Here is a 288358-nt window from a genome sequence, read left to right as displayed (position 1 = left end):
CATCCTGCTTGCTGGCACCCCCTGACCAGTCCCGTGTACTTGGAGAGCTTCCTCTCAAAAGCCTCTTCCAGGCGGTCTTCCCACGGGACGGTCAACTCCAGCATTATCACTTGCTTGGTGGCCTCTGATACAAGGACAATGTCAGGACGGAGGGTGGTGGTTGCAATATGGCTAGGGAACTTAAGCTGTTTTCCAAGGTCCACTATCAGCTGCCAGTCTCTTGCAGATGTCAGGATGCCTGCTGGTGTTCTTTTCGCTGTGGCCGCCTGCTCCCCAGCCCTGGCAAAGCCAATGGAGTTCTTGGCAGGGCGGAACTGCTTTGCCCAAACCAACCCTGTGCTGAGTGCCTCAGCGATGGTCTTCAGGACTTGGTCATGCCTCCATCGGTAACACCCTTCTCCTAATGCTGTGGTGTAGCAGCTTAGGACGTGTTCTAAGGTGCCTCTCTTAGAACACAATGGGCAGGCTGGCGACTCCGCTAAGCCCCAAGTATGCAGGTTTGATGGACCGGGCAGCACATCATAAACTGCCTGGACAAGAAATTTGATGCAATGGGGCTCAGCTTTCCAGATCTCCGTCCAGGTAACTTTCCTCTCAAGCGCATTTTCCCATCTTGTCCAGGCTCCCTGCTGTCTCATGCCCACCGCCTTGCAAGATCTTGATTCCTCCACAGCTGCTCTCCCCTCCTCTTGGACCAGGCGCCTCCTCTCCTTCCCCCTGGTGTTCATTTGGGGGGTTGGGAAGGAACCTAGGCCAGCTCGGCCCCGTGTGACGACTCCCACCAGAGTCCTATGGCGCACCCTAGCTTCAGCTGTTTGTACAGCCTCTTCTGCCTTCCACTTCCTGCCTGTCCTTACCTGGATTCCAGCATTAGCCACCTTCGGATCGCTGGAATTCCTGTACAGCACCACCTCTCTGGCTCTGGCTACCTTGAACTCCTCCTCCAAGGACTTGAAGGGCAGCTGCAGTTTGTTGTTGCACCCATAGAGAGCAATGCTGCTCAGTCTCTTTGGTAACCCCAGCCATCTCCGGAGGTGGCTCCTGACTTTCCTCTCCAGGGTTTCTACTGTGGAGAGTGGGACGGCATAGATGAGGAGTGGCCACAGGATCCTGGGGAGGATGCCGTGCTTCTAGACCCAAGCCTTGAATTTTCCAGGTAGACCGGACTTGTCCACAGACTTCAACCAGACATCCAACTCAACGCAAGCTGTCTTTATGGATGCTGCATCTTTGAGAGAGTTGTCAAACATCTTGCCCAGACTCTTGACTGGCCTCTCTGAGATTGTAGGGATAGCTGCACCTTTAATGTTGAAGCGGAACTTGTCTTCTACCTTCCCTTTCCTGAGCACCGTCGACCTAGATTTGGCAGGTTTGAAGCTCACACCATCATCTTCTCCAGCCCCTTCAGAATCCACCGACATCCCGGAACTGATTCTGTGGTAACTGTTAGGTCATCCATAAATGCCCTAATGGGTGGCTGTCGTTGTCCAGAGCTCATCAGGGGCCCTCTGCACTCTGGCTCAGCAGACTTGGTGAGCATATTCATGGCCATGAGAATAGCGTCACAGAGATTGTACACCCTGTGATGATGCCAATCTCCACCTTGTGCCAGCTGGATGAAATTGCTCCTGAAGAAACCCTCATGCTGAAGTTGTTGTAGTAGTCAGCGATGAGGTCACTACATCTGCTCGGCACATGATGTTTTGCCAGAGTGAGCTGGACTAACTTATGGGGTATGGAGCCGAATGCATTGGCCAGGTCGAGCCATAACACTGACAGATTGCCCCTCAGCTCTCTAGCCTCCCCGATTAGCTGTGTCACCACCCCTGTATGCTCCACACAGCCTGGCATTCCTGACACGCCACCTTTCTGAACTGATGTGTCGATGTAGCTGTTTCTAGCCAGGTATGAGCCCAGTCTCTTGGCGATAGTGCTGAAGAAGATATTTGATTCCACGCATAGGAGGGAGATGATGCGGAACTGATCAAGCCGGGTGGAGCCTTCTTCCTTCAGAATCCATACTCCTTCGGCCCATTGCCATTGCTCTGGTATCTTCCCCTTTCTCCAGAAGACTCTCAGAATTTTCCACAGACACATAAGCAGTTTGGGACAGTTTTTGCACACTTTGTATGAAGTGCCGCTTGGTCCTGGAGCAGAGCATGCTCTGGCTTTATGGACAACCTCCTTGATTTCCATTAGCCTCAGCTCCGACATGTCAAACTGCACCTCTGGTTCAGGGGAATCAATGAGGATGTCGCAGTCTCCCGGCTCCATTTCTCTTCTGGGGTCGCCGAACATCTGTTAGAGGTCTCGATCGATGTCTTCCCTTGAAGAGGTAAGTTTGCCACTGCGTTTCTGGTCTAGTAGGTCTTTTATGAACTTGAAGGGATTCTCGATAAAGGCCATTCGTTTACGAGCCCTCTCACGTCGCCGCCTCCGATGCCACTCTGATCGGCGTAGGACCCTTATCCTCTTCCGGTGGATGGCCATCAATTGGGTTGGGCCCGATCGCTCCTCCTCTCCTGCCTCCTTATACTGGCGCTTCAGCGCTCTCATCTCCCTTCTGCGTAGGTTCCTTGCGTAGGATGCTCCCAAGCTTTTCTTCTGCTCTTCGCCGAACCGTTCCACCGCAATGCCGACAATGATTGCTGTCATGGCATGCAGCTTCCACTCTCCCTCTCCTTTTGACACCGTCTCCAGGATTTGGTCCACGTCATCGTCGAACTGCTTCCACAGTGAAGTCATGGTAGCTGCTGGCCACTTTATCCGCCTCCGCTCTGAATCGATGCTCGAGGAGCGCAAGGGCAACGCTTGGAGGTTCCGCGCACTGTGGGGTGACTCCGGGCAAGGCCCCTTCTGCGTCTCACCAGGTGGAACACCTGTGCGTTGCGTTGCTCCTGCTCCCCCCAAGCACTTCTTCTTTGCTTGGTTGATCTTCAAGCCGTGAATGTTTTTACAAACCTTTCCACAAATACACTGTGAGCTCGTAGTCGTTTGTCCATTGCCTTGGTCTGTTACCAATGAATCCGTCCTGTTGGGGTGCTCATCCTCCCCCCCTCTCTGGCACCCCTGGGGGTATTTTTCCATTGAATTCGTCCTAGCTTGATTGGGTGTCCTCCTCACGGTGGACACAGATTGGGTTGCCAGCCCGCTCTGCCCTGGTCGCCGTCTCTCCGAGCTGTCACTGTCTCTCCAGTAGTCACCATTCTATTCATGGTTGTCATCCAGTCTTTCCTGGCCGTCACTGATGCCTCTGAGTACTCACTGTGTAAATACATCTACTAATGCAACTGGACACATCCTCAGTGATGTTCCTGGGATCATTGGGTGTTTCGGGTCTTTCAACATCATACACCCTCATCCATAAATCTTCTCTTTTGGTCTTCCTCTTGAACTCCTGTCTGGGAGTTCAAATTCCAGCATCCATCTAACAATATATATTGTATATCCCTACCCTATCCCTACTCTGTACATGACCAAACCGTCTCAGTAAGGCCTCTCAGACCATCTCCCAAAAACATCTAACATGTGCTGTTCCTCCAATAGACTCATTCTTGATCCTATCCATTCTGGTCACTCCCAAAGAGAGCCTTAGCATCTTCATCCCTCCGACCTCTAGCTCTGCCTCCTGTCTTTTTGTCATGATAACTGTTTCTAGACCATACAGCATCACTGGTCTCACCACTGTCTTGTACACCTTTCCTTTCATTCTGGCTGATAGTTTTCCATCGCACAGTGCCCCTGACACTTTTCTCAACACACACCAACTTGCTTGAACCCATCTCTTCACCTCTTTTCCACTGCTCCGCTGCTCTTGACTGTTGACCCTAAGTACCTGAAATCCTCCATCTTCTTGATCTCCTCTCCCTGTAGCCTCACCGTTCCACCCGAGTTCCTCTCATTCACACATATATATTCTGTCTTGCTGTGACTAACCTTCATTCCTCCCCTTTCAAGCACATACTTCCACCTCTCTAGAATTTCCTCAGCCTGTAACAGCAGTATCTGTGCTTTCGCTACGTCATCCGCAAACATCATGGTCCGAGGAGATACCTGTCTAACCTCATCTGTCAACCTGTCTATCACCGCTGCAAACAAGAAGGGGCTCAGAGCTGATCCCTGATGGAGTCCCACCTCCACCTTGAACTTCTCTGTTACGTCTACAACACACTGCACCACTGTGTCACAGCTAGCATACATGTCCTGCACTAGTCTGACATACTTCTCTGCCACTCCAGACTTCCTCATATAATACAAGGATTCCTATCTCAGCAAACTGTCGTATGCTTTTCTAGGTCTACAAAAACACAATGCAGCTCCCTCTGGCCTTCCTGTACCTCTCTATTAGCATTCTTAAAGCAAATACTGCATCTGTAGTACTCTTTCTAGGCATTAAGCCATACTTTTCACAAATGCTGACTTCTGCTCTCAGTCCAGTTTCCACTACTCTTTCCAATAACTTCATTGTATGGCTCTTTATGCCTTTATAGTTGCCACAATTCTACACAACCCCCTTATTCTTAAAAATGGTCAGCATCACACTTCATCTCCATTCTTCAGCCTTTGTCTCATTCTCTAAGATCCTGTTAAATACTCCAGTCAGAAACTCTACCGCTGCCTCTCAGATACTTCCACACCTCCACAGGTACATCAGGACCAACTACCTTTCCAGTCTTCATCCTCTTTAATGCCTTCCTCACTTCACTTTCACTAATCTCTGCTACTGTGTGGTCTAAACTAGTCACATCTTACCATTCATTTTCCTCATTCATCAGCTCTTCAAAGTTCTTTCCATCACTCTTTTAGTATCTTTCAATACTCTCTCTATCCTTAATCATCCAGACCTGCTGCACATCCTTTCCATCTCTATCTCTCTGTATCGCCGACCTGTATAGATCATTCTCTCCCTCCTTACTGTCTTACTGATTATATAGTCTATACAAGATGTAATCTACCTGCATGCTCCTACTTCTGCCCTTATAAGTTACCATACGTTCCTGGCTTTTCTGGATAAAAGTAGTCCCTTCATCCATTCTCGTCCTTTTTGTGAGGTCTACCACACCTGTGTTTCTATCCAGGATAGCAAACCTGCCAATCACTTGAGATAAGATAACCTTTATTGATCCCCGTAGGGGAAATCCCTTTGTCACAGCAGTGTAACAATTATAATGTCAAAAATAAATATGAATGTAAATAAAATATAAATAGAGAGACAGTTAGAAGACAGAAGATAGCCAGACATCCCCGAATAAAAGGACAGCAGGGAGAACAACAACAGCAACAACATTGGAGATGAGAATGGACAACATAATGGAACAGTAAGAGTGGAAAAATGGACAGCCAGAGCTAAAAAAAAATATAAAGAGAGTGACCAATGACAAGAATAAAATAAATAAACAAAAATAGGCAGGATGCATGCGGGCTGGGACCAACAAGGATAGGACAGACAGAGGAGTTAGGACATGACATGTGAATGGGTGAGCTTGTGCATGTGGTGAGGTAGTGAGGTTGTTGTAGCAGCAGAGATTCACCAAAGGCTGATCAGAGTTGTAATGCTATCCAGACTGCTGTTATACCGTCTGATGGCTATGGGCAAAAAGGACCATCTGAAGTATTCAGCTCTGCACTGGGGTTGGATGAACCGTTGGCTGAAAGAGCTGCCCATCAGCCACAGCTTGTCCTGCAAGGGGTGAGAAGGATTGTCCAGGATAGCTCCCAGTTTATCCTTCACCCTCCCCACTACCACCAATTGAAAATGGCACAGATTCAGTCCCACCACCAAGCGCACTTCCCTCACTATCTTGTTGAGCCTGACGATCTCAACAGTCCTGGCACCACCCCACCAGAACACTATACTGAAGAAGAGTGTGCTAGCTACTATAGACTGGTAAAAGGTCTTGAGGATCCCGTAGATGCCAGACATTATTGCAGATTGCAAACGACCTCAGTCTCCTCAGGAAGAACATCGTGCTCTGACCTTTTCTGTAGAGTGTATCAGTGTTGTGCGACCAGTCCAATCTCTTGTTCATGTGGACCCCAAGGTATTTGTAGGAGTCCACTATCTCCACCTCTTCACCCTGGATGGTGATTGGTACCTGTCTCATCCGATTCTTCTGGAAGTCCACAACCACCTCCTTGGTCTTGGAGATGTTGAGTAGGTGGAGAAACCAGAGGTGGTTCTGGTTGCTCCATTCTACAAAATATGTGATCAGACCTCTGTCCGCTATTGTTGATGCATACAACGATGGAAGAGTCATCTGTACCGGAAGTCGAAGGTGAAGAGGGTGAAAAGGAATGGTGATGGGACAGTACCTTGGGGCACTCCTGTGCTGCACACTACAGCCTCAGAAATATGGCCATCCACCCTGACACACTGTGGCCATCCAGTGAGGTAGTCCAGGATCCAGGCAGTGATGTCAGGGTGAAGTTGCGCACTCAGCAGCTTGTCCTTGAGGCAGGTGCGTTGGACGCTGTTGAAGGCACTGGAGAAGTCAAAGAGGGTGACATTCACAGTACTTCCTGTACCTTCTATGATTGAGGAAGATGATGCCATCCTCCACAACCAAGTGATGCCTTTACGCAAATTGCAGAGGGTCCAGGGAAGCAGATAGCTGGTCTTGAAGGTGTTGGACTACAAGCCTCTTGAACGACTTCATGACATGTGACGTTAGTGCCACCAGCCTGTAGTTGTTGAGAGCACATTGACGTGCCTTCTTCGGTACTGGGAAAATGCAGGAGGTTTTCCAGAGGTCAGGCACCTTCAGCAACCTCAAAGAGAGGTTGAAGAGGTGCTGGAAGACCCAAGCAAGCTGCACAGCACACACCTGAGGATCCTGGGGCTGATGCTGTCCAACCAACTGGCTTTGCTATGTCTCAACCTGCAAAATCCCCTCTGCATCTGGCTGGAGGTTCAGATGAGGCTGTAGTCTGGGAGAGGGTGGGGGGGGAGTGTCTGTGTCAGTATTTGGGGGGGTGGGAGGGTGATGTGGGGGGATTCTATCCAAGAGAACTGCGGATGGGCGTTGCAGAGGGAGGTGGGAGTTTTGTGTTTGTTAATGTTCCCATGGATGTAGTTGGGGGGCTGGGGTGGCTGTCCGTGGAAGCTTCTGGTGGGCAGGGGGAGGGGGGACAGGTGGTGTTTGCGTCCGGGTTTGAGGAGATGGGGAGGCCGGATGAGGGGGGGCTGTCCTTAGAAGCTGATGCTGGTCGGCAGGAGGAGAAGGGTAGGGGGGGCTTGTGTGGAAATTCTGGTAGTGACCATGTCTGTGTGTGAATGGGAAGGTGTGATGGGAGGGGGGGTGTCCATGGCAGCTGCAGATGAGCTGGGGAAGGGGGGTTAGTGGTTGCATCTGGGTTTGAGGAGATGGTGAGGCGGGGTAAGAGGGGATGTTGTCCTTCTTCATCACCTCTCTTGCCTGCACCAACATGTCCATTGAAGTATGTACCAATTACCATTTTCTCAACTCTGGTTATATTCTGCATCACTTCATCTAACTCACTCCAGAAATTCTCCTTCTCTTCTAACTCACATCACAGCTGCGTCTATCTGACACTCATTTTACCTCCAGAACATTCCTCATAGACTCTTCATTCAGGATAATTCCAACTCCATTTCTCTTTATATTAATACCATGATAGTGTCAGGGTTCACAGCTGATCCCCGTCGTAATCTGCGCCAGCTGCAGCAGATGCCGCTAATCGAGATCCCTATAAAGGGCAGCGGCACTCTCTGCCTGGCGCCGGGGGATTGTGGTCTTCATGGATTACTGTGGGACCCTGCCACGACCCGGACCTCACCCCTGCCAACCCGGACCTCACCCCTGCTATGACCGGACCCCAGGTAGGACCTCCTTTCCCTTCCCGAGTCACGGCCGGGCCCAGACGGCCGGCGTGTCCTCTGTCCCCTTCCCGAGTCACGGCCGGGCCCAGACGGCCGGCGTGTCCTCTGTCCCCTTCCCGAGTCACGGCCGGGCCCAGACGGCCGGCGTGTCCTCTGTCCCCTTCCCGAGTCACGGCCGGGCCCAGACGGCCGGCGTGTCCTCTGTCCCCTTCCCGAGTCACGGCCGGGCCCAGACGGCCGGCGTGTCCTCTGTCCCCTTCCCGAGTCACGGCCGGGCCCAGACGGCCGGCGTGACCTCTGTTCCCTTCCCGAGTCACGGCCGGGCCCAGACGGCCGGCGTGACCTCTGTTCCCTTCCCGAGTCACGGCCGGGCCCAGACGGCCGGCGTGACCTCTGTTCCCTTCCCGAGTCACGGCCGGGCCCAGACGGCCGGCGTGACCTCTGTTCCCTTCCCGAGTCACGGCCGGGCCCAGACGGCCGGCGTGACCTCTGTTCCCTTCCGCAACCCGTACTGTTGAGGCCCAGCCTCTGCCGTTCTGTCTGCAACTCGTCCTGTCTGCATCCCGTACTGTTGAGGCCCAGCCTCTGCCGTTCTGTCTGCAACTCGTCCTGTCTGCATCCCGTACTGTTCAGTCTGCCACCCTGCCTGGGGCCCGCCCCGTCTGCAACTCGTCCTGTCTGCATCCCGTACTGTTCAGTCTGCCACCCTGCCTGGGGCCCGCCCCGTCTGCAACTCGTCCTGTCTGCATCCCGTACTGTTCAGTCTGCCACCCTGCCTGGGGCCCGCCCCGTCTGCAACCCGTCCCGTCCAGTCTGCAACCCGTCCCGTCCAGTCTGCAACCCGTCCCGTCCAGTCTGCAACCCGTCCAGTCTGCATCCCGTCCAGTCAAGGCCCAGCTTCTGCCGTTCTGTCTGCATCTCGGCCAGTCTGCAACCCGTCCAGTCCAGTCTGCAACTTCAACCGAATAAAAGCGCTTTCCACCCATCTCTGTCCCGAAGTGTGGTTCCCTGCTCGAGTCCGCCCCAGCACATCGTGACAGATAGTACAATTTAGTACAAAACTTTTTTTTTTACCCCAGATGTCATTTCTGACCCAAACTTCTGCATTTATTCAAGCTTGGGACTGGCTCAGGAAGACACTGGCTTGTCATACCTTGGAACCTACTGTCACAAAAAGCTGTAAATAAGAGTGCAATAACTATGCTAAACCTGTGTTGTTAACAAGCTGTTTCTATAGGCAGCATTTCTAAAAACTTGAAGAGAAGTGGAGTTTTCACCTAGGTAACTGGCCAGCTTGGTCCTGCACTCATTTTGATCAAGCATGGTGCCATTATGATAGTAATTGCAACCAAGAAATGAAGTTGTCTCCTAGCCCAAAAGCTGTGAGGGCCGAGAACAAATACGAGTGATCCATCCAATCAAAGGCTTCATCTTGGTCTTGGGCAATTTCACCTGTTTTCCCATTGTAACTGACACATACATCAAAAATCATCCCTATGAGAAATATGTTGTCAATATCATTGATCCAACTGTATGAGAGGGCAAGACAGGACCAATGGAGAACTACTGAACGAATCATGACATTCTCTGGAACATCAGTCTGCCAGTCTCACCCACCATGTCAGCTTATTCAACTCCCCTGGACACACAGCTCCTACACATCAGTGGCAATCAACTCTCCTTAGTAACTATCAACTCCACACTCACTTTTTTGCCAGATTGCTCTTTGCCATGCAAGATATTTCAGTGTTCTGCTTGTCTGTCGCCCGTCTGCCAGCTCCTGTTTCATTTCACTCTCATTCCACAGTCGATCATGCACCCCAGTTCCTGTCCAGACTTGAGTTGCTGTTGAGTACCATGATTTCTGGTAGGTGTTTAAGGCTAAGGCATCTTCTTTACCTTCTCATCAACCACGATTGTTCCATTGACTTGAGGCCAAGGGGGAAGTCTATACTCTGTCTTCCCCAGAATAAGAGGTCATGGACTTGTACATTAACTCTGTGGCTGCCAGGACTATCTGTAATTCATCCCCAACTGGAGAAGGATTTTTTTTTTTTTCATAGAAAAGGACAAGAACCTGTTACCCTGTATCAACTACCATGGACTTAATGACATTACTATCAAGAATTGGTAACCCTCTGTCCCTCCTCTCCTCAGCTTCTGAGTCTCTCTAGTGATCAATAGTCTTCACAAAACTCCATCTCTGCAATGCTTACTACCTTGTCCTCCTCTTAGAGGGTAAAAAATGGTTGAACAAGTTTAACACAACTACATTTAATACACCCCCACAGTTTTGCAGGCATTGGTCAGTACCATTCTCAAGGACCTGATCAATACGTTTTTCCTTATTTGGATGACATCCTTCTCTTCACGATCCCTCAAGGAACCCATCCACCATGTCCAGACAGTCCCTAATGCCTGCTGGAGAACTCCCTCCTGGTCACAGCAGAGAAGTGTGAGTTCTACACATACCCCATGTCCTTTCTGGGATATATGATTGCTCAGTGCTGCCTCAAAGTGGTTCCTGCTAAGGTGGACGCAGTAGGATCCTTGACTGTTCCTGAAACCGCAAGCAGCAGCAGAATTTTCTGGGCTGTGCCAACTTTTACAGATGTTTCACCTGCAGCTATAGCTCCATCTCTACCACCCTCAAAGCCCTAACTTCTTTTATGACTCCCTGCCTCTCGTCCCAGTCTACAGATACTGCCTTTCAGACTTTGAAGGACCGTGTCCGCTTGGCACCAATCCTCCAGGTTCCTGGCGCAGAGTGAGAATTCACAGGGGAGGCTGACGCATCATATGTTGGTGTGGATGCTGTAATGTCCCAGGACTCATTCAATGACCAGAAGCTCCATCCATGCGCCTTTTCCTCCTGGCATCTCTCTTCAGCTGAGAGGAACTATGACAGTGGTAACTGAGATTGTTTTGTGTTAAATGATAGTGTACACTTTGAACCAGAAATTCACAAAGTAACAATTTCATTATATAATCAACTTCTAGGTTTACAAAAATTGTACCCCCACCCAAAAAAAAAAAAAAAAAAAATGTAAAAAGAACTCTTGAGAAAGATTCTCTGAAATCAGATCAAGATGCTCCAGCTCTATCATTCACATTCACTTGTACCAAAGTCTCAGAGGTAAAAGTCTCTTTCTACAAATTGTTTTGTTTCAGCTACTCTGCAAGTTGAAGGCTGCACAGTCTTACTTTAGTTACTGGCTGGACTAATTAGATCATTCATCATGACTCCTACTGTATATGGTCCCAATTCCATTCAAACACTTGGTGAAAATACTCCAACAGGCCCAACAGAACACCCAGGTGAGTACTTGGAAGAGGCTAATACCACATGCGGAACAAAATGTTTTTTTATTAGACAATAGACACCAAGTAGTCCCACAGGAATTTTTATGAGGATTCACAATAGCTTAGGGCTGATTCTGAGACAGTATTGTAAATGCCAGACGATTCACCATCATTTTAGAGGGTGAGCAAAGCAACTGAAAAACTGATGAGTTTAATTCCACTTTCAAGACCATGGGGATCAATGAGGCAGCAATTGTGTTAGTAGCACCACTCACAATGAATTCAAAAACATTCTTTCATTGCAATGATAGAATAATGGTGATTTAAGTGTAATGTTGCAGAGAGCAACCACATGTGAAATATAATTTACCATTTAGGAGCTGACTGATATGACTGGGTCCATAGTAAAAGCCAGTTCTGAAACAAAAGAAGAAAAAATGTGGTTGAAGATCTTACATATTTCTAGAGGTAGAGAGGAGAGACTCCTTCTTGATCCTATCCATTTTTAACACTACTAACGGATCCTCAATTTAATCTTTAATTGTTAATCTCTGCTTCATCCAGCTGTTTGCATCGATGGAGTTGCATGAATGCCACCATCAATTTTTATTTTATCTGTTAATTGCTGTATTTAAGAGAATTTCCTCTTCTACTGCCATCTTCTACTGCTTTCAAGAATATACTTCAGGTCTAGCAGCTCTAAATAACTCAAGACATTTCATCCACCCAGTACTCAGTGCTTCTATTGTATACTTGTGTTTCTATTCCTCATTCTATGCAGTCCCATTGTTTCATGTTCTGTCTTTCACATACATTATACTCTGCTTATCAGAGGAACATTCCTTACAGTTTCTATTTCAGTGCAATTATCAGAAGGATCTCTCTGTTCATTTCTTGAAATGAACAACATAAAACCAAATTTTAACCTGCCTGTATACTTGTTTTTGTCTTTTGTATTTTCCATCTGCTTCTCAAAAATACCATATTCTTTAGACTTCTGTTCATTGTGTCGGCCCCAAATGATGTAGTTTATGTACACTATGGTCTTGGCCTTCCCTTGACAATCCTATGTTAATTTTAACTGCATCCTTTTGACTTGATTTTTCAGTTTGTCTGCTCTGTCACTAACAGCATGGAAGAAAGTGCCAGGCGCAATCTGTAGTTATTTCTTTGGCTGATCTTCTCTTGAGTTTGTAAGCTATACACTGTAGAATACATATATATGTGCTGCTTGGAACTTCCTGTTACAATGCATGCTTAAAGAAATTCATCACATTATATGGCATACAAATCCACTTAAACATACACACACATATTAGAATACCTTTTTGTTTTTGCTATTTGTTGGTGTAGAACAACACACAACTCCTGTGGCCACTGTTTGATTATCCTTTGACCGATTGTGCGACAAAGATAGCGTTTGTGTATCAACCATTAAATTATGTTCTACCTATAGGTTTATGTGACCAAAAATGTTCCCAGTGCATGTTGTGTTCTGCTGATGAGGTGAAATGAGTTTCTTATTCAGATGCTGTATGTTGCTATATAAGAATAAGAATAAGAACAACTTTATTAATCCCAAAGGAAATTGCTGTGCCAGAGTTACAGAAAATATAACAGTAATAAATAATAAAAGAAAGGCAGAATTAGAAATAAAAATAAACTATAAACTATGAAGTGTCTCAGTGAAACTATAAAGTGTCTTAGTAAGCAGTGATAAAACTACAAGCGTCTTAGTAACAAGTGAGGTAAGGAGTGCACAATAGTATGATAGAAGGGAACATTGTCGTGTAGCTGTTATGAGATGAGATGAAATATTGCACAGTGTAGCTGTTATGAGATGAAATATTGCAAAGTTCTGAATATTGCACAGAAATGAGATATTGCACACTTTTGTTTGTTTTTAGGTTAAAGATAGGTTTTTATGGTTGCCGGCGGCTGAATGGAGAGGAATTAAAAAGTCTGATCGCCTCAGGGAGGAAAGACCTCCTGTGGCGTTCAGTGGAGCTCCTCGGTGGTGTCAGTCTACGGCTGAAAGAGCTCTGACAGGACGTCAGTGTGGCATGCAGGGGGTGATGGATGTTGTCCATGATGCTGAGGAGCTTCTTCAGCATCCTCCTCTCTGACACCTGCACCACAGACTCCAGCTCCACGCCCAGGACAGATCCAGCTCTCCTGATGAGCTTGTTGAGTCTGTTAGCGTCAGCTGTCTTGAGCCTGCTGCCCCAGCACACAACAGCGTAGAAGATGACGCTGGACACCACCGAGTGGTAGAACGTCTGCAGCATGGTCCTGCAGACATTGAAAGATCTGAGCCTCCTGAGGAAGAACAGGCGGCTCTGACCCTTCTTGAAGATGGCGTTGGTGTTAATAGTCCAGTCCAGTTTATTGCCCAAGTGGACACCCAGGTACTTATAACTGTCCACAATGTCCACCTCTGTACCCCTGATGGTGACTGGGGTTGGATGGGTCCTCTGTTTCTTGAAATCCACCACCAGCTCCTTTGTCTTTGTGACATTGAGCTGGAGGTGGTTCAGTCCACACCACTCCGCAAACCTGTCCACCACGCTCCTGTACTCCTCCTCCTGGCCTCTGTTGATGCAGCCCACGATGGCAGAGTCATCTGAGAATTTCTGCAGGTGGCAGGACTGCGAGGAGACCTGAAGTCTGAGGTGTAGAGTGTGAACAGGAAGGGAGACAGGACCGTCCCCTGTGGAGCCCCCGTGCTGCTCACAATGGTGTCCGATGCGATGTTCCCCAGCCTCACGTACTGCGGCCGGCCTGTGAGGTAGTTGTTGATCCAGGCCGCGAGTGGAGCATCTACCTGCATGTCCAGAAGCTTCCTGTTCAGCAGGGCAGGTCGAATGACTTCTCCAGTGCTTTTAACACCAAAGAACATGACTCTCGCAGTGCTTCCTGCCTCCTCCAGGTGTGTGTAGATTCTGTGCAGCAGGAAGATGATGGCGTCTTCCACTCCTATCCGTGGCTGGTATGCGAACTGCAGGGGGTCCAGCGAAGGTCCAACGACTGTGCCAAGGTGCCTCAGGATGAGCCTCTCCAGCGACTTCATGACGTGTGATGTCAGGGCCACTGGTCTGTAGTCGCTGTGTGTGCTGGGATGCTTCACCTTGGGCACTGGAACCAGGCATGAGGTTTTCCACCGGTCGGGGACAACCATCTGGGTCAGGCTCAGGTTGAAGAGATGTGAGAAGATCCCACACAGCTGAGAGGCACATCCTTTCAGCACTCTGGGGCTAAGGTCGTCAGGGCTGGCGGCTTTCCTGGGACGGAGGCGGCTGAACTCTCTTCTCACCTCCTCAGCGGTGAAGGCGACAGGAGGGGGTGGAGAGAGTCCTATTGGGGGGCAGGAGGGCTGAGGTGTTAACGAGACGTCGTACAGGGGAGCAGAAGAGGTGCGTGGGGGAGGGGGAAAGCTCCTTGAGGTGAGGGGTGAGGCCGCAGGGGAAGGAAAGTCCTGAGAGGAGCTGGGGGGAGGGTGGGCGGAGGCACCTTCATCAAATCTGTTAAAAAACAGGTTTAGTTTGTTTGCCTCCTGCAGGTCTCCTTCCATCATCTGGCTTGCTTGTTTTCCATGGCCAGTGATGGTTTTCAACCCACTCCACACCTCCCTCATGTTGTTCTGCTGGAGTTTGCTCTCCAGCTTCCTCCTGTAACTGTCCTTTCCCTCTGCGATCTTCTCCCTCAGCTCAGTCTGCACCTTCTTCAGTTCCTCTTTGTCTCCACTCCTGAATGCCGCCTTCTTCCTGTTCAGCGTGTCCTTAATGTCCCAGGGTTTGTTGTTTGAGAAACAACGCACAGTCTTGGTGGGGATGATGTTGTCCGTGCAGAAGTTGACATAGTCAGTTATATAGTCGGAGAGTTTTCTGATGTCGTCTCCCTGGTCTTCGCAGAGCACATCCCAGTCCGTCGTCTCGTAGCATCCCTGAAGAGTCAGTTCTGCCTCCTGTGACCACCTTCGTACAGTTCTGGTGATCACAGGTTGCCGCTGGACTTCAGGAACATAGCGAGGCTTCAAGTGGACCAGGTTGTGGTCTGCCACATATCTTATGTGATGAGAGATGACAATGTGGTCACTCCTTTGATTCACTCTAGCTGACAGTGGTTTTGCTCTGCTCCCCTTGAGATATGCAAATTTGTCAGTAACTCCATGTTTCAAGTACGGGCTGCTTAAAAAAGTTTGTTTCTCTTGAATTTGGGAGTGATTCTTGCATTCCTACAGTGCTACCTACAGTAATATGTTTTGGATTTATTTATTTTTTTTGATTTCATCTGATTTTATTGAAGTGTTTTTTTTTTTTTGTGTGTGAAACAAGCCCTATAGCTTAAGTTTGAAAAGATAACACTAATTTGTTTAAAATGTCTCCAAAAGATTGACGCTGGGGTTCTACTAAACAGGCCTGCCACCCATGGGAGTGTATGAAGTTGTGGGTTTCAGAATATGGCCCAAGGAGTTCTTTTCTTCTCTTGATGAGAAGAGCAAATAGTGTCTGTATCAGTGATTCTATGTCTATGGTCAAAGATTCTTGCTTGCCAGGTGAGGAATATGAGTCACATCAGTACCCTATGACAAGACAAAACATCTCTAATCCAGATCAAATATTTTATTCATTACCTGTCCTTTTTCAATTGTGGTCACTATGCACCTTAACATGAATACATCCTGGAGTTGTATTTAAGATAATTCCAATGGTGGAACAGGTAGCTGCAGCTCAAGTGTACAATTGGGTGTTTGACGTCTGGTCAGCTTTTTTTTTTTTTTTTTTTCCCCCCTAGCTTCACAAGGTCTTTTCTAGCTGTAATCATTTGTGATTAGCTGTCACTGGATACATACATACATACCACACATCTTAACAAATGGAAGGATGATATGGAAGACACGCCTGCATTATGGGAGCTCTATTGCCCTATATCACATATAGGAATATACTACACATTTGTTTTAACTTTTTAATTGGCATATGGCACCAGTTATCAGAAGCATTTTCTCTCTCAGTGAAGAGTTGCTGAGACAAGATGGGAGGGATATGAAGGTTCAGATGGCTTATGCAATTTATAATTACCATTATTGTTTTTTGCTCTAGCAATTATTGCAATGAAGCGTCAGGGCGGCACTGGCCCGTGTCTCTCCAAGCCTGCCTGGGGGGGGCACGGAGCAGTGTCTCTCTGTGCCGGTCCCAAGCCCGGATAAAGGCAGAGGGTTGCGTCAGGAAGGGCATCTGGCATAAAACTTTTGCCAAAACCAAACATGCGAGTCAACCATAACTATATCATACTGGATCGGTCGTGAACCGGATTAACAACGACTGCCATTGGTACTGATGACCTACAGGGTTCTAATGGAAATTGGGCTACTGTGGGTCGAAGAACAAGAAGAAGAAGAGGAGTGTGTGCTCGGACGCAGAGAGAGAGGAGGAAAGGAAAGCGCCTGGGACTGAGAGTAGGGACTCTGAATATCGGGACTATGACAGGAAAAGGTAGAGTTGGTCGACATGATGCAGAGAAGGAAGGTGGCTATACTGTGTGTCCAGGAGACCAAGTGGAAAGGCAGTAAGGCTAGAAGCTTAGGAGCAGGCTTTAAGTTGTACTATTATGGTACTGACAGGAAGGGAAATGGAGTAGGAGTTATCTTGAAGGAGGAGTTTGTTGGGAACGTCCTAGAGGTTAAAAGAATGTCAGATAGACATATGAGTCTGAAATTGGAAATTGAGGGTGTGATGCTCAATGTTATTAGTGGCTATGCCCCGCAGGTGGGATGTGAATCTGAAGAGAAGGAGAAGTTCTGAGATGAGTTAGATGAAGTGATGCAGAATATTCCCAGAAATGAGAGTGGTAATTGGTGCAGACTTCAATGGACATGTTGGTGAAGGCAATAAAGGCGATGAAGAAGTGATGGGCAGATTTGGTATACAGCGTAGGAATGCAGAGGGACAGATGGTGGTAGATTTTGCACAAAAGGATGGAAATGGCTGTAGTGAATACCTTTTTCACGAAAAAACAGGAACATAAGGTAGCTTATGAGAGTGGAGGTAGGAGCACGCAGGTAGACTACATCTTGTATAGATGAGGTAACCTGAAAGAGATCGGTGACTGCAAAGTAGTTGTAGGTGAGAGTGTAGCCAGACAGCATAGGATGGTGGTTTGTAGGATGACTCTGGTGACAAGGAAGATAAAGAGGACAAAGGCAGAGCAGAGGACAAAGTGGTGGAAGCTGAAAAGGGAGGAGTGTTGTATGGTTTCAGGGAGGAGTTGAGAAAGGGTCTGGGTGGTCAGGGTGAGCTTCGAGATGATTGGACAACTACAGCTAGTGTTATCAGGGAGACAGGTAGGAGAGTACTTGGTGTGTCATCTAGAAGGAAAGTAGATAAGGTGACTTGGTGGTGGAATGAGGAAGTGCAGGTGTATATACAGCGAAAGTGGTTAGGAAAGAAGAAGTGGTAGACTGAGAGGACTGAAGAGAACAGACATGAGTTCAGGGAGATGCAGCGAAAGGTAAAGATCGAGGTAGCAAAGGCAAAACAAAGGGCGTACGATGACTTGTATGCTCCGTTGGATAGTAAGGAGGGTGAGGATTATCTATACAGGTTGGCAAAAGAGAGAGATAAAGATGGAAAGGATGTACAACAGGTCCGGGTGATTAAGGATAGAGAGGGAAATGTATTGACAGATGCTAGAAGAGTGATGGGAAGATGGAAAGAGTACTTTGAAGAGCTGATGAATGTGGAAAATGAAAGAGAGGCAAGAGTAGAAGAGGTGACTATTGTAAACCACAAAGTGGAAGAGATTAGTAAAAGTGAAGTGAGGAAGGCATTGAAGAGGATGAAGAGTGGAAAAGCAGTTGGTCCTGATATACCTGTGGAGGTGTGGAAGTGTCTAGGAGAGGCAGCGGTAGATTTTCTGACTAGATTATTCAACAGGATCTTAGAGGGTGAGACGATGCCTGAAGAATGGAGACAAAGTGTGATGGTGCCTATTTTTAAGAATAAAGGGGATGTGCAGAATTGTGGCAACTATAGAGGGATAAAGTTGATGAGCCATACAATGAAGTTATGGGAAAGAGTAGTGGAAACTAGACTGAGAGCAGAAGTCAGCATTTGTGAACAGCAGTATGGCTTCATGCCTAAGAAGAGTACTACAGATGCAGTATTTGCGTTGAGAACGCTAATAGAAAAGTACAGAGAAGGCCAGAGGGAGCTGCATTGTGTTTTTGTAGACCTAGAAAAAGCATATGACAGGGTGCCAAGAGAGGAGCTCTGGTATTGTATGAGGAAGTCTGGAGTGGCAGAGAAGTATGTTAGACTGGTGCAGGACATGTATGCTAGCTGTGAGACACTGGTTTGGTGTGGTGTTGGGGTAACAGGGAAGTTCAAGGTGGAAGTGGGACTCCATCAGGGATCAGCTCTGAGCCCCTTCTTGTTCGCAATGGTGATGGATAGGCTGACAGATGAGGTTAGACAGGAATCCCCATGGACCATGATGTTTGTGGATGACATTGTGATTTGTAGTAAGAGCAGACAACAGGTAGAGGAAAATCTAGAGAGGTGGAGGTATGCTCTGGAAAGGAGAGGAATGAAAGTTAATCGCAGCAAGATAGAGTATATCAATGTGTGTGAATGGGAGGAACTCGGGTGGAACGGTGAGGCTACAGGGAGTGGAGATCAAGAAATTGGAGGATTTCAGGTACTTAGGGTCAACAGTCCAGAGCAGCGGAGAGTGTGGAAAAGAGGTGAAGAGATGGATCCAAGCAGGTTGGAATGGGTGGAGAAAAGTGTCAGGGGTACTATGTGATAGAAGACTATCAGCCAGAATGAAAGGAAAGGTGTACAAGACAGTGGTGAGACCAGCGATGATGTATGGACTAGAAACTGTTACAATGACCAAAAGACAGCAGGCAGAACTCGAAGTCGCAGAGATGAAGATGTTGAAGTTCTCTTTGGGAGTGACCAGGATGGATAGGATGAGGAATGAGTCTATCAGCACATGTTAGATGTTTTGGAGAAGGTCAGAGAAGCCAGACCGAGATGGTTCGGTCATGTATTGAGGAGGGATAGAGAATATATTGGTAGACGGATGCTGGCATTGGAGCTGCCAGTCAAGAGGTCTCGAGGAAGACCAAAGAGAATCTTTATGGATGTAGTTGTCAGGGTTCACACCTGATCCCCATTGTAATCGGCGCCAGCTGCAGCAGATGCCGCTAATCAAGATCCCTATAAAGGGCAGCGGCGCGCTCTGCCTGGCGCCGGGGGATTGTGGCTCTCAGTTCACTGCAGAGCCCTGCCACGACCGGACCCCATTCCTGCCACTGTGGTCCTCACAAACCACTGTGAAGCCCTGCCATGACCGGACCCCATTCCTGCCATTGTGGCTCTCAGTTCACTGCAGAGCCCTGCCACGACCGGACCCCATTCCTGCCACTGTGGTCCTCACAAACCACTGTGAAGCCCTGCCACGACCGGACCCCATTCCTGCCATTGTGGTCTTCACAAACCACTGTGAAGCCCTGCCATGACCGGACCCCATTCCTTGCCAGGACCCTTCCGCAACCTGTCCAGTCTGCCACCAGCCCCGTCTGCAACCCGTCCCGTCCCGGTGAGACCCAGCCTCTGCAGTCCCGCCTGCAACCCGCCCTGCCATGTCAACCCAATAAAAGTGCTTTAAACCACCCATCTCTGCTCTGAAGCCTGGTTCCCTGCTCGAGTCCGCCCCAGCGGTTTGTGACAGTAGAAGGTAGTTGGTGTGAGAGAGGAGGATATGGAGAATAAGGTTAGATGGAGAAAGTTGACTCGCTGTGGCGACCCCTGACGGGAAAAGCCGAAAGAAGAGGAAGACAAAGAAGCTCTAGCAATTATTGCACAGCCAACTCTAGTATTTAAATTAAATCAGCAAAGCATTGCACTAGGGATCTTATCTTCCCTAATGGGAAAATTATTTGAAAAATTATTTATCATACTATTATGAAAGGTAACTTTCATAATCATGATTAAAATCTCATCAATTATCTTAGTGAAGCTGTAGAATTGCAGAAAAATCTACTACCAATAGAATAAGGAAATTAGAACAATTCTTAAAAAGCACATGTATGCTGGCAATGTGGAAAGGAATTAATACAAGTTTGTTTTAATGTTTCAAATTATCTGATTTTCACCATGTTCTGCATTCTGATGAGAAACTTGTATCGCCAACAGAGCCCAGACTTCCTTAAGAAGACATGTCTATAATCTTATGAACTACTTTATTTTCTGACGGCTCCCTTCAGGGGTTGCCATAGGGAATCAGCTTCCTCCATTTAACCCCATTCTCTGTGTCCTCTTCTCTCACACCAACCAACTCCTTGTCTTCTCTCACTTCTCCTTTTGGCTTTTCCCTTCAGGGTTCACCACAGCGACTCAATTTTCCTCTCACGCCAACTACCTTCATATTCTCACTAGATCCATACATCTTCTCTTCAGTCTTTCTCAAGGTTTTCTGTCTGGTAGTCTCAATCTCAGCATCCTTCTACTGATATATTTACTATCTCTCCTCTTTACATGATCAAACCATCTCAGTTTGGCCTCTGAGCTTATCTCAACAACATCTGAGATTTGCTGTTTCTCTGAGACTCATTCCTGATCTATCCATCCTCATCACATCCAGAGATTTATTTATCTAGACTTTTATTGTGCTCTGGCTTTAATTTGGCCTGTCTTATTTGTTGCATGTCCTGCAGATGATGGAGACAGCCTTGAACAAGCCGCTGTCAAGGCTGTCTCAACAAGTTCAATCCCTTAATGCATCATTGTAATGGGTTATATTTAATATCCTTGGTGGCAGGCTCCTGTTTAAACATTGTGATGTACGTTTAATTTATCATAGCCTGTTATATTAATGTTTGTTTGGTGTTTGATTGTTATGTGTTCCCCCTTTCATGTGGTAATGGTACTGGCAGGCTTCTACGAGTATGTCCGTCTAGTCGTATGTCGGAAAGGATGTTTTTATTCATTTTTTTTGTCAAGTACATGTCCTTGCTGCCACTTATTCTCTGTTATCCACCAGGTTCTTGGGACAAGAACATAGATTTGATCACATTGGATTTGTCAGTTTTCTATTTTCTTTTTTTCCCTTACAATACAGTTTTCCGTTCTTCTCCCTCTTATTGAAACCACAACTTTAGTTAATTATTACGGTCTGTCCTTGTGTTTATTTATAGGCTTTATAATAAGGCATACTCTTTTTGATGCAGAGTTATCATATGTTTTAAAGCGGTCTCCAGTATTTTCTACTCTAGACAATCTTGCACATTTTATATTATGAACAGCCACATATTTTAAACAGATTAATCTTAATTTTTGCAATTACAGTAATTCAATTCCAGTTTTATCATTTGAATATTCTTGTCTCTAGGTTATGAGTTTGTATGTCAAACCTTCAGCTCAGGTTGCACAGTTTACATTGCTGAGGGTCATTCAGGTTAAATTATCTCATTTTTGTGTATATCGCTGTGGTTTTCAGAATCCATGCCTTTATATTAAAAAAGTTAAAATGACTGAATGTGTGTGTGAGTGTTGAATCAATAACAGAGGGAGAAATCTGGTAAATAAGTATGAGGGAAAAAAACAACACGAGTTGAAATGAATCAAACATGAGTACAGGAAAGCTGTAACAACATCCCATTCAGAGGGCAGACTGTTTAAATAGAAATCCTGGTGCCACCATCATCCAGCAAGACTGCACTTTCCTGTGCATTGTGTATTTGCAAGTGTATTTGCAGTCCCTATGTCCTGTATTGTAAGTCGCTCTGGATAAAAGCGTCTGCCAAATGCAATGTAATGTAATGTAATGTAAAAGGCTTTGACACCGTGACCAGAGGATGGGGCTATAGCTCATGAAACACCAAAACATATACTATCTGTTTAACCCCTACACAACACCCACACAGAGGCAGGGGGGGGGGGGTAGATGGGTATTAAGTCATGTGTTTTCAGATTAACTCAAAGCTAGCTTTGGACCTATCAATTGTAAGTGTTTGGGCTCTAATTATACAAGTTTCAGGACAGCTAGAGCATGAGTAGAGCATCTTAATACATTAATAAATAAATTAATCAAGAAAGAATTACCTTTACCTGATTACAGCAGCTTTACATCATTGTCGCACAACCCCCTCATTACCTTTGACTCCTGCCCCTGTCTGCTGTGTATTCAAGAAGCAACAGCTTGCCATAATTCAAAGTAATCGGATAACTCTCTCTTGTAATCCGAAGCACACAGGCTGCGATGAGATAACCCCCTTGAGATGGGACCAATGCTCAGAGAAACATGAGACTCTTGTGGTAGCTAATTTTTGAAATCGCACTGTATTTCTCTGTGATAACCTTCAAGATCCCGCAGGTTTACAGAAAATGGCATGTGTCAACCAAAAGGAATGTACATACAGTTTGTCAAATATTGTAGGACATCAATGTGAATAAATCTATATATAAATACATACAGTTTGTCAAATATTGTAGGACATCAATGTGAATAAATCTATATATAAATAAATCAATGTCTGATGACCAAGAAGAAGTAATACACGCTGAAGAGAAATATTTTGACTTGTGTAGAAGCGATGCAAGTCGTATTCCGTTCATTGATGCACTGCACAATGTGTTTCAGCACCTCTGACAGCGAACATTTTTTCCCGACCAGGAAAAAAGCTGCTATTCAGATTACTGTCATCTGATACCGCCGTACAGACAATGAGTTTTCACAATATGCCAGCAAGAGTAGTGCGACCGATTTAAGCAACAATAAACGCATTTTCCTGGCTAAATTGGGGTATTGCTCGGATAAGATTAGAGACGAGCCCTGGAATGTTGAAAGTCAGCACCGAGCACCACTGGCGTTCGTTGAGAATATTGTGAGACTGGAATATGAAGGAATACATAAGACACACTCAAGTAAGATGTTGCATTACTCACCGTGTTCTCCTCGTTGAAGCTACATTTACTTTCCCTTACGCTGTTGCCGTCTGTGGGCCGCGGGAAGACACAGCCCGGGGAGGAAAAACAGGAACTAACATCAACACAACTCATCCGCCTTATAGCACTTCAGGGTCTGCTGTCTGTGTCTTGGACAACAACGAGTATCGAGGGGAAACGAGTTGTTTCTTTAGGGATTCAAGTCACCACCAAAATGAAAAATGAAAGGGGAGGGCGGCATGAACGCTCTCCTCCCGGCTCCTCTTGATGTCTCCAGAGCGGGACTTACATGGCAGCCAAACGACCAACGAGCTCCAGCATAGAGTAACAATATACCTTTTATAGGAAGAGCAAGAGCGAGGAAGCGAGAGAGTCAGACAGAATGCCCTTGTTCTGAGGAACTCGCCGCCGCAGGAGCAGCCAGTAACAACAGAAACGGTACACCACATTAATCCAATTATGTCCACGGCAAAAAGCTTAGGGATTACCGGCTGGCTGTTTTGCTCAGATACGCCTTGTTCTGGTCATCACGCCCATCACGAGAGAGAGGGGCAGGGACACTCTCGGGCTTTCCGATCCAAATTTAACTCGTCGATATCCACTTAGCCTCATGGCAGTATAATTTAGGTTGTTCAAATTCATCACACCTCCCTATGAATTACTCAATGTACGTGTAGGTGCCTCTAAAAAACCTTTTGGATAGATTAGATGTTAGATGAATAGGACGTCGTGGTAATTTGACATATGTAGGATGAAGCCGGATTTTAATTAATTGGCTGTTTATTGGTGAAGGACAAGGTATAATTTACTGTGAAGGACAAAGGTAAGCAGAGAAACTGTAAAGCAGCCCAAGTGGAAAAAAAGTGGGTTCCTTCACGCTCACACATTTTCAAAATGTATTTACTCTACATATGCTGAGTGAGGAAATTTATGCAATGTTTACATATACATACAGTATATATATACAAACAAACACACACTCATAGTACCTGAATTGTGTGACAATCTGCAAATACTGTAAATCAACTGTTCAATATAAGATGAGAGAAAAGACAGCCTTCAACATTACAATCATTCTTACTGGTCAATAACAGACTGTGGTTGACAAGAAAACCAACCTTCCTTTGAAATAAGTGGAATAATGCCATACATTGTATATTCATCTATTAAAATACAAAAAAAAAAAAAATAAATTTTGAAAAAATATATGTCATATGTCTTAAAACCTGCAAAAAATATCAATAGCCCCATAATGAGTCTCACTTCTTGTTGATATGGTAGTTCAGGCTGCCAGTCTTGAGATTCTTTTTTTTTTTTATTTCCTTTTCATGTTTTCATCTTTGAAGACAAACTATATAGCCCTTCAGTCCTATAGTCCTGCATTATCAACTTTCTCCATCCAACCCCAATGTAAGAGTGGACAACTATGTTGGACTAATTATTCTAAATACCTTCTAAATCTTACTCATATTTCTAAACTTCAAGCAATTGTCGATTTTTTTTTTTTTTTTTAATAAAAACAGAAGCATTCAGTCTGGCAACTCTTGAGAGGAAGCAAACACTTCCCTTAAAACTCATTACAGCAAGTGGCTTTCCAAAAATTATTTTGAATGCATGAATTGAGAAGGACAATACATTATTTCAGATATATTGATGTATCCTTTACATTTCTGCAGAAATCAGTGGTTTAATTACATACTTGCAATTCAGTCTTTCAACCTTCCACTCGTCATCTTTTTACATGATAAATAAATTATTCTCTATATTGTTCTTTTGCAACTCAACTACTGTGTTGAGAACCTTCCAAACGTTTGGATATAAACTGGTAATATAACAATCAGTTCCTACCAACAGTTATATGTTCAATAAAAAGAGCACAAGTGAGAGTAAATTAGCTTGGTAGCTAACTTAGTATGATTAATGTTGATGCTGTTTAAATTAGTTTGCCCTTCAGAGATGAGACAGATTACAAATTATTAATGTGCATACCAATTGTGAAAGTATGGTTTATGTATGATTTTCTTTGGCTCTTTAGTTGGTGAAAAGCATGTATTAGTCCTTTGAAACTGGTTTTTGGGGGAAAATTCTGAAATTTCAATGTGTAGCGTGAACTGGAGGTAGGCAAGAGAAGAATGAAAAAAGGCATGTAGGACAGCCACACAATGTCTATTGTGTATTATTTATCCTCAGCAAACATTTTTTTGCATAGAAACAAATCTCTTAATGGAGCAGTGGTTGCTTCTCTGCACTTTGGACATGCATATGTTTTCAGCTTCATTTTGAAAAGGCATATTTATTATGCAGGTTTGAGGCTTAATATGCTACAGTAGTAGTGAGTGTGTTTAAAGCAAATCCAGTCTCCAAATATGTAATCTATTACAAGCACAAAATGTATGTTATGGAGGCCTGCTACACAATGCTGCAGTTTCTAGGTCTTAACTAAAATACACAAATCTTTGTCTTAAATAACGGCAGTCAAATTACTTTCCTAGAACCTAAAGTCAAAAAATGTTGTCTTATTCTTGTTTTTGTAAACTGCTTTGCTCACTAAAAATCTTATATTAAAAGTTTTGCTTTAGGACAGAATTTGTTGCAAAATAAACAATCAGAACTCACCATGGAAACATTTGGTCCAAATGTGACCATTGTCTGAAGGTAATGTATTTCAATGTACAGTTAATCACAAATCTAAGATCAAAACAAGCATGACAATTTTTTAGTAATTTTAAATTTTGATTACATTGCCAAGGGTTTATAATTTCTATAAATGGGGTTTGTGGGTGGAGGGCCAGGCCAATTATAACCCCTCTACCCCTATCTTACCTGTGTCCATCTGCTATGCTCTGCTGTATGGGATTATAGCAAATCCTCTTGCACTCTGTGAATGGCAACAGAGATCAGTGTCCCTGACCTAATCATAGCAAACCAGTGAGATTTGTTTTTTCCAACAAAGCTCAAGATAGATAAAAGGGAATTATCATGATTTGGTGTAATTAGTTCATGCCATTTATTTAGTTTTTTCATAATAATATTGGGGAGTAAGAAGTTCAGTGTGAGGAAAAATGCTGCAGAGTACAGGTGTTTCTATCATGCAAGTAATCCACAATGTTGGAAATTCATTTATTTTGTATCACAGTAAATTCTATTGTACCGCTATGCAATACCTGTCACTTGAGACTGGTGTTAATCTTTGCCGTATTTATCAGATTGAAAAGAAAAAAATCTCTCACAATAGGGAAAAAGTCACCATAGATAGAGATACATAACCCACAAATCGACAGACCTGACTCTAATATGAATGGGACATAGACGCAGAATAACAGGGAAATTGCTGCAAAGCCACACAAAACTCAACTTCCAAATGTACTCCCAAAGCATATATACACTACACTGAAATGGGGAGCGGCTGGAAACAATCAAGAGGGAACAGAGGAGGGGGAAACATATGCAGGGAATTGACATAGCAAACATCCTAGGCAGGGACAGCTCCAGGGATTTCTCAATCAAAAGCAATGGAACACTGGAATCCCCCCCCCCCCCCCCCCATGTCAGGTGCAAGCATTTCCCTCATTGCCTGGTTGGGAGGAGGGGGCCTAGAGGTGGGCGATTTCAGTGACCAGTGTTTTGTGAAGCTAAATATGCTCTTGCTTTCCCATGTTTTTTTTTTTTTTTTGTTATATATTGTAGAGAAGTGGCCATAGCCTCGTGGAATGTAACCAAGAATTATTGTTTACTTTGTACTCATAGCACCATATATTGTTCGCATAGCTACAGTCAAACATAAAGTTTGTTACATTTTTTAAAGTGTGAGTAAGGTTTGTAACTTCATACAACACCTTCTAATTTTTTGTTGAGATGAAGCCCTGCAATTGACTGGCTACCTCTTACCCAATGACAGCTGGGATAGGTGCAATCATCCCCCACAACCCTGAGTGCAGGTTAAGTGACAGACCAGGGTGGATGGATGGATGTTGAGGTGAATAAGACGTATGACGTCTTCTCAATAGTTCTTCTCAACAGGTATGATGTGGGTCATCATACCTGTTAGGAAATATCTGCGTCAAGGGTTCATGAAATTACTTGTTCATTTCATTAGGTATGTTTCATTTCACACCGGAAAAAGGTAGAGATGAGGTCTTACCTCAAGTGCTACCTCTTCTATCTCGGAGCCTTGTTCAAGAAGACAGAATTGAGCAGGAAAGATGGATCAGTGCTGTGTCAGCAGTAATGCAGACTCTGCATCGTTCCTTAGATGTGAAAAAGGAACTGACCCAAAAGGTGAAACTCTCAATATACCAGTTGTTCATACCCTCACTGATGGTCAAAACTTGTGGATAGTGACCAAAAGAACCAGATCACCAATCCAAGTGGCCAAAATGAGTTTTATCCATAGGGTGTTCATACTCTCCCTTCAAGATAGGGTGAGGCCATCGGAAAGGGGCTCAGAGAAGGGTTGTTGCTCCTCCACTTCAAGAGGAGCCAGATGAGGAGGCTTTGGCATTTGGTCAGGATGCCTCCTGGACATAGTCTTCATGAGGTGATCTTGGCATATCCAACTGGGAAGAGGCCTTCAGGAAGACCCAAGATATGCTGGAGGTACTATGTCTCTCGGGTGGCTAGGAAAGACCCCAGGATTCCCCTGAAAGAGCTGGACAAAGTGGCCATGGAAAAGGAAGTGTGGGTGTCTCTGCTTGGGTTACTGCTCCTGTGACCCGATCCTTGATAAGCCAAAAACAAGATTAGATAAGCCAGAGAGCAAGTGGATGGACAACAGTATGGTTTAATAGATGCAGCAGTTCCTGTCTGTCATATGAATACTCCAATTAAGCAACAATAAGACCAACAATCATATTCTATCAGGATTTCTTTTACAGAAACAACCTGATCACATTCACGGTGACATATTCAAAATTGAAAGATGATCCAATATGGGGCTAATTAGTAGTTTCATTGGAGCTTTAAAAAAAAGGATGTAATCTGTCTGATAATGAAATCAGTGGGGAACTAATTTATCAATGTAATCAAACACAAATGTCAGGTGACTGACAAGACTAGGAGACATGATTTTATAGACAGATGGTGGGTCACAAACGAAAGACAATTTAGAGAGAAATTTAAAAAATGTAGTGTGAAGAAAGGACTGCATCTCTTCCTAGAGTTGGACTCTGTTGGTGGAGCAGATTTTGACAGCTTGACAAGAAAAGTTCAGAGACAAGTTCCTCATCTGTGAGGTCTATGCAGTGCCTCAGCAGTCCCTGAGACTCAACGCCTCCTTTCTGTCTCGTGCCATGCAGCCACAATAACACACTATAGTGCTGAGACAGAGGATGCTTTCAATTGTTGATCTGTAGAAGTTACTGAGCAGGAAAGAGGAGAGCCCAGCCAGTGTTAAGGATGAGGTTATTGTTAGAGCACCACTGAGTTATCTGCTGTTTGCCATCTGCAAACTTGATGATGGTGTTGTTTATAGGGTGAATGGGACGATAGTTGCATGTGAAGAGGGTTAAGAGGACCAGGGAGCAGTTTGAAAAAATCTTGAGAGATAGAAAAATGCTTTGTAAATAAGAGACTTAAAGGTTAACCACAGCAAGACAGATTTACATGTGTGAGAATATGAGGGGCCTATGTGAGGCAATGAAGATACAAGGCATAGAGATAAAGAAGGTGGACGATTAGGTGAAGTACTGTAGGTAAACAGTCCACAGCAATGGAGGGTGTGCAGGAGAGGTGAAGAGACATATTCAAGCAAGTTGGTATGGGTAGGGAAAAGATCAGAAGTAAAGAAAATTACAAATCCTGATAAAAAGTGACAAGAGTCTCAGCTAGGATGAAAGGAAAGGTGTACAACATGGCAGTGACACCAGTGATGCTGCATAGTTAAAGTCCCCACAGGTCATCAATTAGAACTAAAGAAGTCTCTAGGATGAGGGGTGAAGTGTCTTCAAATGACGGAATTTACGTTTAGTTGCCACAACAAGAAGACTTCGACAAGAATTCACCATGACCTGGATGGCTGAGAACCTCCACAAACATCTCAGGAGTGATAGCAGTTTCCTGCAGCACTGGGCTAACAAAACAAATATAAAATATCTTTTTTTTGAAATTTCACAAAGATGCAATCAATAGGGTCATTCAGCTACACTGAAAATTGAAATATATAATTGAAAATTAATACAGTGACTAGTCATTTTGACAAACATGAAAGAATGTTGAAAAAAAAAAAATTGGGTTGTGAACTTCAAAAGAATCCCACTGAAATTAGGTTTCAGTTGCTCCATTGTTTATAATTAAAGTTAGGAACCAAATTAAGTTCTATATTTTATAAACAGAGAAACAACTAATGAAAAAAAAAACTTTTAATTCTCAGTAGTGAAAGTATTTCCTCAAGCAGTTAGATAAAAAATTTGAGACATTTGTTCAGGTGACAGAACTGAAAGCTTTGTTTCCAAGTATAGCTTCGTTCACACATGAGCATGTAGTTTGGCAGTAAAAAGTACAAAAATGACTTCCTTCACTTGCCTTAAGTATTCAAGATTGCAGGGAGGGAAAATCCAAACAAACAAAATAACATTTTCTTGAATGCATTATCATAATGCAAATTATTGTGCCACAAGTGCATACTTAAACAGGAACATATTTCTGTTAACGCAACCTATTATGTGGACCAAAAGGGGTTGAATCCTTTGTTCCAAGGATCGACCCCCATGCGTCAATAATTCTCATCTTCCTGGTACAGCCTCTGGTACACACTCCAGAGGCGAGGGATGAGAGGGGAGGCCAACCACTACCGGGGGGCCCGTCTCGGTGCCCTCACCCATTGGACCACAACAAGGCATATGCTGTGATGTCATAAAGTCTTTGTAATCGTGCATTTCAAACTGAAAAACAGCTCCAACAGCTATGTTCTAACACAGGGGTGGGCAAACTATGGCCCGCAGGCCACATCCAGCCTGTTGGTCTTGTTAAGAGTTTTTCTCGCTGTTATTTCGACTACTCACATGAAGACAGCCAGACATGTGAGCACAAATGGCCCCCATGATGGTATATTCAAATAAGCATAAAGGTGTCGCAGCTCAGTGGTAGAGCGTATGCATGAGGTCCTGGGTTCAATCCCCGGCACCTCCACTGTAAGTCGCTTTGGATGATAGCATCTGCCGAATGACTGCGAAGTAAATGGGAACCTACCCCCTGATAAGGAACCTACCCCCCTGAATGTAAACAGGAATTACCCTCTCCCTGTATATGATCTTGTCAACAACACCAATACACTTTCACACAATAAAAGGCCGAGCAAGGAGGAACTCGGGGGATTCTCCGGATCTTGCCTCCAAAGAGTCTCCCCCTCTGCAGAGCTCAAAAGAATAGTCACTTGTCTGTGTTATTTCTTGTGATAACCTCGGTCTCCTCTTTACAGGCTTCAATTTAGACCAGCATGAATTAGGATTACTCTCTAACAGGTCTTTTTAATCTGGCCCGCCAAAGATTGTTACAGAATTCATACTTGATGTGAATGATTACATGATTGGATCATTGAAATGTGGTACCTCAAACAGGAGATTATTTCATTTTTGGAGAGACTTGAGAACACTTGAGAATATTCCTGGGCTGAATGACACAGATTGGCTTTGTGATTTAGCCTTTGCTGTGGACATACTGACACACATGAATGAGCTGGATATGATGGTCTAAGGGAAAAACGGTCAGAGCCTTCAAAACAAGCTGGTTTTATTTTCAAAGCAAATGTCAGACGACGTTCAGACAAATATCAGACAAGTCTGATATGTACTGTTAACAAATGCATTTTTTATATGTATCGTATCTTATGCTGACCCGGCACGCCTGTCAAATTTTAAAAGTCAATGCAGTCCCAGAGCCAAAAAGTTTGCCCATCCCTGGTCTAACAGCTGCTCTCGAGTGCACAAGAGGTGGCTGTATATAGACACGATCCGGGTCCACAGTCCGTTAATCCGGACTTTGGTCCCAAGCTCGACGTCCTGACCAGACTGCCAGACCTGCAGGCTGCCTTCGAAGATCTCCAAGAACAAAACGTGTCTCCAGATTGCCAGCCGTGTCTTGTCCCCCGGTGGTGTGCCCAGAGGACACCTCACTCCTGTCGATGACCACAAATCCACTGCGGGTCTGACACGATCATCATCGGAACCGGCCCTTCCATCCCAGAACGTCACATCCTTGATCAGCTCATTACATGAGGGAAATTTGGCATCTGCGCAAGCATGAGTTATTGATCAGTTTTTTGGTAGGGTTGTAACTGCTGTTTTCCTGCCGTGCCATGGGTAATAACTGTATTCCCTTGCCATTGCTATTTTTAACATGTTAACTTGCTGCTCATCTAATTCTCGACTTTTCTGTCTTAGCAAAAACACACCTCCACGTAATTTATATACAGGACATTATCTATTGACATTTCATCCATTCCTTTGGTAGGTGAGAGTGTTGTCAGAAGGAAGGTCACAAAGGACAAAGGCAGAGCAGAGGACAAAGTGGTGGAAGCAGATAAGGGAGGAGTGTTGTATGGTTTTCAGGGAGGAGTTGAGAAAGGCTCAGGGTGGTCAGGGAGAGCTTCCACATGATAAGACAACAACAGCTAGTGTTATCAGGGACACAGGTAGAAGAATACTCGGTGTGTCATCTGGAAGAAAAGTAGATAAGGAGACTTGGTGGTGGAATGAGGAAGTGCAGGAGTATATACAGAGAAAGTGGTTACCAAAGAAGAAGTGGGACACTGTGAGGACTACAACAAAGGGCGTACGATGACTTGTATACTCGGTTGGATAGTAAGGAGGGTGAGGATGATCTATACAGGTTGGCGAAACAGAGAGATAAAGATGGAAAGGATGTACAACAGGTCCGGGTGATTAAGGATAGAGAGGGAAATGTATTGACAGATGCTAGAAGAGTGATGGGAAGACGGAGAGAGTACTTTGAAGAGCTGATGAATGAGGAAAATGAAAGAGAGGCAAGGGTAGAAGACTATTGTCGACCACAAAGTAGTATAGATTAGTAAAAGTGAAGTGAGGAAGGCATTGAAGAGTGAAAAGGCAGTTGGTCCTGATGATATACCTGTGGAGGTGTGGAAGTGTCTAGGAGAGGCAGCGGTAGATTTTCTGACATGATTATTCCACGGGATCTAAGAGAGTGAGACGATGCCTGAAGAATGGAGACAAAGTGTGATGGTGCCCATTTTTAAGAATAAGGAGGATGTGCAGAATTGAGGGATAAATAGAAGGATAAATTTGATACAATGAAAGTAATGAAACTAAACTGAGAGCAGAAGTTAGCATTTGTGCACAGCAGTATGGCTTCATGCCTAGAAAGAGTACTACAGATGCAGTATTTCAATAGAGAAGTACAGAAAAGGCCAGAAGGAGCTGCATTGTGTTTTTGTAGACCTAGAAAAAGCATATGAAAGGGTGCCAAGAGAGGAACTCTGGTATAGTATGAGGGAATCTGGAGTGGCAGAGAAGTATGTTAGACTGGTGCAGGGCATGTATGCTCGCTGTTAGACAGTGGTGCAGTGTGCTGTAGGGGTAACAGAGAAGTTCAAGGTGGATGTCTCCACCTTGGACTCCAACAGTGATAAGGTCTGAGCCTCTTCTTGTTCGTAATGGTGATGGATAGGCTGAAAGATGAGGTTAGACGGGAATCTCCATGGACCATGATGTTTGCAGATGACATTGTGATCTGTAGAGAGAGCAGAGAACAGGTTGAGGAAAATCTAGAGGGGGAGGTTTGCGCTGGAAAGGAGAGGAATGAAAGTTAATCACAGCAAGACAGAGTATATATGTGTGAATGAGAGGAACTCAGGTGGAACAGTGAGGCTACGGGGAGTGGAGATTAGGAAGTTCAAGAAGTTGTAGTTTCAGGCACTTGGGGTCAAAAGTTAAGAGCAACGGAGTGTGGAAAAGAAGTGAAGAGACTGGTTCAAGCAGGTTGGAATGGGTGGAGAAAAGTGTCAGGGGTACTTTGCGATAGAAAACTATCAGCTAGGATGAAAGGAAATACGTACGAGGCAGTGGTGGGAGAAATGCTGTATGACCTAGAAACAGTTACAATGACCAAAAGACAGGAGGTGGAGCGAGAGGTTGCAGAGATGAAGATGTTAAGGTTGTCTTTGGGAGTGACCAGGATGGATGGAATCAGGAGTGAGTCTATCAGAGGAACAGCACATGTTAGATGTTTTGGAGAGAAGGTCAGAGAAGCCAGACTGAGATGATTCGGTCATGTACAGAGAAGGGATAGTGAATATATTTGTAGACAGATGCTAGAATTGGAGCTGCCAGGCAGGAGGTCTTGAGGAAGACCAAAAAGAAGATTTTTGGATGTAATGAGAGAGGATATGAAGGTAGTTGGTGTGAGAGAAGAATGAAACAGAGAATAGGGTTGGATGGAGAAGGTTGATTCGCTGTGGCCATCCCTGAAGGGAATGCTGTGTTCCACTTATTAGTTATTATTTTCAAACTTTGCAGGTGATATCAGGGGTATGTAACCTATAAATTTTTGCTGTGTTTGATAGTTTGCGATGTCTAAGTGTCTGCCTGCTGTGGGATAGGGGGGGCATTCGCACACTGTAGAAAGTATCCCCTAGTATGTACGGTTGCAGGGTGATAAAAGCTGAGGAGAAGTCGGTAGAAGCAAGCCTGGCTGTGTTGTGGGGGTTTCCAGATGTGTATACAAAGTCTTATTTACTTCTACATTATGTTCCAAAATATAGGTCAATCACATATACAATAGATGTCCTTGAAATATATGATTATTATTTAATTATTTAATGTTGATTAGTACTAGGTGATATATAATTTGACTTTATACCGATGAAATTAGTTTAACATATTAATACGCACAAACATTTGCATAGTAAGTATTTTTGAGACTTTAGTTGGGACTTTTTTTATTGTTCAAGAAAACTTTTGTCCCCACCTCTAAATATAAATTTATACTGCACAGGATCTTGGTGTTTGATAGCAGAAGCAAAATTACATGAAGAATTAATGATAAAAAGTGGAAAGTAGATTCACACTTTAAGGGCTGTCTTTAATCATGAAATGTGATGCTGTAGTAACAGGTTATAGGTTCATGTTTTAGTAAGAATATTTAATAAATAAATCTGGTATAAAAGGAATTATGACTGTCTTGTCATAATCTGAATTTAATCCAGGCAAATCCCCAATATTTAGATTTATTGAAGTAACTTCGAAAAAAGGATTTGATCAAATTCTGAATGGCATAGGCAGTGAGGGTGCAACGGAATACCTAAAAGGACAGATCAAATGCAATGCAATCTATTTGAAGGTGGATATGTTAAGAGTTATGTGGCAAAGATTTTAGATGAAAATGTATGCGAAGATATTAAAGAAATATTCAAAGCAACCCCCCTTTTCACCACCTGAAACCACTTGAAAATATGCATTAAGATCGATTGACTTAGTAAATAAATGTCAGGCCATTAAAAAGGTAATGAGAGGTATTTATCTTCACAGCCTGTCAGAGAAACACTTCGCATCAGCACATCACATGCACACAAATACACATGCATGTACACAAGCTCACATTATTTAGGGGGGGAAAGAAAGAAAGAAAGAAAGAAAGAAAGAAAGAAAGAAAGAAAGAAAGAAAGAAAGAAAGAAAGAAAGAAAGAAAGAAAGAAAGAAAGAAAGAAAGAAAGAAAGAAAGAAAGAATAGATATGGTAATAATTTTCTACAGTCAGTAAAACAGAAGACACTTATATTTTATCCTGCTAAGACCCATGTGACCTCCACTACTCTGTGTCACTTCTCATGCCATTTCTGTGGCTGTTGTCTACGTCAGTTGATGAGCTATACAATGAAGTTATGGGAAAGAGTAGTGGAAACTAGACTCTGAGCAGAAGTCAGCATTTGTGGACAGCAGTATGGCTTCATGCCTAGAAAGAGTACTACAGATGCAGTATTTGCTCTGAGAAGCTAATAGAGAAGTACTAAGAGGGCCGGAAGGTGCTGCATTGTGTTTTTGTACACCCTAGAACAGGCCTGGCCAACCTGTGGCTCCCAAGCCACATGCGGCTCTTACGTTCATGTCGATTCTTGTATTTGTGTGGGGTTTTTTTGCTGTACGCTGAGAACACTGGAGCGGCACATGATTGCACAAGTAAAAAACACACAAACACAAAAGTCGACATGAACGTAAGAGCCCCATGCGGCTCAGGAGCCACAGGCTGGCCAGGCCTGACCTAGAAAAAGCATATGACAGGGTGCCAAGAGAGGGACTCTGGTATTGTATGAGGAAATCTGGAGTGGCAGAGAAGTATGTTTGACTGGTGAAGGACATGTATGCCGTGAGACAGTGGTGCAGTGTGCTGTAGGGGTAACAGAGAAGTGCAAGGAAGAGGTGGGGCTTCATCAGTGATCAGCTTTGAGCTACTTGTTGTTTGCAGTGGTGATGTACAGGCTGACAGATGAGGTACGACAGGAATCTTCATGGACCATGATGTTTGCAGATGACATTGTAATCTGTAGTGAGAGCAGAAAACAGGTTGAGGAAAATCTAGAGAGATGAAGGTATGCGCTGGAAAGGAGAGGAATGAAAGTTAATCAGAGTTAGACAGACTATATCTATGTGAATGAGAGGAACTTGGGTGGAATGGTGGGCTACAGGGAGTGAAGATCAAGAAGTTGGAGGATTTCGGGTACCTGGTTGATAGGTAGAATGAAAGAATGAAATAAAGGTGTACAAGACAGTGGTGAGACCAGTGAGGCGGTATGGCCTAGAAACAGTTACAATGACCAAAAGACAGGAGGCAGAGGCTGCAGAGATGAAGATGTTAAGGTTTTCTTTGGGAGTGATCAGGATGGATGGGATCAGGAATGAGTCTATCAGAGGAACACCACATGTTAGATGTTTTGGAGAGAAGGTCATACAAGCCAGACTGAGATGGTTCGGGCATGTACAGAGGAGGGATTGAGAATATACTGGTAGACGGATGCTGGAATTGGAGCTGCCAGGCAGAGGGTCTTGAAGAAGACCAAAGAGAAGATTCATGGATGTTGTGAGAGAAGATATGAAGGTAGTTAATGTGAGAGAGGAGGATACAGAGAAGCTGACTTGATATTTTTTCTCATCACACAATGATTTACTGAAGATAACCACCGAATCAGGGTAGTTTCTGTATTGATGCCCTCCACTGCCACAGCTAATACCACATTTTCAATCAACTGAGAAAGCATCTGAAGCCAATAGCAGACTAATGCCAACACGTGAGACCATGTGAGTCTTGAATCCCATGAATATATGAACAAGCAGACACAAAAAGACAAGTCAGAGGTTCAGAGGATTCAAAAGGAAATCTGGGATGGTGGTCAATTTCAATCAATATTAGTGTTTGAAAATACTTATCAGGTCATACTAAAATCATCAAGAGATCAAATGAAATATTCGATATGAGGATTTTTTGTTATTATCCATCCAGGTTGATCCCAAAGATTTTGATTTCTTAAGAGACTTGCGAATTATATGATTTGATAAAATGCTGAATTACTTAAACACAGAGGGGGAGAAGGAAAGCAAGCATGGCATTCACATTAAAATATTGTATTTCAAAATGCATGAACTAACTTTAATCTGCAATAGAAGCAGCTATATGTTTGTGAGTATGTGTGTGTTTGTGTTTATGAATGTGTTGTTTCTGGTCCTGGGTTCAATGCTCAGCATCTCCACTGTGAGTCACTTTGGTTAAAAGCGTCTGCCAAATGACTGTAATGTAATGTAATGTTTCATAAGGGAGCAAAAAGTATGCATTTTCATAATGTATATGAAACTGACCTTACGGCTGGTTAAATTGAGAGCAGATAAGAATTTAGTTCATGCTGTATAGTGAAAGGGATTTGCCGGAAATTCATAAACCCACATATGTGTATGTACCTTGTCCTGTGATCTGCATTTTTTGTGAAGATAAGACTGAGTAATGTCTATCTGTGAGGAGCCAGCAAAGGACCAATTAAAGACTTTAATTGTCTGTCATATAACAGGCAATAAAGGGAAGCAATTACTCTGCACCTGTGTTGTGCAGTTAAGCTGCAAGCCTAAGAATGAGCACATATGTATACAGAGGTTTAAAAAAACAATGGACCAATGTGTGTGTCAATTCAAAACATATTTTGTATTAGTAGTTACATATGACTTATTATTTGATTTTTTTTCTGTATTATGTTTACTCTTGTATTTCAAGAATCTTGTCTCAATAACACACAAAAATTGGATCACAAATGGCTGACTATTTTTTTCTCAAAAGCATTTTTCATCTCTTGCCCTTCCATTGTCCGTACATCAATTTTATAGAAATGTATTCTACAGTTTATTCTAGAACTGTTAATACAAAGACTGAATTGGTATATTACACAGCAGAATCATTTTGTATTTGACACTGTGGTCATCTGCTGCAAAAATCCAGCAAGAATAATGAAGAGAGATTAGCATAAATTAATATGTGAAGGTATTTAGATTGATAAACCCATGAAAAACAAGATTAATATTGTCTGTTATTTTTTAAGTCTCACTTGTTTTTTGAAAACTGGAGATTTTTTGAAACTGGAGATTGAAGGTGTGATGCTCACTGTTGTAGAAGCTTTGCTCAAAGGCCAGATGTGACTTTGAGGAGAAGGGAAAATTACTGGAGTCAGTTAAATGAGGTGACGGAGATGAGAGAGTGGCAATTGGTACAGACTTCGATGAGAATGTCGGTGCAAGCAAGGGGAGGGATGAAGAAGTGATGGACAGATTTGGTATACAAGATAGGAACAGAGGGACAGATGGTGGTAGACTTTGCAAAAAGGATGGAAATTACTGTAGTGAACACTTCTTTCCAGAAAAGACAGGAACATATGGAACTTGTTGTTGAGTGTTGTATGGTTTTCAGAGAGTAGTTGAGAAGGCTCTGGGTGGTCAGGGTGAGCTTCCAAATGATTGGACAACTACAGCTAATGTTGGCAGGGAGACAGGTAGGAGAATACACGGTGTATCATCTGGAAGGAAAGTAGATAAGGAGACTTGGTGGCGGAATGAGGACGTGCAGGAGTATATACAGAGAAAACGGTTAGCAAAGAAGAAGTGGTACACTGAGGGAACTGAAGAGAACAGACAGGAGTTCAGGGAGATGCGGCGAAAGGTAAAGATAGAGGTACCGAGGCAAAACAAAGGGCGTACAATGAATTGTATGCTCAGTTGGACAATAAGGAGAGAGAGAATGATCTATACAGGTTGGCGAAACAGAGAGATAGAAATGGAAAGGATGTACAGCAGGTCCGGGTGATTAAGGATAGAGAGGGAAATGTATTGACAGATGCAAGAAGAGTGAAGGTAAGATAGAAAGAGTACTTTGAAGAGCTGATAAATGGGGAAAATGAAAGAGGGGCGATGGCAGAAGAGGTGACTATTGTAGACTACAAAGTAGCGAAATTAGTAAAAGTGAAGTCAGGGAAGGCAGTTGGTCCTGATGATATACCTGTGGAGGCGTGGAACTGTCTATGAGAGGCAGCGGTAGAGTTTCTAATTCGATTATTCAACAGGATCTTTGAGAGTGAGAAGATGTCTGAGGAATGGAAAAGATGTTTGATGGTGCCCATTTTGAAGATTAAGGGGGAGGGATGTGTAGAATTGTGGCAATTATAGAGGGTTAAAGTTGATGAGCCATACAGTCAAGTTATGCAAAAGAATAGTGGAAAGTAGACTGAGAGCAGAAGTCAGCATTTGTGAACAGCATTATGGCTGCATGCCTACTGAAGTAATCGATATACTGGCTCTGCTCATGAAATAGTCATTACATTTGCTTTGCTCAACATATAATCTCATCAGAGATTAGCCCAGACAAACAGTGCTAGAGGTCAGCACCAACGGGGAGCGAGCAAGACATAGTGTGACATTAACAGCTCGCGATTGTAAGGGCAGATGGCCCTCTTCTCTTGGGTCATTGTTGGCAGGGGAGGGCAGGTTGTCTTCTTATAGATATCAGTGTGGGGCGGCACGTGCTGACCCACAGATAGTGGAGAAAGACCTGGGGGAAAAGTGGAGAGAAGACATACCAGTGGGAGACATCGCACATGTGGAAGACCCAGTCACGCCTCCTATGAATATTCATGTAACAGCTGTACATAATAGCCAGGCAGGGAAAAAAGGGTGCTTTTCGCTGGGTGTTCAAAGCATAAGACCCGTTTACTTTAAAAAACACGTGTATATGAATTGAACCATCTAGTCGCGAATCGTCTTACTCCAGTCCGGATTTCCACGACTTCAGTTTTGGCGCCCAATGTGGATCTGGAGGGGCATACATAGGACGAAGACAACTACTGGAAAAAAGACTAAGAAAACCAGGAGGCTTTGAAGGAACCAGGACCTGCACGAGAGGAGAATTGTGCCCTTCGGTGTCTGTAGCCGCACGGCTGAAAGGTGAGGAGAAAACCTGTTGTCCATCTAGAACCAAATTTCTCCACATTAGGTATATCAAGGAGGAAGATACAGAGGATAGGGTTAGATGGAGAAAGTTGACTCGCTGTGGCGACCCCTGACGGGAAAAGCCGAAAGAAGAAGAAGACGGTATATCAAATTGAGACACAGAATCCTACTATTCCCTGACCGTGTAAAATTTCAACGGATGGAGCACTACATTGTGAGGTTTCCGTAGAGCTTGGCCAGATAGGGTTCCCCCTAAAATGGAAAATAAATAAAAGGGTTAGAGTCCCACAATAAATAAACAGGTTAGCGTCTGGGAAGGATCTAATTATTTGCAAACGTAAAAAAAAAAAAAAAAGGAATAAAAATACTATAAAATAATATTAAAAAATTAGATTAAAAAAATATATAATATATAAATGTATAAAACACTGATGGAGGGCAAATTTGAAAGGGAGTTTGAGGAATACGATGGTTGTGTTGGTTTAACATTAAAAAAGATGTACGAGACAATGGAAGAACAGAAATTGTCCTCTGTCCCTCCGCCACGGGACTGGACTGTTGTTCTGGTGTGTTCGGATGTGGTCTGGGAGGGACATCAGGGCTGTAGGGAGCTGATTGAGCGGTGGGTATTTTGTTGGAGGTTGGTAAATGTGGCCAGATAGCCGGGCTGGATATCGCCCCGAGGGGGGGGTCGTATGCCCTCCCTAGACATCCGCTGTGACATGTCCCGTTGGATGTGCAGATGAGGAAGATTCAGCCCCGCTCTGAGGGACAATGCCCGATTTGTGCCACTATCTCGATGGTCAAGGTTACTTCCCAGTAAGGTGTTGTATTTCACACTCTTTGGAAGTGGGCAGCCAGGTGTCCCAGGCTGCGTTTTGGACTGGGCGATATGTAATCAATAGTGCGCAGGGGGTGTTACTGGAAAAATACAGAGATGGATGTACTTTTGTTTTCACGTGATGAGTTCCCGCACATTCAAATTTCAACAGTTTTTGCAAGCACACTTGGTAACACAGGAATGCCGAATAAAAGTAGGGAATTTTATTCCCTCTCTTGACGTGAGAATCCTCCGTCACGCAAAAATAATATAAAACTTGAGTGGAGCAAAAAACCTGCTGGCCTTGTTACATATTTGTGTTTGATCAATGGTGTAGGGAAATTCTCCACTAGGCTCCCTGGCCTGGGCAGCCATTACATGAGATGAAACATATGCAATGAGAAAAGCATAATGGCTTGGCTTGGGATTTTAACACGTCAGTAGAACAGAAGAGGCAACAAAGGGTAAAAGAAAAGTTGCAGAAGGACAAGAGCACTGAAAGAACTGAATGTGGAAAGAAAGAGAGGGTGGATGTCGACATGCCTTGCAGAGGCAAGGCATTGAGGGAGATATACAGAAACATATGCGGGAGCTTAAAAAAAGGTGAGAGAAGGGGGGGTTGGAAAGTAAGAAAAGAAAGAGGATGTATCAGACTGAGGAACATTATCAACAAATTATACACATGATGTGTCTGGCCACAGCAGTCCTGTGTTCAGTGCGAGAGCGGGTGCTGTTGACACAGGATGGGGAAGAAAATGTGACAGTAACACAAATGTGACACAAATGTGACACCCTGCCCTCACAAAGGGGGGAAAGAGGACTACCTCCTCACCCTCCTTTCCGCCTCCCCCTGGGAGGAGGGAAGAGGGAGTGTAGCGCATGGTCCCAGTACTGCAAGTGGAAGTCGAACTAGCCATGGATGTTGAAGACCTTGAAGGACAAATGGAAGAAAACAACTGAGAATGATAAGAGCAGTCCTCCAAGGAGGAAACAAGGAACACCGTGATGGGGGAAATATCACCCGAGTAAGCAGCCACCGGCATGAATACTTCAACCACTAGAGCGGGGCATAAGGACATTGGAAACCCAAAGGGGGCAGTGGCGAGCATTTGAGAACGGCTGGAACAAATAGCGGGAGAACTGGAGAGATTGAGCGCAGGCAATGGAATTTGTGAAGCAACTGGTTGAATGAGAGGAGGAGAACAAGGAACCGGTGAGGGGAGTGCGCCAATTGGAAATGGAGAAAGAAGAGGAGAAAATGCGTCGGGAGGAGAGACAACAAAGGAAATCTGAGATACCAGCACCAAAGAGAACACACCAGCACAGCTCCAGAAAGCGAAGAGGAAGGTGACAGCGACGGTGAAACTGGAACACCGGTCACATCCGCTGCACAAAACACCCAAGTGATACATTGCAACCTCAGAGGTAGAAATCAGCCAAAACAAGAGGTGTCCGCCAGGAGGCAGTGGTAACCAGAAGTAAGGCAGCCTCTGTTGGAGGGCAGTACCCCTTGCGGGAAACCCTTGCTGGACAGCTGGCAGGATATCACCGCCTACCGGTGAGGGACCTGGAACTGATAACTGACAAGCTACCCCCTCTATCAGGGTGTGGTAGAGTGTGGTTGTGTAGATATAAAGCTCCAATGTCTGGACAAAACTTGTCCCTAGGAGATTTGCGTCAGACCCTCGGGCAGTGCTGCTCTGCAGGAGAAGCACAAACCATAAAGTTGGCAGTGGGGACAAGTAGGCTCCCGTCCCGCACACCTCTGGGACAGGTGTGCCAGCAGTTATTCAGAGCCATAAGGGACACCTTCTGGCACACCGGCGTTCAACCCATGACGGAGTCGATCTTGGCAAATTCATCTCGACCTGTGAGCAGACCTGGATGGACAAAACCAGTCAACACCATGCGAGAGACGAAGGATCGGAGATGCTGTTCAAAACCACAGTAGTAACAGCACTCCCCAAAGACGTACAGGAGGCCCTGGCCAATGACCCTGACCTGTATACGGGAATGGGGGAGAGCTTCAAAAGACACGTAATGCATCACCTCAAGCAACACATATTTAAGTAAAACAAAGAACAAGGAAATACCAAATAGTTGTCACTTCACATCCTTAAACTGCAGGTAGCTGAGGCCAAAGCCCAAAAAAAATCAGGATAAACAAGAAAAGAGGAACAAAGGAGAAGAGTGTATAATCTGGCAGGGACCGGTTTATCAAGGAGGCCACGGAATGGGAGGCAGACGGAGAGTGTACCGCAGTTATCCTGGACCCCTGGCAAGAGGAGGATTCAGTGTTCCACGAGGAAGGGATCGTGGAAGAGCATGGTCGCCAGGAGCTTGCTTCTTATGTGGATATCTGACACACTGGTCAAGAGAGTGTCCACTTAATCCGATGGGACACGCCCAGCATCAAGGACCACTTTAAACCCCAAGGAACACTTCACCGGGCACGTGCAAGAAATGGAGGGAAAACCTCACCCCCATGGCAGTCCCATCCCCAAGATCTATACTAGCAAGACGACTGGGAGGAACAGGAATAGAGGTCCTTTAGGAGTACGGGAAGCAGTGGACGAGCAAATCCAATGCTCCCATTGATTGTGAACGGACTTGACATCTGTGGGCTGGTAAACACTGGAGCCACATACTCCACATTGAAGATTCCGTTGACAAAAAGCACCCTTTCCAGTCGCACAATCTCATTGGTTGGCTTCTCGGGGACACCACAACATCTGTGACAAACTAAACCACTGGATATTGACCTGGCAGTCGATCAAGTGGCAGCAGGCTTACAATCAATATTCCTCTGGGTAACGCAGAATAAAAACGTAGATCGTATTATTTATGTACATTACAACATACAGAAATTGGGCAACTATACCAAGGCTGGATTTGCGGCCACACATGAGCAACTCAAGGCCACATGCCTAATGGCTTTCCAGAATCGTATTGCTTTAGACATGTTATTAGCAGAGAAGTCAGGAGTATGTGGTATATTTAAGATAAGATAAGAACAACTTTATGAATCCCGAAGGAAATTGTTGTGCCAGACTTACAGAAAATATAACAGTAATAAATAATAAAAAGAAAAAGGCAGAATTAGAAATAAAAATAAACTATAAACTATAAAGTGTCTCAGTGAAACTATAAAGTGTCTTAGTAAACAAGTGATAAAACTATAAGTGTCTTAATAACAAGTGAGGTAAGGAGTGCACAATAGTATGATAAAAGGAAAATTTGTAGTGTAGCTGTTATGAAATGAAATATTGCAAAGTTCTGAATATTGCAGAGTGAAATGAAATATTGCACAGTTTTTGTTTTGTTTTTTTTTAGGTTAAAGATAGGTTTTTATGGTTGCCGGCGGCTGAATGGAGAGGAATTAAAAAGTCTGATCGCCTCAGGGAGGAAAGACCTCCTGTGGCGTTCAGTGGAGCTCCTCGGTGGTATCAGTCTATGGCTGAAAGAGCTCTGACAGGACGTCAGTGTGGCATGCAGGGGGTGATGGACATTGTCCATGATGCTGAGGAGCTTCCTCAGCATCCTCCTCTCTGACACCTGCACAACAGACTCCAGCTCTACTCCCAGGACAGACCCAGCTCTCCTGATGAGCTTGTTGAGTCTGTTAGCGTCAGCTGTCTTGAGCCTGCTGCCCCAGCACACAACAGCGTAGAAGATGACACTGGACACCATAGAGTGGTAGAACATTTGCAGCATGGTCCTGCAGACGTTGCAAGATCTGAGCCTCCCGAGGAAGAACAGGCGGCTCTGACCCTTCTTGAAGATGGCGTTGGTGTTAACAGTCCAGTCCAGTTTACTGTCCAAGTGGACGCCCAGGTACTTATAACTGTCCACAATGTCCACCTCTGTACCCCTGATGGTGACTGGGGTCGGATGGGTCCTCTGTTTCCTGAAATCCAGCACCAGCTCCTTTGTCTTTGTGACATTGAGCTGGAGGTGGTTCAGTCCACACCACTCCACAAACCTGTCCACCACGCTCCTGTACTCCTACTCCTGGCCTCTGAGGACTCTGCCATCGTGGGCTGCATCAACAGAGAATTTCTGCAGGTGGCAGGACTGCGAGGAGAACCTGAAGTCTGAGGTGTAGAGCGTGAACAGGAAGGGAGACAGGACCGTCCCCTTTGGCGCCCCCGTGCTGCTCACAATGGTGTCCGATGCGATGTTTCCCAGCCTCACGTACTGCGGCCGGCCTGTGAGGTAGTTATTGATCCAGGCCGCGAGTGGAGCATCTACCTGCATGTCCAGAAGCTTCCTGTTCAGCAGGGCAGGTCGAATGGTGTTAAAAGCACTGGAGAAGTCAAAGAACATGACTCTCACAGTGCTTCCTGCCTCCTCCAGGTGTGTGTAGATTCTGTGCAGCAGGAAGATGATAGTCTTCCACTCCTACCTGGGGCTGGTATGCAAACTGCAGGGGGTCCAGCGAAGGTCCGACGACTGTGCGAAGGTGCCTCAGGACGAGCCTCTCCAGCGACTTCATGACGTGTGATGTCAGGGCCACTGGTCTGTAGTCGCTGTGTGTGCTGGGATGCTTCACCTTGGGCACTGGAAGGCATGAGGTTTTCCACCGGTCGGGGACAACCATCTGGGTCAGGCTCAGGTTGAAGAGATGTGAGAAGATCCCACACAGCTGAGAGGCACATCCTTTCAGCACTCCAGGGCTAAGGCCGTCAGGGCCAGCAGCTTTCCTGGGACGAAGGCGGCTGAACTCTCTTTTCACCTCCTCAGCAGTGAAGGCGACAGGAGGGGGTGGAGAGAGTCCCAGAGGGGGGCAGGAGGGCTGAGGTGTCGACGAGACGTCGTACAGGGGAGCAGAAGAGGTGCGTGGGGGAGGAGGAAAGCTCCTTGAAGTGAGGGGTGAGGGCACAGGGGAAGGAAAGTCCTGAGAGGAGCTGGGGGGAGGGTGGGCAGAGGCACCTTCATCAAATCTGTGAAAAAACAGGTTTAGTTTGTTTGCCTCCTGCAGGTCTCCTTCCATCATCTGGCTTGCTTGTTTACCATGACCAGTGATGGTTCTCAACCCACTCCACACATCCCTCATGTTGTTCTGCTGGAGTTAGCTCTCCAGCTTCCTCCTGTAACTGTCCTTTCCCTCTGCGATCTTCTCCCTCAGCTCAGTCTGCACCTTCTTCAGCTCCTCTTTGTCTCCACTCCTGAATGCCGCCTTCTTCCTGTTAAGCGTGTTCTTAGTCACCCAGGGTTTGTTGTTTGAGAAACAACGCACAGTCTTGGTGGGGATGATGCTGTCTGTACAGAAGTTGACATAATCAGTTATGCAGTCGGAGAGTTTTCCAATGTCGTCATCCTGGTCTTCGCAGAGCACATCCCAGTCCGTCGTCTCGAAGCATCCCTGAAGAGTCAGTTCCGCCTCCTGTGACCACCTCCGGACAGTTCTGGTGATCACAGGTTGCCACTGGACTTCAGGAACATAGCAAGGCTTCAAGCGGACCAGATTGTGGTCTGATCTGCCCAGAGCAGGGAGAGCTGTGCAGCTGTATGCGTCCTTGGCATTGGCATACAGCAGGTCCAGAGTTTTATTGTCTCTAGTCATGCAATCCACAAACTGTTTGAAAGTGGGCAGAGATGATGACAGGGTGGCGTGGTTGAAATCCCCAGAGATGGCTATGAAGGCACTGGGGTGCCGGGTCTGGAGTCTCGCGACCGCAGAGCTGATGACGTCATTTGCCCACGGTGCATCGGCAGACGGTGGGATGTAAACAGTGATGATGATGGCGTGGGAAAACTCTCTGGGCAGATAGTACAGCTGGAGACTCACCGCCAACAGTTCGATGTCCGGGCAGCAAACACGCTCCTTCACCGTAACGTGTCCGGAGTTGCACCACTTGTTGTTTACAAACACAGCGACACCTCCTCCTTTCTTCTTGCCGCTGCCGGCACAACTATGGTCCCCTCGCACCAACCGAAAGCCGGGGTAAACTCACCACAGAGTCCGGTATGTTGTTGTTTAGCCACGTTTCTGTGAAGCACAACACCGAGGCCTCACGAAACACACCGTCGCTCCGCGTGAGTGCTGTTAGTTCCTCCACAAGTTAGTGCATTCACAATACGGTACCCTACAGACCGGTGGCTCTTACCGGTGTTTGCACCGCCTTTGTTGAAAACAATGTTATTCCGACTCTATTTGTCACAGTTCAAAGCGTTTCATAAAACGAAAACACCAAGAAGGACTGCCTCTAAATTCATTAATGTTCATGTCGCTAGCTAGCACTGTTGCCTTCATTCGAATAGTGACTGTGGTGACACTTGTACTCTGTCCAACAACCCTCTGTTCAAGTTTGTCCTCTAACTGTAGCCAACTCACTTTGTTTCCTCGGAAACTCTTGGCGCAGGTCATCTTGTTGCTTCCTCGACTTCCGCACCATTGATTTATTGATGTTGGATTCTGTTGCCGCTGCTCTATTCCCGTGTAGCCTTGAATTTAAACTCCGCGTTACAAGCATGTCTCTTGAAAGGAGGCGTTTTGGGGTCTCTCTCTCTCTCTCTCTCTCTCTTTCGCACTCTTTTTCTCTCTCTCTTTCTCACTCACACACACAAACTCACACAAATGGAAATGAAAATGAAAATGCATGCTTCACGTAGTCATATATCCCAGCATGCACCGCGCGCTACTTCTTCTACGGAAGAAAATTAAGGCTGCTTCCCTTAGCTGCGAGGCCTATTGCGGCTCATTAGTGATCCATATACAATTATAAGGCACAACGGATTATAAGGCGGTTTTTGAGAAAATTAAAGGTTTGTAGGTGCGCCTAAACCATACAACAGCACTGATCTCACAGCCGTTTTACACACCTTTCCTTTTATCCTGGCTAATACTCTTTCATCACACAATGCAGCCTCAGGGCGGCAGTGGCCTGTGTCTCTCCAAGCCTGCCACGGAGCAGTGTCTCCCTGTGCCGGTCCCAAGCCCGGATAAATGCAGAGGGTTGCGTCAGGAAGGGCATCTGGCGTAAAACTTTTGCCAAATCCAAATATGCGAGTCAACCAAAACTATACCATACCGGATCGGTCGCGGACCGGGTTAACAACGACCGCCATTGGTACTGATGACCTACAGGGTACTAATGGAAATTGGGCTACTGTGGGTCGAAGAACAAGAACAAGAAGAAGAGGAGGAGTGCGTGTTCGGAAGCAGAGAGAGAGGAGGAAAGGAAAGAGTCTGGGACTGAGAGAAGGGACTTTGAATATCGGGACTATGACAGGAAAAGGTAGAGAGTTGGTCGACATGATGCAGAGAAGGAAGGTGGCCATACTGTGTGTCCAGGAGACCAAGTGGAAGGGCAGTAAGGCTAGAAGCTTAGGAGCAGGCTTTAAGTTGTACTATTATGGTACTGACAAGAAGAGAAATGGAGTAGGAGTTATCTTGAAGGAGGAGTTTGTAAGGAACGTCCTAGAGGTGAAAAGATAGACTTATGAGTCTGAAACTGGAAATTGAAGGTGTGATGCTCAATGTTGTTAGCGGCTATGCCCCGCAGGTGGGATGTGAATCTGAAGAGAAGGAGAAGTTCTGGAATGAGTTGGATGAAGTGATGCAGAATATTCCCAGAAATGAGAGAGTGGTCATTGGTGCAGACTTCAATGGACATGTTGGTGAAGGCAATAGAGGGGATGAAGAAGTGATGGGCAGATTTGGTATCCAGGATAGGAATACAGAGGGACAGATGGTGGTAGATTTTGCACAAAAGGATGGAAATGGCTGTAGTGAACACCTTTTTCCCGAAAAAAACAGGAACATAGGGTAACTTATAAGAGCGGAGGTAGGAGCACACATGTAGACTACATCTTGTATAGACGAGGTAACCTGAAAGAGATCAGTGACTGCAAAGTAGTTGTCGGTGAGAGTGTAGCCAGACAGCATAGGATGGTGGTTTGTAGGATGACTCTGGTGACAAGGAAGATGAAGAGGACAAAGGCAGAGCAGAGGACAAAATGGTGGAAGCTGAAAAGGGAGGAGTGTTGCATGGTATTCAGGGAGTTGAGAAAGGGTCTGGGTGGTCAGGGAGAGCTTCCAGATGATTGGACAACTACAGCTAGTGTTATCAGGGAGACAGGTAGAAGAGTACTTGGTGTGTCATCTGGAAGGAAAGTAGATAAGGAGACTTGGTGGTGGGATGAGGAAGTGCAGGAGTGTATACAGAGAAAGCGGTTAGCGAAGAAGTGGGATACTGAGAGGACTGAAGAGAACAGACAGGAGTTCAGGGAGATGCGGCGAAAGGTAAAGATAGAGGTAGCAAAGGCAAAACAAAGGGCTTATGATGACTTGTATGCTCGGTTGGATAGTAAAGAGGGTGAGAATGATCTATACAGGTTGGCGAAACAGAGAGATAAAGATGGAAAGGATGTACAACAGGTCCAGGTGATTATGGACAGAGAGGGAAATGTATTGACAGATACTAGAAGAGTGATGGGAAGATGGAAAGAGTACTTTGAGGAGCTGATGAATGTGGAAAATGAAAGAGAGGCAAGGGTAGAAGAGGTGATTATTGTAGACCACAAAGTAGCAAAAATTAGTAAAAGTGAAGTGAGGAAGGCATTGAAGAGGATGAAGAGTAGAAAAGCAGTTGGTCCTGACGATATACTTGTGGAGGTGTGGAAGTGCCTAGGAGAGGCAGCGGTAGATTTCCTGACAGTCTCCATTCTTCAGGCATCTTCTCACTCTCTAAGATCCTGTTGAATAATCTAAAGTGTGATGGTGCCTATTTTTAAGAATAAAGGGGATGTGCAGAATTGTGGCAATTATAGAAGGATTAAGTTGATGAGCCATACAATGAAGTTATGGGAAAGAGTAGTGGAAACTAGACTGAGAGCAGAAGTCAGCATTTGTGAACAGCAGTATGGCTTCATGCCTAGGAAGAGTACTACAGATACAGTATTTGCGCTGAGAATGCTAAAAGAAAAGTACAGAGAAGGCCAGAGGGAGTTGCATTGCGTTTTTGTAGACCTAGAAAAAGCATATGACAGGGTGCCAAGAGAGGAGCTCTGGTATTGTATGAGGAAGTCTGGAGTGGCAGAGAAGTATGTTAGACTGGTGCAGGACATGTATGCTAGCTGTGAGACACTGGTACGGTGTGTTGTAGGGGTAACCGAGAAGTTCAAGGTGGAGGTGGCACTCCATCAGGGATCAGCTCTGAGCCCCTTCTTGATCGCAATGGTGATGGATAGGCTGACAGATGAGGTTAGACAGGAATCCCCATGGACCATGATGTTTGTGGATGACATTGTGTTCTGTAGTGAGAGCAGAAAACAGGTAGAGGAAAATCTAGAGAGGTGGAGGTATGCTCTGGAAAGGAGAGGAATGAAAGTTAGTCACAGCAAGACAGAATATATGTGTGTGAATGAGAGGAACTCGGGTGGAGCGGTGAGGCTACAGGGAGTGGAGATCAAGAAGCTGGAGGATTTCAGGTACTTAGGGTCAACAGTCCAGAGCAATGGAGAGTGCGGAAAAGAGGTGAAGAGACAGGTCCAAGCAGGTTGGAATGGGTGGAGAAAAGTGTCAGGGGTACTATGTGATAGAAGACTTTCAGCCAGAATAAAAGGAAAGGTGTACAAGACAGTGGTGAGACCAGCGATGACGTATGGACTAGAAACTGTTACAATGACCAAAAGACAGCAGGCAGAACTAGAGGTTGCAGAGATGAAGATGTTGAGGTTCTCTTTGGGAGTGACCAGGATGGATAGGATCATTCACACATATATTCACAGTTGTCCTCCCAGTGATTAACCCTCATTCATCAACTTTCCAAAACATACCTCCATCACCTAATTTTTCTTAACATGTTCCTTGCTGCATCTACAGATCACAATGACATCAGCAAACATCATAGTTCATAGAGACTCCTGTCTAACCTTATCTGTCAGCCTGTCCATGATCACTATAAACCAGAGCTGATCTTTATGTATTCCAACATCCACCATGAACTTCCCTGTCACACTTGCAGCACACCTTACCAATGTATCAGCTCATATACATGTCCTGCAGCAGTCTTACATACTTTTCTATCTCTCCAAACTTCCTCTTACAGTACCATATTTCTTGGCATCCCATTATATACTTTTTCCAGGTCTACAGAGTCACACTATAATTCCACCTGACCTTCTCTGTAATTCTCTACCAACATTCTTAAGGCAAATACTGTATCTGTAGTACTCATTCCAGGAATAAAACCGTAGTGTTGCTCACAAATGCTGACTTCTGCTCTCAGTCTAGTTTCCACCACTCCTCCCCATAACTTCATTGTATGACCCATCAAAACCAGACACTTTACTGCTGCTTCGCCTCCACCCTTCAGTGCTGTACATCCAGGTCATCAGGACCAACTGCCTTTCTACTCTTTATTCTTTTCTCTTCAATGCCTTCCTCACTTAACCTTTACTAATCTCTGCTACTCCGTGGTCTTCAATAGTCACTCCTTCCACCCATTGCTCTCTTTCATTTTCCTCAATCATCAACTCCTCAAAGTACTCCTTCCATCTTACCATCACTCTTCCAGCATCTGTTAATACATACAAAGTTAAAGTAAATACTGACTCTGTTGAAGTGTATCTGGGCATTAAACCATACTGCTGCTGACAAATGCTGACCTCTAGTTTTCAACTACACCCTTTTCCGCTACTTTTTATTCCTCTGTTCTTGCAGTAAATCTGCATATCTCCTGTATACTTAAAAATGTGCACCAGCGCAGGCCTCTTACATTCCTCAGGCACCCTCTCGCTCTCACTACTCTTTCCATATTCCCTTCACTCTTCAGGCACCTGTCCATATATTTCCCTCCTTAATCACCTGAACCTCCTTCCCATCTCTATCTCTCTGTTTGGCCAACCTGTGTAAATCATTCTCTCCCTCCTTACTTTCCAACCTAGCATACAAGTCACCATAGGCCCTTAGTTTGGGATTTGCCCCCTCTCCCTTAACTCCTATTTGCTCTCTTCACTCCCCTCAGTGTTCCATTTTTTCTTTGCTAGCCGCTGAATATATGTTACTTTTTCCCCCAGGAGGATAGACACAGGTACGTAGAATTGCAGGTTAGTTCATTCAAGTGTTTTCGAACAATCAGTGAAACGTTGGGTCGGCCTTAAATACTCAGGCTGATTAGTTGATTCCCCTCTGGTGCGGCGTGACCTCCAGGTGCGGAGGATAACCGCAGTGATCACTGTGCCGCTGGTCCGGGGACCCGACGAATCGTGACAATATACTTCTGCTCTTTCTCACTCCACCACCAACTCTATTTACTTTCCTTCCAGACAAGATATTTCTCTGAATATCTTGGTTTGAATAGAATTGTAAAAGAACTTTTAACATGTAGGTGGCCATTGTTATTTACATCGCAATGCTGTTTGGATGGTGACATCACAGGATTGACCTTGCCTCTGTCCCATTCATTTTTCTGTACACTGCAAAACCTTTTCTTCTGTGTAACCCTTCCCTTGTGAACCCCAGAGAGAGGTGAGCGGGATAGATAATGCTTGAGATAGAAGTCAAAATGGACCTCAAACTGAAGACAAACAAAGACGCGCTAGTGCTAACAGAGAGATTTAGCTGATTATTAGATTGGGAGTTACACAGACTTTAGACAGACAGCATCCAGATAGTAAATAGAGAAAAATGCAAGTTGTAATGTAGATGTAAATTATGTATTTACAATAGTGAACAGCAAAAGTTATATGGCATTGCTACCATCCATCAGCATCAGGGAAACAGTGTCTTGCTCAACAGCACTTGGACAAGCCAAGAGTCAAACCAAGAATGTTTGGTTCCAAAGAGAATTGCTCTACCTCTTGCACAACATTTGTATGGTTTATTGTTAAAAACATACAGCCAGCATACATCGGATTTAAGTGGGAGAATTCTACCGATTTGGAGGGATTGGTGTAGACACGCCATTCAGACGGCGGAGGCGTTTACGGTTATTGTTGCGTTCGGATACGTTCAGAGCAACCTTGCACCGTGTCAGTATGAGATCTTTGGAACCGTGACATAGAAAACTTCTTCTGTCCTTCAGCTTCAGAGCAAGCAAAGCTTTTAATATAGGGAGGTATCTTTTATCCATTGTGACACTTTTTTTAAGTCACTTTTTTTTTTATATTGATAAACTACAGGCCAATGGTGAGGGAGTATCCCGCTTCTCAGTCAGGAATGTTCTGAGCATCCGGGCCTCAAGTCCACGATTAAATATGAATATGCATCTTTTGTCGCATCATTATAACTGTAGAAAATATTTTCTTCATCCAGGGAATAGTTGTTGCAGTGTGAGTGTGTAGCACCATGAATGTGTTGCTCAGTGGTAGAGCGCATGCCATGTATGAGGTCCTAGGTTCAATACCTGGCGCCTCCACTGTAATTTGCTTTGGATAAAAGCGTCTGCCAAAAGATTGTATTCTGAAATTCTTATCTCCAATTTAGCCCATGGGGATTTTGAAAAGGACAATATAATTGGTGTTTAAACTAATTTCTATTACGCATCCCCTGATAAATTAAGTTTTGAAGTAGAAAGATTACTAATAATTTTCAATTATGTATGTACATTGTAAATGCCCTCATTGATTCAATGTGATTGGAGCTGGTATCCATGCAGTAATTGACAACTTAAAGATGTGAAAAATATTTTCATCCGTCAAAGTGTCTGAGATTCCTTCGATAGATTTAATGTCACGATGTGCTGGGGCGGACTCGAGCAGGGAACCACACTTCAGGACAGAGATGGGTGGAAAGCGCTTTTATTCGGTTGAAGTTGCAGACTGGACTGGACGGGTTGCAGACTGGCCGAGAAGACTTGCGGACTGAACGAGATGCAGACAGAACGGCAGAAGCTGGGCCTTAACAGTTCGGATTGCAGACGGGACGAGCTGCAGACGGGACGAGCTGCAGACGGGACGAGCTGCAGACGGGACGGGAACAGAGGTCACGCCGGCCGTCTGGGCCCGGCCGTGACTCGGGAAGGGAACAGAGGTCACGCCGGCCGTGACTCGGGAAGGGAACAGAGGTCACGCCGGCCGTGACTCGGGAAGGGAACAGAGGTCACGCCGGCCGTGACTCGGGAAGGGAACAGAGGTCACGCCGGCCGTGACTCGGGAAGGGAACAGAGGTCACGCCGGCCGTCTGGGCCCGGCCGTGACTCGGGAAGGGAACAGAGGTCACGCCGGCCGTCTGGGCCCGGCCGTGACTCGGGAAGGGAACAGAGGTCACGCCGGCCGTCTGGGCCCGGCCGTGACTCGGGAAGGGAACAGAGGTCACGCCGGCCGTCTGGGCCCGGCCGTGACTCGGGAAGGGAACAGAGGTCACGCCGGCCGTCTGGGCCCGGCCGTGACTCGGGAAGGGAACAGAGGTCACGCCGGCCGTCTGGGCCCGGCCGTGACTCGGGAAGGGAAAGGAGGTCACACCTGGGGTCCGGTCATAGCAGGGGTGAGGTCCGGGTTGGCAGGGGTGAGGTCCGGGTCGTGGCAGGGTCCCACAGTGATCCATGAAGACCACAATCCCCCGGCGCCAGGCAGAGAGTGCCGCTGCCCTTTATAGGGATCTCGATTAGCGGCATCTACTGCAGCTGGCGCAGATTACAACGGGGATCAGCTGTGAACCCTGACATTTAATCTTCATGTTTCTAGCAAATCAACATACACAAGCCGATAGGCAGAGTAAGACTAGATGATCCGATCGGGTAGTCTGTAAAGAATACGTTCCATATTTTGGAGTAAGTGTTTTACAAAGCATGATTTGCCGCTCCCGCTCGTTCCTATTAGGAGTGTTGTGAACGGGAGTTGGAATCAAGGGTCAAAATACACATCAACAATTTCCGTATTTGACTTTTCCGTAAACTGAGGGGTTAGATAACCCCTAAAGCTAATTTTATTTGCGTAGATCACAATCTGAAAAGGATGACCCTGCTCCGATTAATACCCTCATGTTAATGTGTTAATTAATGTTGTCTTCCCATCTGCAAAGAAACTCCTCTTATCAAAGACCACCGCAAAGTCGATCACGTGCTCTTTGTTTGTGAGCTTGAAGCTTTTCACATTACATGCAATTTTATTGTATCGGGTGGGGATTTCTCGATGGGTGTGAGAGTCTTTGAGATACCCCTCTACCAGGTCTGAAAGTCTCAAAGATGACGTTTTTGTAATTTCCATAGTTTTGAGTAATCCCTTTAGCACGGAAAGTCACCTTCCTGCGTTCTGTATGATTTCGGCCCGTGGCTGACCAGTAACAAATGCAATCACCAGGGTCTAATTCCAATGAGAAATCTCCCAGAAAAGGTTCGAGAGTGCTCATCAGACTTGTTGAGAGCTAGTTCAAACTCTGTGCCAGCTTTCCTCAAAAAGAATTTAACAGAAGTTTGGCAATTTGCCTCTTTGCTGGTGTGTATGCAGTTTTCTGAGGATCGACCTCAATACCCTGCTTCTCTTTTTAAAATAATTGATGCTGACCCAGAAGGTCTTCAACGCTGTGAGGATAGGCTTAGGCCTCTTGCCTCTGTTTGAGGAAGGTGTAAATGTATTTTTTGTGCATTGCTCTCCTGTAGCCTCATATGGGACATCATTTGTGGCACAGTGAGTAGAGCTAGAATTAGTTATTAATAATAACTAACAATTATCAGTGATGATAAGTAGTTAGCAATCCAAAGTTTTTGGAATATCATTAACTAAATGATAACAACCTTTGATCGGGGCATCAGCAAAGCTGGAAAATAATAACTAATGAGTGGAACACAGTCTCAAGTGTTAAAAGACCTAAGTCTCAAATAGGTATTTATCTGAAATGTCAACAAGTTTGTGTTTAACAATAATGATATTTTAGATGAAAAAGGCGTAAGTCAGAGCACTCACCCTGTCACAGCTTGTCACAACATTCTGACACAAAATACAAAGACACTCCCCTTTTGAGATATAATGAAGTTTATTTGTCAATCCAAGATGCCAGTGTGTGTGTGTGTGTGTGTGTGTGTGTGTGTGTGTGTGTGTGTGTGTGTGTGTGTGTGTGTGTGTGTGTGTGTTGAAGGAATACAAAAATGGCGGCAGAAAACTACCAAAATGGTGGTCTGAATGCAGGACTACCAAATTTGCAGTGGTAGCCCATCTTGCCCAGATGCTAATACTAGCCTCTTGTAATATCTTGTAATAAGCTGAACAGGGATGTGATGTTCTGGGACGAAAGGAATGCGATCGTCATCGCATCGGATCCGCAGTGGATATGTGGTCGTCGACAGGAGAGAGGTGTCCTCTGGTTGTGCCACCGGGGACGAGCAACGGCGATCTGGAGACGCGGTTGGCTCTCAGAGATCTTCAGATGCAATCTGCAGATCTGGTAGTTGGGTCGGGGCGTCAAGTTTGGGACCACGGTCTGGATCAGCGGGAAAAACCTGTTTGCGTATATAAACATATATATATATATATATATATATATATATAAATCAGTGACGTGCAGTCAGTAGAGGCAGGTGAGGCCGGGCCTCACCTGGCATCATGGAAAGAAAAAAATTGCAAAATGAAAAAATAAATTGAATAAATTGATATTTTAAACAAAACATGTCAACTGCTGCCAATAAAATGGTGAATAAGCTACTCCGTAGGGTTCATATGTTTGTAAATCTGACTGATGACATCAGTGTCTTCCCAGCCATGAACCTCACCACACGTCACTGATATATTTTATATATATATATATATATATATATATTGCGTCTTTAGATCCCCCTCTTGTGCACTCAAGAGTGGCCGTTAGAGCATAGTGGTTAAAGTGGCGTTTCAGTTCGAAACGCGCAATTAAACCCAGTTTATGGCGTCACCGCGTATGCCTTATTGTGGTCCAAGACGAGCCCCCTGGTCGTAGGCAGCCTCCCCTCCCATCCCTCGCCTCCAGAGTGTGTACAAGAGTTAACGGGAAGGTGAGAATAACTACTGACACATGGGGTTGTTGCGTTTAGGTTTGCAGCTTCTTCATTTCCCATGTTTCGGAAGGAATACACAAGTTTGCCTTGTTTGAATCGTCATCTATTTTCATCCACATAGCTCCGGAAATCAACATCGGTTAGCCATGGAAAATTCCCACCAGCACTGCCATACAAAAAAGGCTGACATAAAAACTAACGTCAAGTTAGCTTAACAGTCTCAAAAAAACTAAAACACGTTCCAAACCATGTTATAAAGCTTCATACATTTCTTGAGAGTAAATTCAAATACAACATGTCTTCATATGTAAACTAAAATGTAACCTCAAATAAAAATAATGAGATCACCCATCTCAACACCCCCTCTTGATCTCAACATCCAAAAATTTGGACATTTTAATTTCCAAAGAACCACTTCTCAAATTTTGCTACCTTAAACTTTTTCATGAGTTTTGTTAAGATGTCTGCAAACATGTCCTCTGATGGGCAATAGACAAGATTTACTTTACCCTCACTGAGTGGCTTCACAAATTAAATTATATTTTACATCAATGTGTTTTGACCTTTGTATGTACACAGGATTCTTACTTAGTATAATGGCCCCCTGATTGTCTCCATAGATTGTTGTGCAATTGTACATTTTGTTGTCCATACTGTTTAACAGTTGTGACATGTACATGTTTTCTTGTGCAGTGGTGGCTAGGCCAATGTATTCAGCTTCACGTTTTGACAGGGCCACTGTTGGCTGTTTCTTTTGACTGCCATGCAATGGCTGGGCCTTGTTTTGATAAACTGTAACCTGTTAAACTTTTGTTAAACAGTAACCTACAGGTATAGTGCTACATCTGTCTTCTACAGACGATGCCCAGTCTGAATCACTGAAAGCTATGAGGTTCAAATCCTCCTCATTTTTTTTTTTTTTTTTTTTGAAACTCAGCCCATAATCATCCCACCACCCCCCCAGTACCTCAGAGCATGTTTTGCAGCTACTAGGTTTTCTACTTTTGGCATTACCAGAGTCTGTGATAGTTTGCTTACCATCCAACTGTATCAGGTCAAGTGCAAGTCATGGTATAAATCAGGCTGCCTACAATCTCACAATATTCTTTGGGGTTGCTCATTTCCATCAGTGACAGGGATACCCTCCAATTTTTGCTCACTTGGAGTAAATCTTGCTTTAAATTTACATGGGATGTACTTTGTCTGGTTCATTTTGATTTCATCCCCCTCTTTTTCAAATTGTATGCCCAAAAAATATAATATTTTCCCCAGATCTTTCATGTTGAACCTTGATTTCATGTTCTCTTTACATGTACCTAGCACATCATTGCTGCTTGCTGTAATGAAAAAAGATTACAATGATTGTGTCACCATTTTCCATCTGTCTTCTGTACACACAGTGGTCAGAGAGATTTCTCTCAAAGTTGTCCTGCTTTAAATGGTCATTTAGAAGTTTATACCAGTTTCTTCCTGATTGTTTCAGGCCATAAAGAGATTTCTTTAATCTATACACCAGTTTCTCTCCTGTCTCTGACATCTTTTCAAACCCTTCTGGTTGTTCCAAAAGAATATCCTCATGTATTGGAGCATGTAAATCATGCAGCCTCAGTCTCTCCAAGCCTGCCTTGGGAGGGCACGGAGCAGTGTCTCCCTGTGCCAGTCCCAAGCCCGGAAAAATGCAGAGGGTTGTGTCAGGAAGGGCATCCGGCATAAAACTTTTGCCAAAACCAAATATGCGAGTCAACCAAAACTGTACCACACCAGATTGGTCGCGGACCGGGTTAACAACGACCGCCATTGGTACTGATGACCTACAGGGTTCTAATGGAAATTGGGCTACTGTGGGTCGAAGAACAAGAACAAGAAGAAGAGGAGGAGTGCGTGTTTGGAAGCAGAGAGAGAGGAGGAAAGGAAAGAGTCTGGGACTGAGAGAAGGGACTCTGAATATCGGGACTATGACAGGAAAAGGTAGAGAGTTGGTCGACATGATGCAGAGAAGGAAGGTGGCTATACTGTGTGTCCAGGAGACCAAGTGGAAGGGCAGTAAGGCTAGAAGCTTAGGAGCAGGCTTTAAGTTGTACTATTATGGTACTGACAGGAAGAGAAATGGAGTAGGAGTTATCTTGAAGGAGGAGTTTGTTAGGAACGTCCTAGAGGTTAAAAGAATGTCAGATAGACATATGAGTCTGAAATTGGAAATTGAGGGTGTGATGCTCAATGTTATTAGTGGCTATGCCCCGCAGGTGGGATGTGAATCTGAAGAGAAGGAGAAGTTCTGGGATGGTGTTGGATGGTGAGGAAGGCATTGAAGAGGATGAAGAGTGGAAAAGCAGTTGGTCCAGATGATATACCTGTGGAGGTGTGGAAGTGTCTAGGAGAGGCAGCGGTAGATTTCCTGACTAGATTATTCAGGATCTGAGAGAGTGAGAAGATGCCTGAAGAATGGAGACAAAGTGTGATGGTGCCTATTTTTAAGAATAAAGGGGATGTGCAGAATTGTGGCAACTATAGAGGGATTAAGTTGATGAGCCAAACAATGAAGTTATGGGAAAGAGTAGTGGAAACTAGACTGAGAGCAGAAGTCAGCATTTGTGAACAGCAGTATGGCTTCATGCCTAGGAAGAGTACTACAGATGCAGTATTTGCGTTGAGAATGCTAATAGAAAAGTACAGAGAAGGCCAGAGGGAGTTGCATTGCGTTTTTGTAGACCTAGAAAAAGCATATGACAGGGTGCCAAGAGAGGAGCTCTGGTATTGTATGAGGAAGTCTGGAGTGGCAGAGAAGTATGTTAGACTGGTGCAGGACATGTATGCTAGCTGTGAGACACTGGTACGGTGTGCTGTAGGAGTAACCGAGAAGTTTAAGGTGAAGGTGGGACTCCATCAGGGATCAGCTCTGAGCCCCTTCTTGATCGCAATGGTGATGGATAGGCTGACAGATGAGGTTAGACAGGAATCCCCATGGACCATGATGTTTGCGGATGACATTGTGATCCGTAGTGAGAGCAGAAAACAGGTAGAGGAAAATCTAGAGAGGTGGAGGTATGCTCTGGAAAGGAGAGGAATGAAAGTTAGTCGCAGCAAGACAGAATATATGTGTGTGAATGAGAGGAACTCGGGTGGAGCGGTGAGGCTACATGGAGTGGAGATCAAGAAGCTGGAGGATTTCAGGTACTTAGGGTCAACAGTCCAGAGCAACGGAGAGTGCGGAAAAGAGGTGAAGAGACGGGTCCAAGCAGGTTGGAATGGGTGGAGAAAAGTGTCAGGGGTACTATATGATAGAAGACTTTCAGCCAGAATAAAAGGGAAGGTGTACAAGACAGTGGTGAGACCAGCGATGATGTATGGACTAGAAACTGGAAATAGGATCAGGAATGAGTCTATCAGAGGGACGGCACATGTTCGATGTTTTGGTGAGAAGGTCAGCGAAGCCAGACTGAGATGGTTCGGTCATGTACAGAGAAGAGATAGTGAATATATTGGTAGACGGATGCTGGAATTGGAGCTACCAGGCAAGAGGTCTTGAGGAAGACCAAAGAGAAGATTTATGGATGTAGTGAGAGAGGATATGAAGGTAGTTGGTGTGAGAGAGGAAGATACAGAGAATAGGGTTAGATGGAGAAAGTTGACTCACTGTGGCGACCCCTGACGGGAAAAGCCGAAAGAAGAAGAAGAAGATTGGAGCATGTAAATATGCTGTCTTAACATCCATCTGATGGACAATGAGGTTATTTTGTACGGCTATCTGCATTAATGCCTGCACCGTTGTAATGATAGCTGTTTGTGCAAAAGTTTCATGATAGTCTATGCCTTCTGTTTGATTGTAACTCTTAGCTACATATCTTGCCTTAAATATTTTTCCTCCTTCAGCATTTTCTTTAAGCGCAAGTACCCATTTTCCTCCAACTACTTTTCTCCCTTCAGGTTAAGTTGTCAGTTCAAATGTGTCATTCTGTTTAAGTGAGTCAATCTCTTCCCTCATGGCACATTTCCATTAGGGTGCCAGCAGTGACTTCAGTGCATCACTGTAAGTCTTTGGGACTCCACACACAGTCCTGTAACAATAATCAACAGTTGCATGATTTTTATCGTTGCCAATATATTCTGCCTGATAGTCCTCTAAATACTTTGGAGCAATCTTTTCTCATCTAGGATAGCAACTGCTTTTACTATATCTGGGTTTTACGTCTGACCTCGTCTCTTTTTCATTTTGGACAGTTTCAGATGGTTCGTCGTCATGTGGCATATCTGAGTTAGCACTCTCGTCCTCATTTTGTATCTGGTTGTCTGTTTTATTTTCACTTTGTGACACATCAATACTGGTTTCATCTGTAGCTTCTGTGTCTTCATATCCCTGAATTTCTGTCTCATAATCATCAGTTTGTGTCTGCTGTTCAATTTAGCCCTTTCTGATAAATTTCACCAGTCTCTGTTTTGACACTTTTTCTGTAAGTGGATTATACACCAGGTATGTAGGGCTGTTCTTACTGTATCTCACTTATATTCCTCTCTCACATCTGGGATATAATTTCTCAGTGTCATGTTTGCATGCATAACCCTCAGTCCCAAAAATCCACATTTTTAAGAAATCTGGCTTTCTCCCTGTTAACATGAATTATGGAGTATTTTTGAGTCTGTCACTGTAACATATATTTCCATTATGGGCAGGGGTATGGACAGCAAAACCTTTGGTAAACCTTTTTCTATTAGCAGACACCTTCCCATTTCAAAAAGGGTCCTCCATTGTCTTTCTGCTGTTCCATTTTGATGGGGTGTATGGGGATGATGTTTCATGTCTTATGCCCTTTTTCCGTAAAAGAGATTGAAAAGCATTTCCTGTGTATTCAGTCCCATTGTCTGACCTGATACATTTTAAACTACCAGACACTGCGCTGTCAGCAAGGAACTTCTCTGTTGCTAATGTAGCTTCACTCCTGTATTTGAAAAATATACAAACAATGCCCCTGAATAATCGTCTGTGAAAGAAATTACATACTTTTGCCCGTCTTGACCAGCTGGTTCAATTGGGCCTGATAAGTCTGTGTGTACCATTTTTAGGGGTGCATGAGCTTTTGCATCAGCTTGTCTGTTTCTGCTATTTGTGAATTTTCCCTGTGTGCATATGTTACAGTCTATCTTGGTCTGACCTGTGATCTTCATACCCTCTACTAAGTTTGGCAATTTTAATATATCTTTTACATTGCAGTGTCCCATAATCTCATGCCATGTTTTGACATCACAAGCTAAGCTTACTTTATCCCTGGACATCATGTCATTTACTGTATCATCATACAGTTTTGGATAATATACCATTCTTATGTAGTAGAGTCTGTCACGTTCCTCAATGCTGAAAACAGTCCCTTCTTTGGCTATGAGTCTGTTCTCTCCTTCTTTGAATATAATGCTGGCTCCATCAAATGTGGCTGCATTCACTGATATGAAGTCCTGAGGATACGATGGGATTAATAAGGCTCCCCTTAAGGTTACCAGGACAGGCTTTCCTTCAATGTCCTGGAGTAACACTTCTGCATCACCTCTTTTTACCGCCACGTTGTTCCTTTTGGTCCCGTCTGCTAGCTCCATGTAATGTTTGTTTGGGTTGAAGAGCTATTCAAATCTTGTGAATTTGTCTTTTGTGTTATGATGTGTGATGTGGCACCACAGTCTACCATCAGTCCATTTTCTCTGATGTTTTCCGGAGGTACTTTTTGACTGACCTTGAATACAAAAGTGTGCTCATCTTCCTCATCTTTGTCTTGGATGTCTGTGTTTTGGTTGACTAAGTCTTCTTTGGGCTTGGATTTTCTTCTGTAAGTCTCATCAGTGTGGGTTTTGCTTCTGTGATAGCTGCACCATTTTGGAATGGATTTTTGGTGACAAGCTTTTGCCGCATGGCCACAGTTTCCACATCTATAGCAGATCACTCTATTGTAAGTCGCTTTGGATAAAAGCGTCTGCCAAATGCAATGTAATGTAATGTAATGTAATCACCGTTGATATGCCCACTTTCATTACATTGTCTGATTTGGGTTTGCTGTCAAACTTTTCAGTCTCTTCATAACTTCTTAGTTTACTTTTGAACTGAATAAACGACATTTCTTCACTGCTCTCATCCCTTATCACCTTATCACCTGTATTTTTGTTAACTCGGCTTCAAGGAATGATTGTATTAATGCAGACCTGAAGTCTACAAACAGAATCCTTGCATCTGAGCCTGGGTGTTCATTGTGTGTCAAATCTTAGTGAAGTGCCTCCCTCAGCCTTGTTAATGGAATCCTCTGTTGACCTGTTGACACTATGTCCAAATTGATCTTGATCAAGGGAGGCGGGGAGTGCTGCTTTAACATGGGCTGGCGCCAGCCTCTGACTGGAGGACTCTTCTGAGATCCTTGACATTCACAGAAAATACCGGTTTGTCATTGGTAGGTGGTCATACAGGTGCAAGGTCAGCTACCTCAAGGCAGGCAAAACATGGTTGAGCTCCATAGTCAGTGAGTGGCTGCTGCTGTTGCTGTTGCTTCTGATGCTGGGGGCCGGATCATGATAGCTCTTTTAGTTAGTAAGGTGTGGTATGCTTTGCCAGATGTGCCGGCGTCTCTTTCATTGAAGTCCAGGTTACTTCCCCACCAGGTAGAGTGAATGGTTGCCTGTATGTTGATGTGGCCCAGCAATTGACTAGCAACCAGTCCAGGGTGTACCCCGGCTCTCCCCCGATGGCAGCTGGGTATAGTCTCCACCATCCCCCACAACCCTAATTAGGATAAGTGGGAGACAATGGATGGATAAAATTTGTGATTTCAGAGTTTAATCAACCATCATCAATTGAAATCACCATTTGTGATGTCAAAGAAGTCATGACTACTATATCCAGATCTTGAAAATATCATAGATTTACTTGGCGTGCAATTATTATAAGCTTCATATTGGGTACAGCAACGGCTGAACACGCTCTCACTATTTCAACAGATATGTATTGATCTTCCTATATGTTTGTGTGTCTTACTGTCACGATTCCACGGGTCCCTGAACCAGCGGCACAGTGATCACTGCGGTGATCCTCCGCACCTGGAGGCCACGCCACACCTGAGGGGAATTAGCTTATCAGCCTGAGAGTATTTAAGGCCGACCCTTGGTTTCAGTCGGTGCCCGGTCTTGTTTTGAATGCTTGAACAAACAAACAAACAAACAAACAAACAAACAAACAAACAAACAAACAAACAAACAAACAAACAAACCTGCTAGTCAATGTACCCGTACCCCTGGGAGCCAAGCGTGACACTTACCTTCACGTTTTGGCTATTTTTCCCCTAGTCATACAGGTAAGCTACCTCTAAAGCAGGGGTGTCAAACTTGAGGGCCGAGGGCCAGATCAGGGCAACGAACAAGTTTAATTGGGGCTTGTAATGCTAAAATCTATGAAGTTTCAGGGGTGAATTGAACAATAGGTGTATTAACAAAGGTTAATATGTCATGATTTAATATGTCACCTGTGCTCTAAAGTATTGGAAAGTTTGAGAAGGAATTTCAAGGGGATAATTTGATGGGACTTCTTTACTATAATGACCTTCTCTCATTGTGCTGTAGAGTGCTGATAATAAACCCCTTGGGAACTGTACACCTATAACATGGTTGACAACACGTATATCTTCCATGCAGAGATTCAGAGGTAACTGTCACACATTTATTGACTGAATATCCTTATAGGGCTTTTCCTGGAAAAAAAAGCAAAGAAAAAATTACAAATTGGTGGTTGGAAGAAGGGCAGTGCAAAGTTTTGGTTATTTTTTTGCTGTTTTGTTTCCAAAGAAAAATGGTCATCTTGAAGAAAAGAATACATATGATTGTTATCTGTACTTCTCCTTAATCAAGTTAACAGATTTTTTTATTTAACATACATGTTAAATATAATTAAATTCTCAATCACGGTTTGACCTGCTAAATTAAGCACATCTAATCAGTAACATTAATTATTAAATTTTTAAATGTGTAATAAGTACATGATTTCTGCATTGGTTCACCTGCTCCTAACTGACTCTTCACTGCAGAATGTCCTTTGATGTAACTACTATATTTTAGCATCTGCAAATTCAGAAATCACTGATGAGATTGGCTACCATTATCATCAAACATTGGGATGTGCTTGGATGAGCCAGAGAAATCAGGATTCACTTGTGTGAGCTGCTGTGAATCTGGACACAGCTGGTGTAATTCAGTGCTGCTTAGAAATGGGAGGAGCTTCATTCTTCATAAAGCACGTGTAACTGTATGACAGAAAGGAAGGGGTCTCAATATACTACTTTTAGCATGATGTTATTGTTGACTGGACATTCTTTCATAAAAACTGTTATGCATACTCAGTGACTACTGAGAACAGAGCAGTTGGCCTCCAGGAAAGACTGGAGGACAGCCAGGAAAGTCTGTATGGCAGCAGGGAAAGACTGCACCGAGAGTGGGGGACTAGTTACCCAATCAGCTAGTATATCGGGAGAGGGACACCCAAAGCAGCTACGGACAATACAAAGAGAACACGACCCGGAGGCCTTCTGAGAGGCGAGATGAAAGATAGGCCTAACAGGACAGACTACATGGTAACAACAGCAATGGAAATGGATAACAAGAACATCAGACCCTCTGAAAGTGTGCATGCGGATAGGAAAACGTGACCAGGGGTTGCGTATTCACCAGGGGGAAAGCAAGGTGTGGTCATGAAAGCCGCCAGACCTCACATCACGCCAGCAGGTAATACAAGAGGTACCAAAAGCCGGATTGAAAACCACAGAGCCGATGGACCCAACGTTGCTGAAAGCACAAGGGGCACACAGGAAGAAGGCCCCCTGATGAGCAGGGCCCTCGTGTGGGCACCAAGTTCGAGTCTCCACCACCTCACACAGAACAGAGCAATGAGCAGAGACCAAGGAGCCAGCCAGCAAGAAAGAATCAGATCAAATGGCCAAAATTTAGCAATGCAGAGGCATGGCGCACATTGGATGCTGACCTGACTGAGACTATGGAGGAAGCATTGTTGACTGGAGGTGTTGAGGCAAAGCTTAACCTGTTTGGGGACATAATATACCAGACCTGGAAGGAGAGGTATCCTCAAGCAGGGGACTGCCCCAAGAGAAAAGGAAAGGCAGGAGAAGGAGATCTTTTCAGCTTGTGCAAAGACACCAACAACTCTGCGAGAAGTGGAGAAAGGCGACACAGAGCAAGAAGGCCTGAAAGTCCTGTGGGAAGAGGTCAGACAAAGGCTAGGCAGGTTTTTGCAGAGCTGAACACATCCGCAAGTGCAGCAAAATGAACAAACCAACTTCTTCAAAGACCCTTTTTTCCTCCAGGCAGCTACTGGAGGAAAAGGAAGAGCGGGAAGCTGGAAACCACATGGGAACAAATGGTACAGCATGCTGAAAGGCAGTACAGTGATTCATCAAGGGACATCACTTCAGGAAAACAAGGGAATATGCCTCAGCCCATGCCACTAGCAGCTGAATTCAATGCTTTCCAAGCTCAGGCAAATTCTTAAGAAAGCAAGGTCTGCTTCCGCCCCTGGCAAAAGCAGACCTCTGGCGGACTACCAATGGAGTCCCCTGTAAGCTCTACAAGAACTGTCCCAAGATGCTAGCGCTGCATTTACCTGATGAGAACTGTCAATAGGAAACAACTTATCCTATCAGAATGGCAATAGCAATCTTCATTCCCAAGAAAGCAAACTCTAAGGACATTGCTCTGCAGCCACATGCCAGCTTTTTTTCGATTAGAGAGGACTCATACACTCCAAGGACAACTTTTTCTACAGTGAAAAGACAACATTTAAAGGTTTCATACCACTGGAGCTACAGTACATCGCACCCCACCCCCACTATGGACAGTCAGTTTACGTCTCTTTCTGTGCATGGGGTACAGGAACAGACAAACTTCATAACCATAGAAATCAAACTCTGGACCCTGGATTTAGAGGGCATCTTGCAGAACTATTTTGCTACAAGCAATTAGGATGTGTCTCGCACCACAGCCACTCACAAGAACTCTTCTGGCAGTGTACAGGAGCCCGCTCTCATGCATTTAGGTTCGGCAATGGGATGGAGTACAAATCTGCTAAGTGTGGACTGAAGAGGGCCAAGAGGCAGTACAGCTGACCCTGGGCAGATGTGGCAAGGCCTGCAGCACATCACAGACTACAATGGGTCTGCCCGGATGCGATCTGGTTCCACAATGATCCTGGGCCCAGATCCAGAAGGCCAAGCGAGCGAAGAAGTACCTCCATGTCATCTCATTGGATCTTGCCAATGCTTATGGATCAGTCCCACACCAGCTGATCAGCTACGCCATGGAGTTCTTCCGCATGCCCCCCTGCATAAAGAACCTAGTTACGGCTTATTTCAGCGACTTACTGATGTACTTGGCCCTCCAAAACTTCCCCACAGGGTGGCAGTAGCTTCAGGTAAGTATTCTGACAGAATGCGCCCTCTCCTTAGTCTAATGCGTGGCAGCCTTTGAAGTAATCCTCATTGGAGCATGACAAATGGTTGTGGGGATCAAGCTACCATTGGCTCCGAGGCTTGCCCCTTGAGGAGCTACATGGAAGATGTCAGAAGCCTCCTCTGGACAGCACCATGTACAGCTCGACTGCTGAAAAGGATGGATGAATTGGTGACTTAGGGAAGAACGAAGATCAAGCCCGCCAAGTCACAGAGCCTGTCATTCAGTAGAGGGCTCAGAAATAACTCCACCTCCTGTTTTGTCAGAGAGAGAATCCCCCTCCTGGCAAAGCAACCCATCAAAAGCCTGGGTGGCAGTATACCGCCAAGCTGTCCAACAAACGGACGAGGAAAACTGTCCTGAAGCAGCTAAAAGGCGGCCTGTCAAGGATTGAAAGTACAAGATCTGGTGCTACCAGTTCACCTTCAACAAGTAAAGTGGCCGCTGAAGATGAGTCAGATTGCCTCATCCACTACAAGAACGATGGACGGAAAAGCCAAGGCATTCATCCGAAAATGGTTGGGGCTGCCACGGTGCCTCTCCAAAAAAAGGATCTCTTTGGGAAGAACACACTCCACCTGCCACTGCAATCCAGCAGCAAGGGATGTATGCAAGAGAAGATCAGGTCCTCAAGCTAAGGGAGTCCACTGATCAGGCAGTAAGGAGTGCAAACACCAGGATTCCTATGGGCAAAAATTGGAATGCCCAAACAGAAGTCGAAGGTAGGCAGAGCAGGAATAGGATGGGGGGGGCTCGCGTTTGATCCAGAGCCAACCATTAAGAGAGAAATGGTAGCGTGGATGGAGGAAGAGCGCGTCAAGATCAAGCCTGTGTTGTAGGGCCGGTAGAGAAGCTGGACAACTTTGGAAGGAGCTGCCGCTCAGAACATCAGTTGATCAGACTTGTGGAAGATGCCACAGGCAAGAATTGGCTTTCTCATTCGTGCAACATATGACATACTTTCCTGCCCCCATTACCTCCATTAGTGTGGCATTCTTCCCTCCACCAGTTTGGGAGTGAGGAATGCTAGTACCTCTGCAATGCTTACAACGCAAGCCTCCAGCACATCCTGTCAGGTTGTCTGGTTGTTCTTCAGGGTCATAACACCTGGTGTGTGTATATAGCTCTATGATGTCCTCATCTGTCATGAGCTCATGTGAGATAGCCTCCATGTTTGAAGATCTCTGCAGAGATGTTCAGGGCCAGGAGCTTTGTTGTTCTTCAGCGATCTTACTGCACATCTCACTTCTTCAAAGGTTGGTGGGAGATCGAGGTCTTTCATAGTGTGGTGGTCAGGTAACTCATCCAACACTGAGGGGTCTGTTGGGGTGGGCTGGTTCAGGGGAGCTTTAAAGTGTTCCACCCATCTGTTGATGATGAGCTTCTGATCTTTGATAAGGGTTGAACCATCAGAAGCCTTCAAAGGAGAGACTGAGCAGTTTCTTAGGCCACATATGTTTTTCACAGCATCATAAAAGTTATGCATATTGTTGTTATTGGCATATGATTGTATATCATTAGCCTTTGATGTCTACCACTCATTCTGCAAGGATGCAGTCTTGACAGCAACTCTCTACATGTCAGCCACTTCAGTCGGACTGCAGCTGATGTGGGGTTATTGAGTATGGCACTGTGTGCTACATACTTGTGCTCAAGCACAGTGGTGATTGTGCCTGTATTATCGTGAACCAGTCCTGTGTTTTCAACTCTGGTGGTCGATGGAAGCTGACAGAAGACCATTAAGCATCAATGGAGACATCCGTACGCAGCAAAGACTCAGGTCAGCCAGGGAATAGCAACTATTTTCCCAATCTATGGGGTTTTCAAGCCAGGCACTGTCAAGCCTCATCTTTCCTGACTCTGGGGACGGATAGCGGGCTGTATTTTCACATGGAGCTTGGTTTTAATTAGCTGATGTCCAGCAGTCTGCGCCTCCCATTGCACAAGTAAGCAAGACGTCTTTTATATCAGAACGTCTCACACTGATGTAGTCCAAAAAGTGCAAATGTTTGGAGCGTGGGTACATCCAGGATGTTTTGTATTTATTTTTGAGCTGGATACCCTATCCCATCTCACACTGACTTTATGACCTTGTTGGCTCTGGCCAAACTTGTATGGTGTTGTAAACTCTAGCTAGGTGTCGAGGTGACCTTCTGAATTCCTTTTGTCAGAAGTGAAATGTTTTCAAGAGAAGAAATCAAGTCCATTTGCCAAATTAAGATTTGACGGGGGTCATCTGCTATTCATTTGGCAGATGATGTTATCAACTTCACTGCAAACAAGTATTGCGATAAAGGGTAATGTGGAAGATGGACGGTTCAAGATGCTGTAATGAGACTCTGTTAATTTCAATCCTGGTTCAGATAGCACAATCAGATTACAATAGAAGTTTTTGCTCCCTCAGAGGAAGATGTAAATCTTAGGTTCTTCTGCAACTGTTGTTGTTTCAAGAATGCACAAGACAATCTACATTAATGGGAGTGTTACAATAATAATTGTCAATAAAATGACAACCTTTTTGCAACTTTTTGTGTTGTTGTTCTTTATGGGGGGGAAGTTGTGGTTATACATACATACATATATAGATAGATAGATTTTGTCAAAGTGTGCAATATTAATACAAAAATACAGGGTGGAATTGGAATGTTTTTTTTTTTCGCCTTTCACTGACATAGGGGAAGAAACTTTTTTTGTACCTTGAATTCTTGGGATACAGTGCTCTTTAGCATCTTCCAGAGGGAATCAAACAGTTTGTGACCGATTGGTACACTGAGATGGTGCCTGCCCATTTCCTGACAGTGGACTGATAAAGATCGAAAATTGAAGACAAGTCGACCATGCTGATTCTTAATGCTGACTGTCTGAATCCTGTCCTGAATCTAGACTGATGGCTGTGCACAGGATAGACTGACTGATTAGAGCAGGGGTCCCCAAACTTTTTCCTGTGAGGGCCAAATAACTTTTCCCTTCTCTGACGGGGGTCCAGGCCAGTTTGTAACAAAAAGTGTGACGATCCCAGAACTGTCTAAACGTAAACATTTATTGTTTTCCAGACAGTCACACATAACCAAATATTAACCCTTTCTGGGATCTTGACAGGAAAAAAATAAAAATAAATAACATTATTAATTAAATGAATAAAACTATTTATGAAATAAATAACCAAATAAACCTTTTCAGAGAAAAAAAGGCCATGAACATTAACTTTCTTGTAGACACAACTGTTTGCAGTTCTCTCATATAAAATTCACTGTGAAAACCAGAAAGCAAGCAGGCTATGAAGCCAAACTGATACCTTGCCTACTAACACAACACATTTCACTACCAGTATGGTTGTAAAACGGATTTTATCCCAGTAGATTTAATTTTGATTATATTTGTTTGTACTCCGAACGGCTCGTTCAAGTCAGAAAAGTAAGCTTACCAATATATGTTCATCCCGATTAGACCGGCCCGATTCAAACCGATTAGACCGCAAGACACGCCCACCATACCAGGAGCTCCGTCAGTCATGACACTAACAAGATTTGACCAGTCCTGGTTCAACTCTTCCATGGTTTGGCATACTTCGCCAAAAATATTCTCCCTTGTCATAGTCCCTTTGAGGGGACTACTTTGCAGAGGGTTGCGTCAGGAAGGGCATCCGGCGTAAAACTTGCCAAAACCAAACATGCGAGTCAACCAAAACTATACCACACCGGATCGGTCGAGGACCGGGTTAGCAACGACCGCCATTGGTACTGATGACCTACAGGGTATTAATGAAAATTGGGCTACTGTGGGTCGAAGAACAAGAAGAATAGGAGGATTGTGTGTTCGGAAGCAGAGAGAGAGGAGGAAAGGAAAGAGCCTGGGACTGAGAGTAGGGACTTTGAATATTGGGACTATGACAGGAAAAGGTAGAGAGTTGGTCGACATGATGCAGAGAAGGAAGGTGGATATACTGTGTGTCCAGGAGACCAAGTGGAAAGGTAGTAAGGCTAGAAGCTTAGGAGCAGGCTTTAAGTTGTACTATTATGGTACTGACAGGAAGAGAAATGGAGTAGGAGTTATCTTGAAGGAGGAGTTTGTTAGGAACGTCCTAGAGGTGAAAAGAATGTCAGATAGACTGATGAGTCTGAAATTGGAAATCGAAGGTGTGATGCTCAATGTTGAACATCCCCCGCAGGTGGGATGTGAATCTGAAGAGAAGGAGAAGTTCTGGAGTGAGTTAGATGAAGTGATGCAGAATATTCCCAGAAATGAGAGAGTGGTAATTGGTGCAGACTTCAATGGACATGTTGGTGAAGGCAATAGAGGGGATGAAGAAGTGATGGGCAGATTTGGTATCCAGGATAGGAATGCAGAGGGACAGATGGTGGTAGATTTTGCAAAAAGGATGGAAATGGCTGTAGTGAATACCTTTTTCCAGAAAAAACAGGAACATAGGGTAACTTATAAGAGCGGAGGTAGGAGCACGCAGGTAGACTACATCTTGTATAGACTGGGTAACCTGAAAGAGATCAGTGACTGCAAAGTAGTTGTAGGTGAGAGTGTAGCCAGACAGCATAGGATGGTGGTTTGTAGGATAACTCTGGTGACAAGGAAGATGAAGATGACAAAGGCAGAGCAAAGGAAAAAGTGGTGGAAGCTGAAAAGGGAGGAGTGTTGCATGGTATTCAGGGAGGAGTTGAGAAAGCGCCTGGATGGTCAGGGAGAGCTTCCAGATGATTGGACAACTACAGCTAGTGTTATCAGGGAGACAGGTAGAAGAGTACTTGGTGTGTCATCTGGAGGGAAAGTAGATAAGGAAACTTGGTGGTGGGATGAGGAAGTGCAGGAGTGTATACAGAGAAAGAGGTTAGCAAAGAAGAAGTGGGATACTGAGAGGACTGAAGAGAATAGACAGGAGTTCAGGGAGATGCGGCGAAAGGTAAAGATAGAGGTAGCACAGGCAAAACAAAGGGCGTACAATGACTTGTATGCTCGGTTGGATAGTAAGGAGGGTGAGAATGATCTATACAGGTTGGCGAAACAGAGAGATAAAGATGGAAAGGATTTACAACAGGTCCAGGTGATGAAGGACAGAGAGGGAAATGTATTGACAGATGCTAGAAGAGTGATGGGAAGATAGAAAGAGTACTTTGAAGAGCTGATGAATGTGGAAAATGAAAGAGAGGCAAGGGTAGAAGAGGTGATTATTGTAGACCACAAAGTAGCAAAAATTAGTAAAAGTGAAGTGAGGAAGGCATTGAAGAGGATGAAGAGTGGAAAAGCAGTTGGCCCTGATGGTATACCTGTGGAGGTGTGGAAGTGTCTAGGAGAGGCAGCGGTAGATTTCCTGACTAGATTATTCAACAGGATCTTAGAGAATGAGAAGATGCCTGAAGAATGGAGACAAAGTGTGATGGTGCCCATTTTTAAGTATGAGGGGGATGTGAAGAATTGCAGCAACTATAGAGGGATTAAGTTGATGAGCCATACAATGAAGTTATGGGAAAGAGTAGTGGAAACTAGACTGAGAGCAGAAGTCAGCATTTGTGAACAGCAGTATGTCTTCATGTCTAGGAAGAGTACTACAGATGCAGTATTTGCATTGAGAATGCTAATAGAAAAGTACAGAGAAGATCAGAGGGAGTTGCATTGCGTTTTTGTAGACCTAGAAAAAGCATATGGCAGGGTGCCAAGAGAGGAGCTCTGGGATTGTATGAGGAAGTCTGGAGTGGCAGAGAAGTATGTTTGACTGGTGCAGGACATGTATGCTAGCTGTGAGACACTGGTACGGTGTGCTGTAGGGGTAACAGAGAAGTTCAAGGTGGAGGTGGGACTCCATCAGGGAATTAGCTCTGAGCCCCTTCTTGTTCGCAATGGTGATGGATAGGCTGACAGATGAGGTTCGACAAGAATCCCCATGGACCATGATGTTTGCGGCTGACATTGTGATCTGTAGTGAGAGCAGACAACAGGTAGAGGAAAATCTAGAGAGGTGGAGGTGTGCTCTGGAAAGGAGAGGAATGAAAGTTAGTCGCAGCAAAACAGAATATATGTGTGTGAATGAGAGAACTCGGTTGGAACGGTGAGGCTACAGGGAGTGGAGATCAAGAAGCTGGAGGGTTTCAGGTACTTAGGGTCAACAGTCCAGAGCAACGGAGAGTGTGGAAAAGAGGTGAAGAGACGGGTCCAAGCAGGTTGGAATGGATGGAGAAAAGTGTCAGGGGTACTATATGATAGAAGACTTTCAGCCAGAATAAAAGGAAAGGTGTACAAGACAGTGGTGAGACCAGCGATGATGTATGGACTAGAAACTGTTACAATGACCAAAAGACAGCAGGCAGAACTAGAGGTTGCAGAGATGAAGATGTTGAGGTTGTCTTTGGGAGTGACCAGGATGGATAGGATCAGGAATGAGTCTATCAGAGGAACAGCACATGTTAGTCTGGCTTCTCTGACCTTCTCTCCAAAACATCTGAGATGGTTTGGTCATGTACAGAGGAGGGATAGAGAATATATTGGTAGACGGATGCTAGAATTGGAGCTGCCAGGCAAGAGGTCTTGAGGAAGACCAAAGAGAAGATTTATGGACGTAGTGAGAGAGGATATGAAGGTAATTGGTGTGAGAGAGGAGGATACAGACAATAGGGTTAGATGGAGAAAGTCTACTCGCTGTGGCGACACCTGACGGGAAAAGCCGAAAGAAGAAGAAGTCGTACTCCCTTTGAGACTTTGGAGGGCTGCCAGATCCTCGCACATTTCAAAGTTTGCGCTAACTCCACAAATAAAAATTAGCAACTGTGCTGTGTCCTGCACATCCATGGTCTCATCCAGTGCTCGGGAAAAAAAATCAAATCTTTCGTCTTCTGCTGCAGCTGGGCATATATATTACCCCAAATTTCTTCAATGCGTCTTGAGATTGTAGTCGCCCACAGACTCACAACATTAAAAAGATATCTTTCTTCTCAGGACATATCTCCTCCGCTACAGCATTCAACCATTTCTTGACAAATTCTCAATCAGTGAAAGGTTTATTGCTGCTTGCTATCAGTTGAGCAAGCCGAAAGCTCGATCAAACAGAGGACTTGTTCAGCTGAGCTTGGCATACAAATGTATTCTGCTGAGCTAACGGTCCACTTTTTAGCTTTGAGAGGTTGTCTGTGTCACAGTCTGCTCTCCCTCTCCCCTGCTCTGTTGCTCAGCCACACCCCTCATCAGCTTCACTGCTTTCACCTGCTGTTGTCACCTGCTCACCATCTCCAATCAAGCCAGCTTATATGCAGCCTCACTCCACTCACTCTTTGCCAGATTGTCTTAGCTCTCATGCCTGACTCTTCAGTGTCTATTTCCAGATTGCTTCCCTGGTATCGACTCGCCTCATCCCCGACCTACTGCGTCAGCTTCACCCTGTCAGCTCCTCACCGCTGGTACCATCAGCCAACCGATCCAACTGCAGTCTTGTGGTACCGTTCCTGCCTGCCACATGGGAGACCTGGGTTCAATTCCAGCCATACCCACTGACGCATCTGTGTGCCTGCTGAAATAAAACTGCTTCACTGCAGACCTGATTCATTTGTGCTGCAATTGGGCTCATCCTACACCCGTTACAGTACAATCTGGCCAGCTATGGACCCAGCACACCACTTAGTCGCCTCGAGACTATTGAGGGCGTCCTGCAGCAACATGAAGCCACGTTGACTGCTACTGCTGCTGAGGCCAGGCAGGTTGCTGAGGCGCAGGGACAGGCGCTAGCAGCTCAACTTTCCCAGCTCTCCTTTTCCACTGGATCTGCCTCCTCCTCTGAAGCATCAGCTCCTGTACCAGCCTCTTCTCCGCCCAGAGACGCTCCTGAGCCCCGGGTGGGTACCCCGGAGAGTTACAACGGTGATCGAGAGACTTGTGGGTCCTTCATCACCAACTGTTCTCTTCTGTTCCCCCTGCAACCCCGCACCTTTGCCCCTGAACCAGCGAAGGTTGCTTTTGTCATCAACCACCTGACGGGCAAAGCTTGGCTATGGGGAACAGGAGTGGGAGAGGCAGTCTCCAGCCTGTGCTTCCTTCAACTTGTTTGCTGCTGAGCTTTGCAAGGTTTTCGGCTTTGAGAAGTGTGGTTCTGATTCTGCAAGGGGATTGATGGGACTGAGACAAGGGGAAAGAACAGTAGCAGATTACTCCATTGAGTTCCGCACGAGGGCCAGCCATAGCAGTTGGAGCAGCTCAGCCCTCTGTGATGCCTTCCTCCATGGCTTGGCTGACTACATTAAAGATGAAATGGTTTCGCATGACACTCCCATCACCTTGGACGGGGTGATTGATTTAGCCATATTATATTTGTCTTTGTGACAGGATTCATAGTGTCGGCACAGATTGTATTCTTTGAATACAGCCATCATCTCTTGACATATGCGACAAACAGCCTTTTCTGGAATTGAACAAAAAAAAATAATCGTTTGTCCACTGTTGGTTAAATACCCTGCAGACTAAACACCGTTGCCTCTAAGCTGCATGTCCAGCGTTCTCAAATCACGATTACGTGGCCAGAATGAAAAAAAAAAATCATAATGCATCCGATATTCTTCAAGGGCCGGGAAAAATGTGGAGATGGGCCGTATCCGGTCCCTGGGCTACAGTTTGGGGACCACTGGGTTAGAGTATATAAGAAGGTTAAACTTCCTGAGCTCTAACAGAAAGTGCAACCTTTGCTGGGCCTTTTTCTGGACAGTGTCTGCGGGAGGTCCCCTTCAGGTTCCAGATGTGTCTGTCAAGATGGTGTGCTGTCTGTTGCTCACTGGTGAGCTGTACCAGGCCATCAGTGAGCAACAGATAGCACATCCAGATGGATTCATTATTCCTGCTAGAGATTTTAATCATGCTGACCTCAGGGCTTTCCTCCCAAAACTTCACCAGCATGTTGATACCCCATCACCTTGGACTAGTAAGGTCCAAGGTCTACACCAACCACAAGAGAGCATACAAGCCATCACCCTCAACTTGACCTGATCGACACTTCTCCAAATCAAAAGGAGACGATGTCCTCCACAATTTCCCCCTTTCGGCTCAGGTACCTCAGGCCACACCACCCTTCCTCTTCCACTTCGTTGGGACCACAATGATAAATGTCAGTAGGGTAAGCACACAAAGAGTGCCCTATCCCGCACGTTACTGGGAGGCAGAACAGGTGCCATGGTCTCACTTTGTCCATCCTGGTCCTGGGTCTCCCAGATCTTCCTCCTGGTTCTCCTTCGTGGCTCCGCTGGGGGCACATTGGGAGTGATGATTTTCTTTGTAGCCACTGAGAGGGAACTCCTCTCAGTTGCTCTCCTCTTAGGAGCTCCTGTCAACCCAGGCTTCTTCCACTTTCGCTTGATGACTTTCACTCCACCATGGGTCCAGGGGGGCTGTCTGCACTGTTTTCGAGAGTCAGAGACCGCGCTTCTTCAGAAAAACTTGAGACCAGTCGTTAATTGTTCATAATATGGTTTACACGTCAAATACCACATAGTCCTCTCATTATCATCTGAAATTCCTGCTCCTGGTCCGGGGAACTTAAGTCCCATAACTAACTTGAATTTCAGTAATAGCCTGTTCTACTGTGTGTAGGGTCTTGTTTTTAATATAGGACTCATTGCCCAATCTAATTTTCCTCAGGAATCTGAGTCGGTATATAATGGTTTATAAGGAACTTCACTACAGAGTATATCCATATTCCATCAATATTTTTTGCTCCCATGTTCTTGAAAATGCTCTGCCCTTGTGAAGAAGCCTTTCCTGTTCTTCCCTGATCAACTCCTTATCGCGTCCTTACTAGGCAATGTATCCTTAACCGTTCCTTCATATTGTAACACAACATATTGGCTAACATATCCCACCACCTGTTTGGCCACCTAATCGGCCGCTTGATTACCTTCTGCGACTCTTGTCCTGTCCTATCATGTCATTTTGCACTTATGCACTGCCGCTGCCTTCGGTCTCATCAGCGCTTCCACTCGCTGTTTTATATCATTCTCATGTTTAATGGGTTCTCCTGCTGCTGTCCGAAATCCTGCTCTCAATCACTGACTTAACTCTACGTGCACCATCCCGTATACATAGGCTGAATCGTTCGCATTCCTTATGCGTGCTCTAGAGCTGCTATCACTGCTTGTGGTTCAGATAGCTGTGCTGATTCCTTCCCTTCTTCATTACCAGTTTTCACTTCCTCGTACCCTTCTTTCTTTTGTCTAACAACTGCTTATCCTGTCTGCAGTCTGTCTGTGGGATGACTGAAGCAGGACACCTGACTCAGAAGATTTCCAAGGATTATAAACGAGTGACCTGCCCTTCTCACAGGCGGGATCTGGGTGCAGACTTCCTAAAAGAACTCTGTATTATGGTTTTCCCCTCTTGCATGCAAGATAAAAGCAATGTTGAGCTATTTCTTTGGTGTCCTGACTCTTCTGTTTAAAAAAGAATCTCTCGGCCTGGAAAAATTTCCACAACAGTCATCAAGACCACTACTCCATTACCATGTGTGCAGTTTTCTGGATCGCTTGACCCACCAGACAGTTAGATTTGATGTGCCACTCCCTCCAAATTGCCAAGAAAAGCATCATGATAATTCATTTTTGATTGGGATCATAATAGAGAATGACATGGAAAGGGTCAGTGGGTGGGACATATGGATGCGACAGTTTGAGGGCTCCCAGTTCTTGTTCAGCGCCACAACTCTGCCACTGAGCCGACTGTGGCTCGATTAGTCCCGAATATACACCCATGGCTGTGGAGCTGCCGGACGTGTGTCTTCTGCCATCATCATCTGCTTGCCTAACCCATAACCCATTTTTTTTTTTTTTTGGCAAGATGGCGGGCGGGAGGATGCTGGCGCATTTGGCTGCCGCTTCCCGCTCTCCTACCAATCAACCAAACCAAAGACAAAGGCTCACCTGGACAACCTCCAGCAAGCTACCAAACTAGCTTGCCGACCTGAGCAGGCTGGTTCGCTAGCTAGCCTCTCAAAACTCCAGATCCCGACGGTGACCTGAGCAGGCTGGCTGGCTGGCTAGCTAGCCGGCTAGCCTTTTGAAACTCTGGATCTCGACGGTGGCCTGAGCAGGCTGGTTTGTTAGCTAGCCTCTCGAAACTCCGGATCCCGATGGCGCCTTGCAAGACGGCATTTCCATCGGCCGAAATCTTCTTGCTCCTCCTGCTCCACCATCTCTCCCTCCACCAAAAATCCATCTCCGACATCCAGCTCCAACACTTGCCTCCTCACAGCAGCACGACACTCAGCTGCACACCGGCGAAGCCCCTCCAGCTTGTCCCTGGACTGGCGCTCATCGCCACACTCTCCAATTTGGACTTCTTCCCAATAATTCTGTGTATGTTCTGTTCCCTCTGTTTTTTTTTTTTTTTTACTTGTGAAGCGTCTTTGAGTGTCATGAAAAGCGCTATAAAAATCCCATGTATTATTATTATTATTATAACCGCAGTCATAGAACAGTTCAGCTGTGTCCCTGTTGGGATGTTGGGCTAGGGATCTATGTGCTTAACCTCTGTTCTTCACCGAAGAGCCTGATTTGGATGTCGTCAAGGGGCAGTATACACCTGCGGAGGATAATAGGAGCCTGCTTATTGTTGGTTGTTCCTCGCAAGTTCCAAGTTCCTGAGACTCAATGCCAATCTATGCAAGTTCTGAGTTCCTAAGACCCGACACCACTACTCACTAGTATCTAGCTCCTTAGACCCGATGACACAAACCAGCACAGCCGAACCAGGACAGCCCTCCATTCATCTCCCTTGTCAAATAATCCCCCTAAGACACCTTACCTCCTGTGTATCCTTGCATTTGGGTCAGGCTCACCCTACAAAATTATGACCAAACAATCTAGCCATTCTGACCCAGCAGATCCTCTCAGAGCCCTATTTGTACAGAGTTCACTTGTACACTCTCATGATGCTGTTTTTAGGTCTCTCCGTCAAAGACAAGATAGTACTAACCAGCACTTGGATCAGCTCACTCAGCAGCTTCTGAGTCTTCAGTCTACAGGTAATCATTCTCCTACAGTGGTCCTCTGAGCTCTGCAAGTCTCCCAGGCCCTTGTCACCTCCCTAGATGTTAGCTCTCCCATTCCAGAGAAAATCTCAGTAGAGGTATGCCATTGTGGTTGTTTTCTCTGTTAGTGCACCCTGGCCTTCAATCGCTCACCATATTGCTTCGACCATGATGATGCCAAGATTTTGTTCGTCCTGTGACTTCTTTCCAGCAAAACCCTCAGATGGCCGAGACCCGATTTGAGGATCCTTCCAGCTTTGGTTGTACCTTTAGGGCAGGCCTGGCCAACTTGTGGCTCCCGAGCCACATGCGGCCCTTAAGTTCATGTTGAATTTTGTGTTTGTGTGTTTTTACTTGTGCAATTTACATGCCGTTCAAGCTTTCTCCACGCACAGCAAAAAAACAAAACAAAACACACAAACACAAAAATCGACCTGAACATAACAGCCGCATGTGACTTGGGAGCCGCAGGTTGGCCAGGCCTGCTTTAGGGAGTTTACTCAAGAATACAAGCAAACCTTCAGCGAGGATTCTGACCACACCACCCAGTCCAGAAATCTTGATGGTGAACCTTGAATCTTTGGTTCGCTACATAAAGAAGGAGGAAGATAACATAAGGCCAACAGCAGCAATAAGTTTTAACAAGGATGCACAAGGGTTGTGACTGTCCGCAACAAGACCATTGTAAGGATGGAGTCTGCTTTAGCTTTGTGGATTAATAGCTGCAGGAAAAAGAAACTTATGCTGGATACCAACATTATCCGCTCAAAAGCTAAAAATTTTTATGAAACCTTTGCTGACAGCTATGACATTCATGACAGCGTAGAGGAGGAGGATCTCGGGGCCATCGAGGAGTGCTGTTCACGCAGTATCACGCCCATTTACTGCGAGCAAGGGTTGACCACTAAAGCTGACTACTTCACGGATTTCGCCTATTGTGGGTTATTTTTAGAACGTAACCCCTGCAATAAACAACGGTTTACTGTATACCTAATAGTATACTGCTGTCTATTTATTTGTGGATATCTTGATCTCTTCTGTCTTTCTATTAATATTCATATTTCTTTTCTTTTTTTTGACATGACGGTTATGCTGCTATGACAAAGGAATTTCCCCGATGGGGATCAATAAAGCTTGTCTTATCTTACATACACATACACGCATGGACAAACACACACACACACATAAAACACCACAGTGACACATAACTAAATACATATGTGAAATAAAGAAAAAAATGCATTTAAAAAGTACTAGTGATATCATTTGAGGAGGTCCTTTTTGTTCCAGACCTAAAATACACCTGGTGGTGCAATCTGGACACATCATCAGTTACTCTCCTGAGATCACTGGGTGTTTCAGGTCTTCGTCATACACTTGGGCGACCCAGTCAGGGTTGATCAGTCCCCCGACTTGTGTCCAGATAGTGCACTACGACACATCTCCCCCCTTTTCAACCAGAGCCACCGTGAAGCCGTCTCAGCTGCTTCAAGGATGTTCTTGGTGGCTTTACGCCTCTGCAGTCCAAAAATTCCAAGGAGTCCAAGGGCAAGATGTGGGGATCGACCTGCGAAGCTCCTGCAGCCCACCTCAATAGGCTTGCAGCGGGCATTCCAACCCTTCTACCGGCACTCAGCTACAAGCTCTGCATATTTTGCTCTTTTCCTCTCCTGGGCTTCCCCCATTCTGTCCTCCCAGGGAACTGTTAACTCGAGGAGCGCCATATGCCTGCTGGAAGTTGACATCAACACTATGTCTGGACGGAGTGTGGTGGCTGCGATGTAAATAGTCACATCAATCCCAGATGGTGAAAGCACATTGTGTAACAAAGAATGTCTTACTGTTCCGAACAAGTAAGCTGAAAAGCTGAACCCTTACATATTTTTACCCTTGAGACAAATAGGTAGACTCAATTATTCAACAAGATCTTAAAGAGTGAGAAGATGCTTGAAGAATGGAGAGAAAGTGTGATGAAGTGTGATTTTTAAGAATAAGAGAAATGTGCGGAATTGCAGCAACTATAGAGGGATAAAGTTGATGAGCCGTGCAATGAAGTTATGAGAAAGAGTAGTGGAAACTAGACTCTGAGCAGAAGTCTGGATATGTGAACAGCAGTATGGGTTCATGCCTGGAGAGAATACTTCAGATGCAGTATTCCCTTGGAGAACCACCGGACCCTGACCCTGTCCGAGATCAAGCCTTGACCCTGTCCCGAGATCCAGCCTTGACCCAGCCCCGCCACCCTGCCTGGGGCCCGTCCTAGTGAAACCCAGCCTTAATAATAATAGTAATAATACATGGGATTTTTATAGCGCTTTTCATGACACTCAAAGACGCTTCACAAGTAAAAAAAAACAGAGGGAAAAGAACATACACAGAATTATTGGGAAGAAGTCCAAATTGGAGAGTGTGGCGATGAGCGCCAGTCCAGGGACAAGCTGGAGGGGCTTCGCCGGTGTGCAGCTGAGTGTCGTGCTGCTGTGAGGAGGCAAGTGTTGGAGCTGGATGTCGGAGATGGATTTTTGGTGGAGGGAGAGATGGTGGAGCAGGAGGAGCAAGAAGATTTCGGCCGATGGAAATGCCGTCTTGCTAGGCGCCATCGGGATCCGGAGTTTCAAAAGGCTAGCCGGCTAGCTAGCCAGACAGCCAGCCTGCTCAGGTCACCGACGGGATCTGGAGTTTTGAGAGGTTAGCTAGCGAACCAGCCTGCTCAGGTCGGCAAGCTAGTTTGGTAGCTTGCTGGAGATTGTCCAGGTGAGCCTTTGTCTTTGGTTTGGTTGATTGGAAGGAGAAGGAGGAGAAGGAGGAGAGCCTTGTGCGACTCGGGGCCAGGGAATTGCCAGCGACACCCTTCCTGCCTATTTACCTAAATAAAGCACTTCAACCCCGATTTCAGCCTTGATGGTGTGGTTCCCTGCCTGAGTCCGCCCCTCTGAACCATGACAGCTTTGAGAATGGTAGTAGAGAAGACCAGAGGGAGCTGCATTGTTTTTTTGTACACATGGAAAAAGCATATGACAGGGTGCAAAGAGAGGAGCTCTGGTATTGTATGAGGACGTCTGGAGTGGCAGAGAGATATGTTAGACTGGTGCAGGACATGTATGGTAGCTGTGAGACAGTGGTGCAGCGTGTTGTGGGGGTAACAAAGAGGTTCAAGGTGGAGGTGGGACTTCATTGGTGATCAGCTCTGAGCCCCTTCTTGTTTGCACTGGTGATGTACAGGCTGACTGAGTTTATACAGGAATTTCCATGGACCATGATGTTTGCAGATATCATTGTGATCTGTAGTGAGAGCAGAAAACAGGTGGAAGAAAATCTAGAGGAGGTGGAGGTATCCTCTGGAAAGGAGAGTAATGCAAGTTCATCGTAGCAGGACAGAATGTATGTGTGTGAATGAGAGGAACCCGGGTAAAATGTTGAGGCTACAGGGAGTGGAGATCAAGAAGCTGGAGGATTTCAGGTACTTGGGGTCAACAGTCCAGAGCAACGTAGAGTGTGGAAAAGAGAAGAGAAAGGTTCAAGCAGTTTGGAAAGGGTGGAGAAAAGTGTCAGGGGTACCATGTGATAGAAGAGTATCGGCCAGAATGAAAGGAAAGGTGTACAAGACAGTGGTGAGATCAGCCATGCTGTATGGGGTAGAAACAGTTAAAATGATGAAAAAATAGGAGGCAGAACTAGAGGTTGCAGAGATGAAGATGTTGAAGTTCTCCTTGGGAGTGACCAGGATGGATAGGATCAGGAATGAGTCTATCAGAGGAACAGCTAATGTTAGATGTTTTGGAGAGAGGGTCAGAGAAGGCGGACTGAGATGGTTCGGTCATGTACAAAGGGGGGAGAGTGAATACATTGGTGGAACGGATGCCGGAATTGGAGCTGCCAGGCAAGAGGTCTCAAGGAAGACCAAACGGAAGATTTATGGACATAGTGAGAGAGAAAATGAAGTTTGTTGGTGTGAGAGAGGAGGATACAGAGAATAGGGTTTAATGGAGTGAGTTGATTCGCCTGAAGGGAAAAGCCGAAAGAAGACGAAGAGGAAGAAGAGGACAATGAAATGAACGTGGGAGAAGAGCTACTTGACCTTCAGAGCTTTAACGACCAAATGAGAAGAATAGATGTGTTTGCTTCTGTTTGTTCCATCGTAGATGACATAAAACTACAATGGAATAAAATCACTGGGATTATCACGGACGGTGCACCTGCCATGGTTGGTGAGAAAAGTGGGCTATCATCACTAGTCTGTAAAAAAGTCAGCAATGAAGGAGCAAAGCTATAAAACTCCACCGTATTATTCAACAAAAGGTTCTATGTGCCAAACATCTGAGATATGATCACGTTATGAAACCGGAGATAAAGGCTATTAATTATATTCGCCCCATTTGTATTTAATTTATTATTATTTTAACCTTTAACTATCCTGGTAATGCAATTGACAGCAGATTCACATATGCAATGTGGACCTGGCTGTAGACAGTTAAGTGATATAGTTACATATTTACATGTGAATTTACAACGCTAATGGTTTGAGGAATGTGACACTAAATGGTTAGCCCCCCTATGTTTTCACCTGACAAAATCTGTCCCTCTGCAAAAAGTTTGGACATCCCTGCCTTAGGGTATTTACACCAAAGAGAAGCCTAAAGTAATCTATATCACTAACTTTGTTTCAATTTAAATGTTAGATCATTTTCTGTAACCATTTTATTTCAATGTTCTTGTCCACTTCTCTCACATGAGACACACTCCCATTGATGTTCTGAAGGTCCTGCAACTGCCTTGAAGATTGTTGTTGTTTCATATTCCATTTTTAGGTTCAACCACCTGTTCTGAGTGCAACATTGTACTTCTCAATGCCTGTATTGTTTAAACCTTTGTATAAAGGGGACTCACTATAACCAATAAATTGGAGTAATGCTGGAAGACAAGCAGACACAGCCTTTCTCTGTTTCTCTTTGCTACCCACATATATATAGATATTATGGCGGACACGAAGGGGCGTGGTCTCTCACCCCACGGGACTAACAGTTGAGGCGCGTAGTTATGCTGAGTATATATAGATGATCCCATATGTCCAAGTTCTAGTTGTATTTTGTTGGTGTTTCAAATTAAAGGATCGAACTCCTCTACTCCTCTGCAATTATTTGAGCGTTGAAACACTACAATAAATATATAAATGTGTATATATATATATATATATATATATACAATGAAGTTATGGGAATGAGTAGTGGAAACTAGACTGAGAGCAGAAGTCAGCATTTGTGAACAGCAGTATGGCTTCATGCCTAGGAAGAGTACTACAGATACAGTATTTGCGTTGAGAATGCCAATAGAAAAGTACAGAGAAGGCCAGAGGGAGCTGCATTGTGTTTTTGTAGACCTAGAAAAAGCATATGACAGGGTGCCAAGAGAGGAGCTCTGGTATTGTATGAGGACATCTGGAGTGGCAGAGAAATATGTTAGACTGGTCCAGGACATATATGCTAGCTTTGAGACACTGGTACGGTGTGCTGTAGGGGTAACAGAGAAGTTCAAGGTGGAGGTGGGACTTCATCGGTGATCAGCTCTGAGCCCCTTCTTGTTCACAATGGTGATGGACAGGCTGACAGATGAGGTTAGACAGGAATCCCCATGGACCATGATGTTTGCGGATGACATTGTGATCTGTAGCGAGAGCAGAAAACAGGTAGAGGAAAATCTAGAGAGGTGGAGGTATGCTCTGGAAAGGAGAGGAATGAAAGTTAGTCGCAACAAGACAAAATATATGTGTGTGAATGAGAGAACTCGGGTGGAACGGTGAGGCAACAGGGAGTGGAGATCAAGAAGCTGGAGGATTTCAGGTACTTAGGGTCAACGGTCCAGAGCAACAGAGAGTGTGGAAGAGAGTTGAAGAGACGGTTCCAAGCAGGTTGGAATGGGTGGAGAAAGGTGTCAGGGGTACTATGTGATAGAAGACTATCAGCCAGAATAAAAGGAATGGTGTACAAGACAGTGGTGAGACCAGCGATGATGTATGGACTAGAAACTGTTACAATGACCAAAAGACAGGAGGCAGAACTAGAAGTCGCAGAGATGAGGATAATGAGGTTCTCTTTGGGAGTGAGCAGGATGGATAGGATCAGGAATGAGTCTCTCAGAGGAACAGCACATGTTAAATGTTTTGGAGAGAAGGTCAGAGAAGCCAGACTGAGATGGTTCGGTCATGTACAGAGGAGGGATAGAGAATATATTGGTAGACGAATGCTGGAATTGGAGCTGCCAGGCAAGCGGTCTCGAGGAAGACCAAAGAGAAGATTTATGAACGTATTGAGGGAGGATATGAAGGGAAGTTGGTGTGAGAGAGGAGGATACAGAGAATAGGGTTAGATGGGGAAAGTTGACTCGCTGTGGCGACCCCTGAAGGGAAAAGACGAAAGAAGAAGAAGATATATATATATCTATATATATATATATGACCTAGCCTCCAATACAATAGGCCTCATCCACCATGTCCAGGAGATCCCTGGCCTTGGACAGAGAGGATGAGGAGGGCCCGCTGCTGTGGTTCCCAGAGGTCGCCACTTCATTGCCACCTCGCCTCAAGATCGTCCTCTACACAAAGAATACACTTTATTATTTGTGTTTTAGAGTAAAGTTCTGACCTGCAATGTTTAATGGTTAAGAGACAGTGACCTGGAGGAAATAGTTACATGCACATGATAACACTCTACCAGTCCAGTTACAACACACAGTAAGAAAACTTGCAGTATGTTCATTGGGGCCCAGATGTGTTACTGAGATAGAAGATATTTGCTTACCTCAAGATGTGGCCATGTGAGCGTCAAGCGACCCGTCCAAAGTCTTCTTCTTCTTCTTCTTTCGGCTTTTCCCGTCAGGGGTCGCCACAGCGAGTCAACCTTCTCCATCTAACCCTATTCTCTGTATCTTCCTCTCTCACACCAGCTACCTTCATATCCTCTCTCACGACGTCCATAAATCTTCTCTTTGGTCTTCCTCGAGACCGCTTGCCTGGCAGCTCCAATTCCAGCATTCGTCTACCAATATATTCAGTATCTCTTCTCTGTACATGACCGAACCATCTCAGTCTGGCTTCTCTGACCTTCTCTCCAAAACATCGAACATGTGCCGTCCCTCTGATAGACTCATTCCTGATCCTATCCATCCTGGTCACTCCCAAAGAGAACCTCAACATCTTCATCTCTTCAACCTCTAGTTCTGTCTGCTGTCTTTTGGTCATTGTAACAGTTTCTAGTCCATACATCATCGCTGGTCTCACCACTGTCTTGTACACCTTTCCTTTTATTCTGGCCGATAGTCTTCTATCACATAGTACCCCTGACACTTTTCTCCACCCATTCCAACCTGCTTGGACCCGTCTCTTCACCTCTTTTCCGCACTCTCCGTTGCTCTGGACTGTTGACCCTAAGTACCTGAAATCCTCCAGCTTCTTGATCTCCATTCCCTGTAGCCTCACCGCTCCACCCGAGTTCCTCTCGTTCACGCACATATATTCTGTCTTGCTGCGACTAACTTTCATTCCTCTCCTTTCCAGAGCATACCTCCACCTCTCTAGATTTTCCTCTACCTGTTGTCTGCTCTCACTACAGATCACAATGTCATCCGCAAACATCATGGTCCATGGGGATTCCTGTCTAACCTCATCTGTCAGCCTATCCATCACCATTGCGAACAAGAAGGGGCTCAGAGCTGATCACTGCTGTTCACCCGTCCAAAGTGAACAGCACAAAAGCCGTATAGATAATTGATGAATACGTGTATAAACATACACACACACACACACGCGCGCGCGCGCGCGCACAGCAATTATACGTTTCAGCGCTATGAGCTACCATCGTTAGACTGTAGTACTGTAGATTAAAGACACAGCTCACTCGACAAATGTTTTGAAAGGCACAAATAGCCTTGTCTATTAACGATCTCTCCATAATTTGGCAACTCACATCGCACGATCCAATCTAATTGGTGAAACGGCGCTGCATAAAAAAGTATACGACGAACCATGACCCTCACTTCATTGCTTATCTTCTTTAAGTCAATTCCTTCCAGTTAAATCTTTCCCCCTTGTGATCGGGGATGAACAAAAAGACTTGAACGCACCACGGTGAATCGCATTTCTAGCCAATCAGGCTTGAGGAGACATCGAGCTGTTAGCAGCAGTTTGCTCAAAATGCTTCGCGTCCGTCTGGAAGTACATCGTGTCTCTCTAATTTCTTGTGGATGAATGTTGGAATCCGACCTGTTGTTTCAAAGACAAGAAACAAGACTTACTTTCATATTACTTGCCCACTACTGCTGAAGTCTTGTAAAGACCGTTTTGGCATTTACCCTGGTCGTGCTCAGGTCATTGTTAGCATTGTGGCGAACTTCTCAAAACTCCTTCCTATAATTTCAATTTAGTCACGTTCTAACCTCGGTATCGCAGCCAGCACAACTTACCAGCGGATGTTGTCCATCGCAAACATTAACAGACCCCAAGGTACGTGACGTTTTTGATTATTTTGATTACTATTTGCAAGAACGGTCTGCTTCTATAAATTAGAAAAATCTGTAAACAATAAAAGACCCTGTTGTCAACTGAAATTCTTTGGGTGTTTGGTTAATGCTGCTATATGATAGATTTCAGTGTATATATTAACTGTAATTAGATCACTCATTCGTTGTCTCAAGATTGTAATCGCCTGCTCAGTGAGCTGTTCTGCGTTATTCGACGTTGCTTCCGTTCTTGTCAGCTTTGCTCTACATGGCACCGAATCATCCTACATAACAAGTCATTCCCCATTGAACTAATAATGTCATGGACTTTTTTGGACGATATAGACGATACCATACAAAGACAACTGTTCTACAGGTTGCTTTATCTAATACAGTTTGTTTCAGTACGTCCAGAACAAATACTGTTATCCTTGTCCCTAAGTATCACGTTGGATATAGAAATTTGCTTAAGAGAGACCACAAACATTCAAGATCGACCTTCTTTTAAAACTGACAAGCATGCTGTGACAGCTGTGAAAATAAACTGAAACTGCCGAAAAAAATGTCTAAAATAGCACCATGTTGTAATCATTTCGGGGCTGGCTGCTAGTCCTTCATTATTTCCATCTCTGCTGGAGTGCACGGATGATGTGGAAACTTTCGACTTTGGCCTGACCAGATTGAAATCAGTCATATGTTTATAAGCGTAGAACAACAATTGCTGTGCAAATAAGCAGTGTTGCTGCATGTTCAAACATGGCTGATGCTAGTTTGAGTTCCACAATTTAAATGTTTTGTTGTGAGTTGTTTCTAGTTTCTACTCAATGAGGATTGATTTTAGTCTCTTCTCAGGCCATTTACTCTTAGCCCTTTAAAACTGAATTTATGGAGACTGGTTGAAGAAGCCTTTATAACATTCACACAATTGTCTTCAGCACAGGTGGCCCCCAAGTGCTCTATGCTCTTGAGGTTATTGAATTGAGTCTACTAAATTACTATTGCAACTTTGGTCTTGTATAAAGTTAATCCTCATTGTACTTCAAGGAAAACTGTCACTTTCATTCACAGTCTTTCAGTTACTGGCACACAAGTATTATTTTATTGCCAAAGGCGATGACGATGCACCATATGTTCAAACTTGGATCTTGGAGACTCCAGAGAAATTGACCACTATAAGAACAAAGTTCTGGTACACTTGCAAATCCATTGATCCTTTAAGTTAGTAACATTTTTATGGCGCTTAAGGTGCCCTGCCAGGAGGCCAGAAACATTGTATATGTTCCACTTTAAAAAATCATAGTGCCCGGTAGCATGAGAAGCTTCAATCGTTTTTCCTTTGCTTTCACCATTGAAGTAAAGAATACATATTCATTGCAATGTAGTACCCAAGTAAATATCATAGTTTTTACTGCTCGTTTTTTGTTGCCTTTTTTGAAGGGGGCAGTTTATTGTCTCTTGACAGAATCTAGTAAGGAATGATATCTGTTAAATTATATGATTATATTATTATGAAAGAATCCTGTAATATCGATGTCAATCTCAAACATTAGGTTGAAAACACTTATGTTTCAATCAAGGTTGACTCTTTCTTTGCTGGTCAAGGCTTTAGTAAAAGAAATACACTTGTTCTCCTTTCGGCTTTTCCCTTCAGGGGTCGCCACAGCGAATCAACTTTATCCATCTAATCCTCTCTCACACTAACTACCTTCATATATTCTCTCACTACATCCATAAATCTTCTCTTTGGTCTTCCTCGAGACCTCCTGCCTGGCAGCTGAAATTCCAGCATCCTATATTCACTATCCGTCCTCTGTACATGACCGAACCATCTCAGTCTTGCGTCTCTGACTTTCTTTCCAAAACGTCTAAGATTAGCTGTTCCTCTGATAGACTCATTCCTGATCCTATCCATCCTGGTCACTCCCAAAGAGAACCTCAACATCTTCATGTCTGCAACCTCTAGCTCTGCCTCCTGTCTTTTTGTCATTGTAACTGTTTCTAGTCCATACAGCATGGCTGATCTCACCACTGCCGTGTACACCTTTCATTCTTGTCGATGCTTTTCTGTCACATAGTACCCCTCACACTTTTCTCCACCCATTCCAACCTGCTTGAACCCGTCCCTTCACCTCTTTTCCACACTCTCCATTGCTTTGGATTGTTGATCCCAAGTACCTGAAATCCTCCAACTTTTTGATCTCCATTCCCTGGAGCCTCACCGTTCCACCTGAGTTCCTCTCATTCACACATATAAACACTGTCTTGCTGCTCCTAACTTTCATTCCTCTCCTCTCCAGCGCATACCTCCACCTCTAGATTTTCCTCTACCTGTTTTCTGCTCTCACTACAGATCACAATGTCATCTGCAAACATCATGGTCCATGGAGATCCTTTCTAACCTCATCTGGCACCCTGTTCATCACCACTGCAAACAAGACAGGGTTCAGAGCTGATCCCTGATGGAGGGGTTTTGCCTTTGCTACTTCTAACTGTACCTTATGTTGTATCTCCCTGCACTCCTGTCTGGTCTCTTCAGTCCTCTCAGTGTCCCACTTCTTCTTTACTAACCACTTTCTCTGTATTTACTCTTGCACTTTGTCATTACACCACCAAGTCTCCTTATCTACTTTCCTTCCAGATGACCCACCAAGTACTCTCCTACCTGTCTCCCTGATAACCCTAGCTGTTGTCTTCCAATCATCTGGAAGCTCTCCCTGACCAACCAGAGCCATTCTCAACTCCTCCCTGAAAACCATACAGCACTCCTCCCTTTTCAGCTTCCACCACTTTGTCCTCTACTCTCCCCTTGCCCTCTTGATCTTCCTTGTCACCAGAGTCATCCTATAGACCAGCATCCTATGCTGTCTGGCTACACTCTCACCTACAACTACTTTGCAGTCACTGATCTTTTTCAGGTTACCTTGTCTATACAGATGTAGTGTACCTGGGCGCTCCCACCTCCGCTCTTATAAGTTACCCTATGTACCAGTTTTTTCTGGAAAAAAAGTCTTCACTACAGCCATTATCCATCCTTTTTACATTTTTTTAAATCTACCACCATCTTTCCCTCAGCATTCCTATCCTGTATAGCAAACTTCACTTCTTCATCCCCTCTATTGCCTACACCAACATGTCCATTGAAGTCTGCACCAGTTACTACTCTCTCATCTCTGGGGATATTCTGCATCACTTCATCTAACTCATTCCAGAACCTCTGCTTCTCCTCAAATTCACATCCCACCTGTTGGGCATAGCCACTAACAGCATTGAGCATCACACCTTCACTTTCCAGTTTCAGACTCATTAGTCTATCTCACATTCTTTTCACCTTCACGTTCCTTACAAACTCCTCCTTCAAGATAACTCCTATTCCATTTCTCTTCCTGTCAGTACCATAATAGTACTACTTAAAGCCCGCTCCTAAGCCTCTAGCCTTATTACCTTTCCAACTGTCTCCTATAAAATTGCCTGAATACCTACTTTGTTAGGCCAAAGTTTTGTTCTGTATACTTAATATGTGGTAAAAATGTTGCTATCTTTTGGGTATTATTTATTTATTTATTGATTTATTTATTTATTTAATCCTTGATAATCCCTTAAAAATGTTCTATGCATTTAACTCATCATGTCTGAACCATTAGCAGTGAGCAGCCACTCAACATCCTCCAGGGAGCAGTTAGGGGTTCAGTGTCGTGGTCAACTATACTCATATAATTATAAGGTGGACTCACAGTCTTTTGTTGTCAATAAATGGATGACAATCGGGTCAGGACAGGGATCCATAGCCTGATCACAAAGGCAACACATTGGTGGATGTGTATCCTGACCCAAACAAAGAAGGAGTAATAATTTATCCTGTATTAATCCCCATGGGGAAATTCGTTCTCTGCACTTAACCCATCATGGACGAACCATGAGCATGCCGTCCATCAGCGCCAGGGGAGCAGTAAGGAGTTCAGTGTCTTGCTCAAAAAACTTTGACACACTAGGAGGAGCCAGGAATCAAACAAGGAAGGTTTGGTTCCAAAGATGATTGCTCTACCTCCTGTGCCACGCTGCCCCCTCTGACTACCTCTCACCTCAGAAAAAGAGTTATAAATGTATGAAACTGGAAAGGGTTGCGAGACCATGTTTAAAGCGTTTGGACTCCTTTAGTCCACAAAGAGAAATATTGTGTTTAAATGGAGGAAACTGAAGACCACTATAACCCTTCTCAGAAGTCGACCAACAAAGATAAATCCAGGAACCTCATCCTATTTGTGAAACATGGTGGTGGTCATGTTCTGGTTTTCGCCTGTTTTTACTGTCTGGGTCTTGGAGACTCAGTATAATTTTTGGAACAATCAATTTTGAACTTGATCAAAGAATTCTTAAGAAATGCAGCCTTGGGAGGGCATAGGCCAGTGTCTTCCTGAGCCAGTCCCAAACCCAATTATGCGAGCCGACCCTCTGCTCACAGCTCTCAGTTCAGTTTGCTGGCTAAGGCCAAGATGTTCTTTTTAAAATATATTCATATAAAGAAGAAGGAATATGACAATGTTAGAACTAGAAAAGCCACTGTTGAAGCTGGCTAAGGGCTACACTCTGTTTAATCTACTCCAAGACTTATTTATAAACAGCAGTTCGAGGAGACTGTTTCCCAATTTCCACTAAGACCGAACTATATTTGGTCAGTAAGATTCAGTGAAATCCCACTTCAACAACCAATCCTACAACCAATTTTATATTGTAATGGCACATAATTACATTGTTATACTTCAGACTTTCATGTGATTTGCACTCAAATGTCGGTTTCAGTGTACAAGGTCAGCTCAAGACATCCTCCAAATTAGATTGTTCTTTTTTCCATTTTATTTTTGTTTGGTTCCAGAGCAGAATTTCATTTAACACCAGCTTCAACTGATATTACGTGTGTGAAACATTATAATGTTTTCTTTTAAAACAAATTACTTCATGTTTTTTTTGACATGTTCCTCAAGTCCATTTCAATCAAAGGTGTAGCCATGAAACAATCATATTTAAAAAAAAAAGAAGAAAAAAAAAATATTGGACAATACTAAGGAACTACTTATTCACAATTTCTCAATTTTAGGCTTATTTAATGAATAATAAAGAAGAGTTTTGGCCCACTGCTTCTGACTGCAGTGCCCTCTGATTTCAGTATTTTTCCTGAGATGTCTGGCTGTTAATACCTCCTTCTCTGATAGGGGGCAAAATTAGAGACCCCTGAGCCCCACCCAGCGCATTGCATTTCAGTTAGCTAGATGGTATCTGCTCTGCAAAGTAGATGAGGGAACTGGATTCTTAGGAAGAGGTATTTGACTCCACTGACTCAACCCAGCCACCATGCAAGTTGCATGCTGTTTGGCATGGAAAAGTACAACTGCAGCAACTATATAATGTTGCAAAATTGCTGGTTTAATGATGAGTTGGAACAGTAAGATTAGTAAGTGTAAGAAAAATAAATAAAATTGATAAAAAAAATAAGTAGCAAAGGTCTGAAGATACTGCATTTGCAACAACTTTTTCATCAGTTGGTTGATGGACTAGCTAAATGTTGAAAAATGTAAACATTTAAAACAAGACCTACAACTCTTTTTTTTTTTTTTTTTTAATCCCTTTCTTCATATTACCCTTTTATAAAATGAAAGGCCCCACCTAAAAATTATGCCATGGGTTTTAAGGCCCACACTTTCTTGCTGTATACAATTCTGGCAAATTGGAGTGACTTGAAATTTTTGGGATAAAGCCCAGTGCCACAAGGCAATGCATTTTCTTGTAGCAAAGTTTGTGGCCTGCATAAGCATAAAACTGCGTGTGTGTTAATGTAATTCACTACCTCGACAAAGGCCTGTAAACACTCCATTTTCCACTCTGTATTTCAGCTTCTTTAATTGCAGCCTTATTTGCTTTTATTTGATTTTATTTTTACAATTATTGTATGTCATCATGCATGTGTCTGCAATCGTGTTTATGCTAGTTTGCTTTGTCATACGTCACATATCATGGCTCCTTTGAATCAGCAAACAGAAGGCCCAGCGGCATAAAAAGAGACCTCACCTGTACAAAAAACAAAAAAAGAAGGAAAACAAGGGGGGATATTAAACACTCCTGTATAAAATGTCATTAGTCATTGAGTTGCACTCAAATATGCTGCTCTCCTTTATGATACAGGTGGTCATCACTTCACAACGGGGTTATGTTCTAAAAGGGTCTGTGGTTAAGAGATTTCATCGTTGAGTGAAACACCGTGTCTACCATTCTCCTATACCGTATTTGCATACATATTTATATTCCGTTTATATTCCGCTATTTTACCTTTTATTTTCCTTTTCATGTTTGTATATGCATGAATATAGGCCATTTCTAACTATCTACAATACTTACTCACTTACAACTACGCTGCCAGCGCATTCCGCACGTATTTTATGATCCCAAAGCCCGTCTTACTCAGAGTTGTTGTTAATGGAGTACGTTGTTAAGTGAGGACCACCTGTAATTATTTCATAGAGAGGATGTGTTGCCGTTGACAAGGCTTGCCTTAGTTTAATTATACGAGTACAGTTTTTAGTGTCAATTACTATGGCAGAGTGTAGTGCAGGCTTGAGTACCCAAGCCGGCTAACTGGTTTCAGTTTGCAGGAATGCAGGTAAGAGAGATTTGTGAAACTGTGAGAGAGATTTGTCTTGAGCCTTGTTTGTGCCCCATCCCCCACCTTTACAGCAGCAGATCTTGTCTTCCCCCTGCCACTGTAACACCAGAAAGGGCCCCCTTGGCACCCTGGAGGTACATGCCCCACAAAAATACATCACTGCACAGTCCACAAAAGCCCTTTCTTTCCCCGCTTGTCTATTTCCTCCTTCTGCTGCTCTGACCTCAATTTCTTTCTTCGCTTTCTTATTGTACTTAAGCCTCTTATAAATGGGCAGTGCTTTTTTTCTGTCTTTAATGTTTCCCTTTTTGTATCGTCCACCGTACATGCTTATTCCTATGTCCATCTCTTTTCCATCCTTTGTCAATGCAACCTAATTTCCCCTTTTACTTCCTTTCCTCAAACTTATCGCAAGGCAAGATTTTAGCTTGCCATGCTTAATAAAATTACCCAACTATCATACCTTTAAAATTTCTCTTTTAGTGTAGGCTTCTTTCCACGGAATCAGAATAGCCTTTATTGTCACTGCAGGACACAGTGAGATTGGAATGCTACTCTTTTTGGTGTAGAAATACAAAGCCAAGGAAAAACCCAATGATGTGCAATGCAACATAATAAATAATGATTGAGAAGACATGAGATAAAGTTAAATGTGCTTTGTAGACAAAAATCAAAATGCTCTTTTAGGCAAGCTGGGGGAAATAGATTGCACTTGGAGTACGTAGATAATAAAAATAAATAATACACTGAGTTATTGCACTTGTGTAATGGTGGGAAAAGGATTTCAGAGGTGTGGGGCGTGGTGAGTTATGGAGGCATTTGTTTGTTGTGGTTGTGAGCGGTGTTTGCTTTGGGAAAGAAGCTGTCTCTGACTGTTTTTGCAGCTCCTGTGTTTAATGTTGTGCCGGCCGGAGGGCAGTAGTTCAAAGGAAGTTGCCAAGGTGGGAATTATCCTTAATGAGGTTTGCTGCTCTGCTGAGGTAGTAAGAGCCAGCATTGTCTTCTAGACTTGGTAGAGAGCAGCCCAAGATCTTTTCGGCTGTGTCAATCAGTCTGCAGTGCTCTCCCGTCAGACGCAATGCATCGAGCATACCATGCTGTTAGGCAGTATGTCAGGACGCTCTTGATAGTTGCTCAACAGAAGGTCAGAAGCAGCTTCTCCATGTTGGTTTTCCTGAGCACCCTCAGGAAGTGGAATTGCTGCTGGGCCCTCTTACAACCGATGCTTTGGCGGCAGACCAAGAGAGGTTGTTGAAGATATGCACCCCAGGATATCTGAAAGAACAAATTCTTTCCACACTTTCCCTGTTTATGGAGAGGGGGACTGGCTCTGTGGCCCTCCCCTGAAGTCCAGAATGATTTATTTTGTTTTTGTGGTGTTGAGCAGGAGGTTGTTTGCTGTGCACCACTTTGTCAGTTTCCACACCTCATCTCTGTTATTTGACTATTCTCCATTAAAGATGAGTCCGGTCATGGTTGTGCCATCTGCAAATTTAATGAAGGTGTTTGCGAGGTGGTCGGTGGAGCAGTCGTGTGTGGATACTGTGTTGAGGAGGGGGCTCAGTACACAAGCTTGGGGGGAGCCTGTACTGAGTGTTATGGTGGGGGAGAGGTGGGGGTTGAATCCGACCAGTTGTGGGTGGTTTGTTAGGAAGTCCTTGATCCAGCAGTTGAGATGACTAAATGAGACAATTTCTCAACTAGGATCTTGGAAAAAATTGTGTTAAAGGTGGCGCTAAAGTCTATGAATGCATTGGATTCCCAGGATCCCCTGGCATAATTCCTCGGGTGCTCTAAGTGACTGAGTGTGGGTTGGAGCGTGATGTTGATGCTGTCCTCTGTGGAATGGTTTGATGATGAGATGTACTTTAATTATCCCATGCTAGGGAAATTGTTTAAAATTGTTTGCTGTTTAAGCAACAAGGGTGTTTGGCCGCAGCATTGATATTCAATTTTAATTTTGCTCGGCGTTATAGGAGACTTAAACTTGTTGCAGGATACTTAAACCTTTGTAATTGCTGAGAAATTGTTTTATAATCAGAAACATGCTGGTCTCTCACAGTATGTGGTTGATTGTTGTATTAGGTTGGCTTTAGGCTTTACACACAGCCTTGGCCCAACCCCCTCACCAGCTGTTTTCTGATGCATTTCATTGGTTGAAATTGATTGGCTAGTGACTAGTGCTTAAAGTGTATTAAATTCAAAACGAAGTTATCAATTAGCGTTACGCAGTTAAGCCCATCTGCTTTCATTTTCTGGTCGCAAGACCCATACGCTGTAAACTGTATATATAGAGCTTCTATATACAGTATCTATCATAAGTATTCACCCCCTGGAAGTTTTACCCTTTTAGTGCTTTCATAAATCAATCATGGTCAATAAAATTCGGCTTTTTTTAACACAAAAATTTATTGTCAAAGTGAAATTAATGTCAAAGTGAAAACAGATTTCTACAAAGTAATGTCAATTAAATAAAAATATATAAAGAAATATAATTATAATCCAAAGAGAAGATTTATGGATGTCGTGAGAGAGGATATGAAGGTAGTTGGTGTGAGAGAGGAAGATACAGAGAATAGGGTTAGATGGAGAAAGTTGACTCGCTGTGGCGACCCCTAACGGGAAAAGCTGAAAGAAGAAGAAGAAGAAGATATAAAGAAATATAATTGTTTGCATAATTAATCACCCCTTCCAGTCAGTATTTTGTTGATGCACCTTTGGATGCAATCAAAGCAGTGAGTCTGTGTGGATAAGTCTTGATAAGTCTTGTACATGTGCCCACAGCAATTTTGCTCCATTCTTCCTTGCAAAACTGCTCAAGCTCTGTCAGGTTGCGTGGGTATTGGGCATGGACAGCCCTTTTTAAGTCCCGACACAAATTCTCTATAGGATTGAGGTCAGTCTGGGCTTTGACTCGGCCACTCCAGAACATTTACCTGCTTCTTTTTTAAACATTCCTGTGTAGCTTTTGCAGTATGCTTCGGATCATTGTCTTGCTGGAAAAAAAATCTCACGAGCCGTAGTTCTCTTGAAGACTTAGTAAGATTGTCCCCCAGGATTTCAGTGTATTTTGTAGTATTCATTCTGCCCTCTACCTTTACAAGCCTTCCAGGTAAGGCCGCTGAGAAACAGCCCCACAGCATGCTTAACAGTGGGGATGGTGTGTTTTTGGTGATGTGCAGTGTTTGGTTTCCGCCAAACATGACGTCTTGTCTGATGGCCAAAAAGCTCAATTTTGGTCTCATCAGACTAAAGAATCTTCTTCCTCTTGCTTCCACGTGCTTTTTGGCAAACTCTTGTTGAGATCTAAATGACTTTTCTTCAACAGTGGCTTTCTCATTGCCACTCTCCCATAAAGCTTTGACCGGTGAAGAACCCGGGCAGCAGTTGCTATGTGCACAGTCTCTCCCATCTCAGCAGCTGAAGCTTGCAACTCCTTCAGAGTAGTCGTAGGGGTCTTGGTGCTTCTCTCACTAGTCTCCTACTTGCAGGGTCACGAGGGCGGCCTGATCTAAGCAGATTCACACAAGTGCCATATTCCTTCCATTTCTTGATAATGGATTTCATTGAACTCCAGGGGATGTTCAATGCCTTGGAAATGTTTTTGTATCCATCCCCTGAATTGTACATCTCAATCACCCTTTCCCTGAGTTACTTGGAGTGTTCTTCTGTCTTCATATATTAACTTAAAAAGGGGGTGATTAATTATGCAAACAATTATATTTCTTTATATATTTTTATTTCATTGACATTACTTTGACATTACATTCGTTATAGGAAGAATGTATGTCAGGATTTGGTTTAATCTTTTTATTGTCTCTCCACTTTTTTGTACACTTAGTGAAAAGTGTTTTGTTTTTTTTGTTTTTGTTTTTGTTTTTTTAGTCTGTATGAACTTCATGTGTATTTCTGGAGTTATGCAGTCACAGAATGTGGACATAATGGGACCTCCTACTTTCAATATGTTGTTCTTTAGTCAGCTGTCGATGCTAACTTGGAACAGTCTCAGTTATTAATCTATAAACATTTGAGTGGATTTCATCTTTAGGTTAAAGCACAAGTTGAAAGCTGATCCAGGGAGTAGCTGAAATAAGTGACATTGTGTAAATACAATATACCTGGTCTTTTTAACAACTAAGGGCAAGTCACATGTATAAACTTTACAACTTTCCTGTTTTATGAGTTTAGACTATAGGATTAAAACAGCTGATAGCCAAGGGAAAACTTGAGGCAAACACTATGCTTGGGGTTTTGGTTACAGAGAGTGAGATGCTTACAGACATGATCTGATCACAACATAAACGCTATTATGTGTGGCAGAATCTTGACATAACTGGAAAGCAGATTTTTTTTTATACCCATTGGATCCCAATATCTAGTATGAAAAGAGTTGGTTATTTAGTTATTTAGATTTATTTTGAACAGTTATTTAGAGCCTATGAAACTGTATGACACGGGTCGTTTATGATGGTATACATGTGTAGAGTAAGGGATTGCCTTTTTTAGAATTACAGGTGTCATCTTGAAAATGATTCATATCAAACTAGTCATGCCTTTCAAGAACTCAGTGTAAAGGAAAAGAGGGGAAAACTACCTGCAAAAAATCAGGTGGGTGTGTTGTTTGTTGGAAGTGCTTGGATTAAAGTAAGGCTCAATTCTACACTATATTTTTATATGCTTACACTTCCACAGTGTGCTGCTGCTGCTTAGAATAAATAATTAAATAAGACATTATGTGTTGCATTAGTTTTTGGGAAAAAAAAAAATGTCTTCAGAAGAACAAATGGACAACTCTAGGTTTGTCTTGTTTGACATTTTTTTATTTAGACTCAAGACAAGTTGTTACATGAACTGTACTTTGTGATTTTCAAATTATGCATTTAACTTGTGAATCTGTCTTTGTTTGAAGACTTTAAATGCTGCCCAAAATGTAGGCATGCACATTTGATATCTATACGTTTGACATAAATACAACCCCCCCTTTTGTTCCTCTTTATTTTTTGACTGTAAAGATTTTTCTCACCATGGAAATCCCATGTTTTTTTTTTTAATCTGAGGTTGGGTGTGGCCTGCATTCCTGCTTTGTCCTCCTGTGTAGACATGTGGATTGAGGGGGAAAGAAATATGCGGAACTGCTACAAGTCAGCCTTGCCTTGCTGAGAAAGCTTTTCTTCTCAAGTTATGTGTAGGCTCTTTATGAAATATTGACATTTATCATATTCTACCACTATGTGTACATTTGTGCCCCAAAGGTAGTTTTCAAAGCTGTTACCAGAGTTTGGTTTTACTAGCCATCCTTTAAGATTGAAGGACATGGCTTGGGGTTAGGCTTTGCCACATGTCATAACATTTCACATAGATTTATGGTTTCAGTCATCAATCTGACAATTTCAGCATGTAGGCCTAATATGAGTGACTCAACATCTGCCTATGTGTTATACTGATGGTATGAAATACCTTTTATTCATAGGCCTAAAACAAGTGTTATTTAATCTAAAAGTAACAGTTGATAATATTTGTACGTTTCTGATTCTTGACAAAATCTTGACTTGAAATGGCAATCTTACAATTTACAAGATGTTAGAATACGATGTTGAGTAAGATGTTGAAACATGCTTTTAAACTGCATAAGCCAAAAAATGTCTCAGTGCATTTTATCCTTTCTTAAAAAAAACAAATTCTAGGCGTTTGCCAAGCTTCTGGGTACTACTTGTGGAACAAGCTTTTTGAAGGTGGATAAACAGGATGATTAGGTAGTGACATATGCAGCTTTGGTTGAAACTGAACTTCCTCTCAAAGCTTTTATCATCCAAATGGCGATAGGGGTCCACAGCTAGAATTGTTTAAGTTTGTATGCATGGTTTAGAAGAGCAGAAATAATATAGTCTCTTGCAGTGGAAGGTAACGCCAGGAGATTGCAATTTGGTGTTGTGTTAAGAGTACAGAATTTAATGTTCCTTTAATCTCATTATATTTTGATGGAAATGGAATCATAACTGGGAGAGGAAGAGCAAAAAAAAAGAAAAATCACATCAAGGTGTTATGTTGTGATTTGAAATTATAGATGTATCTTTCACACTTTCCCATCTCACTTGTTTATGTCCGACTGATGCAAATGAAAGCACCTATTTTCACCTGTTTTGAAATCAAATGTGTCATTGTGTACTGGATGAGTACTTTCACTCTGTCAATGTTTTGATTCTTTTATTTTTCTTTTCTTTCTTTTCTTTCTTTTCTTGATTCTTTTATTTTTTTTTTAATGTGGTTTTTTATGTGTTTTTTATGTATTAAATATTTCTGGGCCCAGAAATATTTGGACAGTGACACAATCTTCATGATTTGAGCTCTGTATGCACCCACATTGGTTTTGAAATGAAACAACCACAACAGAATTGAAGTGTAGATTTTAAGGTTTAATGCAAGGGGTTGAATAATAACAAAACGTGTTCAAATATTTATGGGCCTAACTGTATATGCATTTATATGGACATAAATACAAGGACACCGAAGTTTGTTTTGTCAGTTCAAAACCTCTAACAAACCAATTAATCTTTATTCATCTTGGATGAGTTCACATTTGAGGGCAGCACAGTGGTTAGCACTTTGGTCTCAGCATGAAGGGCCCTGATTCGAGACTGTATGAAGTTTCTCCTAGTGTCTGTGTGGGTTTCCTCCAGGTTCTCCGGTTTCTGCCCATGGTCTGAAAACATGCAGCAGGTTAATTGGGGAAAAAAAATTGGGAAAATTGCCCCGAATGAGTTGGTTAATGGCTGTCTGTGTATTTGCCTCTCGATTGACTGGTGACCAGTCCGGGGTGTACCCTGCCTCTTGTCTGATGTCAGCTGGGGTAGGCTCTAGCGACCCTGAGTGCAGGATAAGTGGCAGACAATGGATGGATGGATGGATGGATGGAGTTCACATTTGATGGGTAGGATTTTTAAATGTTTTTATTTTTATTTATTTTTTTATCTTGAATGTGTGACCCAACATTAGAATAACAGCAGCTGCTTCCAAACAGGGCAGTTTCAGTGTTCTGGTTCTCAACAGACAAGCTGTTGGGTTTAGAAGTCCTTTTATAGGTAGGGACCAAGGTAAATTATGACTCATGTAAGCTTGTGTACACTCATGAAATTAACATCCAACTTCTCAAGGCTTTTGCCTTCTTAAGGCAGGTCACTGGGATTGGAATTACATGTTAAGGTCCTCTGTTTTGTTTTCTAAGTCAGGAGGTACTGCAAGTTATTGCTGCCATCATCTGCCACTTGAATTTTTTTATTAGACTGTTAGTGTTTCTAACCAAGGAATTTGATAGTCCACTCAACATTACATTTTGAAATTCTGATTAGGATAACTAGTAAAAATAAAAATGGAGGGCTGATGACACATGACAAGCACTCTAAAAAGTTGTTAAACTCTATAAATTATACAGACTAAATGAAACATTATTTTTTAATTTATTTTTCTTCTAAATTGAATTAACACAATACAAAAACAACATATTTGCTCACAAACTGATTCATGTTTTTCTTGTGTGAATATACTCTTATAATTTCTACATCATGTGCAGAAAATGAATGTTTATTTTCATAAAATGCAAGGACTTCATTTTTAAGATGTCAAAGTCCTATTAATATAAATAGCCAAAACCGATTGTTGTGGGTTGTTTTAAGCCCTTTGATGCAATCAGTTCTGACATAAAAATCACCAGAGTAAGCTCAGTTTATGACCAGGTCCACCTTTCTTTTCCCTCTTGCAGTAGCACATTTTTCATGTTGCTTCTCTGTTCTTTGCTATGTCATTACTAACATTGTCCAGACACAGAACTCCCCCTCTGCCCCCCCCCCCTCCCCATTTATAATTTTCCTATTCTCATAGGTCATAAATGTGAGCTCATGTGCTAACTTAAATAATCTCTTCAATAGAGATTCAACAAGGCTACAGTATGCCCCTCAACCTCAAAAAAAAAAATTAATTAAATTTTCTAATCTCCTTAGCTTTCTTCAAAAAGTCCCAAAGGGTGATAAACATGCTTATGCAATGAGAAATGTCTCTGTAAAAAAAATAAGATAAATAAAAACTTTCATGTGGTATGGAACAAAAAAACACAGCACAGCACACTTCACTTGCCTATGTGATTTCTGCTATGTAAAGATTTCATTGAATAAAATGAACTCAACACAGCCTTTCACAACTGTGTCCTTTAAAGTAAACCCAATTTGAAAGTTGAAAGCCATTAGATATTGTGCTTATTCTGTGTTTGGTGTCAGAAAGAGGGGATCAGTGTTTTGTTTTCACTGCCTCAGAAAGCTGAAGTCTATACTGCATTTGGTTTGGTGATGATGTCTTCAACAACCAGAGTAATTGACATTTAAAAAAATGAACAAAAATGAGTCCAAAGATGTTTCTACTATCTAGTTTGATATATGGTCAATGAATAGATAAAAAAGTGAACAGAAAATGTCCCCTGGGAGTGTATGACGGTTAAGCAAAATATTGTCAAGTACTGAGATTGAAATGATCTGAAATTAAATTGTCACATCACACAACACCCTGTTAAACAACTAACTTTTTTTTTTTCCTTAGATTAAAAGGGAAATTTGCAGTGAAAATCCTGACCTTCGATTAAAGGGGTTGGAATCCTTCTGCGGTGCCAGAAAGACTTTGGTTATGGGAGTTTCAGCACTGATATTGACTTAGCGAGCAGGCTTAAGTTACTCACAGGGGGCTGTTAGATGGCGCAGGTCTTAGCTTGGATCTGTTAGGAACGTCATGTCACATTCCGTTTGACACCATGTTCAGTCCTTTGTATTCTTCCACAAAGCAGTGATAAAGTGTTAATGTATTCTTGTCTTGTTTGCAGTATCATGCTGATTTTGATGGACTGAATCACTACCGAAGAGGAAGAGAGATCTACAAAATCAACTACTACCATATCTGGGTTAAGAAACAGCATTGAACTTCAGAATGGATGGAATTGACACATTATCGGGCTCTGTACCAGAGACAAAAGCGGAGCGAATTGCTCGCTATAAAGCCGAAAGGAGAAGAGAACTGGCTGAGCGGTATGGCAATTCTGAAGAACTCACCTCCAAATATGTCCGTAGGGATAGGAAAGTTGTAGACTCCTCTGACGTTTTTTCATCAGCCAAGAAGGCAGAAAAATATGATGATAATCTGTCAGAGCAAACTTATGCTAGACGAGGCCTCAGGAATAAAGTAGCAGAATCTGTGGAGCTGACAGACAATGAATCCACCCATGAAAAAGAGACAATTTTTTTTGAAACCGAAACCTCTTTGTCCTCCAAATCTGAATGTATGCCCTTTGAGGAGACATCATCTTATTTCAGGTGAGTCTATGCAGCTTTTAGCAAGTTTTAATTCAGGGCACAATTTATTCCAAACATCACTGAAAATTCTATCAACAAAACTGGTTTACAGCGCTGTCATAAGGCTGGGACTTAGATGCCATGATATATTACCTTACAATGGAGACTGCAGAACTGCAACACCAAAGTGGAAAATGAAAAAACAGTTATAATCAACAATTAAAAATAAATAAATAAACAATAATAATAAACAACTTAATATGCAAATATCACTACATTGCATGTAAAAGTGTTGTAGTTAGTGATGTATCCATAGTGCACTGCTAACATCCATCCATCTTCTGCCACTTATCCGGGGTTGGGTTTTGGGAAAGCAACCAAAGCAAAGACCAAGACGTCCCTCTACCCTTGCCACTTGTTCAGGTCTGCTCGGGGAATCACAACGCCTTCCCAGACTAGCCAAGAAACATCGTCCCTCAAGCATTTCCAGGGTCTTCCACAGGGCCTTGCCTCGGTGGGATGTGCCCAGAACACCTCACCAGGGAGATGTCCTTGTGGCATCCTGATCTGAGTCCCTGATTTTCTTACTTGTCACTACCAACAGCTCGCCCATTTGAATGTATATCACCCGGTAAATCACAAGCTTTGTTGTTTGCAATGTTCTGTCTTTGTGAAGGAGCTGAGCCAGAGTCCACATTGCTACTTACGCTGCACCAATCCACCTGTCAATCTCCCGTCCCATTTTTCCTTTACTTATGAGCAAGACCTCAAGATACTTCTAACTCTTCTTCTTGTGATAGGATCTTATCCGCAACATGGAGAGAGCACTTCACTTTCTTCAAGCTGAGGACCATGGCCATGCATTTGGAGGTGTTGATTTTCATCCCAGTTGCTTCACATCCAAATGTGAGCAAAAACTGGATATCACAGTTGGATGAAGCCAACAGGTCCATATCAGAGACCCAATCACACCTTTCATGGGAGGCTGATGAATGCAATTCCCCTGTTGTTGGGAGACACACTCTTTTTTTCCCCCTTTTCAAAGAGGAGGATCATCTTGTGAAATGAGATTAAAGTACATCTCATCTAATCATCACCCCCTCAGTTTGCCAATCCTGAAGCACTGTCCCTGATGTCTACGGGATGTTGCCAAGGCTCCAGATGGTGGACCAAAATATCTGTGAAGCCATTTGGAAGTCATTCTCCATGCCATAGCCAGACTCCTCCCATGCCTAAGTTTTTGCCTCTGTGACTGACAAAGTTCTATTCCTCTTGGCCTGCAGATTCTATAGCTCACAGTGCAAAAGCTCAGTGAGAATTCTTATTCGCCTGAACAGCATCTTTCACCAACAGTTTCAGGGCGGATTCCCCCCACAGGCACAAACCGCAACAGCTCTGGTCTGCAGCCTCACATGCAATGGTAACAATGGTAGCATGTCACGTCTCAGTGTCCCCCGGGACAAGGTCAAAGTTCTGCCGGAGGTGGCAATCGAAGCTCTTTCGGACAGGGGGCTTTGCCAGGGGGCTCTTCCAGACGTTCCAAACAGACCAATATGTTTTGGCCAGCCAGGCCCCACTGGCATCCTCTCCATCATCGAAGTCAACTCACCACCAGGTGGTTATGAGTTGACAGCTTTGCCGCTCTCCGTATCAGAGTGCCCATGTGGGGGGGAGGGGTATCCCCACCCCTGCACCTACAACTAAGTCCACGTGGTGGTTAGCACTTTTGCTTCACAGCTTGATGTTCTGATTCTAACTGGGGCCTTTCTGTGTGGAATTTCCAGGTACCTGTATTGCACTTTCTTTCTTTCATACACAGACTTACCTTACATAAATGTTTGTATTTAATACTTTTAGTTTTGATGATAGAGTACTGTTTATTGGCAGACTAATGTATCTTAATGTCTTTGCTTAATCTGATGTTCAATAGATTGTCGTCATATTAGATCAAATCAGTTGCTTTATACTCTTGTGAAATTGACTTTTTTATTCTGTATTGATTCTCTGTTGACTCTATTGATTCAAATGAGAACAATGGTATGATCTTGATAAATAGGAGGCAGAAATTCTGCAGCTTTGGTTTGTCATTGCTATCTTGGGCATGAAGTAAGATAAACTTTATTGATCCCCATAGGGTAAGTTCTTTTGTCAAAGCAGCCTAACAGTTATAACGTTGAAAAAAAAAAAAAAAGAAAGAAATATTAATAGAAAGACAGAAGATTGCAAGACATCATGAATCAATAGACAGCAGACAACAATAGCAACAACATCAGGGATAACAGTGGGCGACATCAAGGAACAGTAAGGGTGAAAAATACACAACAGGAACTAAACAATATAAATAGAGTTACAGAAATAAATAGCAATTAATAAAATGAATAGACAAAAATAGGCAGGTTATGTGGGAGCTGGGACAAGCATGGATACAACAGTTAGTGCATAACATGTGAATGGAGTAGTGAGATTGTGGAATTGTGGAAGCAACACAGGTGCACTCAGGCCGGTCAGAATTGTTCTGCCGTCCGGATTGCTGTACAGTCTGATTGCTGTGGGCACAAAGTAATGTCTGAAGCGTTCGGTTCGGCTGAAGGAGCTGCACATCAGCCACAGCTCATCGTGTAGGAGATGGGAAGGATTGTCCAGGATAGCTCCCAGTTTGTCCTTTACCCTCCCCATTGCCACAGATTGAAGATGGTCCAGATTCAGTCCCACCACCGAGCGGGCTTAGTCACGATGTTATTGAGCCTATGGACCTCACCTGTCCTGGCACTACCCCACCAGCACACTATACAGAATAACACTGTGTTGGCTACCATAGACTGGCAGAAGGTCTTGAGGAGCCCACTACAGAAGCCAAACAACCGCAGTCTCCTCAGCAAGAACAACCTGCTCTAACCCTTCCTGTGGAGTGTATCTGTGTGTGTGACCAGTCCAGTTTGTTGTTGATGTGGACCCCAAGGTACTTGTAGGAGTCCACGATCTCCACCTCTTCACCCTGGATGGGGATTGATACCTGTCTCCTCCGATTGTTACAGAAGTCCACAACCACCTCATTGGTCTTGGAGATGTTGAGTAGAAGGTGGTTGTGGTTGCTCCACTCAGCAAGACTCGGGATCAGACCTCTGTACTCGTTCTCGTTTTCATCATTGATGCATCCAACGATGGAAGGGTTTGTTGAGAATTTCTGGAGGTGGCAGGAACTGGAGATATACCAGAAGTCAGAGGTGGAGAAGGTGAAGAGGAATGGAGATAGGACACAGGGGCACTCCTGTGCTAAAAGCCATCCATCTTAACATACTGCATCTGTCCTGTGAGGTAGTCCAGGATCCAGGCAGTGATGTCAGGGTGAAGTTGCGTACTCAGCAGCTTGTCCTTGAGGACGGTGGGTATGATGCTGTTGAAGGTACTGTAGAAGTCAAAGGTGACTCAGTGCTTCCTGCACCCTCAAGGTGGGATAGGGCCTTATGAGTGAGGAAGATGATTGCATCTTCCACACCCATGTGCTGCCTGTACGCAAACTGCAGAGGGTCCAGGGAAGCAGATAGCCGGTCTTTCAGGTGCTGGAGTACAAGCCTCTCGAATCACTTCATGACATGTGACGTTAGTGCCACCGGCCTGTAGTCACTAAGAGTAATTGGATGTCCCTCCTTGGGTACTTGGGCAATGCAGGAGGTCTTCCAGAGGTCAGCCACCTTTGGCAACCTCAGAGGGGTTGAACAGGTGCTGGGAAGCTGCCCAGCACACACTTTGAGGACTGTGGGGCTGATGTTGTCCGGCCTGGACTTTTTTTTTAATTGAATTGATTATTCTCCACATAGAGATACAGTTATGTGATGGGTTTTACCACATCATTGCTGTGCAATGTATATTTTGAAGTAGGCCCACAAGGGGTTGATCAAGTCTGGGTGTGTATCAAACATTTAGCTATTATCAGCTGCCCAGGTGGTGTCATTCCTCTTCTGCCACAGCCAGTGACCAGTCCTCTCAGCAGTGTTGGCCAGTACTATGTCCCTTTGTCTGCTGCTAAGTTGGCATACCCCAGCTTCTTGTATTTATAGGCTTCCTCGATAGTGTTCTCACACGGCACGAGCTATGATCCAGGGTTTCGGGACTAATCCGCTGCTTGTTCCCCTCCCAGCCAAATTCTTGTCTCCTCTAGCACACATCCTGGTTTTTAAGTGGTTGGATGTCGATTGATACCCTTTTGATCTGCAGTTCTTCTGTTGCGCCAGAGCACTTGGTTGTGTCGCCATGCACACCTACCTTGAATGAGGCTACCGAGACTTTACACAGGGGGCAAAATGGGTCTTTTCTAAGCCACAGCTGCAGATTCGTGGGAGAGGGCAGCAAATCATATGTGGCTCAGGTGATGTTAACATGTTGGTTTCCATGCTCTAGAGTTCGCCCCATGGGAGTTTCCTCTTTTCAACACCCTTCCACTTCACCCAGTGTCCCTGTTTGACCTGCACAATGGGCATGGAATGTCTAGCTGCTTCCTCCTGTCAACACACCTCCGCCACCACCATAGTTCGACATTCGATTGTAGATTTCTGTTGCCAGAGCAGTGTTACTGGCCAAAGCCACCTCTGCCTTGTTCAATGTGTCCCACTATATCCCAATGGAGGAATGAGATTTCGCCTATGTCACAGCTGTGGCTGGGGACCGCTTCCTTCCTGTTACTATTGTAGGAGAGACGCCTCTCACTACAAGATCCCAGGAGTCTGTGAGTGACAGAAATGCCCTGTGTCGAGAATGGTCATACTAATACCAGGAGCCAAGTAGGGGATATGGGTAGTCAAAAGGAAATGAGTAAGGTGTCCTGGAAATGTACGAATATGATATCAATATTGCACGCATAATAGTGGGTAAGTAGAAGGGGAGATCTCCCTTCTTTCAGCAAGGATGCAGTCTTTGGCTGAAGGAGCTGCTTAGAGTCCCCTCAGTGAAAAGCGATGGGTGGGAGGCGTAGTCCTTATGGATGCTTGCTTAGCTAACATATTCATCTTAGTCATCACTGTCATGACCAAGCCTGCCCACCTGACCAGCTTATTAAGTCTTTTCCTGTCCGTCTCAGAGCTTCCACAGCCCCAGCAGACCACTGCATAGAGCAGTGCTGATGCCACCACAGTGTTATAGAAAGTCCTTAACAATGTCTTTCACACACCAAAAGACCTCAAGTCTCCTCATAAGGTGGAGACCACTTTGGCCTTTCTTTTACAGAACATCTATATTGTGGGACCAGTGCAGCTTGCTGCTTACCAGAGGCCTGAGATAGCTGAGGTTCATCCTCCTCATGGCTTTAATCAGGCCAAAGGCGCAGGCCTGTACCTTTGGGCTCCCGGGGGAGCCTCTGCAGAGCTGATCTGTACAGTCTCTTAGCAGTTAAGAGCGGATGCCATCAGGGCCTGTAACCTTCCTTGCTTTGATATTACTCAGCTGCTTCCTCACCTGGTCAATTGTTATGTAGTGGCTATGGATAGGGCTGTATAGTTGAAGAGCAATCCAGGCAAAGGTTGGGTGTGAGGATGTGTATGTGCGTGTGTGGCACTATTGAAACCTATTGAAAGAATCAAAAACCCTCTTCTTCCTATTCAGCAGGGTTTTTGGTTCTTGGGTCACCCAGTTGTTTCGGAAACACAGCACCCTCATAGTAGACATGGTGTTGTTGCCACAAAAGTTAATATGGAGGCAGTGATGTATGTGGTCAGACTGTTTAGGTCCTGCCCATGCGTTCTGCACAACACCTCCCAGTTCTTGTTGCCTTGCTGTCAAAACAGTCCCTTAGTGCCACACTATAGCCAGAGCACAGAGGAAGTCTGGAATTGCCATGACTTGTGCTACACGTGTGTGTGTGTGTGTGTGTGTGTGTGTGTGTGTGTGTGTGTGTGTGTGTGTGTGTGTGTGTGTGTGTGTGTGTGTGTGTGTGTGTGTGTGTGTGTGTGTGTGTGTGTGTGTGTGTGTGTGCTCTGCTGTTATAGCATCAACAATGCAGATAAGCTGGGTTTGAATATGTAGTTCATTTCAGAAGGATGTTCATCATCACATCTAATATGTTTCTGCAGTCAGTTTCTGAATAGGTTTGTAATACATCAGCTATTTTTGTGACTTAGCTGTTCAGTTCTATGTATTGTAACTGTTCCCTTTCATCTGTCATAATTTAACTACATTAGTGACTGCTTGTCTCTCTTTTCTCTAGACTGCGAGCAACTGATGGCGTAGATGGGCCAACGGGTAAGACAAAGAAATTAAAAGATCAGACAAATTTTCAATATTCTCAGAAATAGATATTACTTAGTAATTTTGTGTTGAAACACAGGACATCACAAAATACTCTTGGTTTGTTGATGTGGGAACAGTGAAAGAAACAATTTTACTACCATTTTGTTAGCTTTGATTTTAACTGTGTAAAAGAAAGGTTCTGTTTATTTGATGATATCAAACTATATTAAAACTATGACAGGGTGGCCAGAGGCATTTGCATGTCTACCTGTGAAAGTGTTTTATCACAGAAGTTGAATTAGAATGTTATTTTAGGCCAACAGCTATTATAACTTAGTTTGAAGTATCTTACAACAAAGACAAAACCAAGGGGAAATTAGACAATTGTTGGCTGTTATGTCATATGTCATATGGGTATAACAGCAAATTTCTTTGAAAGGAGTATCTTTGGGTGCTTGTTGGGTTAGTAATATGGGTCCTTCTCAAAAAAATTGCATATTGTGATAAAGTTTATTGTTTTTCATAATGTAATGATAAAATTAAACTTTCATATATTATAGATTCATTACACGCAACTGAAGTAGTTCAAGCCTTTTATTGTTTTAATATTGATGATCCCTGTCTCAAAAATTAGCATATGTCACCCAACCTATAAAAAAAGTGTTTTGATACAAAAAAAGCCAACCTTCAAATAATTATGTTTTGTTATTCACTCAATACTTGGTCAGGAATCCTTTTGCAGAAATGACTGCTCCAATGCGGCGTGGCGTGGAGGCAATCAGTCGATGGCACTGCTGAGGTATTATGGAGGCCCAGGATGCTTCGATAATGGCCTTAAGCTCGTCCACAGTGTTGGGTCTGGTGTCTCTCAACTTCCTCTTTACAATATCCCAAAGATTCTCGATGGGGTTCAGGTCAGGAGAGTTGGCAGGCCAGTTGAGCACAGTAATACCATGGTCAGCAAACCATTTACCAGTGGTTCTGGCACTGTGAGCAGGTGCCAGGTCGTGCTGAAAAATGAAATCTTCATCTCCATTAAGCTTTTCAGCAGATGGAAGCATGAAGTGCTTCAAAATCTCCTGATAACTAGTTGCATTGACCCTGCCCTTGATAAAACACAGTGGACCAATACTAGCAGCTGACATGGCACCCCAGAGCATCACTGACTGTGGGTACTTGACACTGGACTTCAGGCATTTTGGCATTTCCTTCTCACCAGTCCTCCTCCAGACTCTGGCACCTTGATTTCTGAATGACAAGCAAAATTTGCTGACATCCAAAAAAAGTACTTAAAACCACTGAGCAAGTCCAGTGCTGCTTCTCTCTAGCCCAGGTCAGGCGCTTCTGCCGCTGTTTCTGGTTCAAAAGTGGCTTGACTTGGGGAATGAGGCACCTGTAGCCCATTTCCTCCGCACGCCTGTGCATGGTGGCTCTGGATGTTTCTACTCCAGAGTCAGCCCGCTGCTTCCACAGCTCCCTCAAGGTCTGGATGCAGCGTTTTCTGCCACACTTTTTCCTTTCCACAGTCGACCCACTGAGGTGTCTTGATACAGCACTCTGGGAACCACCTACTCGATCAGAGATATCTTTCTGTGTCTTACCCTCTTGCTTGAGGGTGTCAATGATGTCCATCTGGACAGCAGTCAGGTCGGCAGTCTTACCCATGATTGCAGTTTTGAGTAATGAACCAGGCTGGGAGTTTTTAAAAGTCTCAGCAATCTTTTGCACTTGTTTAGAGTTAATTCGTTGATTCAGATGATTAGGTTAATAGCTCGTTAGAGTACTTTTTAATGATATGCTAATTTTTTGAGATAGGAATTTGGGGTTTTCATGAGCTGTATGCCAAAATCCAAAGTATGCCAAAGTATTAAACAATAAAAGACCTGAAATATTTCATTTGCTGTGCAATGAATCTAAAATATATGAAAGTTTAATTTTTATCATTACATTATGGAAAATAATGAACTTTATCTCAATATGCAATTTTTTTGAGAAGGACCTTTTTTTGAAATGCATGTATGTCAATGTGGGTAGGCATGTATGTGTAGGAATACTTGAAAATGATTGATTGAGATGATGAAATGTTCTTCACAATTCCTGTATTTGACATGTTGAATGTTATATATACATATATACATACATCACTACTACCTCCAGCTATGTTTCCTGTTTCCTCCTTAGTGTCACTGTCCTTAAACCATATAGTACTGCTGGTCTCACAGCTGTCTTGTACCTATTTGGCTAGTATTCTTTTCTCACTGCTTTTCTCCATCTGTTCCAACCTGCTTGAACTGGGTGTTTCACCTCTTTTCTACACTCTCCATTGCTCTGGACCATTGACCCTAAGTTCTTAAAATCCCCACCTCCTTTATTTCCACTCCCTGTAGCCTCACTTGGGTCCCTCCAATTCACACATATATATTCTGTCTGACTGCAACCAGGATCATACCTCCACCACTCTAGATTTTCCTCCACTTGTTCCCTGCTGTCATTAAAGATTGCAATGTCATCTGCAAAACATCATGGTCATTGGAGATTCCTGTCTAACCTCATCTTTCAGATCTGACATTAGAATGCATCACCATATTATTTCATAGATCATATGTATTAGGTGTATATTTCCAAGGATCATACAGTTTAAGTCCATAACTACAACATTTTCAATGTTTTGGATCACTGTGTTTGATACGATTATGGATTCCTGTGAAAACTAATGAATGCCTCTTAGCTGACTAATATTCAGCAACTCATCGACTCTTCTTACAACAATATCTGAGCAGCTTTGTGTTTTTGCTCATAATCCTTGAGTGAAGTTTTGATGTGTTAAAACTAAGTGAAGCTCTTGCTAAAACCAGATTTTCTCTTGATAATTCTTGTCCCTGTCAGTGTGCTTCATGAGATGAATGATTATAGACAAAAAACCTTGTGTATTCATGATCACATGTTACTAACTCTGACAAAGTCATTCGCTGCACTCTTTGAGCAAATGACCCTACAATGTTCTTGCGTTGTATTTCTTTCAGTTGACAAGAAGTCTTTGGAAGACAAACGTATGAATTCTGTGATGCCTACTTTTAAGGTAGTTATTTAAATTTGAAATTTCTCTTTGGTATAAAGGTTTTCTGTCTGTCTGCCTTATCTGTCTGTTATTTCACTGTCAAGGATGGAATGAAATTAAGTTATCATGATACTTTACAGTCTCAAGAAATATCATGTTTTCACATGATCACTTTTAATTTTATCAATTATTAGCCTGATTGTCATTGGTCATTTACAGAGGAGGGATAGTGAAATATATTGGTATACTGATGCTGGAATTAGAGCTGCCAGGGAGGAGGTTGAGAGGAAGACCAAGGAAAAGATTTATGGATGTAGTGAGAGAGGATATGAAGGTAGTTGATGTGAGAGAGGAGGATACAGAGAATAGGGTTAGATGTAGACAGTTGACTCGCTGTGGTGACCGCTGAAGGAAAAAGCCAAGAAAGAAACACAACCTGTGTTACTCTACCTGTTATCTGCTCTCGCTGCAGATCACAATGTCATCTGCAAACATCATGGTCCATGGAGATTCCTGTCTTACCTCATCTGTCAGCCTTTCCATCAACACTGCAAACAAGAGGGGCTCAGAGCTGATCCCTGGTGGAGTCCCACCTCCACTTTGAACTTCTCTGTTACCCATAAAGCACACAGCACCACTGTCTCACAGCTAGCATACAAGTCCTGCACCAGTCTAACATATTTACTGGCCATCTCAGATTTCCTCATACAATACCAGAGTTCTTATCTTGGCACCCTGTCACGCTTTTTCAAGGTCTACAAAAACACAATGCAACTCCCTCTGGCCCTCTCTGTACTTCTCTATTAGCATTCTCAAAGCAAATACTGCATCTGTAGTACTCTTTCAAGGTATGAAGTCACACTTCTGTTCACAGATGCTGACTTCTACTCTCAGCCTAGTTTGCATTATTCTTTCGCATAACTTTACTGTATGGCTCATCAACTTTATCCCTCTGTAGTTGCTGCAATTCATCACATCCCCCTCATACTTAAAAATGGGCACCATCACACTTCGTCTCCATTCTTCAGGCATCTTCTCACTCTATAAGATCCTGTTGAATAATCTAATCAGAAACTGCCACTGCTTCTAGACACTTCCACACCTCCACAGGTATATCATCAGGACCCACTGCCTTTCCACTCCTCATCCTCTTCCCTTTTTTCCTCACCTCACTTTTCCTAATCTCTGCTACTTCGTGGTCTCGACATTCATGAGTTCTTCGAAGTACTCTTTTCATCGTCCCATCACTGTTCTAGCATCTGTCAATACATTTCCCTCTCTATCCTTAATCACCCGGTCCTGTTCTACATCCTTTCCATCTTTATCTCTGTTTCACCAACCTATATAAACCTTTCTCTCCCTCCTTTCTGTCCAACTGAGCATACAGGTGCCCTATGTATGCCCTATGTTTTGCCTTTGCTACCTCTATCTTTACCTTACGTTGTATCTTCCTGTACTCCTGTCTGTTCTCTTCAGTCCTTTCAGTATCCCACTTCTTCTTTGCTAGCTCTTTTAATATACTCCTGCACTTCCTCATTCCATCACCAAGGAAACTACTTTCCTATCAGATGACACACCAAGTACTCTCCTACCTGTCTCCCTGATAACACTAGCTGTAGTTGTCCATCATCATCTGGAAGCTCACCCTGACCACCCAGGCCCTTTCTCACTTTGTCCTCTGCTCTGCCTTTGTCCTCTTTATCTTCCTTGTCACCAGAGTCATCCTACAAACGAGCATCCTATTCTGTCTGGCTACACTCTCACCTACAGCTACTTTGCAGTCACTGATCTCTTTCAGGTTACCTCGTTTATACAGATGTAGTGTACCTGGGTGCTCCTACCTACGCTCTTATAAGTTACCCAATGTTCATGTCTTTTTTGGCAAATAGGGTTCACTCCAGCCATTTGCATCCTTCTTGCAAAATCTTCCACCATCTCTCCCTCTGCGTTCCTATGCTGTATACCAAATCTGCCCATCACTTCTTCATCCCCTCTATTGCCTGCACCAACATGCCCATTGAAGTCTGAACCAATTACCATTCTCTCATCTCTGGGGATATTCTGAATCACTTTATCCAGCTCATTCCAGAACTTCTCCCTCTCCTCAAACTCACACCACACCTGCGGGGCATAGCCACTAATAAGATTTAGCATCACACCTTCAATTTCCAGTTTCAGACCTTTAAGTCTGTCTGTTAGGAATGTTCTGGAGGTGAAAAGAATGTCAAACACCTCCTTCAAGATAAGTCCTTCTCCATTTCTCTTATTCTCGGCTCCATGATAGTACAGCTTAAAGCCTGCTTTTAAGCTTCTTGCCTTAATACCTTTCCACCTTGTCATCTGGACACACAGTATATCCTCTTTCTTTCGCTGTGTCATGTCGACCAACAACACTATCTTTTCCAGTCATCGCCTCAATATTCAAAGTCCCTACCCTCAGTCCAAGACTCTTGCCTTTCCTCTTTTCTCTCTGCTTCCGAACATGCCTTCTTCCTCTCTTTTGACCTACAATAGCCCAGTTTCCATTGGTTCCCTGTAGGTCATCGGTACCAATGGTGGTCGTTGTTAGCCTGGGCCTTGACCGGTTTGATCTGGTTATTCGGTTGATTCGCATTTTTGGTTTTGGCAAAAGTTTTACGCCGGATGCCCTTCCTGAAGCAACCCTCTGCATTATTATGGGCTTGGGACCGGCTCAGGGAGACACTGGCCCGTGCTGCATTGAGGCTGCATTATGTGAACCCTGGTTCCAGTGAATTATCAAAGGAAGTAATTATCAGTGTTTTTCTTCTCTTCTTACCTTTTTTGTTTTACTTAGTATTAACTTGTTCAACAACTGCGAGGTTAACCGATATCTAAGTCTAAATTTCTAGCACTTCCCTGCAGCAGTAAATTTTATGCACCTGGATGTACAGTGGGGTCCCTTTCATGTCTTTGCAATACAGTCAATGGAGGTCTTAAGACAATATTGGATTGAAAAATAAAAGGGATCAGCGTGCTTGGAGAAGCATGGAAGACCAAACTTTGAAAATGTATCAGTTTTTTTTTAAGATAAAAATCCGTGCTTTTAAAAGTGTTTTGATTATTGTGTTTTCCCAGGCTACATATGTTTCAAAAGTGTTTATTAACAATCCATCCATCCAACCATCTTCTGCCACTTATCCAAAGTCGAGTCGCGGGGGCAACAGCTGGAGCAAAGGCCCAGATTTCCCCCTCCCCAGCCCCAGCTTTTCTGGGGGATCCCAAGGCATTCCCATGCAAGCCTAGAGACATAGTCTCTCCAACGTGTTCTGGGTCTTCCTTGTAGCCTCCTCCCAGATGGACTTGCCTAGAATACCTCCCCCAGGAGGCATCCTTGCCAGATGTCAAAGCTACCTCATCTAACTGCTCTCTATGCGGAGGAGTAGCGACTCTGGCTGAACTTTTCACTCTTTCTCTAAGGGAGAGTTTGGCCACCCTGCGGAGAAAACTCATTTTGGCTGCTGCATCCACTATCTCATTCTTTCAGTCACTATCCACAGCTTGTGACCATAGGTGAGGGTAGGAACATAGACTGACCAGTAAATTGAGAGCTTTGTACTGGTCTGTCGTGGTGAAGAAGGAGCTGAACCAGAAGGCAGAGTGCGCATCATTGTTGACGATGCACTGATCTGCCTGCCGGTCTCCGGCTTCATCCTACCCTCTCTTGTGAACAAGACCCTGAGATACTTGAACTTCTCCACTTGGGGCAGGACCTCTTCTCTATCCTGTAGTGGGTACTACACCAGTTTCCGGTTGAGCACTATGGTCTCGGCTTTGGAGGCACTGATCCTCATCCTCATCACATTCTGCTGCAAACCGCTCTAGTGAGAGCTGGAGATCATGACGCCAACAGAACAACATCATCTGCAAAATGCTTCGACACCGGTCATACAGGGACCGAACAGCCCGTATAGCAGGGTTCAGTAACAAGTATCACTGTGGTTTCTACGTGAGTGTTGAAGTCTCCCAGTAAAACAAGGGAGTCCCCAGTAGGAGCACTTTCTAGCACCCCCCTCTGGGGACCTCAATGCAGTTTTCACAATTCTTATATCATTCTCCTATACAACCCCTTCTAAAGGCCATCGAGTAACTGTCTACAAAAGGAACGGACAGTAAAATGAGTGCCCAATAGCATATTTACTTTCTAAAGTGGATGTCTGCGATGTATGTAGAAATTTCTCAAGATAAACTCAGCTTGTTCGTGTTTTAAAAATCCCAACTGAGCTGACAAAAATTTTGTGTAAGTCTAAAAATCTTTTTCTTTTGGCTGCTCCACTCAACGGTCGCCACAGCAAATCAACTTCCCCCATCCAATCCTATTCTCTACATCATCTTCTGATACCAACTAGCTTCCTGTCCTTGAATGGCATATTCTTTGTTTTGCATATTTAGTTTTGGCACAAGTTTTATGCTGGGTGCTCCCCCCGCCACATCCCTCTGCATTTATCTGCATTTACCTGGGATTGGGACCAGCTCAAAAGAAAATGGCTGGTGTCCCCCTGAGGCTGCATTTGTGCCCCACCCAGGCTACATTTGTGTCTCCCTCAGGCTGCATTTTCTGTAGGTCTGAAAATCTGTCGTGTTAGCAGTTGTGTCAGTCAGGCTAAGATAGTTTTGTTTTTAAGAACCCTCCAATTTACAATTTGATTTGTATGTAAATGGAAGAATAAGCGTTACACATAATTTCTTCTAATAACAGCTGCAGTCAGTTCTGGGCCCAGTTAACTACAGTCATGCTGTATGCACATCTTATTGAGGAAAAGCTATTTACTTTTCTCACTTAAATTCTCATTAGTGACCTAAGACTTATGTACTTCATTTTTTTAACATTCCATGAAAAATGAGAAAACTATTCATCTTCACTCAGGGTGATACTTGCTCACTGACTGCACCTACTTTCACTCTGCTATTCGACCCATATTTAAAAGGGTTAATGACCTTGCCCAAGTGATGGGTTGGGCTTTATGCCATAACGATTTTCTTTAGTGGATTGGTGATAGGTAGGACAGTAATTTTATTATACATGTTAAGGAGCCATCTTCAGCCTGTTTTTCTGCTTGTAGCATTTGGACGTTGCTGACTCTGGAAGTTATGGTCCTTGTGTGAGACACAATAGCAGTGATGAGAATGAAGCTGAAGCCAAGTTTGCGAGGTAGATGTCCTATTTTTCCTAGCATATCTATCACTTCTATGTAACTAACTGTAAATATATATGTATATATATATATGTGTATATATATATATATATATATATATATATATATATATATATAGTAACAGTTTTAAGGAAAGTGAAAACAATTGCTAGACCTGGCAATGATTTGAACATTTAAACATATAATGGTTATTTGATGTAATGCTCAGTTCTGCCAAGTTTCCTATACACCATGCAAATCTGAAGACTACTTTGTTTATAGTCCTGCAAAGGGATATTGAAAAGAACTCCACATTAAACGAAACCTAAAGGTAACCAGATAAAGTTATAGGGCTTAATAAATTACTACATACCCCTTCTCGTATAATTACATACTAACACTCCTGGCTATTGGCGTGCAAAAACAGGCAGCAGACAATACATGTAGCAGGTGAAGCCTGACTGTATTCGGACCTTTAACCACTGCACTGTGTGATAAGAAGACATAGGAATATCACAACCTGGATGATGGGCAGTTTTCTTTCACTTGAACAGGGATACAATATAATAACAGTAATGCACATTATCACAATTCAAAACAAAATTCAACAAAGCATCTCTTGTGATGCCTCACGGACAGAAGTACAGCCTCAACTTGTTCTAAATGCTGCTAGTCTTGGTTGTTGCCTCTGCAAATCCTTTTATACTGACAGCAGTTCTTCATTCATGGATAATAGCTATTGACACATGAGACTGGCAGCAGTAGAGTAGTTTTGTTGTTGTATTCTTGGGCATAGTTTATAATCTGAAGACTTAACTGTGCTCAAGTTCAACAAACATTATAAGAAGATAACAAGATAACATATGGAAGACTTGTTCCATGATATGCATTGCACTATCGTTCTGCATTCTTGTGTCTTAAAATTTTTTTTTTATTCTTCATCTTCTCTATTGCAATTTTTCAGCTCTCCTCATGATCGCAATGAAGTAGAAGAAAAAGAGACTGCAGATGAATCTTTGTGGAAGGAGCAACATGAATATGATGGAATGGAAGAAAACAAGGTTTTTTATTCATGTCATCTTAATTTCAGGCTATACAAGTGATTCTTATTTCGTTAATGTCTTCTCGTTTGCATTCGTAATACAGTAAAACTGATAAAGGAAACTTTGTCCTCATTAAATTCAGTCCATCTATGGTATTGATAACTGTTGCATAACACAATCATAAGAAATAAATGAACAAGTCCCAAACCGAAATTGGCAACCCCTCCCGCACCTTGGAGCCAACAGATGCCTGCTGTGCTCCAGCTGCTTTAGTAGTGCCGAAGGCTAGCTAAACACACACAGTAGTAATGTTATTTTTTTTTCTTTTTTTAATAATTTCTTTTGTGTTTTTCAAACTCATTTCTTACTGTCTGTAAACAAATTTGGTTTGCTAAAAGTATGTAAAATGCTGGATTATCTCTATTCAGTTTTTCTTCTAGCAATGATTATGACGTTGACTGTATTATAGTGGCAACACTTCTATATCCAGCATATGTATTGAGTTAGTGTCTTCATGTTTTATTTCTAGCATGAAACTTAACAAAATTGTAATCCCAAACTGGAAAATAATCCATCCCAATTCTTTGAAACTGGTGAACTTTTTCACATATCTTTCACATTTTACTGTCTCATCTATGAGCGGCCACACCCCAGAGTCATCTTCATGTCCAGATTGCAGAAGAACTGAGAGTAAAAAGTTCGACAAGACTTACAAAGTGCTTTAATCATCCATAGTCTATTACTCTTGTGTGTGTTGAATTTCTGTCTCATTACTTCTATTAATTTTTACTCTTCACCCCGTTAGCCTGCTTCACTGCAACGCCGAGACTGTGGGCCACGGAACATCAAGGGAATTTTAAAGAAAAAATGTTCGACTAGTGTAGAGTGTGACCAAAATGAAGGCTCAAAACCTGAGTGTACACTAGTCAGACAAAGCAGCATCACCCTCAGCCGCCCTGAGAATGAGGAGGAAGAGGAGGGGGGAGAGTTAAAGGGGGATTTCAATCGAGGACATGAAGATGAGTCATTACTTTACGATATAGATGATATCGTAAGGGGAACCCTCAGCATTGACAGAGAGCGGAAAGAGAGCAGCTGCAGCAGTATTTGTGGGAATTTTGAGGGAATGCTGACGCCATCGCCTGATGACAGCAAAGAGAAGACCTCTGCAGTGTCGGAGGATGTTGTAGAGCTGGAGAATAGCCTGGATGGAAGATTGGGATCTGCTCTCAAACAAAGGTCTTTGGTTTAAATGTGGAAAGTGTAATGATGCCATCTACATTCGTCTTGATCAGATTACTTCATCTTTTAAGTATAGCTACAATATTCAGTCTTGATACCTAAGAATCTTCACGTAATTCCTAGTGTTGATAAGTCTCTCGATAATAATGATCAGTTTTGAAATGCGAATTGTTAAAAGTTCCAGTTTAAAGATGTTGGGGTAAAGTTTCATAAACCTCAAATAGATACAGAAGCAACAAACTTAGGTTCTGCATTGCATACGGTAACACAAACATGTTTGAAAGAAAATAAAGATGAAACTTTGTAATCTGTGTGAAGAAATGAGAGACAATATCTTGGTGTTTGTGTCCCTTTCCAGACTGGCAGAGCTGAATAGTGGTTACAGTGAGACAAGAGATTGGATAAAGAAGCAAAAATCATCAGAGAACATTCAGAAATCATTGGCCGATCGCTTCAGTCAGCTCCAAGATGCTGAAAATGCCTGGAGGAAAAAGGTGGGTGGGCAACAAGACGCAATGAAAGGAATGCCATTTTTGGCATGTGTTTTGTACCATCAGTATTATCGGGAGGCTCACCGAAAGAGAGTCTTGGCTGTGGGCCACATCTATTCCTTAGGGATGCAGAATAAAGTTTTTCCTCTATTCATAGAGCCAACCCTAAAATAGCTGGACCACATTGTTTAATAGATTTTATTTTAATTACTCAAGACTGGTATAATTTCTTATTTCCTTCTGTTCTTGCAGTAAATTCAGCAGCAAACCCAGAAAACGTTATTTTACTTCCATTTGTGTGACAGTAATGTTATCTTCAGCGAACAGGGGAAAAACTTGCCTCTTGGTCCCCAAACATTATGCAAATTTAATCAAATAATTGAACCAGAGGTGATGGTTTGTAAATCTGTCTGTAGCTTCTGTGGCACAGCGAAACTAACCTCATGGGTTAGCTCAATTTGTAAAATCCATGGCAAGTTAGTTAAAGCCTATCACTGAATTTGGTGACTGTTATTGGCATAGATGGTTGGACTGCATCGCTTGAAATGCAACCACTGGTTTACCCTCTGGCACTGTTGTTAAATCTCTAACATTGCAAAACTGGAACATGTTCTTTTTCCTCAATGGTTGTGGGAGAATGGAAAATGTAACATGCATGATATGCTATCATGGTCATTAACAGCACCAGCTGTTTCCTGTTTCCAAATTGTGTACACTACTGTAGTATTGTAAAATCAGGTTGTAATGGTTAATTTAGAGAAAAAAAATCCATGTAAGAGTTTGAATCATATAGTTCTTTAAATGTCAGCCCTTAATTATGAACATCTAAGGAAAAAGGAGTTTCAGTTTGACTTTGATGAGGGAATAAAACATTGTACTATGGGTTCAAGCAGGTTGGAATGGGTGGAGAAAAGTGTCAGGGGTACTATGTGACTGAGGACTATCAGCCAGAATGAAAGGACAGGTGTACATGACCATTTAGGAAGGTTTAGGTGAGTTTTAATCAGTGCTTTTAAGACACTCACTGAACTCTCATTCCCTTTATCATGGGCCTTCTTTTTCCAGTTCAATCAAATGGCAAAGTCTTGGCAGAGTCTGACAAAATGTTCAGCAGAGGTCCCCTTGCTCGCTTTTCTAGTGGTGGCTTGTACAGGGCTCTCCAGCTCCTCTTCACAGAGGCGTCAGGTCCACAGATAATGTCTGTAGTCTGTAACACTTTCAAGCCTGGGGTTCCAAAGGTCAGCAGCATGTGGTCTCCCCCCCACACTCCCCGACCCGTAGCAGGATGGTCAGTGAGGGGAACCTGCAGTTGATGTTTTTATTCCATCACTCCTGGCAAGAACAATCGGACACAAAGCACTTAAGGTAGGGAAGGAGAGTGTCCCTGATTTCCTCAATAACCCTGATGATCAGCCTAACAAGCAGTGCATCCAGCATCCAAAAGTCAAGAGTTGCAGAGTTAGCTGCATAAGGTGACCCAGCTTTGTAAGACCTATCCTGACCCAGGCCTCTAGGACACAACGAGAGGGAGCTCAGGAAACGGTTGAAGAGCAGAGGCTCCTCCATCAGCCAACAGCCCGGGCATTCATCCACCACCCTCCACAGGAATGGGGGAAGAGAGACACCAGTGTGAGATGTTGGACATGATACAGATCTGTTATGTAGGACTAGGTGTTGACATCCCTTGATAAAAGCATACCTAAGGCACTGATGAGACTCTGTGGGGTTCAAGTGAGCGATGGCTTCCTTCGGGTTATCAAGTGAGCGCCCTCATAAATGTTTCGCTGATTGGCCCACGACATCTCCAAAGGGTTCAGCAGTCAATCCCAGTGTCCCAGGTTCCCTCCCTAGATGCCATCAGCTCACTTGAAGGCCCAAGTTGGATCTTCTCTTCAACCACAGCCACTGGCTCCTCAGCAGGCCTGGAGAGGTCCTTGACTGCCTGTCTGCGGACGTGTCCTTGTACTCCCATCTCTCTGAGTAGCCTAGATGTTGAGGTGGCTATGAAACCTCTGCAGCCTACTTTCACTGGACAAACCTTTGCTTTCCAGCCTTGTTGCTGAGCATCTACAAAGAGTTCAGCATATCTCAGCTTCTTCCGTTCATAGGCCTCCTCCACTGCACCCTCCCAGGACACCGTGAGCTCTACGATGTAGACGAGCCTGAGTGACGATGACCACAGAATGAGGTCTGGTCCCAGGTTTGTGGATGCGATCTCAGCTGGGAAGCAAAGTTTCTTGTCCAGGTCCGCCAGCAGCTTCCAGTCCCGTGCACTGTCGAGTTGCCCAAGGTCAGTTCTCATGGGGGCAAGGCTGGCTTGCCCCTCCCGCACGAATGGAGTTGCGTGCCAACAGGATGACGGGGGAGGAAGGGAGTTCATGCTCGTCCGGCGAGTTTCCAGCACCGTTGCAAGACATTTTAGTACCTGGTTGTGCCGCCAGGTATAATGGCCTTGAGGCTGGTCTTGCATCCCACTAAGATGTGCTTCAGTGTTGCTGGACTTGAGCATAGAGGGCATATAGGGTCTTCGCCATACCACTGGTTCAAATTTGCAGGAGAAAGGAGGACATCATAGACCACCCCGATGGTAAAGCTTGCCCTGAAGGCCTCCATCGCCCACAGATATTTTCCAGGAGGTCTTCCGCTTCTTAACTCCCTCCCATGTCATCCCCTGCCCTTGCTTCGCCTGTGACACAGCTTGTGCGTGCCTGCTTCCTCTTCCCGGCAAACTTCCTGGACCACCAGCTTGCGTCTCTGGGCTGGATTGGCTTTGCTCCAGGCTGATGTGCTGTTTCCCGAGCCCAAGTTCACTCCTCCCCTCCTGAACTCGGCCCATGATGTCTGAGGGCTGCTTTTGCCTGTTCAGTTGCAGCCAGCGGGGTCCACTTCCTCCCAGTTGCAAGGATGGGGGGGTGCTTGGGCTACCAATGGGTCGCTCGAATCCAAAGCATCATCTCCAATCTGACTTAGGCGCACCTGTACTCCTTTGCCAGACTGGAAATAGGGAGGTGTAGCATCCCTTTGCTATAGAGCCCAATGCTGCTGAAGCACCTGGGAAGGGCAAGCCACTTCCTTGCATGCTAGTTGACCAGTCTCTCCAGCTTTTCTACCCTTTAGAGCGGAACTTCATATGGGTTAGTTGCCACAGGAGGCGTGGGAGTAGTACGTATTGCATGCACCAGAGCTTTTGCTTTCCCGAAGGCAGGGTTCTGTCAATGTTCTCCAGGCTGCTGGCAACTTCCTTCCTGAGCTGCTCTATTTGCTCTTTATCCTTGAGGGAGGCATCATACCTACGACCTAGGCTCTTCACAGGGTTCTTAGAGACCATTGGGATGGGTTCCTTGCCAATGTAGAAGCGGTGGTCTAACAGTTTCCCCTTCACAATGGAAATGCTTCTGGACTTGCTTGGCTTGATCGTCATGCGAGCCGGCTCGATGTTATCTTGGAGCTTGCCTAGTAGCTGTACTGTACAAGCCTTGGTTGTGGTTAGTGTTGTAAGGTCATCCATTTAGGCTCTGACTGGTGGAAGCCTCAGTCCAGGTCTTATTCGTTGTCCGCCAACCACCCACCGCAAAGCCCGTATGATGACCTCCATGGCCAAGGTGAAGGCCAGGGGGGAGATGGTGCAGCTGGCCATGATTCGCACCTCTAGCTGTTGCCATGCTGTGGTGTACTCTACTGTTGTCACACAGAGCTGAATGTCCTTGAAGTAGGCCTTTACAAGGGTTGTGAGAGCTGGTGGGATGCTAAAGTAGTTGAAGGCTGTCCACTGGAGGTTGTGAGGGACTGAGCCAAAGGCGTTCGCAAGATCCAGCAACACCACATGAAGATCTTTTCCCTCTTTCTTGGCAACCTGGATCTGCCAGATGCCAGATGACACTAGCATGCTCCACACACCCGGAGAAGCCTAAGATGCCTGCATTCTGGATTGGGGTGTCGATCGGGTTGTTTTCTTTCAGGAATCCTGCCAGTCTATGAGCGACCACGCTGAAGAAGATTTTTCCTTCAACATTTAGAAAGCTGATCTGGCGAAACTGGCAGATTTCTGATGAATTCTTTTCCTTAGGAATAAGGATCCCTCCAGCTCTCCGCCAGGACGTTGGTATCTCCTTCTTTTGCCACACGACTCTCATTAGCCTCCAGAGAAACGCAGGACATCTGGTGCGTTTTTATAGAGCCTGCATGGTATTCCGTTGGGATCCAGAGCCGACGCGGCTCTTGGTCTATGCACAATTTTGTCCACTTCGCTCCATCTGGGTGGGCTAATGTCTAGCTCGTGCTGTGGTGAGTTGACTGATGGCATGTCAGTTGGGAGTGGAACCTCTTCATGGTGACAGTCATCTGTGCAGGTCTTTTCCAGATGTTTTTCCAGGTCAGCCTCTGACACTGAGACTTCCACTCTTTTCCTTTGTGAAGAGAGTCACCAAAAAGTGGAAGGGGTCTTTGTAGAAGCGTGGTCTTGTTTGCTCCTTCCTTCTGCACTTCTTGTGGAGGTTTTCAGCTCTCCTCAGTGTTGTAAGCCTACTCTGAATTTCTTCCTGCTGCAGGTTTATTCCCTCCTCCTCCTCCTCTGTGGCCTTCTGCCATTGTTTCTTCAGCTGCGCCCTCTCCTTGACTAGGCGGTCTATTTCTGCCTGCCATCTGGACTTGGTAGGAACTGTTCTATTTGATTGTTTGCTTTCGACCACAACCAAACCGTTCCGCTCCATTGGCATAGATCAGCCTGTCCATTCTCTCCAAATTCTTCATGGTGGAACTTTTGATCCCCTCTAGAATGTTGCAGAGATCAGTGTTGATCTCCTTCCTCGGTGACTTGTCGCAGGTCTTTGGCTACTTGCATAATGGCCTTCGCCCCGGGAGCTTCTTCTCTGCTGCTGGACGTGCTGTGTTGGATTCAGGTTCCTCTCTTGTGCTTAGCTCTTCCTCCTCTGAGACAGGGGCATTGATGTCCTGCAGACGGTGGTGTGTGTCCTGCTGCTGGACTTCAGTCGACTGACTTGGCCTGCTTCTCATAAAGTAGCTGTCGATGCGACATCCCTGTTGACCCTTCTTTAGGCACCCTTTCTTTCCCTGGTTCATCTACAGGCCAAGGGTGGAAGTAACCTTTGTTAACTCAGTTCTGGAGCCTGTGTCCTGCTGTAGCTGATGGAGCCCTAGGTATCCTGATCGTCAACCTCGTAGTCTGTTCCGTTCCTGTGTTCGCTACCATGTTGTCTGTCAATGAGCCATCTTCAGAACAGTAAGATAGAAAAAGCAAGTGATACATGGTTTTTTACTTCCTTTTCCGTGCAGATCTACCATTCATCTCTCTCAGAAGTGTGACCTGTTTCTGCAGGCGGTACAGTTTCCTGTCATCAAAGGGGTGCAGATCTTGCAGTTTGTTCATGGCACTGACTGACTTGATAAAATTATCAGTGTCACTAAAATAGTATGAGACATCAACTTTCTTATAGAAATTATCATCTAAGAAAACATTTATGTCCTCGAATGAGTAAAGATCAGTCCTTACCTTATCACTGTGCTAACTGAAACAGGGTCTGACTCTGAACTACATTCCATGCCTTCACCCTCACCTAACTGGCTTCCCGTCCCAGTTGCAGTAGTTTCATCATGTATGTCACCCATAAAGCTTGGGAGCTCACATATGCCAGCTGTTGCCATTGATCAAGCAGCCTTGTTTCTAGCTGCGACCCGCTCCGCAGTGAGAACGGGGTTTCCGGCATGTGCCCTGTCTGACTGGGTCCTCATTGATTCAAAGGGGTCGGGTTCATAAGACTCATTCCGCCATCATTAACTGAACCTTTCCAAACCTTTTTAGTTCACTTTCCAATAGACAGTTTGGAATGAACAGCAGCACATCAGAGACGGTGATCCATGTTGAGGATGCGGACGGGGGGCAGGGGGCACCTGCACAGAGATATCATCGATGTCCAGGCCGCTAGCAATCAGCTGGTGGATGAGCGCTTCCAACTTCAGGAAGGCAACCAGAGCTCAGTTCATTCTGGACGCGCACGTCAGAAAAATGCAAATGGAAAAGTGGGCCAAATGGCCCAAAAAGACGGTTTCAATATCTGCTTCCCTCTCACACTTCTACAGCGAGAAGGAGAGTTGAGTTTAAAAATTCCCTTTATTAAAACGCTGGGATATAACAGGTATACATTCAACAAGAACAATGAAAGATACTCAGTATAGCTCAGTGGCAGGGGATCAAATCAGAACAAGAACATCAACTCGCCATGGTTTTTTTATAGAACTCAAAACTTCTCCTATTGCCAAAGTGGAAATAAAGTCCCCAAGTTGCTGATTTGAAAGAATACAAATCAGAATCCAATTCTTAAGAAGCAAGTCTTAATCAGATTTTTTTTTTTCAGTAATTCATTGGACTCACGTTCCCTTGATCGCGGGCCTTCTTTTTCCAAATAAGCCAAATGGCTAATTTGGCAGAGCCCGATAAAACGTTTAGCATAACTGACACCCTCTTGGAGGGTGTCTTCATTTCTCCTGGGTTGGTAGGCAATCTCCTATAGGTAGCCTCAAGCGGAGCATTAGTTTTCGCTGCGCAGTAGATCTTTACAGGTTGAAAAAGAATGAGCTTGGGGCACCCAAATCCTTAAGGTGGAGGAACTGGGACATGATCAGAGCTCCCTACATCCTTTCCTGGACGAGTGAGCTGAGTTTGAGCCTCCTTCCCTGCAGCAAGGCCTCAGCAGAAGTGCCTCTGCCTCCATATTGCGAATTTACTGCTGCTGCTCCTCTCAGACACCTCCACACCTCCACAGGTATATCATCAGGATCCTCTGCCTTTCCACTCTTCATCCTCTTCAATGCCTTCCTCACTTCACTTTTACTAATCTGCACTACTTGATAGTCTACAATAGTCACCTCATCTACCCTTGCCTCTCTTTCATTTTCCACATTCATGAGCTCCTCAAAGTACTCTTTCCATCGTCCCATCACTCTGCTTGCATCAGTCGATACATTACCCTCTCTATCATAATCACCTGGACCCATTCCATCGTTCTCTGTTTCGCCAACCTATATAGATCATTCTCTCCCTCCTTACTGTCAGACGGAGCATACAGGTCCTTGTAGGCCAGCGGCGTCCAAAGTTTTTTTGGTGAGGGCCAAATACAGAAAAATAAGCAAAGGCTCGGACCACACACTAGAGGTGACATTGACACATGATTACTGTGTGTATTTCTAATTCACCTATAATGTGAACAACATTGCTCTCAGTGGGAGCAGTAATGCTGTCCTTTGGATTGAAGAATGGCTGGAGTGTCAGGAGAAAAATCTTGAAAACGCTGGTTGAATTCTATCAGAGAGATGTAATTACAGATACATATTTCTCCTTTTTAGCAGAAAGGTCTGCCTTTGGAAAAGCAGACTTGATTTCAGACAGCGTAGGGAAGTGTGCAGCATTAAAGCTTCGTAGTTGTGTCTCAAACAGGCGGAGCTTTACACAGAAGGCTTTCATGTGCGCATACAGGTGTGACACCAGGTGTTCTTTGCCTTGTAGGTTCTTGTTTAGTGTACTCAGATGATGAGTGAGATCAACTAAAAATGTCAGGTCTGCCAGCCACAGAGGGTCACTCAGTTCGTGAGGTCGGCCCTTCTCTTTCAAAAACTTGTTGATTTCTGATCTCAGCGAATAAAACCGCTGCAGCACAGAGCTGTGGCTGAGCTAGCGAGCTAGCTTGAAATTCCCTGTGGTACAGTCCTCTGTTGTAAAAACTGTCAACATAATTCGAACTAGTGTTCATCACATCACCTCCGCTCTCTTTTATCTTGACGCACACCATGGATGCCATTCCTTTGCGCTCACCCGTCATGGCCGGAGCTCCATCTGTTGTTACTCCACAGAGCTTGTCCCATTTAAGCCCCATCTTTTCAACTGCCTCTGACACAGCTTCAAAAATATTTTCCCCCTCATTGTGCCTTTTAGGCTCATCATATCAAGCAGCTCCTCCGTACAGCAAAAATGATCAACTCCCCGCAAAAAAATTAACAGCTCTGCAGTGTCTGTGGCGTTTGTGCTCTCATCGCATCCTATCGAGTAAAAATCAAAAGCACAAGCTTTGTCTCCCAGCTGAAGATTCAGGTTAGCTGACAAGTCCTCGATTCTCCGCACCACTGTATTTCTGGATAAGCTCACGTTGTTGAAATCCTGCACTTTTTCTGGGCACATTACTTCTGTGACTTTGATGAGGCACTGCTTTATGAAATCACCGTCTGAGAACGGTTTGCCATGCTGGGCAATAAGTTTAGCGACTTCATAGCTTGCTGCTGTGGGATTTTCCTGTATTTTGTTAGCATGACAAAAAAAAACTGTTGTTGAGCTTGCAAGCTAGCTGCCATTTGCTCGAAAATCTGTGCTCGTTCAGCACCTGTGTACAATGCGTAGCTCTGATGCTTGGTCTCATAGTGCCGACGGACATTATTCTCCATCCAGCGACATCTTCATTGCAAATCAAACAGACACACTTTCCGTTGATTTCTTTGAAGAAATATTCATTTTCCCACCATGTTTGAAATCTTCTGCACTCACATGCTATCTTTCGTTTCTTCGGTGCTGCCATTTCTGATGACTCGTAAATTTTTTTCTTGGAGAAGCACCTTTTCCGTTACTGGCACCATCTAGTGTTGAAACTGAGTAGTGCAACAGAGTTGAGCTCAAGTACCATCTAGGGGCCATATTCAACTATATTTTCAGAATTTGCTGCAGGTCATTAAAAACTGCGGCCCGCAGGCCATAGTTTGGACACCCCTGTTGTAGGCCCTTTGTTTTGCCTTTGCTACCTCTATTTTTACCTTACTTTGTATCTCCCTGTACTCCTGTCTGTTCCCTTCAGTCCTTTCAGTATCCCACTTCTTCTTTGCTAGCCACTTTCTTTCACGGGACGGACGACTCGGGCAGGGAACCACACCTTCAAGGCTGAAATCAGGGTTTGAGCTCTTTTATTTAGGTAGGCGGGGTGTCTCAGGCAGGCAGGCAGGCAGGCAGGCAGGTAGGGTGTCGCTGGCAATTCCCTGGCCCCGTGACAGTCGCACAAGGCTGGGTCTCACCAGGCTGGGTCCCAGACGGAGTTGCAGGCAGGGCCCCGGGCAGGGTGTCTCGGGATGGCAGAGTTGCAGGCAGAGTTGCAGGAAGGGTTGTAGGAAGGGTTGCAGGAAGGCCCCCAGGCAGGGTTGCAGGAAGGGTCAAGGCAGGATCTCAAGCAGGGTCTCCGGAAGGATCTCAGGCAGGGTTCCAGGACGGGCCCTAGGCAGGGTTGCAGGACGGGCCCCAGGCAGGGTGGCAGGACGGGCCCCAGGCAGGGTGGCAGGACGGGCCCCAGGCAGGGTGGCAGGATGGGCCCCAGGCAGGGTGGCAGGAAGGGCCCCAGGCAGGGTGGCAGGACGGGCCCCAGGCAGGGTGGCAGGACAGGCCCCAGGCAGGGTGGCAGGAAGGGCCCCAGGCAGGGTTACAAGAAGGGCCCCAGGCAGGGTTACAAGAAGGGCCCCACAATCCTTCAGCCCTAGGACCTCCAGTCGATCCTTCCTTCGAGCCTTCTTGATCCCTTGTGAATTCCCCGGCCACCATGGACTCGGGGAACCACACCCACCCAGGCTGGCTCCGTGGGGCGCCAGGAGGCGCCCATTGAGTGGGGGGGGTACTATCAGGGTCTGACACGGCTGGATCAAATTGGCAATCTGCGCCAGCTGCCGCTAATTACCCGGCCCCATAAAGACCAGCAGCACGCTCTGCTCGGGGCCGGGGAATTCACAAGGGATCAAGAAGGCTCGAAGGAAGGATCGACTGGGTCCCAGGGCTGAAGGATTGTGGGGCCCTTCTTGTAACCCTGCCTGGGGCCCTTCTTGTAACCCTGCCTGGGGCCCTTCCTGTAACCCTGCCTGGGGCCCCTCCTGTAATTCTGCCTGGGACCCTGCCTGAGATCCTTCCGGAGACCCTGCCTGAGATCCTGCCTTGACCCTCCCTGCAACCCTGCCTGGGGCCCGTCCTGCAACCCTGCCTGGGGCCCGTCCTGCAACCAGTCCTGCAACCCTGCCTGCAACTCTGCCTTCCCGAGACAACCTGCCTGCAACTCCGCCTGGGACCCAGCCTGGCGAGACCCAGCCTTGTGCGACTCTGTCTTGGGGCCAGGGGATTGCCAGCGACACCCTGCCTGCCTGCCTCAGACACCCTGCCTACCTAAATAAAAGAGCTCAAACCCTGATTTCAGCCTGGGTGGTGTGGTGCCCTGCCCGAGTCCGCCCTCCGGCCCGTGACACTTTCTCTGTATATACTCCTGCACTTCCTCATTCCACCACCAAGGAAACTATCTACTTTCCTTTCAGATGATACACCAAATACTTTCCTACTTGTCTCCCTGATAACACTAGCTGTTTTTGTCCAATCATCTGGAATCTCTCCCTGACCACCCATAGCCGTTCTGAACTCCTCCCTGAAAACCATACAATACTCCTCCAGCTTTCAGCTTCCACCACTTTGTTCTCTGCTCTGCTTTTGTCCTCTTGATCTTCCTTGTCCCCGGTCATCCTACAAACAAGCATCCTATGCTGTCTGGCTACACTCTCACCTACAACTACTTTGCAGTCACTGATCTCTCTCCTGATCTCCCTCCTTTCACTGATCTCTACCTTGTCTATACAAGATGTAGTCTACTTGGGGGCTCCTACATCCGCTCCTATAAGTTACCCTATGTTCCTGTCTTCTCTGGAAAAAAGTGTTCACTACAGCCATTTCCATCCTTTTTGCAAAATCTACCACCACATGTCCTTCTGCGTTCCTATCCTGTATACCAAATCTACCCATCACTTCATCCCCTCTATTGCCTCCACCAACATGCCCATTGAAGTCTGCACAAATTACCATTCTCTCATCTCTGGGGATTTTCTGTATCACTTCATCTAGCTCATTCCAGAACTTCTCCTCAAACTCACATGCCACCTACGGGGCTGGTGGATCGTTGCCACTAATAAACTTCTCCTTCAAGATAATTCCTACTCCATTTCTCTTCTTGTCAATACTATGATTGTACAACTTAAAGCCTGCTCTTAAGCTTCTAGCCTTACTCCCTTTACCCGTGGTCTCCTGGACACACTGTATATCCACTTTTCTTCTCTGCTTCATGTCCACCAACTATACCTTTTTCTGTCATAGTCCCAATATTAAAATTCCCTACTGTCAGTGCGGAACTCAAGTCTTTCTCTTCTGCTTCTGAACATGCCCTCCTCCTCTCCCTCTTTGACCTACAGTAGCCCAGTTTCCATTGGTTCCCTGTAGGTCATCTGTACCAATGGTGGACGTTACCATGCCGGGCCCTGACCGATCCGGTTTGATCTGGTTTTTATGATTGATTCGTATGTTGGTTTTGAAAAAAAATTTATGCCTGATGCCTTCCCTGATGCAACCCTCTCCATTTATCTGGGCTTGGGACCGGCTTCAGGGAGACACTGGTCTGTGCCCGTGCATATGCATGTATGTATATGTATCCATACATATATCCAAACATGTATATATGTATATATACACACATACACACTCATATATGTGTATATAACACACACATATATATATATGTGTGTGTATATGAATTATATTTTAAACTACTAAAATAATACTTTTTGTTTATATTCATCCCTGAGTATGATTTTATTCAGTGTCTTCCGTAGTGCAATGGTGTAGCTGGCCAAAGACTGGTCTTCAGTCTGGTCTTCTTCTTTGTGAGAAGAAATCAGGTCAAAGCCATGGAAAGGAAATCACCATTATATTGAATTGGTCCTTGATAGTAAAGTAGAGGTGTAAGCCAGTAAGAATTTGGTTCGGGTAATCAAATGCTTCCTATGTTTTTGAAGGTAATTAATCAGTATTACATGGATCCTTGGGCTTAGAAGCAGCAGTGGAAGTTGTCAATGTTTTCTCCAACATTAACAACTGCCAATGCTGTGTGACCACATTCAGATTCTGGGAAAGAATTCCTTTGGTATGTCATGTTATGTGATGACTGTTGCTTAGATGTCAGTGAATAATTTTTCACAAACTGAATAACAGATCCAAATTGCTGCCTTGAGTCTCATAATAATACAAGTTATTAGTCTGATCATAAGATAATTAAAAAAACAATTTCTCAACAGATGTCTGCTGTAGAGGTACAGCCTAAGATGTCACTTGCAGAGCGGATGAAAATCCTTAAGGACAAGGAGGAACAGTGGAAACACAAAGGCAAAGGGGCAGCAAATGACTCAGTTCAGTTCACTGTTGCAGGACGTATGGCTAAGAGAGGTAATCTGCAACATATTGTTAAGGAAAGCCTATTTTGTGAGTAATAAGTTGGTTTCCATGCAACTGTATAATGTTTGCCTTTCATGACTATCTGTATGAAGGTTTATCAGAAGAAGCAGCACTTTGGATTTTAATGTGGAGAAGTATAATTACATTTTTTTCTTGTTTGCCTTCATATCATTTTCATCACTTTCACCAGGTCTTGTGTCAGATACAGGGAAAGAAGAGTCCCATCTTGTCTCACTCAAAAAGGCTAGTGCCATGTTGTTGAAGCCACTTGAGGGTAAATGATCAACTGAGTCTTTCACTTTAAGATTAAACCGCATATTTTGTAACTATCAGTTTTCAAATGGTTGATGTAAGTATCTATCCATAAGTCACAATAAGTGTAATTAAAGTGACACAGATGTATTTAAAAAAATCTAACCTTCTTTATTCCGAAATGAATATTAGATGTTATTATGTATATTTCCTTGCCTTTGTCTTCTTGGGACAGAAATCTCCAGTAGAACTGACATTAAGGTGGAAGGAGATAAACAACTTGACAAGCTTGAGTCTTTCCTGGACATGCTTCACAATAAAGGTAAACTATCACACTACTTGTTATTTTCTATTTTCGACTCTATGTATCTACTGTTTTGCCTATGTCTATCTCTAATTTCAATTTCAATTCTATTTTACCGACTCCTAGCCTTTGTTAATTAAATGAACAACTTGCTACCAAATGATGTCAGCATTTCTAAAGATCTAACATTTTGCACACTGCAATGAAAGAAAGAGAGTCAATGATAAACGTGCGTGTGTGTGCGTGTGCATGTGTGTTTGTGTGATAAACCTCTCCTCTCCCACCATGGTGATGTCTCAGGGGTTTGCAAAGGCAAGACATCAACCATTGAAGTGACAGCAGAAACCGAGAAAGAAGTCATGACCTTAGATGACGAAGTGACATTCAGGAGCTTCTACAAATATTTACCATCAACGCTCAAGGACCCCAGTATGATTTTGACAGAGGAAGATCTAAGCCAGATTAAGGCTAATACGCCAAAGTTAGTACCTTGTCATCATTAAGTAATCAATTATATTTCATACATAATTAATGAAGTAATGCCATGATACTAAAAATAAAAGGCATAATGCCATTTAACATAAATATCATATATTTCCAGGCTATCTTCTGCTGTAGCAAATCACAAACGTGCAGTACGGCCAGTCAGGAGGAATCAGGGCTCCAAGAACCCTATGCGGGCTTTGGCTGCCCGTAATGACATCCGCCACGTTTACATAGAACAAAGGCTTAATATAGCTACAGTGGAGACCAAGAGGATTCAAGTGGAAAAGAGTAAGATTCTGCAAGTTTATTTCTTAATTATTTATTCATTTATAGAGTCTCTAAGATAAAACTCAATAAATATAGCATCTTTCCAATACATTGAATTAAAAAATGAACGTTTTTTGTAAGAAATGTATTTGAAATTTTAATCTAATTTGCCCAAGCAGTTTGCTAAGAATTAAGTGGTGAAGATAACAAAGCCGCGCAACATTTATGTACATTTGTGCAAAACTACTGTGTTGCTATTTCAGTTCGAATTCCAATCCTAAATACAGGCCGTCCATTGTTTCTCATGTCAATCTATTATCAAAAGATCTAAAGCCTCTGTTTTTGCTTGCTTGTGTTTGTTGATGGCAAATCAGATAGCATTTAACAAGGTGTTCAACTGCTTCCCTTATTGGCTTCTGTCTGATCCAGTGGCAAAACACTCCAATCTGGCCGATGTGGCCTTGGCAGGCCTTGCCAGCAGGGAAAACTTCCGGAAGGTCAATCTGCGCAATGTGAAGTCAACTGATGTTCTAACCAACAACAGTGCACTACCTTTCAGCAAGCTCATGCTTATTCGTATCAAAGGTCAGAAATATAGAATATACTGCATGTTTGTTTTACTATAATATTAGAGTACTACAGATGTGGTGTGTGACTATCCATCAACTTGAGAACTATGTATTGTTGACCAAAAATTTTAGTGACTAATCATCAGGAGAGACCCCAAATCTAACAAATACATAAAACCATTTACAAATAGAAGTTTGTGGTTTTCTGGACTATTTCCTTATACACCGATATAACAGATGTAACTTATACTTTTGGTTTCTGTAGGCCGGAGACATGTTCAGGTGCGCTTGGTGGAGCCTGTGGCCAAATCATTAAACAGTGGGGACTGTTTCCTTCTCATAACACCAAAACAATGCTCTATGTGGAGTGGGGAATTTGCCAACGTTATTGAGAAAGCTAAGGTATCACCCAAATATACACAAACACAAAGTGAAAGGCCTGAACTTGTAAAGAATAGCTTTTTGATCATGTATGGCTTACTTATAAGAACAGATAGGGCAGATGCTTATTCTTTATACATTTTGTTGTCTTGTTTGGTCATGACATACTTCTTTGCTTAACCAGGCTTCAGAAATGGCATCATTCATTCAGGCTAAAAGGGACCTTGGTTGTAAGGCTGATCAAGTGACACTTCTGGAGGAGGGTATCAACACTGAGAGCCGATGGGCCAAAGAGTTCTGGAGTCTGCTTGGTGGAAAGACCCAATATCAAGGTTTATACATAAAACTGTTGTGTCTGTAAATGGTTCCTATTTCTGAAGTATAACATTCTACCTTTGTGATTGTTATCTGAGAGGCTTGAAGCCAGGGTTACCAATAGAAAGCCCATCTTATTAACATCCAGCCCCCAACCACACTGCATTTATTATTCCTACTTTCCTGCTTGTGTGTTATAGGGGCAGGGGAGCCAGAGGAGGATGAGCTCTATGAAACTGGGATTGTGGACTCTAATGGAGTGTATAGACTGCAGGGAGACAAACTGGTGCCTCATGAAGATGCGTGGGCTTCCATCCCAAGTGTCTCTTTACTAAACTCTAATGAGGTAATAGAATCATTGGACTAATAAACTTAATTGCATAGCTATAAAATCTTGAAAATCATGGAAAGTAAATGTGGGACCTCTCAGGTTATTAATTGAAATCAAATAGGGCATATAATATTTTACGTGGGTCCTTTGGTTATGAATTGTGATTAAAAAAACATCTTCTTACCTTCTACCTATTGCAGGTTTTAGTGTTTGACTTTGGCAGTGAAGTTTATGTATGGCATGGGAAAGATGTACCCTTGGGCGACAGAAAAGTGGCAGTCAAACTGGGCAAACAGCTATATAGTGGAAGCTATGACTACAGCAACTGCAGGGTCAACCCTTTAGATGCCTCTTGCACAAATAATGATGTGCCCCAGTGAGTATAATGTCACATTCACCTTTTCGGTTAACAAATATTTTGAAAGGGTTGTTTTTTTTTTCATTTTAAATCTATCGAAATCGCTCAGTTCTTTTACCTGGATCGTACTTATAAATTCAGGTTTATATAATAAGGGCATCAAATAAAAGCATATTATATAGTTTCACATAGCAGTTCATGATGTTTGAAATAAAAAAGAAAAATGAAGAAAAATACAGATGGAACAACACAAACACAATTCCACAAAATGACTTTTTTACTGTCACATTTACCTTTAGTGGATCTACAGTACCAACAGTACCAAAAAAAAACAAAACACAAAAGGTTATCTTCCATCCATCCATCTTCTCCCGCTTATCCAGTATCAAGTTGCGGGGACAGCAGCCGAAGCAGAAATGCCCAGACTTTCCTCTCCCTGGCCACTTAGTCAAGGTCTTCCAGGGAGGATCCCAAGGTATTCCAAGGCCTGCCTAGAGGCATAAAGTGGGGCAAAAAAAGTATTTAGTCAGCCACCAATTGTGCAAGTTCTTCCACTTAAAAAAATGACAGAGGTCTGTAATTTTCATCATAGGTACACTTGAACTATGAGAGACAGAATGTGAACAAAAAAAGTCCAGAAAATCACATCTGATTTTTAAGGAATTTGATTACAAATTATGGGGGAAAATAAGTATTTGGTCACCTACAAACAAGCAAGATTTCTGGCTCTCACAGACCTGTAACTTCTTTTGGAAGAGGCGCCTTCGTCCTCTTTACGTTACCTGCATTAATGGCACCTGTTTGAACTGGTTATCAAAATAAAAGGCACCCTAACCCACAACCTAGAACAGTCACACAGAAAATCCACTATGACCAAGACCAAACAGCTGTCAACGGACATCAGAAACAAAATTGAAGACCTGCAACTTGTAGGTAGCAACTTGTAGAAATCTGCTTTGGGAGCAATTATTAGAAAATGGAGGACATACAATACCATTAATAATCTCCGTTGATCTGGGGCTTCATGCAAGGTTCGTGTGAAGTTTGCTGGAGAGCATTTGGATGATACAGAAAAAAATTGGGAGAATGTCCCATGGTCAGATGAAACCAAAATAGAACTTTTTGGTAAAAAGAATGCTGAGTTGCATCAAAATAACACCATACCTACTATGAAGCATGGGGGTGGAAACATCATGCTTTGGGGCTGTTTTTCTGCAATGGGATCAGGACAATTTGAAGGCCAATCTGGGTAAAGGAAAGAACTGAAGAACTGAAGGTACTGAAGATGAAACGGATGTGGCTGGCTCTTTCAGAATGACAATGATCCCAAACACACCACCCAAGCAACGGATTGGCTTATTTAGAAGTATTTCAAGGTCCTGAAGTGACCTAGCCAGTCTCCAGATCTTAACCCCTTAGAAAATCTTTGGAGGGAGTTGAAAATCCATGTTGGCAAGTGACAGCCCCAAATCATCAATGCTCTAGAGAAGAACTGCATGGAGGAATGGGCCAAAATACCAGCAACAGTGTGTGAAAACCTTATGAAGACTTAAAAGAAAACGTTTGACCTCTGTCACTGCCAACAAAGGGTATATAACAAAGTATTGAGATTAACTTTTGTTCTTGACCAAATACTCATTTTCCACCATAATTTGCAAATACATTCTTTAAAAATCAGACAATGTGATTTTCTGAATTTTTTTTTTCTCATTCTGTCTCATAGTTGATGTGTACCAATTATGAATACTACAGGCCTCGCTCATCTTTTTTAGTGGGAGAATTTGCACAACTGGTGGCTGACTAAATACTTTTTTACCCTACTGTAGTCCATCCAGCATGTCCTGGGTCTGGAGCCTCCTCACGGTTGGACATGCCTGGAACACCTCACTGGGAGGCATCCAAACCAGATGCTCAAGGCCAGCTCATTTAACTCCGCTCCACATAGAAGAGCTGCAATTCTACTCTGAGCCCCTACTGGATGGTCTCACTCCTCTCCTCATTCGTGACCTTGGTCTTTGGTCACAACCCACAGGTCTTGAGCATTGGTAGGGGGAACGTAGGATAGGAACGTAGATCAACCGGTAATTAAAACTTTACCTTTTGGCTCATTTCCTCTTTCACCAAGACCGACCAGCGCAGAGTCTGCATCACTGCCAACGTCTCACCGATCCGTCTGTCAACATCCTCCTTCCATTCTCCAACTAAGTTCTCTCCTACCAGTCCCCCTGATCACATTACCTGTAGTTGCCCATCATCTGGAAGCTCTCTGACTACCCAGTCTTTCTCAACTCCTACCTGAAAACCTGAAAACTGTCCTCTTTCTTTCTTGTCACCATTTTTCATCCTACAAACTTCCATCCTATGCTGCCTGGCTACACTCTGGGCTACACTCTCACCTATCACTACTTTGCAGTCATGGATTTCCATCACATTACATCGTCTATACAAGATTTAGTGTCCCTCCACACCACTAACTATACCTGCTCTCAATCCCAGACTTTTGCCTTTCTTCTTCTCTCACTGCTCATGAACACACATTCCTTCGACCCACAATTGCCCAGTTTCCTCTGGCACCCTATAGGTTATCGGCACCAATGGCAGTCATTGTTCACCCTGACCTCAGCTGATCTGATATGAGATTCGTAGATTCAATTCTCTTTTTTTTTTTTTTTTTTTGCAACAGTTTTACACCACATGCACTTCCTGACACATCAACTTCGGACTGGTTAAGAGAGCTGCTTGCTTGTGCCTCCCTAGAGCTGCATTATATACACTTATTAAGGAATGCTTTTTTTTTTTCATATTTTATATATGCACCCATCCATCTTTTCATGGGACATCACAGGGACAGCAGTCTGAGCAGAGTCCCAGATTCCCCTCTTGCTAGCCACTTTGTCTAGCCAAGATGTTCCCAGTCAAACATGCCCAGAACACCTCAACTCTGAGGCATTCCAGGAGGGATCCTGACCAGATGCCAGAGCCACCACATCTGGCTCCTCTCGATGTGGAGAAGTTGAGGCAGTTCTCCGAGCCCCTCCCAATGTGCCAAACTTCTCCCTCTTTCTAAGGGAGGCCCACTCAACCTGCATAAAAACTCGTTTAGGTTGATTTTACTGATGATCTTGTTTCAGACACTCAGCACAACTTGTTACCGTAAGTGAGATTTTGCCCATCATGAACGATAAAATATGGTAAATAGGCTTAAAATTCTCAATGCTATTTAATGTACAAAGTTTGTCTTCAAAGCCATGCAGCACCAAAACAAATGAAGAAGAAAGCTTAATTACCTTTATTGATGCAGCCCTTGTGAACTTAATGTGCTGCTATGAATCACATTTGTAATTGAAAAGAAAGTGTGTTTTTAGGAAAGGTGAAGGTCGTCCAAGCTGGGCTTTATTTGGCCGGCTATCGGAGCACAATGAAACGGCTTTGTTCAAAGAGAAGTTCCTTGACTGGGCTGAGAGGAAAAGGGAAGATGTTGCAGTTGAGGAAATCAAGGTAAATACTGCTTAATTAAAACAATTAAATAATTTAAACATGTATGTGCCAATTATATGTATGGCCCATATCAACTAATGACAATCAAAAGTTTAATTCCTCAAATTTAAAAAAAAATATATTTATTGAGTGATATCTCAGAGACTCTGAAAAACAACATTATAAACAGTATCTTGAGGAAATCGAGTGATTATTCAGCAAAATTAGATTTTAGTCTTGTGGTAAGCCTTGCAACTCCCAACCTCTAGTAGAATAGAGAAGTTTTTCATTTGGTTTTCAAATCTGCATAACTTAAACTGTGTATAGGTGTAAATCAAACTTTTGAAAAGTTGGTCATGGCTTTTCCCTTTTTAAAAGAGAACATGCTTCTTTTGTTTGTTTCCTCAGAATCCAGTCCAGTCCAATGTTCTAGAAATAGATCTGCATCCTTGCAATGCCAAAGACCTGTTTGACAATGAGCCAGTGGTGGTCAAGACTGTTCTGGAAGGTGTAAACGTCCAGCGGGGCCATGGTGTGGTCAGAACTGAGGACGGAAGGCGGGCAGAGTTGGCCACAGTTGCTGTAGATGCTTGGCACATCAATGAGCACAATGAAGAAGAGTTGCCCAAAGAAAGCCTTGGACAGCTTCATGAAGGCGATACCTATATTGTCCGTTGGAAGTACACCGTAACTACACTGGGTGAGTAGCCTAGAGTTAGGGTAGCCAAATACCAGGAACTTATACCAGGAACATAGATTTTAAGCTGGCTGCATCAGTGTGAGGTATCATTAGAACTTCTCATACATCAGCTTGGATGGACAAAAAATCCAGTAAAAATATTTTCTACACCTGATTGGAAAGCAGAGGAAAGCTCTGGTTGTAGAAAATTTGAAAACAAATGGCAGTTAAAATTGTGTGAATAATGTGTCTCATTAGTTGGCAAATGTCAGAAACCCGGGGAGCTGAGTGCAAGTGTTTCTGGGAGGGAGAGGACTGCTTACTTTTTCTGGCAGGGCCATCAATCGAGCATCAGTGAAAAAGGAACATCAGCTCTAATGACGGTGGAGCTAGGCAGCTTCAGTGGCTCACAGGTGAGAATCAGTTTATCATAACACATTACAATCAAGCCTTTTGCTTAATTGCAGCTTAAGTCCTGGATGGATTGTGTTTTACCAAGGACAGGTCCATCTTCAGTCCATTTATTCACATGAAAAGGATCTTAATGTGATCTTCTATATGACTGTGTCACCTTTTCCCTTGGTTGGTCCCTTCGTAGGTCAAGCACAGCAAGTCACCTGTCTCCATCTAATCCTGTACTCTGCATCCTCTTACACCATCTAACTTCATGCCGTTTATCACAATATCCATAAAGCTTCATTTCGATCATTTTTTTGCCTCCTGCCTTGAAGTTCAAACCTCAGCATCCTTCTACCAATACGGAAGTATTTACTTTCCCTCCTCTATACATATCCAAACCATCACTCTCTGACCTTATCTCCAAACCTTTTATTATGTACAGTCTCTCTGTCGGACTTAATTCCTGAACCTATCTATCCTAGTTACTCCCAAAGAAAACATCATCTCTGTTACCTGCAGCTCTGCTTCCTGTCTTTTCATCAATATTGCTGTCTCTAAACCATACAGAGACACTGGTCTCCCCACCGTCTTGTACACCTTTCCTTTCATTCTGGCTGATCACACATTACCCCTGACACTTTTCTGCACCCATTGCAACCTGATTGTTTTTTTTCACCTCCTTTCCACACTCCCCTTTGCTCTGTTGACCCAAAGTACTTAATTCACCCACCCTCTTTTGCCTTTAGCCTCACCCCTCCATATCACTTTGCCGCAACTAACCTTAATTCCTCCTCTTCTTTCCCTGGTATGCCTCCATTTCCCTAGTTTCCTCTATCTGCTTCCTGCCTTCACTACAGATCACAATGTTAGCTGCTCCGTAGTCCACGAAGATTCCTGTCTAACCTCAAATGTTAGCCTGTCTATCACCATACCAAGCAAGAATGGTCTCAAAGTTGACCTCTAATACAGTCCCACCTCCACCTTGTACTCCTCTGTCTTACAGCTCTCATACATGCCCAGGACCACTCGAGCATACTATACATACTACATACTTCCACTCAGTACTTCCTCACAATGTGCCACAGATGCCTTATCTACATCTACATAGGCACAATGTAGCTCCCTCTGACCTCCTCTGTACTAATCTATCAACATTATCAAAGCAAATATTGCATGTGTTGTTATTATCAGGACCAAAGGACTTTCCACTCTACATCCTCTTCAGTGCCCTCATCACTTGGCTTTTGCTAATATCTACTACTTCATGATCCACAATGGTTACCTCTTCCATCCTTAGTTCTCTCTTATTTTCCTCATTCATCAGCTTTTCCAAGTGTTCTTTCCATCTTCCCATTACTGATCCGGCACCTGTCGGTATATTTCCCTCAATCTTTAATCACCTGCACCTGCAGCATGTCATTCACATCTCTATTTGTCTTACCAATCTGTAGAAACCATTATCTCCTCCTATACTGTCCAACCTCTTATACAAGTCATCATACACCCTTTGCTTGGCCACCTCTACCTTTACTTTGCACTGCAATTCCCCGTACTCCTGTCTATTCTCTTCATTCCCCTAGGTGCCCCTCTTCTTCTTTGTTTACCTCATTTTTTGGTATACACTCCTACACTTCCTCATTTGATCCCCAAGTCTTTATCTTTTTTCTTTGCATATGACACGTCGGCTGCTCTCCTACCTGTCTCCCTGATCACATTAGCTACAGTCGTCAAGTCATCTGAAAGCTCTCCCTGACTACACAGAGCCTATCTCAACTCCTCCATGAAAACATACTTCTTCCTTTTTTCAGCTTCCACCAGTTTGTCCTCTCTTCTATCTTTGCGCTTTTCATCTTTCCTGCCACCAGTCCTCTTACACACCACCATTATATGCTGTCTGGTTTTACTCTCACCTTTGACTGCTTCGCAGTCACCGATCTCCCTCAGATTACGGAGATGCAGTACACCTGCCCATCTATTGAGGTCTGCACCAATTGCCATTCTGTCACCTCTCAGGATATTCCGCATAATTTCATCGAACTCACTCCAGGTTGTTTTCCTACTCTTCGAACGCATATCCCAGCTGGGGGGGACATAGCCACTAACAGCATTGAGCATTGCACCTTCAATTTCTAGCTTCAGACTCATCACTAATTGACTGTCTTTCAAACTCCAAACATTTCAAATAAATTTCTCCTTCAAGCTAACTCCTATTCAATTCCTCTTTTTTTTATCAATACCATGATAAAACATGATAGAACACATTAAATCCTGCTTCTCTGCTTCTCCTGGACACCGTATATCCTGGACACAGTATATCCATCTTCCCCCTCTGCATCATGTCAACCAACTCTCTAGCTTTTCCTGTCATGGTCCCAACATTCAAAGTACATACTCTGTCCCAGCCACTTAACTTTCCTCCTTTCTCTCTGATTGAAAATGCCTTCTTCCTTTTGTTTGTTGACCTGCTGTAGCCCATTTCAACCATTGCCTGTAGGTTATCAGCACCACTGACAGTCTCTACGAGGCCCACTACCAATTGGATGTGGAAGTCAGAGGTTTCATTTACATATTTAGTTGGGCTCAGGCTTTACATTGAATGTCCTTCGTCTCCTTGATACAACTCTTTACATTTATCCTGGCTTGGGGATGATTATGGATAACAGTAGCTTGTGCCTTCTTGGGTCTTCATGTTTGTGTGTCCTGCTATACCTGTTTGTATTTGATTTGTGTTTGTCTAGGTGTTGGTAAGTCAGGGGAAAGAGCCTCCCTGTTTCCTTCAGCTTTTTCAGGGAGGTTTGATCATCCACAAAGGCAACAGGGACAGCGGATTAAAAAATACAGGTAAACAATTGTAATGTTTTCCATTGTTCAAAGTGGAACTACCGATAAATTTCAACTGTACATCTATCAACAGTTTCACTTTGTCTGTGGTGCCCATTACGTACATAATCTGGGTTGATTGCAAAAAAAAACAGAGGATGCATAATGGGCTGTCATCCATTTGCACTATGGTGTTGTAACTTGTTTGACAAAACTGGCATCTAATCTTTTTTGATACACAAGTCACCCCACCATGCATGTTCATTCACTTGCAACCTACACTCAGCTACGCACCAAATAGCAAGCTATCAAGTCACTTAGTTAGCCTTCAATTTATTTATACCAATCTTAAGAATGGGTACACAAATGAGTGGGGTAGCTGGACCGAGTAAGAAGATGCAAACGTACCACTTTCATAAGGGATAGGGAGGAGAACTTTTTTTTATTTCTCTCACTACCATTGTTATTCAAAAAAAAACTTGGAACAGCTTTTTCAGACATAACTTGTTGAAGATATATAAAGTCAGTCTCCTATTGTTTTTATTGTCAGACAAAAATATCATAGGTTTAGTATATTTTATCTATCTGATCTTTTCAACATTTTTCAGCTGTTGTAAGTTTGCGGCATCTGCAACTTACAGTGTCAGTGCCCTCAAATTGTAGTCGCTTTCTTTCTGAACCTGCTGCAAAGAAAGAAACAATAAAGAATAAGTACAAAAAAGAATACTCAGTATATTTATAAATGAATATGTTTTGCATTTTTATAGTAGATAATTTTTGACTTGGTAATGTATAAGAAGCACATACACTGAAAAGTGTGAGCACCCTTGATGTAACAATTTTGATCTTAGATGATTTTAAAATGGATTTGCCAATCATTTAGACACAATTACATGATTTCTATATACTACCTTATTTGTTTTAGTGTAAAATACACATATTTAATTATTAAACACTTATCTCCTCTTCTCTTCTCTGCTCTAGCTGGCTGGAAGTTGTACTGTGTCCGTGGTGAAACAGAGATGGAAACTTTCCTGCTGGAGGTCATTTGCCAATGTAACAGCCTGCGTTCTCGCGCCATTTTGGTTCTTCTTAATGCTCAAGAAGGCCTACTCTACCAGTGGAATGGCTGTAAAGCACATGCCAGGAATAAGCAGGTTGCAAAAAGAGCTGTGGACACACTAATCCAAAGGTAAGACTTGTGCTGATGGTATGATAGACAGCAAACTTGTTCAGCTCGGAGTCAAAAAATTTTCCACTTGGTCAAGGTGTCCACCAGAGTTGGGGCTTAGCAGCACCAGCAGACTGAAATGTGAGGAGATCAATGAAGGAACTGAACCTTCAGTGTTCCTAAGGGCCCTGGGGATGAAAGACATTCAGGACAGAAAACCCTATGATTGTATGCTGCAAGGTTTGTCGGATATTTTACATTTCTATTCCTGTCTTTAAAAGTAGCAATGAATAAATAGTAATGTTCAGAGAAGAAGCTTATAGACCTGTCCAGACCTGTGCATTGTCTTCAGATCCAGGCAAATACAATTTCACTCCCCGGTTGTTTCGACTGGGTGCCAGATCAGGCTTGTTCGAAGGGGAAGAGCATCTTTATCCTGCCAGAATTCCAGAAGGAGTCATGGCAATGCCCTTCCTCCAAGAGAACCTGTACTTGGCACAACAGCCAGGTAAAGTAAACCATGCAAATTCAAACTAGTAAGATTAATTCTTAGACAGTTTTTTTTACAAAAATAAATTTTACAGACTAAATTAAAGACTTATTTGCAGTAATACAGTAATACCTTGACTTACGAGTTTAACCCATTCTCAGCTTGTAACTCAGTTTGCTCATATATCAAATTCAGTTTCACCATTGAAATGAATTAAAATGCTAATAATCCATCCCAGTCAAATAAGAATGTTCAAGTCAGAGTCGACCTTATTGTCAATACTGCCAAATGTTCACACATACAAGGCACTGAAATAGCATTACTCTGAGACCGACGGTGCAAAAGTACAAAAAAAACTATAATTTGTCACAGAAAATTATGATGAGTTATGCTGAGGTAGTTATGGTTATGGTGCAATTTATTTATATTTGTTTTTAAAGTGACAGTAGTACTAAGGTGCAGTTGCAAAGAAAAAAAAGTGATAGGAGGATCAAAGTGCAGTTGCATCAAAAGTTTTTTGACTGTGCATTTTTTGCATTAAAGTGAATGTGTAAGTGTGTTTGTTTGAAAGTTCTTACCGTCGGTCCTTTATGACAGTCCGATGTGTGAGTATGGGTGAGTGGGGTTGGAGGGGGAATAGCGAGGTGTGTGTGTGTGTGTGTGTGTGTGTGTGTGTGCGTGTGTGTGTGCGCGTGGGCGTGTGTGTGTGTTGAGGGGGTGACTCTGTCTCCATAGTGTATGCATGGGAGAGGGGCTCCGAATTGATACTGAAGGGGTAAACAAGGAAGAGCAGGGAGGGAATTGAGCTGTGGCAGCAGACTGAAGAAGCTGTGAAATGAGTACGAGGGATCACCTGCTGTAGATGTCGGGGAGGAACGGCATTCTTCTCAGCTGCTCTTAATATGCACTGGAGGCTCTTGCGGCAGGATGCAGTTCAGGCCCCGTACCATAATGTGATGCTGCTGGTCAGGATGCTCTCAATGTTGCCCCTGTAGAAGTTTTTCATGTAGGGGGTGGGGTTCTGGCTCTCCTCAGCTTGCAGAGGTATCAGAGATGCTCATGTGCTTTCTTGGCCAGCAACACAGTCGTCGCGGTCCAAAATGCAAACCCAGGAACTTGGTGCTGCTCACCCTCTCCACCTGGGCACCGATCATGTTCAGAGGTGTGTGCTGGAGACGTTCTCTCCTGAAGTCCACAACATTCAATAAAAATGAAATTATGATTAATCTTATATATATATATATATATATATATATATATATATATATATATATATATATATATATATATATTACATTACATTGCATTTGGCAGACGCTTTTATCCAAAGCAACTTACAATAGAGGACATAGGGACTGCAGATACACTTGCAAATACACGATGCACAGGAAATATACAGAACAGTATATTCACACACACACTGCATAGCCTAACTTGGTGCTTAACCTGATCTGGGGCATCAGCGCAGTTAAAAGTCCTGAAAGAGAAAAGTTTTTACCTGTTTCTTGAAGGTTGAGAAAGATGATGCCAGTCTTGTTGCTTCCGGAAGTTTGTTCCACCACTGAGGTAGTAGAAGTGAGAACAGTTTTGCCTGAGATCGCTTAGATCGAGCAAAAGGTACTGCTAGTAGGTTTGTATTAGAGGAACGCAGCTCTCTGCTGGGAGCATAAGGTCTTATTTCGTTCGGATATGCTGGACCTGTTCCTGAGGTGGTTTTGAATGCCAGGGTCAGGGCCTTGTGCTTGATCCTGGCAGCTACTGGTAGCCAGTGCAACTGGATGAACAGAGGTGTAACATGAGCCCTTTTGGGTTGAGTGAATACCAACCGTGCTGCAGCATTCTGAACCATCTGCAATGGTTTTATTGCACAAGCAGGTAGTCCAGCTAGGAGGGAATTGCAGTAGTCTAGGCGGGAGATGACCATGGCCTGAACCAATAGCTGTGCTGACTGCTGGGTCAGGTAGGGTCTGATTTTCTGAATGTTGTACAGCACAAATCTGCAGGTCCGGGCAATTGAAGTAATACGGTTTGAGAATGACAGCTGATCGTCGATCATGACGCAGAGGTTTTTTGCAACTTTGTTAGGGGCCACTGTGGTAGAGTCCAACTTGAGGCTGATGTTGTGATGAATTGTCTCTTTAGCTGGGATCACTAGAACTTCAGTCTTGGACAAGTTCAACTGTAGGTGGTGTTCTTTCATCCATGATGACAGTTCGGAGAGGCAGGCTGTGATGCAAGTCGAAACCGTGGCATCATGTGGGTGGAAGGACAGGTGCAGCTGTGTGTCATCGGCATAGCAGTGATAGGAGAAACCATGTGTTCTAATGACATTTCCTAGTGAGGTGGTGTACATTGCGAAGAGAAGGAGCCCCAGCACTGATCCTTGGGGTACCCCGGTGGTCAGGGTGAGAGTTGAAGATAATTTCCCTTGCCATGACACCTTGAAGGAGCGGCCAGAGAGGTAGGAGTTGAACCAGGAGTGGACGGCTCCAGTGATTCCAATGGATGTGAGTATCTTGAGGAGTATTCTATGGTTGACTGTGTCAAAGGCAGCTGATACAAGCAGTGATTTAAAAGTAGAAAACAATTTCCAAGAGTCTGTAGTGTATCTGATCTTTTCGTTGTAGTAGGCCTTCTTGGCAGTTGTCACAGAGGTGGCAAAGGACGCTAGTAGAGACTGCAGGTTTTCGAGATCTAATGGGTTGCCAGTTTTTTGCCACTTTCTTTCTGCTGCTCTAAGGGTAGAACGCAGAGCGCAGATGGGTTCCGTCAGCTATGGTCGAGGCTGGGTAGAGAGTGCAGGCTTGGTGGATAGAGGGCACATATTGTCCAGGCAGGAGCTCAGTGTAGAGCTGAGCGACTCTGTTGCAATATCTACATCTAATGAAGACAGTGTGCTGGGGGGTGGCAAGGCAGAAGTAACTGCCGATGCAAAGTCTGTGATAGACAGTCTGCGGAGATTCCGTCTATATGTGACCACAGGTGGAGTGCTGTTTGGTGACTGTGGTAGAGTGATTGTGAAATGAATGAAGAAGTAAGTGGTCAGAAACATGCAGCGGTGCTATCTTCACATCATTCACCTCACAGTTCTTAGTGAAAATCAGGTCAAGTCCATTTCTGTTTTTGTGTGTTGGGGAGCAGCTGGCAAGATGAAGGTCAAAAGCATTCATCAAGTCTTTAAAGTCGCTGGCATATAGCTTGTCTAGGTGTATGTTGAAGTCACCAAGGATGAGTAGGGGACAGTCCAGATCTGGGATGGAGGAAATAATTAAGTCCAATTCATCCACCATGGCACCGAGTGGCCCAGGTGGTCTGTACACTATAATTACAGATAACTTGATTGGAGCAGTTACCCTGATGGCATGGTATTGGAAAGAGCTGTATTCATAGTTTGGCAGCAAGGGGGTGTAGATCCATTGGTTTTGAATTAGGATTCCTGTGCCCCCCCCCCCCCCAGCTGCATTATATGGGGGGTATGTGAGAAGGATATATATATATATATATATATATATATATATATATATATATATATATATATATATATATATATATATATATATATACATATATTTGGTATATATTTACCTTGAAGATCGGATAAAGATGCCAGTGGTGGCTGAAATCGGCAGACGGAGGTGGGGGGGGGGAGTTTTTCATTTTATGCCCGATCTCTTAGCTTACTCACTACGCACTTATTGCAACACTTCTTCTTCTTTCGGCTTTTCCCTCCAGGGGTCGCCACAGCGAATCAACTTTCTCCATCTAACTCTATTCTCCGTATCCTCCTCTCTCACACCAACTATCTTATTGCTACACTGAATTGCTAGTTTAACTTGCACACTGTGCCACACCTTGTCGCTAAACTTAATTAAGCAATCAAGTGAATGCTACCCCCTTTTCAAAATGATAAAACCATCCCCAACTGGCTTTGAATGACTCTTGGATTCCTTGTCTGTTGATGTTTTGCCATTTGCTGCACCAAATCCCTGTAAATGTGTCCTGCTTTCTCACAGATGATGCTATCGGTTGTGATATCTCACCAACAACTTTCGCAAGTTGGCCACACGTGCACCTTGCTCATGTTTTTCGATAATTTTCACTGGGCTACCCAGTGCCAGACGCCCATCCAACTGTTTTGAAATGTCACTTCATGGACAGCAGCAGTTACTTAGCGTTAAATGCTTATCCCACTCGCTAGTAACTCTGATCTGGGATATTAATCGACTGAGCAACAGTTTGTATCACAAAATATTCTTAAGTTGGTGCACTTGTAAGTCAAGGTTTCACTGTACTTCGATTTTGACTGCTTTCAAATGGCAACATTACATCATGTCACCTATATATTTTAATATGCACAAGCTCTTTACCAATCAGTTGACTGGTTATATTATTGGTTCTCTAGCTCTGTTTCTGTTGGATAACCACATGGAGGTATACCTATGGCAGGGCTGGCAGCCTGATGATTTGCAGTGTACTGGTTCAGCAAAAATGCGCTGGGACAGTGAGAGAAAATGTGCCATGGAGACTGTGCTGCAGTACTGCAAAGGTCAGTGGCTCTCTAAGCCAAGTACGGGGCTTGAAAAATCTGTATAGAATATACGTTTCTCTACAATTAACATTTAAGCATTTAACCATGCAACTAATTATGATCGAGAGTAAGTTAATCAAAAGAGAAACTGTGATTTAAAGAAAAGCCAAACTACCAAAAGTAAAGAGAACAGGACATAATTTTTGGTGAATTATGGTCTTGATTAAGATTTTATTTAACTGTTCTGTGGTTGTAATAAATGGAGTGAACCTAGTCTGTTTTTCTCCTTTATCAATTTGAATGTGTTTTTCAGTAAAAACTCAGCTCATACGAAATATAATATGTATGAAAGACATGTGGCCGACAAAGCCAAAGTCTAGCAAATTTCTGTCTCATATCTACCCTCTCCTTTTTCCCTCATCTAGTACAGTACGGAAGTTAAATCTAAAAATCTTGTGATATTTTTACAGAAAAAAATTATCGGCACCCCCCTCAGGCTTATCTTGTCCTAGCAGGCTGTGAGCCTCTCACCTTTACCAACATTTTCCCATACTGGAGGACTGACCTCAGTACTGCTTCAGTGGTGGGGGACTTCAGTTTTTATTATGATGTTTGATATTGTGATATTATGATGTTTATGTCATGTCTTTGTGTTAGGACTCAGTTCATGCAATAAGCCAGTTTCCCATGACCCTGTGTACAGCATAATAGGTTTAAATAAAATTCTAAAAACTGAGTTCTGTTTCTGTTGACACAGGAATTACAAATTTAAAAGTTAATATTTGATGCAACTGTGTAATTCTGTTGGAGAAATACTATAAGTGAAGTAATCATAGGTTGCTAACCTTTTGTTTGCCTACTATTCACTACTCCTTTACCCAAGTGGTATGCATCTGTGCAGGCTGAAATTTCCAAAGGCAAGGTGATCATGGTGAAGGAGGTTCTGTCTAAGCTCAGTAAGCAGCAGTATACCATCGAGGAGCTCACCAGAGTTCCACTGCCAGAGGGTGTAGACCCCATGCGGCTGGAAGATTACCTCTCTGACCAGGACTTCAAGGTGGATCACTATCCTAATAATTTACAATTGATATAAAGATATAAAGATCTAGACATAAACATTCATCTATCAATGAATAAATGTTGTCTCACAATTCCATTTGCTTTGAACCCTTTGCAATTTTTGCAGAAACTTCTTGAAATGAGCCGGGTGGAGTTTAACGTCCTGCCAAACTGGAAACAGAAGAATTTGAAGAAAAACAAGGGACTGTTTTAATCCCTTGTATTTTTGCACCACACTGCCTGTTTATGTTTTAAGCCACATTTTAGACTTTTGTATTACAGGTCTCCAGTCCTCATCTTGTATAAATTTAGAATAAGGTTTTTTTTTCCACATTTGTTTTTAATATATTTTTGTGTCATTCTGTTCCGTAATTTCCACTGTAGCCAACTTTTATGTGCAATCTTTAATCTTTCCTTGGCAGCAAGATTATTCCTTTTCTATACATCCGTAAGATACTTTGGAGTTATTATAAATCATGGTGATGTTTGCCACAGGTTATGTGAACATTTGTTTGCACATATATTCCAGTGGTTTCCAACTGAGGGATTTAATAATCATATTTGTAAGCCAAAGGGGAGTTTGGCCCCAGAAAAAAAATAATTTACGAAATGCAAAATGCCCACCATTGAGAGGACAAGACATGTACATTTTGGTGAACAATGGTCTTAGTCAAAGATGTTATTTTACCATTCTGCGGTTGTAATTATAGCAGTGAACCTTTACAGTTCCATTTCATCATTTATTGTTGTAGAATGTGTGTAGTCAACTGTGCTAAACGAAAAAAGGAAATATCCAGTAATTGATATCTCAATCAATAACGTAATAAAACTGCATGTACACTTAATTTACGTCATCTAACTATGGCCTTGGTCATAGTTTTAATATGTAACATTTCGATAATTGACACATCTGCATATTGTTATTGGAGCTGATAGTTAAAATCTTTTTAGCACCCTTTTTGATACTGAATACTAGCATATAGGTGTGAATAAATGTCTCTTCTGATTAACTTGAGTGATTACTAGACAGTGTCCAATCTTTGTATTGCCGATTTTGTGTTTCTGTGCGTGCATGCTTGCTTGCACGCAAAGTGTTTTGATGAGTCTCCATAAGCCCAGCAGCTGTCTTCTCAGTCACACGCAAGTACAGTATGTGCGAGAATGTAAGAATTATGTTGCCAACGACAGACAACAATTACAAACTGGTTTTAAAAGTTTATCTTTCAGAAATACATACCCCAAAACCCCCTGCTCTTTATGTGGAAGCATATTACATTGAAATAAAGAACTGTGATATCTTGCAATGTTTGAATTCACAAGCCCTCTGTATAACAGTCGCAAACCTGTTTTGTTTCACCTTTCACCTATTTTATTTATTATTTTGAAATGCAAATCTTTTCTTTGTTAATGTAAACTAACAGACCAGCTTTTACTTCATGACCATAAAAGATAAACAGAAGGCAATTTCATAATGTAGTTTAATACTTCTCTTAAATAAAACATTCCATAATTAAATGACCGCATGTGATTATCTGTTATTTGTTGTTATCGCCACTACAAAAAAAATGAGACACATTTTTTTAAAGATCACCTTTTTTGTAAAAAAAAAAAAAGCACTGAATCATAATCAAGTAGACAATCTTTATTATCGTTAACACCATCATTTGTGTATTTTGGGTGAATGAGTAACACCACCAATAAATGCCTCTAATTTGCATGTTTTTTTAGTTTGAACTTTGATTGAACTTCGATTCTTGTATTCCTGGGACAGATAGTTGTATCGTTTCATTTTGCTAAATTGCTTCTAAACACATGGTACTCCAAACCCCAGAGTCACATGTGCCCACAGCCCAGTTGATATCTTCAAAGCAGGAAAATAACCAGGCTGGACCTGCTTGGAAATGACATGAATATCAGCAGTACTAACACCTGCCTGGCAAGTTAAATCACAATTTCTGTTCTTATCACTTAGGTTGGTTTAGTTGAAAAAAGGATTTTCCACTATTTAGAATGTCCTGAAACTGTTGACCACTGATTGCGATCTGATGTCTCAAGTTTGCTCACAAGAGAAGATCCATGCTGGTGTACTTGGCAAATTAAGATACACTGTGACAAGCAGTCTGGAACTGATTTTAGTAACCCAAAGCATTGTCAGCAGGGAAAATTTTATCTTTCTGATAGTTCAACAGAATTACTGGCAGATGTTCATTTAAGGTTTGTTTTATGTATACATAATCCTGACCAAACAGTTTTTCTTAATTTTTTTTCTCAAGCATTCTGATTTATGCCACCAGGGGTGGGGTTGTGTGCATATGAGTGTGTAGTTGTGTTTGTTGGTGGAATGAGTACACTCACGTTGTTATCAAAAATTTAAACAATTTACTCTCATATTTTTTTCTTCTCTTGCCCTTCAGCCACTTCCTTAAGCATAGGCACAGCAAGTCCCATATCTCCATCAAATCCTATTCTCTGTGTTTTCTTTTGAACCAACAAACTTCATAGCCTCTTTTACCACATCCATAAATGTCCTTTTTGGAGGGCATCAGCCTCAGCATCCTTCTAACAATGTATTCGCTATCTCTCCATGTCGAAACTATCTCAGTCTGGCCTCTGACTGTATCTCCAGAGCATTTAAGGCATGCCGTTGTTGTGCCTAAAGTATAGACTTTATGCATGTGGCTCAGGGGCCACAGGTTGGCCAGGCCAGATCTAGCTCATTCAAGAACTTCTCCTCTAACTCAGATCCCACCAGCGGAGCATAGCCACTAACATTGACCATCACACTTTCAGTTTCTAATTTCAGACTCAAGTCTATATGACATTCTTTTCACCTCCTGAACATTCCTATCAAACTCCGCCTTCAAGATAACTCCTACTTACTCCATTTCTCTTCTTGTCAGTACCATGATAGAACAACTTAAAGTCTGCGCCTAAGCTTCTAGCCTTACTACCTTTCCCCCTGGTCTCCTTGACACACAGTATATCCACTTTCTTCTCTGTATCATGTATACCAACTCTACCTCTTCCTGTCATCGTCCCAAAATTCAAAGTCCCTACACTTTGTCCCAGACTCTTGCCTTTCCTCTTCTCTCTTTGCTTCCGAACACACTTTCCTCCTCTCCTTCTTTGTCCTACAGTAGCCCAGTTTCCATTGGTCCCCTGTAGGTCATTGGTACCAATGGCGGTCGTTGTTAACCATGGCCAATGGATCCGGTTTGATCTGGTTATTATGATTGACTCACATGTCTGGTTTTGGTAAAAGTTTTACGCCGGATGCCCTTCTTGACACAACCCTCTGCATTTATCCGGTCTCAGGGAGACACTGTCCCGTGCCCCAACATATATCATCCTCATTTCATCACATTTGTTTTGTTTCAACATAACAAAATCTAAATTTTCATCTAAAAGGATTGGAACCTCCCATTTGTTTCTAGAATAGGAGCTATGATATACCTGTTCCACTAATCTATCCTTAAATTTAGCTATTTTTGTATCCAGAGCATTTAGAAACCCATTTCATGGTAATAAACCATTCCAAATTAGAAATACGGTATCTTCAAATCCAGCGATGGGCCATCAGGGCCTGCTGCTGGCCTAAAAAAATATCTGAATCACAAACGTTAATTCAAATTTGTCCATGAATTCTTATTAAGTAATTCCGAATGGTCTGTTCACTTCCTCTAATAGCTTTTCTCCAAGTTGTGCTGCTTCCACGCATGCATTTTCATACTAAACCATTTAACCAATCACATTACAGCCATAATCTGATGCCAGGCAGGGTCAAAGTCAAAGGAGTCCGCTTGAGGGGGGGGCTGCACAATCGGCTCTGCAAGCCCTTCACGCAAAAAAATAAGTGTTGATGACGCTGTTGCTTCGACCAATCAGATTATTTGTTGGCGACATCAAAGCCCTCTAGCAGGCTCTCAGCAACGTCAGCTATTCACACCCTCTGATGGCATAGTCAGAGTGGACAAGTGTATTAGCTAGGAGAAGCATACTAGCGAGCTGCGAACAGAAATATAGTTATGTATATAGGAGAGAGTTCAGTCGCCTTCATCCTAGGAAAGCCGCCGGCCCTGACGGACTTAGCCCCAGAGTGCTGAAAGGATGTGCCTCTCAGCTGTGTGGGATCTTCACATACCTCTTTAACCTGAGCCTAATCCAGATGGTTGTCCCTGACCGATGGAAAACCTCATGTCTGGTCCCAGTGCCCAAGAAGAGGAATCCCAGCACACACAGCGACTACAGACCAGTGGCCCTGACATCACACGTCATGAAGTCGCTGGAGAGGCTCGTCCTGAGGCAACTTTGTAATGTTGTCGGACCTTCGCTGGACCCCCTGCAGTTCGCTTACCAGACCCGGATTGGAGTGGAAGACGCCATCATCTTCCTGCTGCACAGAGTCTACACCCACCTTGAGGAGGCAGGAAGCATTGTGAGAGTCATGTTCTTTGACTTCTCCAGTGCTTTCAACACCATCCGACCTGCCCTGCTGAACAGGAAGCTCCTGGACATGCAGGTGGATGCTCCACTCGCGACCTGGATCAACAACTACCTCACAGGTCGGCCGCAGTACGTGAGGCTGGTGAACATCACGTCGGACACCATTGTGAGCAGCACGGGGGCGCCACAGGGGACGGTCCTGTCTCCCTTCCTGTTCACGCTCTACACCTCAGACTTCAGGTTCTCCTCGCAGTCCTACTACCTGCAGAAATTCTCTGATGACTCTGCCATCGTGGGCTGCATCAACGGAGGCCAGGAGGCGGAGTACAGGAGCGTGGTGGACAGGTTTGTGGAGTGGTGTGGACTGAACCACCTGCAGCTCAATGTGTCTAAGACAAAGGAGCTGGTGGTGGATTTCAGGAAACAAAGGACCCTACTGAATCCGGTCACCATCAGGGGTACTGATGTGGACATTGTGGACACCTATAAATACCTGGGTGTCCACTTGGACAATAAACTGGACTGGACCTTTAACACCAATGCCATCATCAAGAAGGGTCAGAGCCGTCTGTTCTTCCTCAGGAGGCTCAGATCTTTCAACGTCTGCAGGACCATGCTGCAGATGTTTTACCACTCGGTGGTGTCCAGCACCATCTTCTACGCTGTTGTGTGCTGGGGCAGCAGGCTCAAGACAGCTGACACCAACAGACTCAACAAGCTCATCAGGAGAGCTGGGTCTGTCCTGGGAGTAGAGCTGGAGTCTGTTGTGCAGGTTTCAGAGAGGAGGATGACCCCCTGCATGCCACGTTGATGTCCTGTCAGAGCTCTTTCAGTCGTAGACTGATACCACCAAAGAGCTCCACTGAACGCCACAGGAGGTCTTTCCTACCTGAGGCTATCAGACTTTTTAATTCCTCTTCCCTCAGCCGCAGGGAATCTTCAATCTTTATAGTTACTGCTAACAGTTAAACGATTCATATTTCATGATATTTCTTATCCTTCCTCCTTTCTACTATCATCTATTACTGTTATGGGTTTTACTTGAAACTCTGGCACAACAATTTCCTTCGGGATTAATAAAGTTGTTCTCATCTCATCTCATCATCATTGTTGCCCAGCGATCTCACGTTTCCCAACACAATGGAGGCGAGATATGGTCTGTATCTCCTCTTGCTCACCCACCGTCTCCTCCCGGCCCTGCAGCCCCGGTATTTCCTCCGAAGCTCCTTAGGAATTCCGTGCCTCTCCCCCATCCCGCCGCCGCATCTCAGCTTCAGCTGATCCCAGATGTAAACAATGGAGCCATAATGCTGCTCCGCAAGGACTGGGATACGGCTCGAAAAAAGTGCTTCAAACATCGCGAAAACAAGAAAGAGCAAATGGAGCAACATCTCTTGTTTTGGCAAAGTCCTTAACTAAATTGTAACTAAAGGAAGAAGAAGTAAATAGGATACAAAAAAGTGGAACATTTAGGGAAAAGAGACACTAAGGTGAGGAGAAACTCAGGCAGGCAGCTGCCCGAGACAGTGCCGGAAGTGGGGGATGAGAGGGTAGCCTCCCCTCTCCTTCAGGTGAGGGGAGGCTACCCTCCGGAGGGGTTCTGACTGTTGTTTGCAGCTATGCACCCAACAGAAGTTCAATTTACTCACTCTTCTTGGGGTCCCTAGAGGGGCTGCTAGAGAATGCTTCCAATTGGGACGGCTGGGAGACTTCAACTCTCACATGGGCAACAACAGTGCAAATTGGAAGGGCGGAAGGAACCCGAGTGGTGTTTTATTAGGGGAATTCTGTGCTCGTTACGGATTGTCCGAAACAAACACCACGTTCAGGCATTAAGCTGTCCATGAGTGTGTACTTGGCACAAACACACCTTCGGCTGCAATTCTTTGATCAACCTGGTCATGGTCGTGTTGTTGGACTTGTGGCTGCATGTCCTTGACTCTTGGTTAAAGAGAGGGATGGAGATGTCAACTGATCGCTACCTGATAGTCAGCTGGCTCCAGTGGTGGGGGAGGATGGTGGTCAGACCTGGTAGACCCAAATGTAATGTGAGGGTCTGCTGAGAACATCTGGCAGAGTCCCCTGTCAGAAGAGTTTCAACTCCCACTGCGGCAGAGCTACAAGCACATCTCGAGGGAGTCAGGGGACATTGAGTCCGAAGGGGCCATGTTCCGTGGTTCTATTGTCGACGCAGCAGACCAGAGCTGCGGCTATAAGGCAGCCGGCGCCTGTTGGGCCAGCAACCGTCGACCCGCTGGTGGACCCCAGCGGTGAAGGATGCGGTAAAACTGAAGGAGTCCAATCAGGCCTTGCAGGCCTGAGGGGCTCTGGAGGCAGCTGACAGGTACTGGCAGGCCACGTGATATGCAGCCTCAGGCAAAAACTAGGGTGCGGGAGGAGTTCAGGAGGAGGAGAATTATTTCCAGTAGGCTTTGGGGAGATTCTGGTTCACCATCCAGCGGCTCCTCTGCCTCCTTGTTAAGGTGCATTCAGCAGTGCTGGGGAGGAAGGATCGTTGAACCTCAGATCCAGGAGGAACAGTGTGGTTTTTGCTCTGGTCGTGGAAGGCTGGACCTTCTCTATACCCTCAGCAGGGTCCTCGAGGGGGAATGGGAGTCTGCCCAACCATTCTACATGTGTTTTGCAGATCTTGAGAAGGCATTTGACTGTATCTCATGAGAAATCCTTTTTTTTGAGGGGGGGGGGGGGGGGGCTCTGGGAATATGGAGTACCTATTACACAGGCTGTTTGGTCCCTGTATGACTAGTGTTGGAGCTTGGTCCGCTTTGCAAGTCAACATTGTAAGTTGGACTCATTTCCAGTGAGAGTTGGACTCCTCCAGGGCTGCCCTTTGTCACAGATTCTGTTTTTAACTTTTATGGAAAGAATGTCTAGGCAGAGCCAGGGCACCAAGGGGTCTGGTTTGGTTGCCACAAGATGGAGTCTCTGCTTTTTGCCAATGGTGTGGCTCTGTTGGCCTGATTTCCAGCCATCATTCCAGCTGAATGTGATGAGTATCAGCATATCCAAATCCAAGACCATGGTGCTCCACTGTAAACAGTGCTAACTGCAGGACGGGGAAGAGGTCCTGCCCCAAGTGGAGGAGTTCAAGACACAAGCTTTGGGTAGTGACCAAAAAACAAGATTGTGGATACAAGAGTCTAAAATATATTTTCTCCTCAGGGTGGTTGGACTCCCCCTTAGAGATAGGAAGAGAAGTTCGGCCATCCAGGAGGCGCTCGGAGTAGAGTTGCTGCTTCTCTGCATAGAGAAGAGTCAGATGAGGTAGCTCGAGCTTCTGATCAGGATGCCTCCTAGATGCCCGGAGGTATTCTGGGCAGGTCCATCTTTGAGAAGGCCACAGGGAAGACCAGGGACACGCTGGAGAGACTATGTCTCTAGGCTGACCTTGGAGCGCCTTGAGAAGAGCTGGAAGGGATCAATAAAGTCTATCTTATGTGAAACTGTTCCACCAAGACACATGCATCTTTGGTTACGTTGTTAGCTGAGCCGGGTTAACCAGCAACCAAACCAAGATAGCAACCATGAGGGACTGACATGTCACCTGCAATTTTGATTAGCTGTGGAGCTTCCTGGGCCAAGGCTTCCTCCTCCTGACTCATCAGAGACTCTGTTACCATTGCTAGCCCCCTACACACACTGACAAGGAGAATATTGATGTTACAGTGGGGTATGGACTGTGTCTGTGCTTTCCCCCAACTCTAGCCAGCACTCATCAAGGTCCAGGTCTGCCTGCCCTGACCCCCAGCAACCTTTCATTGTGAAACCAGATTCTAGTAATATGAACATCAGTGCGGTGTTGTCCCAGGAAGGGGGGCAAAAGGAGCATATCATGAGTTGAATGACTGCATCAACCGCTGGGAGTTGCTGGTCCTGGCCCTCCTCCGCTTCCACCCATTCCTTGATGGAGAGAAGTTCTTCCTTTGCTGTGACTCTCCTTCTCTCACCTAGCTTCTCAACTTTAGAGAATTAAAAGGGCAGCTGACCTGCTAGCTGATGAGTCTACATGACTGCAACTTTTAAATCTCCGACTGAGCTGGTCACCTTTACACTAATGCAGATGCTCTGTTCTATCAGTGCGATGAAGTCCAGTGTTGAAACTGCCAGACTGGGGAGCAGGACGAGGGGACTCCAGCAGTAGCAGCTCTATTTGACATCCTGACCAACAACAGTCCCTCTGACATCAGTTCAACCTACGACATTCGAGAACATTGATCAAGAACAGCTCCAGCAGAAAAAGAACAATGATGCTAACCTCTCTAATGATCCAATATGGATAGAATGTATCATTTCAGTCAATGGCTTAAAATATTTGCAATCCCCACTCATTACAGTCTAAACCCAGTGCACTTGGTGGACGAAATGTTTGGCGGCCAGAAAAGCTGCACTATAACCTGGGATGGAATTTCGAGGCCCAAGTGTTCAATACATCAGTGGTTTCTATCATCAGAAACATGGATCTGCCATGGGCTCGCCTACATCCACCATAGTGATGAACCTATCCATGACAGAGGTTGAGCGCAAGGGCCTTGCTTTCTTCAGGGAGACACCTCTAAGCAACCAGTCAGGTACTTGGATGATACTCACTACACAACTCAACTTGATCAACAGACACATCAAATTCAGTAGGAAGAATGTCAAGGATGACGCAGTCCGTTTCTTGAGCTATTGAAGTCAACAGGACAGGAGCCTGGACATCACGATTTACCAGAAACCAATCCATAACAATCAATATTTGCTATGAGACAAACATCACCCCCTTGAACACAACTAGGGGTTATCAGAACTCTACACCACCAGAGCAAGAAAACTCCATCAACTGCGAAAGGCAGAAAAACTGAGGTCCAACATATAAGGAAAGCCCTTAAATCCTCCGGCTATCCGAAACTCCCTTGCACAAAACTCAGGCCGAAATATATCAGCCCCTTCAGGATCTCCCACCAGATCAATCCGGTTACTTTTCGCCTACGGCTCCTACCAGAATATAAAATTCACCCAGTATTTCATGTGTCTCTGTTAAAATCGTGCTATTCATCTGACTCTTCATCCGCTGCAGACCCTGGGGTTGCTGTGCCTCCTCAACCGCCTCCCCTCCTGGACGAGGGTCCCATCTACACAGTCAGCCAGATACTCCAATCTCGATGCCGCCGGGGTCAACTGGAGTACCTGGTCGACTGGGAGGGGTATAGGCCAGAGAAACATTCCTGGGTCCGCTGCAAGGACATCCTGATCCCAGGGCTGTTGGAGGAGTTTCATAGCCCCCATCCAGGTCAACCGGCTCTGCATCCCTGTGGCCGACCCCGCGGTCGTCCCTATCGCCGTGCACCCTCGTCCAAGGAGGAAGAAGCTGGAGGGGGGGTGGGGGGGTACTGTCACGACTCATCAGGTCCCCGGGCAAGCGGCACAGCAATCACGGCAATTATCCTCTGCACCTGGTGACCACGCCGCACCGGGGAATAATCCCACTAATCAGCCCTGAGTATAAAGGCGGCCCCAAAGTTTCAGTCATTGTCCGATCTTAGGATGAGAAGTTCGTATTGTCTTCAACTCCACTTGTGTAGAACGTCCCGGACTGAAAACCCATTAAACTACCTGCAATCCTATGTACCTGTGTCTGTCCTCCTGGGGGTAAACCGTAACACTGACATACAATAAGGGAAAAAGAATTCTGAGCAAACAGATCCTAAAACTAGTAAAGAGTCTGAGGAGCTTTGATTTAATGTAAGGAGAGGAAAAAAAACAAGTACCTGTATTCACCGACCAGCATATGTGTACCATTATTATCATAATTGATATTGTTGCTGTAGTTACTATTAATTACTCCGAATATTATACACTCAAACTCATGTTCAGAATTTGCTTCACAGTTACCAACTTCAATTGAAGATATGAGTCTGAGCATAATTTATTTTACCAAATTATAGGTGAACAGATTTCCCCTATTGCACAGTAAATGCAGTAAATCTGTTTGAAGCAACTTTTAATATTTCCAATTTTCAAACTATAAAAATTATGTCAACAGGGAGTTACACATTAGTGAATAATCCTAATCAAGAACATTGTTCATTGATCATTACCGAACAAGTCTGGTCTGTGACAACTGTTGGACTTTAGCTAACCTGGGGCAAACAAAGGAACTTAGAACATATTTACAAGCTGTTAGAGGTTGTCTAATAATGCAGCCTCAGGGCGGCACTGGCCCGTGCCTCTCCAAGCCTGCCTTGGGCGGGCACGGTTAGAGGTTGTCTAATCTCATGTAACATCTGCAGATTGTCTTATTCAGGGCTGTTGGTCATGTCTACTTGAGCATGAATCATCATCTCAAATTGACCGTTGCAAATGTTGGGTTGCTACATAAACAAAAATGGCTTAAAGAAATTGGCCGGTGCTAATCCTGTAAAAAATTTTGAACACTTTGTAATATCTGCCACAAATTTGATCCACCTACTGTCAAACATGCTTGCAAATTGTGTAAGTCCATGGTTGAGTTTGAAATACAGTGTGAAGTTAGGCGATATATTGTAACATTGTCACTGACTATCCATCGTGCAATATGATGTGATTTGTTTGTTCCTGGGGTTTTAAGCAGCAGAGCATAATACCAAGGAACAATTAATTATTTTAAGGTCTAATAATATGACAATTTAGTTTGAATTTTAGGCTGATGATAATAAAGTTGATATGCAATGACGAAAGTGTACAATTGTGGGATTAAAATTCAAAATAAGAAATAAGAAGAACAAGAATAATCTGACATCATTACATGAAAAAAGCCAGATTGCCACATTAATTTAGTAGTAGTAATGGTTAATTACTCCTGCGTGAGCTGCTACCTTACCGTGGTGGAGAGACTTGCGCATCCTAGTGATCCTGGGAGCTACAGTATGTTGTTGGGGGCTTTATAACCCTTGAATGGTCACCCAAGGCAAACAGGTCCCAGGGGAGGGACAAGACAAAGTACAGCTCAGAAGACCCCCATGAAGAAGAAAAACTTTGGATCAACTCTTCCCTTGCCTGGATACAGGTCACCAGGGCCCTTTTCTGGAACCAGGCCTGGGAGCAGGACTCGATGGCGAGTGTTGATGGCCGTACTGAAGGACTGACATGGGTCCCTCTTCCCATGGACTCACCACCCACAGGAAGGGACAAGGGGGTCAGGTGCAGTTTGAGCCGGGCGGTGGTCAAAGCAGGGGACCTTGGCGATCCAGTCCTGGGCTGCAGAAGCTGGCTCTTGGGACATGGAATGTCCCCTCGAGCTGGTGCACGAGGCTGAGATTCCGATAGATATAGTTGGACTCATCTTGACGCACAGTGTGCGGTCCGGAACCAGGTCTCTCGAGAGGGGCTTGACTCTTTTTTACTCTGCAGTTGCCCCCGGTGAGAGGCACCGGGCAGATGTGGGCATATTCATTGCCCTCGACTTGGCGCCTGTACATTGGGGTGCAACCCGGTCATGGGCAGTCTTCCTCCACCTGAGGGTGGAGGGAGACAGGTTCTGACTGTTGTTTGTGGCGATGCACGTAATGGAAGCTTAGTTTACCTAGCCCACCCTAAAGGGGGTGCTAGAGAGCGCTCCTACTGGGGACTTCCTCGTCCTACTTGGAGACTTCACTGCTCACATGGGAATAACAGTGCTACTTGGAAGGGTGTGACTGGGAGGAACGGCCCACCTGATCTGAACCAAATTGAGGTCTTGTTATTGGAACACTGTGCTCGTCAAGGATTGTCCATGTTCAGGCATAAAGGTGTCCATTAGTGGACTTGGCACCAACACACTTTAGGTCATAGTTCGTTGATTGACCTTGTGGTTGTGTCTTCAGACTTGCGGCCCCATGTCCTGGACACTCATGTGAAAATAGGGGTGGAGCTGTCAACTGATCATGGTGGGGGAGGATGCCAGTCAGACCTGGTTGACCCAAATGTCATGTGATGATCTGCTGGGAACATCTGGCAGAGTCCCCTGTCAGAGGGAGTTTCAACTCCCACTCCGGCAGAGCTACAATCACTTCGCGAGGAAGGTGGGGGTCATTGAGTCCAAATGGGCCATGTTCTGTGCTTCCATTGTCGAGGTGGCAGTTAGGAGCTGCGGCTGCAAGGCGGTCGGCGCCTGTCAGGGTAGCAACCCTCGTGAAAGATGCCGTCTAACTGAAGAAGGAGTCCTATTGGGCCTTTTAGGTTGGTGGGGCTCAGGAAGCAGCTGACAGGTACTGGCAGGCCTAATAGCATGCGCTTCAGTGGTGGCTGAGGCAAAAACCGGTCATGGGATGAGTTCGGGGAGACCATAGAGAATGACTTCCGGTGGACGAGGAGATTGTGATCCACCATCCAACAGCACAGGAGGAGGAAGTACTGTGTACAGTGGGAGCGGGGCACTGCTGACCTCAACTTGAGACTTGTTGACTGGTGGCAGGAATACTTCTGAGACCTCCGAGACCCTGTTGAAACGCCTTGCAATGAGGAAGCAGAGCCAGGGGACTCTGGAGCAGACTCACCAATTTCTGGGGCTGAAGTTGCTGAAGCAGTTGAAAAGCTCTTCAGTAGCAGGGCCCAAGGGGTGGATGAGGTCCGCCCTGGGTTCCCCAAGGCTCAGGATGCTGTAGGCTTTCCTGGCTGACACGCCTCTGCTGCATTGCGTGGATGTCGGGGACAACGCTGCTGGAGTAGCAGACCCTTTATAGGGGGGATCACACTCCTCAGCCTCATTGGTAAGGTCTTTTCAGCAGTGCTGGAGAAGAGGGTCCGCCGGTTTGTTTAACCTCAGATCCAAGAGGAGCAGTGTGGTTTTTGTCCTGGTCTATACCCTCAGCAGGGTCCACGAGGGGGCATGGGAGTTCACTCGACCAGTCTACATGTGATTTGCGGATCTGGGGAAGGTAGTCAATTGTGTCCTGCGGGCAATCCTTCGGGGTGGTGCTCTGGGAGTATGGGGTACCGAACCCCATTATATGGGCTATTCGGTCCCTGTACGATCAGTTTCGGAACCTGTTCCACACTGCCGGTTGTAAGTCGGACCCGTTTCCAGTGAGAGTTGGACTCTGCCAGGACTGCCCTTTGTCACTGATTCTGTTCATAACTTTTATGGACAAAATTTCTAGACACAGCCAGGGCATTGTGAGAATCCTGGACATGCTCCTCCAGCTGTCCTTGCCTGGCTGTGGGAATGGAACTTGACCTCAGTCTCTGAATACTCAGTGGCAGGTCTGTGCTGGAGGCCTTTCCCATGGGCAATGCTGAGTCTCTCCAGTCATACAAAAGACCTGTTTATTCAAAGATTGATTTAATCCCTGGTGAAATTGAGGAGCGAGACCTTGAGGGACAGAACAATTCTTTTACAGAATAGAAGATAGTTTGGGAAAAATATCCCAATATCATATTTACACTATAACACATTTCAATTTAAAGTGTTCTGATCAGGCAGCAGGTATGAATGTGTGTGTGTGTGTGTGTGTGTGTGTGTGTGTGGTGTGTGTGTGTGTGTGTGTGTGTGTGTGTGTGTGTGTGTGTGTGTGTGTGTGTGTGTGTGTGTGTGTGTGTGTGTGTGTGTGTGCGTGTGTGAGAGAGATAAGGATAACATTTGTACAAGACAGTGATGTGCGGTGAGGTTCATGGCTGGTGAGGCACTGACGTCATCACAGTCAGATTTACAAACATATGAACCCTACAGAGTAGCTTATTCACCATTTTATTGGCAGCAGTTAATGTGTTTTGTTTAAAATATCATATCAGCATTCTTTACATACACAAACTGTAGCATAGAAAAAAAGCACATTTAACACAAAACTTATTATCTCTTACCTTTACTTATAATTGAAGTCCATACGCCTCCTTCTGAAGAAAAGCATTGATAACTTGCTTGTAGAAGTCTTCCTTATCTTTCTTCAGTTTTAAAAGTCGCAATGGAAATCACTGCCAGTGGAGACAGTCATCCATGATCAGTCCTGTTCTGAAAGTATGTTTTGAGTCTTTTCAGTGCTGAGAATGACCGCTCCACCAATGCTGTCATAGCTGGAACAGTGACCACCAGCTGGAGCAACTTCGTTGCCTCAGGAACAGTTTGAATGAGATCCCTCTGGGTTAAAATGTTGAGAAGCTCCCCAGATGATTTACATTAATCCCTCACTGTTTGTGAGCTATACAGCCCAATGAGCTCCACCTAGCTTGCTATTGCTAATTATATTATTCTGTAGCTGAGTAGTAAGAAGGAGCCCTGGGATCACCAGTGCCCCCTACCACGAGGTACCGTTACTGTGTGCCTCACTTTATGTCTCTTTGCAGTTGTTTTATGATTGCTCAGCACAAGAAACAAGTTACGGTTGTTGACGGAAAAACATTATACACATCAGCCAAACTGTGGAAATTTAGTTCATATATTAAGTGTTTGAAACTTTAAAGAGGACGTACACAGAGAAAGCAATACGGTCTCAGTGCATAGCATGTCAGCACAGTTAACATAATCATTGTGCAATCCATAGTGGGCTCAGCTGGTTGCTGTGTCACCGCACGTCACTTCTTCATATTTGAATGGTAAATGTGAATTTTATTTTGAAAAAAAAACAACTAAAAATGGTGAGGTTAAGTTGAAAATAACTTTATATTACAAATCACTGAATAAATATCCCTCCTCTTGTGTTAGGGTCGCCAGCGACCCGTTTTAGTTTTTAAATGCATAAAATAATCACTTAAATTTTTTTTTTGCATCAAGGCTTCTTGACTTTGTCAGGAACCTTGATTTCAACAAAATTCAACAAAAACATTTTTTTTCACTGCATTATAAAATGCTCTAGTTGAAATTGTGTCATTTGTAGTGTTAGGGTCGGTTTCGACACGGGTATAAAAATAAGATTACAAAGCAATAATTAGAGCCAAAATTTAAATCATAAATGCATTGTCAGCCAACACGATGACAGCCACCTCCTCCCCCAATCATGTGAGCTTCTGGGGATGCTCATTTGTCCAGGATTGCTCCAAAAAAACAAAGTAAACAAAGATGAGCATGTCCAGTCACGTCCTTGACATGACCCCTGGACTGCAAGGTCACAATATCACTTGTGACAATTTTTTTACAACCTATGACTTTGGACAAGAACTCCTCAAGAGAGAACTTACCATGGTGGGCACAGTGAAGAAAAATAAACCTGAGTTGCCTGCTGAAATTGTGCAGGTGAAAGACAGGGCTCCACTCTTCTCCAAGTTTGCTTTTACAGACACCACTGTTGTCTCATATTGTCCAAAAAGAAGACAGACTGTGATACTTCTGTCTACTCTTCACAAAGCTGCAGCTGTGTCATCAGCAGGTGACAAAAAGCCCACAATTATCCTTGACTATAATAAAAACAAAGGAGGAGTGGACAACCTGGACAAGCTGACAGCCACCTTCACTTGCCAGCGAATGACCAGAAGATGGCAAATGATATTTTGTGTTATGACCTGTCCTGTGTTTCAGTGTGTTCATTTTAAAGTCCTATTGCTGGCATTTTTTTGTTTCTTTCCATTTTCTTGAAGAAAATATATATGGGTCGAAAATGACCCATAACACCATAGATGTTACTATATTTAAAAATTTTAAAATGAAAAAAATAAATCAACAAATTCATTTCAGAGATGTGTTCTATACCCCTTACCAATATTCTGGTGACACAACATCCTTTAATTTATTTATATTATTCTCTTGAGGTTAATTTTTCTGTTTTTTATTGAAATTGAGAAGTATACTAATAACAATAAAAAGGCCCAGAGAACCACAACAAAAAATTTTAAATCCAATATTTTCATTGATAAGGAAGCCTAACAAGGTAACCAAGAGATGAGAAAAAGAATTGGAATTTAAGTTTTTATTTTTCGTGTATTTTAAAGCTGATTTAAGACACGGGTCGAAACCGACTCGTTAACACCAGGGATGCTACCAGAAAACTAACACAGGAGGAGGGATACAACAATTTCATTTATTTTTTAATTTCACAGTTATTTCTTTCCATGATGACTGATGAGGCCTGGCCTCCCCTGCCTCTAGTGACTGCACGCCACTGGTTCATTAAGATTTCAACAAGAATTCAAATGTAAATAAAGAAATTTAAAATAAAGAAAACCCCAAGTCACTCTGCTGACTTTCATCCATCCATACACCCATTCTCCTCCTTCCAGCTCCTCACTCTCTCAGAAATCGCAGAATCATCCAGAAATCCAAGCCATTCACCTATCACCCCCCCGCCCACCCCCCACACACACAACTCATTAAAGTCAGCCTCCCCTCTCTGGTCCCCCTCATTTCTGCAATCATCCACTCCTCTCTCACAACTGGAACTGTCCCTACAGCCTTCAACACTGCTACCATTAGCCCAATCTTGAAGAAACCCTGTGCCAAAATAGAAAGGTTACTGTTGTCATGGGAGAAGGCTCATTCTCATGTGGTGGAGCAAGAGCTGAGTTTGCTCCCGAAGGAGCAATGCAAAGCTCAGACTACAGCTCTTGTGTAGCAGGCCTCTGACAAGCTCACCTAGGAGAAACAAACTGATATGGAACACTCTGAGAAGCTAAGCGATCTGCTTCCAAGTTGTGTGAGCTGCAAGTGTCCCTGTCAGCTCGTAGAAAGGAGCTGGGTGGTTACTGGCAGTAGATTTAGGAGGTAAAATTTGAACATGAGACTGAACTAAGGTATCATGCTACAGAGAAAGCTTCACTGTGCCAGCACAGTTTCCAGTGAGCAGAATCTGCAGCTCTCTCAAGCAGTCGCAGACCATGTTGACGGAGAGCAACAGTTGAAACTAAATGCTGTGAGGGTATTAGGGTTGCGGACTCTGGTGTTTGTTTCTCCTCCCCTTTTTCAGGAATTGCAGATTTTGTTCCCTTTTGTTCTGCCTGCAGACACGTAGATAGACCGTTCTCTTTATGAGAGCTGTTTTATTTCTTTTGTTGTTGCAGGCAGCAGCCAGCCCGCTTTCTTTGCCTTACATGTAACTCTGCAAGTTAATTTCCACACTTCCTTAATAAATGGTTTTATTAAATCCCAATTACATCTGGTTTTATGTTGCTTCCCCTTTATGAGCCGGGATATAACCCCTCTTGAAGAGCAACCTCTATTAAAATCGATTAAAGTACCAGAATTAGACATTTTAAAACCAAGTATGTTTAACCGAGAGTCAAAATGGAAATTCTTTTGCTCTACTTATTTGTTTGCAATGAGTATGAATTGTTTGGAACAAATGAAGGCTGCATAGCAAATTTGCTGTATCTGTTGTCTCTTGTTGCTATCAAAGAAACTTTCTTTCTTAGCCAAATTTGGTTCTGTGTGAGTGACAGGAAAGCTGATGACATATGAATCATTATCAGTCTATATGCATGTTATTTTGAATTCTTACGATTGTAAATCTGGCTCCAAAGGAGTCAGTGTCTCACAAGCCATGAACCTCACTGAACGCTACTGATGTTATGTATCTTTTTTTTAACCTAATGGGGACCAAATCTACACTTGAAGACTAGTTATCATGCCTTTTTTGTCCTTAACAAAGAAAGCTAAATCTCATACTTGAGGTCCAATAGGTAAGGTATGCATTTATGTCTTGCTATGTTTAGGGTATAAATTGGCTTTAGGCTATGAATGGAAGTCAGTCCTGTGCTCTAACAAGACAAGTTCCTCAATCTTGCATGTGTCTATTCATGTAGTCCGCTTTTCCTTGTAAACTGACCCTGTGTCAATCATTCAACTTTGATCCTCTTGATTTACTATCTCATGTCCAAGGTATAAAATCAATTATGATGCTCACATGAAGTGTAAAATTGTTCTGAGCTGGTGTTGTAGGAATGTCTTTTTTTTCTTGTTTCTCCCACTTCATTCAAGCAGGGTGGCAGATGTTGTAAAACCCCATAACATCTGCCAAACTGTGCTACTAAACACCTGCCTGTCTGCTACAAGTAGTCTTTATTACTGATCTCTTGCTGTGTGCCGACTTACTGAGACTGCATACAGCATTACTCACTTGTTTGTCTTTTCATCAGTCCTCTTTGCCTTTTTGTGCTGCAGTTCGTTCTGTATTTTTTTCGAATCATTTTATGATCCTGATTATGCGTGTTTCTTCCACATTGACTACTGAAACACTCTGACCGGGTCCCTGTTCCAGTTGTCTGACCGCATTCTACAGCATTTTCCTGGTACCTGCTCCACACTTCAACAATAAACTGTTCACATTAGTGCTCTCGCTGCATCTCCAGTCTGGGCACAAACCGCAACAACAAACTGCTCACCACAGCACTATCACAGCAGCTTCAGTCCGGACGCACAACCCAACAGTGAAATGCTCACCCCTATTAAAAAAAGTTGTGAGCTCTCTCTCTGTTGCTGCAAAGTTTTGTGCTGTGTGTGGATCGAAACAAACAGCATCACAACAGAAACATGCTGCTTTTCCTTTTAAACAGGGTACGGAAGAGGTTACACTGAGGAAACTGTCTGTTTTTCCCTTTTGGCAAAAACATCATGGGATCTGAATTTTAAAGATTGAGCCTCTGGCATGTCAAAGCCCACCCTGGAGAAACTGAATGTATGTTGTTATGATAATTAATTTGTAATTTTTATGCACTCATAATTCATTATTTGTCTGACCTGTCTGTGACAAAAAAGAAATAATTTTATGTTGTTTTTTTTTTTTTTTAAAGTCAGTCCCAAAGAGGTTTGTAGCTTTAGTTTATGTATATAAAATGACAAATACGATTGAACACAGTTATTTAGTTCAAACATTATTCTATGCCTGGACACAGTCAGGGAACATATCCTACAAATGTAAACAACAAAATGTCAGGGTGACAATAACAGTGCTTGATGATCAAACATCCTCTTGTGAATTGTCACAAGTTCATCATGCTTCTCCACAGAGAAAACAGATGCATGACCAACAATCTTGACACAACAAAGAACTTCCCCTAAGCTGTCTGGCCTGTATATAAATTAATGTAGTAAGAAATAGTGAGTCAAATTTCTGGTACATGACTTTTTCCTCATTGGTACAGAATCTTGGGAAATGCAGACTCAGGGTGGCAAGGGGCCAGTGTCTCCCTGATCCAGTCCCAAGCCCGGATAAATGCAGAGGGTTGCGCCGGCTGGATAAAGGGCATCTGCCATAAAACTTTAACCGAAACCAGACATGCAAATAAAACCTAATAATCTCATCAGTGTAGGATCAGGTTAACAACAACCGCCATTGGTACTGATGGCCTACAGGGTACCAATGGAAACTGGGCTATTGTATGTCAAAGACGGAGAGGAGGAAGGCGTGTTCAGAACCAGTGAGAGAAGAGGAAAGGCAAGAGACTGGGACTGAGAGTAGGGACTTTGAATATTGGGATTATGGCAGGAAAAGGTAGAGAGTTGGTTGACATAACAGTGAGAAGGAAAGTGGATATACAGCGTGTCCAGGAGACCAGGTGGAAAGGTAATAAGGCTAAAAGCCTAGAGCAGGCTTAAAGTTGTACTATCATGGTACTGACAGGAAGAGAAATAGAGTAATAAGAAGTGATAAGAATTCATCCTTTTTAATCACCATGGGGAAAGTCATTCCCTGCAATTAACCCATCATTGATGACCCATGAGCAGTGGGTTGTTGTTGACCAGCGCCAGGGGAGCAGTTAGAAGTTCAATGTCTTTCTCGACAACACTTCAACATGGGGAGGACCCAGGAATGTGGAGTTCCAAAGACGAGTGCTCTACTTCCTGTGCCGTGCAGCCCTGAGCAGGACTTATCTTGAAGAAGGAGTTCATTAGAATGTCAGATAGAGTTATGAGTCTGAAACTGGAAATTGAAGGTGTGATGCTCAGTGTCATTAGTTGCTATGCTCCGCAGGTAGGATGTGAGTTAGAGGAGGAGGACAAATTCTGGAATGAGTTTGATGAAGTAATGCAAAATATCCCGAGAGATGAGAGAGTGGTAATTGGTGCAGAGTTCAATTGGCATGTTGGTGCAGTCAATAGAGGGGATGAAGAAGTGATGGGCAGATTTGGTATACAGAATAGGAACACAGATGGTGGTAGAATTTGCAAAAAGGATGAAATGGCTGTAGTGGACACATATTTCCAGAAAAGACAGGAACATAGGGTAACTGATAAGAGTGGAGGTAGGGACCCACAGGAAAACTATAATAGTAATAGACAAGGTAACCTGAAACAGATCAGTGACTGCAAAGTAGTTGTAGGTGAGAGTGTAGCCAGATAGCATACGATGGTGGTTTGCAGGATGACTGGTGACAAGGAAGATCAAGATGACTAAGGCAGAGCAGAGGACAAAAGTGGTGGAAATGGAAAAGGGAGGGGTGTTGTATGGTTTTCAGGGAGGAGTTGAGAAAGGCTCTGGGTGGTCAGGGAGAGCTTCCAAGTAATTGATCAACAGCTAATTTTATCAGGGAGAAAGGAAGTAGAGTACTTAGTGTATCACCTGGAAGGAAAGTAGATAGATAGATCTCTGGTCTCACCACTGTCTTGTACACCTTTCCTTTCATTCTGGCCGATAGTCTTCTATCACATAGTACTCCTGAAACTTTTCTCCACCCATTCCAACCTGCTTGAACCTCTTTCAACCTCTTCACCTCTTTTCCACACTCTCCATTGCTCTGGAGTGCTGACCCCAAGTACCTGATGTCCTACAACTTCCTGATCTCTACTTCACCTGAGTTCCTCCCATTCACACACATGTACTGTGTCTTGCTGCGACTAACTTTCATTCCTTCCCTTCCAGCTCATACTTCCAACCTCACTAGATTTTCCTCAACCCGTTCTCTGCTCTCACTACAGAGCACATTGTCACTTGCAAACATCATGGTTCATGGAGATTCCTGTCTAACCTCATCTGTCAGCCTGTCCATCACCAGAGCTGATCCCTGATGGAGTCCAACCTCCACCTTGAACTTCTCTGTTACCCTCTTCTCTGTTGCCCTAAAGCACACGGCACCACTGTCTCACAGCAAGCATACATGTCCTGCACGAGTCTAACATACTTCTCTGCCACTCCTGATTTCCTCATACAATACCAGAGCTCCTCTCTTGGCACCCTGTCATATGCTTTTTCATGGTCTACAAAAACACAATAGAGCTCCCTCTGGGCTTATCTGTACATCTCTATTAGCATTCTCAAAGCAAATACTGCATCTGTAGTACTGTGTCTAGGCATGAGGCCATAATGCTGTTCACAAATGCTGACTTCTGCTCTCAGTCTAGTTTCCACTACTCTTTCCCATAACTTAATTACATGGCTCATCAGCTATATCCCTCAATAGTTGCAGCAATTCTGTATATCCTCCTTATCCTTAAAAATCACACATTGTCACACTTCGTCTTCATTCTTCAGGCATCTTCTCACTATAAGATCCTGTTGAATAATCAAGTCAGAAACACTACCACTGCCTCTCCAAGACACTTCCACACCTCCACAAGTATATCATCAGCACCAACTGCTTTACACTCTTCATCCGCTTCAATGCCTTTCTCACTTCACTTTTACTAATCTCTTCTACTTTGTGGTCTACAATAGTCACCTCTTCTACCCTTGCCTCTTTCATTTTCCACATTCATCAGCTCTTCAAAGTACTCTTTCCATCATCCCATAACTCTTCCAGCATCTGTCAATACATTTTCCTTTCCATCCTTAATCACCCGGACCTGTTGTTCATCCTTTCCATCTTTATCTCTCTGTTTCGCCCACCTGTATAGATCATTCTCTTCCTCCTTACTGTCCAACCAAGCATACAGGTCATCGTACACCTTTTGTTTTGCCACAGCTACCTCTATCTGTACCTCACGTTGTATCTCCCTGTACTCCTGTCTCTTCTCTTCAGTCCTCTCAGTGTCCCACTTCTTCTTTGCTCACCGCTTTCTCTGTATATACTCCTGCACTTCCTCAGTCCACCATCAAGTCTCCTTATCTATTTTCCTTCCATGTGACACACCAAGTACTCTCCTACATGTCTCCCTAATAACACTAGCTGTTTTTGTCCAATTATCTGGACGCTCTCCCTGACCAAACAGAATCATTCTCAACTGTTCCCTGAGAACCGTACAACACTCTTCCCTTTTCAGCTTCAACCACTTTGTCCTCTGCTCTGCCTTTGTCCTCCTAATCTTCCTTGTCACCAGAGTCATCCTACAAACCAACCATCCTATGCTATCTGACTACACTCACCTATAACTACTTGCAGTCACTGATCTCTTTCAGGTCACCTTGTCTTTACAAGATGTGGTCTACCTGGGTGCTCCTACCTCCGGTCTTATAAGTGACCCTACGTACCTGTTATTTCTTGAAGAAAGTGTTCACTACAGCCATTTCCATCCTTTTTGCAAAATCTACCACCATCTGTCCCTCTGCATTCCTGTATACCAGAACTGCCCATCACTAACATGTCCATTGAAGTCTGCACCAATTACCACTCTCTCATCTCTGGGGATATTCTGCATCAATTCAGTTTCAGTTTCAGACTCATAAGTCTATCTGACATTTTTTTCACCTCCAGAATGTTCCTATCAAACTCCACCTTCAAGATAACTCCTACTCCATTTCTCTTCTTGTCAGTACCATGATAGTACAACTTAAAGCCTGCTCCTAAGCTTCTAGCCTTAATACCTTTCAACCTGGTCTCTTGGACACGGTATATTCCCTTTCCTTCTCACCATCATCTCGACCAACTCTCTACCATTTCCTGTTATAGTCCCAATATTCCCTAAGTCCCTACTCTCATTCCAAGACTCTTGCCTTTCCTCTTCTCTCTCTCCACGCCTTCCTCCTCTCTTTTTTTGACCTACAGTAGTCCAATTGGTTTCCTGTACGTCATCGGTACCAATGGCGGTCGTTGTTAACTCGGGCCTCAACCGATCCGGTATGATCTGGTTATTATGGTTGATTCGCATGTTTGGTTTCGGCAAAAGTTTTATGCCGGATGCCCTTCTTGACGCAACCCTCTGCATTTATCCAGGCTTGGGACCGGCTCAGGGAGACACTGTCCTGTGCCCCCCTGAGGCTGGCTCGGGGAGACAGCAGCCAGTGCCGCCCTGTGGCTGCATTACGGCCTAGAAACAGTTACAATAACGAAAAGACAGGAGGAAGAGCTATAGGTCTCAGAGATGAAGATGATAAAGTTGTCTTTGGAAGTGACCAGAATGGATAGGATGAGGAATGAGTCTATCAGAGGAACTGCACATGTTAGATGTTTTGGAGAGAAGGTCATAGAAGCCAGACTGAGATGGTTCGGTCATGTGCAGAGGAGGGATAGTGAATATATTGGTAGACAGATGCTGGAATTGGAGCTGCCAGGCAGGAGGTCCCGAGGAAGACCAAGGAGAAGAATTATGGATGTAGTGAGAGAGGATATGAAAGTAGTTGGTGTGAGAGAAGAAGATACAAAGAACAGGGTTAGATGGAGAAGGTTGATTCGATGTGGCGACCCCTGAAGAGAAAAACCAAAAAGAGAGGAAGAATAGCTACAGTATCTTGGGAAATTATGTACAGGTATGGGGACCTTTGTGATGATATCAAACATGAAAAAGGACTGTACCTTAGGCTTCCAAACAACAAAAAGCAAAAAGAAACTAAAACAACATGGATACAGAGGATTCAGGATTGATTTCCTTTAAACCAAAGGCAAGAAGTCCATATCTGATAAAGATTGCTCATACTGATTGTTAAAACAAAAACTTTCTGATGGAGTATTTGAAAAGACATCAAGAAGGCGGCTAACTGGTTGTCGAATTGAACATGATTGACACTTGTTTTGCGGTTCTTCTTGATTAAATTCATAAAGGCGGAATGGCTTATGTTACTTGTCTTCTTCATGCCCTCTCTGAAATGGACAGGGGGTACATATTGGTATTTCTGCCTTTGGATATGAGTATCCTATATGTATCCTTGCCTCTTTGTGGCTCTTTAAGTATGAGGGTGACTCAAAAATGTTTTAGTCCATAAGTGTATAGTGCCACACCTTTTGTCCCAGAGAGGCCAATCAATTAAATTCATGGATACTTGAAGCAGAAGCTAAACATAGGTCTACAGGCCACTGAAAGGTATTCTGCAGACTGAAGAAGGGCAGTTTCATATGACTGCCACAGGAAAAATAATCAGCATCTTGATACCAGCTAGAATGGAGAGAAGGAAAATATTAATGGTCTAAACATTATGTTACAATTATTAAATTGCTGTGGTTCTCATGGGGCATTATACTGTTGGAGGTGATGTGGCACAGGAGGAACAGCAATTGTCTTTAGAACCAAACATTCAAGGTTCAATTCCCAGCTCCTCCTAGTGTGTTGAAATGTTGTTGAGCAAGACACTGAACCTGGCAGTGGTGGATGGCAGCCTCCCGCTCATGGTTCATCCATGATGGGTTAATTCCAGAGAGCAAATTTCCTCATGAGTTTATAATAAAGGATACATTATCGATTATAGTGATAAATAGAAATAAAATACATGTCTAGAAATTACTCATAAAATATAATGAGTCATTTCAAAGTAGATTAAATAGCTGTCATTTTGTCTGAGCCCTGCAAAATTTAATTCCAAGTGGTTCAGTGTGACTTCAGTGAATCTTTGCTTCCGCAAAGCAAGATTGCCTTTTGAGTTGTTGGTGCTTCACGACAATATAATACGTAGCCTACCTTAATAAGCTTGCACCTAATTTGTGCAGAAACATATGGCTGTTCTGCAGATTACCCACTCAGAACATGAGACATAACTTCCCATCCTGTTGGTAAATGACCGCATCCTGGCTGAACATCAACCTCTCTCTGCACAACTTTCCGCTTGTATAGCTTACATTGTCTTAATCACTTTGTGATTAATAGTCAAGGCTTGTACTGTGTCAAGTTCTTATGTAAGTTTTGCACCCGTGCGCAGTCTGCTGACATTCTGGAGATGCGCCTCTATCTAGCAAATGAACTGCTAGTGAGTAGAAATTCTGCACAATGCATGCATACACGGGTCCATTTACACAGAGGAGTAGGTTTCATCAAGTGAAATGATTGTTAATGCAAATGTTGGCCGGAGAGAACAATTCTGCCTTGGGTCAGGCAGTCAGTGAAGTTTGATTTCAAGCTGGTAGAGGATCTATGGCACAGGTGGTGGATATTGTATTTATAATATGGAGGTAATTAAGGGGAAAATGTAAGATTTCTGATAATTATATGGAGTTTGAAAACGTAACAACACTGCAAACATGTGAGGGTGATCTTAAACTAATGCTGGCTACAAAAATTCTTCAGGTTTTCCACAGGCTCCAACAGTAGATCAAACTACATTTTTTGAAGGAGTGGTTACTTAGTTCCCCCTAGTGTTACTGGAGTGGAATTAGAACTACACCAGCAATATAAGTTCTTGAACTTACCGTTACCTGGTAGCTATAATATTTATATGTTGTAAATGCATGTAAATACAACATATTGATATTTGCTTTTACATTGTATGTGTGTGTGTGTGTGTGTGTGTGTGTGTGTGTGTGTGTGTGTATCTGACCAGTGTTCCTTGTTTTTTTAGGTGGAAAAGGTACAATACGCAGTAAAATTTCTTGACTGAGTTCAGCCAACCATTTCATACATTTTTTTATGAAATTTTTCGCACAAAATCTTCACCAACTACCTTCATATCCTCTTTTACTACATCTATAAATCTTTTCTTTGGGCTTCCTCGAGACTTTGTTGCCTGGCAGCGCCTCACTCTCTTGAGATCCTGTTGAATATTCTAGTAAGAAACTACAGAATAAATCATTCTTTCCCTCTTTACTGTCCAACCGAGCCTACAAGTCATCGTACGCTCTTTTTTTGCCTCAACTATCTCTATCGTTACCTTAAGTTGTATCTCCCTGTACTCCTGCACTTCCTCATCCACCACCAATTCTCCTTATCTACTTTCCTTCCACGTGACACACCAAGTAATCTCCTACCTGTCTCCCTGATAACACTAGCTGTAGTAGGCCAATCATGTTGAAGCTCTCCCTGACCACCCAGAGCCTTTCTCAACTCCTCCCTGAAAACCATACAACACTCTTCCCTTTTCAGCTTCCACCACTTTGTCCTCTGCTCTGCCTTTGTCCTCTTGATCTTCCGAGTCACTAGAGTCATCCTACAAACCAACCATCCTGTGCTGTCTGGCTACACTCTCATCTACAACTACTTTGCAGTCACTGATCTCTTTCAGGTTACCTCGTCTAAACAGATGTAGTCTACCTGGGTGCTCCTACCTACGCTCTTATAAGTTACCCTATGTTCCTGTCTTTTTTGACAAAAAAAAAACGAAAAAAAAAAAACAGGTAACTTCAGCCGTTTCCATCCTTTTGCAAAATCTACCACCATCTGTGTTCCTATCCTGTATATCAAATCTGCCCATCACCTCTTCATCCCCGCTATGCCTGCACCAACATGCCCATTGAAGTTTGCATCAATTACCACTCTCTCATCTCTGGGGATATTCTGCATCACTTCATCTAACTCGTTCCAGAACTTCTCCTTCTCCTCAAACTCACATTCCACCTGCGGAGCATGGCAACTAATGACACTGAGCATCACACCTTCAATTTCCAGTTTCAGACTCTCTTAGAGTTTTCTCACTATATTCATAACTATGTTATTTCAATTACTCACATGATGACAACCAGACATGTTTTCTTTATTTGAGCACAGCCGTCCGTGAACAGGAAGGTATCCTCCCTGAGCATAATTTTGTTTCTGAAGCACAATACAGTTGTCCTTGAACTAGGAACCTATCCTTCCTGAGCATATCATCCTTGGACAACACATCACAAAGCACCAAGGAACTGTTTAAAAAACTATGCACAGGTGCAGCATAAGCTGACCTCACTCCTGTATGACTATGCATGAACTGTATTATCCAATGAAAGTTATTATGTAAATAAACACACTCACAAATTAAAAAGCAGAGGAACTCAGTGGGATTCTCTGGATCTTGCCTCCAAAGAGCGTGCTAAGTCTCCCCCTCTGCAGAGCTCAAAATAATAATTGCTTGTCTGTATTATTTCTTATGATAACCTCAGTCTCCTCTCTAAAGGCTTCAACCTAGACCAGCATGAATTAGAGTTACTCTCCAACAGACTCACAAGTCTATCTGATATTCTTGTCACCTCCAGATCATTCCTCACAAACTCCTACACCATTTCTCTTCCTGTCAGTACTATGATAGTACAACTTAACGCCTGCTCTTAAGGTTTAAGCCTTACTACCTTTCCACTTGGTCTCCTGGACACACATTATATCCAACTTTCTCTGCATGTGGACCAACTTTCTCCCTTTTCCTGTAATAGTCCCAATATTCAAAGTCCATTCCTCTTCTCTCTCTGCTTCCGAACACGCCTTCCTCCTCTCCTTCTTTGACATACAGTGGCCGAGTTTCCATTGGTTCCCTGTATATCATCAGTACCAATGGCGGTTGTTGTTCGCTCGGGCCTCAACCGATCCGGTATGATCTGGTTATTTGGCATGATTCGCATTTATGGTTTTGGCAAAAGTTTTACACCAGGTGCCCTTCCTGACGCAACCCCCTGTATTTATCCAGGGAGACACTGACCCGTGCTCCCCTGAGGCTGGTTCAGGGAGACACCGACCCTGCCCTGAGGCTACATTGAAATTTTACAGCACAATATGTGTTTTGAAAATAAAAATAAATAAATAAAATAATAATTATGTATCTGCCATGACAAACCACTGTGGCATCCATATTTTGTCAATAAATACTAAAATATTAATACGGGCTAATACATTTAATAATGGTTTCCCTACATTCAAGTATTACATTATTAATGCAAAACTTAAATCATGTAGGAAATGTTTTCATTTATCAATCTATTGTGTCACATAGTCTGATTGATCAAACCCTCTGTGAGATACGTAGCACTGAAAAGACAAACAGAAATATAAACTTTTGGCTGGCAGAATTGTGCTTACCCAGGGTAGTCGGTTGTGGATTGTAAACATGCCGTTAAATATTGTCAACAAAATGGAATATGAATACATTTACAAATCCTTTTTCATTCCCCACAAAGAGGTTGAGTGACAAAAAAAAATGATGAGACTTCTATATTGCACTGAGTTGGATAAACGGACATGTGTTGTGAATGTGTTCATCCTTATTCTGTATTTAAAAGCCAGTTCCAAGTCCACCAGGCTCTCACACCTCAGCAGCCTTCGCCTGTCTCCTCTCACGACCCGTCCGCGACACCCATAATTCTCCGCGCCAGGACAAGATGGAAGAAAATAGTAACCGCCGGAGAACAATGTTTTGGCAATAAAACCCCTAAGCGGCGGATACGGAGAATATATTGGCACATTTTGAACCAACGGCGATCATGTGTAGGTTAGTACAAACCAAAATTTACTCTTTCTACGCTAATTTTAAGCCTTATCGAAAAGCCATTTTTCCAATCTTGGCGCAAACCAAAACGAGATGCACCGAAAGCCAGCATCATTGTTTCTGTTGCATGGGCCGTAATGCGGGTTTTCAGTTCGGGGCACTCGATTAGCAGCTAACTGGCTAGCTCGTGGCAGCTTGATTGTTGTAAACACAAAAACCTCGACGCTCGCATTTTGTACAGTCCCAGTACTGCATTTAAATCAACCTGTAACCAAATCGTCGACTAATGATTTCATAGTAAACGATAAGGGTAAGCATTATCTATTTGTCATGCAAAGGTAGCTTTCAATATCTAGAGTGCGACAGTTGCTGGCAGCCAGACAGATTTGATTCCATGAGCGTCATCATAGCCGGGGTATCGGAGAATGAACAATTCGTGTCGCTTAGCTGACTACACACCGAACTTATCTTTTATGTTTGTAGCGCCCCCCCCCCCCCCCCGTAAACATGTCGTTTCATTGTATTTTCGCTTTGTTTTTAAAGTTCTTCCACTGACCTGTGTAACCGTTGCAATAGAGCTGATATGTGTTAATGACAACCTGACTGATTGAGTATTAGCTACAATGATAGCATGATAGCAACGTAGGTACTAGACGATACGTTACGTATATTATAGTGGACCGACCTCAAATGAAATAATGTCAACCTGCATATCTCAGACCAAGCAAAATTTCTGTTAGGGATTATAGTTGAATGGTCGATTGTGGTTCACAGAATGAAATTAGTTAATCATTTGAATTGATAATCAATGATGCATTGATATGTCTCATTGTGGCTAGCTAGCTAACTATGCTAAGTAGCTAGCTAACTATTATGTATCACAAAAGCCCAGTCGGTTTCTGTTGCCAAATGGTCGACTGGTCAACTAAACGATACATTTTCACACCTGTCGCCTTTTCCCATGATTCTAAACATTACTATCCCACATAATCTCGCGACTATGCTTACCCCAAATCACTGAAATATCGACTCTCATTTGACCTAAAGATCGTTTGTGAACAGCCAACTAATTTGGTAGTACTAACGCGTCCAGCTTTTCATTCCTGTTGAGTAATCTTCTTTATACAGCAATCAGTGCAGGTCGCCTTGCAACAGAGTTTGAAAACAATGGAGAAATCTGCCCCAAATCACAGAAAATCCACACATTTTGATTTGGCGACTGTTCAAGGCACATTGCGTTATATAGCGCAGCAGTAGAACAATGCACGGGATTGATTCATATCAAAGCGCATTTTCTGTTACTTTAATAATTTTATGTTTTTGATAACTACTGTGTAATAGTACATTTTATATTGCTGCACATCATAGAAAAAAAAGAAACTCACTTGCAATTATTCGTTAGCAGGATTATTTGAAAATCAGTCAAATTGAAAATGTGAAATTCCCTGTTCAGTAACCATATTTGTCCCTTTGTGTAGTATGTAAATCATTCTATTGTTCCTGTATTGTTTAGAAATCAATATCAAATATCAAAATTAAGTTTGTTCTTTTTATATTGTTTGTCTTGTTAAACCTGTAACTCCAATGCTTTAACTAATTGTGTTAACTGGCAGTGAAACATCAGTTTCTGGTTAGGTCATCCCCTGTGCAGTCATGCAAAAAACAGAATATAACACTATGCTCCACTCTGAGTCAGTCTCCAAAGTCTGAGTAGGTCTGATAGTTTGACTGTGTGTAAACGGTAATCAGTAAAACACATGGCATAGTTGTTAATTATCAGAAAAGCACATGATAAAGCTCTAACAAGAAGTCTGCATATTCCTGTTCATACGTGAGCAAATGGAGAGTTGAGCACAGAGCATCATTCCCTTGTAGGAAAGGAAAAATAAAATCAATAGAAACGAGAAGGAAAAATGTAATTTAAGAAGGGATGATGCATGACTACTTTATCTTTATTTTATTGAATGTTTATGTGCTCATGCTGCACATTGTTTCCTTGTTAGTGTGAAAAAGCATGCCAGGATTTCAGTCTACCTTTTGATGTAATTGATTTGTTAAAAATATCAGGAGTTTGACAAAAAGTAATCCACAATTATCATATTTGCTGCTATTTATACATAGTCTTCCCATCATGTCATTATTTTGTAGGGTCTTAACTGTGTGTGAAAGAGATACGAGCTTAAATTACACTCTTTGCTCTACAGTTTCAGTTTCATCCCAGTGTCCAATGCATTTGACATTAATTTTCAGTGAACAACCACTCCTGCTCTGTCCCATTTTTAAATTCAATTTTTCTGTGTGGCTGATGTAGTGTATTTATTTTCTCAAAAACTACAGGTAATATCAAAGTCAGTGTATTGAAGTAGTAGTCTCTTAAGTTATTTTTCTAGATCATACCAGTATGATACTTTTGTTTCATCACTACACTAGCTGCCAGGCTCAGAGAACACACCTGCCACACCATCACACCTCTCACGTTTGTGCAGTAATGTTTTCAGCATTTGGTTGTTATAAATTGATTTATTTTATAGCTCTCAGTACCTGAACATACCAACCTTTGACTTACAAAGCTGGATAAATTAAATTCATGTTCTAGTGGGCAGCCAGGAAAAAAAAAATGTATATTATGCCAAAGAAAGAGCAGCCAGCCCCATCTGTGTACCTTTTACAGACTGGACAGTGATAAGATGTAAAGAAAATCCTACATTCCATCTTGTTTTCCTTAAGTCCTTTTATATATATATGACAGTTTTTTTATCTCTTTCTTTCTCCTAGGATACTCTCCTCCTACATTCCTCTTTAAATCTACCACCCTCATTCTTCCCTGCTTACAGAAAAACAACTACCATGAGTATTATTCAAGACAAATTGAGCAATGAGTTTCTGCGCAATGGTGGCATGGATCCCAACTTTGCACCAGGTATGCTTATGTTCAGCCACCTACCACCAGTCACTAGCTTTACCCGACTGGCCTCCCAGTCAGTTATGGGTGAGCTTCCCCAGGAGATGATCCTTAAGAAAGAACGGGACTCACCTCCAGACCACCAGGGCACCGCTGCTGCAAACTCCGGTGGCTTCCTGCAAAGCATGGGCATTAAACAGGAGCGTTTGAGTGAGCTGGATTATCGAATGTCACTCTATGGTGGAGGTGGAGGAGTTGCGGTTAACTGTCCTGGAGTGGGCTTGGGGAAGAGTGGTGTTGACATGCCGGACATGTCTTTTGGCAGCCACTACCAAAATCACCAAAATATGCTACTTCATGATCTCAGCCACAGTAATGTTCGTTCCGTTGGTGAACCGGTGAGTTGAAAATTGTTTTTGAATTTGGTGATAAGATGTGTTACTTTTGAACATGAATTTGTTTGCTTTGCACTTTTTTTTGGCGGGGGGGGGGGGGGGTATTGTATATTTCCTCTGATATCTTGCAATGTATTTCATGTTTTTTTGTTTGCCTTTAAGATGTCAGGACGAGCGAATAAAGAGCCAAAGGAGTCTTCTGGTAGAAGAGGTAGGAGGAACAATGGAGATGGACAGGGAGGCAAAGCCCGACGAAAACGCGGTGATCTGGGAAAGGTCGGTTACTACTTTCCCCATTTATAAGACTACTAGGTAATCTCTTTGGGGTTTGGGTGTGGAGGGCTATTAGCGCATACCTTTTAATTCATTCGTCCAAAATAATTTGAAGTGGGCTATCAAAGGGGCATAATCAGCAGGATGTTAGCATTTTGTCATACCAGTCCAAGGGCCGCCAAAATACTAGTTCTCAGTATTTTGTTATTGTAGGCCATGACGTTGGATGCTGATGGCTCCTGTCTTTCCCCCAACTCAAAACCACATATCTGTGAGCATTGTAATGCTGCCTTCCGAAGCTCATACCATTTGCGCAGACATGTGCTCATACATACAGGTGAGAGACTTTCACTGCTTTTCCCTCTTTGAAAATTTAAGCACTTTTTTTTTAAATGTAAGTATGGAAAAAAGACACTTAGATTGTGGGGGGAAAAACTTGATGAGCATTATACTTGTTTCTACCCCTCTTTATACCCACGTGCTGAAAACCAGACAGTCAACAGAGTCATGGATGATTACTAATTACTATTTTAAGAGATTTTAGTCATATTCACTGCTGGCAGTTTCTCAGTTTGTGAAGGAAAGCCCAATCATTATAAAGTCTGTCCATTATTTATGTTGAAGTATCTATGTTTTAACTGACTAAAAAGGTCTCTGCACCTTCAGGACCTCTAGTGTTTTGAAATCACAATATAAAACATGGATGCTTTATAAATTCTGAGGTGATTTGAAAAATCTTTGATGTGATAATCGAGCAAATTGTACTAATGAACTAATTGTTCATTGTTAGTGTTGCCATGTAAGCATGTAACAGACTGAGCAATAATTAATATGTGGTCGGATGGTCATACTCTTGATCGCACAGGTGAGAGGCCTTTCCGGTGCAGTCAGTGTAATATGAGTTTCATCCAGAAGTATCTGCTTCAGCGACATGAGAAGATCCACAGTGGTGAGTTAATGTGCTTAGAATGCTGGGAGCATAATTTTACTGAAAAGGCAACATATGGGTATTTCATGCTAAAAGTATGTAAACTGTATACTATAAACTGTAAATAAAACCTTAATTAGCTTTTTGTATCCATGTTTTTTTTTTTTTTTTAAACTTAACATTTGAATAACCATTTCATGAATGATTGTGATCTTCCTTAAAGGATTTGGTATATGTTCATGCTAGCCTTAAATTAATATTACTCATTCTTTTCATTTACATATCCTAAATAGCAATTTCAAGCAACTTTGTTTAAATGCCAGTAACCCTTAAACTTTAACTGCTGCTTTTTGCAGGGGAGAAGCCCTTTAGCTGTGACCAATGTAATATGCGTTTTATCCAGAAGTACCATATGGAGAGACACAAACGGACACATAGTGGCGAGAAGCCATATCGTTGTGATACATGCCAACAAGTAGGCAATCTTTCTTCATTATTCTCATTAGTTTTTTTTTTTTCAATCTATCATAAATTATTTGCATAACTTTAATTGTTCTTGTTCTAATACAATTATTTAGCTTCACCGTTTAGTTGTTTTTAAAACATTTTACGATATATGTATCTTTTTTTTTTTTTTTTCAAATTCACTTCTAATGTAACTTAACTTCTTATTAATGTATAGTCAATCTAAATCAATATATCCTTTTTTGTGTGTCCATTTGCAGTTTTTCTCGCGAACAGATCGGTTACTGAAGCACAAGCGCACTTGTGGAGAAGCCATAAAGAAAGGCCTAGACCCAAACATGCTGGAGCTCAGTGACACAGAGCTAGGCCAGGGCAGCTATTCACTCACTCAGGGAAACTCAATCACCTCCGTACGCAAGAGGGTCAAGTCCAAAAATGGTGAGGGCGGTGAGCGCAAGAGGAAAAAGAACGCCTCATTGGCAGGTATAGCAGCAGCCTCATCTGCTGGAGATATGGCTCGAGATATGGGCTTGCAGGATTACAGCATGGAGCACCCATCAGGCTCTGGCTCAACCATGCAGGGACGCACTCCAAAACTGGTCTTCAAAAAAGCTGTCCGTAAGGGCTTGGACAAGGGGCTTCTCTCCTTAGAGGATAGTACTAATGGACAAAAATTGTTGGGCCAGAAACCTAGCTCAATGGATCATGTGGAAACTTCTGGGCTTGATAACATGGGTCTACTCCAAGGAGCTGGTGGCAGCAAGCAGGCTCCCAACACCACCAGCAACTATGACGATGCAATGCAGTTTGTGAAAAAGCGACGCTTCATCCATGCAGTTAATAATGACTATGGAGCCAGCTCACTTCACATGGCCCCCCAAGGAAGTGGTGTAATACAGGGTGCCCTGGGACCTGAACCCACACTAGCCATGCTGGACTCTACACCCATGGAACTCAAACATGACAAGTCAGGCATACCAGATGAGGTACTACAAAGTCTACTAGACCATTATAGCCATAAGCCAGAGACAACACACCACCATGATGTGACTTTTGATCTGTCAGACCACCCTCACCATGTGGATCTCCAACCAGCAGCCCCTGTTACACCTGAGCTTGAGGATGATCCACCCAATGGTGGCGATAAGACAACAGTAATGAGTGAGTATTCAAAGTTCCTGCTTCAAGCCCTGGAGCGCACCAGCCACAGTGGACCCTTCCCAAGCCTTGGTCCAACAGGTCCTTTTCCTCTCCTGTCCAGCAGTTCTAGTCCTACTGGGCCTTTGTTCTCTGATAAAAATGTATACAGTACATCACCATTGGAATGTGGCTTCCCGCCCACAGTGTCCTCTCCTATGCCTATTGCTGCCCCTTCATCATCTTCTACATCAACGTCCTCCAAGTCACACTACAGCATGCTTGTAGGCTCCCCCTCCCAGGCAGGTTACCACCTCAGCCTGGAATCTACCAGCCACCAGCAGCTCACCCCATCTCAGGAGCTGACTGAGCAGTTGGAGAAGCAGCACTCCCCAGGAACCTTCAGCCTACCTTCCCAGGATCTGACAGGTACGGCAGAAGGCCCAAAAGTGCAACAGCCCAAAGCTGGAGGGAGCACTGCGCCCACCAATGGTTCCACCTACCCAGACCTGTCCCCATTGAACCCCCCGAAAGAATCAACATACCAGATTGAGAACTTTGCCCAAGCTTTTGGCTCCCAATTTAAGTCAGGACGCCGGACCCCTCTGAGTTATAGTGGTGATGCCGGGGCAGATGTTGACCACAGAATAAGGACTCCAGTGTCAGAATTCTCAGGGTATACCAGTATGTTAGCCGATGTCAGTGAGCCAGTGAGTACAGGATCAAAAACCCCAACAAGCCAAAGTTTCAGATAAAGGTCAGTAGAGGTGAACTCAATTGGGGACTGATCTGTTACTGTCCACATAGTCCCAATATCCCTATATCCACACCCAATTTGATTCTTGTAGCAAAGTGTTTTTTTTTTTTTTTTCTTTGTTTTATTGTTTTTAGTTGTTTGTTTTAAAACACTGCCATTAAATGATAATGCAAGCATGACCAGGGAGGGTCTTCCAGGGCCTCAAATGCAATTTGAAAATTACAAACCTCATTTTTAACATGTATTTAGTCACTTAAATTTTGTTCAAAAGTAGTGATTTTGATAAGAATATAAAACGTAGAATTAAATGTGATTTAAAACATTTAAAAGGTAGTGATAAATGTTTGATTTTTTTTATATCTGAACCCGTGTGTTCTCGCAATCATACCATTGTAACAATAATGTTGATCATTTCAATAATGCCTGTGGCAGGGAAAGACCCAGAATTCAAATGGCAAAAAGGTATATATTGTCTGTTACAAGAAACTTATTAACTCAGGAAATAGACAAAATTGTAATGAGACTTTGTATTATAAGATGCAATTAGCACAGTTTTTACAGTTGTACTTTGAGACTACAAATCTTAGATTTTTTTGTTCTTTTTTTTTGTCAGAAAGTATTATAACACGTGATCTTGTTTGGTCTCTACTCCGTGTAGTTTTGTTAATTATGGTACTGTTATTGTGAAGAAATCAACTCTTAAGTTACATTTGTTCACAAGATAGAATGAATTGTAGTAGAGTTGAACCCATGGCGCACGTGTATCATGCTCTGAAGTAGGGAGGATGATTTAAAATGCCTGACTGTAGTGCAGGAAGCATTTAAGATCAAAGAAGCCTGTCACACCACATATTCCTGCTTGTGCCAGCAGCTAGTAGAAGAGATAGCTTAAACAAAACCGTATCCAGCTGCAAAATGCAACTGCAACTGCATGCTGCAGTTGCATACTGTAGTCATATGGCTCTGACTCAGAATGCAATGGACACCAATCAAAGATTTTTTTTTTGATGCTGATGTGATTTCTTTTATAATAAGTTATCACTTCTGCGTCCCTCCTTGCTTTTCCTTTTTTTGTCAATGGGATCAAACAAGCACTTTTTTTAAACATATCATCATTGGAAATTACAACAACCCATTCAATTTGCATATGTGATAAGTGACTATAATTCTAATGATCAATAATATTATTTTTAGAGGAGAAAACTGTGAACTGGGGGGCGGGTGGGTGGGCTGAATTACATTTTCATGTGGTTTGACTCGGCATGGTAGGCATTTAAATGTATTGATGCTTTTTATCGAGGTTAGATTGGGAGCTTTTTTTCTATTACGGTTTTTCGGGTAATGTTGTAAAAAGATGATTTGCCATAATTTTGTTATACTATATTTTGAGAGTAGCTCTTTGTATTTAAGTGATCGAAAGATGGACTGGCATGCTGGAACCCTTGTATCTGTTATCCAGTGAGTATGTGGAATACATACCCAAACTGTTTAATTTATTCTTCATTTATCACATCAAAACCAATAACATTAGTAAGCAAACAATAACTAGATGATCAATGAAACAAAAAGTTAATATATAAAAACCTCCCCTCCTAATAATGCAGCCATGCACTCACAAGAATAAATGGCCTTCTTTGTCTTCCATGGTTAAAGCCAATTTTTCTCGGCAACCAACCAGAGTAGATATTTAATTTAGTTGATATCCTGTGAGTCGTGACACCCCCCCTCCTTTTTTCTAATGTCTTTGAGCTTCACAGCAAAAAGATTTTGAAGCTGCTCAGATCACAGGAACAAAGAATGACCAGCGACTTTGCTCCAAACACACTATGCTTTGATAGGAGACAAAAGGAGTGGTTGAGAGATGGAGAGGAAAAAAGACGATAAGATTGACCTAAATATACCTCATATCACAAAAATGTTAAAAAGCAGGGACACGTGTTTCATATATGTAGTGAAAATATTTGTAGTATAGCTTCAACTGTATAATCATTTAACACTGCCTGTTTACAGTAATAGAGCAAGTGACTCCTCAAAATGCAAATGTACAATTTCTTTCTTAAAAAAAAAAATACATCCAAGCCAAGCAGTGTTGAATTCTAGATGCCTCATAGAACATTCATTTTTTTCATTTTATACCCCTTATATTTGTTAATTTGCCATAATGTGTTTTTGATATGATCTCTAGAAGGATATTGTTTACAAAAATGTAAAAAAAAACACTAAAAATGTGTGAACTTTTTTCTTCAGTATGCATGATGAAGACATTTTTGTATGGCTTTTTTTTTCCTGACCCACCTCAATACCAAATTTTGTAGCAGAGGCCTCCCCATTCCTTTGTCTTATTTGTTCTAGACTTCCTTGTGATGATTTCCCAGGCTGTACCTGTTGTTGAGATGAGTGGATTAGAGAATCCAATAAAATTTTGTTACAAAAAAGACTGGTTTAATCTTTAACTGATTCCAGCTACCACTCAGTGCTTCTGCCTCACAGCACGAAGGACCTTGGTTTGATACCCTAGTCGAGTCGGCATGTCTCCCTGTGTATGCATGGGTTTCCTATGGGTTCTCCAGTTTCCTCTCGCAGTCCAAAAACACACAAGGCTAATTGGAACCATGAGAAAGTGAGTGGCTGTCCCTATCTGTGGTACTGTGATAAACTTGTCAGCTATCTTGTGACATAAATTTCAGCATCCTTGAATGCAGGATAAGCACTCAATAATGGGTGGACTGATTTTTGGAACTCTTAAAACATTTTTTACTAAAATGTGATGTACTCTTTATTTACAGCCTACCCAAATTTACGAATCAAATAAAAAAAATACCTGTATGGTTTTGTCACCCACTATTTATAGTATCCCTCTTATCCAGTCTATTTTTGATGCTTAGCTTAAACAGCTCAATTCACCTCATTTGTCACTCACAAACTGATGGCTCTCAAAACAAATGTGAATGCAAGTAGATAGAGCAATCATTCATGTATCATAGCACAGCTATTTAAAGTTTTTTTTGGTTTTATGAAATACTGTAAAATAAAAGAGTAGAAATTAACTTCTACTGATGTGATAAGTGTCCTTTAACAGAAGGAACTGAATAGACATTTGGTTTATGTTTGTTATTTTCACAACTTTTTTTGTCTTTGGCTGAAGGAATGGAATTATATGGAATGCATTATTCAAATAATCCCTGTGGCTTGGTGAAAACAATGTACAAAAACATAAATGGGCTTTTCGAGTTTTTACGGTGAAGCTGAAAATGTTGGACATAGACTGTACGCTCCCCCCCTCCCACATGTGGGTTGAAGGACTGATATGGACTTATTAAGAAATCCAGAAGTCTGATCATGATGCATCTTTTTGATTGTGGGAAAGCATTTGCAAATTTATTGTTGGACTTATTAAATATTGTCACAAACTAGTCACTGGACTGTTTAAAAATATCTGGTAATTTTTAGCTTGTACCATGAACTTTCTTATAAAAAAAGTAATAATTGAAGGCTAATTTTATATTTGCTTTCAATGTTGTAAAATGCTTCATAATATGTCCACAGTAAATGGTATGTGTCCAAGTGGACCAGATTATCAGCTACATTTTCATCCTACAGAACTACATTTAACAGAACTACGAAGACCCTGCAGCACAAGATGACAGGCACATAATATTGTATTCAATAAAATAAACCATTTAAGGATTCCAGTGCAAGGGACATTTAACAAAAAATATGGAAATAAAAAGAATATGAACAGAGCATGTTCTGATATTGGAGTTATAGCATGGGTTTAATCATAACATGAAATGTGTGCTGTAACAGCTCATAAAATGAAAAGCTGAAGTTTTACAAGTAAGTAAGTAAATGTGAATTTCTGGGATCTTTGAAAAAAGAAATGTTCAGTGATACTAAGACAGACAGAGGAAATGTTCAAATTACTAATAAAGAAAGACCAAAAGGATTTAGTAAGGCTGGTTTCACATTGTTTGGTGGAGTGACATAAGTGCCTAAATTTACAGAAATACATCACAATACTCTTCTCCTTTTCCATTCACCTTTTTGCTTCAAGGGTCCCGACAGTGAATCAACCTCCTCAAACTAAATCCTATTCTCTGTATCCTCTCACACATCCAGCACAATACTAATTACCTGTACTTTTTTTTTACAATTTCTTCAGCCATTACACAAAATATAGGTATGCTTCTGCCCACATAAATATCAGCATATTAGAAGGTTGTTTCTGATTAGGGTAAATGTCACAATCTCCTAAATGTTTATATTTTTTTCAATAATCAAACTGTTGTCTGTCATCATGAACGTAGTTAGGGTTCGTCTGCCCTTTAGCATATGGGTTGATCTGCATCTTATTCCAAGGATATGCATTGGTCTGTGGCCGTGTCTGAGTAGGAGGATCGCTCAGCTGTCGAATTTGAGTGTATGGATTGCCATTCATTTCATCTAAATTCCTGAGGAACCGCTGCAAAGAAAGAAAAACTTTTAGTTGCCATGATAAGATATATCGAAACTGATCCAGGTGTGGGCAAAGAGTGACTGGAATTAGGTACAGTTAAACTTAAAGCTATCCCCTTTATTTCATGCCTTTGCATCATTCTTTCTGTCCTTGATTGGTTGCATTGCTGAAGCTGAGATTGTTTAAATAAAAATCGAGCAGTGCAGAACAATCCTGGTCTTAATTTGGGGTATTTGAAGGAAATGAAAGAAGGAAAATTAAAAGTGTCAGGTTTGAACCTGGCTTGTCTCATAGATACCACAGACTGGGGGGTGGGAAGTTAGAATGTCATTAACCTTTAATCCATACACAAATCCCTCAGCTTTTCTCCCCATCATTAAAAAAGAAAACAGGCATTCTCACCATATTCCTCTCCATAGTGGCCAGGTTTTGCTGACTGTTGCTTGGAATCATCTCTAGGTTGGTCCTGCTGTCCCAGACACTTGGGCTGATTGCCCGTGGGAGTCGAAGTACCTCATCATTGGCGAAAGGCACAACATTTTTGGTTGGATTACAAGTAACTGGGGGTCCCTGGTTGTTGTGGAGGCTGCTTTTTCTCACTGGTGTCTTGATTGGAGGGGGACTCACATATAACTTCTCATCTGTATATTTGCTCCTCTTTGAGCTTGCTTTTGATGATCTGACAAAGTAAAAATTAAAAAGATATACATATATTTTTTATTTATTTATTCCTGTCCCAATAGTCTGAATACATTGTTGCATTGTATTCTGTGTTATGTATTGGTTATTTACATGATGGAATGAATAATATCTGGAATGAAATATTCACCTGTGTGATACTATTGGTAAAAGGATGAGTGCAATGAGCAGCAGTCCCCCAAGCAAGGAGCCTATGATTGTCAAGATGAGGTGCCATGCTAAAAGAAACAAGATTAATAACTATGAATTGACCTGCTTGCTAACAGATCTAATCAAAGTGTTCAGATTAACAAGTGACAGAATTCTCAAGAAGAGCAAGTTCACACATTAAATAAATTTAATGACATGGAAAATTGTCGGAAAAAATTCTGTCTGTATTTTGGTGGGGATACCATTTAGTTACACCTAACATCAGCCAAAAATCATGCACGATATCATGCATTATATCCATATGCATACATATAAAGGGGTATTGTGATGAAACAGGTCTGCTAGATTTCATTCTTGTAAGGAGCAAAATGTCTTAAGAATACAAAATAGGCAAGTCCAGTTGTTATGTAAAGATATATCAATGACTGCTATGATCTGCATTACTGAGAAGCCTCACAGACTTAAGCTTAAAACATATAAGGGGCATAATTGTAGGAAAGTCAAATGAAAAAGGAGTGGTTGAGTTACAGTCAAAGGTAATAGAACTCTATTGTTAACTTGATACCAAGCTGTATTTAGAAAAAAAAGGAGGTAGACCATTATATCACAGGTGGGACATGGTACCAATGTTGTTCTTGATGTGTGACCCAAAGTGATATCTAACTCAGCGGTGACCACCACAGGGAAAAGTAACTGCGGTAACAACTAACTGAATCAAAACGTCACCTATGTAACAACCTTTTTCTGTCCAACTTGAGGGCCTTGAACAATTTATTGACAACACTATTGCTAAGAAGTGCTTCTCTATATGCAAAAAATGTAAAACCTGCAAGACTTAAAAGAATAATACTTTTTTACTTTTCTGCAGTAATTCACCAATAGTTTTGACATGATTATTACTCAACCAGAAACCCAAATGATTGATAATTTCCTTTAAAGCGCATTAAGGAATAATTACATAAACTTTCGAACTTATGAAACTTTAACACAGATCTCTGAAATAAAGAGGGTGGAAATCCCTTGTGAAACTATCAGTTACTTCCATCGGCGGTCGCCACAGCGAATCAACCTCCACCATCAAGCCCTATTGTGTGTATCCTCTTTTGTCACACCAAGCTATTTCATTCCCTCAGTCACCACATCCATAAATCTTCTCTTTAATCTTGCTTTAGACCTCCTGCCTGGCAATTTTAACCTTGGCATCCTCCCACCAAAATATTCATTATCCATCCTCTGCACATGACCAAACCATCTCAGACTGCCTCTGACCTTCTCTCCTAAACATCTAACAAGTGCTCTCTCTGATGGACTCATTTCATTGCTGGACTCACCACCATAATGTAAGCCAATGGTCCCCAACTGGTACCGCTCCCTGTTTCATTTGATACCGGTCCACAAAGAGCATCTTTCCTGGTACAAATGATCTTTTTTTCATTAGACCTTCCATATCTTATTTTGAAAAACAACAGTTTCCGCCTTCACTTTATTGCCGCACTAAAGATAAAGTGTAATTGTTGTATTCAGATTAAATACTGTGAACCGACAAAAGTTTTTATTGTTTGAACCCCCGCACCCATAACCGTACTGCGGAAAAAAATTCATGCATTAAACTGGCCCCTGGTACAAAAAAGGTTTGGGAACACTGTTGTACCATTCCTGTTGCACCATTCCTTCCATTGTGGCTGATAATCTTTTATCACATATTACCTCTGATGCTTTTCTCCACCCATTCCAAACTGCTTGAATGCATTTCTTCACCTCTTTTCTTTTTTGAGGTTCTCTTTGGGAGTGACCAGGATGGATAGGATTAGGAATGAGTCTATCAGAGGAACAGCACATTTTCAATGTTTTTGAGAGAAGCCAGAGAAGCCATACTGAGATGGTTCGGTCATGTATAAAGGAGGGATATAATGAGTATATTGGTAGACGGATGCTGGAATCGGAGCTGCCAGGCAAGGGGTCTCGAGGAAGACCAAAGAGAGGATTTATGGCCGTAGTAAGAGATGATATGAAGGTAGTTGATGTGAGTGAAGAGGATACCAAGGAGAAACACAACACTGAGGAGAAATACATAATAGAAGGTTGATTCGCTGTGGTGAACCCTGAAGGGAACCCTGAAGCTTTAAATAATAATGAGATGAAAAAAACAATTTTACAAAACAAAAATGTGTCAAAACTAATAGAACACTTCAGCTTAATGTGTGATGTGTAGCTTTTTATGATAATAATGAAGCTATAATTGCTAATTTTATTAATCATTTTAGTCTTCTCTACCACCTTCCAGACTTCAGACATGCAAAGACACACACGCACCTCCATTTTCACACACATACACAGATGTAGAGGATTACTGCATTGGTGTAAATCAGAGAATGTTTTTCTTGAATAACCTTGTCGTTTTAGCAAAATAGTAGTTCATTTTTCTTTTTTTATTCTTGAAATCTCGTAACATTAAATTTATTTTTGAGTATTTCAAGAACATATTTACATCTACGTGCGACAGTATGTATATGATACTCATATCTTCAGATACTCATCTGCACACACTGCAGACAGCAAAGTAAGAATGTCATTGTTCAGGGAAACACTTTTCCCGACTGTACACATCACAATACTTTGAATCTGGAATACTCACATTCTTCACAGTTGAGACCTGAACGTCCGAATGGACAGCTGATAGAGCAGAGTTGACATTTAGTCAAGAAGACAAGTCTTCAAAGTACTCTTTCATTTCTCTGTTGTTTGTGTTTATTTCATGGATGTATTTGGAAAATTAGGTACTTACTTGACACATTTGCGGTTTTTCACTGCCTTTGTACCACTGGGACAAGCTGCAAAAGAAGGAATATATTAGATTTCTTATTCTTATTCTTATTCTTATTCTTATTCTTATTCTTATTCTTATTCTTATTCTTATTCTTATTCTTATTCTTATTCTTATTCTTATTCTTATTCTTATTCTTATTCTTATTCTTATTCTTATAATGCATGTACATTATAAAACCATTTTTCTCTTCTCTTGCACTAGTGCAATGTACACACATAGTGCAATGTACTTACCAATGCATAATCTTTCACTGTACTTTGACACAATATATTTTGTTTTACAGGTACAGCAATGAAATCCATTAACTGATACGCATGTTGTTGTTTTGCTATCACAGGGCCCCTTGTCACACAGATTTCCCCCTTAAAATCAAAGGAAAGAGATGTGAATCCATATTTCATAGGGTAGAAACACTGAGGACCTCAAATTTGACAGATAGCTTGACAAATAGACATACAGATTGATGACAGATGGATAGAAAATAAGTAGATCGATATACAGCTATTTAACAGACTTCATGTAGTGAGGATTATATATTTAGATTATTTCATTAAGATATGAATAAAGATAATGGTGTAATTCACATACCTGTGAAATTTGACTTTGCAAGAAGACAGTCATCACATTTGCTGACATTGGCCATCTTTTCTTGTAAAGATTCTGTGCTGATGTCAGACTTTATGGCAAATATGATCTCGACTGATGCAACAACTGGCCCACCTGGCTTCTGGAGGACTTTGTGATTTCTAGTGGAACTTTATGGAAAGAATTCAAACCTAATAAGTATCATATTCCAAAAAATAATTGATAACAAATGCAATATTTTCTGGATGGATAAATGATAGGCACGGGAGCAACTCACCCAAGTTTTAGCACTGTACTATTTGTGTATCCATCAGATGAGTTGAAAACGTCATTCAGCTGTTTTGTGGGAGGAAAGTTATATCTTTCTGACTGTCATAGACTGTTTCTGAAGGGATTTAATATCCCTTAAATGATCAGAATAATTACTGTCTAATTTCTCTATGGCCAACAAGTGCATTAGTTAAACATGGTCATTTGTTAAACCTACCAGATAATCGTAACCCTTACCTCAACAACAATTTTTTGTGAAGCAACTTTAAAAAGTTGCGATGTATTGTGTTCCATATCTTCCAAGTATATCAATTCAGGCACTATAAGATGTCCAGGAAAAACTCTGACTAAAATAAGAAAACATAGGAAACATAGTGTCTTTCATATGACACACAAATAGTGTACAAATTTCACAACTTAAACGCTAACTCAATAAGAACAAAATAGGCAGGGGATTGATTTATTTGGCTATTTCATATTGAGACAGAGAAGGAGTATATTTCTAAAAAACATCATTGTAACTTTGCTTTCTTTAATCTTTCTCAAGAAAATAAATATTAAGGGCCTGAAATCCTTGTTATTTGTGACCAATTGGATCCCTACAAATTATGATAGGAAAAATAGTGCATGTCAGCTGATTTATCAATAAATGGTGCTTTAGAGATTATCTCATGATAAAATTAACTCTCTTCACTATTTGGCAAATTACTTACCTCTCTCACAAATCTTAGTCTCCTGATTGTAATAATCACCGGGCAAACACAAGCACACAAAATTCTGACTGTCAAGAGCCTGACAGGTGCTTCCAGGAACACATGGAAGTTTGCTGCAAGGATCTTTATGATGAAAGAAAACAAACAAAGAGAACAAACATGCATACAGACACACACACACACACACACACACACACACACACACACACACACACACACACACACACACACAGACAAATGCAAGCACATAATTTAATGGTTTTGACAATTTCCTGAAGGGAAGCTAAATTTGCACATTTATAGATTCATACCTGCAGATGTTGTTGCAGGTGCCTGTGTGTTGGTTGTACCATCTGGGCCTGCTGGGGTTGGTGTTGTGGGTATGGAAGACGGACTGACTGGATCTACTGGAGTTGTTGGTTCTGCGGGGGTGGGGGTGGACTGACTAATGGGACCTACAAATGTTGTTGCTGGAGGTGACTGTGTTTTAGTTGTACCACCTAGGCCTGCTGGTGTTGATGTTGATGCTGCCAGTGTGGTAGAAGGACCGACTGTATCTATCTGAGTTGTTTGTTCTGCACTTATGATGGATTGGCTACTAGGACCTACAAATGTTGTTGCTGGAGGTGACTGTGTTTTGGTTGTACCACCTGGGCCTGCTGGTGTTGATGTTGATGTTGGCAGTATAGAAGAAGGACTGCCTATATCCATCTGAGTTGTTGGTTTTGCAGATGTGTTGAATGGTACTTGTCCAGATCCAGCCCCTGTTTTAATTGATTTCATAATCAATTTATCAATAATCAATCAATAATTTAGTTAGCTTATCATTCATTTGCTGAAAAACTGCTCACTTATGAGATACGATTTACATTATTAAATAAATCCCTTCTGCATGTTTTTGATTGATCCATCGAGATCAACTAATTTTGTGTGGAGAGTTGTCTGTGGTGGATGGAGTGACCACACCCTACTGATGTTGTTGGGAAAAGTGCCAGTGTGGTTGATGGATCATAGGGGTCATTGTTATGATTTGCCGGTTTTACTGGTGTAGCGAACAGGGATCTGATAGTTGCTTAGATCAAACAATTTTTTCCGCCAGTGTTGCAATAAGCACATTAAGTGCTGCCGTTTTCCTTTTTTTTTTTTAAATAGCTTACTCTGAACTCAGTTGAAAACAAATCAGAATTTTCCCCCCAAAATCTAGGCTACTTTGTATTCAAAATTTGTCAGAATAATCAGGGTGCAGGGGCATCATCACATAGGACTCACTGCCTGACTTGACTGCACCCAAGGGCATGGCAAGAGGCCATTGAGGTGCAGATTAAAACTTTAGCATTCAACACAAGCACATAAGGCCTTGGGCAAGTTGAAAAACTTATATATGATTTTTTTCTTGCACTAAAACTTCACTATCAACATAAGCTGCTAAACTGAAGGAAATGGCTCTGATATAGCCTTGAAGTTTTTTTTTTTTTAGCAAATAAAAAAAACTTAGTCTTTCCAAAGTCTACAGCAATTTTTATTAAAACAGCTTGAGACAATAATTGACAAAGGGGGAAAAAATGACAGGAGTACTGCAAAGAGATGGGGATCATACAGGTTTTTGTAGCCCATTTGACATGTTAAAATGTGCAAAGCTATGTGAAAACAGGGCATGACATGCCAATTCAAGACACCCTCATTTCATCGAGGACCATAAAGAACATCCACTGGAGACGCACTTGACTTTGCACTTTGAGTAAGGAGCTATCAGAGTGATTCCATTGTGACTAGATCTTTTCAAACACAAACTTATTCGGCCATTTTCCATTACCAGATATGACAACATATGCAAATACTGTAATGACCACTGGTATAGCCTTGTTGTCTCTTGTGCAAATAACCTGAAAATCTTTAGATTTAAAATCTGATGTTCTTTGTATGTTTTGTTAGTTAGAATTCATTTTGAAGAAAGTTATATAGGTCATAGTGAGTGACAATTATCAAACTGATCGTTAATGTAATGCAATGTTGAATGTTATTCCCATAATCAGAGAGATACATACTGGGGTAATCACAGACACACAGCCATTTCAAATGAGGGTATTCAGAAATGTGAGTTTGTGATCCAAAACGAAGAATATTAATTTTTTACTTCCAAATTAAGAAAAATGCTCTGACACCGCCTAATTCAGTTCATTTTTCAAGGAATAAGGGTCACTCTTATGGGTGTGTAAACTGCCCTGTAGAGAGCTGTAATATTAACTTTTAGAGCACTTGTTTTAAACATTAACCAGATAAGATTACATTGATTAGATTAATCACCCAAAAGATAAGAAAAAGATTATTTGCATCAACATGCTTATTAAATATTCAGTGTGTTGGTAAATTCAAGTTTTGAAGTACTAGATGTGGATGGCTTGCCGCAAAATTGTGAAATATTGTAAAAGAAAAAAACACTATCCTGAATGACAAAATCACAGTACTAAAAGATAACGTAAATCTTCAATTCACTGATGTCATTAAATATTAAACGACTCCTCAGTGTTCCTGTCTACCAAATACAGTACATTCAACAGAGACATGCTGATCTTTTTATAATTTTTCTATGTTCGATAATTTTCATGTACATTTTCTCAATGTCATAAACAATGGATCAGGATCCCAAGAAAAATCCAATATTTATTCTCAAGCTGGTATTATCATTTGTTGTGAAATTACGACGATATTTAGCATTCAATAAACCACTTATGATTGATTGAAAAACAGATTAACAATTAATGTTATACGGGTAACTGCTATTTTAAAATCACTGCTTACCATTACAGGCTGCAATAACACAAATACAGCAGATGATGCCAAGTTCTTGAGCCATTGGGAAAAAAATATCTTGAAAAACAGCTTCACCTCCAAAAAGCAGACAAGGGTTATGAAGATGATGAAACTATAAATGATGAGGCTGTCAGTGAGGGCAGTTTTAATCACTGGCCACTCCTCTCAGGGTGGTAATATATGTTCAAGTACATTTTCTGTCAAATCTCAGAGCCCAGTTTGAAATTCACATATTACTTATTTACATATCTTGTGTTTTCTTATGACAGTATTTATCTTGTTGATTTTTTTTATCAAATCAGCAGAATAGTTTCCATCAACATTTGTTGAAGGTATGTTGTGGGATCTCATTAACTTACAAAAATGTCTTACCTCCACTGAATATTGAAATGAAAACGAAAAACTAAGCAATCAGTTGGGGTTGGTTAACACGCACGTTCTTCAGTATCCTATTAATGATGATTCATAAAAGTTATCCAAATTGTTTCGAGTGAGCTCTGTGCTGTTGTCCCATAAGTATGCATAAAATGTGTTATCTCAATGTTGACTTGGATCAGTAATCATTGTGGAGGTTCTCAGTCATCTGGGTCATGGTCAATTCATGTCAAATTCCTGTCTTGTCATGGCAACTGTATTTTCTTCACTTGTAACTGTTCACCCCTCATCCGAGAGGCTTCTTTGCTCTTGAACTGAAGAAGGCTCTTGGCTCAGTAATTAACCTTTCTCCATTTTTACTGACACACCATGTGCAGAAATGTAATTGATACAGCAAAAACAAAAGTACCTACGATTCTTCACATGTGAAACTATAGAATTAGTAAAACTTGATTTACCTCATTCATACAGTAGCTTGCTTGTTCCTGGTTTATAGTGTTCTAGGAATTATATTGATTGACAGATTATTTTTTTTCAAATAAGATATTATTGCATATGATGGCATTTATACATACTTTCCCAACCTTCTTTCCACAAGACAATCGTGAAACATGAACATGTCACACCACAGTTAAAATAGGTGTGATCATGGCGCAGAGTCCAAACACGCAGATACTTTTGTTCACCTTTAACCCCAATAAATGTCAAAGGTTTTATGATGATAAACTATAACAAGACCAAGTCATTCATGAGGAAGGGGAGCTGTTTACATGTAATGAAAGTATAAGGAATTTGTAATTTGGAAAGCTATCAAGACACGTCTACAATAAAGGTACAAGTACAAACAAGCATGATTCTTTCACTTGATTTAAATAACAACAATTATAAAAACACTGTGTTGAAGGCGACCACCAACAATCCTTCTTAGGAATAATGTGCTGATATTGAGTATGATGTGTTTGGCATATTTCCCAGAGACCCTCCGTAAGGTACCAGGGTTCATGAAGTTGTTTAAATTCAATGATTTGGACGATGAGACGATAAGGTGCTCCGTGTGGATGATGCAGTGGAAATTCCAAACCTCAGGATAAGTTTGGTCAGCTTTGCACTCCCCCACAAGCCCGTTCACAAATATGATCATGACTGGCACTCCATCGGTGGCTAGCGCAATTAGTTTCGATATGGGTTGATTTGCTTTTACAAATGCAACCGTCATTGTTTCTTTCACATCTATACCACAGGATCTGTCTTTTAATGGCACAATATCAAGGAGTTTTTCTTTGATCACACAATCTTTTGACACAAACTATGCAAATATTGTCAGCTAAAGCTTGTCTTGTATATCAGCACACTCATCCAGTACAACACTTAAATACTCACAGGCTTGAAGGATAGAGTGCATTCTTCTTCTTCTTTCAGCTTTTCCCCTCAGGGGTCGCCACAGCAAATCAACTTATCAACTTTCTCCATCTAACCCTATTCTCTGTATCCTCCTCTCTCAGACCATCTCAGTCTGGCTTCTCTGACCTTCTCTCAAAGGTCACATCTAATGTGATAGACACATCTGATACACATCTGATAGACTCATTCCTGATCCTATCCTCCCTGATCCTATCCTCCCAAAGAGAACCTCAACTTCATCTCTGCAACCTCTAGTTCTGCCTCCTTTTCATCAGTATAGTTGTTTCTAAGCCATACATCATCACTAGTCTCACCACTGTCTTGTACACCATCCCTTCCATTCTGACCGATAGTCTTCTATCACATAGTACCCCTGACACTTTTCTCCACCCATTCCAACCTGCTTGAACCTGTCTCTTCACCTCTTTTCCACACTCTCTGTTCCTGTGGACCTGAAGTCCTCCAACTTCCTGATTTCCACTCCCTGCAGATTCACCGTTCCAACCGAGTTCCTCTCATTCACACACATATATTCTGTCTTGCTGCGTCTAACTTTCATTCCTCTCCTTTCCAGAGCATACCTCCACCTCTCTAGATTTTCCTCTACCTGTTGTCTGCTCTCACTACAGATCACAATGTCATCCGCAAACATCATGGTCCATGGAGATTCCTGTCTAACCTCATCTGTCAGTGTTGAGATAGGTGATCTCATTAGTTTTATTTGAGTTTACATTCTAGTATACATATGTTTTATTTGTATCTACTCTCAGGAAATGTATGGCACTTTATGACAAGGTTTGGGACTTGTTTTAGATTTTCGCGACTGTTCAGCTAACTTGACGTTAACTTCTACGTCAGTGTTCTTTTTTTGGTATAGCGGTGCTGGCGGGAATTTTTCCCTCACTCTGTACTGTACATGTCCCATAGCTAACCGATGTTGATTCCCGGAGCTGTGAAGAAGAAAATAAAAGACGATTCAAACAAGGCAAACTTGTGAATTCTTTCCGAAACATGGAAAACAAAGAAGCTGCAAACTTAAACGCAACAGGTTATGGGCCCAGGCAACGAACAAAAGGAGGAAGATGGCAACGTTTGGTTTTCGATGGAGACGAAAACAACTACGAGCTTTGGGAAGTAAAGTTTCAGGGACACATGCGACTCGAAGGTTTGAAAGAGACAATACTTTCAACTGTTGAGCCCGACCCAGATAAAATTGCAGAATGCTACGCTGAGCTTATCCAGTTCCTCGATGATAAAAGTCTATCATTGGTAATGAGGGAAGCCGCAGATGACGGTCGAAAAGCTTTGCAAATATTACGGGATCATTACGCCAGCCAGGGTAAGCCCAGAATTATTTCCCTGTACAGCGAACTATGCTCACTCAAGAAGGAACCCGACGAAACAATAACAGATTACATTATCAGAGCAGAAAAGGCAGTCACCGCTCTGAGAAACACAAAACAGGTGATAAGTGATGAGCTGATGATCGCTATGGTTATGAAAGAGCTTCCAGAACCGTACAAGCCCTTCGTCATTCACGTAACTCAGAGCAGTGAAGAAATGACGTTTATTCAGTTCAAGAGTAAACTAAGAAGTTATGAAGAGACTGAAAAGTTTGACAGCAAAACCAAATCAGACAATGTAATGAAAGTGGATATGTCAACGGTGATCTGCTATGGATGTGGAAACCGTGGCCATATGGCAAAAGTTTGTCACCAAAAATCAGGGCCAAAATGGTGTAGCTATCACAGAAGCACAACCCACACCGATGAGACATGCAGAAGAAAATCCAAGCCCAAAGAAGACTCGGTCAAACAAAACACAGACATCCAAGACAAAGATAAGGAAGATGATCAAACTTTTGTATTCAAGGTCAGTCAAAAAGTCCCTCCGGAAAATATCAGAAAAAATGGACTGATGGTAGACTGTGGCGCTACATCACACATCATAACACAAGAAGACAAATTCACAAGATTTGATGAGTTTTTCAACCCAAACAAACATTACATGGAGCTAGCAGACGGGACCAGAAGAAACAAAGTGGCACTAAAAAGAGGTGATGCAGAAGTGTTACTCCAGGACATTGAAGGAAAACCTGTCCTGGTAACCTTAAGGGGAGCCTTATTCATCCCATCATATCCTCAGGACTTCATATCGGTGAAGGCAGCCACAGCTGATGGAGCCAGCGTGATATTCAAAGAAGGAGAGAACAGATTCATAACCAAAGAAGGAAAAATTTTCAGCATTGAGGAATGTGACAGACTCTACGACATAAGAACGGTAAATTATCAACAACTTTATGATGATACAGTGAATGACATGATGTCCAGGGATAAAGTAAACTTAACTTGTGATGTCAAAACATGGCATGAGATTATGGGACACTGCAATGTAAAAGATGTATTAAAATTACCAAACTTAGTAGAGGGTATGAAGATTACAGGTCAGACCAAGGTAGACTGTAACGTATGCACAGAGGGAAAATTCACAAATAGCAGAAACAGGCAAGCTGATGCAAAAGCTGATGCACCCCTAAAAATGGTACACACTGACTTATCAGGCCCAATTGAACCAGCTGGTCAAGAAGGGCATAAGTATGTTATTTCATTCACAGATGATTATTCAGGGGCAGTATTTGTATATTTTCTCAAATACAAGAGTGAAGCTACATTAGCAACAGAGAAGTTCCTTGCTGACAGCGCAGCGTATGGTCGTGTCAAATGTATCAGGTCAGACAACGGGACTGAATACAGAGGAAATGCTTTTCAATCTCTTCTAAGGGAGAAAGGCATAAGACATGAAACATCATCCCCATACTCTCCCCATCAAAATGGGACAGCAGAAAGACAATGGAGGACCCTTTTTGAAATGGCAAGGTGTATGCTAATAGAAAAAGGATTACCAAAGGTTTTGTGGCCTTATGCTGTCCAGACCCCTGCCCATATTCGAAATAGATGTTACAATGACAGACTCAAAAATACCCCATACTTCATGTTAACAGGGAGAAAGCCAAATCTCTCAAAAATGTGGATATTCGGAACTGAGTGTTATGCATACAAACATGACACTAAGAAATTAGATCCCAGATGTGAAAGAGGAATATTTGTGGGATACAGTAAGAAAAGCCCTTCATACCTGGTCTATAATCCACTTACAGAAAAAGTGTCAAAACAGAGACTGGTGAAATTTATCAAAAAGGGAAGAATTGAACAACAAACACAAACTGATGATTATGAGACAGAAATCCAGGGATATGAAGGCACAGAATCTACAGATGAAACCAGTATTGATGTGTCACAAAGTGAAAATAAAACAGACAACCATATACAAAATGAGGATGAGAGTACGAACGCAGATGTGTCACATGATGAAGAAACAGCAGAAAATGTCCAAAATGAAAAAGAGACGAGGTCAGACATAAAACCCAGATATAATCAAACCAGTCGCTATCCTAGATGAAAAAGGGTCGTTCCAAGGTATTTAGAGGATTATCAGACAGACTATATTAACAATGATAAAAATCATACAACTATTGATTACTGTTACAGGACTGTGTGCGGAGTCCCACAGAATTATAGTGAAGCACTGAAGTCACCACTGGCACCCGGGTGGAATTGTGCCATGAGGGAAGAGATTGACTCGCTTAAACAGAATGACACATTTGAACTGACAACTTTACCTGAAGGGAGAAAAGTAATTGGAGGACAATGGGTATTTGCCCTTCAAGAAAATGCTGAAGGAGGACAAATATTTAAGGCCAGATATGTAGCTAAGGGTTACAATCAAACAGAAGGCATAGACTACTATGAAACTTTTGCACCGACAGCTAACATTACATCAGTGCGGGCACTAATGCAGATAGCCGTACAAAATAACCTCATTGTCCATCAAATGGATGTTAAGACGGCATATTTACATGCTCCTATACATGAGGAGATTTTCTTGGAACAACCAGAAGGGTTTGAAATGATGTCAGAAACAGGAGAGAAACTAGTGTATAGATTAAAGAAATCTCTTTATGGCCTGAAACAATCAGGAAGAAACTGGTATGAACTCCTTAATGACCATTTAGAACAGGACAACTTTGTGAGAAATCTCTCTGACCACTGTGTGTACAGAAAACAGACGGAAAATGGTGACACAATCATTGTAATAATTTGGGTAGATGATTTAATTATTGCAGCAAGCAGCAATGATGCACTCAGCACATTTAAACAGAACATGAAATTCAAGTTCAACATGAAAGACCTGGGGAAACTCATATTTTTTGGGCATACAATTTGAACAAAAGGGGGATGAAATCAAAATGAACCAGACAAAGTACATCCTAAAAATGCTAGAGAGATTTGGAATGTCAGAATGTAAAGCAAGATCTACTCCAAGTGAGCAAAAATTAGAGGGCATCCCTGTAGCTGATGAAAATGAGCAAAGTGAACCTGTCGACCCCAAAGAATATCGTGAGATTGTAGGCAGTCTTATTTATGCCATGACTTGCACCAGACCTGATATCAGCTGGATAGTGAGCAAACTATCACAGAATCTGGCAATGCCAAAAGTAGAAAACTTAGTAGCTGCAAAACATGTCCTGAGGTATTTGAAGGGGACAGCTGATTATGAACTAAGTTTCAAGAAAAATAAGGAGGATTTGAACCTGATAGCTTACAGTGATTCAGACTGGGCATCATCTGTAGAAGACAGACGTAGCACAACAGGCTACTGTTTCAGTTTAACAAAACAAGGCCCAGCCATTGCATGGAAGTCAAGGAAACAGCCCACAGTGGCCCTGTCAACATGTGAGGCTGAATACATCGGCCGAGCCACCACCGCACAAGAAAACATGTACCTGTCTCAACTGTTAAACGGTATGGACAACAAAATGTACAGTTGCACAACAATCTACGGAGACAATCAGGGGGCCATCGCACTGAGTAAGAATCCTGTAAACAGACAAAGGTCAAAACACATTGATGTAAAATATCATTTCATTCGTGAAGCACTCAGTGAGGGTAAAATAAATCTTATCTATTGTCCATCAGAGGACATGTTGGCAGACATCTTGACAAAACCCATGACAAAGGTAAAAATAGAAAAATTCAAAAAGTGGTTCTTTGGAAATTAAAATGTCCAAAGTTTTTTTTTGGATGTTGAGATCAAGAGGGGGTGTTGAGATAGGTGATCTCATTAGTTTTATTTGAGTTTACATTCTAGTATACATATGTTTTATTTGTATCTACTCTCAGGAAATGTGTGGCACTTTATGACAAGGTTTGGGACTTGTTTTGGTTTTTCGCGACTGTTCAGCTAACTTGACGTTAACTTCTACGTCAGTGTTCTTTTTTTGGTATAGCGGTGCTGGCGGGAATTTCTCCCTCACTCTGTACTGTACATGTCCCATAGCTAACCGATGTTGATTCCCGGAGCTGTGAAGAAGAAAATAAAAGACGATTCAAACAAGGCAAACTTGTGAATTCTTTCCGAAACATGGAAAACGAAGAAGCTGCAAACTTAAACGCAACAGCCAGCCTGTCCATCACCACTGCAAACAAGAAGGGGATCAGAGCTGATCCCCGTTGGAGTCCCACCTCCACCTTGAACATATCTGTTACCCATAGAGCACACCATACCACTGTCTCCCGGTTAGCATACATGTCCTGCACCAGTCTAACATACATCTCTTTGTAGGTATGAAGCCACTGCGAACAAGAAGGGGCTCAGAGCTGATCCCTGTTGGAGTCCCACCTCCACCTTGAACTCCTCTGTTACCCATAGAGCACACCATACCAGTGTCCCACGGTTAGCATACGTGTCCTGCACCAGTCCAACATACATCTCTGCTACTCCAGACTTCCTAATACAATACCAGAGCTCCTCTCCTGGCACCCTGTCATATGCTTTTTCTAGGTCTACAAATTCACAATGCAGCACCCTCTGGCCTTCTTTGTACTTCTCTATTAGCATTCTCAAATTCTGCATCTGTAGAAAGAGTACTACAGATGTGGCTGCTGTTCACAAATGAACAGCAGCCACACTGCTGAATCGTGCAGAATCATGTCCTATTCAACATAATTCAGCACCAGACACAAGCTAGATAGAATTCATAAGTTATTTACAATTTTTACCATAAATGAGTCAACTTGGTAAGATAAGCACTTATTGAACACAAGGCTATATCTTTCAAACCTGTGGCTCAATTTAGTGATTCTGACATATATTTTGCAGAATCATGATCTTTCCAACATATATCAGCAAAAGACCCAAGATTGAGAGAATTCATAAGTTATTAACAATTTGTTCCATAAATGCATCAGGTCGGTGATATAAGCTCCTTTCGATGAAATGGCTGTATCTTTTAAACATGAGTCTGGATTTGAGTGATTTTGACGTATATTGTGCAGAATCATGTCCTCGTCAACATATTTCAGCACCAGACAAAAGCTTGAAAAAATTCATAAGTTATTTACCACTGTACCAAAAATGATTCAACTCGTGAGATAAGCAGTTTTGGACCACATGGCTATATCATTTAAACGTACTGCAAAATTTGAGTGATTTTGACATATATTGTGCAAAATCATGTCCTTTTAAACATATATCAGCAGCATACACAAACTTGAAAGAAGTCATCAGTTATTTACAAGTTGAACTATAAATGCTTTGAGTCAGTGATAATTACTATTTGACCTCATGGCTATATCTTTTAAACCTGGTGCAAGATTTGAGTGTTTCTTACATATTTTGTGCAGAAATATACCGTATTCAACATATTTCAGTACCAGAACCAAGCTTGAGGGTATTCATAAGTTATTTACAATTTGTACCAAAAATCTTTCAGCTCCGTGAGATAAGCACTTTTTTACCACATGGTTATATCTTTTTTTAAACAGCGTTTGGATAAAAGTGATTCTGACTTACATTGTGCAAAATACTTTCCTATTCAACATATTTCAGCACCAGTAACCTGCTTGAAAGATTTTATTACTTATTTCGACTGTATACAAAAAATGCTTCAGCTCGGTGAGATAAGCTCTTTTTGACAACATGGCTATATCATTTGAACCAGTGCTTGGATAAAAGTGATTCTGACTTATATTATGCAAAATAATGTCCTATTCAACATATTTCAGCACCAGGAACCCACTTGAAAGAATATATTACTTATTTAGACTGTATACCAAAAATGGTTCAACTCTGTGAGATAAGCACTTTTTGACCACATGGCTATATCATTTGAACCAGCGCTTGGATAAAAGTGATTCTGACATATATTGTGTAGAATCATGTCCTATTCGACATATCTCAGCACCAAACCACAGCATGTTAAAATATATTAGTTATTTAACACTTTGGACCAAAAACACTTCAACTCGGTGAGAAAAGCACTTTTTGTCAAAATGGCTGTATCTTTTGAACCAACGATTTAATAAAAGTGATTCTGACATATAATGTGCAGAATCATGTCCTTTAAAGAATATTTCAGCACCAGACATCAACTTGAACGCATTCATTAGTTTTTCCACTCTGTACCAAAAACGCTTCAACTCGGTGTGATAAGCACTTTTTGACCACATGGCTATATCATTTGACCCAGCGTTTGGATAAAAGTGATTCTGACATATATTGTGCAGAATCATGTCCTATTCAACATATTTCAGCACCAGACACCAGCATTGACGCATTCATTAGTTTTTTCCACTCTGTACCAAAAATACTTCAACTTTGTGACTTAATCACTTTTTGTCCACATTTGCTATATATTTTGAACCAGCGTTTGGATAAAAGTGATTCTGACATATATTGTGCAGAATCATGTCCTATTCAACATATTTCAGCACCAGACACCAGCATTAACGCATTCATTAGTTTTTTCCACACTTCAAGTCGGTGAGTTAATCACTTTTTGACCACATGGCTGTATCTTTTAAACCAGCATTTGGATAAAAGTGATTCTGTCACATATGTGTAGAATAATGTCCTATTGAACATATTTCAGCATTAATAACCTGCTAGAAAAAAAAAATATTGCTTATTTAGACTGTATTCCAAAAATACTTCAACTCTTTGAGATAAGCACTTTTTGACCACATGGCTGTATCATTTGAACCAGCGGTTGAATAAAAGTGATTTTGACTTAAATTGTACAGAATCATGTCCTATTCAACATATTTCAGCACAAAGAACCCACTTGAAGGAATATATTACTTATTCAGACTGTACACCAAAAATGCTTCAACTCTGTGAGATAATCACTTTTAGACCACATGGCTATATCTTTTGAACCAATGTTTGGATAAAGGTGATTTAGACATATATTGTGCAGAATCTTGTCCTTTAAAGAGTATTTGAGCACCAGAAACCAGCTTGAACACATTCATTATTTTTTTTCCACTCTGTACCAAAAATACTTCAACTTCATGACTTAATCACTTTTTGTCCACATTTGCTATATATTTTGAACCAGCGTTTGGATAAAGGTGGTTTGACTTATATTGTGAAAAATAATGTCCTATTCAACATATTTCAGCACCAGACACCAGCATTGACGCATTCATTAGTTTTTTCCACTCTGTACCAAAAATACTTCAACTTTGTGACTTAATCACTTTTTGTCCACATTTGCTATATATTTTGAACCAGCGTTTGGATAAAGGTGGTTTGACTTATATTGTGAAAAATAATGTCTAATTCAACATATTTCAGCACCAGTAACCCTTCTTGAAGATTTTTTTTCTTTTTTAACTGGACACCAAAACGCTTCAACTCGGTGTGATAAGCACTTTTTGACCATATGGCTATATCTTTAAACCAGCATTTGGATAAAAGCGATTCTGACACAGGTTGTGCAGAATCATGTCCTAGTCAACATATTTCAGAAACAGTAACCTGCTTGAAAGAATGTAATACTTATTCAGACTTTGTAGTGAAAACGCTTCAACTCTGTGAGTTAATCACTTTTTGACCACATGGATATGTCTTTTAAAAGATTGGTTTGGATAAAGGTGATTCTGAGTTATATTGTGCAAAATAATGTCATATTCAACATATTTCAGCACCAGTAACCTGCTTGAAAGATTTTATTACTTATTTAGACTGTATACCAAAAATTGCTTCATATTTCAGCCCAGACACCAGCATGAAAGCATTCATTAGTTTTTTTCCACTCTGTACCATAAACACTTCAAGTCGGTAGGATAAGAACTTTTTGACCACGTGGCGATACCTTTTAAACGAGCATTTGGATAAAAGTGATTCTGACATATATTGTGTAGAATAATGTCCTATTCAACATATTTCAGCACCGGGAACCCCGACAAGCACTTTTTGACCACGTGGCCATATCATTTGAACCAGCGTTAGGATGAAAGTTAATGGGACATACATTGTGAAGAATCATGTCCTATACACATATTTCAGCACCAGACACCAGCATGAACGCATTCATACGTTTTTTTCTCTCTGTACCAAAACACTTCAAGTCGGTGAGATAAGCACTTTTTGACCACATGGCTATATCTTTGAAAGGCTTAATTCTGCAAAATATAAGTCAAAATCACCGTAATGAAGCTGAAGTTTCAAAAGATATAGCCATGTGGTCAAAAAGTGCTCATCTCACCGAGTTGAAACATTTTGGTTCACAGTGTAAATAACTAATGAATTCTTTTTAGCGGGTGTCTGGTGCTGCAATATGTTGTATAGGACTTGATTATGCATAACATATATCAAAATAAATGTAATCCAACGGAAGTTTCAAAAGATATAGCCATATGGTTAAAAAGTACTTATCTCACCGAGTTGAGACATTTTTGGTAAAAGTGTACATAACAAATGAATCCTTTTTAGATGGTGTCTGGTGCTGCAATATGTTGTATAGTACATGATTCTGCGCAATATATGTCAAAATCGCCGTATTCCAGCCACAAATTGAAAAGATATAGCCATATGGTCAAAAAAGACTTATCTCACCGAGTTGAAACATTTTTGGTACACAGTGTAAACATCTAATGAATCCTTTTTAGCTGGTGTCTGGTGCTGCAATATGTTGTATTGGACATAATTCTGCACAATATATGTCAAAATCACTGTAATCCAGACACAAATTCAAAAGATATAGCCATATGGTCAAATAGTGCTTATCTAACTGAGTTGAACTGTTTTTTGATACAAAGTGGAAATAAAAAAAAGAATCCTTTTTAACTGTAGTCTGGTGCTGAAATATGTTGTAAATCAATTGATTTTGCACAATATATGTCAAAATCACTGTAATCCCGCCACAAATTTAAAAGATATAGCCATGAGATCAAAAAGTACTTATCTCATCGATTTGAAACTATTTTGGTACACAGTGTAAATAACTTATGAATCCTTTTTTGCAGTCGTCAGGTGCTGAAATATGTATTAAAGGACTTGATTCTGCACGGCATATGTCAAAATCACTGTAATCCAGCCACAAATTCAAAACCCTAACCCATGTGGTCAAAAAGTGCTTATCTCATCGAGTTGAAACATTTTTGGTACAAAGTGTAAATAACTAATGAATCCTTTTTATCATGTGTCTTGGGCTGAAATATGTTGTAAAGGACTTGATTCTGGACAATATACGTAAAATCACTAATGAAGCTGAAGTTTCAAAAGATATAGCGATATGGTCAAAAAGTGCTTATCTCATCGAGTTGAAACATTTTGGTACACAGTGTAAATAATAAAAGAATCCTTTCTAGCTGTTGTCAGAGACTGAAATATGTTGTATGGGACATTATTTTACACAATGTATGTCAAAATCATTGTGATCCTGCCACTAATTTAAAAATTATAGACATGTGGTCAAAAAGTGCTTATCTTACGGAGTTGAAACATTTTTAGGACACGGTGTAAATAACTAATGAAACCTTTCTAGCTGGTGTCTGGTGCTGAAATATGTTGTAAAGGACTTGATATTTTACAATATACATCAAAATCACTGTAATACAGCCACAAATTCAAAAGATGTAGCCATGTGGTCAAAAAGTGCTTATCTCATCGAGTTTAAACATTTTTGGTATACAGTGTAAATAAATAATGATCCTTTTTAGTTGGTGTCTGGTGCTGCAATATGTTGTATAGGACAAGATTCTGGACAACGTATGTAAAAATCACTGTAATCCCGCCACAAATTCAAAAGATATAGCCATATGGTAAAATAATGCTTATCTAACTGAGTTAAAATGGTTTTGATTCAAAGTGTAAATAATAAAAGAATCCTTTCTAGCTGTTGTCTTCTTCTTCTTTCGGCTTTTCCCGTCAGGGGTCGCCACAGCGAGTCAACCTTCTCCATCTAACCCTATTCTCTGTATCTTCCTCTCTCACACCTGCTACCTTCATATCCTCTCTCACGACGTCCATAAATCTTCTCTTTGGTCTTCCTCGAGACCTCTTGCCTGGCAGCTCGAATTCCAGCATCCGTCTACCAATATATTCACTATCTCTTCTCTGTACATGACCGAACCATCTCAGTCTGGCTTCTCTGACCTTCTCTCCAAAACATCGAACATGTGCCGTCCCTCTGATAGACTCATTCCTGATCCTATCCATCCTGGTCACTCCCAAAGAGAACCTCAACATCTTCATCTCTGCAACCTCTAGTTCTGCCTGCTGTCTTTTGGTCATTGTAACAGTTTCTAGTCCATACATCATCGCTGGTCTCACCACTGACTTGTACACCTTTCCTTTTATTCTGGCCGATATTCTTCTATCACATAGTACCCCTGACACTTTTCTCCACCCATTCCAACCTGCTTGGACCTGTCTCTTCACCTCTTTTCCGCACTCTCCGTTGCTCTGGACTGTTGACCCTAAGTACCTGAAATCCTCCAGCTTCTTGATCTCCACTCCCTGTAGTCTCACCGCTCCACCCGAGTTCCTCTCGTTCACACACATATATTCTGTCTTGCTGCGACTAACTTTCATTCCTCTCCTTTCCAGAGCATACCTCCACCTCTCTAGATTTTCCTCTACCTGTTTTCTGCTCTTACTACAGATCACAATGTCATCCGCAAACATCATGGTCCATGGGGATTCCTGTCTAACCTCATCTGTCAGCCTATCCATCACCATTGCGAACAAGAAGGGGCTCAGAGCTGATCCCTGATGGAGTCCCACCTTCACCTTAAACTTCTCGGTTACTCCTACAGCACACCGTACCAGTGTCTCACAGCTAGCATACATGTCCTGCACCAGTCTAACATACTTCTCTGCCACTCCAGACTTCCTCATACAATACCAGAGCTCCTCTCTTGGCACCCTGTCATATGCTTTTTCTAGGTCTACAAAAACGCAATGCAACTCCCTCTGGCCTTCTCTGTACTTTTCTATTAGCATTCTCAACGCAAATACTGCATCTGTAGTACTCTTCCTAGGCATGAAGCCATACTGCTGTTCACAAATGCTGACTTCTGCTCTCAGTCTAGTTTCCACTACTCTTTCCCATAACTTCATTGTATGGCTCATCAACTTTATCCCTCTGTAGTTGCCACAATTCTGCACATCCCCTTTATTCTTAAAAATAGGCACCATCACACTTTGTCTCCATTCTTCAGGCATCTTCTCACTCTCTAAGATCCTGTTGAATAATCTAGTCAGAAAATCTACCGCTGCCTCTCCTAGACACTTCCACACCTCCACAAGTATATCATCAGGACCAACTGCTTTTTTCACTCTTCATCCTCTTCAATGCCTTCCTCACTTCACTTTTACTAATTTTTGCTACTTTGTGGTCTACGATAATCACCTCTTCTACCCTTGCCTCTCTTTCATTTTCCACATTCATCAGCTCTTCAAAGTACTCTTTCCATCTTCCCGTCACTCTTCTAGCATCTGTCAATACATTTCCCTCTCTGTCCTTCATCACCCGGACCTGTTGTACATCCTTTCCATCTTTATCTCTCTGTTTCCCCAACCTGTATAGCTCATTCTCACCCTCCTTACTATCCAACCGATCATACAAGTCATCATAAGCCCTTTTTTTTGCCTTTGCTACCTCTATCTTTACCTTTCGCCGCACCTCCCTGAACTCCTGTCTGTTCTCTTCAGTCCTCTCAGTATCCCACTTCTTCTTCGCTAACCGCTTTCTCTGTATACACTCCTGCACTTCCTCATTCCACCACCAAGTCTCCTTATCTACTTTCCTTCCAGATGACACACCAAGTACTCTTCTACCTGTCTCCCTGATAACACTAGCTGTAGTTGTCCAATCATCTGGAAGCTCTCCCTGACCACCCAGACCCTTTCTCAACTCCTCCCTGAAAACCATGCAACACTCCTCCCTTTTCAGCTTCCACCATTTTGTCCTCTGCTCTGCCTTTGTCCTCTTCATCTTCCTTGTCACCAGAGTCATCCTACAAACCACCATCCTATGCTGTCTGGCTACACTCTCACCGACAACTACTTTGCAGTCACTGATCTCTTTCAGGTTACCTCGTCTATACAAGATGTAGTCTACCTGCGTGCTCGTACCTCCGCTCTTATAAGTTACCCTATGTTCCTGTTTTTTCTGGAAAAAGGTGTTCACTACAGCCATTTCCATCCTTTTTGCAAAATCTACCACCATCTGTCCCTCTGCATTCCTATCCTGGATACCAAATCTGCCCATCACTTCTTCATCCCCTCTATTGCCTTCACCAACATGTCCATTGAAGTCTGCACCAATGACCACTCTCTCATTTCTGGGAATATTCTGCATCACTTCATCCAACTCATTCCAGAACTTCTCCTTCTCTTCAGATTCACATCCCACCTGCGGGGCATAGCCGCTAATAACATTGAGCATCACACCTTCAATTTCCAGTTTCAGACTCATAAGTCTATCTGACATTCTTTTCACCTCTAGGACGTTCCTAACAAACTCCTCCTTCAAGATAACTCCTACTCCATTTCTCTTCTTGTCAGTACCATAATAGTACAACTTAAAGCTTGCTCCTAAGCTTCTAGCCTTACTACCTTTCCACCTGGTCTCCTGGACACACAGTATATCCACCTTCCTTGTCTGCATCATGTCCGCCAACTCTCTACCTTTTCCTGTCATGGTCCCAATATTCAAAGTCCCTACTTTCAGTCCCAGACTCTTTCCTTTCCTCCTCTCTCTGCTTCCGAACAAGCACTCCTCCTCTTCTTCTTGTTCTTGTTCTTCGACCCACAGTAGCCCAATTTCCATTAGTACCCTGTAGGTCATCAGTACCAATGGCGGTCGTTGTTAACCCGGTCCGCGACCGATCCGGTATGGTATAGTTTTGGTTGTCTCGCATATTTGGTTTTGGCAAAAGTTTTACGCCGAATGCCCTTCCTGACGCAACCCTCTGCATTTATCCGGGCTTGGGACCGGCACAGGGAGACACTGCTCCGTGTCCCCCCAAGGCAGGCTTGGAGAGACACGGGCCAGTGCCGCCCTGAGGCTGCATTCCTTTCTAGCTGTTGTAAGGGGCTGAAATATGTTGTATGGGACATGATTCTACACAATATATGTCAAAATCACTTTATTCCAGCCACAAATTAAATGGTATAGCCATACGTACAAAAAAGGCTTATCTCATGGAGTTGAAACATTTTTGGTACACAGTGTAAATAACAATTAATCCTTTTTTGGTGTTGCCTGGTGCTGAAATATGTATTAAAGGACTTGATTCTGTACAATATATGTCAAAATCACTGTAATCCAGCCACATACTCAAAAGATAGAGCCATGTGGTCAAAAAGTGCATATATCACTGAGTTGAAACTTTTTTGGTACACGGTGTAAATAACTAATGAATTCCTTTTTAGCTGGTGTCTGGTGCTGCCATATGTTGTATAGGACATGATTCTGCACAACATATGTCAAACTTACTGTAATCCAGGGACAAATCCAAAAGATATAGCCATATGGAAAAATAGTGCCTATCTAACTGAGTTGAAATGTTTTTGATACAAAGTGTAAATAATAAAATAATCTTTTCTAACTGTTTTCTGCTGCTGAAATATGTTGTAAAGGACTTGACTCTGCACAATATACGTCAAAATCACTGTAATCCAGCTGAAGTTTCAAAAGATATAGCCTTGTGGTCAAAAACTGCTTATCTCATCGAGTTGAAACATTTTTGGTACACAGTGTAAATAACTAATGAATCCTTTTCGCTGGTGTCCGGTGCTGAAATATGTTGTAAAGGACATGATTTTGCACAACATATGTCAAAATCACTGTAATCAAGCAACAAGTGATAAAGATATATCCATATGGTCAAAAAGTGCTTATCTCATCAAGTTGAATATTTTGGTACACAGTGTAAATAACTAATGAATCCTTTTTTGCTGTCGTCTGCAGCTGAAATATGTTGTAACGGACGTGGTTCTGCCCAATATACGTCAAAATCACTGTAATCCAGCTGAATTTTCAAAAGATATAGCCATGTGGTCAAAAAGTGCTTATCTCACCAATTGAAACATATTTGGTACACCGTGTAAATAACGGATGAATCCTTTTTAGCTGGTGTCTTTTGATGCAATTTGTTGTATAGGACTCTATTCTGTACAACATATTTCAAAAACTAAGTGATAAAGATATAGCCATATGGTCAAAAAGTGCTTATCTCATTGTGTTGAAACATTTTTGGCACACAGTGTAAATAACAAATGAATCCTTTTTTGCTGTCGTCTGGTGCTGAAATATGTATTAAAGGACTTGATTCTGCCCAATATATGTCAAAATCAGTGTAATCCAGGCACAAATTCAAAAGATATAGCCATGTGGTCAAAAAGTGCTTATCTAACTGAGTTTGAATGTTTTTTATACAAAGTTTAAATGATAAAAGAATCCTTTCTAGCTGTCATCTGGTGCTGAAATTAGTTGTACAGGACATGATTCTGCACAAGATATGTCAAAATCACTTTATTCCAGCCACAAATTAAATGGTATAGCCATATGATCAAAAAAGGCTTATCTCATGGAGTTGAAACATTTTTGATAAACATTGTAAATAACTAATGAATCCTTTTTAGCAGGTGTCTTGGGCTGAAATATGTTATAAAGGACATAATTCTGCAAAGCAAATGTCAAAACCACTGTAATCTTGCTGCAAATTCAAAAGATATAGCCATATGGTCAAAAAGTGCTTATCTCATCAAGTTGAAACATTTTTGGTACACAGTGTAAATAACTAATGAATCCTTTTTTGCTGTCGTCTGGTGCTGCAATATGTATTAAAGGACTTGATTCTGCACAATATATTTCAAAATCACTGTAATCCAGCTTCAAATTCAAAAAGATATAGCCATGTGGTCAAAAAGTGCTTATCTCATTGAGTTGAAACATTACGGTACTTAGAAAATAACTAATGAATCCTTCTTTGCTGTCATCTGGTTCTGAACTATGTATTAAAAGACTTGATTCAGCAAAATATATGTCAAAATCACTGTAATGAAGCTGAAGTTTCAAAAGATATAGCCATATCTTCAAAAAGTGCTTATCCTACTGAGTTGAAACATTTTTGGTACACAGTGTAATTAACAAATGAATCCTTTTTAGCTGTTGTCTGGTACTGCAATATGTTGTATTGGACATGATTTTGCACAACATATGTTAAAATCACTGTAATCCAGTCACAAATTCAAAAGATATAGCCATATGGTCAAATAGTGCTTATCTATTTGAGTTGAAATGTTTTTGATATAAAGTGTAAATAATAAAAGAATCCTTTCTAACTGTTTTCTGGTTCAGCAATATGTTGTTTAGGACTTGATTCTGCACAACATATAACAAAAACTGTGATCCGGCCACAAGTTATAAAGATATAGCCATAATGTCAAAAAGTGCTTATATTACCGAGTTGAACCATTTTTGGTATACAGTGTAAATAACTAATGAATCCATTTTAGCTGGTGTCTGTTGCTGAAATATGTTGTATAGAACATGATTCTGCACAACTTCTGTCAAAATCGCCGTATTTCAGCCACAAATTAAAAAGGAAAGCCTTATGGTCAAAAAAGGCTCATCTCACGGAGTTGAAACATTTTTGGTACACAGTGTAAATAACAAATGAATCCTTTTTAGCTGGTGTCTGGTGCTGCAATATGTTGTATTGGACATGATTCTGCACAACATATGTCAAAAACTCTGCAATTCAGCCACAAGTGATATATCCATGTGGTAAAAAAGTGTTTATCTCACCGAGTTGAAACATTTTTGATACACAGTGTAAATAACTAATGATTCTTTTTTGCTGTCGTCTGGTGCTCAAATATGTATTAAAGGACTTGATTCTTCAAAATATATGTCAAAATCACTGTAATCCTGCCACAAATTAAAAAGATATAGCTATATGGTCAAAAAAAGCTTATCTCACCGAGTTGAAACATTTTTGGTACACAGTGTAAATAACTAATGAATCCTTTTTTGCTGCTGTCTGTGCTGACATATGTTGAAAAGACTTGATTCTGCAAAACAAATGTCAAAACCAATGTAATCCAGCCACAGATTTAAAAGATACAGCCATATGTTCAAAAAATGCTTATATTACCGAGTTGAAACATTTTTGGTACACAGTGAAAATAACTATTGAATCGTATTTTGGTGACGTCTGATGCTCAAAAATGTATTAAAGGACTTGATTCTGCACAATATATGTCAACTTCAGTGTAATCCAGCAACAAGTTTAATAGATATAGCCATTCGTTCAGAAAGTCCTTATCTCACCGAGTTGAAGCGTTTTTGATCAGGAGTGGAAATAACTTTTGAATTTCATCAAGCTAGTTTCTGCTGTTGAAATATGTTGTATAGGACCTGGTTCTGCACAATATATGTCAAATTCAGTGTAATCCCTTCTAAGGTTCAAAAGATATAGGCATTTGTTCAAAAAGTGCTTATCTCACCGAGTTGAAGCGTTTTTGATTAGGAGTGGAAATAACTTTGGAATTTCATCAAGCTGGTTTCTGCTGTTGAAATATGTTGTTTAGGATATGATTCTGCACAATATATGTCAAATTCAGTGTAATCCCTTCACAGGTTCACAGGATATAGCCATTTGTTCAAAAAGTGCTAATCTCACCGAGTTGAAGCGTTTTTGATTAGGAGTGATAATAACTTTGGAATTTCATCAAGCTGGTTTCTGATGTTGAAATTTGTTGTTTAGGACATGATTCTGCACAATATATGTCAAATTTAGTGTAAGCCAGTGTAAAGTTCAAAAGATATAGCCATAAGGTCAAAAAGTGCTTATCTCTCTGAGTTGAAGCGTTTTTGATTAGGAGTGGAAATAACTTTTAAATTTCATCAAGCTGGTTCCTGCTGTTGAAATATGTTGTTTAGGACATGATTCTGCACAATATATGTCAAATTTAGTGAAATCCCTTCACATGTTCAAAATATATAGCCATTAGTTCAAAAAGTACTTATCTCACCGAGTTGAAGCGTTTATGATTAGGAGTGATAATAACTTTTGAATTTCATCAAGCTGATTACTGCTGTTGAAATATGTTGTTAAGGACATGATTCTGCACAATATATGTCAAATTCAGTGTAATCCAGCAACCAGTTTAATAGATATAGCCATTCGTTCAGAAAGTCCTTATCTCACCGAGTTGAAGCGTTTTTGATCAGGAGTGGAAATAACTTTTGAATTTCATCAAGCTGGTTTCTGCTGTTGAAATATGTTGTTTAGGACCTGATTCTGCACAATATATGTCAAATTCAGTGTAATCCCTTCACAGGTTCAAAATATATAGGCATTTGTTCAGAAAGTGCTTATCTCACCGAGTTGAAGCGTTTTTGATTAGGAGTGATCATAACTTTGGTATTTCATCAAGGTGGTTTCTGCTGCTGAAATATGTTGCTTAGGACATGATTCTGCACAATATATGTCAAATTCAGTGTAATCCAGCGAGAAGTTCAAAAAAAATAGCCATAAGGTCAAAAAGTGCTTAACTCACCGAGTTGAAGCGTTTTTGATTAGGAGTGGAAATAACTTTTGAATGTCATCAAGCTGGTTTCTGCTGTTGAAATATGTTGTTTAGGATGTGATTCTGCACAATGTATGTCAAATTCAGTGTAATCCCTTCACAGGTTCAAAAGATATAGCCATTCGTTCAAAAAGTAGTTATCTCACCGAGTTGAAGCGTTTTTGATTAGGAGTGGAAATAACTTTGGAATTTCATCAAGCTGGTTTCTGCTGTTGAAATATGTTGTTTAGGATATGATTCTGCACAATATATGTCAAATTCAGTGTAATCCCTTCACAGGTTCAAAATATATAGCCATTTGTTCAAAAAGTGCTTATCTCACCGAGTTGAAGCGTTTTTGATTAGGAGTGATAATAACTTTTAAATTTCATCAAGCTGGTTCCTGCTGTTGAAATATATTGTTTAGGACCTGATTCTGCACAATATATGTCAAATTTAGTGAAATCCCTTCACAGGTTCAAAATATATAGCCATTAGTTCAAAAAGTACTTATCTCACCGAGTTGAAGCGTTTATAATTAGGAGTGATAATAACTTTTGAATTTCATCAAGCTGATTACTGCTGTTGAAATATGTTGTTAAGGACATGATTCTGCACAATATATGTCAAATTCAGTGTAATCCAGCAACCAGTTTAATAGATATAGCCATTCGTTCAGAAAGTCCTTATCTCACCGAGTTGAAGCGTTTTTGATCAGGAGTGGAAATAACTTTTGAATTTCATCAAGCTGGTTTCTGCTGTTGAAATATGTTGTTTAGGACCTGATTCTGCACAATATATGTCAAATTCAGTGTAATCCCTTCACAGGTTCAAAATATATAGGCATTTGTTCAGAAAGTGCTTATCTCACCGAGTTGAAGCGTTTTTGATTAGGAGTGATCATAACTTTGGTATTTGATCAAGGTGGTTTCTGCTGCTGAAATATGTTGCTTAGGACATGATTCTGCACAATATATGTCAAATTCAGTGTAATCCAGCGAGAAGTTCAAAAAAAATAGCCATAAGGTCAAAAAGTGCTTAACTCACCGAGTTGAAGTGTTTTTGATTAGGAGTGGAAATAACTTTTGAATGTCATCAAGCTGGTTTCTGCTGTTGAAATATGTTGTTTAGGATGTGATTCTGCACAATATATGTCAAATTCAGTGTAATCCCTTCACAGGTTCAAAAGATATAGCCATTCGTTCAAAAAGTAGTTATCTCACCGAGTTGAAGCGTTTTTGATTAGGAGTGGAAATAACTTTTGAATTTCATCAAGCTGGTTTCTGCTGTTGAAATATGTTGTTTAGGATATGATTCTGCACAATATATGTCAAATTCAGTGTAATCCCTTCACAGGTTCAAAATATATAGCCATTTGTTCAAAAAGTGCTTATCTCACCGAGGTGAAGCGTTTTTGATTAGGAGTGATAATAACTTTTGAATTTCATCAAGCTGGTTTCTGCTGCTGAAATATGTTGTTTATGACATGATTCTGCACAATATATGTCAAATTCAGTGTAATCCCTTCACAGGTTCAAAAGATATAGCCATTTGTTCAAAAAGTACTTATCTCACCGAGTTGAAGCATTTTTGATTAGGAGTGGAAATAACTTTGGAATTTCATCAAGCTGGTTTCTGCTGTTGAAATATGATGTTTAGGACATGATTCTGCACAATATATGTCAAATTCAGTGTAATCCAGCCATAAGTTCAAAAGATTATAGCCATTCGTTCAAAAAGTGCTTATCTCACCGAGTGGAAGCGTTTATGATTAGGAGTGATAATAACTTTGGAATTTCATCAAGCTGGTTTCTGCTGTTGAAATATGTTGTTTAGGACATGATTCTGCACAATAAATGTCAAATTCAGTGTAATCCAGTGTCAAGTTCAAAAGATATAGCCATAAGGTCAAAAAGTGCTTATCTCACTGAGTTGAAGCGTTTTTGATTAGGAGTGGAAATAATTTTTGAATTTCATCAAGCTGGTTTCTGCTGTTGAAATATGTTGTATAGGACCTGGTTCTGCACAATATATGTCAAATTCAGTGTAATCCCTTCTAAGGTTCAAAAGATATAGCCATTTGTTCAAAAAGTGCTTATCTCACCGAGTTGAAGCGTTTTTGATTAGGAGTGGAAATAACTTTGGAATTTCATCAAGCTGGTTTCTGCTGTTGAAATATGTTGTTTAGGATATGATTCTGCACAATATAAGTCAAATTCAGTGTAATCCCTTCACAGGTCCACAAGATATAGCAATTTGTTCAAAAAGTGCTAATCTCACCGAGTTGAAGCGTTTTTGATTAGGAGTGATAATAACTTTTGAATTTCATCAAGCTGGTTTCTGCTGTTGAAATTTGTTGTTTAGGACATGATTCTGCACAATATATGTCAAATTTAGTGAAATCCCTTCACATGTTCAAAATATATAGCCATTAGTTCAAAAAGTACTTATCTCACCGAGTTGAAGCATTTATGATTAGGAGTGATAATAACTTTTGAATTTCATCAAGCTGATTACTGCTGTTGAAATATGTTGTTAAGGACATGATTCTGCACAATATATGTCAAATTCAGTGTAATCCAGCAACCAGTTTAATAGATATAGCCATTCGTTCAGAAAGTCCTTATCTCACCGAGTTGAAGCGTTTTTGATCAGGAGTGGAAATAACTTTTGAATTTCATCAAGCTGGTTTCTGCTGCTGAAATATGTTGCTTAGGACATGATTCTGCACAATATATGTCAAATTCAGTGTAATCCAGCCATAAGATCAAAAGATTATAGCCATACGTTCAAAAAGTGCTTTACTCACCGAGTGGAAGCGTTTATGATTAGGAGTGATAATAACTTTGGAATTTCATCAAGCTGGTTTCTGCTGTTGAAATATGTTGTTTAGGACATGATTCTGCACAATATATGTCAACGTCAGTGTAATCCAGCAACAAGTTTAATAGATATAGCCATTCGTTCAGAAAGTCCTTATCTCACCGAGTTGAAGCGTTTTTGATCAGGAGTGGAAATAACTTTTGAATTTCATCAAGCTGGTTTCTGCTGTTGAAATATGTTGTATAGGACCTGGTTCTGCACAATATATGTCAAATTCAGTGTAATCCCTTCTAAGGTTCAAAATATATAGCCATTTGTTCAAAAAGTGCTTATCTCACCGAGTTGAAGCGTTTTTGATTAGGAGTGATAATAACTTTGGAATTTCATCAAGCTGGTTTCTGCTGTTGAAATATGTTGTTTAGGACATGATTCTGCACAATATATGTCAAATTCAGTGTAATCCAGTGTCAAGTTCAAAAGATATAGCCATAAGGTCAAAAAGTGCTTATCTCACTGAGTTGAAGCGTTTTTGATTAGGAGTGGAAATAACTTTTGAATTTCATCAAGCTGGTTTCTGCTGTTGAAATATGTTGTTTAGGACATGATTCTGAACAATATATGTCAAATTTAGTGAAATCCCTTCACAGGTTCAAAAGATATAGCCATTCGTTCAAAAAGTACTAATCTCACAGAGTTGAAGCGTTTATGATTAGGAGTGATAATAACTTTTGAATTTCATCAAGCTTATTACTGCTGTTGAAATATGTTGTTAAGGACATGATTCTGCACAATATATGTCAAATTCAGTGTAATCCAGCAACCAGTTTAATAGATATAGCCATTCGTTCTGAAAGTCCTTATCTCACCGAGTTGAAGCGTTTTTGATCAGGAGTGGAAAAAACTTTTGAATTTCATCAAGCTGGTTTCTGCTGTTGAAATATGTTGTTTAGGACCTGATTCTGCACAATATAAGTCAAATTCAGTGTAATCCCTTTACAGGTTCACAAGATATAGAAATTGGTTAAAAAAGTGCTAATCTCACCGAGTTGAAGCGTTTTTGATTAGGAGTGATAATAACTTTGGAATTTCATCAAGCTGGTTTCTGCTGTTGAAATTTGTTGTTTAGGACATGATTCTGCACAATATATGTCAAATTCAGTGTAATCCAGTGTCAAGTTCAAAAGATATAGCCATAAGGTCAAAAAGTGCTTATCTCACTGAGTTGAAGCGTTTTTGATTAGGAGTGGAAATAACTTTTGAATTTCATCAAGCTGGTTTCTGCTGTTGAAATATGTTGTTTAGGACCTGATTCTGCACAATATATGTCAAATTTAGTGAAATCCCTTCACAGGTTCAAAATATATAGCCATTCGTTCAAAAATTACTTATCTCACCGAGTTGAAGCGTTTATGATTAGGAGTGATAATAACTTTGGAATTTCATCAAGCTGATTACTGCTGTTGAAATATGTTGCTAAAGACATGATTCTGCACAATATATGTCAAATTCAGTGTAATCCAGCAACCATTTTAATAGATATAGCCATTCGTGCAGAAAGTCCTTATCTCACCGAGTTGAAGCGTTTTTGATCAGGAGTGGAAATAACTTTTTAATTTCATCAAGCTGGTTTCTGCTGTTGAAATATGTTGTTTAGGACCTGATTCTGCACAATATAAGTCAAATTCAGTGTAATCCCTTCACAGGTTCAAAATATATAGGCATTTGTTCAAAAAGTGCTTATCTCACCGAGTTGAAGCGTTTATGATTAGGAGTGATAATAACTTTTGAATTTCATCAAGCTGATTACTGCTGTTGAAATATGTTGTTAAGGACATGATTCTGCACAATATATGTCAAATTCAGTGTAATCCAGCAACCAGTTTAATAGATATAGCCATTCGTTCAGAAAGTCCTTATCTCACCGAGTTGAAGCGTTTTTGATCAGGAGTGGAAAAAACTTTTGAATTTCATCAAGCTGGTTTCTGCTGTTGAAATATGTTGTATAGGACCTGGTTCTGCACAATATATGTCAAATTCAGTGTAATCCCTTCTAAGGTTCAAAAGATATAGCCATTTGTTCAAAAAGTTCTAATCTCACCGAGTTGCAGCGTTTTTGATTAGGAGTGATAATAACTTTGGAATTTCATCAAGCTGGTTTCTGCTGTTGAAATTTGTTGTTTAGGATGTGATTCTGCACAATATATGTCAAATTCAGTGTAATCCCTTCACCGGTTCATAAGATATAGCCATTCGTTCAAAAAGTAGTTATCTCACCGAGTTGAAGCATTTTTGATTAGGAGTGGAAATAACTTTTGAATTTCATCAAGCTGGTTTCTGCTGTTGAAATATGTTGTTTAGCATATGGTTCTGCAAAATATGTCAAATTCAGTGTAATCCCTTCACATGTTAAAAATATATAGCCTTTTGTTCAAAAAGTGCTTATCTCACCGAGATGAAGCGTTTTTGAGTAGGAGTGATAATAACTTTTGAATTTCATCAAGCTGGTTTCTGCTGTTGAAATATGTTGTTTAGGACATGATTCCTCACAATATATGTCAAATTTAGTGAAATCCCTTCACAGGTTCAAAATATATAGCCATTCGTTCAAAAAGTAGTTATCTCACCGAGTTGAAGCGTTTATGATTAGGAGTGATATTAACTTTTGAATTTCATCAAGCTGATTTCTGCTGTTGAAATATGTTGTTAAGGACATGATTCTGCACAATATATGTCAAAGTCAGTGTAATCCAGGAACCTGTTTAATAGATATAGCCATTCGTTCAGAAAGTCCTTATCTCAACGAGTTGAAGCGTTTTTGATCAGGAGTGGAAATAACTTTTGAATATCATCAAGCTGGTTTCTGCTGTTGAAATATGTTGTATAGGACCTGGTTCTGCACAATATATTTCAAATTCAGTGTAATACCTTCTAAGGTTCAAAAGATATAGCCATTTGTTCAAAAAGTGCTTATCTCACCGAGTTGAAGCGTTTTTGATTAGGAGTGGAAATAACTTTGGAATTTCATCAAGCTGGTTTCTGCTGTTGAAATATGTTGTTTAGGATATGATTCTGCACAATATAAGTCAAATTCAGTGTAATCCCTTCACAGGTTCACAGGATATAGCCATTTGTTCAAAAAGTGCTATTCTCACCGAGTTGAAGCGTTTTTGATTAGGAGTGATAATAACTTTGGAATTTCATCAAGCTGGTTTCTGCTGTTGAAATATGTTGTTTAGGACATGATTCTGCACAATATATGTCAAATTCAGTGTAATCCAGTGTCAAGTTCAAAAGATATAGCCATAAGGTCAAAAAGTGCTTATCTCACTGAGTTGAAGCGTTTTTGATTAGGAGTGTTAATAACTTTGGAATTTCATCAAGCTGGTTTCTGCTGTTGAAATATGTTGTTAAGGACATGATTCTGCACAATATATGTCAAATTCAGTATAATCCCTTAACAGGTTCAAAATATATAGGCATTTGTTCAAAAAGTGCTTATCTCACCGAGTTAAGCGTTTTTGATTAGGAGTGATCATAACTTTGGAATTTCATCAAGGTGGTTTCTGCTGCTGAAATATGTTGTTTAGGATATGATTCTGCACAATATATGTCAAATTCAGTGTAATCCCTTCACAGGTTCAAAATATATAGCAATTTGTTCAAAAAGTGCTTATCTCACCGAATTGAAGCGTTTTTGATTAGGAGTGATAATAACTTTGGAATTTCATCAAGCTGGTTTCTGCTGCTGATATATGTTGTTTATGACCTGATTCTGCACAATATATGTCAAATTCAGTGTAATCCCTTCACAGGTTCAAAAGATATAGCCATTTGTTAAAAAAGTACTTATCAACCGAGTTGAAGCATTTTTGGTTAGGAGTGGAAATAACTTTGGAATTTCATCAAGCTGGTTTCTGCTGTTGAAATATGTTGTTAAGGACATGATTCTGCACAATATATGTCAAATTCAGTGTAATCCAGCCATAAGTTCAAAAGATTATAGCCATTCGTTCAAAAAGTGCTTATCTCACCGAGTGGAAGCGTTTATGATAAGGAGTGATAATAACTTTGGAATTTCATCAAAATGGTTTCTGCTGTTGAACTATGTTGTTTAGGACATGATTCTGCACAATATATGTCAACTTCAGTGTAATCCAGCAAAAAGTTTAATAGATATAGCCATTCGTTCAGAAAGTCCTTATCTCACCGAGTTGAAGCGTTATTGATCAGGAGTGGAAATAACTTTTGAATTTCATCAAGCTGGTTTCTGCTGTTGAAATATGTTGTATAGGACCTGGTTCTGCACAATATATGTCAAATTCAGTGTAATCCCTTCTAAGGTTCAAAAGATATAGCCATTTGTTCAAAAAGTGCTTATCTCACCGAGTTGAAGCGTTTTTGATTAGGAGTGATAATAACTTTGGAATTTCATCAAAATGGTTTCTGCTGCTGAAATATGTTGTTTAGGACATGATTCTGCACGATATATGTCAAATTCAGTGTAATCCCTTCACAGGTTCAAAAGATATAGCCATTTGTTCAAAAAGTACTTATCTCACCGAGTTGAAGCATTTTTGATTAGGAGTGGAAATAACTTTGGAATTTCATCAAGCTGGTTTCTGCTGTTGAAATATGTTGTTTAGGACATGATTCTGCACAATATATGTCAAATTCAGTGTAATCCAGCCATAAGTTCAAAAGATTATAGCCATACGTTCAAAAAGTGCTTTACTCACCGAGTGGAAGCGTTTATGATTAGGAGTGATAATAACTTTGGAATTTCATCAAGCTGGTTTCTGCTGTTGAAATATGTTGTTTAGGACATGATTCTGCACAATATATGTCAACGTCATTGTAATCCAGCAACAAGTTTAATAGATATAGCCATTCGTTCAGAAAGTCCTTATCTCACCGAGTTGAAGCGTTTTTGATCAGGAGTGGAAATAACTTTTGAATTTCATCAAGCTGGTTTCTGCTGTTGAAATATGTTGTATAGGACCTGGTTCTGCACAATATATGTCAAATTCAGTGTAATCCCTTCTAAGGTTCAAAATATATAGCCATTTGTTCAAAAAGTGCTTATCTCACCGAGTTGAAGCGTTTTTGATTAGGAGTGATAATAACTTTGGAATTTCATCAAGCTGGTTTCTGCTGTTGAAATATGTTGTTTAGGACATGATTCTGCACAATATATGTCAAATTCAGTGTAATCCAGTGTCAAGTTCAAAAGATATAGCCATAAGGTCAAAAAGTGCTTATCTCACTGAGTTGAAGCGTTTTTGATTAGGAGTGGAAATAACTTTTGAATTTCATCAAGCTGGTTTCTGCTGTTGAAATATGTTGTTTAGGACATGATTCTGAACAATATATGTCAAATTTAGTGAAATCCCTTCACAGGTTCAAAAGATATAGCCATTCGTTCAAAAAGTACTTATCTCACAGAGTTGAAGCGTTTATGATTAGGAGTGATAATAACTTTTGAATTTCATCAGGCTTATTACTGCTGTTGAAATATGTTGTTAAGGACATGATTCTGCACAATATATGTCAAATTCAGTGTAATCCAGCCATAAGTTCAAAAGATTATAGCCATTCGTTCAAAAAGTGCTTATCTCACCGAGTGGAAGCGTTTATGATTAGGAGTGATAATAACTTTTGAATTTCATCAAGCTGGTTTCTGCTGTTGAAATATGTTGTTTAGGACCTGATTCTGCACAATATAAGTCAAATTCAGTGTAATCCCTTTACAGGTTCACAAGATATAGAAATTTGTTAAAAAAGTGCTAATCTCACCGAGTTGAAGCGTTTTTGATTAGGAGTGATAATAACTTTGGAATTTCATCAAGCTGGTTTCTGCTGTTGAAATTTGTTGTTTAGGACATGATTCTGCACAATATATGTCAAATTCAGTGTAATCCAGTGTCAAGTTTGAAAGATATAGCCATAAGGTCAAAAAGTGCTTATCTCACTGAGTTGAAGCGTTTTTGATTAGGAGAGGAAATAACTTTTGAATTTCATCAAGCTGGTTTCTGCTGTTGAAATATGTTGTTTAGGACCTGATTCTGCACAATATATGTCAAATTCAGTGTAATCCCTTCACAGGTTCAAAATATATAGGCATTTGTTTCTAAAAGTGCTTATCTCACCGAGTTGAAGCGTTTATGATTAGGAGTGATAATAACTTTTGAATTTCATCAAGCTGATTACTGCTGTTGAAATATGTTGTTAAGGACATGATTCTGCACAATATATGTCAAATTCAGTGTAATCCAGCAACCAGTTTAATAGATATAGCCATTCGTTCAGAAAGTCCTTATCTCACCGAGTTGAAGCGTTTTTGATCAGGAGTGGAAATAACTTTTGAATTTCATCAAGCTGGTTTCTGCTGTTGAAATATGTTGTATAGGACCTGGTTCTGCACAATATATGTCAAATTCAGTGTAATCCCTTCTAAGGTTCAAAAGATATAGCCATTTGTTCAAAAAGTTCTAATCTCACCGAGTTGAAGCGTTTTTGATTAGGAGTGATAATAACTTTGGAATTTCATCAAGCTGGTTTCTGCTGTTGAAATTTGTTGTTTAGGATGTGATTCTGCACAATATATGTCAAATTCAGTGTAATCCCTTCACCGGTTCATAAGATATAGCCATTCGTTCAAAAAGTAGTTATCTCACCGAGTTGAAGCATTTTTGATTAGGAGTGGAGATAACTTTTGAATTTCATCAAGCTGGTTTCTGCTGTTGAAATATGTTGTTTAGCATATGGTTCTGCACAATATATGTCAAATTCAGTGTAATCCCTTCACATGTTCAAAATATATAGCCTTTTGTTCAAAAAGTGCTTATCTCACCGAGTTGAAGCGTTTTTGAGTAGGAGTGATAATAACTTTTGAATTTCATCAAGCTGGTTTCTGCTGTTGAAATATGTTGTTTAGGACATGATTCTGCACAATATATGTCAAATTTAGTGAAATCCCTTCACAGGTTCAAAATATATAGCCATTCGTTCAAAAAGTAGTTATCTCACCGAGTTGAAGCGTTTATGATTAGGAGTGATAATAACTTTTGAATTTCATCAAGATGGTTTCTGCTGTTGAAATATGTTGTATAGGACCTGGTTCTGCACAATATATTTCAAATTCAGTGTAATACCTTCTAAGGTTCAAAAGATATAGCCATTTGTTCAAAAAGTGCTTATCTTACCGAGTTGAAGCGTTTTTGATTAGGAGTGGAAATAATTTTGGAATTTCATCAAGCTGGTTTCTGCTGTTGAAATATGTTGTTTAGGATATGATTCTGCACAATATAAGTCAAATTCAGTGTAATCCCTTCAAAGGTTCACAGGATATAGCCATTTGTTCAAAAAGTGCTATTCTCACCGAGTTGAAGCGTTTTTGATTAGGAGTGATAATAACTTTGGAATTTCATCAAGCTGGTTTCTGCTGTTGAAATATGTTGTTTAGGACATGATTCTGCACAATATATGTCAAATTCAGTGTAATCCAGTGTCAAGTTCAAAAGATATAGCCATAAGGTCAAAAAGTGCTTATCTCACTGAGTTGAAGCGTTTTTGATTAGGAGTGTTAATAACTTTGGAATTTCATCAAGCTGGTTTCTGCTGTTGAAATATGTTGTTAAGGACATGATTCTGCACAATATATGTCAAATTCAGTATAATCCCTTAACAGGTTCAAAATATATAGGCATTTGTTCAAAAAGTGCTTATCTCACCGAGTTAAGCGTTTTTGATTAGGAGTGATCATAACTTTGGAATTTCATCAAGGTGGTTTCTGCTGCTGAAATATGTTGTTTAGGATATGATTCTGCACAATATATGTCAAATTCAGTGTAATCCCTTCACAGGTTCAAAATATATAGCAATTTGTTCAAAAAGTGCTTATCTCACCGAATTGAAGCGTTTTTGATTAGGAGTGATAATAACTTTGGAATTTCATCAAGCTGGTTTCTGCTGCTGATATATGTTGTTTATGACCTGATTCTGCACAATATATGTCAAATTCAGTGTAATCCCTTCACAGGTTCAAAAGATATAGCCATTTGTTAAAAAAGTACTTATCAACCGAGTTGAAGCATTTTTGGTTAGGAGTGGAAATAACTTTGGAATTTCATCAAGCTGGTTTCTGCTGTTGAAATATGTTGTTAAGGACATGATTCTGCACAATATATGTCAAATTCAGTGTAATCCAGCCATAAGTTCAAAAGATTATAGCCATTCGTTCAAAAAGTGCTTATCTCACCGAGTGGAAGCGTTTATGATAAGGAGTGATAATAACTTTGGAATTTCATCAAAATGGTTTCTGCTGTTGAACTATGTTGTTAAGGACATGATTCTGCACAATATATGTCAACTTCAGTGTAATCCAGCAACAAGTTTAATAGATATAGCCATTCGTTCAGAAAGTCCTTATCTCACCGAGTTGAAGCGTTTTTGATCAGGAGTGGAAATAACTTTTGAATTTCATCAAGCTGGTTTCTGCTGTTGAAATATGTTGTATAGGACCTGGTTCTGCACAATATATGTCAAATTCAGTGTAATCCCTTCTAAGGTTCAAAAGATATAGCCATTTGTTCAAAAAGTGCTTATCTCACCGAGTTGAAGCGTTTTTGATTAGGAGTGATAATAACTTTGGAATTTCATCAAAATGGTTTCTGCTGCTGAAATATGTTGTTTAGGACATGATTCTGCACGATATATGTCAAATTCAGTGTAATCCCTTCACAGGTTCAAAAGATATAGCCATTTGTTCAAAAAGTACTTATCTCACCGAGTTGAAGCATTTTTGATTAGGAGTGGAAATAACTTTTGAATTTCATCAAGCTGGTTTCTGCTGTTGAAATATGTTGTTTAGGACATGATTCTGCACAATATATGTCAAATTCAGTGTAATCCAGCCATAAGTTCAAAAGATTATAGCCATACGTTCAAAAAGTGCTTTACTCACCGAGTGGAAGCGTTTATGATTAGGAGTGATAATAACTTTGGAATTTCATCAAGCTGGTTTCTGCATTTGAAATATGTTGTTTAGGACATGATTCTGCACAATATATGTCAACGTCATTGTAATCCAGCAACAAGTTTAATAGATATAGCCATTCGTTCAGAAAGTCCTTATCTCACCGAGTTGAAGCGTTTTTGATCAGGAGTGGAAATAACTTTTGAATTTCATCAAGCTGGTTTCTGCTGTTGAAATATGTTGTATAGGACCTGGTTCTGCACAATATATGTCAAATTCAGTGTAATCCCTTCTAAGGTTCAAAATATATAGCCATTTGTTCAAAAAGTGCTTATCTCACCGAGTTGAAGCGTTTTTGATTAGGAGTGATAATAACTTTGGAATTTCATCAAGCTGGTTTCTGCTGTTGAAATATGTTGTTTAGGACATGATTCTGCACAATATATGTCAAATTCAGTGTAATCCAGTGTCAAGTTCAAAAGATATAGCCATAAGGTCAAAAAGTGCTTATCTCACTGAGTTGAAGCGTTTTTGATTAGGAGTGGAAATAACTTTTGAATTTCATCAAGCTGGTTTCTGCTGTTGAAATATGTTGTTTAGGACATGATTCTGAACAATATATGTCAAATTTAGTGAAATCCCTTCACAGGTTCAAAAGATATAGCCATTCGTTCAAAAAGTACTTATCTCACAGAGTTGAAGCGTTTATGATTAGGAGTGATAATAACTTTTGAATTTCATCAAGCTGGTTTCTGCTGTTGAAATATGTTGTTTAGGACATGATTCTGCACAATATAAGTCAAATTCAGTGTAATCCCTTTACAGGTTCACAAGATATAGAAATTTGTTAAAAAAGTGCTAATCTCACCGAGTTGAAGCGTTTTTGATTAGGAGTGATAATAACTTTGGAATTTCATCAAGCTGGTTTCTGTTGTTGAAATTTGTTGTTTAGGACATGATTCTGCACAATATATGTCAAATTCAGTGTAATCCAGTGTCAAGTTCAAAAGATATAGCCATTCGTGCAGAAAGTCCTTATCTCACCGAGTTGAACCGTTTTTGATCAGGAGTGGAAATAACTTTTTAATTTCATCAAGCTGGTTTCTGCTGTTGAAATATGTTGTTTAGGACCTGATTCTGCACAATATATGTCAAATTCAGTGTAATCCCTTCACAGGTTCAAAATATATAGGCATTTGTTCAAAAAGTGCTTATCTCACCGAGTTGAAGCGTTTATGATTAGGAGTGATAATAACTTTTGAATTTCATCAAGCTGATTACTGCTGTTGAAATATGTTGTTAAGGACATGATTCTGCACAATATATGTCAAATTCAGTGTAATCCAGCAACCAGTTTAAAAGATATAGCCATTCGTTCAGAAAGTCCTTATCTCACCGAGTTGAAGCGTTTTTGATCAGGAGTGGAAATAACTTTTGAATTTCATCAAGCTGGTTTCTGCTGTTGAAATATGTTGTATAGGACCTGGTTCTGCACAATATATGTCAAATTCAGTGTAATCCCTTCTAAGGTTCAAAAGATATAGCCATTTGTTCAAAAAGTTCTAATCTCACCGAGTTGAAGCGTTTTTGATTAGGAGTGATAATAACTTTGGAATTTCATCAAGCTGGTTTCTGCTGTTGAAATTTGTTGTTTAGGATGTGATTCTGCACAATATATGTCAAATTCAGTGTAATCCCTTCACCGGTTCATAAGATATAGCCATTCGTTCAAAAAGTAGTTATCTCACCGAGTTGAAGCATTTTTGATTAGGAGTGGAGATAACTTTTGAATTTCATCAAGCTGGTTTCTGCTGTTGAAATATGTTGTTTAGCATATGGTTCTGCACAATATATGTCAAATTCAGTGTAATCCCTTCACATGTTCAAAATATATAGCCTTTTGTTCAAAAAGTGCTTATCTCACCGAGTTGAAGCGTTCTTGAGTAGGAGTGATAATAACTTTTGAATTTCATCAAGCTGGTTTCTGCTGTTGAAATATGTTGTTTAGGACATGATTCTGCACAATATATGTCAAATTTAGTGAAATCCCTTCAAAGGTTCAAAATATATAGCCATTCGTTCAAAAAGTAGTTATCTCACCGAGTTGAAGCGTTTATGATTAGGAGTGATAATAACTTTTGAATTTCATCAAGCTGATTACTGCTGTTGAAATATGTTGTTAAGGACATGATTCTGCACAATATATGTCAAAGTCAGTGTAATCCAGCAACCAGTTTAATAGATATAGCCATTCGTTCAGAAAGTCCTTATCTCAACGAGTTGAAGCGTTTTTGATCAGGAGTGGAAATAACTTTTGAATTTCATCAAGCTGGTTTCTGCTGTTGAAATATGTTGTATAGGATCTGGTTCTGCACAATATATTTCAAATTCAGTGTAATACCTTCTAAGGTTCAAAAGATATAGCCATTTGTTCAAAAAGTGCTTATCTTACCGAGTTGAAGCGTTTTTGATTAGGAGTGGAAATAACTTTGGAATTTCATCAAGCTGGTTTCTGCTTTTGAAATATGTTGTTTAGGATATGATTCTGCACAATATATGTCAAATTCAGTGTAATCCCTTCACAGGTTCACAGGATATAGCCATTTGTTCAAAAAGTGCTAATCTCACCGAGTTGAAGCGTTTTTGATTAGGAGTGATAATAACTTTGGAATTTCATCAAGCTAGTTTCTGCTGTTGAAATATGTTGTTTAGGACATGATTCTGCACAATATATGTCAAATTCAGTGTAATCCAGTGTCAAGTTCAAAAGATATAGCCATAAGGTCAAAAAGTGCTTATCTCACTGAGTTGAAGCGTTTTTGATTAGGAGTGATAATAACTTTGGAATTTCATCAAGCTGGTTTCTGCTGCTGATATATGTTGTTTAGGACATGATTCTGAACAATATATGTCAAACTTAGTGAAATCCCTTCACAGGTTCAAAAGATATAGCCATTCGTTCAAAAAGTACTTATCTCACCGAGTTGAAGCGTTTATGATTAGGAGTGATAATAACTTTTGAATTTCATCAAGCTGATTACTGCTGTTGAAATATGTTGTTAAGGACATGATTCTGCACAATATATGTCAAATTCAGTGTAATCCAGCAACAAGTTCAAAAGATTATAGCCATTCGTTCAAAAAGTCCTTATCTCACTGAGTTGAAGCGTTTTTGATCAGGAGTGGAAATAACTTTTGAATTTCATCAAGCTGGTTTCTGCTGTTGAAATATGTTGTTTAGGACCTGATTCAGCACAATATATATCAAATTAAGTGTAATCCCTTCACAGGTTCAAAATATATAGGCATTTGTTCAAAAAGTTCTTATCTCACCGAGTTGAAGCGTTTTTGATTAAGAGTGATCATAACTTTGGAATTTCATCAAGGTGGTTTCTGCTGCTGAAATATGTTGCTTAGGACATGATTCTGCACAATATATGTGAAAATTCAGTGTAATCCAGCGAGAAGTTGAAAAGATATAGCCATAAGGTCAAAAAGTGCTTAACTCACCGAGTTGAAGCGTTTTTGATTAGGAGTGGAAATAACTTTTGAATTTCATCAAGCTGGTTTCTGCTGTTGAAATATGTTGTTTAGGAAATGGTTCTGCACAATATATGTCAAATTCAGTGTAATCCCTTCACATGTTAAAAAAATATAGCCATTTGTTCAAAAAGTGCTTATCTCACCGAGTTGAAGCGTTTTTGATTAGGAGTGGAAATAACTTTGGAATTTCATCAAGCTGGTTTCTGCTGTTGAAATATGTTGTTTAGGACATGATTCTGCACAATATATGTCAAATTCAGTGTAATCCAGCCATAAGTTCAAAAGATTATAGCCATTCGTTCAAAAAGTGCTTATCTCACCGAGTGGAAGCGTTTATGATTAGGAGTGATAATAACTTTGGAATTTCATCAAGCTGGTTTCTGCTGTTGAAATATGTTGTTTAGGATTTGATTCTGCATAATATATATGTCAACTTCAGTGTAATCCAACAACAAGTTTAATAGATATAGCCATTCGTTCAGAAAGTCCTTATCTCACCGAGTTGAAGCGTTTTTGATCAGGAGTGGAAATAACTTTTGAATTTCATCAAGCTGGTTTCTGCTGTTGAAATATGTTGTATGGGACCTGGTTCTGCACAATATATGTCAAATTCAGTGTAATCCCTTCTAAGGTTCAAAATATACAGCCATTTGTTCAAAAAGTGCTTATCTCACCGAGTTGAAGCGTTTTTGATTAGGAGTGGAAATAACTTTGGAATTTCATCAAGCTGGTTTCTGCTGTTGAAATATGTTGTTTAGGACCTGATTCTGCACAATATATGTCAAATTCAGTGAAATCCCTTCACAGGTTCAAAATATATAGCCATTTGTTCAAGAAGTGCTAATCTCACTGAGTTGAAGCGTTTTTGATTAAGAGTGATAATAACTTTGGAATTTCATCAAGCTGGTTTCTGCTGTTGAAATATGTTGTTTAGGACATGATTCTGCACAATATATGTCAAATTTAGTGAAATCCCTTCACAGTTTCAAAAGATATAGCCATTCGTTCAAAAAGAACTTATCTCACCGAGATATGTATGTCAAATTCAGTGTAATCCAGCAACCAGTTTAATAGATATAGCCATTCGTTCAGAAAGTCCTTATCTCACCGAGTTGAAGCGTTTTTGATTAGGAGTGGAAATAACTTTGGAATTTCATCAAGCAGGTATCTGCTGTTGAAATATGTTGTTTAGGATTTGATTCTGCACAATATATGTCAAATTCAGTGTAATCTCTTCACAGGTTCAAAAGATATAGCCATTTGTTCAAAAAGTGCTTATCTCACCGAGTTGAAGCGTTTTTGATTAGGAGTGATAATAACTTTTTGGAATTTCATCAAGTTGGTTTCTGCTGTTGAAATATGTTGTTTAGGACATGATTCTGCACAATATATGTCAAATTCAGTGTAATCCAGCGACAAGTTCAAAAGATATAGCCATAAGGTCAAAAAGTGCGCAACTCACCGAGTTGAAGCGTTTTTGATTAGGAGTGGAAATAACTTTTGAATTTCATCAAGCTGGTTTCTGCTGTTGAAATATGTTGTTTAGGACATGATTCTGCACAATATATGTCAAATTTAGTGAAATCCCTTCACAAGTTCAAAAGATATAGCCATTCGTTCAAAAAGTACTTATCTCACTGAGTTGAAGCGTTTATGATTAGGAGTGATAATAACTTTTGAATTTCGTCAAGCTGATTACTGCTGTTGAAATATGTTGTTAAGGACATGATTCTGCACAATATATGTCAAATTCAGTGTAATCCAGCGACCAGTTTAATAGATATAGCCATTCGTTCAGAAAGTCCTTATCTCACAGAGTTGAAGCGTTTTTGATTAGGAGTGGAAATAACTTTGGAATTTCATCAAGCTGGTTTCTGCTGTTGAAATATGTTGTTTAGGACCTGATTCTGCACAATATATGTCAAATTCAGTGAAATCCCTTTACAGGTTCAAAATATATAGGCATTTGTTCAAGAAGTGCTAATCTCACTGAGTTGAAGCGTTTTTGATTAAGAGTGATAATAACTTTGGAATTTCATCAAGCTGGTTTCTGCTGTTGAAATATGTTTTTTAGGACATGATTCTGCACAATATATGTCAAATTTAGTGAAATCCCTTCAAAGGTTCAAAAGATATAGCCATTCGTTCAGAAAGTCCTTATCTCACCGAGTTGAAGCGTTTTTGATCAGGAGTGGAAATAACTTTGGAATTTGATCAAGCTGGTTTCTGCTGTCGAAATATGTTGTTTAGGACATGATTCTGCACGATATATGTGAAAATTTACTGTAGTCCCTTCACAGGTTCAAAAGATAAAGCCATTCGTTCAAAAAGTGCTTATCTCACCGAGTTGAAGCGTTTTTGATCAGGAGTGGAAATAACTTTTTAATTTCATCAAGCTGGTTTCTGCTGTTGAAATATGTTGTTTAGGACATGATTTTGCATAATATATGTCAAATTCAGTGTAATCCCTTCACAAGTTCAAAAGATATAGCCATTTGTTCAAAAAGTACTTATCTCACCGAGTTGAAGCATTTTTGATTAGGAGTGGAAATAACTTTGGAATTTCATCAAGCTGGTTTCTGCTGTTGAAATATGTTGTTTGGGACATGATTCTGCACAATATATGTCAAATTCAGTGTAATCCAGCCATAAGTTCAAAAGATTATAGCCATTCGTTCAAAAAGTGCTTATCTCACCGAGTTGAAGCGTTTATGATTAGGAGTGATAATAACTTTTGTATTTCATCAGGCTGGTTTCTGCTGTTGAAATATGTTGTTTAGGACATGATTCTGCACAATATATGTCAACTTCAGTGTAATCCAGCAACAAGTTTAATAGATATAGCCATTCGTTCAGAAAGTCCTTATCTCACCGAGTTGAAGCGTTTTTGATCAGGAGTGAAAATAACTTTTGAATTTCATCAAGCTGGTTTCTGCTGTTGAAATATGTTGTGTAGGACCTGGTTCTGCACAATATAAGTCAAATTCAGTGTAATCCCTTCTAAGGTTCAAAAGATATAGCCATTTGTTCAAAAAGTGCTTATCTCACCGAGTTGAAGCGTTTTTGATTAGGAGTGGAAATAACTTTTGAATTTCATCAAGCTGGTTTCTGCTGTTGAAATATGTTGTATAGGACATGATTCTGCACAATATATGTAAAATTTAGTGAAATCCCTTCACAGGTTCAAAAGATATAGCCATTCGTTCAAAAAGTACTTATCTCACCGAGTTGAAGCATTTTTGATTAGAAGTGGAAATAACTTTGGAATTTCATCAAGCTGGTTTCTGCTGTTGAAATATGTTGTTTAGGACATGATTCTGCACAATATATGTCAACTTCAGTGTAATCAAGCAACAAGTTTAATAGATATAGCCATTCGTTCAGAAAGTCCTTATCTCACCGAGTTGAAGCGTTTTTGATCAGGAGTGGAAATAACTTTTGAATTTCATCAAGCTGGTTTCTGCTGTTAAAATATGTTGTATAGGACCTGGTTCTGCACAATATATGTCAAATTCAGTGTAATCCCTTCTAAGGTTCAAAAGATATAGCCATTTGTTCAAAAAGTGCTTATCTCACCGAGTTGAAGCGTTTTTGATTAGGAGTGGAAATAACTTTGGAATTTCATCAAGCAGGTTTCTGCTGTTGAAATATGTTTTTTAGGATTTGATTCTGCACAATATATGTCAAATTCAGTGTAATCTCTTCAAAGGTTCAAAAGATATAGCCATTTGTTCAAAAAGTGCTTATCTCACCGAGTTGAAGCGTTTTTGATTAGGAGTGATAATAACTTTTTGAAATTTCATCAAGTTGGTTTCTGCTGTTGAAATATGTTGTTTAGGACATGATTCTGCACAATATATGTCAACTACAGTGTAATCCGGCGACAAGTTCAAAAGATAAAGCCATTCGTTCAAAAAGTGCTTATCTCACCGAGTTGAAGCGTTTTTGATCAGGAGTGGAAATAACTTTGGAATTTCATCAAGCTGGTTTCTGCTGTTGAAATATGTTGTTTAGGACATGATTCTGCACAATATATGTCAAATTCAGTGTAATCCAGCCATAAATTAGAAGATTATAGCCATTCGTTCAAAAAGTGCTTATCTCACCGATTGGAAGCATTTATGATTAGGTGTGATAATAACTTTGGAATTTCATCAAGCTGGTTTCTGCTGTTGAAATATGTTGTATAGGACATGATTCTGCACAATATATGTCAAATTTAGTGAAATCCCTTCACAGGTTCAAAAGATATAGCCATTCGTTCAAAAAGTACTTATCTCACCGAGTTGAAGCGTTTTTGATTAGGAGTGATAATAACTTTTGAATTTCATCAAGCTGATTACTGCTGTTGAAATATGTTGTTAAGGACATGATTCTGCACAATATATGTCAAATTCAGTGTAATCCAGCAACAAGTTTAATAGATATAGCCATTCGTTCAGAAAGTCCTTATCTCACCGAGTTGAAGCGTTTTTGATCAGGAGTGAAAATAACTTTTGAATTTCATCAAGCTGGTTTCTGCTGTTGAAATATGTTGTGTAGGACCTGGTTCTGCACAATATAAGTCAAATTCAGTGTAATCCCTTCTAAGGTTCAAAAGATATAGCCATTTGTTCAAAAAGTGCTTATCTCACCGAGTTGAAGCGTTTTTGATTAGGAGTGGAAATAACTTTGGAATTTCATCAAGCTGGTTTCTGCTGTTGAAATATGTTGTTTAGGATATAATTCTGCACAATATAAGTCAACTTCAGTGTAATCCCTTTACAGGTTCACAAGATATAGCCATTTGTTCAAGAAGTGCTAATCTCACCGAGTTGAAGGGTTTTTGATTAGGAGTGATAATAACTTTTGAATTTCATCAAGGTGGTTTCTGCTGTTGAAATTTGTTGTTTAGGACATGATTCTGCACAATATATGTCAAATTCAGTGTAATCCAGTGTCAAGTTCAAAAGATATAGCCATAAGGTCAAAAATTGCTTATCTCACTGAGTTGAAGCGTTTTTGATTAGGAGTGGAAATAACTTTTGAATTTCGTCAAGCTGGTTTCTGCTGTTGAAATATGTTGTTTAGGACATGATTCTGCACAATATATGTGAAAATTTACTGTAGTCCCGTCACAGGTTCAAAAGATAAAGCCATTCGTTCAAAAAGTGCTTATCTCACCGAGTTGAAGCGTTTTTGATTAGGAGTGGAAATAACTTTGGAATTTCATCAAGGTGGTTTCTGCTGCTGAAATATGTTGCTTAGGACATGATTCTGCACAATATATGTCAAATTCAGTGTAATCGAGCGAGAAGTTCAAAAGATATAGCCATAAGGTCAAAAAGTGCTTAACTCACTGAGTTGAAGCGTTTTTGATTAGGAGTGGAAATAACTTTTGAATGTCATCAAGCTGGTTTCTGCTGTTGAAATATGTTGTTTAGGATATGATTCTGCACAATATATGTCAAATTCAGTGTAATCCCTTCACAGGTTCAAAATATATAGCCATTTGTTCAAAAAGTGCTTATCTCACCGAGTGGAAGCGTTTTTGATTAGGAGTGATAATAACTTTGGAATGTCATCAAGCTGGTTTCTGCTGCTGAAATATGTTGTTTAGGACATGATACTGCACAATATATGTCAAATTCAGTGTAATCCCTTCACATGTTCAAAAGATATAGCCATTTGTTCAAAAAGTACTTATCTCACCGAGTTGAAGCATTTTTGATTAGGAGTGGAAATAACTTTGGAATTTCATCAAGCTGGCTTCTGCTGTTGAAATATGTTGTTTAGGACATGATTCTGCACAATAAATGTCAAATTCAGTGTTATCCAGCCATAAGTTCAAAAGATTATAGCCATTCGTTCTAAAAGTGCTTATCTCACCGAGTGGAAACGTTTATGATTAGGAGTGATGATAACTTTGGAATTTCATCAAGCTGGTTTCTGCTGTTGAAATATGTTGTTTAGGACATGATTCTGCACAATATATGTCAAATTCAGTGTAATCCAGTGTCAAGTTCAAAAGATATAGCCATTAGGTCAAAAAGTGCTTATCTCACTGAGTTGAAGCGTTTTTGATTAGGGGTGGAAATAATTTTGAATTTCATCAAGCTGGTTTTTGCTGTTGAAATATGTTGTTTAGGACATGATTCTGCACAAAATATGTGAAAATTTACTGTAGTCCCTTCACAGGTTCAAAAGATAAAGCCATTCGTTCAAAAAGTGCTTATCTCACTGAGTTGAAGCGTTTTTGATCAGGAGTGGAAATAACATTTGAATTTCATCAAGCTGGTTACTGCTGTTGAAATATGTTGTTTAGGACCTGATTCTGCACAATATATGTCAACTTCAGTGTAATCCCTTCACAGGTTCAAAATATATAGCCATTTGTTCAAAAAGTGCTTATCTCACCGAGTTGAAGCATTTTTGATCAGGAGTGATAATAACTTTGGCATTTCATCAAGGTGGTTTCTGCTGCTGAAATATGTTGCTTAGGACATGATTCTGCACAATATATGTCAAATTCAGTGTAATCCAGCCATAAGTTCAAAAGATTATAGCCATTCGTTCAAAAAGTGCTTATCCCACCGAGTGGAAGAGTTTATGATTAGGAGTGATAATAACTTTTGAATTTCATCAAGCTGGTTTCTGCTGTTGAAATATGTTGTTTAGGACATGATTCTGCACAATATATGTCAAATTCAGTGTAATCCCTTCACATGTTCAAAAGATATAGCCATTTGTTCAAAAAGTACTTATCTCACCGAGTTGAAGCGTTTTTGATCAGGAGTGGAAATAACTTTTGAATTTCATCAAGCTGGTTTCTGCTGTTGAAATATGTTGTTTAGGACATGATTCTGCACAATATATGTCAAATTTAGTGAAATCCCTTCACAGGTTCAAAAGATATAGCCATTCGTTCAAAAAGTACTTATATCACCGAGTTGAAGCGTTTATGATTAGGAGTGATAATAACTTTTGAATTTCATCAAGCTGATTACTGCTGTTGAAATATGTTGTTAAGGACATGATTCTGCACAATATATGTCAAATTCAGTGTAATCCAGCAACCAGTTTAATAGATATAGCCATTCGTTCAGAAAGTCCTTATCTCACCGAGTTGAAGCGTTTTTGATCAGGAGTGGAAATAACTTTGGAATTTCATCAAGCTGGTTACTGCTGTTGAAATATGTTGTTTAGGACATGATTCTGCACAAGATATGTCAAATTCAGTGTAATCCAGCAACAAGTTTAATAGATATAGCCATTCTTTCAGAAAGTCCTTATCTCACCGAGTTGAAGCGTTTTTGATCAGGAGTGGAAAAAACTTCGGAATTTCATCAAGCTGGTTTCTGCTGTTGAAATATGTTTTATAGCACCTGGTTCTGCACAATATAAGTCAACTTCAGTGTAATCCCTTCAAAGTTCAAAAGATATAGCCATTTGTTCAAAAAGTGCTTATCTCACCGAGTTAAAGCGTTTTTGATTAGGAGTGGAAATAACTTTGGAATTTCATCAAGCTGGTTTCTGCTGTTAAAATATGTTGTTTAGGATATAATTCTGCACAATATAAGTCAAATTCAGTGTAATCCCTTCATAGGTTCACAAGATATAGCCATTTGTTCAAGAAGTGCTAATCTCACCGAGTTGAAGCGTTTTTGATTAGGAGTGATAATAACTTTGGAATTTCATCAAGCTGGTTTCTGCTGTTGAAATTTGTTGTTTAGGACATGATTCTGCACAATATATGTGAAATTCAGTGTAATCTCTTCACAGGTTCGAAAGATATAGCCATTTGTTCAAAAAGTGCTTATCTCACCGAGTTGAAGCGTTTTTGATTAGGAGTGATAATAACTTTTTGGAATTTCATCAAGTTGGTTTCTGCTGTTGAAATATGTTGTTTAGGACATTATTCTGCACAATATATGTCAAATTCAGTGTAATCCAGCGACAAGTTCAAAAGATATAGCCATAAGGTCAAAAAGTGCTTAACTCACCGAGTTGAAGCGTTTTTCATTAGGAGTGGAAACAACTTTTGAATTTCATCAAGCTGGTTTCTGCTGTTGAAATATGTTGTTTAGGACATGATTCTGCACAATATATGTCAAATTTAGTGAAATCCCTTCACAGGTTCAAAAGATATAGCCATTCGTTCAAAAAGTACTTATCTCACCGAGTTGAAGCGTTGATGATTAGGAGTGATAATAACTTTGGAATTTCATCAAGATGGTTTCTGCTCTTGAAATATGTTGTTTAGGACACGATTCTCCACAATATATGTCCAATTCAGTGTAATCCAGCCACAAGTTCAAAAGATATAGCCATAAGGTCAAAAAGTGCTTAACTCCCCGAGTGGAAGCGTTTTTGATTAGGAGTGGAAATAACTTTTGAATTTCATCAAGCTGGTTTCTGCTGTTGAAATATGTTGTTAAGGACATGATTCTGCACAATATATGTCAAATTTAGTGAAATCCCTTCACAGGTTCAAAAGATAAAGCCATTCGTTCAAAAAGTGCTTATCTCACTGAGTTGAAGCGTTTTTGATCAGGAGTGGAAATAACTTTTGAATTTCATCAAGCTGGTTTCTGCTGTTGATATATGTTGTTTAGGACCTGATTCTGCACAATATAAGTCAAATTCAGTGTAATCCCTTCACAGGTTCAAAAGATATAGCCATTTGTTCAAAAAGTGCTTATCTCACGGAGTTGAAGCGTTTTTGATTAAGAGTGATAATAACTTTGGAATTTCATCAAGCTGGTTTCTGCTGTTGAAATATGTTTTTTAGGACATGATTCTGCACAATATATGTCAAATTTAGTGAAATCCCTTCAAAGGTTCAAAAGATATAGCCATTCGTTCAGAAAGTCCTTATCTCACCGAGTTGAGGCGTTTTTGATCAGGAGTGGAAATAACTTTGGAATTTGATCAAGCTGGTTTCTGCTGTCGAAATATGTTGTTTAGGACATGATTCTGCACGATATATGTGAAAATTTACTGTAGTCCCCTCACAGGTTCAAAAGATAAAGCCATTCGTTCAAAAAGTGCTTATCTCACCGAGTTGAAGCGTTTTTGATCAGGAGTGGAAATAACATTTGAATTTCATCAAGCTGGTTACTGCTGTTGAAATATGTTGTTTAGGACCTGATTCTTCACAATATATGTCAACTTCAGTGTAATCCCTTCACAGGTTCAAAATATATAGCCATTTGTTCAAAAAGTGCTTATCTCACCGAGTTGAAGCATTTTTGATCAGGAGTGATAATAACTTTGGCATTTCATCAAGGTGGTTTCTGCTGCTGAAATATGTTGCTTAGGACATGATTCTGCACAATATATGTCAAATTCAGTGTAATCCAGCCATAAGTTCAAAAGATTATAGCCATTCGTTCAAAAAGTGCTTATCCCACCGAGTGGAAGAGTTTATGATTAGGAGTGATAATAACTTTTGAATTTCATCAAGCTGGTTTCTGCTGTTGAAATATGTTGTTTAGGACATGATTCTGCACAATATATGTCAAATTCAGTGTAATCCCTTCACATGTTCAAAAGATATAGCCATTTGTTCAAAAAGTACTTATCTCACCGAGTTGAAGCGTTTTTGATCAGGAGTGGAAATAACTTTTGAATTTCATCAAGCTGGTTTCTGCTGTTGAAATATGTTGTTTAGGACATGATTCTGCACAATATATGTCAAATTTAGTGAAATCCCTTCACAGGTTCAAAAGATATAGCCATTCGTTCGAAAAGTACTTATATCACCGAGTTGAAGCGTTTATGATTAGGAGTGATAATAACTTTTGAATTTCATCAAGCTGATTACTGCTGTTGAAATATGTTGTTAAGGACATGATTCTGCACAATATATGTCAAATTCAGTGTAATCCAGCAACCAGTTTAATAGATATAGCCATTCGTTCAGAAAGTCCTTATCTCACCGAGTTGAAGCGTTTTTGATCAGGAGTGGAAATAACTTTGGAATATCATCAAGCTGGTTACTGCTGTTGAAATATGTTGTTTAGGACATGATTCTGCACAAGATATGTCAAATTCAGTGTAATCCAGCAACAAGTTTAATAGATATAGCCATTCGTTCAGAAAGTCCTTATCTCACCGAGTTGAAGCGTTTTTGATCAGGAGTGGAAAAAACTTCGGAATTTCATCAAGCTGGTTTCTGCTGTTGAAATATGTTTTATAGCACCTGGTTCTGCACAATATAAGTCAACTTCAGTGTAATCCCTTCAAAGTTCAAAAGATATAGCCATTTGTTCAAAAAGTGCTTATCTCACCGAGTTAAAGCGTTTTTGATTAGGAGTGGAAATAACTTTGGAATTTCATCAAGCTGGTTTCTGCTGTTAAAATATGTTGTTTAGGATATGATTCTGCACAATATAAGTCAAATTCAGTGTAATCCCTTCATAGGTTCACAAGATATAGCCATTTGTTCAAGAAGTGCTAATCTCACCGAGTTGAAGCGTTTTTGATTAGGAGTGATAATAACTTTGGAATTTCATCAAGCTGGTTTCTGCTGTTGAAATTTGTTGTTTAGGACATGATTCTGCACAATATATGTGAAATTCAGTGTAATCTCTTCACAGGTTCGAAAGATATAGCCATTTGTTCAAAAAGTGCTTATCTCACCGAGTTGAAGCGTTTTTGATTAGGAGTGATAATAACTTTTTGGAATTTCATCAAGTTGGTTTCTGCTGTTGAAATATGTTGTTTAGGACATTATTCTGCACAATATATGTCAAATTCAGTGTAATCCAGCGACAAGTTCAAAAGATATAGCCATAAGGTCAAAAAGTGCTTAACTCACCGAGTTGAAGCGTTTTTCATTAGGAGTGGAAACAACTTTTGAATTTCATCAAGCTGGTTTCTGCTGTTGAAATATGTTGTTTAGGACATGATTCTGCACAATATATGTCAAATTTAGTGAAATCCCTTCACAGGTTCAAAAGATATAGCCATTCGTTCAAAAAGTACTTATCTCACCGAGTTGAAGCGTTGATGATTAGGAGTGATAATAACTTTGGAATTTCATCAAGATGGTTTCTGCTCTTGAAATATGTTGTTTAGGACACGATTCTCCACAATATATGTCCAATTCAGTGTAATCCAGCCACAAGTTCAAAAGATATAGCCATAAGGTCAAAAAGTGCTTAACTCCCCGAGTGGAAGCGTTTTTGATTAGGAGTGGAAATAACTTTTGAATTTCATCAAGCTGGTTTCTGCTGTTGAAATATGTTGTTAAGGACATGATTCTGCACAATATATGTCAAATTTAGTGAAATCCCTTCACAGGTTCAAAAGATAAAGCCATTCGTTCAAAAAGTGCTTATCTCACTGAGTTGAAGCGTTTTTGATCAGGAGTGGAAATAACTTTTGAATTTCATCAAGCTGGTTTCTGCTGTTGATATATGTTGTTTAGGACCTGATTCTGCACAATATAAGTCAAATTCAGTGTAATCCCTTCACAGGTTCAAAAGATATAGCCATTTGTTCAAAAAGTGCTTATCTCATGGAGTTGAAGCGTTTTTGATTAAGAGTGATAATAACTTTGGAATTTCATCAAGCTGGTTTCTGCTGTTGAAATATGTTTTTTAGGACATGATTCTGCACAATATATGTCAAATTTAGTGAAATCCCTTCAAAGGTTCAAAAGATATAGCCATTCGTTCAGAAAGTCCTTATCTCACCGAGTTGAAGCGTTTTTGATCAGGAGTGGAAATAACTTTGGAATTTGATCAAGCTGGTTTCTGCTGTCGAAATATGTTGTTTAGGACATGATTCTGCACGATATATGTGAAAATTTACTGTAGTCCCCTCACAGGTTCAAAAGATAAAGCCATTCGTTCAAAAAGTGCTTATCTCACCGAGTTGAAGCGTTTTTGATCAGGAGTGGAAATAACTTTTTAATTTCATCAAGCTGGTTTCTGCTGTTGAAATATGTTGTTTAGGACATGATTTTGCATAATATATGTCAAATTCAGTGTAATCCCTTCACAAGTTCAAAAGATATAGCCATTTGTTCAAAAAGTACTTATTTCACCGAGTTGAAGCATTTTTGATTAGGAGTGGAAATAACTTTGGAATTTCATCAAGCTGGTTTCTGCTGTTGAAATATGTTGTTTGGGACATGATTCTGCACAATATATGTCAAATTCAGTGTAATCCAGCCATAAGTTCAAAAGATTATAGCCATTCGTTCAAAAAGTGCTTATCTCACCGAGTTGAAGCGTTTATGATTAGGAGTGATAATAACTTTTGAATTTCATCAGGCTGGTTTCTGCTGTTGAAATATGTTGTTTAGGACATGATTCTGCACAATATATGTCAACTTCAGTGTAATCCAGCAACAAGTTTAATAGATATAGCCATTCGTTCAGAAAGTCCTTATCTCACCGAGTTGAAGCGTTTTTGATCAGGAGTGAAAATAATTTTTGAATTTCATCAAGCTGGTTTCTGCTGTTGAAATATGTTGTGTAGGACCTGGTTCTGCACAATATAAGTCAAATTCAGTGTAATCCCTTCTAAGGTTCAAAAGATATAGCCATTTGTTCAAAAAGTGCTTATCTCACCGAGTTGAAGCGTTTTTGATTAGGAGTGGAAATAACTTTTGAATTTCATCAAGCTGGTTTCTGCTGTTGAAATATGTTGTATAGGACATGATTCTGCACAATATATGTAAAATTTAGTGAAATCCCTTCACAGGTTCAAAAGATATAGCCATTCGTTCAAAAAGTACTTATCTCACCGAGTTGAAGCATTTTTGATTAGAAGTGGAAATAACTTTGGAATTTCATCAAGCTGGTTTCTGCTGTTGAAATATGTTGTTTAGGACATGATTCTGCACAATATATGTCAACTTCAGTGTAATCAAGCAACAAGTTTAATAGATATAGCCATTCGTTCAGAAAGTCCTTATCTCACCGAGTTGAAGCGTTTTTGATCAGGAGTGGAAATAACTTTTGAATTTCATCAAGCTGGTTTCTGCTGTTAAAATATGTTGTATAGGACCTGGTTCTGCACAATATATGTCAAATTCAGTGTAATCCCTTCTAAGGTTCAAAAGATATAGCCATTTGTTCAAAAAGTGCTTATCTCACCGAGTTGAAGCGTTTTTGATTAGGAGTGGAAATAACTTTGGAATTTCATCAAGCAGGTTTCTGCTGTTGAAATATGTTTTTTAGGATTTGATTCTGCACAATATATGTCAAATTCAGTGTAATCTCTTCAAAGGTTCAAAAGATATAGCCATTTGTTCAAAAAGTGCTTATCTCACCGAGTTGAAGCGTTTTTGATTAGGAGTGATAATAACTTTTTGAAATTTCATCAAGTTGGTTTCTGCTGTTGAAATATGTTGTTTAGGACATGATTCTGCACAATATATGTCAACTTCAGTGTAATCCGGCGACAAGTTCAAAAGATAAAGCCATTCGTTCAAAAAGTGCTTATCTCACCGAGTTGAAGCGTTTTTGATCAGGAGTGGAAATAACTTTGGAATTTCATCAAGCTGGTTTCTGCTGTTGAAATATGTTGTTTAGGACATGATTCTGCACAATATATGTCAAATTCAGTGTAATCCAGCCATAAATTAGAAGATTATAGCCATTCGTTCAAAAAGTGCTTATCTCACCGATTGGAAGCATTTATGATTAGGTGTGATAATAACTTTGGAATTTCATCAAGCTGGTTTCTGCTGTTGAAATATGTTGTATAGGACATGATTCTGCACAATATATGTCAAATTTAGTGAAATCCCTTCACAGGTTCAAAAGATATAGCCATTCGTTCAAAAAGTACTTATCTCACCGAGTTGAAGCGTTTTTGATTAGGAGTGATAATAACTTTTGAATTTCATCAAGCTGATTACTGCTGTTGAAATATGTTGTTAAGGACATGATTCTGCACAATATATGTCAAATTCAGTGTAATCCAGCAACAAGTTTAATAGATATAGCCATTCGTTCAGAAAGTCCTTATCTCACCGAGTTGAAGCGTTTTTGATCAGGAGTGAAAATAACTTTTGAATTTCATCAAGCTGGTTTCTGCTGTTGAAATATGTTGTGTAGGACCTGGTTCTGCACAATATAAGTCAAATTCAGTGTAATCCCTTCTAAGGTTCAAAAGATATAGCCATTTGTTCAAAAAGTGCTTATCTCACGGAGTTGAAGCGTTTTTGATTAGGAGTGGAAATAACTTTGGAATTTCATCAAGCTGGTTTCTGCTGTTGAAATATGTTGTTTAGGATATAATTCTGCACAATATAAGTCAAATTCAGTGTAATCCCTTTACAGGTTCACAAGATATAGCCATTTGTTCAAGAAGTGCTAATCTCACCGAGTTGAAGGGTTTTTGATTAGGAGTGATAATAACTTTTGAATTTCATCAAGGTGGTTTCTGCTGTTGAAATTTGTTGTTTAGGACATGATTCTGCACAATATATGTCAAATTCAGTGTAATCCAGTGTCAAGTTCAAAAGATATAGCCATAAGGTCAAAAATTGCTTATCTCACTAAGTTGAAGCGTTTTTGATTAGGAGTGGAAATAACTTTTGAATTTCGTCAAGCTGGTTTCTGCTGTTGAAATATGTTGTTTAGGACATGATTCTGCACAATATATGTGAAAATTTACTGTAGTCCCTTCACAGGTTCAAAAGATAAAGCCATTCGTTCAAAAAGTGCTTATCTCACCGAGTTGAAGCGTTTTTGATTAGGAGTGGAAATAACTTTGGAATTTCATCAAGGTGGTTTCTGCTGCTGAAATATGTTGCTTAGGACATGATTCTGCACAATATATGTCAAATTCAGTGTAATCGAGCGAGAAGTTCAAAAGATATAGCCATAAGGTCAAAAAGTGCTTAACTCACTGAGTTGAAGCGTTTTTGATTAGGAGTGGAAATAACTTTTGAATGTCATCAAGCTGGTTTCTGCTGTTGAAATATGTTGTTTAGGATATGATTCTGCACAATATATGTCAAATTCAGTGTAATCCCTTCACAGGTTCAAAATATATAGCCATTTGTTCAAAAAGTGCTTATCTCACCGAGTGGAAGCGTTTTTGATTAGGAGTGATAATAACTTTGGAATGTCATCAAGCTGGTTTCTGCTGCTGAAATATGTTGTTTAGGACATGATACTGCACAATATATGTCAAATTCAGTGTAATCCCTTCACATGTTCAAAAGATATAGCCATTTGTTCAAAAAGTACTTATCTCACCGAGTTGAAGCATTTTTGATTAGGAGTGGAAATAACTTTGGAATTTCATCAAGCTGGCTTCTGCTGTTGAAATATGTTGTTTAGGACATGATTCTGCACAATAAATGTCAAATTCAGTGTTATCCAGCCATAAGTTAAAAGATTATAGCCATTCGTTCTAAAAGTGCTTATCTCACCGAGTGGAAACGTTTATGATTAGGAGTGATGATAACTTTGGAATTTCATCAAGCTGGTTTCTGCTGTTGAAATATGTTGTTTAGGACATGATTCTGCACAATATATGTCAAATTCAGTGTAATCCAGTGTCAAGTTCAAATGATATAGCCATTAGGTCAAAAAGTGCTTATCTCACTGAGTTGAAGCGTTTTTGATTAGGGGTGGAAATAATTTTGAATTTCATCAAGCTGGTTTTTGATGTTGAAATATGTTGTTTAGGACATGATTCTGCACAATATATGTCAAATTCAGTGTAATCCCTTCACATGTTCAAAAGATATAGCCATTTGTTCAAAAAGTACTTATCTCACCGAGTTGAAGCGTTTTTGATCAGGAGTGGAAATAACTTTTGAATTTCATCAAGCTGGTTTCTGCTGTTGAAATATGTTGTTTAGGACATGATTCTGCACAATATATGTCAAATTTAGTGAAATCCCTTCACAGGTTCAAAAGATATAGCCATTCGTTCAAAAAGTACTTATATCACCGAGTTGAAGCGTTTATGATTAGGAGTGATAATAACTTTTGAATTTCATCAAGCTGATTACTGCTGTTGAAATATGTTGTTAAGGACATGATTCTGCACAATATATGTCAAATTCAGTGTAATCCAGCAACCAGTTTAATAGATATAGCCATTCGTTCAGAAAGTCCTTATCTCACCGAGTTGAAGCGTTTTTGATCAGGAGTGGAAATAACTTTGGAATATCATCAAGCTGGTTACTGCTGTTGAAATATGTTTTTTAGGACATGATTCTGCACAAGATATGTCAAATTCAGTGTAATCCAGCAACAAGTTTAATAGATATAGCCATTCGTTCAGAAAGTCCTTATCTCACCGAGTTGAAGCGTTTTTGATCAGGAGTGGAAAAAACTTCGGAATTTCATCAAGCTGGTTTAAGCTGTTGAAATATGTTTTATAGCACCTGGTTCTGCACAATATAAGTCAACTTCAGTGTAATCCCTTCAAAGTTCAAAAGATATAGCCATTTGTTCAAAAAGTGCTTATCTCACCGAGTTAAAGCGTTTTTGATTAGGAGTGGAAATAACTTTGGAATTTCATCAAGCTGGTTTCTGCTGTTAAAATATGTTGTTTAGGATATGATTCTGCACAATATAAGTCAAATTCAGTGTAATCCCTTCATAGGTTCACAAGATATAGCCATTTGTTCAAGAAGTGCTAATCTCACCGAGTTGAAGCGTTTTTGATTAGGAGTGATAATAACTTTGGAATTTCATCAAGCTGGTTTCTGCTGTTGAAATTTGTTGTTTAGGACATGATTCTGCACAATATATGTGAAATTTAGTGTAATCTCTTCACAGGTTCGAAAGATATAGCCATTTGTTCAAAAAGTGCTTATCTCACCGAGTTGAAGCGTTTTTGATTAGGAGTGATAATAACTTTTTGGAATTTCATCAAGTTGGTTTCTGCTGTTGAAATATGTTGTTTAGGACATTATTCTGCACAATATATGTCAAATTCAGTGTAATCCAGCGACAAGTTCAAAAGATATAGCCATAAGGTCAAAAAGTGCTTAACTCACCGAGTTGAAGCGTTTTTCATTAGGAGTGGAAACAACTTTTGAATTTCATCAAGCTGGTTTCTGCTGTTGAAATATGTTGTTTAGGACATGAACTCTGCACAATATATGTCAAATTTAGTGAAATCCCTTCACAGGTTCAAAAGATATAGCCATTCGTTCAAAAAGTACTTATCTCACCGAGTTGAAGCGTTGATGATTAGGAGTGATAATAACTTTGGAATTTCATCAAGATGGTTTCTGCTCTTGAAATATGTTGTTTAGGACACGATTCTCCACAATATATGTCCAATTCAGTGTAATCCAGCCACAAGTTCAAAAGATATAGCCATAAGGTCAAAAAGTGCTTAACTCCCCGAGTGGAAGCGTTTTTGATTAGGAGTGGAAATAACTTTTGAATTTCATCAAGCTGGTTTCTGCTGTTGAAATATGTTGTTAAGGACATGATTCTGCACAATATATGTCAAATTTAGTGAAATCCCTTCACAGGTTCAAAAGATAAAGCCATTCGTTCAAAAAGTGCTTATCTCACTGAGTTGAAGCGTTTTTGATCAGGAGTGGAAATAACTTTTGAATTTCATCAAGCTGGTTTCTGCTGTTGATATATGTTGTTTAGGACCTGATTCTGCACAATATAAGTCAAATTCAGTGTAATCCCTTCACAGGTTCAAAAGATATAGCCATTTGTTCAAAAAGTGCTTATCTCACGGAGTTGAAGCGTTTTTTATTAGGAGTGGAAATAACTTTGGAATTTCATCAAGCTGGTTTCTGCTGTTGAAATATGTTGTTTAGGACCTGATTCTGCACAATATATGTCAACTTCAGTGTAATCCCTTCACAGGTTCAAAATATATAGCCATTTGTTCAAAAAGTGCTTATCTCACCGAGTTGAAGCATTTTTGATCAGGAGTGATAATAACTTTGGCATTTCATCAAGGTGGTTTCTGCTGCTGAAATATGTTGCTTAGGACATGATTCTGCACAATATATGTCAAATTCAGTGTAATCCAGCCATAAGTTCAAAAGATTATAGCCATTCGTTCAAAAAGTGCTTATCCCACCGAGTGGAAGAGTTTATGATTAGGAGTGATAATAACTTTTGAATTTCATCAAGCTGGTTTCTGCTGTTGAAATATGTTGTTTAGGACATGATTCTGCACAATATATGTCAAATTCAGTGTAATCCCTTCACATGTTCAAAAGATATAGCCATTTGTTCAAAAAGTACTTATCTCACCGAGTTGAAGCGTTTTTGATCAGGAGTGGAAATAACTTTTGAATTTCATCAAGCTGGTTTCTGCTGTTGAAATATGTTGTTTAGGACATGATTCTGCACAATATATGTCAAATTTAGTGAAATCCCTTCACAGGTTCAAAAGATATAGCCATTCGTTCAAAAAGTACTTATATCACCGAGTTGAAGCGTTTATGATTAGGAGTGATAATAACTTTTGAATTTCATCAAGCTGATTACTGCTGTTGAAATATGTTGTTAAGGACATGATTCTGCACAATATATGTCAAATTCAGTGTAATCCAGCAACCAGTTTAATAGATATAGCCATTCGTTCAGAAAGTCCTTATCTCACCGAGTTGAAGCGTTTTTGATCAGGAGTGGAAAAAACTTCGGAATTTCATCAAGCTGGTTTCTGCTGTTGAAATATGTTTTATAGCACCTGGTTCTGCACAATATAAGTCAACTTCAGTGTAATCCCTTCAAAGTTCAAAAGATATAGCCATTTGTTCAAAAAGTGCTTATCTCACCGAGTTAAAGCGTTTTTGATTAGGAGTGGAAATAACTTTGGAATTTCATCAAGCTGGTTTCTGCTGTTAAAATATGTTGTTTAGGATATGATTCTGCACAATATAAGTCAAATTCAGTGTAATCCCTTCATAGGTTCACAAGATATAGCCATTTGTTCAAGAAGTGCTAATCTCACCGAGTTGAAGCGTTTTTGATTAGGAGTGATAATAACTTTGGAATTTCATCAAGCTGGTTTCTGCTGTTGAAATTTGTTGTTTAGGACATGATTCTGCACAATATATGTGAAATTCAGTGTAATCTCTTCACAGGTTCGAAAGAAATAGCCATTTGTTCAAAAAGTGCTTATCTCACCGAGTTGAAGCGTTTTTGATTAGGAGTGATAATAACTTTTTGGAATTTCATCAAGTTGGTTTCTGCTGTTGAAATATGTTGTTTAGGACATTATTCTGCACAATATATGTCAAATTCAGTGTAATCCAGCGACAAGTTCAAAAGATATAGCCATAAGGTCAAAAAGTGCTTAACTCACCGAGTTGAAGCGTTTTTCATTAGGAGTGGAAACAACTTTTGAATTTCATCAAGCTGGTTTCTGCTGTTGAAATATGTTGTTTAGGACATGAACTCTGCACAATATATGTCAAATTTAGTGAAATCCCTTCACAGGTTCAAAAGATATAGCCATTCGTTCAAAAAGTACTTATCTCACCGAGTTGAAGCGTTGATGATTAGGAGTGATAATAACTTTGGAATTTCATCAAGATGGTTTCTGCTCTTGAAATATGTTGTTTAGGACACGATTCTCCACAATATATGTCCAATTCATTGTAATCCAGCCACAAGTTCAAAAGATATAGCCATAAGGTCAAAAAGTGCTTAACTCCCCGAGTGGAAGCGTTTTTGATTAGGAGTGGAAATAACTTTTGAATTTCATCAAGCTGGTTTCTGCTGTTGAAATATGTTGTTAAGGACATGATTCTGCACAATATATGTCAAATTTAGTGAAATCCCTTCACAGGTTCAAAAGATAAAGCCATTCGTTCAAAAAGTGCTTATCTCACTGAGTTGAAGCGTTTTTGATCAGGAGTGGAAATAACTTTTGAATTTCATCAAGCTGGTTTCTGCTGTTGATATATGTTGTTTAGGACCTGATTCTGCACAATATAAGTCAAATTCAGTGTAATCCCTTCACAGGTTCAAAAGATATAGCCATTTGTTCAAAAAGTGCTTATCTCACGGAGTTGAAGCGTTTTTTATTAGGAGTGGAAATAACTTTGGAATTTCATCAAGCTGGTTTCTGCTGTTGAAATATGTTGTTTAGGACATGATTCTGCACAATATATGTCAAATTCAGTGTAATCTCTTCACAGGTTCAAAAGATATAGCCATTTGTTCAAAAAGTGCTTATCTCACCGAGTTGAAGCATTTTTGATCAGGAGTGATAATAACTTTGGCATTTCATCAAGGTGGTTTCTGCTGCTGAAATATGTTGCTTAGGACATGATTCTGCACAATATATGTCAAATTCAGTGTAATCCAGCCATAAGTTCAAAAGATTATAGCCATTCGTTCAAAAAGTGCTTTTCTCACCGAGTGGAAGAGTTTATGATTAGGAGTGATAATAACTTTTGAATTTCATCAAGCTGGTTTCTGCTGTTGAAATATGTTGTTTAGGACATGATTCTGCACAATATATGTCAAATTCAGTGTAATCCCTTCACATGTTCAAAAGATATAGCCATTTGTTCAAAAAGTACTTATCTCACCGAGTTGAAGCGTTTTTGATCAGGAGTGATAATAACTTTTGAATTTCATCAAGCTGATTACTACTGTTGAAATATGTTGTTAAGGACATGATTCTGCACAATATATGTCAAATTCAGTGTAATCCAGCAACCAGTTTAATAGATATAGCCATTCGTTCAGAAAGTCCTTATCTCACCGAGTTGAAGCGTTTTTGATCAGGAGTGGAAATAACTTTGGAATATCATCAAGCTGGTTTCTGCTGTTGAAATTTGTTGTTTAGGACATGATTCTGCACAATATATGTGAAATTCAGTGTAATCTCTTCACAGGTTCGAAAGATATAGCCATTTGTTCAAAAAGTGCTTATCTCACCGAGTTGAAGCGTTTTTGATTAGGAGTGATAATAACTTTTTGGAATTTCATCAAGTTGGTTTCTGCTGATGAAATATGTTGTTTAGGACATTATTCTGCACAATATATGTCAAATTCAGTGTAATCCAGCGACAAGTTCAAAAGATATAGCCATAAGGTCAAAAAGTGCTTAACTCACCGAGTTGAAGCGTTTTTGATTAGGAGTGGAAACAACTTTTGAATTTCATCAAGCTGGTTTCTGCTGTTGAAATATGTTGTTTAGGACATGATTCTGCACAATATATGTCAAATTTAGTGAAATCCCTTCACAGGTTCAAAAGATATAGCCATTCGTTCAAAAAGTACTTATCTCACCGAGTTGAAGCGTTGATGATTAGGAGTGATAATAACTTTTGAATTTCATCAAGCTGATTACTGCTGTTGAAATATGTTGTTAAGGACATGATTCTGCACTGTATATGTCAAATTCAGTGTAATCCAGCAACCAGTTTAATAGATATAGCCATTCGTTCAGAAAGTCCTTATCTCACCAAGTTGAAGCGTTTTTGATCAGGAGTGGAAATAACTTTTGAATTTCATCAAGCTGGTTTCTGCTGTTGAAATATGTTGTTTAGGACCTGATTCTGCACAATATATGTCAAATTCAGTGTAATCCCTTCACACGCTCAAAATATATAGGCATTTGTTCAAAAAGTGCTTATCTCACCGCGTTGAAGCGTTTTTGATTAGGAGTGGAAATAACTTTGGAATTTCATCAAGATGGTTTCTGCTCTTGAAATATGTTGTTTAGGACACGATTCTCCACAATATATGTCCAATTCAGTGTAATCCAGCCACAAGTTCAAAAGATATAGCCATAAGGTCAAAAAGTGCTTAACTCACCGAGTAGAAGCGTTTTTGATTAGGAGTGGAAATAACTTTTGAATTTCATCAAGCTGGTTTCTGCTGTTGAAATATGTTGTTAAGGACATGATTCTGCACAATATATGTCAAATTTAGTGAAATCCCTTCACAGGTTCAAAAGATAAAGCCATTCGTTCAAAAAGTGCTTATCTCACTGAGTTGAAGCGTTTTTGATCAGTAGTGGAAATAACTTTTGAATTTCATCAAGCTGGTTTCTGCTGTTGATATATGTTGTTTAGGACCTGATTCTGCACAATATAAGTCAAATTCAGTGTAATCCCTTCACAGGTTCAAAAGATATCGCCATTTGTTCAAAAAGTATTTATCTCACAAAGTTGAAGCGTTTTTGATTAGGAGTGATAATATCTTTGGAATTTCATCAAGCTGGTTTCTGCTCTTGAAATATGTTTTTTAGGACATGATTCAGCACAATATATGTCAAATTTAGTGTAATCCCTTCACAGGTTCAAAAGATATAGCCATTCGTTCAAAAAGTACTTATCTCACCGAGTTGAAGCGTTTATGATTAGGAGTGATAATAACTTTTGAATTTCATCAAGCTGATTACTGCTGTTGAAAAAATGTTGTTAAGGACATGATTCTGCACAATATATGTCAAATTCAGTGTAATCCAGCAACCAGTTTAATAGATATAGCTATTCGTTCAGAAAGTCCCTATCTCACCGAGTTGAAGCGTTTTTGTTCAGGAGTGGAAATAACTTTGGAATTTCATCAAGCTGGTTTCTGCTGTTGAAATATGTTGTTTAGGACATGATTCTGCACAATATATGTCAAATTCAGTGAAATCCCTTCACAGGTTCAAAATATATAGCCATTTGTTCAAAAAGTACTTATCTCACCGAGTTGAAGCGTTTTTGATTAGGAGTGATAATAACTTTGGAATTTCATCAAGCTTGTTTCTGCTGCTGAAATATGTTGCTTAGGACATGATTCTGCACAATATATGTCAAATTCAGTGTAATCCAGCGAGAAGTTCAAAAGATATAGCCATAAGGTCAAAAAGTGCTTAACTCACAGAGTTGAAGCGTTTTTGATCAGGAGTGGAAATAACTTTTGAATTTCATCAAGCTGGTTTCTGCTGTTGAAATATGTGGTTTAGGACATGATTCTTGACAATATATGTCAAATTCAGTGTAATCCCTTCACAGGTTCAAAATATATAGCCATTTGTTCAAAAAGTACTTATCTCACCGAGTTGAAGCGTTTTTGATTAGGAGTGATCATAACTTTGGAATTTCATCAAGCTGGTTTCTGCTGCTGAAATATGTTGCTTAGGACATGATTCTGCACAATATATGTCAAATTCAGTGTAATCCAGCGACAAGTTCAAAAGATATAGCCATAAGGTCAAAAAGTGCTTAACTCAGCGAGTTGAAGGGTTTTTGATTAGGAGTGGAAATAACTTTGGAATTTCATCAAGCTGGTTTTTGCTGTTGAAATTTGTTGTATAGGACCTGATTCTGCACATCATAGGTCAAATTCAGTGTAATCCCTTCTAAGGTTCAAAAGATACAGCCATTTGTTCAAAAAGTGCTTATCTCACCGAGTTGAAGCGTTTTTGATTAGGAGTGGAAATAACTTTGGAATTTCATCAAGCTGGTTTCAGCTGTTGAAATATGTTGTTAAGGATAAGATTCTGCACAATATAAGTCAAATTCAGTGTAATCCCTTCACAGGTTCAAAATATATAGCCATTTGTTCAAAAAGTGTTAATCTCACCGAGTTGAAGCATTTTTGATTAGGAGTGATAATAACTTTGGAATTTGATCAAGCTGGTTTCTGCTGTTGAAGTATGTTGTTTAGGACATGATTCTGCACAATATATGTCAAATTCAGTGTAATCCAGTGTCAAGTTCAAAAGATATAGCCATTAGGTCAAAAAGTGCTTATCTCACTGAGTTGAAGCGTTTTTGATTAGGAGTGGAAATAACTTTTGAATTTCATCAAGCTGGTTTCTGCTGTTGAAATATGTTGTTTAGGACATGATTCTGCACAATATATGTCAAATTTAGTGAAATCCCTTCACAGGTTCAAAAGATATAGCCATTCGTTCAAAAAGTACTTATCTCACCGAGTTGAAGCGTTTTTGATTAGGAGTGATAATAACTTTTGAATTTCATCAAGCTGGTTTCTGCTGTCTGCTGTTGAAATATGTTGTTCAGGACATGATTCTGCACAATATATGTCAACTTCAGTGTAATCCAACAACAAGTTTAATAGATATAGCAATTCGTTCAGAAAGTCCTTATCTCACCGAGTTGAAGCGTTTTTGATCAGGAGTGGAAATAACTTTTGAATTTCATCAAGCTGGTTTCTGCTGTTGAAATATGTTGTTTAGGACCTGATTCTGCACAATATATGTCAAATTCAGTGTAATCCCTTCACAGGTTCAAAATATATAGGCATTTGTTCAAAAAGTGCTTATTTCACCGAGTTGAAGCGTTTTTGATTAGGAGTGGAAATAACTTTGGAATTTCATCAAGCTGGTTTCTGCTGTTGAAATATGTTGTTTAGGACATGATTCTGCACAATATATGTCAAATTCAGTGTAATCCCTTCACAGGTTCAAAAGATATAGCCATTTGTTCAAAAAGTGCTTATCTCACCGATTTGAAGCATTTTTGATTAGGAGTGATAATAACTTTGGAATTTCATCAAGCTGGTTTTTTACTGCTGAAATATGTATCTAAGAACATGATTCTGCACAATATATGTCAAATTCAGTGTAATCCAGCCACAAATTCAAAAGTTATAGCCATAAGGTCAAATAGTGCTTAACTCACCGAGTTGAAGCGTTTATGATTAGGAGTGATAATAACTTTGGAATTTCATCAAGCTGGTTTCTGCTGTTGAAATATGTTGTTTAGGACATGATTCTGCACTGTATATGTCAACTTCAGTGTAATCCAGCAACTCGTTTAATAGATATAGCCATTCGTTCAGAAAGTCCTTATCTCACCGAGTTGAAGCGTTTTTGATCAGGAGTGGAAATAACTTTTGAATTTCATCAAGCTGGTTTCTGCTGTTGAAATATGTATTATAGGACCTGATTCTGCACAATATATGTCAAATTCAGTGTAATCCCTTCTAAGGTTCAAAAGATACAGCCATTTGTTCAAAAAGTGCTTATCTCACCGAGTTGAAGCGTTTTTGATTAGGAGTGGAAATAACTTTGGAATTTCATCAAGCTGGTTTCTGCTGTTGAAATATGTTGTTTAGGACCTGATTCTGCACAATATAAGTCAAATTTAGTGAAATCCCTTCACAGGTTCAAAAGATATAGCCATTCGTTCAAAAAGTACTTATCTCACCGAGTTGATGCGTTTTTGATTAGGAGTGATAATAACTTTTGAATTTCATCAAGCTGGTTTCTGCTGTTGAAATATGTTGTTCAGGACATGATTCTGCACAATATATGTCAACTTCAGTGTAATCCAGCAACAAGTTTAATAGATATAGTAATTCGTTCAGAAAGTTCTTATCTCACCGAGTGTAAGCGTTTTTGATCAGGAGTGGAAATAACTTTTGAATTTCATCAAGCTGGTTTCTGCTGTTGAAATATGTTGTTTAGGACCTGATTCTGCACAATATATGTCAAATTCAGTGTAATCCCTTCACAGGTTCAAAATATATAGGCATTTGTTCAAAAAGTGCTTATCTCACCGAGTTGAAGCGTTTTTGATTAGGAGTGGAAATAACTTTGGAATTTCATCAAGCTGGTTTCTGCTGTTGAAATATGTTGTTTAGGACATGATACTGCACAATATATGTCAAATTCAGTGTAATCCCTTCACAGGTTCAAAAGATATAGCCATTTGTTCAAAAAGTGCTTATCTCACCGATTTGAAGCATTTTTGATTAGGAGTGATAATAACTTTGGAATTTCATCAAGCTGGTTTCTGCTGCTGAAATATGTATCTAAGAACATGATTCTGCACAATATATGTCAAATTCAGTGTAATCCAGCCACAAATTCAAAAGTTATAGCCATAAGGTCAAATAGTGCTTAACTCACCGAGTGGAAGCGTTTATGATTAGGAGTGATAATAACTTTGGAATTTCATCAAGCTGGTCTCTGCTGTTGAAATATGTTGTTTAGGACATGATTCTGCACTGTATATGTCAACTTCAGTGTAATCCAGCAACAAGTTTAATAGATATAGCCATTCGTTCAGAAAGTCCTTATCTCACCGAGTTGAAGCGTTTTTGATCAGGAGTGGAAATAACTTTTGAATTTCATCAAGCTGGTTTCTGCTGTTGAAATATGTATTATAGGACCTGATTCTGCACAATATATGTCAAATTCAGTGTAATCCCTTCTAAGGTTCAAAAGATACAGCCATTTGTTCAAAAAGTGCTTATCTCACCGAGTTGAAGCGTTTTTGATTAGGAGTGGAAATAACTTTGGAATTTCATCAAGCTGGTTTCTGCTGTTGAAATATGTTGTTTAGGACCTGATTCTGCACAATATAAGTCAAATTTAGTGAAATCCCTTCACAGGTTCAAAAGATATAGCCATTCGTTCAAAAAGTACTTATCTCACCGAGTTGATGCGTTTTTGATTAGGAGTGATAATAACTTTTGAATTTCATCAAGCTGGTTTCTGCTGTTGAAATATGTTGTTCAGGACATGATTCTGCACAATATATGTCAACTTCAGTGTAATCCAGCAACAAGTTTAATAGATATAGTAATTCGTTCAGAAAGTTCTTATCTCACCGAGTGTAAGCGTTTTTGATCAGGAGTGGAAATAACTTTTGAATTTCATCAAGCTGGTTTCTGCTGTTGAAATATGTTGTTTAGGACCTGATTCTGCACAATATATGTCAAATTCAGTGTAATCCCTTCACAGGTTCAAAATATATAGGCATTTGTTCAAAAAGTGCTTATCTCACCGAGTTGAAGCGTTTTTGATTAGGAGTGGAAATAACTTTGGAATTTCATCAAGCTGGTTTCTGCTGTTGAAATATGTTGTTTAGGACATGATACTGCACAATATATGTCAAATTCAGTGTAATCCCTTCACAGGTTCAAAAGATATAGCCATTTGTTCAAAAAGTGCTTATCTCACCGATTTGAAGCATTTTTGATTAGGAGTGATAATAACTTTGGAATTTCATCAAGCTGGTTTCTGCTGCTGAAATATGTATCTAAGAACATGATTCTGCACAATATATGTCAAATTCAGTGTAATCCAGCCACAAATTCAAAAGTTATAGCCATAAGGTCAAATAGTGCTTAACTCACCGAGTGGAAGCGTTTATGATTAGGAGTGATAATAACTTTGGAATTTCATCAAGCTGGTCTCTGCTGTTGAAATATGTTGTTTAGGACATGATTCTGCACTGTATATGTCAACTTCAGTGTAATCCAGCAACAAGTTTAATAGATATAGCCATTCGTTCAGAAAGTCCTTATCTCACCGAGTTGAAGCGTTTTTGATCAGGAGTGGAAATAACTTTTGAATTTCATCAAGCTGGTTTCTGCTGTTGAAATATGTATTATAGGACCTGATTCTGCACAATATATGTCAAATTCAGTGTAATCCCTTCTAAGGTTCAAAAGATACAGCCATTTTTTCAAAAAGTGCTTATCTCACCGAGTTGAAGCGTTTTTGATTAGGAGTGGAAATAACTTTGGAATTTCATCAAGCTGGTTTCTGCTGTTGAAATATGTTGTTTAGGATATGATTCTGCACAATATATGTCAAATTTAGTGAAATCCCTTCACAGGTTCAAAAGATATAGCCATTCGTTCAAAACGTACTTATCTCACCGAGTTGAAGCGTTTTTGATTAGGAGTGATAATAACTTTTGAATTTCATCAAGCTGGTTTCTGCTGTTGAAATATGTTGTTCAGGACATGATTCTGCACAATATATGTCAACTTCAGTGTAATCCAGCAACAAGTTTAATAGATATAGCAATTCGTTCAGAAAGTTCTTATCTCACCGAGTGTAAGCGTTTTTGATCAGGAGTGGAAATAACTTTTGAATTTCATCAAGCTGGTTTCTGCTGTTGAAATATGTTGTTTAGGACCTGATTCTGCACAATATATGTCAAATTCAGTGTAATCCCTTCACAGGTTCAAAATATATAGGCATTTGTTCAAAAATGCTTATCTCACCGAGTTGAAGCATTTTTGATTAGGAGTGGAAATAACTTTGGAATTTCATCAAGCTGGTTTCTGCTGTTGAAATATGTTGTTTAGGACATGATACTGCACAATATATGTCAAATTCAGTGTAATCCCTTCACAGGTTCAAAAGATATAGCCATTTGTTCAAAAAGTGCTTATCTCACCGATTTGAAGCATTTTTGATTAGGAGTGATAATAACTTTGGAATTTCATCAAGCTGGTTTCTGCTGCTTAAATATGTATCTAAGAACGTGATTCTGCAAAATATATGTCAAATTCAGTGTAATCCAGCCACAAATTCAAATGTTATAGCCATAAGGTCAAAAAGTGCTTAACTCACCGAGTGGAAGCGTTTATGATTAGGAGTGATAATAACTTTGGAATTTCATCAAGCTGGTTTCTGCTGTTGAAATATGTTGTTTAGGACATGATTCTGCACTGTATATGTCAACTTCAGTGTAATCCAGCAACAAGTTTAATAGATATAGCCATTCGTTCAGAAAGTCCTTATCTCACCGAGTTGAAGCGTTTTTGATCAGGAGTGGAAATAACTTTTGAAATTCATCAAGCTGGTTTCTGCTTTTGAAATATGTTGTATAGGACCTGATTCTGCACAATATATGTCAAATTCAGTGTAATCCCTTCTAAGGTTCAAAAGATACAGCCATTTGTTCAAAAAGTGCTTATCTCACCGAGTTGAAGCGTTTTTGATTAGGAGTGTAAATAACTTTGGAATTTCATCAAGCTGGTTTCTGCTGTTGAAATATGTTGTTTAGGATATGATTCTGCACAATATATGTCAAATTCAGTGTAATCCCTTCACAGGTTCAAAATATATAGCCATTTGTTCAAAAAGTGCTAATCTCACCGAGTTGAAGCGTTAATGATTAGGAGTGATAATAACTTTTGAATTTCATCAAGCTGGTTTCTGCTGTTGAAATATGTTGTTCAGGACATGATTCTGCACAATATATGTCAACTTCAGTGTAATCCAGCAACAAGTTTAATAGATATAGCAATTCGTTCAGAAAGTCCTTATCTCATCGAGTTGAAGCGTTTTTGATCAGGAGTGGAAATAACTTTTGAATTTCATCAAGCTGGTTTCTGCTGTTGAAATATGTTGTTTAGGACCTGATTCTGCACAATATATGTCAAATTCAGTGTAATCCCTTCTGAGGTTCAAAAGATACAGCCATTTGTTCAAAAAGTGCTTATCTCACCGAGTTGAAGCGTTTTTGATTAGGAGTGGAAATAACTTTGGAATTTCATCAAGCTGGTTTCTGCTGTTGAAATATGTTGTTTAGGACATGATTCTGCACAATATATGTCAAATTCAGTGTAATCCCTTCACTTGTTCAAAAGATATAGCCATTTGTTCAAAAAGTGCTTATCTCACCGATTTGAAGCATTTTTGATTAGGAGTGATAATAACTTTGGAATTTCATCAAGCTGTTTTCTGCTGCTGAAATATGTATCTAAGAACATGATTCTGCACAATATATGTCAAATTCAGTGTAATCCAGCCACAAATTCAAAAGTTATAGCCATAAGGTCAAATAGTGCTTAACTCACCGAGTGGAAGCGTTTATGATTAGGAGTGATAATAACTTTGGAATTTCATCAAGCTGGTCTCTGCTGTTGAAATATGTTGTTTAGGACATGATTCTGCACTGTATATGTCAACTTCAGTGTAATCCAGCAACAAGTTTAATAGATATAGCCATTCGTTCAGAAAGTCCTTATCTCACCGAGTTGAAGCGTTTTTGATCAGAAGTGGAAATAACTTTTGAATTTCATCAAGCTGGTTTCTGCTGTTGAAATATGTATTATAGGACCTGATTCTGCACAATATATGTCAAATTCAATGTAATCCCTTCTAAGGTTCAAAAGATACAGCCATTTTTTCAAAAAGTGCTTATATCACCGAGTTGAAGCGTTTTTGATTAGGAGTGGAAATAACTTTGGAATTTCATCAAGCTGGTTTCTGCTGTTGAAATATGTTGTTTAGGATATGATTCTGCACAATATATGTCAAATTTAGTGAAATCCCTTCACAGGTTCAAAAGATATAGCCATTCGTTCAAAACGTACTTATCTCACCGAGTTGAAGCGTTTTTGATTAGGAGTGATAATAACTTTTGAATTTCATCAAGCTGGTTTCTGCTGTTGAAATATGTTGTTCAGGACATGATTCTGCACAATATATGTCAACTTCAGTGTAATCCAGCAACAAGTTTAATAGATATAGCAATTCGTTCAGAAAGTTCTTATCTCACCGAGTGTAAGCGTTTTTGATCAGGAGTGGAAATAACTTTGGAATTTCATCAAGCTGGTTTCTGCTGTTGAAATATGTTGTTTAGGACCTGATTCTGCACAATATATGTCAAATTCAGTGTAATCCCTTCACAGGTTCAAAATATATAGGCATTTGTTCAAAAATGCTTATCTCACCGAGTTGAAGCGTTTTTGATTAGGAGTGGAAATAACTTTGGAATTTCATCAAGCTGGTTTCTGCTGTTGAAATATGTTGTTTAGGACATGATTCTGCACAATATATGTCAAATTTAGTGAAATCCCTTCACAGGTTCAAAAGATATAGCCATTCGTTCAAAAAGTACTTATCTCACCGAGTTGAAGCGTTTTTGATTAGGAGTGATAATAACTTTTGAATTTCATCAAGCTGGTTTCTGCTGTTGAAATATGTTGTTCAGGACACGATTATGCACAATATATGTCAACTTCAGTGTAATCCAGCAACAAGTTTAATAGATATAGCAATTCGTTCAGAAAGTCCTTATCTCACCGAGTTGAAGCGTTTTTGATCAGGAGTGGAAATAACTTTTGAATTTCATCAAGCTGGTTTCTGCTGTTGAAATATGTTGTTTAGGACCTGATTCTGCACAATATGTGTCAAATTCAGTGTAATCCCTTCACAGGTTCAAAATATATAGGCATTTGTTCAAAAAGTGCTTATCTCACCGAGTTGAAGCGTTTTTGATTAGGAGTGGAAATAACTTTTGAATTTCATCAAGCTGGTTTCTGCTGTTGAAATATGTTGTTCAGGACACGATTATGCACAATATATGTCAACTTCAGTGTAATCCAGCAACAAGTTTAATAGATATAGCAATTCGTTCAGAAAGTCCTTATCTCACCGAGTTGAAGCGTTTTTGATCAGGAGTGGAAATAACTTTTGAATTTCATCAAGCTGGTTTCTGCTGTTGAAATATGTTGTTTAGGACCTGATTCTGCACAATATGTGTCAAATTCAGTGTAATCCCTTCACAGGTTCAAAATATATAGGCATTTGTTCAAAAAGTGCTTATCTCACCGAGTTGAAGCGTTTTTGATTAGGAGTGGAAATAACTTTGGAATTTCATCAAGCTGGTTTCTGCTGTTGAAATATGTTGTTTAGGACATGATTCTGCACAATATATGTCAAATTCAGTGTAATCCCTTCACATGTTCAAAAGATATAGCCATAAGGTCAAAAAGTGCTTATCTCACCGATTTGAAGCATTTTTGATTAGGAGTGATAATAACTTTGGAATTTCATCAAGCTGTTTTCTGCTGCTGAAATATGTATCTAAGAACATGATTCTGCACAATATATGTCGAATTCAGTGTAATCCAGCCACAAGTTCAAAAGTTATAGCCATAAGGTCAAAAAGTGCTTAACTCACCGAGTGGAAGCGTTTATGATTAGGAGTGATAATAACTTTGGAATTTCATCAAGCTGGTTTCTGCTGTTGAAATATGTTGTTTAGGACATGATTCTGCACTGTATATGTCAACTTCAGTGTAATCCAGCAACAAGTTTAATAGATATAGCCATTCGTTCAGAAAGTCCTTATCTCAACGAGTTGAAGCGTTTTTGATCAGGAGTGGAAATAACTTTTGAATTTCATCAAGCTGGTTTCTGCTGTTGAAATATGTTGTATAGGACCTGATTCTGCACAATATATGTCAAATTCAGTGTAATCCCTTCTAAGGTTCAAAAGATACAGCCATTTGTTCAAAAAGTGCTTATCTCACCGAGTTGAAGCGTTTTTGATTAGGAGTGGAAACAACTTTGGAATTTCATCAAGCTGGTTTCTGCTGTTGAAATATGTTGTTTAGGATATGATTCTGCACAATATATGTCAAATTCAGTGTAATCCCTTCACAGGTTCAAAATATATAGCCATTTGTTCAAAAAGTGCTAATCTCACCGAGTTGAAGCGTTAATGATTAGGAGTGATAATAACTTTTGAATTTCATCAAGCTGGTTTCTGCTGTTGAAATATGTTGTTTAGGACCTGATTCTGCACAATATATGTCAAATTCAGTGTAATCCCTTCACAGGTTCAAAATATATAGGCATTTGTTCAAAAAGTGCTTATCTCACCGAGTTGAAGCGTTTTTGATTAGGAGTGGAAATAACTTTGGAATTTCATCAAGCTGGTTTCTGCTGTTGAAATATGTTGTTTAGGACATGATTCTGCACTGTATATGTCAAATTCAGTGTAATCCAGCAACAAGTTTAATAGATACAGCCATTTGTTCAAAAAGTGCTTATCTCACCGAGTTGAAGCGTTTTTGATCAGGAGTGGAAATAACTTTTGATTTTCATCAAGCTGGTTTCTGCTGTTGAAATATGTTGTATAGGACCTGATTCTGCACAATATATGTCAAATTCAGTGTAATCCCTTCTAAGGTTCAAAAGATACAGCCATTTGTTCAAAAAGTGCTTATTTCACCGAGTTGAAGCGTTTTTGAATAGGAGTGGAAATAACTTTGGAATTTCATCAAGCTGGTTTCTGCTGTTGAAATATGTTGTTTAGGATATGATTCTGCACAATATATGTCAAATTCAGTGTAATCCCTTCACAGGTTCAAAAGATATAGCCATTTGTTCAAAAAGTGCTTATCTCACCGATTTGAAAAATTTATGATTAGGAGTGATAATAACTTTGGAATTTCATCAAGCTGGTTTCTGCTGCTGAAATATGTATCTTAGGACATGATTCTGCACAATATATGTCAAATTCAGTGTAATCCCTTCTAAGGTTCAAAAGATACAGCTATTTGTTCAAAAAGTGCTTATCTCACCGAGTTGAAGCGTTTTTGATTAGGAGTGGAAATAACTTTTGAATTTCCTCAAGCTGGTTTCTGCTGTTCATATGTTGTTAAGGACATGATTCTCCACAATATATGTCAAATTCAGTTAAATCCAGCCGCAAGTTCAAAATATATAGCCATTCGTTCAAAAAGTGCTTAACTCACCGTGTGGAAGCGTTTTTGATTAGGAGTGAAAATAACTTTTGAATTTCATCAAGCTGGTTTCTGCTGTTGAAATATGTTGTTAAGGACATGATTCTGCACAATATATGTCAAATTTAGTGAAATCCCTTCACAGGTTCAAAAGATAAAGCCATTCGTTCAAAGAGTGCTTATCTCACCGAGTTGTAGCGTTTTTGATCAGGAGTGGAAATAACTTTTGAATTTCATCAAGCTGGTTTCTGCTGTTGATATGTTGTTAAGGACATGATTCTCCACAATATATGTCAAATTCAGTGTAATCCCTTCACAGGTTCAAAAGATATAGCCATTCGTTCAAAAAGTGCTTAACTCACCGAGTGGAAGCGTTTTTGATTAGGAGTGAAAATAACCTTTGAATTTCATCAAGCTGGTTTCTGCTGTTGATATATGTTGTTTAGGACATGATTCTGCACAATATATGTCAAATTTAGTGAAATCCCTTCACAGGTTCAAAAGATAAAGCCATTCGTTCAAAGAGTGCTTATCTCACCGAGTTGAAGCGTTTTTGATCAGGAGTGGAAATAACTTTTGAATTTCATCAAGCTGGTTTCTGCTGTTGAAATATGTTGTTTAGGACATGATTCTGCACAATATATGTCAAATTCAGTGTAATCCAGCGACAAGTTCAAAAGATATAGCCATAAGGTCAAAAAGTGCTGAACTCACCGAGTTGAAGCGTTTTTGATTAGGAGTGGAAATAACTTTTGAATTTCATCAAGCTGGTTTGTGCTGTTGCAATATGTTGTTAAGGACATGATTCTGCACAATATATGTCAAATTTAGTGAAATCCCTTCACAGGTTCAAAAGATGAAGCCATTCGTTCAAAAAGTGCTTATCTCACCGAGTTGAAGAGTTTTTGATCAGGAGTGGAAATAACTTTTGAATTTCATCAAGCTGGTTTCTGCCGTTGATATATGTTGTTTAGGACATGATTCTTCACAATATATGTCAAATTCAGTGTAATCCCTTCACAGGTTCAAAAGATATAGCCATTTGTTCAAAAAGTACTTATCTCACCTAGTTGAAGCGTTTTTGATTAGGAGTGGAAATAACGTTGGAATTTCATCAAGCTAGTTTCTGCTGTTGAAATATGTTGTTTAGGATACGATTCTGCATAATATAAGTTAAATTCAGTGTAATCCCTTCACAGGTTCAAAATATATAGCCATATGTTCAAAAAGTGCTAATCTCACCGAGTTGAAGCGTTTTTGATTAGGAGTGATAATAACTTTGGAATTTCATCAAGCTGGTTTCTGCTGTTGAAATTTGTTGTTTAGGACATGATTCTGCAAATTATATGTCAAATTCAGTGTAATCCAGTTTCAAGTTAAAAAGATATAGCCATAAGGTCAAAAAGTGCTTAACTCACCGAGTTGAAGCGTTTTTGATTAGGAGTGGAAATAACTTTTGAATTTCATCAAGCTGGTTTCTGCTGTTGAAATATGTTGTTTAGGATGTGATTCTTCACAATATATGTCAAATTCAGTGTAATCCCTTCACAGGTTCAAAAGATATAGCCATAAGTTCAAAAAGTACTTATCTCACCGAGTTGAAGCGTTTTTGATCAGGAGTGGAAATAACTTTTGAATTTCATCAAACTGGTTTCTGCTGTTGAAATATGTTGTTTAGGACCTGATTCTGCACAATATATGTCAAATTCAGTGTAATCCCTTCAGAGGTTGAAAATATATAGGCATTTGTTCAAAAAGTGCTGAACTCACCGACTTGAAGCGTTTTTGATTAGGAGTGATAATAACTTTGGAATTTCATCAAGCTGGTTTCTGCTGCTGAAATATGTTGCTTAGGACATGATTCTGCACAATATATGTCAAATTCAGTGTAATCCAGCGAGAAGTTCAAAAGATATAGCCATAAGGTCAAAAAGTGCTTAACTCACCGAGTTGAAGCGTTTTTGATTAGGAGTGGAAATAACTTTTGAATTTCATCAAGCTGGTTTCTGCTGTTGAAATATGTTGTTAAGGACATGATTCTGCACAATATATGTCAAATTTAGTGTAATCCCTTCACAGGTTCAAAAGATATAGCCATTTGTTCAAAAAAGTGCTTATCTCACCGAGTTGAAGCGTTTTTGATTAGGAGTGATAAAAACTTTGGAATTTCATCAAGCTGGTTTCTGCTGTTGAAATATGCTGTTAAGGACATGATTCTGCACAATATATGTCAACTTCAGTGTAATCCAGCAACAAGTTTAATAGATATAGCCATTCGTTCAGAAAGTCCTTATCTCACCGAGTTGAAGCGTTTTTGATCAGGAGTGGAAATAACTTTTGAATTTCATCAAGCTGGTTTCTGCTGTTGAAATATGTTGTATAGGACCTGATTCTGCACAATATATGTCAAATTCAGTGTAATCCCTTCTAAGGTTCAAAAGATACAGCCATTTGTTCAAAAAGTGCTTATCTCACCGAGTTGAAGCGTTTTTGATTAGGAGAAGAAATAACTTTTGAATTTCATCAAGCTGGTTTCTGCTGTTGATATATGTTGTTTAGGACATGATTCTGCACAATATATGTCAAATTCAGTGTAATCCAGCGACAAGTTCAAAAGATATAGCCATAAGGTCAAAAAGTGCTGAACTCACCGAGTTGAAGCGTTTTTGATTAGGAGTGGAAATAACTTTTGAATTTCATTAAGCTGGTGTGTGCTGTTGCAATATGTTGTTAAGGACATGATTCTGCACAATATATGTCAAATTCAGTGAAATCCCTTCACAGGTTCAAAAGATGAAGCCATTCGTTCAAAAAGTGCTTATCTCACCGAGTTGAAGCGTTTTTGATCAGGAGTGGAAATAACTTTTGAATTTCATCAAGCTGGTTTCTGCCGTTGATATATGTTGTTTAGGACATGATTCTTCACAATATATGTCAAATTCAGTGTAATCCCTTCACAGGTTCAAAAGATATAGCCATTTGTTCAAAAAGTACTTATCTCACCTAGTTGAAGCGTTTTTGATTAGGAGTGGAAATAACGTTGGAATTTCATCAAGCTAGTTTCTGCTGTTGAAATATGTTGTTTAGGATACGATTCTGCATAATATAAGTTAAATTCAGTGTAATCCCTTCACAGGTTCAAAATATATAGCCATTTGTTCAAAAAGTGCTAATCTCACCGAGTTGAAGCGTTTTTGATTAGGAGTGATAATAACTTTGGAATTTCATCAAGCTGGTTTCTGCTGTTGAAATTTGTTGTTTAGGACATGATTCTGCACAATATATGTCAAATTCAGTGTAATCCAGTGTCATGTTAAAAAGATATAGCCATAAGGTCAAAAAGTGCTTAACTCACCGAGTTGAAGCGTTTTTGATTAGGAGTGGAAATAACTTTTGAATTTCATCAAGCTGGTTTCTGCTGTTGAAATATGCTGTTAAGGACATGATTCTGCACAATATATGTCAACTTCAGTGTAATCCAGCAACAAGTTTAATAGATTTAGCCATTCGTTCAGAAAGTCCTTATCTCACCGAGTTGAAGCGTTTTTGATCAGGAGTGGAAATCACTTTTGAATTTCATCAAGCTGGTTTCTGCTGTTGAAATATGTTGTTTTGGACCTGATTCTGCACAATATATGTCAAATTCAGTGTAATCCCTTCACAGGTTCAAAATATATAGGCATTTGTTCAAAAAGTGCTTATCTCACCAAGTTGAAGCGTTTTTGATTAGGAGTGGAAATAACTTTGGAATTTCATCAAGCTGGTTTCTGCTGTTGAAATATGTTGTTTAGGACATGATTCTGCACAATATATGTCAAATTCAGTGTAATCCCTTCACAGGTTCTAAAGATATAGCCATTTGTTCAAAATGTGCTTAACTCACCGAGTTGAAGCGTTTTTGATTAGGAGTGGAAATAACTTTTGAATTTCATCAAGCTGGTTTCTGCTGTTGATATGTTGTTAAGGACATGATTCTCCACAATATATGTCAAATTCAGTGTAATCCAGCCCCAAGTTCAAAAGATATAGCCATTCGTTCAAAAAGTGCTTAACTCACCGAGTGGAAGCGTTTTTGATTAGGAGTGAAAATAACTTTTGAATTTCATCAAGCTGGTTTCTGCTGTTGAAATATGTTGTTAAGGACATGATTCTGCACAATATATGTCAAATTTAGTGAAATCCCTTCACATGTTCAAAAGATAAAGCCATTCGTTCAAAGAGTGCTTATCTCACCGAGTTGAAGCGTTTTTGATCAGGAGTGGAAATAACTTTTGAATTTCATCAAGCTGGTTTCTGCTGTTGATATATGTTGTTTAGGACATGATTCTGCACAATATATGTCAAATTTAGTGAAATCCCTTCACAGGTTCAAAAGATAAAGCCATTCGTTCAAAGAGTGCTTATCTCACCGAGTTGAAGCGTTTTTGATCAGGAGTGGAAATAACTTTTGAATTTCATCAAGCTGGTTTCTGCTGTTGATATATGTTGTTTAGGACATGATTCTGCACAATATATGTCAAATTCAGTGTAATCCAGCGAGAAGTTCAAAAGATATAGCCATAAGGTCAAAAAGTGCTGAACTCACCGAGTTGAAGCGTTTTTGATTAGGAGTGGAAATAACTTTTGAATTTCATCAAGCTGGTTTGTGCTGTTGCAATATGTTGTTAAGGACATGATTCTGCACAATATATGTCAAATTTAGTGAAATCCCTTCACAGGTTCAAAAGATGAAGCCATTCGTTCAAAAAGTGCTTATCTCACCGAGTTGATGAGTTTTTGATCAGGAGTGGAAATAACTTTTGAATTTCATCAAGCTGGTTTCTGCCGTTGATATATGTTGTTTAGGACATGATTCTTCACAATATATGTCAAATTCAGTGTAATCCCTTCACAGGTTCAAAAGATATAGCCATTTGTTCAAAAAGTACTTATCTCACCTAGTTGAAGCGTTTTTGATTAGGAGTGGAAATAACGTTGGAATTTCATCAAGCTAGTTTCTGCTGTTGAAATATGTTGTTTAGGATACGATTCTGCATAATATAAGTTAAATTCAGTGTAATCCCTTCACAGGTTCAAAATATATAGCCATATGTTCAAAACGTGCTAATCTCACCGAGTTGAAGCGTTTTTGATTAGGAGTGATAATAACTTTGGAATTTCATCAAGCTGGTTTCTGCTGTTGAAATTTGTTGTTTAGGACATGATTCTGCACAATATATGTCAAATTCAGTGTAATCCAGTTTCAAGTTAAAAAGATATAGCCATAAGGTCAAAAAGTGCTTAACTCACCGAGTTGAAGCGTTTTTGATTAGGAGTGGAAATAACTTTTGAATTTCATCAAGCTGGTTTCTGCTGTTGAAATATGTTGTTTAGGATGTGATTCTGCACAATATATGTCAAATTCAGTGTAATCCCTTCACAGGTTCAAAAGATATAGCCATTCGTTCAAAAAGTACTTATCTCACCGAGTTGAAGCGTTTTTGATCAGGAGTGGAAATAACTTTTGAATTTCATCAAACTGGTTTCTGCTGTTGAAATATGTTGTTTAGGACCTGATTCTGCACAATATATGTCAAATTCAGTGTAATCCCTTCAGAGGTTCAAAATATATAGGCATTTGTTCAAAAAGTGCTGAACTCACCGACTTGAAGCGTTTTTGATTAGGAGTGATAATAACTTTGGAATTTCATCAAGCTGGTTTCTGCTGCTGAAATATGTTGCTTAGGACATGATTCTGCACAATATATGTCAAATTCAGTGTAATCCAGCGAGAAGTTCAAAAGATATAGCCATAAGGTCAAAAAGTGCTTAACTCACCGAGTTGAAGCGTTTTTGATTAGGAGTGGAAATAACTTTTGAATTTCATCAAGCTGGTTTCTGCTGTTGAAATATGTTGTTAAGGACATGATTCTGCACAATATATGTCAAAATTAGTGAAATCCCTTCACATGTTCAAAAGATAAAGCCATTCGTTCAAAGAGTGCTTATCTCACCGAGTTGAAGCGTTTTTGATCAGGAGTGGAAATAACTTTTGAATTTCATCAAGCTGGTTTCTGCTGTTGATATATGTTGTTTAGGACATGATTCTGCAAAATATATGTCAAATTTAGTGAAATCCCTTCACAGGTTCAAAAGATAAAGCCATTCGTTCAAAGAGTGCTTATCTCACCGAGTTGAAGCGTTTTTGATCAGGAGTGGAAATAACTTTTGAATTTCATCAAGCTGGTTTCTGCTGTTGATATATGTTGTTTAGGACATGATTCTGCACAATATATGTCAAATTCAGTGTAATCCAGCGAGAAGTTCAAAAGATATAGCCATAAGGTCAAAAAGTGCTGAACTCACCGAGTTGAAGCGTTTTTGATTAGGAGTGGAAATAACTTTTGAATTTCATCAAGCTGGTTTGTGCTGTTGCAATATGTTGTTAAGGACATGATTCTGCACAATATATGTCAAATTCAGTGAAATCCCTTCACAGGTTCAAAAGAAGAAGCCATTCGTTCAAAAAGTGCTTATCTCACCGAGTTGAAGAGTTTTTGATCAGGAGTGGAAATAACTTTTGAATTTCATCAAGCTGGTTTCTGCCGTTGATATATGTTGTTTAGGACATGATTCTTCACAATATATGTCAAATTCAGTATAATCCCTTCACAGGTTCAAAAGATATAGCCATTTGTTCAAAAATTACTTATCTCACCTAGTTGAAGCGTTTTTGATTAGGAGTGGAAATAACGTTGGAATTTCATCAAGCTAGTTTCTGCTGTTGAAATATGTTGTTTAGGATACGATTCTGCATAATATAAGTTAAATTCAGTGTAATCCCTTCACAGGTTCAAAATATATAGCCATATGTTCAAAAAGTGCTAATCTCACCGAGTTGAAGCGTTTTTGATTAGGAGTGATAATAACTTTGGAATTTCATCAAGCTGGTTTCTGCTGTTGAAATTTGTTGTTTAGGACATGATTCTGCACAATATATGTCAAATTCAGTGTAATCCAGTTTCAAGTTAAAAAGATATAGCCATAAGGTCAAAAAGTGCTTAACTCACCGAGTTGAAGCGTTTTTGATTAGGAGTGGAAATAACTTTTGAATTTCATCAAGCTGGTTTCTGCTGTTGAAATATGTTGTTTAGGATGTGATTCTGCACAATATATGTCAAATTCAGTGTAATCCCTTCACAGGTTCAAAAGATATAGCCATTCGTTCAAAAAGTACTTATCTCACCGAGTTGAAGCGTTTTTGATCAGGAGTGGAAATAACTTTTGAATTTCATCAAACTGGTTTCTGCTGTTGAAATATGTTGTTTAGGACCTGATTCTGCACAATATATGTCAAATTTAGTGTAATCCCTTCAGAGGTTCAAAATATATAGGCATTTGTTCAAAAAGTGCTGAACTCACCGACTTGAAGCGTTTTTGATTAGGAGTGATAATAACTTTGGAATTTCATCAAGCTGGTTTCTGCTGCTGAAATATGTTGTTTAGGATATGATTCTGCACAATATAAGTCAAATTCAGTGTAATCCCTTCACAGGTTCAAAATATATAGCCATTTGTTCAAAAAGTGCTAATCTCACCGAGTTGAAGCGTTTTTGATTAGGAGTGATAATAACTTTGGAATTTCATCAAGCTGGTTTCTGCTGTTGAAATATGCTGTTAAGGACATGATTCTGCACAATATATGTCAACTTCAGTGTAATCCAGCAACAAGTTTAATAGATATAGCCATTCGTTCAGAAAGTCCTTATCTCACCGAGTTGAAGCGTTTTTGATCAGGAGTGGAAATAACTTTGGAATTTCATCAAGCTGGTTTCTGCTGTTGAAATATGTTGTTTAGGACATGATTCTGCACTGTATATGTCAAATTCAGTGTAATCCAGCGAGAAGTTCAAAAGATATAGCCATAAGGTCAAAAAGTGCTTAACTCACCGAGTTGAAGCGTTTTTGATTAGGAGTGGAAATAACTTTTGAATTTCATCAAGCTGGTTTCTGCTGTTGAAATATGTTATTAAGGACATGATTCTGCACAATATATGTCAAATTTAGTGTAATCCCTTCACAGGTTCAAAAGATATAGCCATTCGTTCAAAAAAGTGCTTATCTCACCGAGTTGAAGCGTTTTTTATTAGGAGTGATAATAACTTTGGAATTTCATCAAGCTGGTTTCTGCTTTTGAAATATGCTGTTAAGGACATGATTCTGCACAATATATGTCAACTTCAGTGTAATCCAGCAACAAGTTTAATAGATTTAGCCATTCGTTCAGAAAGTCCTTATCTCACCGAGTTGAAGCGTTTTTGATCAGGAGTGTAAATCACTTTTGAATTTCATCAAGCTGGTTTCTGCTGTTGAAATATGTTGTTTAGGACCTGATTCTGCACAATATATGTCAAATTCAGTGTAATCCCTTCACAGGTTCAAAAGATATAGCCATTCGTTCAAAAAGTACTTATCTCACCGAGTTGAAGCGTTTTTGATCAGGATTGGAAATAACTTTTGAATTTCATCAAACTGGTTTCTGCTGTTGAAATATGTTGTTTAGGACCTGATTCTGCACAATATATGTCAAATTCAGTGTAATCCCTTCAGAGGTTCAAAATATATAGGCATTTGTTCAAAATGTGCTGAACTCACCGACTTGAAGCGTTTTTGATTAGGAGTGATAATAACTTTGGAATTTCATCAAGCTGGTTTCTGCTGCTGAAATATGTTGCTTAGGACATGATTCTGCACAATATATGTCAAATTCAGTGTAATCCAGCGAGAAGTTCAAAAGATATAGCCATAAGGTCAAAAAGTGCTTAACTCACCAAGTTGAAGCGTTTTTGATTAGGAGTGGAAATAACTTTTGAATTTCATCAAGCTGGTTTCTGCTGTTGAAATATGTTGTTAAGGACATGATTCTGCACAATATATGTCAAATTTAGTGTAATCCCTTCACAGGTTCAAAAGATATAGCCATTCGTTCAAAAAAGTGCTTATCTCACCGAGTTGAAGCGTTTTTGATTAGGAGTGATAAAAACTTTGGAATTTCATCAAGCTGGTTTCTGCTGTTGAAATATGCTGTTAAGGACATGATTCTGCACAATATATGTCAACTTCAGTGTAATCCATCAACAAGTTTAATAGATATAGCCATTCGTTCAGAAAGTCCTTATATCACCGAGTTGAAGCGTTTTTGATCAGGAGTGGAAATAACTTTTGAATTTCATCAAGCTGATTTCTGCTGTTGAAATATGTTGTATAGGACCTGATTCTGCACAATATATGTCAAATTTAGTGTAATCCCTTCTAAGGTTCAAAAGATACAGCCATTTGTTCAAAAAGTGCTTATCTCACCGAGTTGAAGCGTTTTTGATTAGGAGTAGAAATAACTTTGGAATTTCATCAAGCTGGTTTCTGCTGTTGAAATATGTTGTTTAGGATATGATTCTGCACAATATAAGTCAAATTCAGTGTAATCCCTTCACAGGTTAAAAATATATAGCCATTTGTTCAAAAAGTGCTAATCTCACCGAGTCGAAGCGTTTTTGATTAGGAGTGATAATAACTTTGGAATTTCATCAAGCTGGTTTCTGCTGTTGAAATATGCTGTTAAGGACATGATTCTGCACAATATATGTCAACTTCAGTGTAATCCAGCAACAAGTTTAATAGATATAGCCATTCGTTCAGAAAATACTTATCTCACCGAGTTGAAGCGTTTTTGATCAGGAGTGGAAATAACTTTTGAATTTCATCAAGCTGGTTTCTGCTGTTGGAATATGTTGTATAGGACCTGATTCTGCACAATATATGTAAAATTCAGTGTAATCCCTTCTAAGGTTCAAAAGATACAGCCATTTGTTCAAAAAGTGCTTATCTCACCGAGTTGAAGCGTTTTTGATTAGGAGTGGAAATAACTTTGGAATTTCATCAAGCTGGTTTCTGCTGTTGAAATATGTTGTTTAGGATATGATTCTGCACAATATAAGTCAAATTCAGTGTAATCCCTTCACAGGTTCAAAATATATAGCCATTTGTTCAAAAAGTGCTAATCTCACCGAGTTGAAGCGTTTTTGATTAGGAGTGATAATAACTTTGGAATTTCATCAAGCTGGTTTCTGCTTTTGAAATATGCTGTTAAGGACATGATTCTGCACAATATATGTCAACTTCAGTCTAATCCAGCAACAAGTTTAATAGATATAGCCATTCGTTCAGAAAGTCCTTATCTCACCGAGTTGAAGCGTTTTTGATCAGGAGTGGAAATCACTTTTGAATTTCATCAAGCTGGTTTCTGCTGTTGAAATGTGTTGTTTAGGACCTGATTCTGCACAATATATGTCAAATTCAGTGTAATCCCTTCACAGGTTCAAAATATACAGGCATTTGTTCAAAAAGTGCTTATCTCACCAAGTTGAAGCGTTTTTGATTAGGAGTGGAAATAACTTTGGAATTTCATCAAGCTGGTTTCTGCTGTTGAAATATATTGTTTAGGACATGATTCTGCACAATATATGTCAAATTCAGTGTAATCCCTTCACAGGTTCTAAAGATATAGCCATTTGTTCAAAATGTGCTTATCTCACCGATTTGAAGCGTTTTTGATTAGGAGTGATAATAATTTTGGAATTTCAAAAGCTGGTTTCTGCTGCTGAAATATGTTGCTTAGGACATGATTCTGCACAATATATGTAAAAATCAGTGTAATCCAGCGAGAAGTTCAAAAGATATAGCCATAAGGTCAAAAAGTGCTTAACTCACCGAGTTGAAGCGTTTTTGATTAGGAGTGGAAATAACTTTTGAATTTCATCAAGCTGGTTTCTGCTATTGATATGTTGTTAAGGACATGATTCTCCACAATATATGTCAAATTCAGTGTAATCCAGCCACAAGTTCAAAAGATAAAGCCATTCGTTCAAAAAGTGCTTAACTCACCGAGTGGGTGCGTTTTTGATTAGGAGTGAAAATAACTTTTGAATTTCATCAAGCTGGTTTCTGCTGTTGAAATATGTTGTTAAGGACATGATTCTGCACAATATATGTCAAATTTAGTGAAATCCCTTCACAGGTTCAATAGATAAAGCCATTCGTTCAAAGAGTGCTTATCTCACCGAGTTGAAGCGTTTTTGATCAGGAGTGGAAATAACTTTTGAATTTCATCAAGGTGGTTTCTGCTGTTGATATATGTTGTTTAGGACATGATTCTGCACAATATATGTCAAATTCAGTGTAATCCAGCGACAAGTTCAAAAGATCTAGCCATAAGGTCAAAAAGTGCTGAACTCACCGAGTTGAAGCGTTTTTGATTAGGAGTGGAAATAACTTTTGAATTTCATCAAGCTGGTTTGTGCTGTTGCAATATGTTGTTAAGGAAATTATTCTGCACAATATATGTCAAATTTAGTGAAATCCCTTTACAGGTTCAAAAGATGAAGCCATTCGTTCAAAAAGTGCTTATCTCACCGAGTTGAAGCGTTTTTGATCAGGAGTGGAAATAACTTTTGAATTTCATCAAGCTGGTTTCTGCCGTTGATATATGTTGTTTAGGACATGATTCTTCACAATATATGTCAAATTCAGTGTAATCCCTTCACAGGTTCAAAAGATATAGCCATTTGTTCAAAAAATACTTATCTCACCTAGTTGAAGCGTTTTTGATTAGGAGTGGAAATAACGTAGGAATTTCATCAAGCTGGTTTCTGCTGTTGAAATATGTTGTTTAGGACATGATTCTGCACAATATATGTCAACTTCAGTGTAATCCAGCAACAAGTTTAATAGATATAGCCATTCGCTCAGAAAGTCCTTATCTCACCGAGTTGAAGCGTTTTTGATTAGGAGTGGAAATAACTTTGGAATTTCATCAAGCTGGTTTCTGCTGTTGAAATATGTTGTTTAGGATATGATTCTGCACAATATAAGTCAAATTCAGTGTAATCCCTTCACAGGTTCAAAATATATAGCCATTTGTTCAAAAAGTGCTAATCTCACCGAGTTGAAGCGTTTTTGATTAGGAGTGATAATAACTTTGGAATTTCATCAAGCTGGTTTCTGCTTTTGAAATATGCTGTTAAGGACATGATTCTGCACAATATATGTCAACTTCAGTCTAATCCAGCAACAAGTTTAATAGATATAGCCATTCGTTCAGAAAGTCCTTATCTCACCGAGTTGAAGCGTTTTTGATCAGGAGTGGAAATCACTTTTGAATTTCATCAAGCTGGTTTCTGCTGTTGAAATATGTTGTTTAGGACCTGATTCTGCACAATATATGTCAAATTCAGTGTAATCCCTTCACAGGTTCTAAAGATATAGCCATTTGTTCAAAATGTGCTTATCTCACCGATTTGAAGCGTTTTTGATTAGGAGTGATAATAATTTTGGAATTTCAAAAGCTGGTTCCTGCTGCTGAAATATGTTGCTTAGGACATGATTCTGCACAATATATGTAAAATTCAGTGTAATCCAGCGAGAAGTTCAAAAGATATAGCCATAAGGTCAAAAAGTGCTTAACTCACCGAGTTGAAGCGTTTTTGATTAGGAGTGGAAATAACTTTTGAATTTCATCAAGCTGGTTTCTGCTATTGATATGTTGTTAAGGACATGATTCTCCACAATATATGTCAAATTCAGTGTAATCCAGCCACAAGTTCAAAAGATAAAGCCATTCGTTCAAAAAGTGCTTAACTCACCGAGTGGAAGCGTTTTTTATTAGGAGTGAAAATAACTTTTGAATTTCATCAAGCTGGTTTCTGCTGTTGAAATATGTTGTTAAGGACATGATTCTGCACAATATATGTCAAATTTAGTGAAATCCCTTCACAGGTTCAATAGATAAAGCCATTCGTTCAAAGAGTGCTTATCTCACCGAGTTGAAGCGTTTTTGATCAGGAGTGGAAATAACTTTTGAATTTCATCAAGGTGGTTTCTGCTGTTGATATATGTTGTTTAGGACATGATTCTGCACAATATATGTCAAATTCAGTGTAATCCAGCGACAAGTTCAAAAGATATAGCCATAAGGTCAAAAAGTGCTGAACTCACCGAGTTGAAGCGTTTTTGATTAGGAGTGGAAATAACTTTTGAATTTCATCAAGCTGGTTTGTGCTGTTGCAATATGTTGTTAAGGAAATTATTCTGCACAATATATGTCAAATTTAGTGAAATCCCTTTACAGGTTCAAAAGATGAAGCCATTCGTTCAAAAAGTGCTTATCTCACCGAGTTGAAGCGTTTTTGATCAGGAGTGGAAATAACTTTTGAATTTCATCAAGCTGGTTTCTGCCGTTGATATATGTTGTTTAGGACATGATTCTTCACAATATATGTCAAATTCAGTGTAATCCCTTCACAGGTTCAAAAGAAATAGCCATTTGTTCAAAAAATACTTATCTCACCTAGTTGAAGCGTTTTTGATTAGGAGTGGAAATAACGTAGGAATTTCATCAAGCTGGTTTCTGCTGTTGAAATATGTTGTTTAGGACATGATTCTGCACAATATATGTCAACTTCAGTGTAATCCAGCAACAAGTTTAATAGATATAGCCATTCGCTCAGAAAGTCCTTATCTCACCGAGTTGAAGCGTTTTTGATTAGGAGTGGAAATAACTTTGGAATTTCATCAAGCTGGTTTCTGCTGTTGAAATATGTTGTTTAGGATATGATTCTGCACAATATAAGTCAAATTCAGTGTAATCCCTTCACAGGTTCAAAATATATAGCCATTTGTTCAAAAAGTGCTAATCTCACCGAGTTGAAGCGTTTTTGATTAGGAGTGATAATAACTTTGGAATTTCATCAAGCTGGTTTCTGCTTTTGAAATATGCTGTTAAGGACATGATTCTGCACAATATATGTCAACTTCAGTCTAATCCAGCAACAAGTTTAATAGATATAGCCATTCGTTCAGAAAGTCCTTATCTCACCGAGTTGAAGCGTTTTTGATCAGGAGTGGAAATCACTTTTGAATTTCATCAAGCTGGTTTCTGCTGTTGAAATATGTTGTTTAGGACCTGATTCTGCACAATATATGTCAAATTCAGTGTAATCCCTTCACAGGTTCTAAAGATATAGCCATTTGTTCAAAATGTGCTTATCTCACCGATTTGAAGCGTTTTTGATTAGGAGTGATAATAATTTTGGAATTTCAAAAGCTGGTTCCTGCTGCTGAAATATGTTGCTTAGGACATGATTCTGCACAATATATGTAAAATTCAGTGTAATCCAGCGAGAAGTTCAAAAGATATAGCCATAAGGTCAAAAAGTGCTTAACTCACCGAGTTGAAGCGTTTTTGATTAGGAGTGGAAATAACTTTTGAATTTCATCAAGCTGGTTTCTGCTATTGATATGTTGTTAAGGACATGATTCTGCACAATATATGTCAAATTTAGTGAAATCCCTTCACAGGTTCAATAGATAAAGCCATTCGTTCAAAGAGTGCTTATCTCACCGAGTTGAAGCGTTTTTGATCAGGAGTGGAAATAACTTTTGAATTTCATCAAGGTGGTTTCTGCTGTTGATATATGTTGTTTAGGACATGATTCTGCACAATATATGTCAAATTCAGTGTAATCCAGCGACAAGTTCAAAAGATATAGCCATAAGGTCAAAAAGTGCTGAACTCACCGAGTTGAAACGTTTTTGATTAGGAGTGGAAATAACTTTTGAATTTCATCAAGCTGGTTTGTGCTGTTGCAATATGTTGTTAAGGAAATTATTCTGCACAATATATGTCAAATTTAGTGAAATCCCTTTACAGGTTCAAAAGATGAAGCCATTCGTTCAAAAAGTGCTTATCTCACCGAGTTGAAGCGTTTTTGATCAGGAGTGGAAATAACTTTTGAATTTCATCAAGCTGGTTTCTGCCGTTGATATATGTTGTTTAGGACATGATTCTTCACAATATATGTCAAATTCAGTGTAATCCCTTCACAGGTTCAAAAGATATAGCCATTTGTTCAAAAAATACTTATCTCACCTAGTTGAAGCGTTTTTGATTAGGAGTGGAAATAACGTAGGAATTTCATCAAGCTGGTTTCTGCTGTTGAAATATGTTGTTTAGGACATGATTCTGCACAATATATGTCAACTTCAGTGTAATCCAGCAACAAGTTTAATAGATATAGCCATTCGTTCAGAAAGTCCTTATCTCACCGAGTTGAAGCGTTTTTGATCAGGAGTGGAAATAACTTTGGAATTTCATCAAGCTGGTTTCTGCTGTTGAAATATGTCGTATAGGACCTGATTCTGCACAATATATGTTAAATTCAGTGTAATCCCTTCACAGGTTCAAAATATATAGCCATTTGTTCAAAAAGTGCTAATCTCACCGAGTGGAAGCGTTTTTGATCAGGAGTGGAAATAACTTTGGAATTTCATCAAGCTAGTTTCTGCTGTTGAAATATGTTGTTTAGGATACGATTCTGCATAATGTAAGTTAAATTCAGTGTAATCCCTTCACAGGTTCAAAATATATAGCCATTTGTTCAAAAAGTGCTAATCTCACCGAGTTGAAGCGTTTTTGATTAGGAGTGATAATAACTTTGGAATTTCATCAAGCTGGTTTCTGCTGTTGAAATTTGTTGTTTAGGACATGATTCTGCACAATATATGTCAAATTCAGTGTAATCCAGTGTCAAGTTAGAAAGATATAGCCATAAGGTCAAAAAGTGCTTAACTCACCGAGTTGAAGCGTTTTTGATTAGGAGTGGAAATAACTTTTGAATTTCATCAAGCTGGTTTCTGCATTTGAAATACGTTGTTTAGGATGTGATTCTGCACAATATATGTCAAATTCAGTGTAATCCCTTCACAGGTTAAAAAGATATAGCCATTCGTTCAAAAAGTACTTATCTCACCGAGTTGAAGCGTTTTTGATCAGGAGTGGAAATAACTTTTGAATTTCATCAAGCTGGTTTCTGCTGTTGAAATATGTTGTATAAGACCTTATTCTGCACAGTATATGTCAAATTCAGTGTAATCCCTTCAGAGGTTCAAAATATATAGGCATTTGTTCAAAAAGTGCTGAACTCACCGACTTGAAGCGTTTTTGATTAGGAGTGATAATAACTTTGGAATTTCATCAAGCTGGTTTCTGCTGCTGAAATATGTTGCTTAGGACATGATTCTGCACAATATATGTCAAATTCAGTGTAATCCAGCGAGAAGTTCAAAAGATATAGCCATTCGTTCAAAAAGTGCTTAACTCACCGAGTTGAAGCGTTTTTGATTAGGAGTGGAAATAACTTTTGAATTTCATCAAGCTGGTTTTTGCTGTTGAAATATGTTGTTAAGGACATGATTCTGCACAATATATGTCAAATTTAGTGTAATCCCTTCACAGTTTCAAAAGATATAGCCATTCGTTCAAAAAAGTGCTTATATCACCGAGTTGAAGCGTTTTTGATTAGGAGTGATAATAACTTTGGAATTTCATCAAGCTGGTTTCTGCTGTTGAAATATGCTGTTAAGGACATGATTCTGCACAATATATGTCAACTTCAGTGTAATCCAGCAACAAGTTTAATAGATATAGCCATTCGTTCAGAAAGTCCTTATCTCACCGAGTTGAAGCGTTTTTGATCAGGAGTGGAAATAACTTTTGAATTTCATCAAGCTGGTTTCTGCTGTTGAAATATGTTGTATAGGACCTGATTCTGCACAATATATGTCAAATTCAGTGTAATCCCTTCTAAGGTTCAAAAGATACAGCCATTTGTTCAAAAAGTGCTAATCTCACCGAGTTGAAGCGTTTTTGATTAGGAGTGATAATAACTTTGGAATTTCATCAAGCTGGTTTCTGTTGTTGAAATATGCTGTTAAGGACATGATTCTGCACAATATATGTCAACTTCAGTGTAATCCAGCAACAAGTTAAATAGATATAGCCATTCGTTCAGAAAGTCCTTATCTCACCAAGTTGAAGCGTTTTTGATCAGGATTGGAAATAACTTTGGAATTTCATCAAGCTGGTTTCTGCTGTTGAAATATGTTGTTTAGGACATGATTCTGCACAATATAAGTCAAATTCAGTGTAATCCCTTCACAGGTTCAAAATATATAGCCATTTGTTCAAAAAGTGCTTATCTCACCGATTTGAAGCGTTTTTGATTAGGAGTGATAATAACTTTGTAATTTCATCAAGCTGGTTTCTGCTGCTAAAATATTTTGCTTAGGACATAATTCTGCACAATATATGTCAAATTCAGTGTAATCCAGCGAGAAATTCAAAAGATATAGCCATAAGGTCAAAAAGTGCTTAACTCACGGAATTGAAGCGTTTTTGATTAGGAGTAGAAATAACTTTGGAATTTCATCAAGCTGGTTTCTGCTGTTGAAATATGTTGTTAAGGCCATGATTATGCACAATATATGGCAAATTTAGTGTAATCCCTTCACAGGTTCAAAAGATAAAGCCATTCGTTCAAAAAAGTGCTTATCTCACCGAGTTGAAGCGTTTTTGATCAGGAGTGGAAATAACTTTTGAATTTCATCAAGCTGGTTTCTGCTGTTGATATATGTTGTTTAGGACATGATTCTGCACAATATATGTCAAATTCAGTGTAATCCCTTCACAGGTTCAAAAGATATAACCATTTGTTCAAAAAGTACTTATCTCACCGAGTTGAAGCGTTTTTGATTAGGAGTGATAATAACTTTGGAATTTCATCAAGCTGGTTTCTGCTGCTGAAATATGTTGCTTGGGACATGATTCTGCACAATATATGTCAAATTCAGTGTAATCCAGCGAGAAGTTAAAAAGATATAGCCATAAGGTCAAAAAGTGCTTAACTCACCGAGTTGAAGCGTTTTTGATTAGGAGTGGAAATAACTTTTGAATTTCATCAAGCTGGTTTCTGCTGTTGAAATATGTTGTTAAGGACATGATTCTGCACAATATATGTCAAATTTAGTGTAATCCCTTCACAGGTTCAAAAGATAAAGCCATTCGTTCAAAAAAGTGCTTATCTCGCCGAGTTGAAGCGTTTTTGATAAGGAGTGGAAATAACTTTTGAATTTCATCAAGCTGGTTTCTGCTGTTGATATATGTTGTTTAGGACATGATTCTGCACAATATATGTCAAATTTAGTGAAATCCCTTCACAGGTTCAAAAGATAAAGCCATTCGTTCAAAAAGTGCTTATCTCACCGAGTTGAAGCGTTTTTGATCAGGAGTGGAAATAACTTTTGAATTTCATCAAGCTGGTTTCTGCTGTTGATATATGTTGTTTAGGACATGATTCTTCACAATATATGTCAAATTCAGTGTAATCCCTTCACAGGTTCAAAAGATATAGCCATTTGTTCAAAAAATACTTATCTCACCTAGTTGAAGCGTTTTTGATTAGGAGTGGAAATAACGTAGGAATTTCATCAAGCTGGTTTCTGCTGTTGAAATATGTTGTTTAGGACATGATTCTGCACAATATATGTCAACTTCAGTGTAATCCAGCAACAAGTTTAATAGATATAGCCATTCGTTCAGAAAGTCCTTATCTCACCGAGTTGAAGCGTTTTTGATCAGGAGTGGAAATAACTTTGGAATTTCATCAAGCTGGTTTCTGCTGTTGAAATATGTCGTATAGGACCTGATTCTGCACAATATATGTTAAATTCAGTGTAATCCCTTCTAAGGTTCAAAAGATATAGCCATTTGTTCAAAAAGTGCTAATCTCACCGAGTGGAAGCGTTTTTGATCAGGAGTGGAAATAACTTTGGAATTTCATCAAGCTAGTTTCTGCTGTTGAAATATGTTGTTTAGGATACGATTCTGCATAATGTAAGTTAAATTCAGTGTAATCCCTTCACAGGTTCAAAATATATAGCCATTTGTTCAAAAAGTGCTAATCTCACCGAGTTGAAGCGTTTTTGATTAGGAGTGATAATAACTTTGGAATTTCATCAAGCTGGTTTCTGCTGTTGAAATTTGTTGTTTAGGACATGATTCTGCACAATATATGTCAAATTCAGTGTAATCCAGTGTCAAGTTAGAAAGATATAGCCATAAGGTCAAAAAGTGCTTAACTCACCGAGTTGAAGCGTTTTTGATTAGGAGTGGAAATAACTTTTGAATTTCATCAAGCTGGTTTCTGCATTTGAAATACGTTGTTTAGGATGTGATTCTGCACAATATATGTCAAATTCAGTGTAATCCCTTCACAGGTTAAAAAGATATAGCCATTCGTTCAAAAAGTACTTATCTCACCGAGTTGAAGCGTTTTTGATCAGGAGTGGAAATAACTTTTGAATTTCATCAAGCTGGTTTCTGCTGTTGAAATATGTTGTATAAGACCTTATTCTGCACAGTATATGTCAAATTCAGTGTAATCCCTTCAGAGGTTCAAAATATATAGGCATTTGTTCAAAAAGTGCTGAACTCACCGACTTGAAGCGTTTTTGATTAGGAGTGATAATAACTTTGGAATTTCATCAAGCTGGTTTCTGCTGCTGAAATATGTTGCTTAGGACATGATTCTGCACAATATATGTCAAATTCAGTGTAATCCAGCGAGAAGTTCAAAAGATATAGCCATTCGTTCAAAAAGTGCTTAACTCACCGAGTTGAAGCGTTTTTGATTAGGAGTGGAAATAACTTTTGAATTTCATCAAGCTGGTTTTTGCTGTTGAAATATGTTGTTAAGGACATGATTCTGCACAATATATGTCAAATTTAGTGTAATCCCTTCACAGTTTCAAAAGATATAGCCATTCGTTCAAAAAAGTGCTTATATCACCGAGTTGAAGCGTTTTTGATTAGGAGTGATAATAACTTTGGAATTTCATCAAGCTGGTTTCTGCTGTTGAAATATGCTGTTAAGGACATGATTCTGCACAATATATGTCAACTTCAGTGTAATCCAGCAACAAGTTTAATAGATATAGCCATTCGTTCAGAAACTCCTTATCTCACCGAGTTGAAGCGTTTTTGATCAGGAGTGGAAATAACTTTTGAATTTCATCAAGCTGGTTTCTGCTGTTGAAATATGTTGTATAGGACCTGATTCTGCACAATATATGTCAAATTCAGTGTAATCCCTTCTAAGGTTCAAAAGATACAGCCATTTGTTCAAAAAGTGCTAATCTCACCGAGTTGAAGCGTTTTTGATTAGGAGTGATAATAACTTTGGAATTTCATCAAGCTGGTTTCTGTTGTTGAAATATGCTGTTAAGGACATGATTCTGCACAATATATGTCAACTTCAGTGTAATCCAGCAACAAGTTAAATAGATATAGCCATTCGTTCAGAAAGTCCTTATCTCACCAAGTTGAAGCGTTTTTGATCAGGATTGGAAATAACTTTGGAATTTCATCAAGCTGGTTTCTGCTGTTGAAATATGTTGTTTAGGACATGATTCTGCACAATATAAGTCAAATTCAGTGTAATCCCTTCACAGGTTCAAAATATATAGCCATTTG

At 40.8% G+C, this 288358-nt stretch overlaps 3 protein-coding genes and 2 pseudogenes across 12 annotated transcripts in view; 2 read left to right on the top strand and 3 right to left on the bottom strand.

Moving 5' to 3' along the window:
* Positions 1–2862, bottom strand: part of LOC147215103 (uncharacterized) — a 3025-nt pseudogene extending 163 nt beyond the window's left edge.
* pcdh15b (protocadherin-related 15b) overlaps positions 1–23365 on the bottom strand; it is a 180861-nt gene extending 157496 nt beyond the window's left edge. For 3 of the 4 annotated variants that reach the window (XM_086140113.1, XM_086140116.1, XM_086140115.1), the window contains exon 1: positions 23098–23365. The gene's annotated coding sequence lies outside the window, so the exon portion shown is untranslated. Of the gene's footprint in view, positions 1–11513; positions 11561–23097 lie in introns of all 4 variants that reach the window. The other variant, XM_086140114.1, reaches the window with a different exon arrangement.
* Positions 23366–62824: 39459 nt separating this feature from the next.
* On the bottom strand, positions 62825–177543 carry LOC147215100 (uncharacterized; annotated as a pseudogene). The gene is made up of 6 exons (XR_015104229.1): positions 176894–177543; positions 172671–172933; positions 127192–127404; positions 85541–86034; positions 63273–63352; positions 62825–63020 (listed from the first exon to the last, which is right to left on the bottom strand). The product of XR_015104229.1 is annotated as an uncharacterized LOC147215100 (transcript).
* LOC147215101 (supervillin-like) lies at positions 86914–152118 on the top strand. 4 transcript variants are annotated; one of them, XM_086140109.1, is made up of 29 exons: positions 86914–87240; positions 102749–103235; positions 109411–109445; positions 112457–112512; positions 117573–117661; positions 118609–118705; positions 119493–119926; positions 120288–120423; positions 132559–132706; positions 132906–132989; positions 133203–133289; positions 133572–133752; positions 133873–134045; positions 134454–134609; positions 134859–134995; positions 135159–135306; positions 135490–135635; positions 135821–135996; positions 139344–139476; positions 139864–140155; positions 140393–140547; positions 143272–143374; positions 144338–144545; positions 144622–144764; positions 144877–145032; positions 149417–149560; positions 150013–150125; positions 150444–150599; positions 150729–152118. In XM_086140109.1, exons 2-29 carry the CDS (start codon positions 102853–102855, stop codon positions 150813–150815), a joined length of 4356 nt encoding a protein of 1451 aa, XP_085996235.1. In that variant the 5' UTR covers positions 86914–87240; positions 102749–102852; the 3' UTR covers positions 150816–152118. The 4 variants fall into 4 exon arrangements, with proteins under 4 accessions (XP_085996235.1, XP_085996236.1, XP_085996237.1 ...); XM_086140110.1 differs by lacking the exons at positions 86914–87240; positions 112457–112512 and having other exon boundaries at positions 103094–103235; XM_086140111.1 differs by lacking the exons at positions 86914–87240; positions 112457–112512; positions 117573–117661 and having other exon boundaries at positions 103156–103235.
* A 1717-nt stretch (positions 177544–179260) lies between the features above and the next one.
* LOC147215099 (zinc finger protein 281-like) lies at positions 179261–190038 on the top strand. 3 transcript variants are annotated; one of them, XM_086139974.1, is made up of 7 exons: positions 179261–179385; positions 182217–182682; positions 182842–182955; positions 183166–183289; positions 183818–183901; positions 184237–184355; positions 184606–190038. In XM_086139974.1, the coding sequence occupies exons 1-7, from the start codon at positions 179378–179380 to the stop codon at positions 186235–186237; spliced, it is 2547 nt and encodes an 848-aa protein (XP_085996100.1). In that variant the 5' UTR covers positions 179261–179377; the 3' UTR covers positions 186238–190038. The 3 variants fall into 3 exon arrangements, with proteins under 3 accessions (XP_085996100.1, XP_085996101.1, XP_085996102.1); XM_086139975.1 differs by having other exon boundaries at positions 179265–179385; positions 182158–182682; positions 184606–190037; XM_086139976.1 differs by lacking the exon at positions 179261–179385 and having other exon boundaries at positions 182220–182302; positions 184606–190036.
* The last annotated feature ends 98320 nt before the right edge of the window (positions 190039–288358 follow it).

Source organism: Fistularia commersonii, chromosome 32, assembly GCF_037954325.1.
Source record: "Fistularia commersonii isolate RoL2024-O1a breed Wild chromosome 32, RoL_Fcom_v1.0, whole genome shotgun sequence".
In the NCBI taxonomy this organism is placed as follows: domain Eukaryota; kingdom Metazoa; phylum Chordata; class Actinopteri; order Syngnathiformes; family Fistulariidae; genus Fistularia; species Fistularia commersonii.
Note: the sequence above shows the minus strand (reverse complement) of the source record. Positions and strands in the feature narration are given on the sequence as shown.

What these genes read in the sequence shown, in the direction of transcription:
- LOC147215101 (XM_086140109.1), top strand. Translation starts at nt 102,853, where the DNA reads ATGGATGGAATTGACACATTATCGGGCTCTGTACCAGAGACAAAAGCG. An exon ending in GGATCTGCTCTCAAACAAAG is followed by an intron (nt 119,927 to 120,287) that starts GTCTTTGGTTTA and finishes GTCCCTTTCCAG; the next exon opens with ACTGGCAGAGCTGAATAGTG. An exon ending in ACAAATAATGATGTGCCCCA is followed by an intron (nt 135,997 to 139,343) that starts GTGAGTATAATG and finishes GTGTGTTTTTAG; the next exon opens with GAAAGGTGAAGGTCGTCCAA.
- LOC147215099 (XM_086139974.1), top strand. An exon ending in TTCGTTCCGTTGGTGAACCG is followed by an intron (nt 182,683 to 182,841) that starts GTGAGTTGAAAA and finishes TTTGCCTTTAAG; the next exon opens with ATGTCAGGACGAGCGAATAA. An exon ending in GTTGTGATACATGCCAACAA is followed by an intron (nt 184,356 to 184,605) that starts GTAGGCAATCTT and finishes GTCCATTTGCAG; the next exon opens with TTTTTCTCGCGAACAGATCG.